At 37.6% G+C, this 217,244-nt stretch overlaps 5 protein-coding genes and 1 non-coding gene across 10 annotated transcripts; 3 read left to right on the forward strand and 3 right to left on the reverse strand.

The window, feature by feature from the left end:
* The first annotated feature begins 6,856 nt into the window (after positions 1 to 6,856).
* LOC119790874 (collagen alpha-1(XVII) chain-like) lies at positions 6,857 to 46,790 on the forward strand. The gene is made up of 55 exons (XM_038296611.1): positions 6,857 to 7,214; positions 8,254 to 8,306; positions 11,586 to 11,636; positions 11,775 to 11,882; positions 14,238 to 14,537; positions 14,653 to 14,709; positions 14,815 to 14,850; positions 14,965 to 15,015; positions 18,772 to 18,918; positions 19,903 to 20,448; positions 20,659 to 20,742; positions 21,710 to 21,772; positions 21,855 to 22,013; positions 22,732 to 22,824; positions 22,911 to 22,955; positions 23,966 to 24,109; positions 26,074 to 26,721; positions 26,796 to 26,846; positions 26,938 to 26,955; positions 27,044 to 27,070; positions 27,167 to 27,229; positions 27,315 to 27,419; positions 27,492 to 27,545; positions 28,530 to 28,565; positions 28,666 to 28,719; positions 30,301 to 30,336; positions 30,418 to 30,453; positions 30,532 to 30,594; positions 30,765 to 30,800; positions 30,918 to 30,980; positions 31,069 to 31,095; positions 33,084 to 33,119; positions 33,203 to 33,238; positions 33,325 to 33,405; positions 33,510 to 33,545; positions 33,636 to 33,721; positions 34,135 to 34,225; positions 34,311 to 34,361; positions 34,474 to 34,533; positions 34,610 to 34,669; positions 34,757 to 34,783; positions 34,908 to 35,024; positions 35,145 to 35,171; positions 36,159 to 36,275; positions 36,361 to 36,480; positions 36,575 to 36,685; positions 37,373 to 37,507; positions 37,582 to 37,692; positions 37,779 to 37,958; positions 39,330 to 39,479; positions 40,788 to 41,009; positions 45,423 to 45,587; positions 45,693 to 45,773; positions 45,853 to 45,936; positions 46,031 to 46,790. Exons 2-55 carry the CDS (start codon positions 8,264 to 8,266, stop codon positions 46,084 to 46,086), a joined length of 5,484 nt encoding a protein of 1,827 aa, XP_038152539.1. The 5' UTR covers positions 6,857 to 7,214; positions 8,254 to 8,263; the 3' UTR covers positions 46,087 to 46,790.
* Positions 46,791 to 46,842: 52 nt separating this feature from the next.
* On the reverse strand, positions 46,843 to 75,710 carry slka (STE20-like kinase a). 3 transcript variants are annotated; one of them, XM_038296559.1, is made up of 19 exons: positions 75,058 to 75,710; positions 69,043 to 69,207; positions 67,060 to 67,108; positions 66,547 to 66,696; positions 65,591 to 65,663; positions 65,115 to 65,309; positions 64,870 to 64,951; positions 64,629 to 64,760; positions 62,357 to 63,505; positions 62,146 to 62,276; positions 61,265 to 61,388; positions 60,903 to 61,082; positions 56,404 to 56,475; positions 52,845 to 52,974; positions 51,585 to 51,709; positions 51,299 to 51,493; positions 51,060 to 51,185; positions 48,467 to 48,580; positions 46,843 to 48,359 (listed from the first exon to the last, which is right to left on the reverse strand). In XM_038296559.1, the coding sequence occupies exons 1-19, from the start codon at positions 75,205 to 75,207 to the stop codon at positions 48,213 to 48,215; spliced, it is 3,489 nt and encodes a 1,162-aa protein (XP_038152487.1). In that variant the 5' UTR covers positions 75,208 to 75,710; the 3' UTR covers positions 46,843 to 48,212. The 3 variants fall into 3 exon arrangements, with proteins under 3 accessions (XP_038152487.1, XP_038152486.1, XP_038152489.1); XM_038296558.1 differs by lacking the exon at positions 56,404 to 56,475 and adding an exon at positions 57,869 to 57,961 and having other exon boundaries at positions 75,058 to 75,709; XM_038296561.1 differs by lacking the exon at positions 56,404 to 56,475 and having other exon boundaries at positions 75,058 to 75,709.
* Positions 75,711 to 84,622: 8,912 nt separating this feature from the next.
* On the forward strand, positions 84,623 to 84,806 carry LOC119790875. The gene has a single exon (XR_005281779.1). It is a non-coding gene; the product is annotated as a U2 spliceosomal RNA (small nuclear RNA).
* Positions 84,807 to 88,522: 3,716 nt separating this feature from the next.
* On the forward strand, positions 88,523 to 185,565 carry LOC119790865 (SH3 and PX domain-containing protein 2A-like). 2 transcript variants are annotated; one of them, XM_038296598.1, is made up of 14 exons: positions 88,523 to 88,855; positions 105,420 to 105,500; positions 113,183 to 113,258; positions 115,266 to 115,342; positions 115,934 to 116,025; positions 126,878 to 126,909; positions 138,683 to 138,811; positions 168,532 to 168,645; positions 175,782 to 175,865; positions 179,919 to 180,036; positions 180,124 to 180,452; positions 180,700 to 180,749; positions 181,477 to 181,596; positions 181,724 to 185,565. In XM_038296598.1, the coding sequence occupies exons 1-14, from the start codon at positions 88,784 to 88,786 to the stop codon at positions 183,632 to 183,634; spliced, it is 3,285 nt and encodes a 1,094-aa protein (XP_038152526.1). In that variant the 5' UTR covers positions 88,523 to 88,783; the 3' UTR covers positions 183,635 to 185,565. The 2 variants fall into 2 exon arrangements, with proteins under 2 accessions (XP_038152526.1, XP_038152527.1); XM_038296599.1 differs by lacking the exon at positions 175,782 to 175,865.
* On the reverse strand, positions 94,690 to 97,901 carry LOC119790866 (N-acetyllactosaminide beta-1,3-N-acetylglucosaminyltransferase 3-like). 2 transcript variants are annotated; one of them, XM_038296601.1, is made up of 2 exons: positions 97,757 to 97,901; positions 94,690 to 96,822 (listed from the first exon to the last, which is right to left on the reverse strand). In XM_038296601.1, the coding sequence occupies exon 2, from the start codon at positions 96,792 to 96,794 to the stop codon at positions 95,652 to 95,654; it is 1,143 nt and encodes a 380-aa protein (XP_038152529.1). In that variant the 5' UTR covers positions 96,795 to 96,822; positions 97,757 to 97,901; the 3' UTR covers positions 94,690 to 95,651. The 2 variants fall into 2 exon arrangements, with proteins under 2 accessions (XP_038152529.1, XP_038152528.1); XM_038296600.1 differs by having other exon boundaries at positions 97,752 to 97,898.
* Positions 185,566 to 190,481: 4,916 nt separating the features above from the next.
* LOC119790870 (E3 ubiquitin-protein ligase NEURL1-like) lies at positions 190,482 to 201,277 on the reverse strand. Its single transcript, XM_038296606.1, has 4 exons — positions 201,247 to 201,277; positions 198,726 to 199,433; positions 193,920 to 194,099; positions 190,482 to 193,458 (listed from the first exon to the last, which is right to left on the reverse strand). The coding sequence occupies exons 1-4, from the start codon at positions 201,260 to 201,262 to the stop codon at positions 193,214 to 193,216; spliced, it is 1,149 nt and encodes a 382-aa protein (XP_038152534.1). The 5' UTR covers positions 201,263 to 201,277; the 3' UTR covers positions 190,482 to 193,213.
* Between the last annotated feature and the right edge of the window lie 15,967 nt (positions 201,278 to 217,244).

Consider the following 217,244-nt stretch of genomic DNA (forward strand, 5'->3'; position numbering starts at 1 on the left):
TCTTTTTCTTTCCTTTTTTTCCCATTTTTCTTCACCATTTTTTCTCCCCCCCCCCCCCTTTTTAATCACCTCTAAGATTTATCAAAACTTTTAAGAGCTCCTTTTAGACTATTAGATAATAAAGTCACACTTTTGATAATTCCCAATGCAGACTGAAAGTCTGATAAATAATAACAATAGGAATATCTGGTAGGAATATTCAAGATATGTATCACATTTTTAAATGTTAAAGAGAGTGACAAATATATAGGAAATAAAATTATATTGTAGTGTCATATGTGACAGTATTTATTGGAAGTTTTTATGCACTGTTCTTTTTTAAACATATGCAATGCCAACAAAAGATTCATATAAAGTTCCTTAAGTTCTTAGATTTATTGAACCTAAATTTCTGTTCATAAACTAAACTATTATTCTAATCTGTACTTAAGAAATAAACTATACTAAATTTGATCTAAACTGAAGTGTTCCAATTATGAAATGTTTAAAAAGGATTTGGGAAATTAATCACTAACAGTAAAAACTTTCAGACACACAAATAAAATGCAGATGGTTTCTTAATTTTTCTGAATTAGAATAAGTACATAGTTACAGATTATCACGTGAGATCACAACTTTTATTAGTATGGGGATAGTGTTAAATAGACATGTTCATGATGGGTAAACAGAGAAGCCCTGGAAGTTAACCCAAGCTCTGTCAGAAAATGATTTATCTGAGCTTGCAGGCATGTGTGTTAAATGTCGGGCCTTGTTTCTACGGCTGAGTCACTTTGTGAATCACCTCTTCTCACTTGCTGATTCATGTTCTTTAAGAGATCTATTTATAAACTCTTAAAAGAAATTCAGAAGTCTTTTCACGCCTGAATATGAAGCTCACGTTTTGTATGTCTCTGTTGCCTTAAGGAGTGTGAAAATGTTAAATAAGAGATTGTCTGGACTTGATTTTCAGTGCTTGGAAATGTGATATTACACACCCTAAGGAAATGGTTCTTTTTTCTTCATTTTATAAGGATGAATCTTGCAGGGCTGAGGGTTGGAAATAATTACCGTGTTTGTTAAGACTCTCGTGCTGTGCTCTGTTTTTATCATGCAGAGTTGAAATGCTTTTCTCTCTCCCATGCAAGACATATGAACAACTGGTCTGAGTGTATAGAATCTAGACGCAATAGGAGACGCTCTATGTTAGGCAAATCTTTCAACAGAAGCACAAATGGGCATCCATAACTACATAATTATGCCATGTTTGGACATGCGGTTACAGCCTCTTAATGTTTATTTAGCTTAATGTGAGGAAACGACTTATAAGTCAAACAAAATGTTTGGGGGGGAAAAGATCCAGATCCCTCACCTTTTTAGTGTTTCTTTTCAATCTGTTTTTTGTTTTTTGTTTTGGGTTGCTTTAATTTCCAGTCAATGTGCTCCATTGTCTGTTTATGAGCTCCTTGCAATTTAATTTGACTGAACTGTTAACACCTTCTTATGCTCCAGGTTAAGAACAGCATGTCCACAGAAACAACAAAATTATTACTTGATGGGGCAATCATTTTTATTTATTTTGGGTGCACCCTGAAGAGAGCGGCTTTGCTATATTGTCTGTTATAAATGGGTGAAAAGTAGTTTTTATATGTTTTTAAGTAAGAAAGTCCATCTCAAAACATTGTCTGTGCATTCAGTGCATCAAGATTGCAACCCCGCCTTCAATTATCATGTTGCTGTGCCAGCATGAAACCTCCGTAGACCAGCGGTGATCTGTCACTGGAAATCCCCTTCAACAGCAGCCTCTGGCCTTGTCGGCATTTGGGGCTTTTCTGCTACTGTTCGTGGCGGCTGGAAGGAGATGTTAGCTGTTTTCATGTATGTAATCCAAACTGGAGGCACCAGCATAATAAAAGCGAAAATATTTTGCGGAAGGTTTTGACATTTTAAGTTTTTTAGGCATTAATAAACTGTTTTAGAGGAGTGATCAGACTCTCTGCATCAGCAGCGCTGTGTCGGTCTCCTTGCCAGCCTCAGCTTCTCTGATTGGTTGATGTGGCACAGCGAGCAGCTAAAGTTAAATTTCTCCAACTCCAGCAGCTGCTGCTTGTGAAGCGCCTCATGCGCATCACATGCTCAGAGATTGATGAGACGCTGCTTCAGATGCTAAAATGCATTAAGATGCAAAGACCTTTTGATGTGCATCAACCTTTGGCTTTGCATGTAAACCAGGTGCTTCTGCAGCTTTTATCACGTGTGGTCTGAACGTGGCATTAGGAAAGTGCCCATAAGGACTGTTTTTTCTATAAATCTAGTTTTAAGGTAACCAATCTGGTTTAAGAAATATATCAATGTATGCTTGATTTTTTTTTTATATATTTTTTATACTTTTGGTTATATACTGTAAAATTTAATAGCTGTCCAGATTTAATGTATATGAGTTAACCTTACCAGGTTACAGTTAAATAATTTTGTTGTGAAAAATTCCTTAAATTAAGTTTAAGGTGAATTTTCTTTTATTAAGAGTTAAGCTAGTCACTCCACTACACTGCAATTTGGAGGTTTAAACTTGATAAAGAAAAAAAGGAAAGCTTTTACTATTCTTATTTTTAATTAGAGTATTGTTCATGTTTTATATTTATGTATGCATATTTAAGATATTTTCTACGCTTGTTTTATAAATGCAGTTTGTTTACAAGGTTTTAGTAAGTAAATACGTTTTCTGGTCAAAAAAATAAAACTAAGAAATTCTGAATTCTGTGTGAGCCCAACTTCAATAAGATGGGCCAACAGTGGTGCAGTTTGTAGCACTGTTGTCTTGCAGCAAGAAGGTGCGGGGTTTGATTCCCGGCCCAGGGTAGAGTTTGCATGTTCTCTGCAGATACTCCAGCTTCCTCCTACAGAACATGACTGTTAGGTCAGTTTGCACCTCTTGTTCCTTAAGTGTTTGTGTGCATAGTTGTATGGCTCTGTGTTGCCCTGTAGCCTGCCTTTTGATCACAAACTGGTGGAGATAAGTAGTGTTGCACCGATATGTGTATCGGTGAGTACTAACAAATAGGGCATTGATACCATTTTGAGAGCCAAAAGTTTATTCAACTATTGACATCCATTCCAGGTACATGTAGGCAATAAAAAGTTCTACACTTTGTGTTAATGTTTTTCCTGCTTCACAAAGGTAGGCAGCAGCTTGACAAAGCCATGACGCAATTTTTTTTACATCCAAGTAGTATGCAGTTCTTCATATATACACACAAATCAATTTCAAACAGATGGTATTGGTATTGTATTGGTATGGACCAATACTGCACAGCCAGGTATCGGTATCGGGGCCAAAAAATGGCATCAGCGTAACACTAGAGATAAGCACTGGCTCCAGAGCGACCCTGCTGGACTTAGTGGAGGATGATGATGGATAGATGGACTAAACAGTAAAATTTCCCATGCAATATTAAATACATTAAAATTTTTATTTTGAGCATTCTTAACTAATATATTGGTATATCTAAAGGAAGTTATAAAGTAATAATATTTGATTATTATAGTTGGAGTACTGTATAGGTGTACCCTACAAATAAAGTTCTAGTTAGCACGACCTAAAATACCTAGTTCACTGTACTTTTTTGGTGATGAATGATGACGAATATGATTTTACAGTGTAGGTTTTATGACAAAAAATATCATAGCTAGTGCTTTTAAGATGTTCAATTTTATTAGCAAGACATCAACACCAAAGAAAGTGCTCTAAACTTAGAAGCAAGTCATTAAAAGTGTTTTTTTGCGTAACATAATTAGTTTTGTATATCAAGACAAAGTAATAATTGCAGTTTAAAACAGTTCTCTCTCCACAGTGTGCATGCACTTCCCCTGAGCAAGTGCATGCACACTAAGTGTCCAGCCCCTACTGGAATGTGTTTATCACTGAAGAATGGTTTGAAAGTTCAGCTTGGAATAACATATAATATCCTGGCCAAGTAGGAAAAAATTATCTTTTCTTTAGATAGTTAACAAGATAGAAAAGTCTTCTAACCATAAAATTGCCTTTTTTTATTTGCTAACTAGACAAGTCATTCCATGGGTAATTTCAGGACTTTTTATACCAAATAAATAAAGCAATTGCATAATGTTAATGTTAACCCCTTTATCCCTTTAACACATTTGTTTAGGATTGCCTTCGACTGTTCTAGTTAAACAGTTCAACTGAAACATCATTAGTTCAACTTTTTTATTTTCTTTAGTCCAACTGTTTTTAATGTTCTTTTTTGTTTCTGCATTTTTTATTATTTTTTTCCTACTTGCTTTGATTCAGTTTTATTTTCCTATATTTTAATCATGTAAAGCACTTTGCATTGTCTTTGTACTGAATTGTGCTATACTAATAAATTTTCCTTGCCTTGCCTATTGTCCCACAATGTGGAAATTTACTCTCTGCATTTTGACTCACCCCCTTGGGGAGCAATGGGCTGCCATTGTGTGGCACCCGGGAGCAGTGTGGGGTTAAGGGTCTTGCTCAGGAAACCAGAGGGGAGGCTGTGGGGTTCAAACTGGGTACTTGCAACCTTCTCAGAGCACAAACACACTGCTCTAACCACTAGGCCTATACTCCCCAAGATAGAATCAGTATGATTTTATTGTAGTGGGTGCTACAAAATGAGAATTAAAGTCACGTAATATATTTTCCATGTTTAGGTTTTTGTGAGCGCGATGGAAACTGCTGCTGACTTTCTCTACAAACATGAAATCTTATCCTCAGAAGGTCTTTGACACCGGAGGAATGTATCTGAAAAAGGTCTCCGCTCAGTCAGCTCTGTTTTTTTTCCTTTTTTTTCCACCAATGTGTTGCTTTCTGCTGAGGTTCTGCCATTGTCCAAACTCACACATGGATGTGAGCAGAGAAACTCCTCTCCATGGGGCCATTTGTTTTCAATCCTTTGAGCAGATTAGAGTCTCACTGGCTCTGAGTCATGCTTTGTGGGCGGATGTCTCTACTGGGTGTGGCGGGTGAAGGGAACCTGTGGATGCTTGCGGCTTCCACTGGAGGAATAAAACTTCTAATTTGGCAACAAATGGCATAAATGTAAATACGCATATTGGGAATTTGTATTCTGATTATAGATTTAAAAACAGATCTTGTGTCCTCTCATTTGGCAGATCACATGCAGTGAGAAAAGGTTCACGCTACTGCTTTGGAAGAAAATCCTAACTGTCACATGAAAAGTATCAGTCCTCCCTACCAGACTGTAAACAGGAAGACAGTTCGTATGAATTGCAGCAAAACAAATAGCTGTCAGTTAAAGTTGTGGAAGTTTTCCCACCCCTTATATTTACCCATATTTTGTCACATTAGAGCAAAACAAACCTCCACAAATATCATTGGAATTCTATGGTAATTTTATCATCTAATGTCAGAGAAACACAACAAAGCAAGTAATTGTAGGCTAGGAGGAGTTTTCAGCAAAGACATGCATTTGTTTATATATATATTAATCCTACCCCAGGAAAAAATCCAAGTGCAATTAACTGTCTTATTATTCAAAATCAATATTTCCTCAACATTTCTTTTTATATCAGCTATTATACAAAACAAAGATTCACTTAAACATTGTCTGAAACCTGAGTCTCAGCTTTCACTCTCATGATTCTATGTCACTGAAAAGGGAACTATGAGCCCTTTTAACTAGATCCAACTAAAATAAGATTAGAGAATAAGAGGTTGTGCTCTAAAAACAAGAAAAACAGTAAGATTTTTCTAGATTTCTTTGTTATCTATCTAACAATGTGTTGGTAAACTTACCCCAAAAGGTGGTAAGTCGTTTCAGTTGATTTTCCCTTTATTCAAGAATCCTTTTGAGCAATACATCGTATTGTTGGAGCGATTGTGTTTTTCATTTTAAATGGTGCAACATTTGTGCTTCGAGCAGCAGAGCTGCACATGTGGATTGCGCCCAAGATTGACTTGCCAAATCCCAAACTGCTTATTCTGCTACTTACTCTAGAACATTTATCACATCATCTAAAACAATAGAGATGAACACAAAACAAATCTCCTAAAAAAAACATTTAGATCATCTTAAAAAAATAATAACCAGACCATCAGATGTTCTTTAAAATGATCAGATGTCTGTTAGAAAAACTTTAGAAGGGAACCATTAGTCTCAGGGTTTGTTTGCAAAATAATAATCCAAACTGTGAACATGCCAGCATGGCATGGATTGCTTCAAATTTGGAATGATTTTTGGGAGAGGAAGATGATAAAAAGTAATGGTAATATAGATGCTTATTAAAGTTTTCTGGGAGAAAAACCTTTTGGAGGCTGGAAAAGATTGAGGTTCGTCTTTCAAGAGCAAAGTCCCACATGTTAAACCAATTAGCTTCAACTTTAGATAATTTTTTTTTACTTAGATCTCTCCAGTCCAACTCTAGTACTAATAACTATTAAAAAATCTGTGACAAGACTTTTAAGAAAGATTAAAATGGGGAAAAAAAAGGTCTCCAGATCGGCAACGATTTGCAGCAGTTCCACAAAGTTTTCCAGATTAACTTGAAGATATTTCAATATATTCATCAACCATTCAACTTTACAAATGTTTTCTACTTTGAGTCACTGTGAATACATTTGGAAATTGTAAGACTTTTTTTTTTTTAGGCTGGGTAAATATTCAGCTATATACTGTCTAAAGCCTATGGAACAAAGGTTCAGTTTCCTCTTCAAATATGGAGTCCAGATGTGTTCCAGCTGCTTTAGGATTTACTGCCCACTGCAGATCAGCACAACCTGAAAAAGTCTCCTCCCTCTTTTTTTTTTGAAAAACAGAACAAATCAAACTTTTTTTTTTTTTTACCACCTCCACCAAAAACTTGCCCACATAGTGAAGCAGTAGCTGGAAGAGGAGGAGTTTCTCTCTTTTCTTCCCCCTCAATCTGAGTCTGCAGGGGTTAAGAATATGAACTGGCCCTTGTCCTCCCCCCCAGGCGCTGATTTCTCTTTTACATTCAGTTTCCCGTGCCGTCACCTGCCTGCCAAGCTGCTGCTCTGATGGGCGCGGCTGGGACCAGAGCCCAAAATCTGTGTTTTGACTCGCCTGGGAAAGTTTAGTGAAAAAGAGACAAAAGAAGAGAGAGGAGTTTTGGGAACATCTCCGCTCGCTGTGCGCGTCAGCTCTTCACTGACGCATTGTTCTTCCACTGGATAAGACGCTGCGGCCCCAGAGGAATCTGATCAAGCTGTCTGCTTGAAGGTACGGATTATAACACTGCACAAGGAATTATTTCCTTTATCATTTTTTAGAGCCTTTGTTTAGTTTAAAACTCCTTTTTTTGTGTTGAATTTGGGGGAATATTTCTTGCACCTGGCTTTGCTTGCATCCCTGAAGGACTGCGCTCTGGGGGTTTGGAGTTTGGTGACGGGCTGCAGTGTTAGTTTTTAGAAACTGGGTAACTTTAACTTCCCTTTGGCTTCCCTAGGACGTTTTCTGTCACAGCACACCCTCTTTTTTTCTGTGCTATTCACATCCATCTAAATATACACTAGAGGACCTGTGGCATCAAGCCTTCATAATTGCTCCTCAGATCAGTTACAGCCTATAACAGGCAGGATGAGTTTATAGAAACTTTAATAAGATGATAATGAGGAGTTGGAAGGTATTGGTTTTCATAATCACTTTTTGAAATGTATTTTTTTGTGTTTATATGACATATTCTCTTATTGATTGGATTTAAGCATGGTATACCCCAAAGAAGAAATATGCATGTAGTTAAATGGCCTTATCTGCCAGGGTGTGGTCATGGGATGGTCTTTCATAGCTGTGCTCTGATCTGCCTGAACTCCTTTTGTTTCTTTGTTGTTTCTGCGTTCAAAAACACAAACGTGCTCCACAGATGATCCATTATAGCTTTATGGTGGTTTTCAGCTTTCAGATGAGAACATGGCAAGAAAAGTTTCTTCATAGAGGGGAGTGTCTTCAGCCTGTTTCAGTTAATATAACTGCAGGCCAATGTCCAAATAAAAAAAGCCACAGAAGCATTTGACTGTGATGCTTAATATATAATCATGCGACTGATGTGGGGGATTTTTTTTTTCTACGTTTCAGTCTGGAGGAAATTTAAATGCAGTGCTGTAAACAAGCCGCTTTGAAGACCATAACCCCTTATTTCATTGCAGGACAACTTTCTCCTTGTTCTTCATCAAACAGCTGTTGAAATCTTGTTTTCTACACTTAAAGACATGCAAGGATGGTGGTCAATGTCTCTTTTCTTCTTCTATCCTCATCTCACCAGATAAGATGGGATGGACGATTTAACAAGGCAGATGGAGATTTCAGGAGAGAAGGGTGAGAATGTTTGATTTGATCAGTGTTTGGAATTAGACAGGAAGAAATGCGGTGCGTAAAAACACTCTTCTATAAGAAAATCAACTGCTGCATCCTTGCAGAAACGTCCAAAATGAAGAATTTTGAAACTTGTCTGAAAGTAACTAACATCTAAGATCATGCATGAATTTACTGGTTTCCTACTTCATTTCTCAAAAATCTGCAGCTAAATGAAAAAGTCAACAACATTTCTGCTACAGCAAAACTTAAGTATATGTTGGATGTTAGCTGTGGGGAATAAACAGCTTCTCTGACTTCTCTTTTTAAATGGCGGCTAGGATTCTTACATAAAGCATGATATAACAAAACACTTATACAGTTCTACGTTTTCAAAAGAAAAGAGTGAATAAAATGTTTTTTTTTAACACAAGAAATTTCTTTGATATAATGCCCCTTTTCCTTTTGCATTATTTTTGACATATAGTGAATTTCCATGCATGGTGCAATCACTTGGCACGTTTAAAAACATAATATATATACAAGGAGCATATTTAGCAATTACTTTACTTGATACATCAGGTTTTTGAGGAAAATATGAATCTTTTCTAAAAGATGGAGCTTTCATAATGACTTCTAACAAACGTGATGCATTTTCAGTACAGATAGTCTAATAACTCCTAAGATCAAATAAATCCCAACACGCAGAGATTTATTTCCCTTTAGTGATTTGAATGGGATAAAGTTTTAACAGTGCAAACTTACAAGGAAGACAGATTTATTTTTTGAGCACTTCAAAACTGCATGTTAAGAGGAAATATAAGAATATGAAATTTGAGGAAATCCTTTAAATAGTAGCCTGATACTGAAACTTGCTTTGTTTACAGAGAAGCCGAGACCAAAGCCTTAGCACTAATATACAAATCCAAGATGTGCTAATATAGACATTTTAAGTACTATGCTCTTACAAAAGAGAAAGTAAGAACCGTGTGCTTTGGCTGATTCTTATATATGATCCGTGTCAGGACTTTTATAGTGAAAAAAACTGTCTGGTTTTGTTTTTAAAGTGAAGGGATAACAGCAGCAGAATAATGATCAGGTTAAGCCTTCACTTTAACACAGACTGAGATCCCAAAAAGGAAAGAGAGCAGGAGGACAGACATGGAGGAGGACATGAAGGCGGCATGAAATCTAAACGGAATGATCGTTATCTTTAAGCAAAGCCAGTAAAGCACAGCAGCCTCAAGTCAGACGTCAGAATACTTACTAAGAGAAGAATAAGGATTTTCTGGACCCTGTAGTTACACAGAAAATATCCAACACATAATGATTTTTGAAAAACTTTAAATTCCTTCCATGATTTTTTTTTTTTTTATGAAACCAGAGTTCTGATGCTTGCTGCAAGCATGCACACAACCGAGTAAGGAGTGTATGAAAAAGGATTGTTTGTGCATAGCACTTTATGAGAGTCATTCTGGAGAACAAGTTCTGTTTAATGTAGTGGCCTGTGCATAACAGGCCTCTACTGTCGTAGCCAAATACTAGGCAAAAGGACAACCAAACAACATCTCAGATGCACTTTAACCTTAACAGACTCCAACAAATCCTTAAAAGAATAACAGCCTCTTTAAAAGAAAGATGAGAGAGCAACTATTTATTATTAGAGCCGACAGAACCTTTCTCAATAACAACATTCTTGAACATATTTCCTCATCGCGTCCTTGAAGTTTCTGCCACTGGAACAGCTTCAGTGATAGACATTCAAATCCTGGATGCACTAAGGAGCGTTATCACAGGTCCTTCCTCTTGCTGCTGGTAGACTTTAATTCATGCTGTTGTGTGCAAAGATTTTCTATTTCTATTAAATAGTTTGTTTTTTGATTATATGTTCAAATATGTGCAATTTGTACTTTATTTAAAATGATTCAACTTAGTTGCATGTTTCTTTAAATCTGAGTATGGTTTTTTATACTCATACATTATTTTGCTTATGTTTTAACTTTTACAGTCTTTTTATTCCTATCTTAGTTTCTACCTTTGTGTGAATCTGCATGCATCTGCTTGCCTTACAGCCAAATATCACAGCTCTATTCTATTCTATTCTATTCTATTCTATTCTATTCTATTCTATTCTATTCTATTCTATTCTATTCTATTCTATTCCCTCTTTAGCTCATCAGCAAAAGCAATACATATTCTAATTTCTTTTTTTTTCTTTTTTTATATAGACTGCCTATAGTTTATGGTTTATTAGTAAGATTCAAATTAAACTAAGTACTTCACAACATGTTTTCCTTAATGAACATATTCAATCCATGTAGTTAATTAAATAACTACAGACACAATACTATTTACCCAACCTATGTAAATGGTTTGGCAGTCAAGTATACATAGTTTTAATCTACACTTAGGTGAACTGTTAACAATTGTAAATTTCAGGGAGAATAAAACTGTGGTATCATATCATCATGATATGGCTATCATATAACTATTATTATTCAAATATCTTAATGCATGATTTTATCTACATCTGGGTGTTGATTTTTATACCATAGATTAAATTTAAAACATTAAGATCACAATGGCCTTTAAGTTTAGTATAAAAGGCTCAGATTTGAATAAATTATTTAGGAACTTGTTTTATTGTCTGCTCTTTCTGAGGATTCCAGTACTCATTGGGGCCCCTTGTGTCCCAGGACCCCTAAGCACTGTGTGCCCTAGACCTACTCTACCCAGCAGAAGAGATTGACATGCCAATCTATTTTATAATTTGGTTAAATCTATGATTTAATCAGGACTTAGAACTTTGGTTTATCAATTATATTTCTTCAAGTCTTAAGAAGACTAAATCTATAGGAAACTCTGTATTTTGAAGATCAAAAAATTTCAATTATATAAAAAAATAAAATATTAAAAGACTTTTTAAAAAATATATTAAGAGAAGTCATAAATAAATGGAACAAACTAGTGATAAGAAGGCCTTTGCTTAAAAAAAATAAGAAAAAAAATCCACTTAAGCATTTCTTAAAACAAGTTGTATTAAATCTGTTTTTATAGAGACAAAGCCAAAAATCTATTTGATAATCCTAACATAAAGAAGCTTATAGTAGTTATTGTTCTCATCTGTGTCCTGCCATTCCATCTATAAAGCATTACTTTTCATATTTATTGTTTAAAGATGAATTTTACAAAAGAATATTGAGAAATCTGCATTAACTGAAAACAACAGTTATGAACATAAGAATAAGAATCCAGAAATAGATAAAGCAGAATGCACCCAGTGATAACTGCTTGTCATTTCAGTTTTGACAGAAACCGTAACCTCCACAAGCAGGCTGACTTCTCTCCCACCCAGTGAGTCTGCTTTTCCCTTTCAAATTGTCTTCAGTATAAACCGAAGGCACATTATCATAGTTGTAGCTAACTATTTCAGGGAAGTAGCTGATGAGTAACAACTTCTTCTTGTTTTGCTGTTTGTCTTCTCGTTGCTAGAGGGAACCAGTGGATCAAATCACAGGAATATGTCCAGTGGTGCTGGAGGGCTGGGCTTTGAGAAGAATGTCTTAACGCAGAACAGCAGTGGAACCTACTTCTCTTCATGTGAGAGCAACTTTCCACTCGAGGGCTAAGTTGTGGGAAGTTGTGGGTTTGTCTCTTAGCAAAGCTTGGGGTTGTTATATTCTTAACAACAAAGATTTTCGGGATTTGTGCTGCGGAGCACCTTTAGAGCAGAGAGGGAATTTAAAGGAGAATTAATGTGGAAATACCACAGAAGAGAGTAGGAATAAAGTGGCTGCTTTTTATGTACTTTTTATTTAATTTCTTGTATAAACAACAAACCTTGTACATCAAACCATTTCAACTATACTTCCAACAACACATCAGATTATTTGCACTAATTTATGTTAAAAATGTTATGTTAAAAAGGAAAAAAAAATGTCTCTAATCTTTTGGAACACCTAAATCTTTATAACCTTTTTTCTTAAGCTTTGTAATTTTATGCATAATACCTTCATTTTGAACGTAGAGCTATGCATTAAAGGCACAACCCTGTAATCGGAAATATACAGAGCAATAAAATTTAATGCTTCTTAAAAAATATATGTTAAATCAGTTTCACCTCCTATTAAAATGATTCTAATGGATTAATTATTTCCTTCCTATTAAATTGTCTTCATAACAAATATGAAGCTGGGAGGTTTAATAAAGATAAAAATTGCTAAAGTTGATCTGAGATCGGTACCTGAGGGATGTAATGAGTGTTGAATTGAATTATTTTTTTTTAAGACAATTAGGAGACATGTATGCCATGTTTTCTGGTTGGATCTGAACAATAAATCAAAGTTATCACAATTTTCATTAAAAAAATGTGTGTAATAAAAACATAACAGATGACTGTCTTGAAATCAGGTATTGTTTACAAATAAACAGCAAACCTTGCAGGCCAATGTGTTATTCTGTCTGTTGAAGATGTCAGTTCATAAGATAATATATATGATATAGAGTGCTGGAAGGACAGATAAGAATTATCAAATTTAGAGTTATGTTATGGTCTTTAAAAAATTATTTAGTTAATCTTGAACACAGCTCAGCTGCTCCTCTACCAGAGCTTCCTGAGGATGAGGTATAATGTGGAAAAAAATCCTCCAATCACAGGCAGACTTCAGATGGTCATATTGCTCTGCTGTAGAAAAGAGGATTATGTTATTATTCCTAAAACACATTATATTAATACAAAAGAGAGAAGAACAACTTCAATAGACTTACACTGGAAATGCCGTTATCTTGTGAATGGAGCCATTTTCACTGTATTCACTTTGAATAAAATGGACAGGTTTACATTTCAGAGTTTTAAACATTTACAAACATTCGAAACTATGACTAATTATGGCCGATTTTAGAGTTTTTTTTGTTTCTAAACTACTGTATATGATGATCTTATGGGAGATCTTAGACAGCATAGATTGACAAGCATTCAGATTAAACATTTATAATTTGGACATCCTGGTAAAATTATTTTGTGACTAAGCATTTGAGAAAACTTTAAAGAAAATAGTTATCAGGTTTTCAGTGTAACATTAAAATATACAACATGTTAAAAGCTTCACTCCACTCATCAGTTATGTACAGGGCCGGCTCTAGTTTATTTGGTGCCCAAGGTGACCGTGCCCCTCTGTCACCCCCTCATGTTGAGCTTGCACTCTTCCCAAAAAGCAACTCCACAGCTATTAATCAATTATTCCTTTTATATTTTAAATGTTCCCACAAAATGTTTTAAAGACAAAAACCTAAAGACTAAATATAAGTCTGAAGGATAGAATTACAATGTAATAATAACCAACTACTTAGAATTGAATGAAAATGTGATGAGTGCAAAATCAAAAGCAACATAAAACTAACTGTGCAATCAAAAGAAAAAGTCGAATATTAAGGTTAAGACAACAACTTTTAAAGGCGACAGCCAAATAGATTACATTTTAATTTGAAAGATGAGTTCCCCAAAAAATATTACAATAACCAACAACTCAAAATGCCCTGCAAATGTTGTGAAAGAAATATTTATGCTTTCCATTTTGGTCAACATTGTTATAAATATAACTTAAGAACAATATGTGCAAAAACAAAAAAAAAAGTTTTTGCACAAGGAAAATACATTTTAATTTCTTAATTTAAGGTTGCAAAAGATTTGGGAGTATTTCCAGAAATAAACACCAAAACATTCCTAAAATTCCCAGTGTTGTTGGAAAACATAACTTCCTAGTAATGGCCTCCATGGTTCATAATTCATATATTTATTCCTTTTTTTTATTATTATGTAATGTTGCTCCATGACCAGCAGATGGCGCTCCAGGCAGCTGCCTGTGTCTCCTGGGCCTGATGATGTACCTACTAAGTTACCTACCACTTTTATTTTTTAGTTATCTAAAATATAAAATATTTTTATTGTCTGTCCAGCCTCTGTAGGTGTGACAAGTAACTACAGCTCCTCCTCAGGGATCTACCTTGGAGGAGACTCCTCAGGTGGAGGCGAGGGAGGTGGGAGCTACATAGATGGAGAGGGTTATGGGAGTGGAGGAGGTGGAGGAAGAGGGGAAGGAGGCAGTGGAAGCACTTATCTTGTGAGCTCCGTGTCGAAGGTCAGGTCCAGCTCATCAGGCGGTGCCAGGAGAGCTCAGACTGCTGGGTCATCAGTTGGGCTCTCACCAGGTTTCCGCGAGAGGAAGACCATATCCAGCCGCTCGGGAGGTTATGATGGTAGGTTCCTGTTGAAAATAAGGCAATTCAGAGGTGTCCGTGAATACAAACTAAACCAATTCTGGGGCGCTGGAACTGTTTATATGCCAATTCAACTTTTATGTTTTGCTTTTAGGGAGTTCCAGTGCCAATTCTTCACCAGAATTTCCACGCAAAGACTATGGGAACTACTGTAAGACAGTAGTCAGCGTAGGGCTAAATGTTTTGTTATTACACAATATCTTTGCATTTGAGGCCTGCAAATGTGTTTGAAGTTTCCTCTCATTTTTCTTTGTAGGCTCCGGTGCCACAAGAGGGAGGAGCGAAAGCAGAGGTCTGTTTTTTTTCCCTTTCATTATTTACGCTTAATCTGTCTGAGTTGTCTTGGCTTGCTTTTTTTTTAATGAATCAGGATTCCTTGATCCATTGTGTGTTTTTTTTTTTTCAGAGAGTGAAATCAGAGCCAGGTTACAAAGTGCCTCCCCATCTGCCGGAAGATGTAAGACCAACGGAGACACTGATCCTTTGGCTGTTATGCAACTCTTCAAAATGCAGAAAAAATGTTTCTGAGAGTCCTTTCAAAGAAGGACTTTGCTGTTAAATGATTTCTAGTGTGGGATTTTTGTTTTTGAGTTATGTGGCTGTCAAAGGTTTTGGCCTAAAAACTGCATTCCACACAGTCACACTCCAGATCTCACATAACTCAAAATTTCTATTAGTTACATTTGCAGTTAGGCTGCTTTACAAATACATTGGAGGTCTTTTTAAAACAGTGACGGCTGTGACTTAGTTAACACTATAGGATAATGTAAAGAAAAAAGTAAAAGGACCAGATCACATTGGCAGAAGTGGTACAAATGAGTCACTCCTGGTCTTGAGACAAAATTGTGGAGAGGAAAAGTACTAGTTGTTACTCCCCCTGATGATCACTGTGTGGAACTGCTGTTATTCAATCAAAATTACATAACTTTAAGTGCCACCTTTTACCCTCCTAAAATGGGTCTCCTACTTTCCATTATGGTAATAAATGTGTTTTGTTTAAAGTTACACAACACAAGAAAATCATTGCAAGTGAAAAATTGAATGTAAAAAAATGTTTTCTCTCGAGATTCTCTTGAGATCGTCCTCCTTTTTTAGTTTTCATATCTATATCTATATATATATATATATATATGTATATATATATATATATATATATATATATATATATATATATATATATATATATATATATATATATATATATATATATATATATATATATATATATATATATATATATATATATACAGGTGCTGGTCATAAAATTAGAATATCATGAAAAAGTAGATTGATTTCAGTAATTCCATTTAAAAAGTGAAACTTGTATATTATATTCATACATTACATACAAACTCATATATTTCAGATGTTTATTTTGTTTAATTTTGATGATTACAAATGACAACAAATTAAAATCTCAAATTCATCATATCAGAAAATTAGAATATTACTGAAGACCAATAAAAACAAAGGATTTATAGAAATGTTGGCCAACTGAAAAGTATGAACATGAAAAGTATGAGCATGTACAGCACTCAGTATTTAGTTGGGCCTCCTTTGGCCTGTATTACTGCAGCAATGCGGCGTGGCATGGAGTCGATCAGTCTGTGGCACTGCTCAGGTGTTATGATAGCCCAGGTTGCTCTAATAGTGGCTTTTAGCTCTTCTGAATTGTTGGGTCTGGTGCATTGCATCTTCTTCTTCACAATACCCCATAGATTTTCTATGGGGTTAAGGTCAGGAGAGTTTGCTGGCCAATTAAGAACAGGGATACCATGGTCCTTCAACCAGGTACTGGTAGCTTTGGCACTGTGTGCAGGTGCCAAGTCCTGTTGGAAAATGAAATCTGCATCTCCAAAAAGTTGGTCAGCTGCAGGAAGCATGAAGTGCTCTAAAACTTCCTGGTATGTGGCTGCGTTGACCCTGGACCTCAGAAAACACAATGGACCAACACCAGCAGATGACATGGCACCCCAAACCATCACTGACTGTGGAAACTTTACACTGGACTTCAAGCAACGTGGATGAAGTGCCTCTCTTCTTTTCCTCCAGACTCTGGGACCTTGATTTCCAAAGGAAATGCAAAATTTACTTTCATCAGAGAACATGACTTTGGACCACTCACCAGCAGTCCAGTCCTGTTTCTCTTTAGCCCAGGCAAGACGCTTCTGACGCTGTCTGTGGTTCAAGAGTGGCTTGACACAAGGAATGCGACAGCAGAAACCCATGTCTTTCATACGTCTGTGTGTGGTGGTTCTTGAAGCACTCACTCCAGCTGCAGTCCACTCTTTGTGAATCTCCCCCACATTTTTGAATGGGTTTTGTTTCACAATCCTCTCCAGGGTGCGGTTATCTCTCTTGCTTGTACACTTTTTTCGACCACATCTTTTCCTTCCCTTCGCCTCTCTATTAATGTGCTTGGACACTGAGCTCTGTGAACAGCCAGCCTCTTTAGCGATGACCTTTTGTGTCTTGCCCTCCTTGTGCAAGGTGTCGATGGTCGTCTTTTGGACAACTGTCAAGTCAGCAGTCTTCCCCATGATTGTGTAGCCTATAGAACTAGACTGAAAGACCATTTAAAGGCTTTTGCAGGTGGTTTGAGTTAATTAGCTGATTAGAGTGTGGCACCAGGGGCCATCAATTTTGAACCTTTTCACAATATTCTAATTTTCTGATATGATGAATTTGAGATTTTCATTTGTTGTCATTTGTAATCATCAAAATTAAACAAAATAAACATCTGAAATATATGAGTTTGTATGTAATGTATGAATATAATATACAAGTTTCACTTTTTAAATGGAATTACTGAAATCAATCTACTTTTTCATGATATTCTAATTTTATGACCAGCACCTGTATATTCTAGGTTCTTTAAAGTAGCCACCTTTTGCTTTGATTACTGCTTCGCAAACTCTTGGCATTCTATTGATGAGCTTCCAGAGGCAGTCACCTGAAATGCTCTTCCAACAGTCCTGAAGGAGTTCCCAGAGATGCTTAGCACTTTTTGGCCCATTTGCCTTCACTCTGTGGTCCAGCTCACACCAAACCATCTTAATTGGGTTCAGGTCCGGTGATTGTGGAGGCCAGGTCATCTGGCGCAGCACCCTATCTCTCTCCTTATTGGTCAAATAGCCCCTTTCACAGCCTGGAGGTGTGTTTGGGGTCATTGTCCTGTTGAAAAATAAATGACGCAAACCGGATAGCATGCTACTGCAAGATGCTGTGGGAGCCATGCTGGTTCAGTATGCCTTCAATTTCAAATAAATCCCCAACAGTGTGACCAACTAAGAACCCCCACAACATCACACCTCCTCCTCCGTGCTTCACGGAGGGAACCAGGCATGTAGAGTCCATCCTTTCACCTTTTCTACGTTGGAAAAAAAAAAAACGATCAAATTTGGACTCATCAGACCAAAGCACAGATTTCCACTGGTCTAATGTCCATTAGACCAGAGTAACTCATGTTCTTTAGCCCAAGCAAGTCTCTTCTTTTTGTTGCCTGTCCTTAGCAGTTGTTTCCTAGCAGCTATTTTACCACGAAGGCCTGATTCACATTGTCTCTTCTTAACAGTTGCTCTAGAGATGTGTCTGCTGCTAGAACTCTGTGTGGAATTGACCTGGTCTCTAATCTGAGCTGATGTTAATCTGCGATTTCTGAGGCTGGTGACTCAGATGAACTTATCCTCTGCAGCAGAGGTGACTCTTGGTTTTCCTTTCCTGGGGCGATCCTCATGTGAGCCAGTTTCTTTGTAGCGCTTAATGGTTTTTTCGACGGCACTTGGGGACACTTTCAGAGTTTTGCCAATTTTTTGGACTGACTGACCTTCACTTCTTAAAGTAACGATGGCCACTTGTTTTTCTTTACTTAGCTGCTTTTTTTCTTGCCATACTACCATTCTAACAGTCTATTCATTAGGCACATGAACATATAAAAATGCCTTAATATTTTGTTGGATTGAGTTAAATGCAGAAAAACATTACTCGTACAAATTTTCAAGGCTATAAAGTTGTATAAAAACAGAAAAGCCAATAACACCTAAGCAAACTGCACCAATTAGCCTTTGGACATGTGAAATACGGACGCAAAACAATCTAAAACTTCATACTGATAAAATAAGCTTTCATGGTGACTCTTCTTACAGCTGGTTTGTTCTGTCACAGATTTGCTGTCTAAGCTTTTTGAACAGCATTTGTATAACTGGTCTGTTAGGGGCTGAGCTGGAAGACGTGAAGAAGCTGCTGAAGGGACGCTCCAGCAGCGTCAGTCCTACCCGCTCCTCCAGCGCCTCCATCACGCTGCCAGTACCGAAAAAAGCCAGTGCGGAGAGCAAGACCCTCTCAGTGGCCACTCAGTCGGGTATACACTATACTGTTACTGGAGCTGCATATATGCATGTGCTGCACATTCATAGACACTTTGTCTGTCACCTAGATGGTTTAATCTAGAATCCTAAATGTCCCACAGCCACTGCTAAGCATCTGGTTTTTAAAATCCAGGATTTGCATGCTCCTTTGGGATCTAAAAACCCCAGCAGTGCCAAATACTCTAAGCCTAACTCTGGATTTGTTTATTATTCTGAAAGAAAAAAAGAAAAAACACAAATAAAGTTTTGATAAATTATAATGAGTTTATTTATGAGTGAAACCACTCAGAACAATGATGATGTGTAGTTTATGGTTACAAACTTAACAGGCTACTATTTACTATTTTTAAAAAGAGATGCACCAAACCTATATTGTTCCTGGCTGATAACAGTTTAAAGTATTCTTTGACCTGCAGATACTCAGTTTGATTGATTAAAAAAAAATGTTTTCATGGACTATGAAGCATAGTAGGAGAGAAAGTTTCCATGAATCCCAGGATAGATGAGGTGATTTTCATCCTTTTAAAAATATATAGCAAGGCTATCCTTTTATCTCCTAAGCTTCTTGAGTTTAACTCAAAGACAAACCAACTGCATGACGGTACATGCTGTCTGTTGCTGCCTTTAAAGATAAATAATATAAAATACTTAAAGTCTCTTTTTAGTTTTTATGGTTCTATTGAACGGGGAAAGAAAATTCTAATCTTCCACATTTTTTCCTGCCCATCCCTGGCCACAGCCTTTCAAAATAAAATTTTCCAATTACAAACATTTATTAGTTTCCTTTTTTTTTTTTACTCTGATAAAGTTTTTTTGAAATTATTTCATCCTCAGAATAAGACTTTCCAAGAGTTTTTAGATTTATTGCATACTGAATTTTAGATAACTAAGTATTTAGATATTTTTTAATGTCTTACTTTTCTTTTTCACGTCTTTCTCTGATCCTTATTTTCTGGTGATTTTTTCCCCTTCAACAGTTTCAACTTTATTTGAACCTGGTGTTCAATCAAGTGGCTTCAACACCATCGATGTGTCAGGCCTCTATGACGGCAGACTGACATCCAGGCAGCGTGATACTGGCGTCCAAACAGGCCAACATGCTGTCACTGTAAAATCTTGCCACTGCGACGCTGGAGTCAAATCCAGCCAGTATGACGTCAGCTTGGGTGCAGCTCAGTATGATACTGGTCTGAAGTCAAGCCAGTATGTTGTTTGTCTGAGTTCAGCTCAGTACGATACTGGTGTGAAGTCGGGAGGATATGACATGAGCCTGAAATCAGGGAGATATGATACTGGATTTAAATCTAGCCAGTATGACACCATTGGGAGATCAGGCCAGTACGACACCCTGGATTCAGCCTTTCCCACATTCTCTTGGTCCACCACCACCCTGCCCTCCTCAGCCACTGCCGTCTTAGCTGGAAACTCTGGCAGTTACACCTACCAGCTCGGCCAGGTCAGCACCAATAACATGTCAGGAGGCTCGCCGCCTATCAGCCCCGCCCCAGCACCATCTCTATCAGGTCAGTATCATCCCTCAGAGTAAAACCTAAAGTATTCTGCAAATACAATAGAAGGTGCGAAATCACAGTTTTAATTTAAAAGTCCATATTTTTTTAAACCAAAATAAGCGGAAGAAAGAAAGATATTTTTAAAAGTCACATTTTTAGAAGCTGCTGTTATTCCTGTTTCACAATTTGACACCAAGTTAATAAATGTGTTTCTGTTTAAAGTTTATGGCTTTCAGAATAACCTGGCTCCCACCTCTGCTGCTGTGCTCTCCACCAATGCCGTCAACGTTTCTTCTAGCATGGGAGGTATGGCTGCAAGTCAATGTAGTATCAAATACCTTTAATTAGGGTTGGGAATTGATAAGATTTTCACGATTCCGATTCCGTTATTGATTCTGTGAAACGCTTCGATTCTTTATTGATTCTGTGAAACAATGCACTTGGTAAGTGCACGGTGACATTCGTCTACCTTCGCCTGGGACATTATATTTCTGCCTGCCACTGTGAAAACCAAAGGCAGTGAACGGGATCTGCCAGCCTCTGAGCCAGCCAGGCTACCCGTCTCGTCACAGTCATCTAAATCTAATGGAGAAAGTATCCGTTTAATGAAAAAGCATTACTGTACAATTTCAGGAAATAAACTGATCTCCCCCTGATTTGAATAAACAAGCGTCACCTTTGTCTCGCTTCCTAAACTGCCGAGCAACTTCGTAGCATGTTTATTAACCCCAAAGAGAGGTAGGAAATTGGTTTATTTCCACCAGAGTTGCCTTCCATGTTGGTTGTAACTTTAGCTTCTGTCCGGAATCTATAAAAACACGGCATTCGTTAAAATGTATGCCATGTTGTGTGCGCAGGTGTTTCTGCATGTTGGAGCATTTCCTCCAGCGGATGTAATTGCCACTTTGCAATGATTGCAAAGTGCGTTGTTGCCATCTTTCTCTTCCTTAAAATGAAGCCAAACTTTCGATCACTTTGAGCACTTTTGTTTTGCTTTTCTAGATTTACACCTGGTCACGTCGTACTTGCTTACTGAATGCCATGTGTGTAACTTGCATAAAAAACCTAATGTAAGTCGTGCTGCCCAGCGCTAGGCTCTGGTGCTGCTCGGAATTGATAAGGGAATCGTTAAACGAGCTGCCAAACTGTGCCATGGAATTGGAACACACGGAACCGGTTCTGAACAGAAACCGGTTTTCGATTCCCATCCCTACCTGTCATGCTATCATAAACCCAAACAGCACTTTTATTTACAAAGAGTTTAATTCGACAGGTTATGGCGTCCAGAAGAATGTGTCAAATGGTGGTGCTGCCATCAGCTCAGGGTTCTCTACAGGTAATGAATAAGGAACAAACAACTGTGCAGGAGACTTATGATGTAACTGAACTGCCCTATCAATGTGTTGCCATTTTTTCAGCTACAAGGTCCCAAACAGATGATGCCTACAAGAGAGATTATAAATATACTGTCTCTGAAAAGGGGAACGTTCCAGCCAGGAGGGAGGGGGAAATGCTCATCCTGGCAAAAGACAGCGGGAAACAGTTTACCACCAGCAGCAGTGCTCAGGTTGGAGGAGGTGAGTGGGGAACTTATCGCCCTCTCATGGAGAACAAGAGACACTTCTCATGTTTAAAGACGATCCCACCCACTAAATGTTCCCCCAAGATTTCACGTATTTCAGCTGAAATACCTGAAGGAGGTCAATACTTCTTTTTTAATGGGTAATTTAAGATCAAAGCCCTTTAAGACATAATAAAAGGCTCTTTTTTCATTGATAAAAGAGAAAGTTTCACACCTCTAAAATGTTTTAAAGAATTCTTGTTGATAAATAATAATTTTAATTTAAATAAATCTATATTTCTGTATTTTACGCTAAAAGGGATCAAATGCAGTTTGGATTTTTTAAAACAGTGATTTAGCCCTTTAATTTAACTTTATAACGGAAGCTAAGATTACTATTTCAGTCTAATTATTTCTTAAAATACAAAAAAAAAGAGAGTGCCTCTCTCTCATTGTCCAAATATGTATAGATAGGCAATATCGTTTTTTTTCTCCTATACTTTTGTTGCCCTCAGACACAGTTGCACCATGGGCAGGGAGCCATGTTGCCCAAATTAAAAAACTGCTACTGGCAGCAGTGTAAACCAGATCAGCCATCTGATATGTGCAGCAATATTTTTTTACAATGCGAAAACAGCAAAGGGACGTCCACTATCACTGACATGGCTGCATTGTGAAAAATGCAATATGAGTTATTGCTGATGAGTTATTGTTTCACATTATCCTCCTTGCAGGTTCACTGTCAGGCGACTCCTTAAAGAAGGAGAAGCTTATTTCCAGCTACATCGACACAGGAACCATGAAAACAGATGCAGGCAACTCGTACTGTGAGCAGAGATTATACACACTATTTATATACTTTTCAGAAATTTTCAGTGTAAATGTGTGATACTCACCAGTTTTTTTCTATTAGATGGATCATCTGGAGTCCTAATGAAAGACAAGGCGACATATGCAGGTATATCTATAGTAACATTAGCCCTTCATGTGGCACTCATTGAAATACTTTGAAAATCAAAATTTTAGCTTAGAGTGTTATTGAAGGACAGGAGAAGACCTTATAGTTTTTGTAACATTCAAAAACTATGTATATTTTGATGGCAAAAATTAAGGTCAATGTAATAACAAGAAAGAAGTCACTTTGTCTAATATATTTAGAGAAATAACAAAAGTGCTTTTATAAAAAAAATCATTAAAAACACTCACAAAGTGAAAGAAACAATTATTTTGTTACAACATAAGTAAGTAAATAAGTATTTTTTTTTCTTAAAATAAGTTAACTTTTTCTGGAATTGAGGAGAAAAGTGAGATACTTTTCCAATTGAAAAAGAAAATTAACATTCAACATAAGAAAAAACAATTGCCTTGACTTATTTCATGTGCATAATATCTAGTTATCTTATTTTAATAGTAAAATACTCTTTCCATTGGCAAATCATCTTTTTTACATACTCAAATTAAGGCGACACACTTAATTTAAGACATTTGTATTTATTTCTACATCATTTTTTAAGCGTAGAGTATTAATACTGATACAGGCAGTTACATTTTTTCTAAACTCTTATCAACATCTAATTGGTCAATTGCAAAAATAACATGTAAAGTCACATACATGCGTATCATTGCTGAATGGTTAAATATAAATCTTGTGTTTCTAGACCTCACTGAGGGATAGGGGGGTTTCCATTTGTAGGTGATATGCAAGTGATCTAAAACTTGCCCTATAAAGGGATTTATGCATTTTTCAATAAAGATTCAGAGAATTGTTCAAACTTCAGTGGACTTATTTAATGAGAATTGTGAAAGATCCCAACATGATTAAATAACTGATAAATAACAAAATTGAAGACATCTTAACTATCTCTTCTTTGTTTTTAATAAATAATTTTTTTTTCGATAGTATAAAATGTCAGAGTAAATTCTTGCAAAGTGAGGGTTTCAGTCTTCAGCTAAATGTACTGTTTTCAGAGATTCATAGGGACAGCGGCGTCTTTGGAGGAGGAGGATTCTGCTGTTGCTCTGACTCCTGCTGCTCCTGGTGGAAGTGGCTGCTGGGTTTGCTGCTCCTCTGTCTGCTCCTACTCGGGCTCCTGTTTGGCCTCATTGCACTGGGTAAGACTGGCTCATACAGCGCTATTTGAGTTTATTGAAAAAGAGGAAAATACATTTTTTTATTTCAGCCATCCTGAGGGTTAATAGCCTCAGCAGCACAAGATGTTGGAGAGATTTTAGACTTTTAGCTTTTATAAACTGGTGAGCATGCTCTGTGAGACAGTACATGTAGGCCCCTTCCTGGAAATATGATCCCTGCTTGGCTCCCTCTCTTTCATAAAGTCTGGCATTCATTGTCCATGGAGCAGCTTTGGAAATATTTGCAGGGTGACATCACATTACACTACATATAAGTCAGTTCTCTGTGCAGTGAAAGAGTCAACAGTCTGGCTATATAGTGATAAGACTGGGATAAACAGACTGGTAAAAACTTCTTCCTCTAAAATAAAGTGTATTGCACTGCACCGTAAAGCAATGGACACATCTGTTGCCATTAAAAATTAAAAAAAAATTCCCACTGCTATTGACAAAATCTTCATTGAATTTCTTTCACAGCCTTTTTCACATTATGAGTGACATCATGTGGTCAGTTTTTCCTTTATACAATAGAAAGATTTACTCTGAATATTAAACGTTAAGTTATGTTCCTTTAAGAAATGTCCAGTTTATTTATTAGTAAGCATTTAATGTCAGTTTACTTGAGTTTAGACATTCGGTTCCACAACCTCCCTGCTTGTTTTATCTAGTATTATTGCTTATATTATTTCATTCGTTTCTTTATAGCTACATGGTTTAAGTTGGGAGGCGCAAAAGACACCAAGCTCTGTTTATTACTTTCCATTCACTGGGTTTCCAACAGCAACAGGCAATACTCCACCACCCAGTACCATGCAATTGTTTATTATTTTTTTGCTTTATATTCTTGCCTAATTCAAAAAAGCAACATCTAAAAGAAAACCTAAAATACTCTTTTAAGAAATTACATTACATTAGGATTACAGTTGCGCATGTCTTGTGCGACACAATGGCAGCCCACTGCTTCTCAAGGGTTAAATGCAGAGAGGGAATTTTCCCTATTGTGGGACAAAAAAGGGATTTAAATTAGATTAGATGGTAACACCCCACATTGTGATAGCACCCACACCCTCCTAGAAGCCCATCCCCGCAAATAATGACTTGGTAAATATGATTATTAACTGAATTATAAATATATATGTATATCCCCTTATTTAGCCCAGCAGGGGTATGGTAACGAGCCACTCATTTGATTCAGTTGTTAAAAATGGGGTGCATCAAAAAGTAGCAGGATAGCAGCTGTTAAGGACTGGACTTGAGCACCCCTTTGCTAGAGTATAGGGCGATGCACGGGGGAGGTAATTCTTGGCATTTATCCACCAAAACTACATTTTTGGGGATTCATGCATAATAAATATGAAAACATTAAGAATATGTTTCAAAGTTCCCTTTTCTTTCATATTTCAATCCATTTTCTCATCAGTGTGCGAGAGGGCAGGTAATTCTTGGCATATCAGCATCTTTCATTTCTAGAGCTAAATTCATGTTAAATTTTTAAAAACCTCGGGATCTTCACATCACAAGAGACATTCTAAACAGAGATTTTATATTACCCTCAAACGCTGTTGCCCCAAAGTCGTATTTTTGGAGACACTATATTGTTAAAGTGGGACATCTATAATTGGAATTGGGACACTCTATTTTTTTGCAGCAAAGACACAGTAAGAAATTAGCAAAAAAGTCAAAATTGTCAAAATTTTAAGTAAGAAGACGAATTGAAGTGTGATTTTGCAAAGAAAAAAAGACACTTGGTATTTTAAATTCTGGAGGTAAGCACAAACATATGAATGACTTTGGCAGAATTCAAATGAGTGATTTTAATCTAAATTGATCTATATTAATTCCAAGATTACAGTGAGATTAAACTAGATAAAAAAAAATGAATCTATGCCCACCAATATATATGCATATATTTTCCAGCTGCACATTGAAAATATAACTTTTTTCAGCTGAGGACATGAGGAGGCTCAAGAAACGGGTGGCAGATCTGGAGACCAAGGCCTTGTTCACCGGCGCTGAGTCTAGTCGGCTGATTGGTGGAGGTGGAGGAACAGGCTCCGACAAGACCTTCATTCTGGGAGGTGGAGGTGGAGGCACTGGCTCTGATAAAACCGTCATTTTTGGAGGTGGTGCAGGAGGTGGAGGAACAGGCTCTGATAAAACCATCATTTTTGGAGGTGGAGCAGGAGGTGGAGGAACAGGCTCTGATAAAACCATCATTTTTGGAGGTGGAGCAGGAGGTGGAGGAACAGGCTCTGATAAAACCATCATTTTTGGAGGTGGTGCAGGAGGTGGAGGAACAGGCTCTGATAAAACCATAATTTTTGGAGGTGGTGCAGGAGGTGGAGGAACAGGCTCTGATAAAACCATTGTTGGAGAGGGAGGTGGAGGCAAAATCTCTGCTGCTGGGGCCGGTACGGGCAGCACTGGTGCCTCTTTTAATGGGAGCGCCAGCAGTGATGGTAATGGTTTCAACACTGGCACCGGTGTTTGGAACGGCGTTGGGACTGCTGTGAGTGGAGCATACATTGACAACGTCCTTCAGACAACCATCTATAGAATGTTAAGATCTGAAATGCAGTCGCAGACCTTCAAAGGTAAAGCAGAGTCACACACTGTCCAACATTCATGTTCTGCATCAGCTCACTAAAAAACTTGCTTTCTGCCTCAGCCTTTTTAGCAACCTCAGTGCAGGGAGAGAGGGGGTTACCTGGACCCAAAGGTACCAGTAAAATATGGTGCTTTTCAGAATCTGTTTAAATTACATCAGAATTCAAGTTTATTTAAGTAATTATAATCGTTTGCTTTTTCAGGCGACCCTGGATTGAAAGGTTGGGAAACACAATGTCTATTTTCTGCTTTTTTCACTGTAAAAGTTTAATCAAGCTAAAATATCTTTGTGCGTTGCACCATCAACAGGAGAAGCTGGCGTCCCTGGACTTCCAGGTGTGTTTAAATTTTCTACAGTTCACTTTCATGTTTGCACTCCTTAGTGAGGTTCTTTCATGATGCCATTTTACAGACTTTGACCTTTGGTTTCAGGTGTTCCAGGTCTGATAGGACACACTGGCCCTGAGGGCCCTAAAGGACAGAAAGGAAGTCAAGGTAAAGAGACTGCTTAAGCTCACCATCAATGATGCTACCTATTGGTTATTATAGATTGATGTCTATATGCAAAACATCGTATCAGGTGAGCATGGAGTAGATGGACCACAAGGTATTAGGGGCCGCGACGGACCACCTGGACCTAGAGGCGACATGGGACCTCCAGGCTTTGGACAGAAAGGAGATAAAGGTATGCCTCAGTGTAGGAGTTTTAAACTATTAATTTGCTAATTCTGGCATAAATACAAGTGTTCTGATGCAGGGGCTCAAGGTGAACCTGGTTCTGTTGGACCTGCTGGGCCTCCTGGATCAAAAGGTACAATCAGAAATGGTAAAATAAAAATGTTGTTAAACAAAGAAAAAAGGAAATAAAACTAAAGGAATATCTGTGCCATGTCAAGTGTATTAATTGAGTAGAGTGTATGAATTAAAGATGCCACTAGATGGCAGTGTGGAATTGGTCATTTTTTGTCTCCTAACGTCACGGGTTCACACCTAAACATAATTACCTAAAGCTAAAGAAGTCTGTGGCGAAATATGTGTAGCGCATTGTTGGCTCACAATATATGATGTAACAACTTTATCAACATCCTTCCCGCATGTTTAGATGATGGAAGACCCTTCTAAGCTTGACCTTAAATCTGTCATGAGCAATGAAATCATAGTACCTACTGGATCTGCAAAGAAAACTCGTTTCCATATAGCAGAGCGGGCTGTCAGATAGGCAACTAACATCAGCCAACAGGTCCTTGATGTTTCTATAACAACAATCAACTGAAATAAATCATTGGTGTCCAGACAACACTCTGGCTGAGGTTCACCCAGGTGAAAACATTGTGTTATATATCATGTAAAGAGGGTGATCTGTCATAATTGTTAGTTAACTCTATTTCCTCCCCTGGACTCTGCATCTATACAGTATAAGACAGTTTAGAGTAATATATTTAGGTATTTGTCTGGTAGGAACATCCAATCAAACAGTATGCGTGTCTCTGTGGGAGAAAGGGATGACCCACCTTAGTAAACTGAAGGGAGAGATCAACATAAGGGTTGAAGGTATTACTCAACTACTGTCTGCAGCACAAAGAAAGCGCAGACAGTGCAGCAGGGGTAGGAGTAACCTGACTCTTTTCACTGCTTCTCAGCAGGTGTTTGATATTTAAACCGAATGTTCTGAAAGCTTCAGTGCAGAAATAAATCTGAATGAATATCAGGATCTATTTAATCCTGTGACCCTGCTATAACGGAGCTGCTTATAGTTTAGTTATGGTCATTTCTACTTTGTTGTTTTTTTCTGAAGGTCCACAAGGAATCCAAGGGTTACCTGGCCCACCTGGTTAGTTTCTTTCTTTCATGCACATGATTTAGTTATTTCGTGGTTAGTAGAACAAGCTTAAAATGCTACTCAATATGCTCCCTTTTTTTTTTACTTGTAGGTCAACCAGGTGCTCAGGGCTTCCGCGGTGAAGCAGGACTACCTGGACAAAAAGGTTGGTTCCACATAGGATCGCTCCACTTAGGATTAAGAGAAAAGAGCACAGTGTGTTATGGCGTTCATGTTCTCTATGATTCTAAGTGGGACCATATATGTAGACGCCTCATTGGACACTGGCCGACGTGCCTAGAGGTGCGGCCATCTTGAATCAGACAGCCACAGTCTGACAGCTGCTGTCAGTAAAAGGAGGCAACCTTAAAAGACCAAAAAAAATTCTAAAATTACCTTTATGTTAGATTACACATATTAACTCAGATTAAAAAGTATTTAAATTGAACTCAAACTGGATGAGATATGGAAAGTTATATATTTTTCAAATAAATAAAAGAAATATGATAAACACAAAGTTTTTTATCAGTATATTATAAGATGTTTTATATCTTATATATTATCGTATATTATGTTATGTTTTAAAATATTATATATCTATATAGTATATTATTATTATTATTATTCAGTATTTTTAAGGATTGTTCTTTGGTACTTAGTATTATGATCTATAGAGGAAAATTTGTTGCAATGTGATTTACAAATGAGAGTAATTTTTATTTTATTTTATGTTGATTTTTATTTTTTGTCAAATTGCAGTGAATCGTAAATTTATGTTGTGTCAAACTAAAGAATTTATGTCCTTTGCTCAAACTTCTTCCAAAACTCTTTTTCGAACTATGTTTTTTTATCTCACTGTATTTGTGTATAGACTAGACATTACAATCCTTTTCAACATAAATCTGCTTGGATTCCACAGGATAACGTCCTTCTTCTGGGTGTTTGTGTGTGGGTGTCATGTATATATACTATATATGACAAACATTAGCTGATAAAAGAACATTTTATTTATTATTACACCTTTATTTTTACAGGCAAGTCATTAAGTTCTTATTTACAATAGCGGCCTGACAAGTGGAGTAACCACTTAGGAAAAGGGAAGTAGGGCTAAAGAAAACATAGTTTAAAAAAGCAGTTTGGACAAAAACCCTTTTGTTAGACACAACTTAAATTTACCATTCACTACAATTTGTCAATGATAAGAATTAAAATAAAATTGATTAAAAAAAAAATAATAATAATAGCAAATCACATTTTAACAAATTTCCCTCTATAGATCACAATACTCATCAAATAGCAATCCTTAAAATACTGAATAATATTTAATATTCTATGTAAATATATAATATATGTAAAACATAATCTTATAATATATCAGTATAAAACTTTTTGTTTATCATATTAATATTAATTGCTAAATATATAACTGCATATATCTCATCCAGTTTGAGTTCAGTTTAAATAGTTATTAATCTGAATAAATATGTGTAATCTAACTGAAGAGTAATTTAAAATTTGTTCTGGTCTTTTAAGGGGTTGTGACATGGAAGAAATTATTGTAATATTATATTTCACTTATGTTTCATGGGATTAAAATGAGATCTAAGGCATCTTCTATTCATTCTCTCTGAACTGTGGTCTGATCCAAGATGGCCGCCCTCTAGACATGTCGGCCTTGCTGACGACAGCGTCTAATGAGTTGTCTACGTATATATTGTCTATGAGTGGTACTTTTCTCTGTCTGCAGGGGATAGAGGGCTCGCTGGATTTCAAGGACTTAAAGGTTTGTAGATTCTCCTTGTTTCAGAAGATTACATCAATTCAGTGGATGTTTTGAATAAGTTGTATTAATTGTGTATTTTAGGTGAACCTGGTGAAAGGGGAGTCAGAGGTCTGCAAGGTGGGCAAGTCTCTGTTAATTAGGCTGTTAAAAACCCAATCTGCACGGGTTTACTGATCCAGATGTATTACTTATCAGGTGAACGTGGTTTACCAGGTCTCCAAGGACCTGCAGGAGAGAAAGGCTCCAAAGGATCAATGGGTGAGTTATTGGTGAACTGAATCTTACGTCATCCCTGGTTGCTTGAAATCAATAACATGATCATCTTGTTTCATGGTGCTGCAAAGAGCAGTTTGAAACAAACCATTTTACAGCTGAAACCATGTTGTAGATTTGTTTAGGAATAAGAACATTTTTCTTTTTGTCATCAGGACTTTCTGGACAAGATGGTCAAAAAGGATCAAGAGGTAAATCACACGGCATTTGACGAGGCCTTCTTCTAAGCTCTACCATATCTCCCCAAAAAGTGTCAAATGTAATCAACTGGTCATCAGAAATTCTGTTGTTTCTTTGATGGGTTTCAGGAGACCAAGGGCCTCCTGGACTCAGGGGTGCTGCTGGGCCTCCTGGAGATGCTGGACCTGCAGGTGAAATCTCTCTCTATTAATGTTTCATTGTTTGACCATATAGCTATACATGTTTTATTAAAAATAATATTGCACTTTCCTCCTGTAGGACCACCAGGACTTCAAGGAGCACCAGGTAGGACTCTTTTTAAGCATGCAGCCCAGGAGCTCCTGGTCTAAAAAGAGGGTTCAGGCTCTGTTAAATGGCTGTAACCATCGTTTTTTTCTAGACTGAGATAAGTTGGTGCTGGAGTCTGATGGTAATGGATGGTCCAAGATGGACCAATATCAAAGTAGAGCTCTATAGCTCCAAAACAAATCTAATTTCAATGATATCCCAGTCTTACTCTATGGATTGTTTTAAAACATCATCACATTTATAGTGGGTGGTTCTCTTTGGGTGGCAAGGATCCCATTTGTGTCTGTTCCACCTATCCAGTCAGAGTTTCTGTGTAAAGATGGACAGCTTTGTGCTTTCCACAACTCCTCTCCTACAAGGGGTCCCTCAGGGGTCAATTATCGGTCCTCTTTTATTTTCCCTTTACCTACTCCCCCCTTTTGCTCTGTTTTAGGAAACAAAGCATTAATTTCACTGTTATGTTGATGACTATTTCCCTTCTGCATATAATACTGCAATCAAGAAACTTGCGCATTGTTTCAAGGACATTAAAGCATGGCTCTCTTAACTTCCTAAGTCAAAACAAGAAAAAGACAGAAGTTATGTTATTTGGTCACAAATCTAGGGATAAAGTTTGAAAGCAATCTTAAAGTTGAGAAACAGATCAGCAATGTTGTTCAGAAAAGTTTTTATCAGCTTCAAATAGCTAAATTGAAGCCAATCTTTAAAAGCCTGACCTGGAGAAAGTAGTCCATGCTTTTATGACAGGTCGTCTGGACTGTTGTAATGCTTTTTATGCAGACATTAGTCAGATGTCTCTTGCCCGTTTGCAGGTTGTGCAGAACTCTCCTGCTTGTTTGATAACTCACACTTGGAGGTGTGAGCATATTTTCCCTATCCTGGCGTCCCTCTATTTGACCCCTGTTTATTATAAAATTCATTTTAAGCTGTTATTTGTTTTTAAATATCTAAACAACCTCGCTCCACCATATCTATCTGAGTTTCTCCAGCATTACTGCCCACCTCGATCACTTAGGTCTGCTGATCAGCTTCTTCTGACTGTCCCTAAAACTATGCTGAAGCTAAGAGGTGACAGAGCATTTGCTGTAGCAGCTCCTACATTATGCAATAGGTTGCCGCTAAATATCCAACAGGTTTCCTCTTCACCTGTCTCTAAATGTCTTTTGAAAACACATTTTGATTCCTTTGCTTTTGACACTGTGATCCAGTTTTGTATATCACTGCTCCTATTGTGGATTGATTGATAGATATTGTTGCATGTGACAATATGTGACAATATCAATCCATTTAAATTGCATGTCAGAAAAAAAGCACCGGCTACTAAAAGCAATACACAAGAACACAAAATGTATTTCTCAGCTGTTTTTTCACAATTGCAAGCGGTAAGAAATGCCAATGAATAGGTGACATCTGAAACTATAACCAAGCTATACAGTACAAGATAAATCTAAATAAGTCATTTTGTCTTAAAATAAGTGAATTTTTTTCCTTGAATTGAGGAGGTGACATTTTGCCAATAGAACAGGACAATTTAAACTTAAAATAAGAAAAGAACAATTGCATTGTCTTATTTCAAGTGCATGTTATCTAATTATCTTATTCTAAGAGTAAAAAAATCCTTCCATTGGCAAATCATCTTATTTGCCTACTCAAATTAAAGGAAAATACGCTTAATTTAAGAAATTTTATACTTATTTCTAGATTTTTTTGTAGTGTAAATCAGCAGACATATTGGATACTTTAGGCAGGGCTGTTTAGCTAATGAAGCTCAGATTTTTCATGTTGGAAGTTCAACTTCAGGATGTGTTTTTAAGACTAGGAACTGCTAGATAGAAAAAGCGACAATTATATTAAATCATGAAATTAACAGAGTTGTGCCGTTTAGATATTAACTGCTTGATCCCCTTACAGAACCTGTCTTTAAAAGTTCATATCCATCAATATAATGTTAGCCACATGATCAAACATGATCTCTGTGTTGCTAGGCATCCCAGGAAATCCTGGTCAACCAGGAATCAAAGGTAAAGCCGTTGTCAACCTTTGTAATTGTGTTTTTCTATCGCATCCTGCTGCTCAGTGTTCAACATGTGTTTGTGTTTTTAAGGTGAAACCGGCCAACCAGGACGAATCATCAATGCAGGTGAAAGAAAAAATATGATAAAACGTGTTTCATCCTTTTTTATGAGACAACAGCCGAAGATGCAATGATTTGTTTTTATTTCCCAGCTGGTTCAACATCCATTGGCATCCCAGGACCACCTGGACCTGCTGGTCCCCCTGGTCCTGCAGGTCCTCCAGGACTATCAGGTCTCTATCTTGGCAACATTTTCCCGATGTTCACTATTCTAGATATCAGAATCTGATTACGCAGTAAATTCAATCTGTTCAATGTTATTCATTCACATCCTCAGGTCCGATTGGCCCTGCTGGTCTACCTGGTCAACCTGGTAGGTCGGCTTTTTATTTGGATTTTAAGTAGTTTACTTAAAGATACTTAGTTTTATAAATTGCGTGACACGTAAATCTTGTCTTTGCAGGTCCTAAAGGTGACAGAGGAGAGATGGGAATAACAGCAAGAACCAGCGAAACTGTACATTTATCAACAACAGGCAGTAAATCATTTTTTATTTTTTGACAAATAGATGTTTTAACAGATAAAATATTTAATAGTCAGACTTCATAACAAAATTGATTAAACTAAATACGTTATATCCTGGAAATGACTGAAAAAGACTTGAGTCCGGGTAGAAGTTCAGCTTCCAATAAAACAGCAGCATTTATACATATATTGAGATTTCGTAGAATTGTTTTGATCAATCACTCAATAAAATGTCAAGACCTAAATCCGACTGAAAATTGTAGAAAATAATTGAACACAAATTTTTATACATTTATGGAAATCATTATTAGACTACCATTGACTTTTAGATAACCTGCATGTATGTTGAAAATTGACTTAATTTAAATCAATAACCCGAAAGCTGTCCTTTGATAGTGTTTAGAGGTGAATATTATATTTATTAATGGATTTGTTTTTTTTTTTTTGCTTTAGGTCGGTACACCAATGGAGGAAACACACATGGCCCACCAGGTCCACCTGGGCCTCCTGGACCTCCTGGACGTCCAGGTGAGAGATCAGCTTCCTGAAGAGTCAGACCAAGTCCAGAAATCAGCTGGGTTATATAGTTTCTGATATTTTGATCTTTCATAAGGCGACTCAAGACAAGGACCTCCTGGACCTCTAGGACCCCCAGGAGAGCCAGGCAAGTATTAGGTTAAAATATGAATTCACATTTAGTTTTTGTGGCAACGCTTTTAGATGTGATGGGGTCACGGTTAGGGTGTGATTAAATGCCATTAAGTATTGTTCTTTAGGTTATGGAAGACCAGGACCTAAAGGAGAAAAGGGAGATGCAGGCTCTTCATCAAGCTCAGGTAACATCGACTTTCGTCTGCATTTAGTCTTTCCAAGTTGTGGTGACAGACAGATTTAATGCTGCTTTGCCTACAGGAACATATTATCGTGGACCACCAGGACCTCCTGGGACACCTGGTCTTAAAGGAGAAACAGGTGATATGATAATGCAGATCTCTCCCTCTCTACTCCAGTTTGAGGTGTTGTCAGCACTTAATCATGTTGTCTCTGTGTTTATGTAAGGTTCTCCGGGACCCCGTGGATACACAGGTATGTCTGTCATTGAAAATGTCAGACATCAATAAGATGTTGCTTGGATATAAAAAAAAAACAGACGAAAAGCGACAGTCCTTTTTACAGCTAAAAGATGTAAAAGTTATCGCATGTGTTTAAGGTGAACCAGGCCCACCAGGTAGACCCGGAAGCTCTACTGGTTTTGCAGGAAATGTGATCCCTGGACCCACAGGTCCACCAGGACCTCCTGGAGTCCCAGGATTACCTGGAGTGAAAGGTAACCCTTACAAGCTAAAATGCTTAAGTCTTCTTTTGTTTTGTTGATTGGTTTTGCTGGAAGATTTTGCCAATGTCACATTCACATGATGACGTGTGTGATTTTTGGTTTCATTTAAAGGAGACACTGGAGCTCCGGGAATACCAGGTACGTCAAAAGATGGAGATATTTAAAAATATCCTCCTAATGGTGCTGTCACACCTTGACGATTTAGCCAACGCATGCTGACGTACGCTGAACATTCTATGTATTTTTTCAATTTTGACCGTATACATAGAGTGCTCATAAGGACACCAGAACTTTTGTCCAATGACAGCCTAACTTATGCATAACGCACGGCGGCGTAATGCCCATGAAATTTCACGAGCCAGTCTCCTAAAATGGGACACTGGGACACATGTCTTAGAAAAAAGAAAGAGAGAAAGAAATAAGCATCATGTCTGCTAGGAGGTTTGTTGGGCGTGGGCGTGAACATAGGGAGGATCCATCACACTCAGCTTCATGCTCACCCTATGATGGGGAGATACAGTTTGGATAAGCTAGAAACCACGACTTATTAGTAACTTACAGTTAATGTGTGTCAACGATCACATAGCTTACCTGTAAATTATGACCCACGTATGAGCATACGCTGGCATACATCAAGAAATAAAATTCCTTGCCATACGTTGATGTGTGCCAGCATGCTTGGGTGTGGTCATAACTTATACAAAATGTACCCATAAATTATCCAATGCACAACAGTATTTTTGCCAAATTTTTGGTACGTCAGCATACGCTGGATAAATTGTCAAGGTGTGACAGCGCCATAAATGCCCTCACTGCAAAAAGTCATCAAAAAGTAAGTCAAAACTTCTTGAAATCAGGGTGTTTGCCCACAATATGAGCAGGTACATCAGAGGTTCATCCAACTAAATGAGTACTATTGCCCTCAACATAAGACTATTAGATATTATGCACATGAAATAATTTTTTTATTTTATTTGAAATACAAATCATCTACCTATCTGCCCAAATTAGGGGAAATTCATTTATTTAAAAAAAAGTTTACATATTAATACTGAGATTTTTGCATTTTATTCTCTAAATGGGTTTTATTCTGGTAAAGACACCCTGACTTTCTTATCTTTTTAGGCTCAGTGACAGTCACCTCCAGCCGTTCTGGTCCCCCAGGTCCTCCTGGTCCTCCTGGCCCACCAGGCAATTTTGGCGACTCCACAGAGATGCGGCAGTACATTTCAGACTATCTGAGTGAGTGTCTTAAAAAGCATGAGAGAGTTGGATGATATAAGAGCATTAGAACAAATATTAATGGGTTTTTTTCTGGTCCGCACAGGTAGATACAGACTGAGTGGTATGTCGGGCCCTCCAGGTCCCCCTGGGCCCCCAGGCCCTCCAGGCCCCTTAACAGGAACCATACAGGACATCTCTACTCGTGTCATTGCATACCTGCGACGTAAGATCTGATAATAATCATATGAAGAGGGACTGCTCATTTGTTGGTCACAGCTAGCTGTAGGTTACCATGTTTAATTGTTGCATAATTCCAGGTTCAGATTCTGGCTTCAGCTTTGGAGTTCAGGGACCTCCAGGACCACCTGGTCCTCCCGGACCTGGCTCTGGATCCCTAACTGTCAATGCTCTCATCACCATGCTTCAGAGTGAGTACATAAACAGCTCCCAGCCATGGTGGAAAAGTGCCTAAAAAACATGGATGCATTGAATCTGCTTAGTTTAATACATTGTTTTTTAATTCCTAATCATTCATAATATTTTTTCAGTCAAGAACCTATTGTATTTCCCAGAATAACCCATAACTTACTTATTGGCCCATTTTTTTTCTGCAAGAAAATATTTCTCAGATTCGCTTCCTCAAAACTTGGGATGTCCTGATCCGATATTAATATTGGATAATGGTGTTAAATTAGCCAAAGAACTTAGATCAGATTATATCGGCCTTCCTGTCTGATATTTTTTGAAACACTTAAAACATTGTTAAAAGTTTCTGCAACTTATTGGTTAATTTTACATGGGTCAGCTGTTTTCACACCTATTGTTTTTCACTTTTGTTCTTCGTTTTAGTTATATCACTGGATCAAACAAAAATTTGACAGTACAAACAAATGAATAAAAGCGTGTATGATGAGTGCTAATATTGTATCGGGTCACTATCGGCATCCGTCGATAGTCAAAACTTCAGTACCGGTATTGTATCGGAAATAAATAAGTTGCATTGGGACATTCCTTCTCAAAGCATTGAACTGCAGCATGGCATCTTGGAATTAAAGATAAAAATGCTTTTCATCTTCATGCTCATCATTTGTGTGTTTCCGCTTTGAAATGACTAGGAGATGATGTGAGAAGGTATTTGTCAGGACCTCCGGGGCCACAAGGACCGCCTGGACCACCGGGGGCCTCAGGCGAACTTACAGGCAATTACAGAATGGAGGAGATAGCCATGTATGTCTTCAATATCATGAATGGTAAGAGCAGCTTACAACAGATGTTACTACCAATGGGAAGTGCTGTCAGTCATTAACTCTACCAAAACCTCCAGAGAGGGGGATTGCAAGAGGTCCACAAGGTCCCCCGGGTCCTCCTGGAGCTCCAGGTATAGGAGGCTCTGGCATCAACACTGCTATGATTGACTACTCCGAACTCATCCGCAGTAGGTTGATTCATCCGTTTCACCCATCTTTAACGACTCGAAACTAAAACCTAATCAACGTTTTGGTTATATTTCTAACCACTCAGATGCAGATTTCCGCTCCTGGATGGCTTCTGTTATGCGGCAGGGTCCGCCCGGTCCACCGGGTAGGCCAGGGCTGCCAGGTCCTGCTGGTCCTCAGGGGCCTCCAGGGGTCTCCACATCCACTGTCTATGGGTCGGGCAGTCGTGGCTACAGCCTAGAGGAGATTCAACGCTACCTGCAGGGTGGGTCAGAATATATTCCCCGTTTCTGTTTGTCCAAACTCAGAGAACTAGAAAAGACACAATAGATAGAATTAGTGAAACATCTATTATTACTAATGTTGATAATGGGAAGCAGGAACATGTATATCTGAACCCATTTTCTTGCTGAAAACATACAACAGGCACTTTAATAATAAAAAAAATATTTTTTAAAAATCTGTTCCCCTTTTTTAAATGCTTTTAAATGTAATCATTTATAGATAGATTGCTAGGAATGGGAGTATTTGAAATGTTTTCCTAGCTAAGAATAACCAGCTTCAAATACACAAGAGCATAAAGCTGAGCTGAATTCATATCTTGTTTACCTTAAATATTTAACAGGTATAAAAAGGCTGGTCACAGCCATAAATAACAGCCTATTACAACTTTATCTCATAAATTGAAATTGTATTAAAAAGTTAACTTATTTTTGTTATTTAATTGAAAAACTAAATTATTGTGTTGTGTGCCTTAGACATCTAAGAGTGTATTTCAACCATTTATTTCTCTCCGTTTGGATGATTAGATTGAACAGCTAATTAAAAAAAAAGCATCTCATAAAATCTGCTTATAACACAAGACTGTTGAACAATAATTTTAAGCAGAAGCTAAAGGATGTCACTGCTGTAGAAGCTGGCTGGTTGTTCACGTTGATGCAAGACAGCAACAATCGCCACCCTGAGCGGATTGAGTAACAGAGTCCATTTGACTATGCAGAGAGTAAGAGCTTCAGGAACCGCCACAAACAGAAGCAATTACCTGAGCTTAGGAGAAAAATACTGCATGGTCCCAGATATATCCATGGTCACTTTCATTAGAAACCCCCAAACAGAATTCATTAGAAAACCAAAGTCTGGATGATTAGAGGGGGGATGCCAGAGTGGGAATCTGGGATACCAGGTCATCTGGTGGAGTTGGTATGTTAGTTTAAATTAAGTCCAAAGGCAGAGCAGCCATCTGCAATGAAATGTTATGATACCTCATACATCCTCCTGCTGACAGGCTTTACAGAGATGCTAGTTTTATGCTCTTGCAGCTCAAAAGACAAGCATAAGTATGCTACCATAGAAACCATGACTTTCTAAAAACCTCAGACCCTCATGCTGAATTAATACAAGAAATCTAAAGATTTTCTCTTTTATTGAGGGAGCTCTCTCTTCTGATATTTTTAAATTTCTGATCCAAACATTTCATATTTAAAACTGAGTTCTACAAATGTATAATCAGAGTCATATATTGTGGTTTCTTTTCATGTTAGTTCTTGTGAAAATAAAGATGATGACTAAATAAGGTTTTGTAATTTTGTAAGTTGTGGTCTGCTGTGTCGCTTCATATTGCTGTGTACTCTCTAAGGTTCTGGGTTCCGAGGTCTTCCTGGCCCCCCTGGTCCTCCAGGTCCCCAGGGACCACAGGGACCATCAGGCGCTCTCACTCGATCAGTGTCCTACAGTGAAAACCTCCCTCGGGAAACCATCCGTGCTGAAATTCAGCAGTATCTGAACAGTAAGAATCCAACAGCTCGCCCTAACACATATACATTCATGATAAGAGGAAGTCCACCCTTCCTTTAGTTCCTGTTTTAAGATGTAATCAGAAAATAGCAGCTGTGAAGTGATTGAAACACGTGTAAGACGGAAAACAAAATAAATGTACCGGTAAATGAAAATCCAGCTACGTCCTTTATTCAAATATACAAATAGAGAAGAAACTGAAAGTAAGGAGCTGCTTGACTATTTATTATTAGAAATACACTAATTTAGAAATTAGGTAATTCTCATCATAATGCCAAAGAAAAAAAATAACCTGAAAAAGAGTAGCAGCCGTTCTTTTCATGGGGAAAGCTATTAACAAGGCTGTTTGCAAATAATAAATAAGTTATATATATGTCTTATAATTTCAGCAATGATTCACAAGAGGAAAGTATTGAACATGGCGTCCCTCCTCTTCTCCTGAGGACAGAATCAATAGAGGACAGATTGTGAAATATTTAGTAAAAATTGATACAACAATATCTCTGTCAGATGTTACAGACCTGATCTTATGTGCTAAAAGAAGCTCAAGAAGGTATAGTTACTAAGAGAGAATGAGTATGGCTTATTTGCAAGGTTTCAAAAAACAACCAAAGGCTTATACTTTGCTAAAACTTCTGGATCAGTGGTCCCCAGACAAGCTAGACCAAAATGGAGATATATTTCCTTAGTAGACGCTACCAAATAGACCATATTAGCTCAGGCACCTCAAATCAGTTGTCTAGTCTGGTGGTGGAGGGTTAATTATATCTTGCATGGACATCACATGGAAACAAAAGGAGTTCACTGTGGCCTCCCATGTTTGTTGGACAGACAAAGCTCTGGTAAAAGTCAAGCTGCTGATTAAAAAATAAAAGGAGGTTTAGAGGCAACGCCAAAAAAAAAGAAAAATACAGCAAAAGTTGAAAAATTAACTTTTTGTTTCTCTTTTCACTCTTCCTGTTGCCATCTGAAAGCCCTGCTCTCTCTCGCTCTCTAGCAGCCTAAAATAAACACTTTTCTCAACATGTCTTAGAAAACATAGTTTACTTCTACAGTGTCTTTAATCTCTGGGCTACTTCTGATTATTATTATTATTTCTTATTGTTTAGTACGGAAAACAGCCGAATTTGAACATCCTGTAATGACTTCCACTCAGAAGAACAAAAAACTCATACAAATCATACAAACAGTGCTTATTAAAGCAATTCTTTTAAACCTTAACTGCTGAAAATGTTCAGTACATGTAAACAAATCAAACCAGCGATAATCCCTTGGAAACCAACTTCACTTTTTTCCCCAGGTGACAGTGTTCGGCGGACTATTGTCGGACCTCCGGGTCCTCAAGGTCCAAAGGGTCAGAAGGGGGAACGTGGAGAACCTGGCTACTCCCAGAGCTTCATACAGACCCAGAGTTACCCACAGGGCGACGCTCGCTACAGCTCCCAGCAATTTGATGTCAACAAGCTCACCGAGTCCCTCGATTATTCCAGCGTTGCGATGAAAGTTACAGACTACATAAAGAGTGAGTGAACAACAGCTTCTGTCTCATTAGTCCTGCTTGTTGCAAACTCTTAGGCAAAATGCTAAACCTGGTTCAGTTTTAACTGAAGCTCATAAAATGTATCCGATAGAAGGTTAGATGAGTTTTTTGTGTCTTTTTAAAACTTATCTCATTCAATGTCAAACTTTTGACTTGTCTTATTTAACAAAATAACCATTGAAACCAGATGTTTACTTGCTCAGCATAAAATGACATACTATATTTTTTTTCCTCCCTGACTTTAAATCAAATGAAAACTTTCCCAGTTTAGGTCACCAAGCTGATTTCTAATTATTAAATGAAGAACAATGTCAAAGTCAGATTACATACTTTACATTTACTTAGCGTTTAGCTGAAAACACAATTTATGCTAAAATGTTTTAATTATCCTTCCATGCTGTTGCACAATGGTGTGCTTGAATTTAGGCCCATTTCTCCAGACAAAACGAGTTAGGTTGTTAAGAGCACCTCACTTACATGGACCTTTTAAAGCTGAAGTCTGTAAGTTTTTAAAAATCACTTTTTTGTCATATTGGCTAAAACTGTCAGTGATGGGCAGTAGCGCCGCTACATGTAGCGAAGCTATTAGTTTAACTACATTTTCCAGTAGCTTGACCGTAGCGTCGCTGCTTTATTTATCAAGTAACTTTCCTGTAGCGACGTTATTGTTTTGATCAAGTAGCGACGTAGCGTCCACAAACGCTACAAAATCCAGGGCATAACTAAGAAATGAAACCAGGTTTTCTATTTTGAAACAACAATCAGCCACAAGCTACTGTAAATAGCAGTTTCAGCTGACGCTCTTATAAGTGGCGTAGTAGCACAGGCACACTCAGTAGGGTTAAACAAGCGCACCCTTTCTGAGGCTGTCGTTCTATTGGCTGGAAAGGTTGCTAGGCAATGATCCAACTGCAGTCTGAGAGAGCAAAACAAATCCGCAAGCAGAGCCTACGGGTTTGCGAGCGTAACAGAGCGCGGTTTGTGCGCGAAGAGAAGGAGGCAAGCGAGAGGAGAAAATATCTGTGCAAGAAGCATTAAATCTGAGAGAAGAAACAAAGAGAGAAGAGAAAATATTTGAGAGAGAGCGCATGTTTTGAGTGTGAGCATTATAAGTTTTGAGAGCAAGAAGATGAAATTCTTTTCTCAAATGATGTGCTCTTGCATTATGGCAGGATAATTCTCCCATATCTATGTGCCACTAAGATACTCTAATTAGAGAGCAGTAGTGAAACTTCCATATTGTATTTTCATGGCCTAGTTTACCTGACAGGATGTTTACATAAATCGGTTTTTAGGCTGTGCACAGATAAGATTTTTTATGGAGGAACAGCTCTACCGTATATAATATAAATACATAAATAAATAAATGCTTAATAAATAAATAAATAAGCATTCAATTAATTGCCTCCAAAAATACAATGAATAAATATGTAGGTAGAAATTAAATTAAATGGTGAGACATATATATATGTATCTCTTAATTAGCTTCTTTATTTTTTCACCTTCTTTTGTAAACAGTTTTGTTTGTTACTTGAATCAACTGTTTAATTGAGGTCTTTTGTAGGGTTTTGTTTTCCCTAGAGATGTCCATTGAATGCAAACTCATAGCCATGTCTCGATGTGTAGAACACTACACAGTACCTTTAATTTGGTTCTAATAACAGCAGATTGTTTACTAGTTTGTCTACTAGTAATTACTTTAGTTTTTATTTTAATATGCCTATCATAAAGCAATGTTTACACTGTGATATGTCATTGGCTGATCTTTAATAAATATTTTAACTAGTGTGTCAGACTCATTTTGAATTGACATTAGGTTGGTACAACGTTAAGTAGCTTTTGATGTAGTTAAGCTACTTTTAACACATTAGTGTAACTTAGCTTGCTATAATTCTTCAGGTGGTAGCTTTTGTGTAGTGAAGCTTAATTTATTGTTGAGTAGCTGATAGCTTAGCTCACTACACTTGACAAGTAGCTTGCCCAACACTGAAAACTGTCCCTATGCACAGACAGCAGTACATGTGATATGTAACCTGTGAAAAAAACTGCTTCAATTGGTACCGCCTACTGCCTGTATTTCAATCTGGAAAGAATAATTCGGGACGAGTCAAAACAACCAATCACAGCCAGAGGAGCGTCTGATGGAGTGTCAATCACAGCTCACACACGCTGAATCCCGCCCCCGCCCCCCCTCCCCCCCCTTCTGGTCACATGCGGTAGCCGCGCAGATGCTGTGAGAGGGGTGGAGCTTGGAGGTGGGGAATGAGTGAAGCAGAGAGGGTGGGGGAGTGGCGTGAAACCTGTTTTTCTTCAAATTTTCAGTCGAAGTCTGCTCTCTCCTCAATGTTACAGACTGCAGCTTTAAGCTCTAAGGGCCGGATCTATCAAAGGTTTGCGTGATACGTGAGCTATTTCACTGCGCACGCTAAAAAATTTACAAACTGATCTATCAACAGCGTGCTAAAAGGATTTGGTCTTTAAAACGTGCTAAATAGCGCCTCTTATCCATTTAGTACTTTTTCTGCAATGAATATGCAATATGGGGCGTTTACACGCAAAAATGCGTCTTGTGGGAGGAGAACATGTAAATATATTAATTTAGCACTCGCAAAGTGATTTATCAAACCTGAAAGCAATTTTGCTAACGGTATCTGACTCTATATTTAACACGTTTCAGAAGAAGGTGCAAATGGTCTGTATGCGTAATTGCGCACACATGGCAGCGGTTATTGCCGCAAGAAGGAGACATCGAAATGAAGCAAGGAGACGCAGAGAACGCAGTTTTTCACTCCGTGTGAATATTTTTGGAATGAACGAGGAAACGATCAAAACATATCGTTTATCCAGCATTGCACTTTTTGGAGCTGCAATTCCAGTGATTTGCTCCTCACAGAGCGTCAGCTGTACTTGTTCCTCAATGCTGGTCAAAGGCATGTCATCTACTGTGCCCCCTCCTGTTTTGTTCGCAGATGTTTTGTTATATGCCAGTTTTTCTTTGGTTCGCCTTCTAATATCCTGGTATCTTTTTACTTCATCCACTGTTCGCAGGGTTTCACCAACAGCGTTTACTTTATTACAGATTTGTTCACATATAGCGTTCCTCTGTGTGACAGTCACACTTCTTTGCTGTAGCTCACTTAAATGTTTGTTGGCTTCATCCACCAATACCTCCATTTCCATGGGGTCGAATTTCCTTTTGCGCTTTCTGCTGTCCAAACTCGCCATGCCACAAACCACCAAACGCGCAAAACCATCATTTAAATAGGGCGTCTCCAACAGTTTTGCACCTGCCACCAGTTACGCAATCGCTCTTGTTAAATCACCCGCAAACCATGGTTCAGCCCCTCGCGCAAAATTCCAGTTTGCGAGCGCAAATTACTGCACGCAAAATTGGATCTTGATAAATCCGGCCCCATGTATATTCCGTAAAAGTTCAAAAAAAATCCACTGGACTTGGTTTTCAAGATTTGAAGACGTTTCGCCACCAAATGTCAATTTAAATGTCTCTAAGTATATATTTTTCTTTTTTGTGGGATTGGGATCAGCTTTTAGATTAATAGCTCTGTTCTTTAGCAGCGGCCTTTTCTGCTCATTTTGGTGTTACACTTGCCTGAACTGTGGATAATAAGTGTGTTTCCTTTACAAATGGATGCAAGACATTGCCAATATTCCACTAATGTCAAACTACAATTTTGCAATTGCTTTGTGTCTATTAAATAGGAAATACAGTTAAAAATCCCATGTAACTAAATTTGTTCCTGAAGTGACTATTTTAAAAGTCATGCCACATCATCATCCTACTAATTTTTTTTCCTACATTAGAAGTAACATCCGATTGTTGATCTTGTGACTCATTGTGTAAAAAAAAAAAGTTTCTTTGGTGTAATGCAAAAAACACCAATTAGATACAGCCAAAAAAAAAACACTTCATCCTAGTGCAAAAACTTGAAGCAAATTAATTATCTGAATTGCAATTTGCACAATTTGATGGACAATATAAAATGCAGCAAATGCCTCCTAGTGCCTAAGCGCTTATATCCACCAAACACAGTTAGTTATTCCATGATTTTCCAGCATTTAAACACAGGGAAAAATGTGTTTCAGATGTGCATTTATTTAACTTAGATACACTGACTAACTTTTTAAACTTAACTTGTCAATTGCGTAGTTTTCTTTTCAACTAAAGACTTCTGATTTTTAAGAATGAAATACCAACTATTTTAAATTATTATCAACCTAATGGAAATAATTTAAGAAGTCTTCACTGACTGAACACAGAAAAAATTCAGATTTTACCATCATACAGGGGGGACAAATTGGTTTTTGCCTCTTTTTTTATTGAATAAAAGATGTTTGGTCTTAACTGCATGTTTTCTTACTGCACATGTTCTGCAGATCAAGGCCTGCTGCAGCGGTACATCTCTGACGGTCCTTGGAGGACAAATGTCCGAGCTATTCAAGGGCCTCCAGGTCCCCCTGGCCCTCCGGGACCTCCTGGTACTAGCCGCGTGATTGGGGCATACGGAAATGTCACTGCTGACCTGATGGACTTCTTCAGGAGTACGAATAGAGTTCTACTTTTTCAACAATCTTACTCAAAAAGAGGAAGGTATAAGTTGAAAAGAGAAGAATTGTAAACAACTCTATACTTTTGATTGTGTGCAGGACATGGCACTATTCCCGGACCCCCAGGAAGCCCAGGACCAAAGGGAGAGAGGGGGTACCCAGGACCCAAAGGAGACACGGGTACATCTCAACAAACCTGATGTAACTCTGCACTTTTAAAAGTTGTTTTAACTATATCTGAGGTTTTATATGATCGCAGGTGATGCAGGACCTCCAGGTCTACCTGGAATCCCAGCACCCTACACTGTCCAAATACCACACAAAGTGCAAAGGCGGGAAGCAGGTAGCTTTAGTGGAAACATCTGAATTTGTTTTATAAAAGAAATGTGTGCGCAACTAAACCATGTAATATTTAGATCCTTATTCCTTCCATACAGGTGATAAACCTTCAGTTCGTCAAAGACGTCACCGGCGCCAAGCCACTGGTGGCTGAGGGGTGTCCTGCTGCAATGTTCCAACTCAGCTCTTGTTTTTTTTTTTTTTTTTCTGTTTAATATTAGTGGTTTAACTGTAAAAAATGTGCTCTTTATTTTTGAAGCAAAGGTTGGTTTTGGGGAAATAAAAATGCATGTGGTCCTTTATAAATGCTTCTCATAGATGTGTTGGCCTGAGGTTTTAAAAGGCACAGGCTGCAATGCTTAACTTGCGGGTGTAAAATGTTTACTTTGCTTAGTTAGAAGATGTTTTCCCCTTTTTTGGGGAGCAGCAGTTTTTAATGTCAAATGCGAGCATCTGCCTCTACTTTTTATATCTGCTATAGTTTGGGGGATTATATGTATCTATGGACTATAGAAGTTTTTAAAAGCATTTATTACACATTCAACCAATAATAATATTCAAAACAATCAAGCCTTTAAAAGAATAGCAAAGCTTCATGTTGACTTTTATCAGTCTCAATCAAAGTGAGTCATTTACTTGCAAAGGTTTTGTTGGTATAAAGAAGACAAATATAATTACAGAGATGGACTCAGATGATCGGAAAGACACGACTGGTTTAATTGTATATTTTGTGTTTAAGCACTGAATTTGATATTTTACTTGCCTTTAAGTGTTGGAGAGAATAAATTATAAACATGGTTGAACCTTTTCGATCACTTTATTTGATAAGCCGAAAAATAAATGTATTTTTGGATTTGAGAGTCTTTGTGTTCTTATGACTACTTAAACAAATTTCACTCAATTCTTCAAATAAATGGTCAGGATTTTATTTTATTTACAAGAAAAAAAGAACAGCATTTTATAAAGATGCATTAAATAGATCTGACATCAAATATGAATACAATAGAAATATTCATGGTCGATTTTTTTTCGGTAAAATTATGCAACAAAATAAAATTTAAAAAAATGATAAGATGGAGAGAAAAAAAAAATCCAGCATTCATTTAAAAAAAACAAAGATTTTCAAGTCAGCTTATAGAAAATATACCATGGAGCAGCAAAATATACTAATATATTGATTTAAAATACAGCGGAAGGCTTCGGATGCTGAGATTCATACAGTAACAGGACCCAGGCATACTGTGAAAGCAATTACGGCATCAGAGTGGAGAAAAAAAACAAAAAAAGCATTGGAAAATATATCAAGGTGTATCTGCAAAAAACCCAAAAAATTAAAATGAAACTAAAAGAAAAAAAGCATTACAGTCATTTTGGAGTTTAGATAGGCGTCTGTGAGGCAAAGTCTCTGAACCTGCATGAATACTCTAACTCAAGTGGCGACCTAGTGCAGTTACATTCCTTTACATTTCAAACTTTCAACAAACCGTTTGTGCGAATGCTGATCTGAACGAGTGAACGATGCATTTTCTTTTGGTGAACGGATCAGACGTGTTCATAACACCTGGAGGGTGTGGAAGGAAATAACAGTAGGTGCTAAATAAATACAACGTCTCTGGAGAACATAGTTGCTCTTGGTAGACTTAATCTATGATTACTCTATATTCACACTAACACAGTACATTCTTTTTAAGGAAACAGCTTTATGACACTTTCTTGATGTCCTGACATCAGTGTAAACAGTTTTCTATCTTCTCCCAGATCTGTGCCGCCGATAGGATTTTTTTTTTTTGATTTGATCACCAAATTATGTGACGAGAGAACGATGACTGCTTTAAGTGCAAAACATTAAGGGCTTTTTATTTACTGCAAGCAGTAAAACGTCAATAAAGGGGGTCATTGTGAGGGGTGGTGGTAGTGGGGTGGGGTGGGGGGGTTGGTTTACAGACATATGAGGCACTGGAGATAATTTATCGTGTTTCAGGCTGTGCTTTTAATAATCCGACGAACATGGCTGATCTTAACTAACAATCGCAAACCTTGGAAATCTTCACATGCTTAAAAAAGTGCATATAAATCAATATTTCCCAGCAAACTGAGAGAAGTTTTTAGGTGAGGGGACGTCATGTAGGCACATTTAGTAAGCTCACTGACTTTAAAACCAAGCAGAAAGTAAATTTCAATGTTTTTATTGGGGACTTTAAAAAATAGCTCCATCAGGAAGAAGGGAGGGTGACAAAGAAGTTCGACTGTAGTTTTGTTTGAAGGAAGTTAAACAGGAGGCTATACACCAGAGTTCTGCAGGTTTGGGATGGGGTAGAATTTTGAAACCCGGCTTTGGGTGGTGGGATTAAGGCATTCTGATTCGCCACTCATTTTGAAGAAAACTTCTTGCTCCTGGAGCTTCCTTGTGAATTCCTCCTCCAACGCCTATAGAGAGCAGCAAAAAAACAGAAACATCAGAATGAAAAAATACTGATTTTGCTGCACATATGTAGTGAGAATCTTATTGACAAGTATATAAAGCATAAACATGCCTTCTTCCTGGGTCTCAGCTTTTCCTTCCAGTCTTTCATCTCCTGGCTGTGCTCCTCATCCAGCTCCTTCAGCTTTTGGGTCTCATGTTCAATAAGAAGATGGCATTTCTCATTCTAAAATAGTAAAAAGAACGGTGATATCAAAATAAAGGTCTGATGTTTTTTAAATCTGCTCTGATCACTACAATGAACTCGATATGTCAGCTTTTCTATTTATCTGTAATACTACATCTTGGAGCTCATGAGACAATGGGTTTCCTAAAAAGGACAACTCTTCCCTTATTCATGTAAAATTAAGAAAACAAAAAACAACAGGATGCTCACATTTTATCATTTTTATCAAAAAAAGTTAGGAAAATTGCAGTTTTAAAGTTGCAAACATTTATGTCAGATTATATAATTAACCAGCAGCCTCTTAAGTCTCTGATTGTATATCACAGTTGTCAGACAGAAAACTTGCAGCCCCAAAAAATAAAAATGAAAGAGGTACCTTTTCAGAAAAGCAAAACACATCTTACTTCTGAAGGCCAATTCATATTTTTTCTTTTCCTAACTACAAGCTCTTCCTGATTCAATGATTTAACTGTATCAACTTTTTTGAAATGCAAAAAAAAATGTTAGTTGGCAGGTCATGCTACGGTATTTAAATGGATAACGGTAGCAGTGCTAGATAACTTAAGTTGTCCAGCAGGTGGCACTGCAGGAGAGGCTGTACAGGTGCTGGTCATAAAATTAGAATATCATGAAAAAGTAGATTGATTTCAGTAATTCCATTTAAAAAGTGAAACTTGTATATTATATTCATACATTACATACAAACTCATATATTTCAGATGTTTATTTTGTTTAATTTTGATGATTACAAATGACAACAAATGAAAATCTCAAATTCATCATATCAGAAAATTAGAATATTGTGAAAAGGTTCAAAATTGATGGCCCCTGGTGCCACACTCTAATCAGCTAATTAACTCAAACCACCTGCAAAAGCCTTTAAATGGTCTTTCAGTCTAGTTCTATAGGCTACACAATCATGGGGAAGACTGCTGACTTGACAGTTGTCCAAAAGACGACCATCGACACCTTGCACAAGGAGGGCAAGACACAAAAGGTCATCGCTAAAGAGGCTGGCTGTTCACAGAGCTCAGTGTCCAAGCACATTAATAGAGAGGCGAAGGGAAGGAAAAGATGTGGTCGAAAAAAGTGTACAAGCAAGAGAGATAACCGCACCCTGGAGAGGATTGTGAAACAAAACCCATTCAAAAATGTGGGGGAGATTCACAAAGAGTGGACTGCAGCTGGAGTGAGTGCTTCAAGAACCACCACACACAGACGTATGAAAGACATGGGTTTCTGCTGTCGCATTCCTTGTGTCAAGCCACTCTTGAACCACAGACAGCGTCAGAAGCGTCTTGCCTGGGCTAAAGAGAAACAGGACTGGACTGCTGGTGAGTGGTCCAAAGTCATGTTCTCTGATGAAAGTAAATTTTGCATTTCCTTTGGAAATCAAGGTCCCAGAGTCTGGAGGAAAAGAAGAGAGGCACTTCATCCACGTTGCTTGAAGTCCAGTGTAAAGTTTCCACAGTCAGTGATGGTTTGGGGTGCCATGTCATCTGCTGGTGTTGGTCCATTGTGTTTTCTGAGGTCCAGGGTCAACGCAGCCACATACCAGGAAGTTTTAGAGCACTTCATGCTTCCTGCAGCTGACCAACTTTTTGGAGATGCAGATTTCATTTTCCAACAGGACTTGGCACCTGCACACAGTGCCAAAGCTACCAGTACCTGGTTGAAGGACCATGGTATCCCTGTTCTTAATTGGCCAGATAACTCTCCTGACCTTAACCCCATAGAAAATCTATGGGGTATTGTGAAGAAGAAGATGCAATACACCAGACCCAACAATTCAGAAGAGCTAAAAGCCACTATTAGAGCAACCTGGGCTATCATAACACCTGAGCAGTGCCACAGACTGATCGACTCCATGCCACGCCGCATTGCTGCAGTAATACAGGCCAAAGGAGGCCCAACTAAATACTGAGTGCTGTACATGCTCATACTTTTCATGTTCATACTTTTCAGTTGGCCAACATTTCTATAAATCCTTTGTTTTTATTGGTCTTCAGTAATATTCTAATTTTCTGATATGATGAATTTGAGATTTTCATTTGTTGTCATTTGTAATCATCAAAATTAAACAAAATAAACATCTGAAATATATGAGTTTGTATGTAATGTATGAATATAATATACAAGTTTCACTTTTTAAATGGAATTACTGAAATCAATCTACTTTTTCATGATATTCTAATTTTATGACCAGCACCTGTATGTGGTTCATCTGAACATCTGCCAGCAGGACTAGCCAAACTGTTTGGAAGCATCTTTGTAATTTATTCATTTAAGAAACAAATGACAGCCAACACCACAACACCTCCTCCACTAGGAGCTGTTTAGCACTTAAGAAGCTGAGCTGGAACCTAAACTGCATCACTTAATGGGGAAATAAACATTTCCAAGAGCAGAGGGTACGTTTCTGATAAGTATCGCTCAAACTTTATATTTCTGTCAGACAGTGAACGTGTTTTAATGTGACCTGCAGCTGCTGCAGCTCGCGGATGTTGGAGTCACACTGCAGCTGGAGATCCCTCATCTGGTTCTCGTGTTTCTGGTGCTGATGGATTCTCTCATTCTTCTGCCTCTTGTCCTCCTGTGCAGCAAACTAGATGGAGAGGGAAAAAAACAGCAGGAAAACCCATCAGCCGGTCTGTCCAAAAATGAATATATGGAGTGGCTAGGGAAGGGGGCATCGCTGTCATTCTAAGATAAATCCACCTGTTTGATGCGTTCCCGCTCCTGCTCTGGGGTCAGAGGTGTGGTGACAGTGATGCGGAGGCTCTTCTTGAACATGGCCATGCGAGTCTTTGCCTCGCTGCGTTGGATTTTGGGCAGGCGAACCCTCTCCTGGTTCTGTTTGTTCTTCAGCTCTTCTATCAGGCGCTGGTTGTAGCGCTGCATCTGTTCCATCTCCTACCACCAGCAGACACCAGCAGGCGTTTACAAACCAAGCAATTCTGAATTATGACGTTCTTATATCTGGATGTCTTCTCTTATCACTTACTTTCTCGTGTCGTTTCAGCAGCTGATGTCTCTGCATGAAGTACTGGTCTTTCAGCTGCTGCTTCAGCAGCTGGTGCTTCTCCTGTAGGTGGCGCTCCTCCAGCTCCCACATGGCTGCCTCTCGTGCTGCAGAACACATGGGAACACGCAAGACTTAAAGGAAAGGCGGCGGATGTGTCAAAATTAGCAAACATGTTGGGTAGGACTTCTTTTAGGACAGAGAGGCGAGTTGGACAGGCTGCAGCATGTCTGCTCAAACAGAACCAGTGAGTTCCCAGGTGGCACAGGTCACCGGTTAAATAAACCGAAGGCCAACAGACATCAACACAAACAGGTAGAGCTGCAGTCAAACTACACACCCATCTAAGGAAATTAGATTAACATAAAAGAGTTAGCATGTCTCTGTAATTCTATTTAAATACATAAAAATAAAAACAACAGAATTAGTTTCAGTGATATTTAACATAAGGCCAAACAGACCCCTAGGGTTAGAGCCAGAGGGCTAAAGATGATGAGACACAAGGGCTCATTGCTTAAGATTCTGCCTGTTTAAAGTTGAATGGAAGGAAAAACTGAAGGGAAAAGGTGCACAGGTGAAAGAATAATCACCTGCAGCCTTGAGTGGACTGTGTTTAGGAATTTCACAGCAACTAAAGCAGTAGTTTAGAGCTACCTTTTAAATTCAACAAGAAATTTAAAGCAATTCCTGCCTCATTCTCCAGAAGGCTTTATGGAGATGCTGATTTTAATTAGTTTTCGGTAAGTCTTGACCTGCCCACTCTGCTAAATATCACCCTATCTGGTTTAATGATCATAGTAAAGCTGCTTAAATTACCAAAATCCCAAAGAGAATCTTTAGATTATTTTCATGCAACTTAGTAGGCTTATATTTTTGGATAAAAAAATACTTTAAGAATTGCCTTTATAATTCTTATCATATATGAAATATACATTTGCTTTTTAGAGATATTAATCAGGTTCTCAGAGAAATTGGGTTATAGGTTTTATAGCTGCAGGAAAAAAATCGAAGCACAGAAATTAATGTAAAAAAATGCTTCATTTAATCTATAATGAATCTGGAGAATACAAGATTTTACTGTTGTTTTCTTAAGTGTACAATTGATACACATTAAGGAATTTCCTATTTACTGAGATAATCTGTGATATCATGTATCATGATAATCATGTAGGTCAGATCAAACTCCGACTGTTTTGTTAGGAGCGGTACACTGGTTTCATTGCTCCTCCTCTGTCTCCTTACCTCGTAGTAACTGCTGTTTGTGGTTGAGGCAGTCTCTCTCAATGGTGGCTATTTCTAGTTTATGCTGCTGGATGATTTTCTTCAGAGCGCCATCCAGCTCCTGCTGCTGCTTCTGCAGAAACTCCTGCTCCTGAGGAGCCATGGAGAAGAGGGGAAGCAGTGATGAGAAGCCAGACGTGGTTATAAGGAGGAGACAGCAAAGAGCCAGAATAAAAATAGGCAAAATGAAAAAATGTGAGTCCAAACACAGATCCAAGCTTTACAACACTGAATTATATAAAACCCACATCAAACTTAGTCCAACACAGAGGACTGCTGTGTCACATCAACAACTGGACTGAAAGGAGGAGATGAACATTATGGATGACAATAATCCACAATGAAAGGGAAGAAAAAAGCTTAGAGGAAAACATCTAAACTGATGTTTACAATGTCCAGGACCCAGCAGACGCTTTACACTCTGGTCCATCATCATCATCATCATCATCATCATGTACGGACCGACCACAACTCAACTTTATATGTTCTCTGACCAGTGAACGCACCTTATATAAGCAGCCAAGAAGCAGCACATATAGACGGCAGTCTGAGCTAAGTTAGTCCTAAAGTATAAATTTAATGATTTAAAATAAAGTTATTTAAAGAAGTGCTAAAGCACTTTGCTATACAATGAATAAAGGCACAAAGGCTGTTTGTACCAGTTAAGAAACTAGGTTAGGTGTCAACTAATAACTAGCTTATTTTACTCTGAAAGAAAAAAAGTCTAAAACTGTCTGTATTGAGACAAACAGAGCTGTTTATAGAAGTTGCACTAAAGTTCGTTCTGTTACTAGCCCAGGGGTCAGCAACAGTTGCAATTTAAAAAGACACATTTTTTTTCCCTCTTAATAACAAAATTTGTCAAGAGCTGTAAAACCCACAAGACATTTAATAGTTTGTTAAAACCTATTGTATACATTTGTTTTATGTTTAAATAAAATCATTTTTTATCCAATTTTACAAGTTAAAACAAAAAAAGAAAACATTTTGTTTTATGGAAAATGAAGGAACATGAATTTCACAACCTACTGACAAAACAAAGGAAGTAAAAATTATTTATAAATATTGAGATTATTATGTTAACATGAGCTAGAAAAAACACCTGAAAACAAACTTTGTTGATCAAATCTATATGTATTTTTTTTTTGCTATTAGCGGCACAACAAAAAAACCTTCCATAAATGGAAACATTAGGCTTTTTATTTAAAAATATTTCTCTGGCCTTTAAAGGGGTACAGCGCAAGCTCCAGGGTTTTTGCAGAAGTTTGCCGCATTTGGCAACAGGTTGAATGGCGCGCACCTGGAGGAAAAAGGAAATCTCTGCTGCTGTGACAGCGCATATCTTTCCTTTAGGAGCTGAATGTCTTCTGACGTCTTTTGCAAAATGGTGGCAGAGACTGAAACAGGTGAATAAAGGCGTGTAGAAGAGAAGAGACTTCTTTCCAGCATGGTTTAGAGGAAGGCCTGATTCAACAAATGATTTAAAATTAAAATGCCTCTACAGAGTGAGAAGGTGATTCAACAATCTATTGGCCTTATCTTCAAAGATTCAGAATAAGGTCTCTAAACTGCATGAGACACTTTTAGTGTGTGTAACCAATTGGTTTCGCTCCTAAAATGAGCCGATTGTCTGCTCTACCAGAGTGAATGTAAAGGAAAGATGAGGTTCTAAGCCATGGAGTTGGAGGCGATAATAATATAATACAAAATAATTTTTATAGAGCACTTAACAAAGGTAGCCTGAGTGTTATGAAAATAATTGAATTTATGAATATAGCTACATTTATATAGCAAAAATTTTAATATAAAACATGAGAAAGTTGTCTTTGTTGTTTTCGATTTTAACTTTATAAAGATTGTCTGCCGTCCCAAATATTTACTAATATTCTACTATTTTTATTTTTGAGGATCTCTCTCTCCATTGTCTAGCATCGTACCAATGTCTCCTTTGTGGCCACCAAGACCAGATATTTTTTTAGATGTCAATTTGCACGAGACCTTCAGACGTACTGAAAAAAAGAAAAAGAAGCTGAAACTGCAGCAGCAGTTGATTTTCAGATGTGGAAAATTGTTTCCACGTGGTAAATGTTTATTTTTGCATATCCTCCACCCATGAATTTGCTCTGTTTGACCTTTAAAATAAGATCTACATCTGGATGAAGGCTAACACTAAATCAAAGGGTCAAACTAAGAAAAAGAATTTGTGAATGGAAATATGGAGTCAGTTTTGTTCCAAATAATGCTTCAAGCAAGGAACATGTTTTATAAATGAAACTTCAAAAAAACATGTGAATCAAAAAAGAGGTTTAAAATGTTGTTTTCTCAGATTTTGGTTTTTTAAAATTCTTTTTTATACTTAAAAAAAAAAATTTTTCTTCAAATTTTCGTTTTTCAGGTTGAGTTTAACAAATTGCTGGCTTAGTAGCATTACACTACTACTTCTACTGAAATGAGGAGAATTGACATTTCTAATAATTTGCATGGATGTTGGTAATGTTTATATTAGGTTTGAAGTGAGGAGAATGATCTGTAAAAAGCTTTTTGAAAAGAATGCAATTTGTAAAACAATCTGAAAAACTGAAATTTGAAGAATAAAATTTAAAGATTTTAAAAAATAAAAGTTTGAAAAAATTACAATACAAAAACATATATCATTTGAAAAGTCTAATAAAACTTAAGTCACTGAAAACCTTTTTTCTGGATTAGATTTTTTTCACAGTTTTATTTAATAAAGGTGATCTTTGCTTGCAACAATATTGAGAAATATATATATATATATATATATATATATATATATATATATATATATATATATATATATATATATATATATATATATATATATATATATATATATATATATATATATATATCACACTATATGAAAATTAAGCCCAAATTCTAATTGGTGGATCTCTTCTTTTGATTCTCTCACTTTGCTTTACCAAAACTCAATTTCCTCTTAAATACAGCATTCAGTTGCAGCAGAATTCTTCATGAATCCCCTTGTAATAGTTTTTACTAGTATTATTTTTTTCCTTTTAAAGTAATCTAATTAGGCTGCTTTAAACAGTGAGTAATAATGTAAAAAATGACTTTCAGGCACCCCCCAGGCTGTCTCCATATAATCGCTCAAACAGATAAAAACATGTACTCAGACAGAAGAGATCAAAACCCACACTACCAGCAAATTAAGCCAAACACAATCCAGTTTTGCGCACACAATGTAATTACCATGTACATTACACAAACCAGTTATAGGACATCTGTGGACTGGTGAGGAAAAAAATACTGAGCGGGAGAGGAAGAAAGGGACCACTGCACAAATACAGTGATGACACTGAAATACAAAAACATCAAAATACTACAAGCCCAACGCCGCCCATGCTTACATGTGTAGTTCTCAAAGTACAGGTGAGCCACCACAGACAGTCCTGTCGCTGAACTTTACACACATCTAAGTATGGGCCAGAAACTGAGAGAAAGTGGGATGGGGGGAGGAGGTGGGGGGTCAACTTACATCCTGCATCTGAGCGTTGAAGAGTGCGCATGAGGATAACTGAAAAGACTGTATCATAACCTGGGCCACTGCCTGCGGAGGAGAGCACACAGCGCACTCGCCTTGATCACAGGAACAGATGGCTCGCAGCAGGCTGAGGATTTCTCACACACACTCACTCACTCACACCAGCTCTTCCAGAGTTATGCAAGACATGTTTTCCACTTTGGGAATGTCAGTCAGCTTAACTTAATGGGGGAGGGGGGGCTGCTCTGGTTAAATGGTAGAAGGAAGCCAATTAATTAGTCATAATGGTACCTTTCATAACGGCATGCTTTAAAGCAGCTAATATCTCCAGCATCTTATTTGAATCAATCATGCAAAGAAGCGGGGATGTTTTTGTTTTTGTTACGCTGCTCGCTAAAAGCGCATCATAACCAGAAATTTTCATAGGAAAAGGAGGTCTGAGTCTGCTTTGGAAGGCAAAGTTTGGAAAGGATTTTCAGCACAGATGCATCCTCCTAGAAACCAAACTTTAAATCGCCTAGAGCCGTCTATCGTGAGGCCTACACCATTCTCCTCTTATAACTTGCATCAAATGGCGTAAGCAGGTCAAATGTGCAAAAATACAGCATTCAGTTTATTGGTTGCCTCTAAACATCTTATTCAAAGCTACACTAATACTAAAAATAGCATCCAGTTGATGCAGAAGCCAAAATGCAAAGTAAGTCACGAATATTCCAAAGAGTTAAAAAAACAAAAACAAAGTTAAAGGAGGTTGGCATTTTAAAACTCGCACTTAAATAAGGTTTTAAGGGATTTTGGAGAAGGGGTCCACATCATCACAGGTCCTCCACCATGCTTACTACTGGGCGCTGAGGCAATTTTCCCCCTTTCATGTTCCCTTTTTGTTTCATCCCAGAACCACCAAGAGTGTTTCTTCAAAAATCTCAACTTTTAGACTCATCTTACAAAACTTTTAAATGTGCCCTAAAAAAATTCTAAACCCATTTTTGAATCCTGTCATCTTAATTTTTCTTGATTTCTTACTAAACTCCAAGCTATCCATGGGGACGAGAGAAATGTAGACCTAAATCAGTGGTCGCTGACTAAAAGAACCTTTGTTTTGTCAAATTTACATCCCATGTAAAAAGACCTTGTGGACTAGTGATTTGAGGATCTCATAAACCAACATAAAAATAAATTCTAGATTAAAAAATACAACCTAAATTACAATCTCACATTTAGATGTACTGAAATATGAGATTTAATGCTTTCTACAACTGAAGAACAAGATGAAGCTAGTTTAAGGCTTTTTACACATCTTGACCAGTTTGGGCAATAAACATGGTGAGCACCTTCACTAGGAATCAGAACAAAACCTAAAAAGAAAGGCAAACAGAAACTACAGAGGAGTGGATTGAGTCAGGAAGAGAATAAAAACAGGAGGAGAGAACAGGTGGCGTCTCAGACGGCAATGATTTACCTCTGCAGTCTGAAGGAGCGACAGGTCCTCTTTTACCCGTTTCATGAGCTCTTTTCGCATGTGTTTGGGTGATTGTCCGACTTCCTGAATGGCCTACAGCGTGAGTATGCAGAAACTAGATGATTCTCTGTTGCTCTCAAAAATCAGACATAGTGCCCAACAACCGGAGAGACGTGCACAGCCCTCTTTGAGAGAAGAATTCCAGCATCCAACCACCGACAGATTAGATTTAACGCCAACATGCTGATTCTCTGCCTCCCTTTCCCTTCTGCCACCTCACCTTTCGATTCTCCTTAAACCATTTCTTCACATTCAAGTTTCAGCTGTTAAACAATAGGTTTGACTGATGCATGCCAGAAGATGTTAGTCCCAGAAAAAGCTTGATTATGTTTGCATTACCTCCACCAAAGCCACAGGTGTGAATATTCTGAACGTCAAGATTAAGGAAAAATGGGTGACTGATATGGAATAACTAAATAAAGAAAAAAAGAATCAATACTGGATCACAAAAGTGTACACACCCCTTTTAAATGATCAAATCTCTTCCATCTTTGATGTTGTTTATATTCTGTGCAACATGACTAACCTGTTGCAGGGGAAATAAAACAGTGTATCATAAGCTGTTGGTGTCATTGCATACACCTTCAAACTCATACTTTGCTGATGTACCTCTTGATAAATCTCACCATTTAGTGAGAAAAACAGATTTTTGCATCATTTAGCTTTAGTCAACACAGGCAGTCAGGTTTCAAATAATCCCACTGTACAAAAAGTATCAGTCAGGATAGGAGCATCAAAAACGTCTCTTGGCATTATTTATGAACCCTCTTGGCTCTGATCTTCCAAAATCATGTAGTTATTGTGTTATACTGAAACTTTAATGGATGACAATATCGAAAGGTTTGTTTCGCATTAAAAACAACATCCACCAGAACACCAATATATAGAGTTAGGCACAGTGATGGCAACATGATGCTGTGGGGTTACGCTTCCAACAGATGGAACTAAGTTTTAAAGGCTAAAAAATAAAGTAGAAATTGATTTAAGTGAATTGTTACATTTCAGCTATTTGTTTGATTTTATCATTTTAATCCGTTTTTTTCTTTAACTACTACACTTGACTTGAGGGGTGTAAATAATAATCGTTTTGTATTGATACATCGATGCAAAAGCCGACAATCTGATGCATCGACACGTCCGCAAGATAATCGATTCATGTTTTTTTTTTCCTCCGGTCTATTTTTATCCATTTGCTCCTGGACGTAATTCTCCCTCCCGTGGCGCTAAACCTATTTTGCCCTCCTACCTCGCTTCCTGGTTATACTCTTACAGCAGTGTGTTGCAGTGAGCTTGACACAGACATTTATCCCCAATATTGAAGCGTAGTCTTCGCTACACGCTGTGGGTCTAGATACGGCCGAGGCGGTGAGGAAGTTGGGGCCAGTTTAATCCGACGACGGAGGGACATGAGGGCCAAAAAGAGCGAAGATCCAGGTGGAAAAAGGGTCCCAGTGATCTTGCGCATCTCGCTTTTCTAGCAGGTCAGACTTCACGAGTTGTTTTCCGCAATTTCGGTCATAAAAACAAAACAAGCAGGCCTCGTGTCTGTGGCACTGTTTGCGGTCAGCTACAATTTGGGAGAGGAGCAGCGGAGCGTCTGTGGAGGGGGCGGGGACGTCTGGAGCCGAGGTATTGCATTGCACTCATTTTTGCAGTATTTTTTGATGCAACTTTTCTACTTCTGTTATTTGCTCATGTTTCTCAAAAAAATGCATTACGATATTACAGCTTTTATTTATTTATTTCAAATTTGAAACATTGTCCAGCCTTGTAAGGTGTAAAAAAAAATAAATAAATAAAATAAAGAAAAAAAAAAGAAAAAGAAAAAAAAATGTAACCAATTAATCGAATCGAATCGTATCGTGTATTCTTGAGCATCGAAAATAATCAAATTGTTGGGTCAGGAAATCAATACCGAATCGAATCGCCATGATGGATGTGATTTACACCCCTACTTGACTTAAATAAAAGTCCTCAGCAGAGTTCACTTAATTGGAGCCCCCAAAAATAGTCTCTTTTCCCTGAAAACTGTTGCAATGTCATCATATTTGAAAATTTAAGAGGGGTCTGTACACTTTTTATGCCAACTGTACTTAGCTAATCATTTCTATTATATCACTAATCTCAATAAACTTAGCCAAACATGGATCAACACCATTTCTGTTGAAATATGACCAAGAGTTTGTTAGAACAAGTTAGCAGTAGACTAATTATCATAGACAAATGTAATTCCATATCAGTCACTCTGAAACAGAGCTAGGATTATTTAACCCAAAGAGACCCAACACCTTTAAAGACATAACCGATCATCCCATAACCGATGCAAACTCATACACTCATAAAACAAACATGGTTAGTTCAATACACACAAAATACATGTCTAAGCAAAACATAGATTTTATAAACAAACTACACACACATTAGATATGCAGTTGCTAATAATATGCTGAAATTTAAATATAAAAGGGAAGCAGCACAATTAACAGCAAGTAAAGAGGAAAAGGATTGAAGCCCAATAACTGCACTGCGCAGAGGAAGGGGAAAAAAGCTGCAGAGAGCAAATCTTAAAGGCTCTGAGGAGACCTGAAGCATCCAGCAAAGCAAGCACAGTCTGCTAAAGAGGGAGGGAATGACAGTAAGGCTGACCTTTATTAAAAGGCTTTAAAAGACAAATAACCCCCAAGAAGCCATTTCTCTGGAGGGAGCCAGAGGATAGAGAAGCAGCAGCTTTAGGCAGAAGATTGAAATAACCACATGGATTAAGGAGCGTTAAAGGAGAAGGGGAGAGATGATGTTTACTAGGAAGAGGACACAGGGGTGTCAGAGCAGCCAGCCACAGTACTCCAACAAGACTAGACAGAAGAGACTACAGTTTAACTAGTTTGGTAGTTAAACTGTTGAAGAAAAACTATAACAAAAGACAGACGGTAGAAATTAGCTGAACCCCGAAACAAACTGCCATGCAGCTCCATACCTCCTTCTTCCTGTTCTTCAGCATGTTCTGGAACTTGGACAGCTCTTTGTCTTGATCCGCTTTGATCCGTTTGGCTTCGTCTCGGAGCCGGCTGGTGTGATCCTGTTCCAGTCGCTCAATCGTCTGCTTCTGCTTCTTTTCAAGGTTCTCCACCTCTTGGTCATACTGACGTTTCTTTGCCTGTCGAAGCAAATGGGAAGAGATGGCGGTAGGAATTTCAGTTTTTTATACTCTAAATGGTCCAGATGGGCTACAAATTTTATATCAACCCTTCTAATTCCTGAGGAGTTGCCCAGAAAAAGAGGAGGAAAATAACTGAAGAAAGGGAAAAAGCCCCTTGCGGTAGAAACAAAGTGACTCACAGTAGTTTCCTGTTCAAAGCGCCGGTAGATTTGCTCTCTCTGCTGCTGCAGCTTGTTGCTCAGCTGCTGCTGGGCCCTTTGCTCCTCTTTCTGAAGGAGTCTGAGTTCTCTCAGTTCCTGCCGCCTGCAGAAACCGATCAAAATTAGCTTTTAGGTTAGAACAACCTTTACGCTTCATTGCAAAAACGTACAAAAAAATGCAATAAACTGATCATTGGCAAAACAAAGAGATTTTTCTCACCCTCAATCCTTTTAAATCAGAGCTCTATTCTTATGTTTACCTTGAAGAACATATACGTAGTTTTAAACTGTTATTCCTCTTTAATTTTAGATCTTTAATGATGTAAAAATCAAACTTCAAATCATTTCACTTTGTATCAATCTTTTTCCTGCTTCACAAAGGTAGGCAGCAGCTTGAAAAAGCCATGATGGCGATTATTTTACATCCAAGTAGTATGCAGTTCTTCATATATACACATATACATCAATTTCAAACAGGTGCTATTGGTATGGTATTGGGTATCGGTCAATACTGCACAGCCAGGTATCGGGTATCTGGGCCAAAAAATGGCATCGGCACAACACTAGTTGTTGTACAAAATGTGGAAAAGTTCCAAAGTTGAAAATGCTTTAGTGACAATGTACACGTTTATCAGACAATAGCTGTACTGTCAGCAGGCTGAATCTTTAAAAGGGAGCAAATTAGAGATAACAGGAACATAAAGAGGCAGGAATCATGGCAGATAACCATCTGACATTTGTAAAACGTTGTGGGAGTTGGGAAATGAATGAGAGCTATTCAAGGCAGACTGCCACTTTAAACGGGTCAAGTCCTAAATTTAGATCCAACAGTGAAGCTCGCAGATGGGACACAGCCGTACCTCAGGAACCTCATCTCTTCACTTTTGGTGTCGTTATCCGTCACTATTTTTGACGTCGTCACGCTGACCTCCACGCCATCCACCATAAACTTCCGGGTCTTCTTCAGAGTCTTCTTCTGACGTTTTAAGTCCTGCAAAAATAATAAAGAATCTTTTACAACAATAACAGAAATAACTTGGTAAGAGAGAGTGGGGGAGCAGATTGTTTTACCTGCAGAGACACCGATCCTCCTTCTTTGCTTTTGGACAGGAAGCTAGAGATGGAGAGATTGAGGTCAAGGCTGTTGCTATCTGCAGCAGAGCTGCTTCCAGAGTCAGAATCCTTCTCAGCGTCTGACTTCATCACAGCGGGGCTGCCATGCTCCATCCTGCTTTCTGAATCCGTTTCACTCTCCTGGACAGAGATGCCATCCTGGGAGATGACCTCATCTACATGAGTTACCTTTTCTCCATTTTCCTTAGCAGAGACATCCTGAGAGTTAACTGTTTGATCAGAAACTTCTGAAATGACTTGACTAGATTCACTTGGTGCTTGTTCTTGTACTTCATCCTCGGCTGTGGTCTGATCCTCTGGCTTTGGCTGCTCTGACTCCTTGAGGACTTCGTCTTTTGTCTCCGACTGGTTTTCTAACACAGCCTGAGTGGAAGACTCCTCAATGCTATACCCGTCTCCATTCACAGTTGTGTTTATTAAATCTGAAGGTAAATGATCCGTGTCCGTGTTTTCGACCGTCTCATTCTTATTGTTTTGGATTATGTGTTCACCTGTCTCCTGATTTAAATCTTTGCTCTCTTCTTGATCATTTGTCTCTTCTTCTGGTTTGGCTTCTCTGTATGCAGCTGTATCTTCAGGGATTTCTTGTGATTCAACTGAAACTTCAATGCCATCTTCTTCTGCTTTTAGTTGATCTTGCTCTAGCTTGTTTTTGTCTTCTTTTTCTTGGGTAGCTTCCTCCTGTATTTCCATTATCTTGGTCTCCTTCTCTTCCTCAGTACCTTCAGCTTCAGAGGAAGATTTATCAACAGGTTCCTCTGGCTTTGACACCTCCTCACCAGAAATCTCCTCAACTTCGATTTTGTCCAGTTTATCCTTTGCAGGATCTTCTGAAGTCAAGTCGTTTCCCGTCTCTATTGTTCCAGGGACCAGAGAAGCTTCATTGACCTTCTCCTCCTCCATCTTGTCTACTTCGCTCATTCCGAGTCCTTCATCAGAGAGCTTATCGCTGCTCCGGTCTTCCCCAGGCTCAGCTTCTGTCTTTTCTGTAACAGACTCCAAGGTGGAGGGTGTAGGTGGGACTTTGTCCTCCTCTGAGCTGGCCATGCTGACATCCGATGGAGCCCTTTTGTGCCCTGGAACTGCCTGATGGATTAAAAACAAACATACATATATATTTACAAAATGTAAGACAGCAGCTAAATTATGGCAACTTTACATTTTGAAGTGAAAATTTACTTAAAAAAAAAAAAAACATAATTGGCTGAACCCCGAAGCAAAGACCAGTTTTTAAGAAATAAAAGCTTTTAGATCAAAGAGCAGTCCTAAACAGATTTGAATCAGTTTAAACAAATTTCTTTCATTCAAGTTTTTGTTTTTCTTCGGTCCATTTCATTTTTGATTTTAACATTTCATACTAATTCAGACTAATTTCATCATTTTAACATTGACATTTCAGAATAAAACCGTTTATTATCATTATTATAAAACCGTTGAATCTATGTTACCAATTTGCAGGTAGAAAGCACCTTTTTTAAGGTTTTTAATGCTCAGAAAAATCTAGACGGGTTTATACAAGTGTAGATATTAAGGCTGCCTGATATTATAAAACCTGCAATGTATGGATCCATTTTGAGATACAACATGATTGTATGACGTGGCTTTAATAATTAATAATCAAAACTAGTCCTAGATTCTTTAAAAACAGACCACCTATTGATGCTCTGCATTAAGCAACAACTGTTTCCAAAAATATTTCTCATTGAGAGCCTGAATGCATTATCCTTAAATATTTCAGTCAAGGTAGTTTTATCTGATTTTACGTTAATTAATCAGTGATATATTCTGTAGCATGACTTTTAAAAAGCAAGTTTCTGAGGTATTGTTAGCAAATGAAAATGCTTGTTTGGCCTCTGAACTGGTTCCGTTTAAGAGCCTACCGGTAGTTTGAATCCAGACCTAAAGGGATTCTAAAGCTAGAAAAAGAGGTTATTTGAACTATTAAATGAATGTTTGTTGTCAGCTGGTGAAAAACCTATGTGATGCACAAATGGGACTAAATCTCATGCTGTGATGCAATAAATTATTAAATCATCCAAAAATAGATGTTTATATTAACAAAAACATGGCGTAATCTCTGCTAACTTCAATTTTTCTGGATTAATTTGAATCTTTTTGTTTTACCTTTGCATTCTAATTCAGACCTGGAAAGGAATACAATCAATTGCTGCAGAGGAAATTTAAACCCATAAACAATAAAATAACCCACCGCTGGAGTATCAGCTTCTTCCTCCTCCTCCTCCTCTTTGCTATCTTCAAGCACTTCTGTGACTTCAGCTTTGGCCTCAGCTATAAGCTCTCTAAGAGGTCTGCTATCGGTCACACTGGCCACAAAAGGATGCTACAGGTGTGACAACAAGTGAGAGGTACAATTAGAAAAAAGACGATTTCTCTGCATGACTCAAATATCAGATCAGCTGAAAAACCAGAGGTGTGAAAAGTAAGTTAACCTGAAGAAGCTGTGTTGAATTCCACCTATTGTCCACATTTTTATCCAGCGCTCTCCTTAAGAAGTCATTAAATTCTGGAGACCTGTTCAAATATATCTGAAAGTTATGATGGCTATCAAACATCAAGAAACAATTTTATTCTTTCCCTTGAAACTTTTGACATATACAATATGAAACATGATCCTTTATCTTGAATCTGTAAACATCTCAGCGGCACCTCCGTTATCAGAATCAAACCTCCTCACCAGCGAGAGGGATGCATCAGAGTGGGTGGCTCAGACTTGGCTATTTTCAGCAACACCCTCATGGGATTCATCTCGTGGTTGGGAGGCTCGATCTGTGCCAGCTCTATGAGGGTTACCCCGAGGGACCAAATGTCAGCCTTGTAGTCGTACGGACGGTCTTTGGAGGTTTCGCACATCACGACCTCAGGCGCCATCCTGCAACATTCAGTCAATGAGTAGTACTACAACAGCAATACTTCACTTTCAACCCTCTTTTAATTTTAATGGCAAAAGAAAACTAAATGTTGAGTCTATGTTTTCAGTGTGGAATTCCAAACACAGAAGCTGAAACATTATTTAAAGCTGAGGATGTTAGTCTTATTTAATAAACAAAGCCATTTTTCTCCATCTTCACACATAATGCAACTGCAGGAGGGGAGAAAGTAATCAGCAGTGAAAAGAGGAGTGCCGTCCTATATTTAGGCTGCATGACTCACCAATATGGAGTGCCGATGAAAGAATCTCTTCTCTGTAAACTGTTGGTATTTTTAGCCGAAACACCAAAGTCAGCTGAAAGTAGAATTTAACAGTAAGAGTTTTTTTTTTTTATGACTAAATCCAACTGAAGCATAAAGTCGAACTGCCATAAATCTAAACAAGAGTGATACAAACCTGCTTTAAAAAGGATTTTTAAAAAATCTCATGTTTATAAACCAAACCTTTGCAGCTAGTTTTATCCTAACATTGCTTAAAAGGATTGTTCATCATCAAGTCTCAGTTGACCAGCTTGATAATTATTGTTTGCCAGGCTAACATCCTGACCGTCTGCCTACAGAACATGAATCATCAGGGAGAAGGCAGCTATGTGTGCTACAGTGGCTACATGAAGACTTTACTTGTGGAAAATGATGTAACCGATTTGATGCATCACCAACTGCAGCCCATCAGTGATGTATAAACAATACATGAGGGAAAAACATGCAGTTTGAATGAATCTATATAGTTGGTACAGTGTCCTGCAGAGGCATTCAGATATGAACTAAACATTTGGTCCCTTTGTAGCCATTCACAGGTTTTTTTTTAACGTATTTTAGGTGATATCTCAAAAACATGAAGTGCATATTTGGGCGGGTAAAAGGAAAAGGATTCATGATAATAAACAGTTTTCAAAAATAAGGCATATTTAGAGTCAACCAGCTTTGCACAAATAAAGACTGAAATGTTAGTTCTTTAAAAGTAGCCTAACGCTCAATCTGACAAAATGGAGAGCATCTGTTAGGGAAAAATTGTAATTAGATCTACACACTGAGGCTTATGACTAAATTGGAAGTATGAAGTTGTAACGTGACTCAATACCAAAACGTTAAAGGCGTGGGAATACTTTGAGCATCTGTAAAGCTCGCTGTCCTTCAGATAGAGACCATTCACTGAATCAAGTTTAAAAGCTTTGTACCGAGTTTTACTTCTCCGTCGAGGGACAGCAGAATGTTTCCAGCTTTCAGGTCTCTGTGAATGACTTTCTTCTCATGAAGGTACGTCAAGGCCTCCAAGGTCTGCTTACACACCACCCGGATCTGGGGCTCAGTCAGGGGTCTCTCCAGTTCTGATGATCAACAACATACACTCTCAGTAAAATGGGATTCCTGCACGGTATCCAACAGCATATAGAGGACAGAGTGCAACCTAATGTCATCTTGTGTCTACTAAATGCATCCAAGGCAAACTAGAGATATATAAGACAGTTAAATCAGAAAATATCTCCATCTAAATGTAATTACAAATAGGTGGCCTTAAAGCATCCGTGATAAAATTGAGCTAATTTACTAACAGTGAGGGGTGAAAAAAGAAAAGAAAATCCCACAGTGCAATAAAGATCTGCCAGTTGTTGCTTCAGGTTTAAAGACGACAGTATCATTTGGCATTATGGATTTTTTCCCCCATTTCTTCCTATAGATGAGGGACTTACCCAGCATGATGGCATCGACCGCACCGCCAGCACAGAACTCGATCAGAATCTATAGAAAAAAGAAAGAGGTAAAACGATACAACGAGCCATTCAACTCCGAGAACCTTTATTGATCAGCCTGTGATGACATTCTTAGGAGTTAATCAATTCGGTATCATCGGATCACAAATGGCTCCAACTCCAGACACATTTTCATTTTAGTAGAAATGTGCCGCTTCAATTATTGGTGCTCTAAAAGATTTATAGAGCTTCTACAGAAAGTTAGAGTTAAAGGCACTAAACCAACTGTTACAAGGTTCTGATAGGAGGTTTAGAAAATTGAAATCTCATCTCTAAATCAAATGTTTTATTGCGACCGTCTGTTGTTTTTACACCATGTTTATAAAAAAAAAAAAAAAGCAGTTGCTGTGCATGAAACTTTAATCTATTTGCTTTGATTTTGAATGACATTGATCCTCAACTACTTTTTTTAAAACCCAACATGTGAAAAAGTAGAGATGGACCAATATGCTGGCTGGCTGATATTTTTAGTCAATATTAAAAGGATTTTCTTACATCCATAATTGCCATGCCTGAGCCTGGAGATTGAAGCACATGTAATGCCTCTCCTTTCATTTGCCATGCATTGTTAATGTTTTGTTTGATTTTTTAATACATGCTTTTTTTTTGTTTAAATTGAGGCTTGGCTAACATTTGTTGTTATTGTGTCAGTTTTATTGTTTAACTTATAGAAGAAAGAGCAAAATGGGCTACAATAAAATGATAGGCTGTCTTGGGCTTCAGTGGAGTTGAAGACAGGCATCTATAATGGCCACACTAGTGTGTCTCCAACTTCTTCTTCAACTGACTGGAACTCTACTACGGCGGCAGCACACACACCACTCATGATCAAAGACATAGATGAAGTTAAGACCATTGCCTTAAATCTGTGGGCTAGACTTTATCAGGAACGCTGCAGAAGTTGGTACCTGGTTATGAATTATATTTTGCTCAGTGCCAAACTAAGAAGTAAAGAAGGTTGAATAACTTTCAGACTGCAGTAGCCATTAATATCAGCATCTGAGAACAAACGGCTCATAGAATCCATTGTAATGAGCTCTGAAATTGTTTATTGCAACAGCAGCTAGTTTGTTTATTTCCCCAATAAAGTAAATCTGCTGAATAATAACACTTAGATAAATGCAGGTTGTTATTTCACCCCCTCTACTGAATGTGTTTAAAGGAAGAAATACAGCTTTACAGTGGTAGTCTGGGGGGCTAATTGATTAACCTGGCAACCACTTCAACACCATTAAGCTTTGCCTCATGGTACTTGGCATTATGAGGCACCAGATGGTTTAAAAAGAAAATCTAGCCCGGGATTGAGCATTGCACTCATGTATGGATCCCAATACTGGGGGAAAAAATGGTTAAACCTGTTCTGCATTGGTGCTAGTAACAGCCGTCATGCCGTGGCCCTTAGACTTTTACTCAACAGTTGTTTAGTTACAAACTGATATCTGCCATATTAAATCCTGCAGTCGAACAAAGGAATAAATCATAACTTAAGTGGACGAGCCAGACAAAGCGGAGGCAGCTAGGCATTAATCAAGCAGCTTAAGAGACGGACTCCAGAGACATGACCTGCATGCATCTCTGAATTATTCACGGCCACTTTCTCCAGCCACCAAAACCATTCCATTATTTTCCTATAGCTGTGGCCGGTCCACAAGGGGCAGTCACATGACACCATCTGACAGGAGATAATAGGGCTTCCCAGCGCTCACAGAATGAGCTCTACATGGGTTAGTCACAAAGAATGAGCTGAGAAAAAAATAGAGATCTCAAAGCTGTGTCAGAAAAAGTCTGTGTTTAACTTTAAAAGTAAACAATCTTGAACTTTTATTTTAGGTAAAAAAAAAAAAAAAAATTGATTAATGAGGATGACTCAAAAAAGAGAAGTAAAATGAAGTTTGAGCGTTCCAGGAAAGGCGTGTACCTTACCCAAAGTTTGCCTTCATAATAAAAAGCATCCAGCAGTTTCACAATGTGGTGGTGATCGCAGGAAGCCAGGATGTCGATCTCCACCATGTAATCCTCCAACTCATCCTCGGTCTTTGTGTCAATAACCTTAGCAGCCGCAAGGGTTCCGTTCTGCTTGTTTTGAGCCTGGAAGCAACAAGAGCGAAACATTTAAAAAGTGGAACAATACAAAACAGATAAAACAGGAAAGGGGTTGTATTCAACACACATACAGATCTCAAGTTACTTTTCAATTCAAAAAGTTAAACCTACTACTTACATAGCTCTATAACACACAGAGTGGCACATTTCCTCTTGTATCTTTATTTATACCTTTCAGATCAACATTAAATGCAGTTGATCTTTTTTTCATAGATCAAATCCTATGAAAGGGGGCTGTTAATGTTGAAGCGCACCTATTTTTCCTCCAAACTTCACCCTTCCACTTTGTTTTAAAAAAAAAACAATAAAGATTAGGCCATAACATGAAATTTCTCTCCAAAAAAAAAAACCTTTATAGGATCTGTAAAACCTATCAACTTACTATAACATTAATCAGGCTTGTCTATAGCTCTAAGCCTTAGTGTCATTTCGTTCTTAAAATTAACAATAACAAGCTAATTTAATGAGAGGCACCAATGCTGTTTAAAGTATTTCTAAAACTAGGTTTTATTGCTACATTTGACTGCAGCGTCTGTGATGTACATCAGGGATTTTGCATCATAAAGGAAGTCAGTATGGAGTTGAACGTGAATGCTGTTTAAAAAATAAAAAATCTGCCCTACAGAGTTTACTAAACACAGTAAAATTATATTTTCTTCTTCTTTTTTTCTTTGTATAAATAGAAGCAGAATTAAGCAAAACATAAATAACCAAAAATGATTTCATGAAGCTTGTTTACTTCCTTCACTCTTTTAACACTGAGCTCTTCTTTATTCCCCTTTATTCTGTTACACCTCAGCTAATTATCATCACGCTATCATTTGAGGGCCTAAACCTTCACCTGGCAGCAGGATACCCTGAAGATGCTGGTAGCAGAGATGCCCAGGCATCCATGAACAAGCTGAGGCTTTTTTTTAAAGCTTGAGTTGATTTTTCTTATGTTTATGGATACAGACAAAGCGTCAGTGAAAAAAAAAAAAAAAAAAAAAGTGTGTTCACATTTCCTGCTGTGTCAGACCCTATATTTACACTTTCTGACATGACATGCTCCCCAGCTCTTTCCTTTCATACCAGCTGACGCCTGTTTGACAGACCTTTCCTAATACAGAAGCAGAATCCAGGAAATACAAAGAACTGCTTTGCTTCGGTCAGCATGATCACAGCATTTTCAAACCAACTGCCTTAAAAAAAAAAAAAAACGAGTTAATCTACCAGATAATGTTTATTTTCAATTCAGTTTTAAATTAAAGAATGTGAAACGAGTCTCTGCTTTAGAAATTCACTGTAGGTTTTTAAAGCTCTATAAAAAAAAGACACACCTCTTCACTTTGTAATGTACAATTCAACGTGTACTTCACACATGCCTGAGTTAGGGATGCTTCTCTTTTCCTTTGTGACTCATTTAAACAGCTGATTCACACTTTGCAGGCAGCCAATCCCACCACGCCTAGAGGAGGCAGCCATCAAAGGCCTGGGAAAAACGCTGGTGAGAAAAGCATTGTGATCTGAAAAAAGTTCATTCTGAACAGAGAACGTTGGGTCAGGATAAAACCGGATTTCCTCTTTAAGCAGCTAAAACTAAAGAGCTCTCCAACTTCCCTGACAATTAGCCATCTAGCTAACAACAGCAGGAAACAAACAAAAGGCAAGTTAAGCTTCAAATAGAACATTAACTGGATTATTTTTCTACAACAGTTTTAGGAAGGAAGGATCCACATCATCATAGAGCATCATATAAAACATGCCCCTCCTCAGGACCTTTCTTGCAATTCATTTGTATTATCTTCTGAAGATGTAAAACAATCTCAGACCAAAACAAACCTAAATGGTTAAGCATCCCAAGCAGAGGTCACATGTGACACCCAGGGATATAGGTTAGTGATCAACCTTAAAGTAACAGCTAGATTAGTAACTGAATGGTTCGTCACAGATCGAAAATAAACAATGAAAATCAGCTGACTTCACCTGGGGTCAACATTGTTTTCCACAGATTGTTTTTCTCTCCAAATTTATATCGGCTTTAATACATAGACTAAAGCAAATAATTAAACACATACTTAATGGATACTATTAGTTGCTTATTAGCCAGAATATAACACTGCTTTTGCAAACTATTTTTCTACACTTTAAGGAGGAAAGAAAATTAACTAGTCCAGCTATTTGCACAAGCAGCCAATAGAGCTGCATGATATCAGGAATATAGTTAATATAACTCTAGTGCAGGAAATTGCTATGGTGATAACATCAACACAATCAATTAACCTTTTTTCTGACTCTTTTCTAAGTGGTCCTTACTGCTTTCCATGATCTTTATTTAATGATTAATTAATTCACTATAACTGAAGCCAGAGCCACACAGTGTTGGCATTCACCAAAGTTTGGGTTCATCCATCTGGCCAAATATATTAGAGAAGTATGACTGTGTGACGCTTGAAACACAATATCCTACGAAATACTGCAAGCAAGCATGTTGCACACACTGATATTTGTGCTGATGGTGCAGTTTGATATATGGCACAGCTCTCATATGCAGACATGCCAACTGTGCTCAAAAAACAAACAAAAAACAAAGGTGGGCTTCTCCAAAGAGTCCCTCATTGTAAATGAAGGGACTGGAATTCTGCAGAAATGTATAGGAAAGGGGGCAACACAGCATTCCTACGAATCTCAAGGACTTTAAATTCTAGAAATTAAGAGCAGGACAGCAAACTGTTTAAATTATGAATCTGTACATGGCTGAAATGTAAAACGAGTACTTGGAGGCTTTACATAATAAGCATCATGGGTTAAAAAAAAAAACACACCTGGCCAACCATAGTACAGAACATGTGACACTTTGTGAGGCCCATGAGATAAAATCCTAACAGGAAGTCCAATAAACAGGCAGAAGTTACAGGTGTAAGACAAAGGACAGTGGTAGTAGAGCTCATGATCAGACATCTGTCACAGTCACTCTGCACCTTTGCTGCTTTATTGTGACTAGTGATCTCTAGTGTTGCACTATTAAGTATGATCGGTGGTCTGAGGGCGATTACCCTACACCACCGATTATACCTCACCACCAGAAACTTTCAAGATTTAGGCTTCGATATCAACCCAGCTTTATGCCCACATCTGATGTAACTCAAGCTCATACGGCTCAGAGAAAGCTGAGAGGTCATTAAAAAAAAGAGCAATGATGAATTGAAACTGTCACAGCAATATTACACATGCATTTTGCAACAGTACAAGAAGCTTATGTCCTGAAGTAGTCATTTTGTACATCTTGATACTAAAAACCTGTCCCTGGATAACAGGCAAAAAAACACTTTGTTTTGCATGGCAGCAACTAATACCGAATAATACCTGCAACAGTGTATTGAAAAATCAACAACTACATACAATCAAAGGGTGTGACTTTACTTTCCAAAGCACCTGTTCTGCCTGCTTTGCTATTTGACTGCTAATAGTTCTCTGATGTCTAGTAACTCAATTCAACAATGCGATTGTTAAAGCTGGGTTTATTCAGTAGCTATGAACCACGCCTTCTATAATCCCTGAGTGAGCACATAAAGCCTGGTTTAAAAAGGAAAAAAAACGTGTTGTTCAGATTGCTGTAGCCCGATGAAGGAAAAAAAAAAACTTTAATCAATCTTAACATTCCAGTAAAAGGAGGCGGGTTGGCAGCTTGAAGATCATAAAAAGAAGCCAACTTTTATGAGAAAATGTAAGCTACTAGTTTTAACCCTTTAAAGGGAAAGTTATCATTTTTGATCATTTGACTTACTAATGGAGTCCCTCCCCCTGTCCCTGAGTGAGGTCTAGAAGCACTAGATCTATATCGAGCCATTCAGCAAAGCTCCTGCTACATGACTGTACATCTTATTTTGGCATTTGACCAATTAGATGAGCGCTTGATTAATACATTACCTACTGGAAATTAAGTTGAAAAGCAAAAGCTAACAATTCAAAAAAAAAAAAAAAAAAAGGTAAAAAGGGCATTGAAAAGTTAAAAAGTAAAGTTCAAAGTTAATAAGCCAAGCTAGCAACTATATTTAGGTTTATAAACTACAAAAAGTAAGAGCCAGTATCGGCATTAATGCCTCTAAGGTTATGTTGGACCAAAAAAAAAGGGTTCCTTTCACTCTCAGTGTTTTTCATGAATTTCTTATAGAAGAAACTCTTGTTATTTTTCTTAATATATTGGGGCAAATTGGCATTTCCTGTTATTACATTGACATTTATTTTTGTCATCAAAATATCTATTATTTTTATGTAACAAACGTAATAAAGTCTGGTCCTGGATTCCAATAACACTATTGCACTGGTGTAACTTTCTGAAGGACTGGTGTGGACATGTCCCCACCAGCTTTGGGCATGGAGGGGACAGTCCCCACCAATCATTTCAGCTTTTTTCCCTTTCCGCTGATTTACCGTACTTTAGCCAACAGTAACTGGGGTTGAGTACAGCTAACTGTGCTCAGTGTTTTCAGTCCGTGTTTTTTCCACGCTCTCCCGCTGCTCTCGAGTCCCACCTCTTGAAATGTCATCAGATCTGTCGCTTTGGGACAAAATATTATTTGCGGTCACTATTCACTGCATACAGAGTAGCTACGAGGAGGAGAAGAGACACAGCAGCACTCAGTGAATTTTAACTGGCAGATACTTCAATATATGTTTCAGTAAAAGTTGGGAGACGGGTTGGTTAAAATAATTAGAGATTCCACTGAAAAATCCTTTTTTTTTTTTTTTTTTTACATATACGGAGCTTTTACAGGTAAAAATTACAGCAGATTGTACATTTATATACGTTCAAAAAGCTGGGCTTCACAAAAGACCATTATTCAGAGTTATAAAATGAACACATATCTGTTGTTTTCTTATTGAACAGAGAATCAGACTGCAGAGCTCCTAGATATATTGAAAATGATTTTCTCTAGTATCATTATATTGGTAGACAGGTTCGTAAATCTGTTTTTAAGCAGAGCAAAGACACAATTAGGGACAGCCGTTGATTTAAAGGTGAAACATATTTACTGGGATATGAAACATGCAATAAAATATATCTCCAAGTTTACAAGAAAAAAAATGCTGTGCTATAATCAAATTCAACATATCTCTTTTTTGTCTTTTTTTTAGTTCAATAAGACTCAGAAATAGCTGTGCTAGCAACCCAGAGACAGCCAGACTCAGGACACAGACTGACAATTAAAATATAAGAAAACTATAAAAATGGAAGCACAAATAATAAAAATCAGTGTGTTGCTGTGACTTTGGCTGTCAATGACGTTTGACATCTAAATTGGATTTTGCTGCTTGTGAAGGAGGATAATCACTGATGGAAGAGATGCATGGATGCATGGATGGATGGATTTGAAGTTATGTGATATATTGATGTTGGCATTGGTATCAGCTGTTATTCGACATTTTTTATACATAACCCTTTATAAATAAAGCATTAAAGGCAGGCATCTGTCTATACCTATAGACAGTGTATCAGTGTATTGTGGTTCTTTTGTGTTATAGGAATAGGAAAGCATTGAATAAATACATGTTTGAGCTAATTTTTGGAAAACATAAACCCTATTGAAAGCATTCAGGTTGAGTAGCTGTAGGTTCATCAGCCCCCATCATTACAGCATCCCCACCAACTTTAATCTTTAAAGTTACACCCTTGCACTATTGGCTGGATATTTGGATTTTCAAAATAATTCCCTATAAAGGGTTAAGCTAATGAGACTATGGGCCGATCAGAGGCCCTCACTGCCTTCAATTCAACAAACCAACAGCCGGATCTATGTGAATCTAAGTGGAGCTAAAAAGAGAAAGCGGATGTAACGTAAAGCTCTAACTTACCTTGTAGACTTTCCCAAAAGCGCCATCTCCCAGCTCACCGATAATCTGCCAAATTTCCTCCGGATTCACGTCCCTGTGCACATGTTCATACTGCTTCTTCTTTTTATCCGGCCCAAGCTTAAATATCTTCCGAAAATTGAAGAAAGACATCCTGTTTTTTTTTTTTTTTTTTGTTGTTGTTATTCTGAATCTAAGTGCTGTGGATGCGGTGTTTTCTATCAATCCGCCAGCAAAACGTAGCGGTCCTTCCCGACGCGGAACTTAATATCGGAGTAAGAGAGCATCCGGGCATGAAATAAACATTGACAGGCCCTCTGCTGCAGCCATTCAGCTGAGATAATATCAATTATAACTTCCCCAGGCAGCAGTTATTCACAATCACATCATATACAGAAGCTCCGTCACAGGACGCTAGCGGAGGAGGTGGAGGAGACGGAGAGAGGAGCTCGCGGTGCTCAAACGGAAGCGTTTCCGTTTCATACAAAATTAAAAATTAAAATAAACCCGGAATACCGACGATATCCTCAAACCCGGAGCGACATGTTTACCGTTTGGCACGAGCGATGTAAGGGGGAAAAAATGGACACAACACGGATCTCAGGCTTCGGTGGCTTGACCACACCGAAGTTAGCGGACTAACTGAAGCAACGTGCCTACTTATCAAAACTTCCGCTTTCTTTTCAAAATAAAAACTGGAATAACAAAAAAGATGATATAGTATATTTTATTTTTATAAATTGAATAGAAATTATAATAAGTATGTGTTTTGAATTAACGCGTGACGATACATGGTTGGATTTTTGGCCTTGTGTTTGTTAGCGCGGGATGTTAAGCTTTTATTTTAAAAGATAATTAGCGTTATTTCCGTCGCAGATGGTGCTGTCAGTACTTAACTTGACGTATTAGTTGGCGGCGTCCGTTTCCTGGATCTTCTTGCAGGAAGGTGCTCCGCTCAGCCCAACCACGCATGCTGATTATATTAATGTCGTCATGAACAGAGAGAAATAGATTTTTTACTTCCTCACATATTCATGTCTTTTTTACTATCTTTTTAAACTCTTAAGTCAAAATAAATAATAAAAAATATTAGCCTGTGGTGGCTTTCTACATACTTCAAATACAAAATACATATTAAAAAATAATCTCAAAAATCTTTTGCCAACTGTTTATATTATAATTCTCGGATGACTGATAATCCCCAAAGGGGGGGGAAATCCACAGAAAAAGAAAATGAATATACAAGTGGGTAATACAGGCTGTTTAATATCATATGTCTCACCAGAAAGTAGCATATGTGTTAATAGTAATTATTGAAAGTAGAAGGGTGGAGATTAGTTGACGACCAAAATTAGTTTTGCTGATTTAATGAAGGAACAAATGGCAACAGAAGCATAAATTCAAAAACAACAAACAGGAAACCAAAACATCAGGAGACACCAGGGAAAAGCACACAAGAGGAGAAGGTAATTAAGAGAAACCTGCACTGATGAACTGCAGAGGAGCTGTATATATGGGAGAAAGAACAAAGACTGGGGTAATCAGCTAACAGGGAGCAGGTGTGGATAGAAGCAACTAGAAGAATGACAAAACAGAAAAGAAACCAAAGACCCAGAAAACAAAATGACAGCATCTAACAACACTGCTTTTCTCATTTTCAGGGGGGCTTAAGACATTTAAAATAAAGATAAATTCATCACTTTGACACACACTTGCTGTTTCATGGCATACTGTAATTTATGGTAAAAAAAAAAAAAAAAAAAAAAAAAAAAAAAAAATAGGCTCACCGCATTGCATATTCAGTATGAAGTCTATAAATCATGTAACATATTATACAGATCCATCGCAACAAAATTAGTGGATTTAATGGAGTATAATAATGCTATAATTAGATATTAAGAGGTTTAAAAACACAAACACCCACACATACATCATCTGATGATGTGCCAAAAGTGTTAAATTGATGATGTACATCAATTTACTTGATGTGCTTGTATTTATTACATTGTTATGGTAATTACATTTTACATGTAATATTAAGATTTTACACCAAGACTGAATAACAAGTACATGTCTGTTAACGCTATTTGCAAATTGTGCTTATATATATATATATATATATATATATATATATGTATATATATATATATATATATATATATATATATATATATATATATATATATATATATATATGTATATATATATATATATATATATATATATATATATATATATATATATATATATATATATATATATATATATATATATATATATATATATATACACTCACCGGCCACTTTATTAGGTACCCCATGGTAGTAACGGGTTGGACCCCCTTTTGCCTTCAGAACTGCCTCAATTCTTGGTGGCATAGATTCAACAAGGTGCTGGAAGCATTCCTCAGGGAGTTTGGTCCATATTGACATGATGGCATCACACAGTTGCCGCAGATTTGTCGGCTGCACATCCATGATGCGAATCTCCCGTTCCACCACATCCCAAAGATGCTCTATTGGATTGAGATCTGGTGACTGTGGAGGCCATTTGAGTACAGTGAACTCATTGTCATGTTCAAGAAACCAGTCTGAGATGATTCCAGCTTTATGACATGGCACATTATCCTGCTGAAAGTAGCCATCAGAAGTTGGGTACATTGTGGTCATAAAGGGATGGACATGGTCAGCAACAATACTCAGGTAGGCTGTGGCGTTGCAACGATGCTCAATTGGTACCAAGGGGCCCAAAGAGTGCCAAGAAAATATTCCCCACACCATGACACCACCACCACCTGCCTGAACCGTTGATACAAGGCAGGATGGATCCATGCTTTCATGTTGTAGACGCCAAATTCTGACCCTACCATCCGAATGTCACAGCAGAAATCGAGACACATCAGACCAGGCAACGTTTTTCCAATCTTCTATTGTCCAATTTCGATGAGCTTGTGCAAATGTAGCCTCAGTTTCCTGTTCTTAGCTGAAAGGAGTGGCACCCGGTGTGGTCTTCTGCTGCTGTAGTTCATCTGCCTCAAAGTTCGACGTACTGTGCGTTCAGAGATGCTCTTCTGCCCACCTTGGTTGTAACGGGTGGTTATTTGAGTCACTGTTGCCCTTCTATCAGCTCGAACCAGTCTGGCCATTCTCCTCTGACCTCTGGCATCAACAAGGCATTTCTGCCCACAGAACTGCCACTCACTGGATGTTTTTTCTTTTTTGGACCATTCTCTGTAAACCCTAGAGATGGTTGTGCGTGAAAATCCCAGTAGATCAGCAGTTTCTGAAATACTCAGACCAGCCCTTCTGGCACCAACAATCATGCCACGTTGAAAGTCACTCAAATCACCTTTCTTCCCCATACTGATGCTCTGTTTGAACTGCAGGAGATTGTCTTGACCATGTCTACATGCCTAAATGCACCGAGTTGCCGCCATGTGATTGGCTGCTTAGACATTAAGTGTTAACGAGCAGTTGGACAGGTGTACCTAATAAAGTGGCCGGTGAGTGTATATACCTATATATATATATATATATATGCACATATGAAAGTCTATATTGTGATTTAACTGCTGGAGGTGATTGTTACACATAAATATGAATCTGACTGATGGGCATGGGAAAAGGGTTGTCTGATGATTATTTGACTTGGATGTCCAATAAAACTCTTTTTTAAAGAAAAGTTTAATAAATATTTAAGATATTTGGTCTCTTAAAAATCTTTTTTTTTTTTTTTGAAAATATTTTTTATTGTTTCAAAGCTGGCTTTTGGCATGTCATGAATGTGTTAAGAAGTTGTGTTTGCTGTGGTAACTTTGGATATTTAGTAAAAGCAGTATTTGTAAAATTTTCAACTTTTATGGTTTTATTTTGATGTGTAGATGTATGTGCACTTTTCAGAGAGCCCAAGGTTGCAGTTTAGTCAGGGTTTTTTTATTGTCAGTGCACATTTAATACAGCACTGGATGTGCATTAACAACACTATTGTTAAGCAGATATGTTATATAGCCTGCATAATATAAGACAATAAAAATGAACAGTCAGCCCATATCACATTGACAATTATGCAACAAGGTTATTGTGTTGTAGGTTAGTTAATCTTTAACTTTCAATTGTTCTGTTTTAACTATGTCTTTGAAGTTTATGAACTCTTAGGGCTAATGGTAAATTCTTTTAATACACAATAGACACATCTAAGGGCTTCAGAATACTTAATAAGGGGACATTCTTTTAAATCCTTAATTTAAAAAGATACATACTTAAATGCAATTAACCAAATGGTGGTACTTTTGCTTTTGTTTCATTCAGATCTCTCATTTTTGAGCTTATCGTTGCACTGCATCACATTACACTAGCAGGCTGGCCTCTTACTGGAAAGCAGAAGATGATGTCTCACATTTAAACTACTTATCTCCATAAAATTATTGTTTTTGTTGGATTACTAGGACTTGTCCTGTCAGGCAATGTGGAAAGAGGTCACTGATCTCATCTCAGGGTGCGGATTTCATTATCAAGTCCTCCATTCATGGTCAAAGTGTTAAGGGAACACGTCAAAACCTTTGGAGAAATGGAAAATCCTAAAATGTGCAGAAGTCTGCAGAAAGTTGTTCTGTAAATGATTTACAGTTGTCAGCTGGGACCAATGTATTTCTGAGAAAAACATTTATGAGTAATAAACCTTTTACTGTAAAACAGTGAGGTAGTCACCATGCATGGGTAATTGTTTAACTTAAGTAAAATAAAAATACACCTAAATAAAATATTCCCTAGGGAAAGCAGGGTGGACTTGGGAGTAAAGAAACAAATGAATGTTTGCTATGAGCACACTTGGTGTGAGGGATTGCTTTCAAGTCATTAAGTCGATGCAATCAGCTGGTTTCCCTTAGATAGAAAACTTTTAAACTATCTGACTGTATGATTTGGTTGAGTTGTCTCTGTAAAGTTCCTTGAGATGACATGTGTTGTAAATTGGTGCTATATAAATAAACTGAATTGATGTGTTTGCATATTTATTGTGTAGCAGCATTTTACTATCCTAATTTGAGCAAAACTGACATTATTTTTCTTGTGTAATGAGTTGGTTATAATCTTTAAGTTTGTTTCTTTTCAATATAAAACAGGGGTCTTCAACGTTTTCCAGGCCAAGGACCCCCAAAGCGATGGCGAGATGGAGCGGGGACCCTCTAATTATATATATTGTATGAAACTGGTCCTATAGTCACTCTATTACAGATGGAGTAATGTTTACAAAAGTAATTTGGCCCTGGGATTATTAAAGTATTTCTGATTCTGATTCCTGGTTGATGGGACAGGTGTTTTAGAATGAAACTGTGTCCAGCTTGAAAGAGCTCCTGTGTGTCACTGAATGTGTGCATTGATGACTGAAAGACATCTTCTGCCTCCATTTATCTGTTTACTACAGTGTGTTGAATTCATGTTAATGTGTATTTAAAGACATTTAGATTAGTGGAAAAAATTGCAGGGGCGAATATAAAAAGAAGTCTAATCAACTAAAACTTTCACGACCCACCTGCAGTACCTCCGTGGACCCCCTGGGGGTCACGGACCCCCTGTTGAAGACTTCTGATATAAAACATTTGTTTGGTATCCCAGTCCAAAGCCCATTATGTAATATCACCAAAAGATTTATTAAACATGATTATATAAAAATTATTAAATTAAAAAGTTATTTCTATCATATTTTGTCACATGGCATCTTGTAAAAACCGTTGTGTTTTTATAAAAAAGGAGACTCATTTTTTCCAGTCACCTTAGTTTTAACTGACTACAATAAGATATAATTAATAGAAAGGCAGAAAAAAACATTTTTATTTAAAAAAAAATCAATGTTACTTGAGAAAATCTATTTATTAAATTAAGGTCTTCACTGGAGGCATGTTATGTTACAGTAATTTTATTATGTGATCAGGCCAATGTATGTTTTGCAAAGCACAACATTTTCTTTATGAAAAACAGTTTTGCAGTGCAAACAGTAATTTGCTCATGTCTGTTTGTCACATAAAGGTATACTGTTTAAGCTGTGCATTTTAAAGACAAATATACTAGGTCTAATAAACATGGTATTTTTCCATGTTTAAGTAAGAGTAAAACTCACCTCGGAAAGGGTGTAAAGCACACTAAAAACACTAATACAAAGGTTTTTCATCACTGTATAGGAAATGTAAAATGAACCAGTATTTTACACACACAAATCTTGTCATGAAAGTTTAGACCTGCTGTAAAATGGATATGCGATTATTCAAACTCCCACTAGAGGGAGGCAAAGTCCTATATCATGAAGGGTTGCGTCACTGACGAATAGATATAAAAGAATATGATATAACTTTGAATAACTTGTTACATGGATATCAAAACACCTTTTCCTGTTCAATTCGAATTTAATGCGTGAAGATCTTGTTTTTTATCATTTCACAAATAATGTTTTTAACAGTAGATATACTTTATAAGTCTGATTTTATTATTTGTTTTTATTTTCTTTTTTATTTAATCAGGACAGAGCACATTAATGAACAATCTTATATTTCTGTACAGATTGTAAATGAGCGAGATTGTCGCATACTTGCTAATTTACATCTGTCATCCTGAGGTAGGAAGACAAAACAACACAAGATCACATAATACAATATCAGTCAAAACGCATAGACACACATTCAGACAATGACATACAACAATAAAATTAGTGAGTGCCTGACTGGGAACTTTTAAGAAACTGTTTAAGGTGCTTTTTAAATGTGCAATAAGTGGGACATTCCCTGATGTTTGTTGTGAGGCTGTTCCAGAAGTGCCCCCCTCTGACTGATAAAACGGTTTGTCCAAAGGTTGTTCTTCTGTGGGGGATCTCTAAGTCTCCTCTAGAAGAGGCTCTGGTGCAAATATGTCTGCCAGGTCTAATATAGGTATAAAGTGGAGGTGGGGCTAATCCATTCAGAACTTTGTAAATTAAACAACTATTTTCAAAATGTATAAAATTTTCAAAATCAAGCATATTATATTTTTTCAAAATATTACACTGATGGAATGACAGGGGCTTTTGATCAGAGATTTTAAAAGATTTTTTGAATAATATTCCTATTGGTTTTAAAGTTGTGTCTCCAGTGAGTGTGTAGGTTGTGATGCAGTAGTCTATGTGTGAAAATATCATTGAGTGTAGGAACATTTTAGCAGAACCGATTGTCATCGATGATTTGATTTGCTTAAAATTACATATATTAAATTTAATTGTGTTTGCAGTGATTTTGATGTGTTTTTTAAATTAAAGTGTTGTCTCCAGTGTGACCCTGTGGTACTTGAACTTTTCTACAAGCTCAAGTTCCACTCCCCCCAGGATCACATTGGACCGCTCAAGTTTTATGGGTTTTTTTGTGAACATCACAGTTTCCTTTTTGTTCAGCAACAGACATGATTGTTGCTGAACATCAATATTGGTTATTTTTTTTGTCTATATGTTGGTTCATAATTATTTTTTTTTTCTCCTTATCTGGTATTTTACTTGATGCACCTTGGTCAACTATATGTTTATACACACATATATATATATGTATATATATATATATATATATATATATATATATATATATATATATATATATATATATATATATATATATATATATATATATATATATATATATATATATATATATATATATATATATATATATATATATATATATATATATATATATATAAGGAACTGTGAGTCACTGAATAAGAGCAGGCCACAACAACAAAATTAAATTAACAAATTTATACCATCCATATATATATATATATATATATATATATATATATATATATATATATATATATATATATATATATATATATATATATATATATATATATATATATATATATATATATATATATATATATATATGGGGCCTGCTCTTATTCAGTGACTCACAGTTCCTTCAGAAAATGTCTAAAAATAGTAAGTTTTTTGTTATTTATTTTTATATTTCCAAAATGTAAGACAACACATTTCATTATATGTTTAAAGTTTTGGAGAACTTTAAATCTGGGTTAAGTTTTCAAACAATATCATCTTTTAATTTCCCACAGAGTACTGTCAGCATCCACCCTTTTTAACCACAACACAAGTGTATAAGACATGGCTGTCCACCTAAACTGCAGATTGAGAAAGGGGAAGTTTATTTCAAAGCAGCCAAAGAGTCCCATGGTCACTCTGGAGGAGCTGCAGAGCTTCTCTGCTATGGCAGGAACTATTGAATCAGGAACTAATAGTGTGCAATTCACAACTCTAGTAAAAGCAGTCTTTGCAAGTCTGAACCTTTCAACCTGCATGTAAGATGTACCTTGACCCCACGATCCCCAAGAGAAACATGGTGGCAGCATCGTAGTGTAGGGATGTTGTTTTTAAGTTTGAACAGGGAAGCTGGTCAGGTGTGATCACAAATGGAGGATAACTGATTTTACAAGACAACAACCCTCAGCAAACAGCAAGAGTTAAGTCTAATTGAGGATCTCTTGCAATATCTAAGTATAAAGACTCTCTAGATTCAATATAACAAAAGACCCAAAAAGACTTCAGACTGATTCTTTGCTAGCGTTTTGAGTTCGAATGACACATAAAGGCCCAATAAAGTTCATGGAAGTGTATTGTTATGTGCAAAAATGTGAAAAAAATGTCAAGTGGCCTTTCAAAGCACTCTTAGGTGTAATCTTCAACTTTTTAAACATCTCTGCTGGAACTTGATTTGTGTCATTTTTATTGGATAATATATCTATTAATCTCTATGTAAGCCACTGTTTGAGTAAAATGTTTATATGAAGTAAGATGAAAAACATTTTCAATAGAATATAATTATTTCTGCTGGAGGTTTCTTCCTGTTAAAAGGGAGTTTTTCCTCTCTACTGTCGCTACAAAAATGCGTAGTGTGAGGGATTGCATTCGAGTCAATGAGTCGATGCAATCAACTGGTTTTCCTTTTATAGAAAACTTTGAATCAATATGACTGTATGATCTGGTGAACTGTAAAGCGCCTTGAGATGACATGTGTTGTGAAATGGCGCTATATAAATAGAACTGAATTGAACTGAATAGAATTGAATTATTTCTGTTTTTATTGACATTGAAATTTCACATTTCATGCCATTTGTTCTCAACTGTAAAACATTGCAAGCAATGACTCTAAAAGCATAGTTTAGGTATACTGTATGCTTCACCTCTTTTTCCATAACAAATATTTGTTAATGAGATCTTTATTGCAGCTCAAACAGTAGCAATGTAATTAATGTAACAAGTTTTGCGAGGTAGATGAGGTCTGGTGTTTGTTTATTTTGTGAAAGACAGGTTTCTCTGTGGTTTTTCTGTCATTCATCCTTTATGACTCATCAATACATGAAAAACGTTTGTGGCCCGTGCGCTTTAAGCTTTTTTTTTTTTTTTTAACAGAACTTAATGGAATGCCAGGCACTCCGGCTGAGCAACTAACCACCAAAAGTCCCTTGCTGAGATAAAGCTTTACATTTGCAAAAAGAGGTATGATTACAATCTTTGAAAATGATATATTACAATGTATGAGTTATTTTCTTCCATCCAGATCAAGTGTAGTATCTGTTCTTATCAGTTTAATACCTGATACGTCCCATACCTGGGGACCATATATTGAAATGATTTTTGGAACAGGGAGATGGAGTAGGGGCTTGCTCTGTCCACTCCACACATCAGCCTGGTATTGCAGTAGCTCCAGGAACAGTGCACAGTCAATGTTGACTGTGTCTTATACTGTATGAAGTACAGCTGCCAGCTGGGGACCTATAAAGTGTCGTCTTAAACTACAAAGTTTCATATATATATATATATATATATATATATATATATATATATATATATATATATATATATATATATATATATTTTTTTTTTTTTTTTTTTTTTTTTTTGAGATGCGCATCATAGCCTCAAACTGCTTCTTCTTTTTCACAGCCAGGTTGTACTGCTTTCTGAGGACAATAATTTTAACAGAGTGGTCTCAAAATTATGCATTTTTGTATTACTGATTATGAAAATAGGTTGATGGGTCTTTGAATAACCTGTTATAGAATGGCAACCTGAAAAATGCCTGTATCTATTATCATTTAGTAAGTTGTTTAACCTCTTTGTTTCATAATTGTTTTACAATCAAATAGTAATAATGATCAATGAGCAGTTATACAACACCAGAGCTGCAGAGGAGCCAGCTTATATGTCTCAGTGGAAAACATTTGTCCTTTCGTACAAAGTTACCTGATAAATTCTGTGTTTTGGAATTGCATACTACTGTACTTTAAATTGCATGAAATTATCCATTTCTTTCAAAAACAAATGTACGATAATTTGAATGTATTTAGCAAAAGAAATAAAAGTTTTTGTCATTTATTGCCTTCTTTATTGCTTCTTGTTCTTTTCACATGACGGCATTTTTGTCTTGAGCAGAAACAAAATGAGACCAAATCAAGTCAAACGTTTAGACAGGTAATTGGAAAAGAAGGCCCGTGATGTCTGCTTCAAAAAATGCCAAACCACAAATTTTGAAGAGGACAAACTCAACATTTTCTAAACCTTCTCAAATGGTTTAAATCATTCCTTACTTGTAGAGAAGTAGATAAAATAACATGAATGTTATGAAAGGTTGATGTCGGTAAAAAGGAAGCAGATTCCATTTTATTGGCTCATGTGTAACTGACAGGTTTATGTGTGGTTTTTATCTCAGTATCTTCAATCAACACAGAAGGCAAACATTGTTTCCAAACCAACCCAAGCATTTCATTGCAGTAAGGAATGTTCTGACTGAACGTCACTGCTGGCTGCCTTTCTATAGCGAGAGAAATATTTAAACACTCTGGATGATTATAGCTCATTAAACATAAATGCAATATAGCATAAATTACATGTTTGATATTCTTAATGTCAGGCCAGAGTAAATATATTTGCATTTATATATTTGTAATATATTTACATTACAGATAAATTGGTCTAAGTAAGTCAATTTCTGTTTAAATAAATTTTCTTGAAATGAGCAGGTAAGTGAGACACTTTACAAATGGAATAGGACCATTTACAGTTTAAATAAGACAAAACAATTGCGATCTCTGATTATATAATATTGAATTATCTTCTTTTGGCTGATCATCCTTTTTACCTGCTGAAGTTATGATTAAATAAACGTTTTTTTTTTGTCCAGAAATGTTTACTCATTTTGCAGTGTAGGAGTAGGAGCTTTAGCACATGAACAATACTGCTTGGTTCATGCTATGCTTGATTAATGTTTGGAATGTATTCTAGGGTTATAGCTTGTACATTTCATTTGAAAATGAAAGAAACAATGGTATAACAATAATAAGACATAATAATAACCCCAAATAGATAAATAAAAATCAATTTTGGCTGTAAATATATGGAATAATCCTAAAATAACTTACTATTTTAGTTTTGTTTGAGGCTCTGCTGCCTTGCTGCAATAAGATCCAAGGTTAGAATTCTTTGTGAATGAAGGTTGCATGTTCTCCTCGTGTATGTAGGCTCTCTCTGACAATTCTGTCTTCTTTTTAGCCCCAAAACATTGAATAAAACATATTAAAGGCTCCTATTATATATACCCTGCCAAAGGCTGCTGGAGACAGGCACAGACAGATGTGAAGGTGGATAGGTGGATGTGAATATGGTTAATTAAAAAGACACAGCTCAGTTTGAAGATGCAGTTAAAATACATGCACATATTGTGAACAAAAGAACTTGCAGACTAATTTAACATTTTCATTTTCACAGACTGATGCACATCTGGTAAAATGTCCTTCTCTGTTATGAGATCTGTGGTCGATGGAGGATAACAAGTTCACCAAGTAAGACAGTTTCTATGTACCTCATGAGGGTGAGAATAGAGGTAGAACAAGTAGAGCAGAAAATTAGATGTTTGTCCAGGAAATCACAGAGATCTACATCCTTGTTTGCCTGTCAGTGGAAAAGGTGCTTCTTTGACAGTTATACTTGAATTACCAGTTGTATGCTCCAATTGAAAAAAGGTTCCTTATTACACAGAAAGGTGCTGATAAAATGAGCCACATTACTTTACACCTTTACACAACTCACAATCAGTCTAGGGCATACTGCTGTCTCATTAACCAAAACCTTATATTTATGTAAATCTAAAATAAAGGCATGATTTTAAGAGCTAGTCCATGCACTGTGCTCAGTCTAAAGACATGTTTTTGAAGCTATAATGGTATATTTTATAAAACATAAAAAACATTGTAAGAACTAACATTATCTACAGTCATTTGTGTCCTGAAAGGCCAGCTGGTGTGGTAGAAACCTTTACTCAAAAAGCAACATACGATAAATGTGCCGAATTATATTTTGGAAGCGTGGACAGGGACAGAGACTTTAATTTTTGGAGACATGTCCAATGTTCTAAAGAAACTAAAGTTGAAAGTTTTAGCCATAATGACTACTTATACATTGGGATGGAAATTATTTTTACATTTGGAATCTGGAAAGTCAGGAAAAAAAGAAAAAGAAATCCCTTCTGTGAGGTATGGGAGTGACAGTATCATGTTTTGCTGCTGCAATAAAATGCACTGCAACAAATGTAGATCTAAGTAAGACATTTATTCTTAAATTAAGTGCAGTTTTAGTTGAATTGAGGTAAGTGAAACACTTTGCAAATGGAATAAGACAATTTACATTTAAAATAAGAAAAAAACAACAACAACTGCAGTCTCTTTTTTCAAGTGCATATTATCTAATGTTTTTATTTTATAAGAGTAAAACAGCTGATTCCATTGGGAGATCATCATATTTTCCTACTCAAATTAAGGTTAAAAACACTTATTTTAAGTTTTTTTTTTTTTTTTGCTCATTTTCAGAACGTTTTTGCAATGTGGGGTTATGAAGACAAAACATATGGAAATATTGAAGCAACATATTAAGATACTGGCCAGTGAGTTAAAGCCTGGGTCTTCCCCAAAAAACAAAACATGTTGTCCTGTTTTTAAAAGAAATATGTGAATAAAGCTTTGATCTCAATTCCATTAATTTGGTTTGGGGCCTAATTGGTTAAGCTTGGGGAAAAATATCAACACGTTTGGCCAAAGTCAACAAGTCTAAACATTTCTACTAATATATTTATGTAAACTTTAGATGTTTTAGAAAAAAATATAGATTTAGTGAATTCAATGAAGGGAGGAAAAATAAAGGAAATCAAAACTGAGCAAACATGAAAAATCTAGTGTTTGCACCATGGTAATAATAATGCTAAACCAAATGTTGATTGGTTTGTTTGAGGGTAAGAGACAGAGGGGACTGAATCGTTAATGTTTGTTGACTCTATTTCCTAAAAGCTGGCTGCTCCTCAGAACAAAGGAGGGTGACCTCAGTCCTTCCTGAGGAGTCCTGTGAAGTGTGTCCAGTCAGCTGAGCTGGGCCCTCCCCCCTTTGGCTCCGGGCAGCAGTGGCGCAGCCCCTCTTCAGGGTGGAGATCTCTGATCACTACTTTTCTTTCACAAAGTCCGCCTGACACCGTCCGTTTCTGGGGGCCCCCAGACCCTGACGGCGGATCGCGCTGCTTCCTTTCTCTGAACTTTATTCTGACATCTGCAGAACTTCGCATCTCAAAGGATCTCTTCAGATTTTCATGGGCGAACATCTGGGCTCTTACATTTTGTGTTTCTCGTATTAAAGGCCAGATCGGTGTGCATAAAAAAAGATGCAGTTTCGCACTGTCCTTGACGTTAACGTTGTGGACGTGCAGAAAAGAAGGAATCCCTCCAAACACTACGTAAGTTGTTTACTCCTCTTCTCAGCTGTGTTGGTCTCTGGATCTATGCTCCATGAATTATGTCGCTCTGTTGATTCCTTGCTTTCTGCTGAAACAAAAAGGAAACCCAAATCACGGAACCAATAAGTCTTTCACTGCAATTGTTTTTTAAATCTAAATAAGTAATTTTACTTAAAATTTTGTCTTGAAATGAGGAGGTAAGTGAGAGACTTTGCCAATGGAAAAATACAATTTGCATTTAAAATAAGAAAAAAAAAACTATTGCATTGTCTTATTTCAAATTGATGTTATCTAATTAAGTAAAAATACTAATTCCTTTGGCAAATCATAGATTTTAAGGGTAAATACACTCAATCTAAGATGTTTTGTACTTTTTTCTGGATCGTTTTTGCAGTGTTCACAGGGGCGGAGCTAGATGGGGGGGCCGGGGGGCGGTGGGGGTCGGGGGGCATGGCCACCCCTAGTCAATCATAGGCCACCGCTGTGGACACCCCTACCATTTATTCAGTGTATTCTCATTATCAGTTCGTATGAAATAGTACGAAAAGTTATGCACCGTAATTTCGTACGTTTTAGACGTTTTTTGGTGGTATTTCGTCGTATTTTTACGTCTTGCCTCGAGACAAGATATGCATGCGCATCTTACGCACCATTTAATAACATAGAATTTAACATACAATTAACCCTAACCCTGACCCTAACCCTAAGATACAAAACAGCAAGCAATGTAGTTAGAGACATGAAGAAGTAATTTTTGCACTGTTTTTCCCAGTTTTACGTCCTTCCGTGGATCTGCTTTTTTCGTCTGTCTGGTTGTGCATGCACACTGATCTGTTTTTTCGAGGAAAAACGTCTAAAACGTACGAAATACTGTGCATAACTTTTCGTACGATTTCATACGAACTGATAATGAGAATATGTTGATTTATTTCCCTCTAATACAGATGGTGGCAACAGTACAGAGCCCCCTGGGTGTCGGGGTAAAAAAAAAAAAAAAGGAGGTGGAAATCCGTGGGCATGGATTAATAAACCGAGAGCACAGTTTCTTAATCTGCGAGCACGGATTGGAAAATCGTGCGCTCAGTTTATCAATCCATGCATATGGATTTCCACCGGCTTTTTTTTTTTTTACCCTGACACCCAGGGGGCTCTAATACTCTTAAGTGGAATATTCAAAATTATATATTAACAATTACTTGAGAACGAAAACACTGTGGTTAATTATGCATATCAATGCTGATGCAGGTTCTCAGTCATCCTGGTCATAGTAATTCCGTAAAAATTCAAAAAATGTCCACTGCAAGTCCAGTGAATATTTTTTTTTATTTTTACGGTATGCATATCAATATACTAACTTTAAAGATAATAAGTACAGAATTCAAGCAGAAATAGATCTTGTGTTTCATGGGGTAAAGAGAAAATTATGTCTCTGCAATGCATCTAGGAGTCTTCATTGAAATCATGTATAAATAACTATTTTAATAAAAACTTGTTAAATAATCAATTTATGTAGATATTAGTACTCATAAATATCCATTTTATGCAGAATGATTACTGATAAAAGTAGTCAAGTAATGACAATGGAAAAGATGTTCGAACAAAAGCTCAAACCTGGAGGAATTTTATCCACTATACCTTTTATCTAGAAAGCACGGATTTATGAATATATCCGTCTATTATTAGCAAAGACTGTGGGAAAATATAGTTTGTCTTTATTTAGAAAATATGGATGTTTTACTCATTATTTTTACTGTTGGAACATTGCAGATTTACCGAGAGGTGGTGCCTATCTGCTTACAGCCACCCCTTAGTGTACATTGATTATTGCCTGGCCACCCTTATAAAAATGTTCTGGCTTTGCCTCTGAGTGTTCATGTCACGTGTGGCATTTGCATGTAGATTCTGCTGACTTCGTCATCTTTCTTTTTTATAGAATTTTCTTTTTTAGGACACAACAAACTTACAATTTACCTATGCACACTAACACACTCACCGTTCAAACCTGCATTTGTTTAGTTCTAAAAAAAAAAGTTTTATGAGAATATTTTAAAAAGTTTGTAAAGGAAAACATCAACTGATTTTCTTAAAGTTTATACTGTAGTTTCTTATCTACATTACTCCTGGAATTGTTATCATAGGTTATCTGATGGTGGCTATTATTCAAGCAATTCTACCATCTCCAGATATCCTTTTTATTTAGGAATGCTCTGTTGGCAAATGTAAATGTTGGCAACTAGCCTCATCAGTGGCAGCGCTAGACTTTTAAAACAGGGATGGGAAGGAATTATTTGGCGGCTCAATATATAAAGGGTTTGTAATTACACTAAAAACAAGAATTATTTTCGGAAAAATGTATATTGATTAAATAAAAGATGTTTATTTTCCAAAATGTATACAACTATGTACTGTTAAATGTTTTATAAATGAAGTACACAGCAAAAATAGAAATAAACAAGTAGCCTACTAAATGTGCTCCTTGGACTAATCAAATCCAATAGTAAACAAAAACTTGAGGTAAATTTGGACCTGTCAAAACAAGGCAGGACAAGCAGCGGCGCACATTTAAATATGTACCACAGGAAGAGTAATAGAACAAAAAAGCAAAAAAAAAAAACAACATACGGCCCTTTGAAACTGACTATAGTTGACCACTGCCCAGTGGTAATGACAACACCAAGTTCACAAAAACAATAAGAACAGCAAAATTCTGCGGGTCTGGTGAGATATTTTACAAAGTCTTCCATATTTAGGGACTATGCCCTCCTTCACTCAACACTGAGCATGCCCAGATGACTTAATCTATCATCTGCCATTGTTGTCCTAAGGTTTTTTTTTTTATTATTAATTTAAGTGCAGAGAAACTTCTTTAGCGGGATGAAGTGCTAACTGGAATCAAAAGCCAAATTTTACTTAGCCTAAAAAGTTAATGGAAAACTCTTTGTAAGGTTCCAAAAACACAAAAACTCAAGTAGAAAAGCTGGCTTCCCTCCACTTGTCTCCCTTCTTAAAAGAAGCCCTCTCATTTGATGAAGCTCATGCTTAAGGTCTTCTAAGTCTGACTCAAATGTGTCAAACAGACACTGCTCTTTTAGGAATAATGGGCTTTTGGGGTCAAGAGACTGCACTCCTTCAATTATCTCAGTTCTTTTTGGAAAATCTATTTCTGCTTCAAAACAGTCAAGTACCTGATAGAAAATACTTCTATTGAACTCTTAACTATTTTCAAACTAACAGTGCCTCTGTCCAACAGTGCTCATAACAAGTAAGTCCAGAAATTTGGAATTGGTCTTTGGTCGTCTTTTGTTTTGTGCTTCAGTGACAATGTTGCAGTGGTGCACAAGTACTTCAGTCTCCGTCATAATTCACCAAATTTACTATCACTTCTGTAGCTTTTTAACATGTCTGTAAGGGAACCAACCAGATCTATTGCTCTAACCAGCTCAAAACTTCTGGATCGGAGCATGTCAGACAGGATTTTCACATCCCCAAACACTTTACTGAAAGTAAAGAAAAGTCCTATAAACTGTAGGTCAGTTTGGGTGAAAAGACAATTTTTCTATTATTTTCCTGGTTCCACTATTCTTCTCTTGTGAAATGTCTTGCCAGATCCTAGAAATGACTGGAAGCCTGTCTCCCATAGTTCTAAACGCCATGTACCTGCAAGCCTACCTACAGTAACATCTGAAAGTTGCTGAAGTGCCCTAGGCTTTTCATGTGGGTTCATTTCCTTTTGAGCATCAACCCACTTAATTTGACTGCAGAGCCAGGCATCAGACTAGTAATTGAAGTAGTAATACTCATAGGTAATACTAAGCACAAGCACTGTGGTGCAGCGTCTCCCTTACTTCCAATTAAAACAGCACTTTGTTTAATTTAGTACCAATAAATGTACACAACAGCAAAGGAAATGTGTTTCATTGATCCTGTGTGTCACTGTTCTGTTAGGGAGACGCTGCATGTCAGCTTAGCCAAGGAAAAGTTTAGGAGAAGCGTGCTGCATTAGGATGCATTCAAGTCTGCTGGGAAATTATTTCTGTTTTTTTTCGCAAATGTTCGTAAAATTCTAACAGTATAATGTTTTCAGCATGATGGCAACAGTGGTGGCAAGGATTTCTTCCCAACTAACCGTCTGGCTCCACCACGGGGCCTCACGTTATGCTAGAGATGCCATAACAAGGCAACTTAAAACAGAAACAAAGTGATTAAAACTAAATAAAACCAGGCCAACAACCAACTGGAATTAGAATAAACACATCAACGATTGTATGCCGGTCAAAGACCTGCAGAAAACATCTCAAAAAGAAAAGGTTTCCTTTCCTAAGGGCCTAAATTCCTAAGTGCCTAAGGAGGTGTCACATTGCAAGATAATAGTGCAGATTTATGTCCCGATCTTATGATTGGGGAGGTAATCTTACCTTATATGGTGCGTTATGACTGATCAGATCAGTCTCTCCCATCTTTAAACAGGGATATCCAACACGTTAGATTGTCTTGGCTGGATATTTCACCATGGTGTTTACCCAAAGTCAATCGAGCAAGCAACCTTCTATAAGGACATCCTTGCTATTGTCTCTTCATAATGAGTTCCCCAGAACATCTGCACTGGAGTACAGCTGCGTGACATTGCTTATATTTATTCATTTTTGTTTTTATGCAGCAGGAGAAAGAAAATCTTGAATCTAGACTGTATTCTCGACCATTTTAAACATACTTAAAATATGTCAGCTGTTCTACAAACTTTTGTTAGTTTGACTGTGAGAGGTTAAAAGATTAAATCCTTTCTTCTACCTATAACCCCACAGAATAACATAGTTTTGGACTGGAGTCCCGTGGAATTATTGAAAATGTAATCAATCGTATTGCTCTCTTGATAATCTAGTCTTTCTGTAAGGAGATGACATATCAACCACCTTCACCCTTGTCAAATTAGCTGAAATAAACAATAAAACACATGTAACATTTCTTTGAAAACAGGGCTGAAAGAAGCCTATATGCTCAGGAGCTGTTATGACTGCTGTGAAAAATAACAGCAGTTCATAAGTGTTGCATCCAAGCTCATTCAGTTTAGGATAACAAACCAAATAACCTTCTTCCCTGGAAGAACAGAGTAATGTTAATCATCCTTGATATATCAGCTAAAATGAATTATGAAACACATGGAAAATCTCTCTGTAAACAAAGTTGCTCCCTCAGAAAATCTTTTCCAGTTGGGGAGTGGTGGCCTAATGGTTAGGGCATTGTGCTTGGATCCCAGAGGTTCTGAGTTCAAGCCCCACTCCCACGGACTGCCACTCTGGTTCTATAAGCAAGACCCTTAACCCCCCACACTGCACCCTGGATGCTGCACAATGGCAGCCTACTGCTCCCCAACAGGATGGGTTAAATACAGAGAATGAATTTTATTGCTTTGTGCTTGTGACAGTGTAATGACAATAAAGTTGATCTATTCTTTAAAGGCGATGCCAATATAAACTCCCTTTTTCTCCTGGTTATTAATTATTTTCATTCTTTGGTGTATGTCTCTTGCCCCCCATTTGACAAAGAGTATTATCCTCCAGTGCAACAGAAACTGAACAGTGGTAGGTTCAGTGTAGTACAACTTAGTCCTATTTATTTTCTTGTCATCTTTCTCTGTATCTGTATCTTGGGCCATATATCAGATTTGCACATACATGGACTTAAATGTCTGCAAAACCTTTATTTGCAAAATAACTCAAACTAACTCAGAAGTATATGTGAATAGAATGGCTCAATTTTAGCAAAAGATTCTCAGAGAGATTTATGTCTTGACTTTGACGAGGTCATTACAGCTTACATGTCTCCAGTCAACTTCCTTGGGTATAATCAGTTTTATTTTAGTTCAGCATATAACAGCTTTCCTTCCTAAATTCTCCTGTGTTTCCAGTGCTCATGTGTAACAGTTAGCACTTTGCAGCTTCTCCAATAACAATTTACATTAATTACCAGAAAGCTATGGAAAACCCACTTAAAAAAAGGCATTTCATGGCATTTGAGAATGTGCTGTGTCACTGAGATCAGGTTAATAAACTGTGTCACTACACATTAAGAGCTTTATTAAAAAGCACACACACGAAACAAAATAGACTTATTTTTACATAAAGATTGAATATACAAGAATCAGCTCAGTACATTTTAACAAATATAAAAAACAAAATTCTATGAAGACTAGCAGGTAACATTTCTTTTGATATCAGGGCATGAGTTATACTGGATCAAGGAGATTTAGACAAAATTCTATAGCAGGACCATCACAAGAAAAAAAAGATCAGCGGGTATGGATTAGGGCTGAAACAATTACTCGGATTAATCATGACTAACCGATTATTGAAATGATCGTCAACTAATTTAGTAATCGATTTATCATTTTCTGGAGTATAGAGGCTGTAAAATACTCCTTTAGGTGACAGAGCAACCCACTTAGGGCAGCAATTAATCGATTAATTGGAAAAATAATCTAATATAATACCTAATCTATTTGTAAAATAATTGTTAGTTGCAGCCCCAGTATGGATTAAACTTTTTTTATAACATTGGTTAATATTTTCCCATGCTATCTTCTTCTTCAAACTTTATCTGAAAATGCGTCCCATAATCCCCAACTAACTAACTAACTAACTAACTAACTAACTAACTAACTAACTAACTAACTAACTAACTAACTAACTAACTAACTAACTAACTAACCAGGATTACACAGGGAGCTAACGATTTAAATACCGTAAGCCTTTTTTGAGTCATGTTCAAGCAGTTATTTTTAATTTTGCTTCACTTCCTTTTACAGTTTGTCACATTGCAGTCTTGGGTTGTGTACTTCATGCCACAAGAAATATAAATCTTTGGGGGGAAATTTGTGAATCAAAAGTAAATCCCTCATGTAGCAGGGATCATATTTATCAAAATTTTTTGAGGGAATGTACCATCCTAGTGTTTTCACACCCATATGAGACTTGGGCTCAAGTTTCACTGCAGCCAAACACATTCCCATGTAAACATCATCAATAGGAATAAATTGGACCTTTGCAGACATTTTGTAAATGACCAACGCTGTATAGCCTGATAAAAGGTATCCCCCACCTCCACAGTAGGGTGGGTATACATTTTTTTCATATACTACATGAGGAACATAATACTTGCTCCTTTGGTCTCTTTTAGGATATGATATTTTTAATAGATCTCCAATAAAAAGATGTTTGCTTCCATCATTATCTTTAAGGTGTTGAAGATAGTCGATCATGTTGTCCGTATGGGCAAATACGTCATCGTCACCATTTAGCAGGAAACGAGCCTGCGAACAACGACTCTCCATCCACTCAAGGAAGAGTATCTGCTTCAAAGTGAGGTTATAAAAGGAATCCTTAAAGTCCCACTGAAGAATGTCATTGTAATGCTGATGCTCCAGTGCAACAAGTTTGTTCAATTTCTCCTTCTCAAAACCCAAACCATCAGTTCCTATAATAAAGATTCGACGAATCATCTTTCCTTTGTATAATCTCTCTTTTGCCCATGTCTTGCGCAGAACCTCCCTGTGCTCATAATTTTTTGGGGAGCTTTTGATAACAAGCAAAAGAAAGACGTCCTCGGGTTCATCGTCTCGTCCGCATTTTTCAGGAAGGTCCAGTAATAAGGGGAAACTGCGACAGTGACGATAGTAGAGAAAGTCCTGAATCATTGGAGAAAAAGTGTCGAAGCCTGAGACATTTGCAATCGTTGTGTTTGGTTCACATCGTTGTGATTGATTAACTTTTATCCCTTTAAGTCGTTGTTTTAACAGCGAGTAGATTTTGTGCGAGGCATTTGGATTTTGTTCTGCATATGCAGCTCTTGGATAGTCGGTGTTGTTGAGGTCCAGGTATGAGACGTTTTGAGGATCATTGAAAAAAACAAGTAGTAACATGGCCACAAGAAGCAAAGAAGTCATGGCACAGATGTCTATTAGTCTCTGAAGTCTGAAATCAAAGAAACAAAGAAAAGAAAATGTCAACATATTTATATGTCATTTAAAAAGAGTTGCATAACTCTAAACACGAGTTAGAAAGATCAAGATTTATAAAACAAATCATTTCAAGGAAGATGTTTGCCTACATCTTTTTATTTATTAATCTGGCATTAAATCAGACTAAACTTTTTCTGTTTTAGGCTTGGTTGGATTGGAAGAACTATTTCTGTTTCTTACTGTAAGTACTTTTACAGTAACTTTTGTCAGATTCAAAAGATAAAACATAAAAAAAGGTAGTAATTTACTGAAAAAGTAGTTTTGGATAACAGCGGACTGATTGCGTATGGCTCCTGCGTCAATTCTGAAGCACTTGTAAAATTAGTTTCTACCTGAGAGAAGATTAGAAATCTCCTAAATAACTTGTACAAACGATTTAAAACGTATTTAGGAACGGTTCTTCCATAAGGCCCAATGTGTCTAAATAATAAGCTTCTTATTTTTATTCTTTACTTTATTATTTTAAAGATTCTACTGAAATAATCAAAGAAAAATGGGTATCACTTAAAAATTTTGCAGTCCAGCTTCACAGCACATTTAGGAACACTCTCATGGTTATTATTAAAGACTATTAAGTTTTGTTTTAAGTTAAGCTTTTCGGTTTAGTCAGAAGAAATATCTACGGTATATAATGATTACATTTAGGATCACATTACTTCTGCATTTTTCAGATAGCGGTTAAAAAAAGGAAGTTCGTTCTGATCATTAGAAACTTTAAACTAACTTCAAGCCGAAGGCATGTTAAACCCTTTATATATATATATATATATATATATATATATATATATATATATATATATATATAAAATTAGCAGTAAAACAATCTTTTCTAGCCTACAAATTGTTTCTAAACAACAGTTAAAACAGAACTTGAATATTTACCTGACCATGTTGGTAATAGATGTCCCTTCAAATAACCCTGTAGAGATTCTCATACAGCCTGCTTGTTGCACAGACAAGTCACTTGCAACGTTTGTTAAGACAGCCTCTGATGCTCTAGCTTTATGCACTTTGGCAACAGGAGAACCAACAGGAAGAGCAGGAAGAATAGTATCATCAAGGAAATCTTAGATGTATTGAATGCTTCAAATGTATTATGACTAGCATATTTTACTGGCATTGAAGATATGCTTTTTAAATCAGTGAGATGGTTATTGATCTTGATATTTCACGGAATAGCTGGAAGAACACAGCCGTCATCCTAAACTTACCGATAGCCTCAGTCAGACTGATGTTAAAGAAGTTTAATACAATTTTGACAAAGTGTAGCAGTTGCTACTGACTTGTCTGACTTGATTTTGAGATCTGTCAGCGGTGGAGGCTCTTGAAGTACATTTACGTCATTGCCAGTTTCAAAAAAATATTTTGAGATCAAGTATTAAATTTTTTTCGTCATGGTACACCAAAAAATGTATAGAGCAGAAGATGTGTATTCTTAACAGCACCATTCAGGTAAGCTTTGGTGTTAAAAAACTGTTTTAGTGGTACAAAGGAAAGCAAAACGTGCCAAGAAACTATCCCCCATACCATTACACCACCAGAGCTTCCCTGCATTGTTTACACAAGGCAGGGTGGATCCATGCTTTTATGTTGTTTTTGCTCAATTCTAAACTAACTATGAAAGCTGGAGCTGAAAGATTCCTAAAAAGAGACAATGTTCCTCCAGTTTGTTTTTGTACAATTTGAACCCCTTTACATGTTTGTCATAGTTTTCTGCTCTTGGCTAACAGGAGTGGCACCCAGTTTGTTCTTTTACTGCCTTAGCTCATCACATTTGTTATTTGCTCTGTGGTTGGAGATGGTATTCTGCACACCTTGGGTGCAATGAGGGGTTATTGAAGCTACTTTTGTCTCTCTGTCATATTGAGACATCCTCCTCCTCATCTAACCTCTGACATCAACCAGACAAATTTCATCGACAAAAAAATATCAATAATCTGATATTGTCTCTTTTCGTAACCAGTCTGTTACACCAGCTTCCTTCCAGGTTAGGTTATTTGGTTCTCTAAATTGCTGATGAAGGTTCTCAGTCATCCAGGTCATAGTCATTCCGTAAAAATTCAAAAAATATCCACTGGACTTGGTTTTCAGGATTTGAAGATGTTTCGCCACCTCTCCAGGAAGCTTTCTTAATTCAAATGTCTGGATCCGCAGTGAGTTAGAGTATTATATGGAAGGCCTTGTATTGCTTGGAATCATGCAAATGGTAACCGATGAATGGCTCGTTTAGTTCCATCGTTAGCCTGTAATATCTGAACCTGTCTATGATTCATCATTACCATTTGCATGTTTCCAAGCAATACAAGGCCTTGTCCATATAAGACTCTAACTCACTGCGGATCCAGACATTTGAATTGAGAAAGCTTCCTGGAGAGGTTGCGAAACGTCTTCAAATCTTGAAAACCAAGTCCAGTGGATATTTTTTGAATTTTTACGGAGGTTCTCTAAATTGCTCTTTGGTCTGTTGTTACCTGTTTGAATACTCAGCCTCTCTCCCCTTATTGCTGGAGATGGCTAGTCACTCTACACTTCCTTATCCTAACCTTGTGTGGATAAGTGGGTATAGATAATTTATGAATGGACCGTTCTCTAAAAACCTCAGTAATATTTTCAGATCCTTGTATATCAACAGTATGGGAAATACTGAGACCAGGCTGGCTGTCACCAACACATATGCCAAATTTAAAATCACTGAAAATGTCTTTCTTCCATGTTCATATGCTTGGTGTGAACTTTTGCAAATCATCTTTAACATGCCTAGATCGAGAAAAGATAGGAGTATGTAGCTTATTTATAGAGCCACAACAGTGGCTATAATTCGTTGGGCTACCTTACATCGTTGCTTTAGCCCATTGGTCTGGCATAGCATTTTGGACTAAGTGGAAATATAAGAGAATAGGCATTTTTTCCAAAGCAGGATGTTTAAAAACATTTTCTGTTTAATAAGGAAGACAATAATGCCTTTAGGGTATGGAAAAAAATGATCATAAGGTAGCTTGAATATAGGTGAAGCTATAAGTTAATGTAAATATAGTGCATTGTTATTTTCTTAATGTTTGAAGCAGTTAAAAATAGTGAACCAGACTTCTCTCAGCAGGATTAGAAAAAAATCAATGGGTCCATTGGGTTCAATTGAAGTGATTAACCTGAGGGTTAAAATCAATTGCATCATCCATCTCCTTCGAAGGGGTTCCTCTCCAAGGCTACTAAACATAGGGCAGAGACTCGCTCTCCTGGGAGTCGTTGCCGGATGAAAGGTTTGACTGGGAAATCCCCTTGAGGAAGGAGGCGGGAGAAACAAAAAAGAATCGTACCATATATGAGTTAAGCAAATAGAAATGTGTTTCCGGTTTGAGAGAGGAAAGAAGCAGCCCTTTGTCTTTTGTCCCTGCTGTTTGAGTGTCACTTCCTTCCAGGGACATGTGGCAGTGAAGCTGCAAAATGGCAGTGGCACTGTACAAATAAATCTTGTTTACAAACATTCTAATTCGCTATTACTGTAGTTCAGCAGTGAAGTGTAATTTTTTCAAAGAATACTAAAAATGAAAAACTCTTGTTTCAACAATGCAATTAGTTACATTCTTCTTCATCCAAATTAATGAAACACTTATTTTTTGACACCTACTTGAGGTTTCTTATTTCAGGATGTAACTTTATTCCCCCTCACTCATATTGGCCAAGCCACCTGTTTGTTATGCTGATGAATCACTTGTTTTGGTCACAGTCATTCTTTGATATAATGTTGCAGCACCAAGACTACATTTCCAACTTTATGCATACCAGCTTGTGACCACATAAATTTTTATTTATATACTTTGCAGCTACATGTAGAGTGCAAACCAAAAATACAATTTTCAGTAAGCCAATTACAAAATACAAAAAAACCCCATACAGATATACAGAAATATTAGCAAATATAATACATATTTTGTTTTCATCTGCTCAGATGGATCACCCTTTGCCATTGCATAATAACAAATTAAGGAAATACTTGGATATCTGTATGCATGTAATGCATTTAGATAAAACAAGATTTACTTTTTAATTGGATTACGAAAATACATTTACTGTTTTCCCTAGCACTCTAATGAGCATACAAAGTGCAAAAGATAACAAATTCTCTGCAGTAGAACTGAATGGAGATGTATGCGGAAATGAGGGTGTAACAAAAGCCGCCCTAGCCTCATAATCTTCTTTGTGTCACCTAATTTGTCTTATTGTATTTCACTGATCGTGTCATTTTCTGTTTTACTTCTGTATTGTCATGTCACTCTGTTTTGTGTCTTCCATGAAACAGGAATAAAACCATTTAAAAGAGACATAATTTGAACAGTGCAAGCTTTAAAGAGGATGAATTTGTCTGTTACACAAAGTTATTGTGTGTTTTGTAGGCTGTGATGGCCTACAAAATACACAATAACTTTTAGGTTTCGGTAATACTTCCTGTCTTGTATGTGTTCAAGCACCTTTTACAGAATCTGCAGCAGGGAAAACAATTCTCATTTCACACTTATGTGAACCCCTGTAGTGTTTAATTATATGACTTCTGTGCAAGTCAGAAATTGTCCAAAAACTACATCATGTTCACACATAAGGATGTCCATCAGTGCACTTGGTACCAGGACACCCTTGGCTGGAAGTTGGTGATTGACTTTTTAGCTGTATGTTCTCACGTTCAGCCACATTTCTTGGATGCTCAGATCAAGAGATGGGAGGCGCTCTCCACCAATCACCGCCTGGTGGTGCATTGCATACCCTGGAAAAGGAGGAATCTGGGTAGACTTGGCAGGCCCAAGCAAGTAGATATGGTCTGTTAAGCCGGGCACACACTGTACGATTTTTTTTGCACTTTCCGGGCCGATTCTCCAGTCGTGCAAAAATTTTTTGATCAGGCAGAGTTTCAGCCTGATTGTGCATTGTGTAGTGTACAGGGGGTAACAAGAGAAAATCAAACATGTTTGAAATTCAGTCGGCTGTTGTAAGGTGGTATTGGGCAAATCTCTCAGTGCACATGCTCAAACAAGGATTCTTTTTTGTCATTCTCTCAGATGAAAATGGAGTTCTTCCTGTAAAATTGACAGACTGTAGGAACCACATTTGCTCAGCCATGTCTTTGTCCAAATACATTGTCACCCTTTCTTTTTAGGGCTTTCAGCACAAAAAATTGCACAAATGGCAAAGGTAGCATGTTTTACTCTAGTAAGCTTAAATTATAACAAGAGGCATCAACACTTCCATCTTTTTCCTCTTCTACTCGTTTAGCTTCCGGATAGATGAGTCCGAGTAGTGCCATCTAACTGTGATTCTATGATTATAGAAGGAAATAATAAACTGGTGATAAGACATACAGACTTCTTATCTCAAAAATCCTTGAAAATACTAACCTTTCAGAGAATGTGCAATAAACTGTCTTTCATTACCCTTTTCATGTAAGCACAGCTCAGACAAAACACCTCACTAAACAATCCTATGTTTTCACCTGTTAGGTGTTCCTGCTTAGCTTTCAATATACAAATATTAGATTTTTATTTAGTTATTTAGTTCTATAGACACTGCATCTATCCTTGGAAAATCCGTGGAAATACTAACCTTTCAGAGAATGTGCAATAAACTGTCTTTCATTACCCTTTTCATGTAAGCACAGCTCAGACAAAACACCTCACTAAACAATCCTATGTTTTCACCTGTTAGGTGTTCCTGCTTAGCTTTCAATATACAAATATTAGATTTTTATTTAGTTCTATAGACACTGCATCTATGGGGGAGTGTTGGCCTCATGGTTAGAGCAGTGTGCTTGTGCTCTGAGAAGGTTGCAAGTACCTTTAATAAACTCCCACCTTCCTCCTGCTGATATTGCCTATGTGGGAAACAGCTAATGTTAATTCCCGTAACATACAATGTCTAGACATGATTCATTGATATTTTGGCTCATAGCATGTTTTATCTTGTTAATCATTTGTAAATAAAACCTGCAGAAAATGTTGTTCTGCTTTATTTACATAGCTCTATGATTCAAGTTCTTACAACATTAATTGATATCTGTTTAAATCAGAAAAAAATTATGTTTTTGCTGTTAAACAGACTAAAATTGAGACTGTACATTTTAATAAGCACACGCTATAGATATAAACGTAGAAATCTGGTACAAAAAAATTTGATAAATTAGGCATAATTCAAGAACTACGAGATGATATGACAATGGATATATGACTGAATGTTAGTATCTGATGGGATTGCGTAACAGGCACAGTAGTGTTAAAATCTTTGATGAATTCATCTTCAAGGAAATATGAAACATGTTTAAATTTACTAATCTGATATCAAATCATCAGCTGTCTTCTACATCAGCCTGGTAGATTGGTATAGAAGAGTCCAGGTTGCACCATATTTTATTCTCTTTTAGGCCCATAAATGTTGTTGGAACTCTGACCACCTTTCATAACCATGGCTGTCAGCACAAACTAAACTGATACATCAAAACTTTTGGTTTAATTTCAAACAAAGTGCAATAACTCCAATATCCATTGTTGAAAACCTCTGACAAAGGAAATTATGTTTTATTCAAATATGTCACGATATTAATCTATACACATGAGGAAATTTGCAAGAAAAACACCTCCAGGTTTCAGGTCAGAAAATGGGCTAAACCTGGTGGCAGGTGTTGCTAGACCCACTGTTTTTTTGTTTAAAAAAAATGTTAAATGTAGACAGAATATTTTAAAAGATGATTGTTTAATTATATGTTGTAAAATATTTTTGACAATACTTAAACACAAACTGCAGAGTCCTAAAAAAGCATACTTTTAAAATTCCTTTAAAAAACAAACAAAAAACAAACAAAAAATGGAATAAAATAAAATAAAATGATTAAAATAACATTATCCTTTTCAGTGTAAGTCTAGTAGGTTACCAGTCAGTGAATCTTAAAATAAGCAGTGTAAATTTGGTAAGGTTTATAATTAAAATAAATTGGCATAAAGGGCAAACCAGCTCTCTTCCAGTGCTCCTCAGACTTTGGAAAGAATAGAGTAATCAATCATTTCTGTGACATGTAGCGTTATCTGAAGAAGTCTGAAACAAAAGGATCAAAAAGGTTATTAGTGTTTAGGAGCATATTTAGAATACAGAAACAGATAACAGTGTCTGTTACTGTTTCTCAATTCTATCTGATCAATCCACTGAGGTGTGTTTATACTTCCTGATTTTCATGTTTGATGCTGGCTTGGCAGGGGTGCAACTGATGACAGTTCTGAGGAAGATAGTTCCTATGACTGCAAGTTAGAAGGCAATAACATCTCTATGCAGAGCTTCTGTGAAATTATGGGTTAAAGTTAACCAACCAAGATAAGTCCACTGATTCACCTCTAGAGGTAGTCATTTAACTCTAATTACTATAGAGAAACTACAGTGTCATGGTACAAAGCAAAATCATGTGATTGTATCTTTTCAGTGAGGGATTATGAACTGAAAAAAAACTCTAAAATTAAAGAGAAAACATTGCTTAGCTACACAAACAAAATAATGTGACTTAGAAAACTTGACTGAGCTAAACACAATGGCATGGCTTGCTGTGTAGCCTAGCTCATACCATGAGTATTGGCATTAGTATCTAAAGCCCCTGTCACACTGATGATTTAGACCAGCGTATGCCTGATGTACAAAAACATCTGGCAAAATATGTTGGCATAAGTTAAGGTTAGCAGTGATGACACTCAATTTGATGCAACTTCAAAAGTTCTTTCTTCTTTCTTTTTATTTATTCTATTTTTTTTGGGTGGGCGGTAAATGGCAGCTAGGTTAATACCGCCATCAGATAAATTTTTTTATGCAGGCCGAGTGCCAGAGGGGAGCAGCTTTAACTGATGCTCCGTAATGCCCATGAAATGATGCCTGTACATCATTTCATGGGCATTACGCTGCCATGCGTTATGTATAAGTTAGGCAGTCGTTGGACATACGCTCTGGACTCGTTATAAATACACTATGTATATGCCCAAAATTGAAAAAATACATAGAAAGTTCAGCGCATGCCAGGTTTTGAGGAGTTTCTGGGTGGCAGGCATATGTTGTCTAACTCGGCAAGGTTTGACAGGGCCCTCTGACAGCACACAAAAAGCGATTTGAAATTGAGTTCAGCAATTCAGATTTCATATTGATTCTAATATAGGTGATTTAATCATGTTTAGATAATGACCCTGATCCAATATACAAGGTTTAGATGAATGTTATTTCCTCATTGTTTAACAATCGTTTGTCTTTGAAAGACTTGTGTGTCTTAAAATGGAAATTATTATTATATTTTTTTTTACAATGCACCTATATGTATATATTCTTTTAAAAAAAAATTAATTCACCACACAGGAATGTATTAAACCTGTACTTGAAATCTGTTGAACTGGGCTCATTCGCTGACTGAAAAGAAGTAGAAAGAAGATGAAATTTGACATCCAAGAGCCTCTGAAGTTTAGTCTGAATAGATTAAGTTTTGCTCTGTCTTTGGTTAAATATTCCTAACCAGGGTTCACTTTTTGTCTATGCCGCATTTTTTAGGTCTACCTTATCAATGTTACCTACTCAGACTCCAGCTCCCATGTCATCTACAGAAGATACAGCAAATTCTTTGAGCTGCAGGTAAGTCACTCTACCAAAAACACATCTTTCACAAATTTAGCTGACAGATTCATGGGAAGTTCTTAAAAAAGTTATAAAGTTTTATATTTTCTGTTTTGGGTCACCTCATGATAATGCTGCTAATTAAACCCCATGAAGTCAGACTGACCTTAAGTTCTACTCTTTCTGCTAAGCTGGTGCAGATGCATTGCTTTGTGAAAGACCTTTAACGATTACTGCTAAGAAACACTGAAAGAGAGGAAATCCAGTCAGCAGATGCAGGAAAAAACATGGCCTCAGTCAGAATGTTTTATGACACAGTCTCCAATAACACTGTATGTAGAAGTGCTTTAGGGAGATATCTGAAACCCTTCATTTAATGCATGATGTAGCTTTTTTGTGGGAAAGATAACATGCCTAAAATGTCTAAACTTCAATGAGGCATCCAGGAGAATAGAGAGGGTTTACACCTTCAAAATCACATACAAGAGCAAGAGCTTCCTCCTAAGAATACTTTTTCTCTGGTATCTCTCTGAAACCTTTCTTCCAGACCACACTCTAAAGTATTACAACTCAGATGGGATGCTTGCAGAAAACCTTTTGTTCTCTGGTCTCTTAATTGCCAGTAACCTCAACCCTGCTCTGTTAGACTGCAACACAGCCTTTCACATGTTTACACAAACATAGATTGTATATATTTTTTTATGCTGTTGTAGAGTCCTGTTTGTCTGGTTTTGGAGCAACAAATGAGTAGCTCTTCATACAAAATGCTTGATTTCTGCCTTGGTCTTTAATAAAAAAAATGTTATACATCTGCAGTGGTGCAAATTTGGATAAATACATGAACTGGCCAACATATCAAAAAGGAAATACACTCAATGATTCAATACCCTGGCTGCGCAGTGGAGTAGTTTCTAGCATTGTTGCCTTAGAGCAACAAGGTTCCAGGCTCGATTCCCAACCTGGGGTCTTTGTTGATGGAGTTTGCATTTTGTCCCTGTGCACACTCTAATTGTGAGTGTGTGTGTATTGTTGTCTTTGTGTGTCTAGCAAACCTGTCCAGGGTGTACCCTGCCTCTCACCCATAGTTTGCCAGAGATAGGCAGTGGCTCTACTGACCTTGATGTTAAAAGGGGAGCAGATGGATGCATGGATTCAACACCCATTGGACTGATTGTTATTCTAATCCATTTGTTTTTTACAGTATTAATTGAGTTTGATACAGAGGCCCACATTCCTATTGGGACATTGCAGATGAACCATGATTTTGTGTCTTTTCGTCCGACAGAAAATACATGAAATTGTGAGTCGGCCAAAGCAGATGGCCGCTCAATCCAAGCCTGGTTCTGCAGGAGGTTTCTTCCTGTTAAAAGGGAGTTTTTTTCTCTCTCCACTGTCGCTACAAGTATGTTTAGTTTGATGGATTGTATTCGAGTCAATGAGATGTCATTTTGTAATTTAGCTCCATGTTTTATCCACCATCATTTTCTGGTCGTGGAGATATTATTTTTTGCATATCTCTAATATAGTTAGATCAAGATTAGTATTTTGTTCTATAATTAATGACTATATTTGTCTCATGGCAGCTGCTTTTGTTGTTTATTTGCAAATGTATTTCCTAAAGAGATCTTTCCCTGAAGCCTTTACTGCACATTTGCATATATAGCTATGGTTCTTTGTAAATGCACAGCTGCTAAGAAAGCTGTTAGTAAACCTGTTAAATGTTTAACTGTTTTTTTCTGTGGAAGTAACCATACCTCTATTTTTCCAGTATTATCCAATGTGTAAACTGGGGATAATGCATCCTGACTACCTGTGCAAATGTTTGCTCTTTCCCTTTCATTAACTTACATGCTTCAGTTAAAGATATTGGTTCTAGCAGTGCTAGACTAAGCTTTGTTTGAGTCTGCAAAAAGTCTCCTCTGCTTCAGGAGTCCTTTGCAATGATGATGTCATTTTGAGATTTTCTTCATTCATTAACCTACACAATGGAGAATTTATTTCTACAAAATTTGGTACCCAATTTTCACATTGATTTGTCTGGCCTAAAAATCACATAATTTGTCTTTTTTGTTGATGGTTTTTGGAGCTTGGAAGATATCTATTTTTTTAATCTAAGATTGTTCTGATTTGTACCGGTAATGCTCCTTTTACCAGTCCAACACCTGTTGGTCCCTTATACCGCAATCCCTCAGGATTCTCTTTACACTACATGCTTTCCCTCCACTAAATTTCTAGGATTTTGCTAGTTCCTTGTTCCTTTTAGATCAGCTTAGCTTTTTAATCTGCTGTTGTTTTTCGTTTTTGAATCCAATTTCAACATGGCAGACAGCAGCCCTTAGGACTGAATTTGGACACCACTGTTTTGGACATTTGCTTGGAATTCTACTAAGTTAATGTTAACTGATTGCTTTTTATGAATTCTGGTCATGAGTGTAGCCAAGTATTGATCTCTAACCTTGCATTGTTGAGGCAAAAAAACATGCACATTTGTTAGGCTTGTTGAAAATTTCACCCCCACATTTACAATTTTTTTCTTGAGAAACTGAGCTATTAGCCCCATTTACACCAGCCTTTTGAAACCAAATCGATATCAGTCTGAGCATGGTAAGTGAAATAACTTTTGAGTGTAAATGGCAAGCAAAACCAAACTGGACCGTGCCAGACACAACTGAACTGCGCAAACATGGAACTAGCTGCACAGTAGGGCTTGGCATGGTTCAATTCTGGCACGGTTCTTGGATAACAAAGAGCGCATAAGCAGGCGGCGTCATCTCCTTACAGTCAGCCTCCGTAATCATGAAATTTCTGACATTCATAAAAATACTAGCTTCCCTAGCTTGCAACACGATTTCCAGTTATGATTCTGCTTAGCAGTGTGATGAACCTCAACGTTTGTCGTTGTTTCCTGCATCTGTAAGCCCTGATTAGACTATCATTTGTCATATCCACTTCCCAAAAGTCAACTCTGTCAAGTAAATTCGACAAAGACTACTTTTTTGCTGGACTCTGCAAACTAAATTTCACAGTTATAACCAAGCTTCCTGAAAGTCACAGGCGCCACCATGTTGATGTGCTTGTCTACCTCTAGAGGACAGTAGTACCATAGATCATCACTAGGAGGCGAGGAACCGTGCTAGAGTGGTGTGTAAATGGTCATAAGTAACCAAGCTCGGCACGGTTAACTGATCCAACCTCAGCAGGGGTCAGTTTTTAGAGGGTAGTGTAAATGGGGCTATCCACACGTGTCTGTAGTTGACAGATCAAAGTTTGTTTGTGGTTAGCATTGGCATGACAGGAATTGCCATACAATTCTAGAATATGTAGGACTTATGGTATATTTAAGAAAAGTGGACCAATGATGGAATTTTTAGGAAGCCTATATGTGATCTGTGCTCTATGCTACCTTTTTTTCTGTCATGTTTACTGCTGCCTCTTAAAGCTGGAATAATACAGTAAGCAGTGCTTTTGTAAATAACCATGCACTTGTTTGACCCATAGTTGAAGCTTCTGCTTGTATGAGTAAAAATGTCTCTACAAAATGCAAGAGTATTTTTTGCCTCAACCATGTAGTTCTCTCCAAGCTAATCTGGGAGAGTTTTAGCAAATCCCTATAAAACTGTTATGTTCATTGTGGCGAAAATCATTGTCAAGTAGGTGTCAAATAAGAACCCATAAATGTAATCAAATTGTTTTCCCACTGCAACATTCCTTCTTACTCCCCCTGTCCCAGATTCTTCCCAAGGCACTTTCTTTGTCTACTGAAATTCTTAGTCTGTCTGATTCAACTGCTTTTGTCTCCTCTGTTTAGTATAACTTTAGAAAATAATGACAGTTGTTCAGCAAGCCTAGTATGCTTCCTCCCGTTTATGGAATTTTGTGTATGGATTTTATACTCTCTCTCTTAACCCCATTTCCTTACAGCTTACTGACAGAACAAAGGCAACTAGTGCAAAAAGCAAAAAGGGATAATTGTACTTCTTCAGAAAGGACATTTTCCCCTTGAGCACATTAAACTTTAGTATACATGTTTCATATGCAGCGCATCTTTATCTATGTATTTTTTTTGGTGCAGTTCCCTTTTTAGTTGATCCCATTCATTTTCTCTTACAGTGTCGTCACGTTTTCAATTGAGACCTCAGGTGTTTGCTGTTTTGTAACTTTAACTCTCGTCTTATCAAGTTACTCTATCATTGTTTCAGAGGCATAATTCCTCTAACAGTAAGAGTGAAAAAGTCAATCCTTGAGACAGCTGAAAGGTTTGGGCTAAAACTGGATATTATTTATAACTATACAAAACTAATATCCAACCTTGGTATTATCTCATAGATAATCACGTGACTACATTCTCTATGTTACTGCAATTATATATTGTGTAAAAAAAATATCACCTATATATTTGAGTTTTAGTGTTCTAGGATTATCCTAGAACATAATTTCTTCTTTCTGCTGATATATATAAATATCTATATTTTCCATTTAATTGTGCAGGATTTAGCTCCCCTTAAAGGTAAAAAAAAACATGGGATTTATTTGAGAGCCTTGGTATTTGATCATGTGTTCACAGATTTTGATAATAAATAAAATCAAAGTCAAGTTTTCATTCTAAATTGTTTAAGTGTTATCATAAAAACCCATGAAACTGGGGGTGCTTTGGTGGAGCAGTGGTTAGCGCACACGACTCATGTCCTCGATTCGGGTGAACCAGGTGCTTATCTGGCCTGTGGTCCTTCCCCGCATGTCTCTCATACTCCCTTTGCTGTCAGCCTACTGTCCATAAAACCAGCCACTAAAAAACAAACAAAACAAAAAAAAGAATAAATGAGACATTAGGATGGAAAAGCAGGTTGCTGGAGGATGATCTTATCCTCATTTTTGAAAAGACAATTTCAGCATAATGTGTACTTTTCTGACTTCTAGGCAGTATTTTGCTATATTCAAATGTGAAGCCAAGTGTGTCGCTTTGCTCTCTTGAAAAGAAAAAAAAAGCAATGAAGTTGCCAGTGTACTGTTATAACAACACATTTCAGCCCTCTGTATAAAATTGTTATCCCCATTTTACTGTGAGGGAAAATCTCTTTTTTATTTTTTAAATTCTTAATTCTTTGAGCAAAAAAAAAATCCATTCTCAGTACAGGGCTTGTGTGCAGGTGTGGTTAACCAAGGCTTTTTTATATCCCTTGTCCTTCGCATTACCCCTAAACAAAGTGATGACTGTCATTTTTTACCCAACCCACGTCTTCATTGCTGTTCATAGTTCAGAGAGGGAAATGCAATGCCCTGCAAGAAAATTTGCCATTTAGCGAAGGCAGTAGAATAGACCAGAACCACAAGATGGGAAACCAAACCACCTCTTTGAGGGGAAGTCTTACAAACAACTCCTACAGCTCCAGACAGGCTGGACCCAGCTTTACCCTCCAAGCTTGATTCTGTTTGTCCACCTGGTGCTTTTTGGCTCAGTTTGTGCTGAAACTAGTTTTAAAGTCTCCTCCTTGGAGCTCGGGGTGCTACAGTTTGACACCCGCACCCTTTGCCTTTAGACAGAGCACATCTGGAATAGGGCAAGGCAAAAACTCTGAGCCAGAACTTCATCTGAGTCTCAAAAGTATTGTTATTTCAGACAGTTCTCACGGGTTATTAATGAAAATAGAATGTTAAGCCAGAAAACTAAAATACTCTGCTCTATTATAAAAATTCACTTGCTTATCTATTCCAAAGTTTATATGGCATACATGCTTATATAAACAGACTATTGAAGTATAGCATGGTTGAAAATAAATGAATTTGTTTCCAGGTACACAGTATGAATCAAAAGGTTTAAAATACCCCGCTTTTTGAGGGTATTTATGTTAGTTCAAGATGTTCAATCCTACAAATAGCTTGAAATAGTATAAAGTTAAGTGATGAACTGTGAACTGGTTAAAAAATGGTAAGGTACTGTAAAGATAAAAAATGTTCAGAATATATTTGAAACATTCAGAATATTACATATAAGCATTTGTTGCTACAAATAGGCAATTAAACAAGCAATTAGCCATGGAAAAGGTACAGACCATCGTAAAACTTACAGGTTTAGGTATTTCTAGGTGTCAGTCATTATTGTTTTTTCCACCATCATAATGCACTTAGAACTGGGGGAAACTCAAACACAAGATGTCTGGCAGACAAAAAGCCACAACTGAAGTGAAGGAAAAGGTACTGAGAGTGAATGATAGGTGGCTCACATAACAACAGCTTCAGGCCCAGTGTAATAGACATAGTAAGCAAATCTCAGTTTCTTCTGTGAAGAGAAGATTTTTAGCTGGAGGTTTCACACTTGGACCGACTACATCAGGAGCGCCATTGCTAAGATGATAGAATTAGACAAGGATGCTTGCCTGAGCCATGGCCACCACCAAATGAAGACTGGAAGAAAGTATTCTAGACTGATGAATCAAAAGTTTAATTCTTTGGATTATCATACAGGATCTTTGTATGCCACTGAGTAGGCAAAAAGAGTTCCACAGTGTGTGATCTCAACTGTCAAACATGGAAGAGGGGGTGTGATGATCTGAAGCTGTTTTGCTAGATCCAGGCATGGTGACATAAAAAATGAGACAGACCCTGAAATACATCCACAAACAAAACACTCTGCAGCACCACACAATACCCTCTGGTATGTGCCTCGTTAGCCTTATAGCAAGATGATCACATCAATTTAGACTCAAGCCTCATTGAGCTGATTAGGGATAAACTAGGCAGAAGAGTGGAAACAAATCACTCTACAAATGTCACACATGGGAACTTCTTTAACATGTTTGGGAAAGACTATTTAGGAAAGAATACTGTATTTCCGTAGTAAAGAGAATACTACATTCAGCTGTTAGATCTTTTTATCTGTTTTAACTTTTTAAGCCCTTTTCTTATTGATGAATTAAGAACACTGAAAGCTATACAGCAAGAAAACTATGCAGACTTTTGAGACAATCTCCCTACACCCAAAACTTCTGGACATAATATTAAGAGATATTTCTGCTGTGTGTGCTGTACTAAGAGGGATCTATTTTCTCTTGGATGGACCGATTTGACCTCAAATCAAGGATTGGATTGTCTAGGCCTTATATTCTAGTACAGTATGTGTGCTGGACAAACAAGTTAACTCCCGTTTTGATACTACAACTCTATTCTTTTTGGTCTTTTGCATTTAATTTCAACTTCAGAATTTAGTTCAACTTCCTCTTTTCACATTCAAGGTCATCCATAGTCTTGAACTGCCATACTTCCCAGATGTCCTTCAGATTGCTACCCCCTCCCTAATCATTAGATCTTCCATCCACCGTATTGAGTTTCCTGCCACCTCATCACCATGGGAAAGCAGAGTTTTCTTTTTCTCTGACCCCAAACTCTGGAATTAACTCCCTTCTGAATATTTACATTTGTTTAAATCAAGGCTAAAACCTTATCTGTTCAAGACTACATACTTCACTCATTGCCCTGTCCTGTTTTTAATTGTTATATATTGTTAATTATGTTTATTGTTGAGTGTCCTTGTGTGTTTTAAAGGCACTTTAAAAGAAATGTAGTATTATAATTATATAACTCAGTTTTATACTTTTAAGACTTTTCTCCAGGTAACTGTGTATAAATAATAGTGTAAATTTAGAAGAAGTTCTCCTTTTTCTTTTAGATATTAAAGTAGCAGTGTCTTTGCTTTACCTTTGCAGATGCGAATCCTTGACAAATTCCCAATTGAGGGAGGACAGAAGGATCCCAAGAAGAGAATCATTCCTTTTTTACCAGGTAATGAATGCTGCACTCTACAGCACTGACGGCAACAGAGAGATACAAGTGGGGGTTCAAATCAGTGTCCTTTTTATAGGCGAGTCTATTTATATGCAGATATGAAGTATTTACTCATCCCAGACTATAATTGCTAAATGTGAACTGCGTCTCAGTAAATCCTCATATAGGCAGTACATTACTTAATTGATTTTAATGAATAGACAACAAACAAGGAGCCAAAACTAAGCTGAAATAACCATTCTCAGATCCTCATCTTTTATATTTTATTTGTATAAATTATTCATAAAACAATGTTTTTATCTAACAATGTACATAAAACAATGTATCTGTTTCATTAAGAATAAAACTATGTCCTTGTTTTATTAGTTAAATAGTATGAAATGTTCCACATATTGATCACATATTTTTCAGAAATATAAGGAATTATTAGAACGCTAGTGATCAATTGCTCAGGTTAATTGGGGCCTGCCATAGCAATGCAAGGGAGTATTAATATAATTAATGACCATAAGTGGAAATGATTATTATTAAATGACCATTCTAATCAAAATTAATTTCTCAACAAATATATATTTTTAATAATTGATTACTACCAGCCTTTAATGATCATTAATTGTTTTGATTTTTAATTAACAACTATTATTTCATTTTACCAGCTAATGCAGCTCTTTAAACCAGCTAAATAAACTGTTGCCCTGTTAATAAAGATCATTATTAGGAGAAACTTGGCTCATCAAGTCCGTTCCATGCTGCACTGATACAAAAATGTAATGCTAAAGAAATGTAGATGGGGTGGGGGGGGTGGTTCGATTCCAGGAACAGGGTCTTTCTGCATGGAGTTTGCATATTCTCCCTGAGCATGCGTGGGTTCTCTCCTGTTACTCCAGATTCCTCCAACAGTCCAAAAACATGACTGTTAGGTTAATTGGCTTCTCTGAATTCTCCTTAGGTTTGAGTGTGTACGTGAGCGGTTGCTTGTCCTGTTTGTCTCTGTGTTGCCCTGCGATGGACTGGCGACATGTCCAGTGTGTACCACGCCTCTCGCCCATTGAGAGCTGGTGATAGGCACCGGCACCCCTTTCGACCCCGCTTATGATGTAGAGGGGCAAAACTACACAATGCATGGACATTCTTTCGAATATGCTGACATTTTGTTTTGTCATATATAAAAGCCTTTCGCTGTATACATATATATATATATATATATATATATATATATATATATATATATATATATATATATATATATATATATATATATATATATATATATATATATATATATAAAGATATAGAGACATGTGGCAAATTAATAAATGAAAAGATAAATGTGTTTCATTCAGAAGTCTGTCTGGTTTTAATGATCAAGAATCGTTGAAATGAATCAGAGTTGAATTCAGTCTATATAATTATTAGCTTCACTTTTTAAATCATTTGATTAAAGTTTAGTCTAACTTACTGAGATGCAGCCACAGTTCCTCTGTCCTTTTTAATCATCTCTTTGACTATGTCCATTTAGAGCTGCCCTTTGTTGGCCCTCCAACGCTTTCCATAGCTGTGACCACCACACTGCATTGTTTTATCAACTGCCGTGTTGTAGCCAGGCCAAATCAATTTGTGGCTGGCCATGTCAGTAGGAGGTTAGCAGAGAAGGATCTGTCTAATCTGATAAAGTTGTTGTGGGCCGAGCAGAGGAAAGTGGTAAAGAGATCCTTTGTTAGATATGGCTCGCAGCTCAAAGATCATCTGTGTTGTTTTGGTCGCTCTGGCAGAAAAACACGATTTGTGCTATTTTTCAGTAAGGTAGCTCTTAAGCGAGATTTATTCTTTAGATGCAGCTAGAGGTCAGCCCCCTGCATAGAGTACAAATACAGCAAAGAAGGGATCTGTTTTCATTGCAAGGATATAAATTAAACAAATAACGTAACGGTCAATCAGAACTTTATGAAAAAATAATGTTGATTTGTGTTTGATTATCACAGTTATATTCATTTTTTTTTTCAGGTAAAGTCTTGTTTCGCCGTAGTCACATTAGAGATGTGGCTGTTAAAAGACTGAAGCATCTGGATAACTACTGCAAAGTAAGAACGCTATAAAACACATTTTCTGTAATTTGTTTACAGCTCTGTAAATATGGGAATATCTTTATATGTTTTCCAAAGGAGGCCTGAGTTTCATTTATCTTTCCCTCCACCAGCCTCAACAGGAAAGCAGCTTCTCTATCTGTACCGTTCGTGTCCTGTCAGCTATGTAAACAGACTTCCTTTGGAAGAAACAGGACAGAGTGCTGCATACAGGGGGTTACAAGGAATGAATCAGCAGTATGTTATGCCATACAGTAATGTGCTCAGACCTGTTCCTCTTATTTTCTCAGTAAAAAGAAAGTTAAACAGGTGGGCTGGTATGTGTAGCAGCCTTTTTATCATCTAAGAAAGATTTGTCATTTTTCTCGGAATTTGAGTTGGACTGGGATTACTACATCCAGCGTAACCAGTGTGTATTTTCATTTGATTTGACCTCCTGCCTAAGGATCACTTCTTGCTTGCATTCATCTACAATTGGTCTCTACATCTATCTTAATCAACTCAGATTTGCTCACTCTAGTTTCAGTTCAGGTTTAACTAAAACTTATGACTCCTGCTGTTAAATATGTATCTTGTCTTTGCTTGCAGGCTCTGATGAAACTTCCTTCTTTAATTTCTGAAAGTGAGGAGGTCCTTAAGTTCTTTGAAACCAGATCAGAGGACCTCAACCCTCCAACAGAGTAAGAAAACAGAAAGTGCATTATAAAAATGATTAATTGTTAAGCATAACTACAATCTTTCTCATATAATGCTGAGAACTTCCTTGCGAAAGTCTTTGTTTTCCTTTTGTTCACCTTTTGCTTTCATAACCATCACAAAATGCACAGTTTCTTCCAAATAGATTTTACAAGATTTTAAAAAAGTAGTATATAGGTGGAAAGGAAAATGACAAATAATAAAGTATATCATGAATATGTATTTAGCCCCTTTCACTCTAATACAGCATCAGGAAAGGTAAACACAAAGTTTAAAGCAGGCTTATTTTTCAAAATAATATATCAGGCTTTAAACATCTCACTCAAAAATGTATATTTTCAAATAGAAATCGAAATAATTTGTTAGAAAGATAAGGCCATTCTACCTGCTGACAGGACAGGTAAGGAGGGCCTAAAAAGACAGCTTAGACATCTATGGTAACTCTGGAGGAGCTGCAAAATCTCCAAAAGAGTGATTTGTTTATCAAACTGCTCTTAGGATGCGACCAAAGAGAAAATACATTTTACTAAAACTCTTAACACACCACTTCACAGTGAAACTGCTCAGAGTTGATGGATGAAGCTCAATACAGAGAAATTCTGGAAGAGGAATTGCGGGAGGCTGACAACAACATCAGTTTGGGGCGAAGGTCCTCCTTCTGGGAGATTACAACGGCAGATCACAATTTTTATTGCAATGTAGGATAGCTTGTATAGATTTTTGTTCCACTTAAAGATGATCATTTTAGTGTGACAAGGCTTGAAAGGCCATTGCCCTCAGCTGGACAGTAAGCTCCAAGTAAGTGGTTCAGCAGCTGAGCTGTCTGTTGTGACCCTGTCTTGATCCACAGGCTTCACTTTGTTTGAAATGATGAATGGATTCTGGTTCAGAGCTACTGCTTTTTATTAATAATGATGTCAGACGGGTAACAGAACAAATGAGAAAGGATTGATGGTGTCATGCGAGCTCAAGTCTCAGGGAAGATGAAGACCTCAGTCAGGTCATTAGTCATGCTCAGTTCAAAGTCAAATAATGGAAGTAATTATGCTGTAAGCTGACTGCAACATTGTCCTTTGTTTAAAACACGCTTTCATCTTTTAAACATATCATCAGTTGTACACAGGGAATGTAAAACCAGTTTCTTCCTTGGATCTCAGGACTTGTGTCTTGTATTAACTCCAAACCCAGTGTGAGAAACCTCTCAGCCACAACCAGTTCTATGACCTCTAACCTCAAACACCCATGCATGTTAATCCCACTTCAAAGTCAGAGCCTCATGCAGTCACTGAGACAGTCCAGCCCACCTTAAACTAAGAGGTCTAGCAGACATACCACCCGTGGACACTTCATACATGCTTGATCTCCACCATTTGAAATGGTAGTTTATGTTAGACAGATTGAGAAACACAGATAAGATGCTGTCGTCTTTCTGTTGAGTTACAGCTTGTGAGATATAGTATTGAATACCATAGCTTATAAAAAGTGGAAATCAGCCAAAAAAAAAAAAAAAGAAATTGTTCTAACAATAATATCCAGGAATAAAAGTCAGAGTTGATTAGTGAAACCGATTTTTATCCCATCAACTTAAGCACATTTTATATAATTGTACTTCTTTTGTAAGAGTCTGCTGCCCAATGTTTATCAGTTAAGCATGAAAATAAATCAGAAGTTGCTTTAATACTCATCCAACACCAGAGGTCGCTCCTGAACAGGCCAAAGAAAATCAAGAGATTTTTTTTTCCACTTTAATTGAAATAAGCATAGTATACCTACTGTATTTAGCACACCTTAAATATTTTTGTTATATATGTTTAAACAATAATACTGCAGATTTATTTTTATATTTGAACCTTTTCATATACAATTTAATCAAGATGTTAAAAGATTCTAGATTGTTGTTCTCCAGTGATGAATAATTTTGAATAGACTAAAAGGCCATTGGAGATTGAATTCTGTTCCTTTAGACCTGGTGGGGAAAAACGGGTTATTTAGCAAAAGTTGAATAATAATAATAAAAATTATAATAATTATCATTATTAATTAATGTTTTATACTCTAGTTTTGTTTGCATAAAAAAAACAATCAACCCATATTGATTTAACATTAGATTTACTTGTAAGCATCACTAAATCGGCACTAATTCAGAATTGTCTGCTGTAGATGCAAAAAAGTGTGTAAAAAACAATAAACAAACAAAGAAAAGAACCTTTGAAAACACGTGTGGCACCTAATTCAGAAAATAAACCCTAAAGCAAGCTCCTTGGTCAATTTTCAATTGATACCTAGTAACAGAGATGGCAAAAGTACTCACTTTCCGTACTTGAGTAAAAGTACAGATACTTGTGTTAAAAAATACTCTGGTAAAAGTGGAAGTACTGATTAAACTTCTTTACTCAAGTAAAAGTAACAAAGTACAGGCTTGTAAATTTACTTAAAGTATAAAAGTAAAAGTAGAAACCACTTTTTTCATGCCGTTGCCTACATTTTAAATGGATGTCTGCCAATAGGACTAGATCTCCGTTGTGTTCATTTTCAATCATCTCGTCGTCCATACTACTATGCAGTGGCGGCCGGCCCATAGGGGGCGCTGGGGCACTGCCCTCCCTGATAAGAAGAAAGAAACGTAAAATATATTTTTAGAAATTAACTCATAAATGTCAGTTTTACTCTCTAGACTGTGTACCTATAAGCAAAACAAATTATATAAACTACATTTCCCTATCTACTGTCATTAATTTGTGGATTTCCACAGACAGACTCCTACCGTCTCTGTTCTGGGGGCGCTGATCAGACTGACCCACATTTGCAGAGAATCTGTCAATCATGTACTATTGCCAGGTGAATTTAATGGCCAATCAGCGTCTCGGAACTTTATGGTATTGGGGCGCTGAAAATACTGCGCTTTAACAGGCTTCTGAACCCAAGCGCAGGTGCAGACAGTTAGAGGGAAGATGGTGAATGTAACGAACGAGATGCAGCTTCCACCAAATTCGGTGAGATCCTTATTTATCTACCCGTTTGCCAGAAGAACATCCCTGTTGTAGGATATGAACATTTCATGTCATGGTTATTGTGACTGTGACGAATCCACCTCGTCGCTTAAAACAACCTCTCTAACTTTGCGCGCCACACACACATTCCTGTTATACTGTGTTTGTGAGGACCAATACACTCGCGCTGAGACCAGTAGCTCCATGAACTTAAAACACACAAGCTGTTCCTGGTTACCTGCTGGCATATTGAGGGTGCACACTTAATATTTCAGTGGGGTTAGCCGTGTGTGTGTGTGTGTGTGTGTGTGGGGGGGGGTGGGGGGGGGGGTGTACGTGTTTATGCTACGGGGACTTGTCATCTTCAGTCTGGCTGCGTCTTTGCTGGGTTCAAACCCACTTTGGTGTAATTGAATAAGTCAATGAATCTGTGTAAAAGAATTAAGTTGTAAAAATTATTTGTTTTTGTATATCAATTGTTTGTGGAGGTAATATATGGACAAAACTGATTAATGAGAAGAAATCAGAAATAAGAGAGCCTGAGGGGAGGGGCTTAAACTATTTAATGAGGGCTGTGGGAAGAAAAGCGGCAATTTTTGTTTTCTGTTTCTTTGTTACATTGCTGGTAACTGGAGGGAGGCTGAGGCCCAGAGTATCTTGTACATGTTTAGTTTCTTTTGCACCCTGTTTTGAGTTTTTGAGCTCAATAAATCACCAACACCGGTAATCCGACTGAGACTGGATTCTTGGAGGCCAAAGAACCCTGTCACAGTGACCCAAATCATCACTGTTACTGTTATTATATAGTAAATTAAATCATTACTGTTAAATTGTATGTATTGTCCAATTGTTTATTTGAATTCTTATTCCGGATTAGTTGGAGACATACACTAGGCTATATCAGCCCCACCAAAAATATTTTTCACCAGCCGCCACTGCTACTATGCTAACGCCACCGCCACCAAGCTGCAATGATTTGCAGCGAATGAATACCGCCGAATCTGTCGATTCATCTTGTAGTGGTGCGTCAAATGCAACGTAGATTCCCATCCAATTAGACTGAATTTGGTATTTGTGAGAAAACGGCTCACCAGCTCCCGTCTCACGTCAGAGGAGGAGTAAGCAGATGACTTGCAAAAAGGTGGTAAGAACCAGCGGACAACAAAATTCCAGTTCAAAAGCGTGTAGCGGTTTACTGGTGCGACGGTGAAGACAAAAAAAAACAAAATACTTTCAAATAAAGAAAACAAAACCGGCCATTGCAGGCAATACAAAACACTGACAGCCTCACAGCAAGCTGACTTTAAATATAGTCTCTCTAAGCAGACCTTCAAAAGCAGTCTCTCCAAGCAGCCCCCCTAAGCCATTGGGAGTGTGCCCCTTAAATAGACCCACCAATAATCAGCCAATTGGGACAGCCCAACTAAACAGGAAGGGAAATCCCCAATAAAGCACAGTTAACATTGTAGAAAAAATGGAAAATGATATATGTTCATAACTACTCGCCACACTCCTCTATCATATGGAATAATAGATTTATTCTACATCGCAATAAGTCATTATTCTACAAAGATTGGATGGAGAAGAATATTTGGTCTATTATACACTTAATGGACACTAATGGTTACATATTAAATTACGAACAATTCTGTACAAAATATCAGTTCCTTCCTCCAAAAGATGAATTTACAAGATAACTTAACGCCTTGCCAGAACAATTTATTAATCAGATTCAAAATATAATAATATATCATCCAATTACCCCCAAACTAACCGATTTATCTATTAATGGAATATCAATCACTGATCAAAAATTCAATAACCACACAATTAGAAACTATCTAAATGAAACTTTGTTCCCTGGGAAAATAAATAAAAATAACATTCTTTGCAAATTTGAACAAAAATTGAAATACCAAGACCTTTTTTTTTAAACTTCCTATACAACCAAAAGCTAAAGAAACTGCCATCTACCCATCAAAAGAACTACTAAGAATCCGTTTTAATATTGATGACAATAAATGCTCATTCTGTGAAAGTGATGTAGAAACTATAGACCATTTCTTCTATGAATGCAGTCAGACTAAAACATTTTGGAATTGTTTAGAAAGATGGATCAAATCAAAAATTGCACTCCCTAATTCTATTTCTAGAGATATGGTAGTTTTTGGAATACTATTGAAAGACAAAACAATAGAACTCTGTTGTAACCTAATTTTTTGTTTAGCAAAATTCTTTATTCATAAACAGAGTCTTGAGATCCTCCCCTATCTTTAGTATTTTTTTTATCTGAATTTAATTTATATTTGACATCTCTTGAATGTATCGAATCTTACAAATACCTGACTGAAATACTAATGGAACTGCCCATTGATGTACATTAATCCTAACATATGAATCCCCTTGTCTTTATGTTATTTTATTGTATTATTAGCATTACTCACGCATTTTTTATTTTCCTCATCAAAGTTACTTTGTATTTTCATTCTGAAATCTGCCTCTACTATGCCTTCTATAGAATTAGAATTCTAATGTTCTTATTGCCTAACTTGTTTCTACCCACCTTGTTTAAATAAAGTTAATTTAAAAAAAAAAACATTGTAGAAAAATAAATACAGACAATAGCATCATTCATACAAAAACATACATATTAATGAAATAATTTAACCATGCTAACATTACCATTTCACCTACTTATTACCATGCAAACAATTATTACATTCATTGAAATCCCACTTAACACCCCTGCCCCCTAATAGTCTTTTTCAATGCCCTGGGACAATGGATAAGAGACTGGCTCCGATGCGGTACGTGTTTCCACACGGACCAGTATGCTGACGGACTAAGGGAAGAGAATGTGTAATTTGACTGGGAAGTTTTATTACCGACTACGGAATGTATATTAAAGCTGTCGCAATGGGTACCTTTAGAGTTTGCTACGCTGGTGAGTAAGTAAAGTGTTGAATGAAAGGTGACGTTGTAATTTCGGAACTAGTGTAAATTACCTGGTGAATTGTTTGGAACTGCCGCCGCCATGATGGCCGGTTTGTGGTGCATGCTGGGAAATGTAGTGAAGGATGTGACGCTGTGCGTGATAGACAGCGGCTACACTTTGGGAACAGAGGGGGAAAACGGCTCCGTTTTCACAGTGACGTGAAAAATAATAACGGTAACTCCATTGAAATGATTCAAAACTAAAGTAACGAGCCAATTTTTTAAAATGTAAGGAGTAGAAAGTACAGATATTTGTGTAAAAATGTAAGGAGTAGAAGTAAAAATTCGCCATAAAAATAAGTAGTAAAGTAAAGTAAAAATATCAGAAAAATCTACTTGAGTACAGTAACGAAGTATTTGTACTTCGTTACTTCCCATCTCTGCCTAGTAATAAGAGCTTAAAAAAAGCAGTGATAAAGGGTATATATTTCAGGAATTGCAAAAAAGTGTCATTAACATGAAGTGCATTCTTTTGTTATATTAATTTAGAATTTCTAAAAATAACTTTAATTTTTTGCAAGCATTCAAATGGTTTGGTTTGATGCTCTACTTTTAACATTCATAATCCTGTCAAACTTTTTCTGTGAAAACCGCACATTTTTGCACACAGTTGCTTGCATGTAATCACCAAAGAGTGAAGAAGTCACTATATGAATGCCATCAATACTAGTTACACTTCTCAATCAGATCTGAGTGTAGGTAATTTTTCGTCTGAAGTTTGTGTTTTTTTTCTATTGTAACTCAGAGCTTAATTTGGCAGCAGAGTTTCAGCAGTGACATCAGTTTCTGCCCATGGCCAACATTTTCTTCAACTCTTGGCAATTATGCCTGAGTTTACTGGAGTTGTGTGTGTTTTTTGTAGCAGCGCCATTACCTCCTCACACAAAAACCCTCCATTGCTCGATTTCTTTGTACACGTAAGCGGCCTGCTTTATCATCATGATTTGCTGCTCAACACTGATGACCTGTTGACCGCAGAGCTTAGAGGTTACCCCTGTAGAGGGAAATCTGAGGTCATGCGTGAGTTTCTCTGTAATTTAGTCATATAGCAAGACAGATACATAGTTGCTGAAAAAAATGCTCACATACATTCCTTTCTAGCAGGCCCACCTATGAAGAGTGAGTTGCAGAGTTGTACAAACAGATTACTCAATATTCAAGAAGGCTTTGGATTTTTATCAACACTGATATCCACACAGTGAAATGAAAAGTATGATTCCCTTATGCTGTTTTGATTTGAAGATTACCATGCACAAACCATCATAAAGATTTAACAGAAACGTTTTTTCCCCTAATGATTAGATTTAGGAAAGAATTACACAGAGCCAGAGCTCTGTACTGTGTCTTCTCCTGGGGGGAACATATAACTCCACCTCTGAGCTTTTGCTGAGGGTCAGAAGTAAGCAGAAAAGGTCAAACATTTACTTCATCATCAGCTTATTCCCCCAAGCCTCAATTTTATCACCACCCAACTAGCACACAATGTATTTTGGCTTTTTTTCACTTTATGTAATGTACTGCTGTACCTTTAATGCACTGTTAACAGTAGAGCTATGAAACTCCCAGTAAAAGCTCTGCTTAAGTTTTTGAATCATTGAGATGTTTTGCTCTCCTTTAAAGCTATACAGTGTGTTAATTTTGTGGTAAACATAATTTTTTATCTCTAAAATATTACAAACAGGAGATTTTAGCTTCTTTGATGATTTTGTATGAATCTTGCTCCAAATCCGTCTGTTTTACTATTTTGTTCATGATCATCAATTGTAGAGTTTGTCTCTTTTTTTTTTTTTTTTTTTTTTTTTTTTAAGTGTTCTCAATATACTAACATATTTGGAAAGAAATGAACTTTTAACGAAAATACTATTTATTTTTGAAAGCTTCTGCTTGAAAATCCCCAAAAGCACTAAAAGAAAGAGTCTGCTTTGGTTCGTTTGGACGTAGCTCTGATTCGGCTGGACTTCTTTTTAAATCTATCATGCAGAAAGCACCGATGCTATGCAATGGGCAGTCACAGACCGCAGTCTGTGCTGGAGGGGAGTGAGGAAGAGCAGTGCTTCTAGGAATAAATTAAAACAGCTTTTTTAGCTACTGCTTCCGGTCTGAATGCACCATAAGGAAAATGATTGCCAATTTGAGAATAAAAACAAGTAACTTCTTAAATGATGTTTGCTGTATCACTGTATCTGTGATCGACCTCATGGTGTCTTGAAGAAACTTGCAGACTTACATTTAGGTTGATAACTTACACCTGGTTAGACATTGCCACAACTCTGAACCCTGGCTTGGCCTTGAGGTACAGATAAAGCTGGGATGCTAAGTTGAGCCTGGAATTTCTTAATACAGCTTATGGGAAAAAAACCAAAACAAAAACATTCATCTTTTTTTTATCTTTAATGTGCTGCTTCCAATTTTAACTTTTGAAGACTGTCTTAACTCGACACAAAAAAGCCCTGTGCTGGAGCTTAAGTATTAATTAGCAAAAAGTTATCTTTTTTCTATTAACAAGATCAATTCCACCTATAGTCTCCATGTGTGCATTAGTCCAGTATGTAATTTGGAGTCAGTGATTATTCATCTTTTTCCAATTCTTTTGGTTTCTATGGGAACAAATACCGAGGCAGTGAATATTATATTCAAAGGCTTAGAAAGCAAGGAAGAAAAATAGAAACATCAGTATTTAATTTAGATCTTGAGATTAATTAACATTGTAGAAAATCGCACAGGGCTGTTAGTGTCACATTTGGAAGGCTGTACAAGAAGCACTGCACCAGCAGATGTCTCCAACACACTAAGTAAACTATCCTTCAAGCAATAAGCCGATTTGAAATGGTTGTCTGATACAGGGTTCCTTATTTGGCCATCAATTCCCAGTTTGTGTAAAGGAGATAGAAGAAGTAAAAGGAGAAGAAGTTGTTTTTGTAATCATAAAGAAAGACATTTTAAACATCTCCCATTGTCTGATATTTAGACAGTTTAATTTTGATAGCCATAGTAACTGTTTGTGTGTATTTCTCAAAAAATGTAGACTCTTAATTTTTGTAACTCTAATTTTTATTTAAAAGCTGCTATAGTCCCCATGTTCCATGACAGTTAGAGCTTGGAGATTTGGTTAAAATGTATTGCTTACATTTTTATTGTTATCTGCTGAAGTTTAATTTAATGTTTAATAGTAGCACCCTGAGTAAGAAGTTAAATGCAACATAATTTTTAACTTAAAATAGCCTCCTACCTTTTGAATAGTTCCACATTTTATTTTAGCTACCCTACTGCTATTTATAATAGCTAACTCCACTTTTCGTAGCCACTTACATACAGAGAGTGTTTTGCTCATAACAGCATATGAGTGCCTTGGTATGGTGTGCTCACTAGTTATGAAGTAAGATAGTCTATTATTTTGGCAGGTCCCTGACTTGAAGTCACTGACCTGCCAATTTCCAAGTCCATCTCTTTCTCAGATTAGGCCATTCATATTCAAAGACCCCTACATATTAATAGATGTGATTTGTTCCTGCTATAATTTTAAGCATTTTTAAGGTCATGGTCATATAGTGCTTGCTGATTGCACTGCATTTTCTTAGTTTTTATGATCGATTGATCTGTTATACTCCCTATAAAGCCAAATAAGGAATGCAACAGTATATCCAGTGTTAGTTAGGTTTTCCTATTAAATGAAGTTGATAAGCATTCTGTTATGCTGGCAAATGTTAGACAAGTTTTATCCAAGCATGTGCTCATATCCTTGACTGGCCTTGGCTGTGGTCCTGCTGCTGGCCTCTCCAGAGAGCCAGGTGTCTGTTTCCATCTGTGTCAAGCCTCAGCTTCTCATCACTCTCCTCTCTGCTGCCCAGTTAACTAAATGAGGGTGAGCAGTCACCCCACACTTCCTGAAATAGTCCTGGGGTTTGAAGTATTTACCTGCTTCCGACTCCTTATATATCCTCATTTATGTTTATGTAGCTTAGAGGATGTGAAATGATCACTCAAAATTAGCTGACAGCACCTTAATGGGGAACTAATTTATGCATTTGTAATGTAGTCATTTTGTGTTTCTGATAAATTTTAGTAATTGAAAAATAATTGCTGTATAATTCCTTTGGTACAGCTGGAGAAAAAATTAGAGAAATCAAAAATCTCTTCTGCATAAGATGCTGTCCAGAGAAAAGCGAGGAAATATAGTTTTTTGTTTAAATAATAGCACATTTAGAGAGAAAATTAAAAACTGTACCAAATTATATTTACCAATAAAAGTTTAAAATATTAAAAAAATATCTAGTAATAGCTTTTCTGTCAAATGATTCATTACTTCTGTTTATTTATTAAAATGTAAGATAAGAGAACATTGAGTGGAAACTTGCTGATCTTTAAGTAGATCACAGCATAGTGCAGGTTCTCTGACACGAATGATCCATTTTTCAGTCTTAAGCCACTGCTTGAACCAAGACAGATGCCATTTTTACATCCAAATATAAATTGGATTTCACAGGGAGATATGGCACTGTTGTCCGATAAACACATGGCTTTCTGTTTAAGAGAGGCAGCTGTGTTGCACTTATGTCTAATATTAGAACAGATAAAATCCATTTACACTCAGTACTGGCTGTAGTTTGCTGTGGCTCTCCTTTTGGCATCCTTACTGTACGACTCACCCATTTCTGTCCCACACGGACTCCCTCCCTTTACTCATGGGTCAAGTTCTGCGTGCATTCTCCATGAGGGCTTGGCTGGTAGTTGTGTGACAACTGCACTAGAATGGTCTGCATAAAGACATTCATCTGTAACCAGTTACAAGATTGATCTGGTTCTGTTGGTGTTCACTCAAACTGATCATGCTCTGGTGTTGTTTCTTTTTCAGAGACAGTGGAGGATCTGGTAGACGGAAATCGGGTAAGCTCACCACCTTTGATACCTACATTTGATTTGCTTTTTCTTACCCTGTGTTGATTGATAATGTGGTTTTGAGGTCACGGTGTAGAGCTTGGTTGCATGATTCTATCTTTTGCTTAACCTTTTGCGCAAGACAAGCTCAGGTTTAAAAAAAGAGATGTTTTACAGACTTGAGCCCAACCACTGTGCTTGGTTCAAATGAGGCCAAAGCGCAGGTGGTTTGTGGACAACGAGCAATTCAAGTGTGCCATCAAAAAAATAAAATAAAAATCTCCCTCTCTATATACGACCATTGGGGAAGTATAACAGAAGATGTGTCTTTTTTTAATGCGGAGAAGTCCTACCCATCTTTTTCTGTCATGTCAAGTACACCTCTGTGTTTACATTTACCAGTGATGGTTTTCATTTTTTTGAGTTAAAGGACTAAATTTGATCAGGCTGCTTGTCTGTTTAATTTGACAATTTTTTGCTTCTAATAATTTCCTACCTTATAATTTGGCTTTCTGTAGTATGGCATTTGGCATTAACTTTACATTAGTATAATGTTTTTTATCCACTTTGACAATCTAAGTTATAAAATATAATTTTACGTTCAAACTATTGTTTACTGCAAAGAAATACGTTTTGTTTCCAATAAATAATAACCTACTTAAGTTTGCTTAGACTGGTTTTAGCTTGATCAGTGCTCAGAATCTCAGGCTCAAGCAAACAGTGTGGGTCTGCTGGGAATGTATGACAGAGCCCTTTGTCAAGGATGTATTCATTTCCCACCTTTGGGAAAGCTTTTCTCAGATTCCACCGGAGGTTGGGGACATGGATTCTGAGTGGACAAGGTTCCTTCACGCTATGTGTATATAAGGTCTCCGATACCTGTTGTGGCAGTAACCCCCAAACTCAGTGGTGGAAACCAGCAAAAATTGATGCTGTCAAGCAGCTGAAGGAGTCCTATCAAGCCTTGTTGGCATAGGTAACGCTAACAGCGGCAAAAACTCTGGCATGTTAGGAGTTTGGAGACAATGCAGTCAGTCTCAAAGTGGTTCCAGCAAATCTTCTTGTGCCTTGGGGGGAGCAGTTATTTCTAACACTGTTAACCTCTTAAAACCCACCGAGTCGCCGGTGGGCTTAATAATTCAGTAATGCATAAAATTTCACCGGTAAACTTTTTACCAGCAGGCGGAGCCATTGCGCACAGCTCCAAACTGACACCAAAAGTTCCATACCCCACAGCTCTGGAACTGCTATAGCTAGAGATCTGATATTTTCTGCATTTGTGGTTGACATGATTTAGAACAAATACAATAAAACCTGCCTTTTCTCAAGAATGTCTTTATTACTGCTGTTTCAAACAGATCTACTATTTCCAAGAATAAAAACAAAAACAACTTTGAGTCATGTTGGAACCTATGCAGGTTGGTTGGTATTCTAGTCACCCAATTTTGATTTATATATCAGGAAACTAGAAGATGTTAGCTTTCAAATATTTTATTGCAAATGTGATTTGGGCTCACAGTTCCTAAGTTATTTGCTTTTCCATTTGGGTATGCAAAATAGGCGAGGGTTTCCCAAAATGAGGTGGGTGTTAAGAGGTTAACAAACTTCCCTGGCAGAAGCAGGGACTGGGTGCTCAGAGTCAGACTTGTTCATCATTCAGGCTGAAGTCACTGAGGCGGTCAAAAAACTCCACACTGGCAGGGCTTTAGGGGTGGATGAGATCTGATCTGAGTCCCTTAGCTCTCTGGATGTTGTTGGGCTTTCCTGGCCTAAACCGTTTAACATTGTGTGGCAGTCAGGAAATGTGACCCTGATCTGGCAGACTCGGTTGGAGGTTCCCCATTCTTAAGAAGGGGGTCTAGAGTTTTCCAACTATAGGGGAATCACATTTCTCAGCCTCCTTGGGAAAGCCTATGCCAGTGTGTTGGAGAGGAGGGTCCACCTGATTGTTGAACCTTGGGTTCAAGAGAAGCAGTGTGGTTTTGATTCTGTCTGTGGAAAACTTGACCAGCTTTACTACCTCTGCAAGGTGCTTGACGGTTGATGGGTGTTTGCCCAAATGGTCTGTAGTTGCTTGCATAAGTCTGACCCATTCGCACTACATGTTGGACTCTGGCAGGACTACCCTCCATTACCAGTCCTGTCATAACTTTTATTGACAGGATTTCAAGACACAGCCAAGGGCCAGATGGAGGCCAGCAGGAGGTCACAGGGAGGCCGGACGAGGGCTGGTTTGGGGACTAATTGATTTCGTCCCTGCTTTTTTTGGATGACAGGGTTCTACTAGAGTCCTCTTGCCAAGACGTACAACATTCAGTGGGGCAGTTTACAAGTGAGTGCGAAGCAGCCAGGATGAAAATTTGCTCCTTCAAGTCTGAGTCCATAGTTCTCAAAGTTTTGGCTTGCATTCCTCAGAATAGAGGAGAGGTACTGCCTCAACTAGAGGACATCTAATATCATGGGGTTCTGTTCATGGGTGAGGGGGGAATGGAGCACAAAATCGACAGATTGGTGCTGCTGCCAACCATTGTACATATCACCAAAAGGCAAAAATCTTAATTTGCAATTTGGTCAACATTTCTACCCTTTAACATGGTCATTAAATATGGATCATGAATTATTCTGGGTCCAAACAGCTAAAAGGACTGGGCATCCCTTAGAGATAGGGTGAGGAGCTTGACCATCCTCGAGAGGCCCAAAGTAGTTCTCCCCTTCACATTGAGGGGAGAACTGAGTTGGCTTGGTCATCTGTTTCTGCCCCCTGGATGCTTGGAGGATAATGACATGCTGTCCTATAGCGCCTTTGGCTTTCCCCAGAGGAGCAGGAGGAGATGTCTAGGAATGTCTGGGAGGGTCTCCTGAGAAGGCTGCCCCCATGAACCAGACCGGATGGAAGACAATGGGTACGGGTATAAACCATTTAGAAAAAAATGTAACATTTTATGCAAAATCTGATTCCTTTATAACTGTTTATTGTTAAAAGTATTTGTTACAACCAAACTCAGATAAGGGAAAGGGGGTTGTAGATTTTATAAACAGATGCAATTAAGTTTATAATTTCTATGTTTTATTGTTCAGTTTACATCAGAACAAATGGGGAAAAGTTAACAAAAGGAGTCCAAAAATGCAAAACACAATCAAAACAAAACCAAAAAAAAAAAAAAAGATAATCTAAGGCAGGGGTCACCAACGTGATGCCCGCGGGCACCAAGGGGCCCTCAAGGACCACATGCGGTGCCCTTAGCATCTTATTAAAAAAGAACAACTCACCAGTGCACTAAGTTTAAAATGTTATTTATTTGCTGCTGCTGTTATGTTTTATCATTAATAGAGCATTTCATCATATCAATCATTTAAAACATATAAGCATTTACAGGGATTTCAAAATGACAATATCTAGAAGCAAATTAGAAATGTAAAGAAACAATAGAAATATGATTATTATCTATGAAGTTTATTTGAACGCTGACTCCTCCAGTTCATATGTCAATATTAGTAGCCCATCCTGTGACTGAGTACCCATGAAGTAGCCCTTATTCTTGAAAAGGTTGGTGACCCCTGATCTAAGGTCTTTAAAAATCGAAATATAACTACAATGACACAAAGCCCAAAAGTGAGTCCTGGTGCTGCAGTCAGAATCAACACTTGGAATGACACAAAAAATACAACAAAAATAAAAAGAATGTTTATGCGTATGAAGGACTTGTTTGATTACAAGTACATTACTGAATTGAAGAAATAAACTGGCAACATTTGGGTATGAAAGAGGGTGCACGGATTATTGAGAGGATACGCTTACTCAGAACCTGTACACACACAAGAAGGGGTTATGGTGCTTTGATGGGTCAGAGTTATGATCAGAAAGAGACATTTTTCTAACAATATATTTAATAAAAAACAAAACAGAAAAAATGCCACTAGATCTTTTATCTTTATGATGTAACATTCCAATGTTTTCATAAAATAACTGAAAAAAATCAATCTTGCTGCAGTACACCATGGTAAATTGTTTTTCATTTAAACATCAAAATGCATTTTGAATAATTAAACAATTTTCTTTTCACATAAAACTTAAGAAATGGTAAGAGAACAAATGGTTAAGAAAACAGTCAATGGAGACCAAGACCACCTTTCAGTGCCTCCCTAATTTCTCTTATTCTATTAGCTTTTGGTTTAACCTTTCAGTGTTTATGTGTGTGTGAGGGTTGAGCAAAGACAGTGTGACTCAGCTGAGCATGGGTATAAGAGTGTAGGAGGAAAAGTATGAAGGCAGTTTAGTGAACAGCTGTGCAGATTTTGCATGTTTGTATCCACATGCTCTTGCATGCAAGCAGTCCCAGAATACTCATCTGCATTACTAAATTACATGCTCCTCCGCAGTCATGTGTAGTTGCTTTGGCCTTCCTTTCCAAAATGTGATGCTATTATGAAGGCTTATATCAAAGCGGAGCATAAAAGTTTCAGAGGGTGAAAAGAGACATCTTTTTCCTTTATTTGTGGGTGGTATGCACCAGGGAGAGGCTACACGGGAGTTGTCACCAAAATGAAATAAGACCCCTACCAAATTTCAGCATTCATTCCATTGCATGGAGTCTGCGCATGATGGGGGATTCCATCCACATAGGGAAATGGAAAATGTGTCTTATTTCAGCTGTGTGTGCGGGTATGTGTTTTAAGCCTACTTTCGTTCAAATCATTTTTTTCATGTGGGGTTTCTCGCTGTAGAGCTCATTATAATTAACCTTAATGGTTTATTGCTGACTTATATTATCAGTGCTATTTTTTATTTTGTTACACCAACAAAACTCGAATCTTAAGATGCAGTACTTTTTGTTCTAGCCCTCGCAATTACTTGATTTGGAAACATTCACTATTGTGTTCTTCCTGGACATTAGTGGTTTTAAGAGTAATATTTCCTTCTTTTTAAAGCAGGACAGCAGATCAAGTGAGTATGTGGTGAGGTTTTTGCTGTACTTGCAGCTTATAGTTACCCTAATTATATGGTGCAGGGGTACCCAGAAGAGTTTCCTGAGCCCCTGCCCTGAAGAGGATAATGTAGCTTTCCACCACAAAACTGAGAGCAATTGGAGGTTCAGCTCTGTGTACCTGGCAGGCTAGGGGAAATGGAGAATTGCTAACTCAGGCCAATAAATCCCTTTCAGGTTCTAATCACTTTGTTTTCATGACAATACATTTTTTTTTATTTTAGTTATTTATTCTCCAGAAATTGGACAAGCACATAGTTTCAGATTCTTTCAGTCAAAAATGATCAAGGTTAGCTGATAATCAGTTTCAGATTGGTACATTTGTTAGTATTGGGTTCCTTTGTTCCAAGCAGTCTGCGTGGTTTCATATTCAAGCGTTGCTTTTCTCTTGGCACTCTAGCCTGATCCTATGGTAAAAAAAATAAAAATAAATTCACATTTGAGTTTAACTGTTCTCTAAAAGTTGACTTCAGAAGTAGGTATTGCCAATAGGAAAGATAAAATCATGCATTGTTCAAAAGACTATAGACTATGGACAGATAGTGTCATGCACATTTAAAGCTGGTTTATGCTTGATGCATAGGTAAGGCCTGTGCCATGGCACGTGGGCCAAATTACGTAATTTTTGCATCAGCCTGATATTTCTGCACTGCTCACAGGGAAACCTTTGTAACTAACTGTAGAGCTTAACATGGGAAAGCAGGGTGAAAAATGCACTAAAATCAAGCAGCTACAATGGTAATGCAAAAAACAGAATATGTCTTGTCTAATGTCTCTCTTTAGTTGATTAACATTGATAGTAATAACCTGCCAACTCTGGTAACAGTCTTTTTTTTAATTTCTAAAGTAGTTGAGGTAATAAATGTTTTATATCTGTCGGGTATTTACAACAAAAATGAAGAGTAAAAACATCCAGAATCAATTCCTATTTGTTGTTTCCAAGCTAAACTTTACTTTTGCCAAGTTGAAACACCCAAAGTTTGCCAGTGCAGCATTCATGCTCTTTCAGGTTTAAAAAGAGATTTTCTGCATCTGCATACAAATGAGCTGTTAGGCTTGACTACTTGTTAGCATACTTAAATTATTGTCAGATGACAGCAACTGATGAAGAGACGTGCTGTCATAACAACTGTACAGCACTGATGCTCAGGGGCTTTATATCATCTTCGAAAGAATCTCTTTTTTTTACATTTCTGAATGTCAAACAAAAGTTGGAGAAGCAAAAGAGATTTGGAGAGAAAAAATGAGTCAGAGAGAAAAAGAATGGAGTGGTTGGGGGTGTATTGCATGTGAAAAGCAGCTGGAGAAGAGAAGAAGGCCTACGTGGCAAGGGGGGGCCATGTTGATTCACTGTCATGCTGCAGACTTGTCTTCATTTGTGCTGCAGGTCTTTGGAGGAGGAAACAGGCTATGCATTGCATTGCATTGCATGAGGTTATCTATTTGTGCACTGAAAGCTTGTTAGTGGGGGCAGGGTTAATCTTCTAATGAGTCTGACAGTGGGTGGGTCAGGAGGTCTGCATGTTTGTTTGTATTTATTGATGGATGTGATTGCAAGCCAGAGAAGGAAGTGTTTCTAAATTCCTCTGACACACAATACTCTCTTTTCTGTTAATGAAAAGCTGTAGATTCTGGTTAATGCTGCATTTATAAGTTCTATTCATACATTTGTCACATTTTACATTTTGTGAGGTAGCTTGTGAATAGTTTTCTTGCAGAATTTACCAGGATTAATTTCCCCCAGAGAGTTGGAGAGGACCAAACAAGAAGTTGATAATGAAGGAAGTTTAGATCATATTTCCCCTCAGTTGTCATAGGGGAGGTGATATCTCCATCAAACAAATTAGATGTGAAGGAAGCGCTGGCAAGAATGCAGCAGGAATATCCTTATTAAGCACTTGGCTCAGAGAAAGGTACCAAACAAAGTTCTGGACTCATTACAGATACAACAGATGGAGCAGCAGATTTATACAGATATTTCCAGCTAAAAAAAGAACAGTTGTTGTTATTGTTGCTTTTTTAAGCTCCAGTATTTACTGCTGATTTTCTTGTAGTTAGATTTTTTCACTATTTAAAAAAGTGAAAAGGGCACCTGTCAACGCCGTGTGGCCTATTATAAACATTGGGTTGTTAAAAAGGTGTGACAAGCCAAACCTGATTTCAGCCACTTTGAATTTATCCTTGAAAACTGTAATTACCATTGATTAAAAACATAGTTTTATCCATCCCACCTTGAGCAGACTGTTCCTTTCTTACCCAAATCCAAACTGACCCATACTGTAATAGTGCGATGAGAAAAAAAAGCCAACCACCAAGTTCTAGCTGTCTGTTTAAATAATGAATGTCTGAAAACATGGTTTGTTTTTGACAAAATTTAAAATGTTTTTATTGATAATAGGTAGCTTTGATACTTTCTCTCACATTAGTTTCACAGTGAAGGGAATTGTCAGCCCTGAAAGGTGAAGCTGACTAATGGTGTGTTCAGTGATGGTAGAGAAGATTGGATTTTAGACTTTTGAATTTTGCACTGACAGCTTTTAATGTGTTTTTTTTGTATATGTCAAAAACAAAACTGTTTTGTACAGCTAAAAGAAAAGTATGCCATTAAATATAGACACAATTTAGTTAATCAAGATTGCTGTCTAACGAGATCCTATGCAGGACAGGAGAGTTTCAATTTAGTTCAAGGAAATTTTCACAATAGAATCTGAAAAAAAAACATTAATTGAAACTGCGTTAAACGGACTAAGCTAAAGTTTCTGTAGGTTTCCCCCCTCTCTTATTGAAACTGAGCTTTTGCTGTTGGGAAGCTTTTCCCTTCCTTCAGCCAAGACCGGGCCAATACTGGCCACTCTGTTTCTGATAAGTGACCATTTGTTACACCAGAATCCCACCCTGGAGGCAGAGCTGAAAGGTCTCACTCAAAATAGTTTCCAGGACAGAAGCTGTTTTGTATGAGAATAACAGCTCAAATGTGTAATTTTTTTCAACATGCAGTTGTGTTGCAATCTATTGACTAAAATCTTAGTGAAGTTTTGTTTTTCTAAGGTATTTAAACACGAAGATACAAATCTTTAAATGTGATATTCTTTTATTTTTATTTTGCTATGTTTATATGAACAATGCAGAGCTGTGATTTTCTTTTAGGGCTAAACGCCAGTTTTTCGAGGGTGCAATCCTTAAAATGGGCAAAATACGTCCTTTGTCTTTCCCATTTCCCTTTTAATGAGCAATTTTATTAAGGTTGACATTTTTGACCATTGGCATTATAAAGCAAGACACAGAGCCAGTGTAGTGACATCAATTAAAAAGAAGACAAAATCTTTTACATATTCTGTTTTCAGAGCCAATTGGTTTTAAAGACTAAGCTGTTCCACTCATGTTCTGCCGCTCTCCCTTTTCTCGGGACACATACTGATTCAGTGACATGAGTACATCTGCACTACATTGATCAGCAGATCTGCGTCTCCTTCTAATCTAGCTGCACATCTGCTGCTGATGAGCCAAACAAAAGAATTAAACTTCAGCAGATTTTACTACTCTCAGCTAAATTGTTATTTCCTAGGGTTTTTTTTTTTTTTTGTCCACGGGGATAACAATATGGATTCAACACATAAAGACTTCCAGGTCCTATGCAGATTAAAAAAACAAAAAACAAAAAAGGAAATCTAAACTTGGCTTAATTGCTTTGGAATAAAGTTCAAGGGTAGAATCCTGGTAATGAATCATTGCTCCGTTCTCAATGGTTATCATCTCCGGATGGAGCTTAAGATGGAGCGAGTGTTAAAGGGTGGGAGTTGGATGGAAAAGGAACATTTGGGATTGCCGGGGTGGGAGCAGGAAACAAACAGATAAATCTGAGTGAGGAGATAAAGAGGGAGTTGGCTAGAGGAAAATACATTAGAAACTCAAAGTGAAGACTTTTTTTGAAACTTAAGCTCATTTACAACAAATACTCAGTATTTTAAGGGTAAAAACGGCATTTCTTTTGTTTACTTTGGCGTTCATGCAGATAGCAGAGATTATGAAACAGTTTTAAACCATCTCTGGCATTATCTGTCCTCTTAGATTTTTAGGCTTGTAGAAAATTATCAAAGTTTTGAGATCTATATTTAAATGCTATGCCTGTTTTTCTCATTTTAAAATCCATACTTTTACTTGAAATTTGACCTAGGTCATGTCCGAAGCTGTTTTCACTCATGTTGTCTAATGTCTTTTCTTCTTCTTCTGGTTCTCTCTTCCTGCTGTTGCAAAACATTTCATTTCCTGAATAAGGCCAAAATATCAGCTTTTGCCTTTCACTGCTGTTGACTTTGCTGACAAAGTCTTTAATCTCTCACCTCTGGTTTCAGGTATTCCAGATTCCAAAGAGCATTAGTGAAGTTTTAATATATATACATATATATTTAACAATTAAGGTTTTTTCAGTAATATTAGACCATTACTTGTAAGATTGACATTTTTTTTATTTAAAGTGTGGGATTTGTTTTGTTGGAGATGCACAGTGGTGCAATTGAGTGAACTGCTGCAAGAATAGGGTCCTGGGTTCTTGGATCTGAGAAAAAAACATCCCCTAAGCATGCTACTAACACCACCATGTCTTGTTCCATTACAAATGCCAAATACATTCACATGAAATATGTACTTCTTTATTTCAATTTAAAATACTTTATTGTAATGGAAGTAACATGTTGTAACTTATGTGAAAAGGTTTATAATGGTAGTTTGTTACACTGATAGTCACAAGTTGCACTGGTTCATAATCAGGGCTTTCCAAGTAAAGTACTAATGCATACCCCAGTTTTCAGAGCCATATTATGAAACCAAGTTTTGTGACATAATATATAACAAAAATTAAAACATTGAGGTTACACTTTTGCAAGGGGCTGTAGCTGCAGAGTATTTATAACTGTGGGAAGTTTATTTATCTTAAAAGGATAAGAAGTTTTTTGAAAGTAAGAATTTTAACATTCATCTATGTATATAAATGTACTTCAAGACACTTGAGAGGACTTTATATTATTTAACCAAGACCTAATGGCAAAAAAGCACACTCTTCTAATTGGTTGACAAACAAAGTTTTCACATTTTATTTAAAAAAGGTAACTTTTTATGGTTTTAACAATACAGGCCTTACAATGAACAGGTCTAATAATAATACTGAATGGCAAATAAAGATCAACTCTCAGATAATTTTTTGAAGTCATAATAGTTTTTCTTATACTGCCCTCAACTTCATGGTTTGTCAAAACGCTTTGCAAAGATAAGCCGTCAGAAACTACAGCCCAACCGCAGTAATTCAATGCTGGACCCTTTGGCAGCTTTAACTATATTGTAAATGAATTTATTAAGAGCAAAATTTTTACTTTGAGGTTTTTGTTTCTTTTATCTCAGTGAATAAATCTTACATTTGGAAGTCATATAAATTGTGGAACTATTCATCTGCCATGTTTGTCAGCAAGCAACTGTCCGCTTAGTTACACATTTGCACCCAGGTGGAATCCACATCTTAATGCATAATAACAGATGCATTAAGTATAAACCAGTTTTAAGGTCCAGAGAAAGCCAAGTTTAAACCATGTGAACGTATAAAATGTAGACACACAGACTTTATTTTTATTATCAAAGAAGTTTGAACGTTATAGCTCTCTGGGGAAGTTGGGTAAAAGGAGTCTATCTGCAGTAGTACTCCCTTCATTTTGCTGCTTTGAACCTACCAGCTTAAACTGCTCTTTATGCAAATTTCAGCTGAGATTCTGCAGGTCTTAATTCCTACTGTAAGCTGTAAAATGTACCTTAATTCATTTAATGATGGTTGTTTTTAAAGGATTCTTCAGCAAGTCTTCAGCTGAGCCCAGTTAATGGAAGCTGACATTCACAGATGGAGATAAATTGCTGTAATAAAAAAGTTGTCGGTTCTTTAGTGGTTTCTTTAACAATTTTTTTTTTTTAATTCGAACATGGATCTGTTTTAGAGGTCACTTATCTTGTTAGCCTTTGAACCAAAAGTCTGGTTCAAGAATGGGTAATGGCTCTTTTATAATCACAGCAAAAAAAGATAAAAAACAAAAAGAAAAAATCTGTTTTACTGCTGGTGCTTCTATGGTTAATTTAGCAATGTAGAGAGAAAAAAGGTTTGATTGGTTGGGCTGCACGCTGGAGTCAGAGCTCTAGTGTTTCACAGAGTTAGAGGTCCACCCCTCTGCATAGCTCCAGCCCCTTCATCTGGTTCCATTTAAGGCCCCCAGTGCCGACTCTTATGATTGGCTTGCACCACCCCCCTGCTCTTTCTTCAGCTCCAACCCAACTTAGGAGAAGGAGGCTTTTTAGCAGATGGTTTATTTTCCAAAGGAAACTATTTCTCTCTCTGAATCCTCTGTCCTTTCCAACTGGCTTCAGCTCTCTCTTCTGCATCTCCTTCCACTCCTGCCCTCCTGTTGCCGTTCCTCCTAATATTACGTTTGCATAGCTACCTGCATCTGATGACCTGGACAATGATATCTTTTACTACAGTAAAACATTATGGATTTATCCTCGTGATGGCTTAATCATTTTACTCTTTTTGGAGCTTTTCTTTTTGTAAAACTTTGACACCTCTGTAGCCCTTGATGCTGGGCTAGATGGGGATGCATCTCTATGGCTAGACTGTGGGGAAAATGCACTGAACCCTGTGAAAATTACGATTCGCTGAGCTTTACATACAGAGTGGCCTATGGCACAACGGGTGTCCAGTGGTCGTTCTCGTGGACCTATGGCTGGCAGCTGGCTGACAGCATGTTTTTTTCCATCAACACCAGGTCTGGATGCTTCAGACCCCATGCTCCTGGAACAATACGTGGTGGTAGCCAATTACGAGAAACAAGAGCCTGCAGAAATCAGTCTACAGGCGGGTGAGGTGGTCGACGTCATTGAGAAGAGTGAGAGTGGTGAGTAATCAAAACACAAGGGGCCATGTGTTGCTACATGTATGTCAATTGCAAACCAACAGTTCATCAAATATTGTGTGCTTTTCTCCAAACTCAATCCTTTCACCCATTTCCATAAAATTTGTTGGTTGTTTCTCAGCCCCATCTGGAGGCTCACTTTGGCTATAAGTTATCCCTGTTTTTTTCTTTTTTTTGTGCTGGTTTTGGCTGAGAGTCAAAATATTGCCTATAGGATGAGGAATGTCTTCCAGACTCATATAAATTATTCAAACTCTCTTTAATAGAAAGCCAGAAAGCCATTTCGGTTTTACAAATGCCAGCTGCAGAGAGAGTCCTTAGTCAGCTGTTTAACCTCTGGAAAGAGCACAGAGACAGACTAAAGATGCTGTTTTAAGGTTCATGTAATTCAGTTCGACAGTTCTCAAAGTTATATGGGTTGCTTACATGCTGATGCACCTCGCATTATTTAATGTGACAAATATGTTTTGACATGTTCAAAAAGTTGCTTCGGTCTTCAATCATAACAGATACCAATAGCTACATGCAGCTATATTGGAAAAACAAAAAACAAAACAAAAGATGGACTAATCTGAATTTTGCGGCAAATTTCCAATATGTATTTGCTAAACCTTTTAGGTGCTGATATCAATGCCGAATAAATGTTTTAAAAAGCAAAAGGAACACCATTCAGATTGCTTTTTCCTAGCCTTCCTGCTCTCATTATTGATTTATATTAGTTGAAGTTGATCCATGTGGAAGAGATCAGTCACTATAAAACAGGGTTTTACAAAGTCAAATTGTCACTGGAGTTTACAATTTAAACTGTCTTCAGCATTCTGGCTTGGTAATTAACAAGGCGACATTATTACAGCCATGCAACAGTTCTGTGCTGCTAGTGGCCTGCCATACATCCCCAACTGAATTGCTGGCTCATGGAATGGGTGGGTGAGTGGGTGGCACCAACTCTGTGTTAAAAAAAACAATATGATGGAGGGAGCTGAGGGTTGTCTTTGCTTCATCTTGCTTTGTGTCAACAATGAATATAATAACAAAGTCTTTGCAGGGCCACACGCTGCTCCCACACCTCTCTGTTGTGTATCTTCACAGATGTCAAGACACAGACATATGTTACAACTGATATCTTTTTTAAAAACTTTTTTTACATTTTCATTTTCAATTAACTTGAAATAACATATATTTTTTTATTATTTTTCTGGGTAAAACCAGATAAAAACAAGAGTTTTCTTTGCTCATTAAAAAGTCTACATGAAAGACTCTTATTAGTTTGACCTCTTTGCTTCTATGTATTTTGTGTTCACTGTTGTGAAAAATAAATTTTCAGTTCCTGATCAGGGGTCTGTTTCATGAAGCAGATTTAACAAATTCAGATTCAAATCCACAACTCTAAATTGATCCAGCCAAAAGTCGGGAACACTGAGTGTTCGGTTTCACAAAGGCTGCTATCAATTAGTCCAACCAATTTTAACTAGGTCCACTCGTGCATAACAAGTATGAAAAGCCATTATCATTGGAGCACAATTCGATGAGTCACCATGGGACAGGAAGTGCATGTTTCAACCCACTGGAACTAAAGATTTTTTTTTTTTTTTACTTTTTATTTAGTATTTTTTCAAATTTACATTAAAACAAACAAACAGACAAAAAAAGAATATGAACAGAGAAGGGCGATAAAAATACAGCAAAGGTATATAACAGAGTCCGAGTTTAGTGAATGTGGGGGTCACACAAGTCTTAAAAAAGGTTTATCTGTCGTTCAAGTCTTATTGAGGGTCAGTCCTTTCCGATTTGTGTAATCAAACCATTTCCTCCACTGTTCTTTCAGGTATTTGTAATTGATCCTTAGGTGGTAGGTAATTTCCTCCATTGTGAAGATTTCCTCTACTATTAAAATCCATTGCGTCAGGTGTGGAGGGTCACTTTTAAACCAATTTCTGGTAATCGCTTTTTTAGCTGCCACTATCAAGATTTGAGAAGATAGATGTCTTTCCGGTGTATTCCTTCACTCTCCAGCCAGCCCAAATACATTATTCGTGGGTCCTTGGGTATCTTGTATGCTATTATTTCTTCTGTAGCCTTAACAACTTGATCCCAGTAGGTTTGTATTTTTGTACATTGCCAAAATATATGAGAGTGACTGGCATTCATCTCTCCACATTGCCTCCAACATTGTTGTTGAGTATAGAGTAATTTATTTTGTAATTGAGGTGTTATGAAGTAGCGTATTAAATTTTTGCATCCACATTCCCTCCAGCCTCTGGAACTTGTGGAGGAGTGTTGTGTTTTGCACATTGAAAGCCAGTCACTCTTTGACAGCTTCACTTTTAACTCTGCTTCCCATTTGGACTTTATATATAATGAGTTATTTCCATGAACTAGAGATTTTAATGCAGAAATGCAAAAAAATAAATAAAATAAAATAAAAAAGAAAAATGTGTTTAAAAGACAAAGAAACAGCGCTAGAGCTACAAAGGAGAGGAGGATTAAAAGCACTCCTCTCTGTTGTTCCATTTGTTGATCACTAAAATAAGATTCTTGCTGATCAATATCACACTCCTAGACCTAACTGTAATAAAATATTTTCTAAATTACATTTTTATAGCAGAAACTGTATTGTAGAAAGTAAAAAAAAAAACAAACAAACATTATACTAGTAAGAATTAAGTTTTAAATATCTACAAATGTTTATTGTTCTGACATTTATCAGCTTGACTGAAATTGTATTTATGATATCTGAAAAAAAAATGTTATAGTTAAAATATTACAAATGCTGACCAGTAATATTAGGAATATGGAGATCACAAATTAATTTCTAGACATCCAGAATGTTTATTCTATATGTGGAGAATGTCATTTTGTTTGAAATGGTCATTTGGACAAAGAAAAATGTTTTTTCAGATATCAGGAATGCATATTCGGTAAAACTAGTCCATGTCAAAATGGCTTGCCATCGCTGTTGTTACCATGAAATAGAAATGTTTCTATATTACAGAATTATTTCTTAAATGTTAGTATATCAATGTATTTATTTGGGTGAAATCTTCTGGCAGAAAATGACAATGAAATCTAAAAACGTTGTTCTAATATAAATAACTTGTGGATCATCTCATGTGTCTTCTTTTACACAGTAAAGTGTCTGTTTGCAGCTGTGCTTCCGATGTTATCATCCCCATATATGGCCGATATAAGCAGCTATCAGTCCCATAGAATGGCTTCAGATTGTGCCAGTAGGCTTATTAGGTTGTTATCATCGACTGAATCCTAATCCTAAACCTAAAGTAATTCCTTTTCCCCTGTGGAATTAATTAATCTATTTACATGTAATCTGAAAATAATTTGAGGTGTTTTTTATGTACTGTAATATATGTCATATTAAACAAACCAAAAACAAGTAATCTCATGCCCTGACAACTGAGTTGTAGAATCCTCTCCCTATAAATATTGAAATCTCTGTGAGAAAATGCCGATCATTCTTTAATAAGATCCTCGTCAAACGGTCTTGCAATGTTTGTTTTTAAAACCTAATTTGTGTAAGGGACCTAGCGAATTATATATATATATATATTTTAATGCACAAAACTACGACATAAATCGGACTATATCAGGAAATAAAACAATGCGATAGGCTGTAATGAGAGCGGAGATAGAGGACACTCCATTTTTACTGAAGAAAACCTGCTACCTACCAGGTTAGCTCTTGGGAGAATGTTAGTATGGTGGCTGAAACAGAGGTTTAGTAAAGTCTCATTGTGAACGTGAAAAGTCAGAGTTTCAGGTTTAGACAAATTATAATTTTCAGTAAACGTACTTCATGAAATGGGCCCCAGGTCAGTCGCTGATAAGAACCAGTTAGACTATAAATCATAATAATCTGATCATCAGCTGAGTTATCCAGTCTTTGTTCTTAGGAAAGAAGTATTTTCTATCAAGCTGTCAAAACACATTTCTGAACTTATCTAAATTAAACAAATGCTCACAAGCAGGGGCCTCTGAGCACCTGCCTGAGTTACTTTCTAAAAGGCAGTTTCTTATACAAGGGACAAGAATGACTCCAGAGGCAAAGGCTTGGCAACAAGGTCTAACGTTAAGCTTTAACGGTCTGCTGAGACAGTAAAACAGTAATGGGAATCATGTGTTCCTTTGAGACAGAGAGGAGAAACAGAGATGAAGCAGGAAACTGTGACGTGAAAGGCATGTTGACCTGTCTTTTCACGATGGGTGTGAGAGTAACACTGGCCCTTATGGAAGAAGGCCCACAGAGGTGGATCACTTTGAAGTGTCACAGGTCCCGCCTTAGGGTGTGTGGATTCATTTTTCCTCTATGCACCAATAGAAATTCATCCCAATAGGGTGCAATAGTGAGGAAGATAGTCATACACTTTAAAAGTCTTTTATTAGAGGCTGCAATTGAGTTTTTGCCACTATGACTTCAAACATAATGTTTTTATTTTGTTGTTTCAGAGTAGGCCCCTCATGGTTTTCAGTCTCTGCTGACCACTTTTCAAACTTCTAAGACTGAATGCATTTTAGTGTTATGACAGTTTTATCATTTAGAAATTGGTTCTGAGATATCTTGGCATTAAATCATCGGATATTGGGGAAAAAACAGTGTTCTGAACTCCTGTTAATCTGCAAACAACATGAGACTTTAATTGTGAAATATGTGTGCGAGTCTTTGGTAAGAAAAGGAGTAGTTCTTACATTTACCAGTTTCTTTAGCATAGTCATCCAATAAAGACTTTTCTTTAGATTGATTGATAGAACTTGTTTACTATATCACTGAAGAAACCACCACCACTTCTAATCTTTTGAAGTTCCCTTTCTGGCAACTTTTTGGGACATATTATAAACGAGAAATGCTGACACAGCAGTAAAGAAAATACATAGATTTGTAAGCAGTATGTATTTTTTCGCCATATTTAATAACCTTTCAGACCACTTTAGCAACTATGTTAACATAAAAGTCACTAACAATTACTTAGACACTTTTTTGAGGATATTACATACATTTTGCGAAACATCTCCAAGTAATAAACGTGCATAATTTTTACTTAAACAAACAGCTACTGAATAACCCTCGACCATCCTAGTATTCTCATGTAGCTGCCCGTCAATGCTGCTCTTAGATCAGTAATGCAAGTAGCCTGATCTGGCCATTAGCTTATTCACACAAATTCTGAGACTGATGTAAATGCAAAATAATATTTGATATTAATATTAAACACTGCATTTCTATTGTCTTGTTTCAATCAATTTAAAATGCTAAACAAGATTCTATGCAAAAACATAAATGGATAGTTTTTACGTTTAACAATATTTTTTTTTTTATACAAACTATATTAGATATTAAAAGATTTTCACTAACTTAATGTAATGCCCAAGATGTTATAGCTACCTCTCATTACATTCTAAACAGATTAAATTCCAGTGAATTTCTATGGAAATTATGCAACACTTTGGGTAAAAAATATGCATCTTTTAGTGACTTTAATTACCGATATGGCAACACAGAGTGTCACAATAGCTTACTATCTAATACAAGATTTCTTCAGAACATAAAGGCTCAAACTAGAGGGTCCATCCACAGGATCCCAATAACACAACAATTTTCATTTTTTAAAAACACAAACCAGCCTGCTTAGATTTTCCCCAAAGCTAATTCTGCATTGACTTTTTCACCTTGTCTCCCTTACTGCCCAACTCATGAAATTTTGATCAAATTGCTTCATAGGAGCAACAGAAATAAAAATCTGTTTTTTCTTGTTTAGTCAGTTGGATGGGCAGTTGCAGAAAATCGCGAGACTGCCCCCAGCATTTTGCATCTCTATCCCACCGCCGTAAATATCCAGTATTGTTGTTTTATAAAATTCCTTCAAACTGAACTGTCACCAGCATTGCAAGTCAAGGTCTGATCACATTATTGTAGTTTGCAGTTAATTGGCAAGTGTTCTGTTAGATTTGTTCATATGTCTTAAATTATAATGGATACTGTTGCTTGACAGGGGTAGTCAGACGGCTCGCAGCAATTTTCGTAACATATTCAAAATGTTAAAATCCGAAACTTGACAGATATGTAATTCGCTTCAGCATTGTCTAATTCCTACAGACATAATAATATATAATGTATGCTACATCAAGCCTGTCTATTTTGGTGGTTAGCTTCTAGAAAGGCTAATGTTAGCATCGATTTTCGTCCTGACAAGCTATTTTAATGTTTGGGCTGCCATGATAATCTCATGTTAAAAGTCAGTATATATTATTTGATAACCAAATGATTGTTGAATGCATCTTGATTTTTAGTTATATGTAGCACAGAAAGCAAAGATGGTATATGGAAAGTATAGGGTTTTAATAGATAGTATCTTTGACAGTTTTGTAGTGCACCTTTTCTAGTGAATAAGCAGAACGCATTTCTGCGTGTTTTACTGAGAGCACAGCGAAGATTCACGTAAAACTTCCACACCTCCTGCAGTGGAAGTCAGCTGAAACTGCTCTTTTTTGGCTTGGAGACGTTACTCCATATCCCACTGCCAACTATAACAAGACCAAGTGTGTTCTGAGAACATTTCAGAGCTTGCTTGATTTAGCATCCACTTCCTCTCAGGAGAAGTAAAAACCCTTTAATGGTGTCTGACAGATTGCTCTGTGTAATAAACAGCTACATGGTGAATGTGCTGAATTAGAGACACTAAAAGTGTCTGCTTCATTTGATGGAGTGGACTGCATAGATTTTGTGGCCCCTCAGATTGAAGCCAGCATGGCTCTGACTCCATTACATACAGACATTTTTACACATAAAACTTTTCTTTTTTCTGCAGTGTTAAACCTACGAAATTTGTTGTATTTTACTGTCATTTTATAGGTTAGCCAAATGTAAAGCAACATTTGATTGTAAAGTAAAATTATATATATATATATATATATATATATATATATATATATATATATATACCGGTATATATATATATTTTTTTTTTTTCATGAACACACTCGCTAAAAGTCACCCTCTGTGTAAAATAGAATTGCATAGACTTGAATCTGGATTCTTAGGGTTAGTACTTGGTACTAAAGCACCTCTCCTTAGCACTTGCTGTACTTATAAGGAAGACGAACCTTTACCCTAGTCTCCAAACTTGCAATCAGAATTCTTTCTAGATTTTTGTGCATTTTACATCTTCTCCATCAGCTGACTTGTTTTGCTGATCCTATTGAAAACTATTTTTCTGTTATTTTTAAACTTATTATAACTCACCGTGGGGTGGGCTTAACCCACCCTATTTTTCCATTGAAATTAATCAATTACTAAATTATTTGATGATTATTACAATAATCGATTAATTATGATTGATCCGATTAATTGTTTCAGTCCTACTCTTGATTCGTTTTTTTATGTTAGGTGAACTGGAGGACTACTTTAGTTTTCTCCACCACTTTATATTCTACCAGTCCTCCATTGGTCGTGGCCTCCATAATGGTTTTTTTCAACAGGCCTTCACACAACATTTTTATTTATTCACAGAATATTCTATACAGAGCTAGCTGTATTTACCATTTTGCTGATTCCTGAAGGCAACTGGCTGTACTAGATTTTATTTTAACAAAAAGTTTTAAAACATCAGCTATTTTCAGAATGGTGCAATACTTTGTCTGGAGAAAATCCAAGGAAGTTTATGGATATAAATGCTTTTGTAAGCCTCAGTAAATGAAGGCTAAATTTTGCTTTATTTTGCTACTAATAAAAACCTTTAACAGTCATCCTGCTGGTAAAGCTACTCTACTCTAGATATTGACTCTCTCCGGGGCTTCATGTGACTATCAGCATTTCCTTACCTTGGTCCGATAACATATGGCTTTTACAGGACAGAAAATCTGGGTTAGACTTATAGGCGAGCTTAGCTTTCTCTACTTTTCCAGCCTGCTGTCCAAAGCCAAACGAGTTTTTTCCATTGCACTAGCTGGACGATACAGTTTGTGGTGTGGTCTTTCCTTCACTTGGAACAGTAGCATATGCAGCTCTCTGGTTTGTTGGGATTAAAGTAGATGGAATTATTTAAAATTAGATCAGTAAATACTGGATAATAACATCAACTGTCATAGACTTCAGTTTCTGAAAAAGGAGGCCTGTCACCATTATGTCACAAAGATTTTGGAAGATAAAAGTGTTGTTACAGAGCAGTTTACAGAGGAATATGTTGAAGCAACATTTTCTTCTTTTATATTGTGTCCTTGCTCTTTTTGCAGTCCATATCATCTGCCTATTTTATGAGTGGGGGGAAGCTGGCTCGGGGTTAGCTTTGTGCATAAAGAAACTTAGACGGAAAATGGAAAAAGGTATTTGCTGCCAAAGTTAGTGGTTCAGAGAGGTTGGTTCATTATAATGGCTTAATGGATCCTCCAGGACGTCTCCTCCATTTACACTCTGTGGGAAGGATGTTATCCAAACTCAAGCTAGCAGCTTTGCAGGTCAGTTCAAACACTTTGCACTCAATAGTTTTAAACTTCACACCCTAATTAAGGCTGTCAGAAAAGGTAAAAGCTACTGCTAGAAAAATCTGTATAATTGCAGACATTTTCACTCCCTCTCAAGAGTAACATTAAAAATTTTGTTCTCAGTCCTCTATTAGTGATTTCTTTATGCAGATACTGGGTATTATGAAATATTACAAGCTTAAATTGGAGCTTCAGTTTAACAGAAAACTTTAAAAGAAGTTGTCATTAAGGTTGAGATACCGGTCTCCTGTGCAAATTCAGAGACATTGGCAGGCAGGCAGTTTAAGGCGTAAGAAAGATTTCAGTCACAGCAGTAACTGGTATTTGAATTATCATTAGGGTTTTGGCGTTCTGTTGGAGACAGAGACTGCAGCAGATTATTTCTGAATCTGTAGAAAAAATTGACAATTAGCAATCTTCCTGTTATGAAAGAAAAATTAGTTGATCTTGAAAACGAGACTAGACTATTCCAAAGCTTATCAGCCAGTTTATCAACGATAACACGGGAACTAATTGCCTGAGGCCAAAGTTAACGGTCTGACATGAAACTGTTGATCAAACCCGAATGACTAGCTTACAGAAATGATACCTACAGCCCATCTGTCTTGACACGAATGTCTTGAAAAAAAGCTGTTGTGAAACAATATGATGTCATAGGACAATTAACCCTATTGGTCAATGGATGTATATTTCCTTTTCCTTGATAAATTATATTTAAATAATATTTAGTTACATTTAGAGTCAAAGCATTTTTTTCTTTGCAGTTAGAATTTAAGTATGTCCTTTGTGGAAAATGCTAAATTAGTTGGTAATAATCTTAGTGCTTCTCTTCTCTTTCAAGTGCATGCATTTTCTGTATATTGGCCTCTTTGAATAGTACTGAAAGAATATTACTATCCAGGTAACTTGGCATACTTGGTACACTGCCATAAGGAACGATGTTATGCACAGGAAGTATATCACTATGGTTAGGTGTCTAAACGTTGCAGCTTCAGACTAAGAATCTATATTTTTGTGGATGGCACTTTGATCTTCACTCTGGTTCTGCAGAACTCAGCAAAATGACAGATGTTTCGCAATGGCAAACAACTTTTCTGGGAATTTAAAAATTGTAACTTCAAAGCTTAAACATGATGTTTTCTTCAAATTCTTCTGTGCATCACAGTCAGGAGCAGAAAAAAGGCAACATCTTTGCTGTTTTTCCTCGAGCGTTCAGTTTACCAGCCTGGTATGTGCAGTTTCAGCGGGAACATGTTTCCTTGTATAACAGAGGAAAAAACCTATAATTCTTGTCAACGAACCACCAAAGACATTATATGGAAAGCTTGCCAAGTGTTAAATGTCGGATTTTTGTTCTGCAGAGGTTGCCACAGCAGATGGAAGAAACATTATCCAGTCAGAGCAATCCCCATCTCTCACATTCCTTCAAACTAACAGAGGAAGCACTGACCATCCGAAGAAATTAACCTTAGACAACATTTTTAGATACAGAAAGTCAAGTAGTAGGTTTAAACTAGGCATTTCAGCCTAGAAAGCTGCTTGTGTATGTGTTACATCTTGCAGAGGCACAACATATTAGTCACTTGGGGGACATAAACATTAAGGTTGTAAAAGTAGTTGCAGAAGTTGTCAGAAATTGGTCAGAAAAGAAAAAATAACTAATCGTAATGAAAGGTTTGCTAAGTTCTAGATGATTTAAAAGGCTTCGGTTTCAGATGTTAAAGGACTGCTGTGTTTCCCCACCAACAGGATCTAAAAGGCAAACGAGACACAGGCAAAGCCTTCGTTCAGACCGTGAGGGGATCCTTTCACAGGCTGGCTAAGAGGGAAGGTCGTTCCTTTCATCAACATAGGCCTTAAAAGTCCTTTTGTGCTGTTTTTGGCCCCAACCCATCCTTCACCCAAAGCCTTGCTGGTAACTGTAGGTGGGTGTACTGTATCATATAGTTTGCCCACTTGTGAGGTCATATAGGATCTACTTTTAATAAATACAGGCAATGGAAATGAATGGACTTTTCTTCTCTGCTCAACAGTGGTGTCATGTATCACTAGTTCTGCTGAGCCCCTACATTCCTCAACATATCAGGTCCAGGAAAACAGGGCTACTTTGTCCTGCTGAGTCTGCAGTTCTTATATTTACAGTAGACGGAGGACTAATGCCGTTCTTTTTAGGTTAATACGTTTTCAGTTGGGTAAGGAGAAATTTGCAAGGTGGTGGAGATTATGGTTTGGATTAAACAGCATTTGTAAGGCTTAAACAGTTCATCTGCTCAATAATATTTAAAAGTCTATTGAACTTATCGTAAACCCATTTAGTAAACAAGTAATCGTTCACTAGAGTACATCTCTATATATACTTTAAGAGCCTCTCCTTCATTGCCCGAGTGGTGCATTCAGGTTCACTGATATTCTGGAAGACCCGGACTCAATCATCACTGCATTGGCCTTTACATTCTTCCCATATCACAGATAAGGTATCGTGTCTCCTTAGCAGAAATAACAGTTCTGAAGCATGATGTATCCACCTCCATTCTTTACAGTACAGTATGTATGTTGTTTTTGGGATACAAATTTTCTACTTTCTGCCAATCTACTTCCTTCTAACATGATCAGTTGAGTTTTTGCCAACTTTGGTATTAATCTGACTGCAGAATATTTTCCCAATCCTCATCTGGATCATTCATATACCCTTTGGAAAACCTGAAATGATCCTGGATATGTACTGTCTAGCCTGGAGCTGCAGGGTTTGATCTGTGTTACTGTTGTTACCGATGGTAGCCTTTGTTATATTGATCCGAGCTCACTGTAGGTCATTCAACAGGGCCCCTTAATGTAGTTTAGGGCTTTCTTCTCACTGTTCTCATGATCATTTTGACCCAACAGGATTAGATTTTGCGTGGGGTCAAGATAGAGGAAGATTATCAATGGTCTTGTATGTCCTCCATTTTCTTACACTTGCTCCAATAATTGATTTATTCACACCTTACTTGTTGTATACTCGCTCAACCCTGCTTTGCATGGGTATACACTTGTCTTCCCTATTATATTCAGCTACTGTTTGTCTTCGCCATGGTTGAGTTTGGAGTTTGTCTGCTTGAGGTACAGTAGTGGACAGGTGTCTTTTATATAGATAACAAATTCAAACACGTCATCTATACCGGTTCCGAGTGAAGGACAGAAAAGCATCTTAAAGTTACAGGTCTGTGACATCTGGCCAGACGTCTTAATTGTGTGTAGGTGACCAAACACTTATTCCCACCATAATTTAAAAATTAATTCTATAAAAAATTATATAATTTAATTTCCTGGATAATTTTTTCCCATTTTGTCTGTCATAATTGACATATACTAATACTGAAAATTACAGATCTCGCTCACCTAAGTTGGAGAACTTACACAGTCAATTGCTGACTTAATACTTTTTTGCATCACTGTCAACCAAAACTGTACCAAAAACATGTATATTTTGTATTTAGGGGACTTTGCTTAGGATTGAATTAGTTTTTTTTTTTTTCAAATTGTCTTAGCCATTTAAAGCATATTTAAATTGTACAATACGTTGTTTTTTTTTTTAGTTCACACATTTTTTCATTGAGATTTGTTAATTCAATAATGGCAACTTGAATAAACAGTAATCTGAATTGCTAGAGTATTGAGATTAATCTTGATTGTATGTACTTTTTTTTTTTTTTTTTTTACATTTCTAGGTTTTTGCAACCTCAAAGAAAAAAAGTTTAACTAATTCAGCTACTTTATTGGGGTCAGGTGTCTATTAGTAGATCCTAAAAGCTTACACTGCATATTTATTTGGAATTTAATGTGCAGTCTATCACATGTACAGTATGATCCAGTAACACCCCTCCCAATTATTAATTTTCACTGTAGATGTCCTACATGCACATCATTTGAGCCATTTATCGTTTTTTTATTATTTAAACAGTCAATCTAAGCAGTTATCTGTCTTGCTTTTGTTAAGAGGGACATTACAATTAGCTAAATTTTCTTGCATGCTGAGATATACTGTGTTTAAGAAAAGCCTTTGGTAGGGATGAACCCTGAACACGCACAGCCAAACTGCAATATTTCCAAAGAAAATACTCCCCAGTACCAAACTACATCCTTTAGTTGCACTAAAAATGTCAAAGCCCAGGATACTTTAATCACACAGCATCTGTATCTCAGTGACATAGAGTTACACAGCTTCAGGCAAAAAATGCATCAATAAACAATTTCTTGCATTTGATACTCTAACTTGAGCAGTTTTATGTATACTTAAACAAGCCTGATATATATTTTCCAAGCGTGTTGAAATATTTCTCTGCCTAAGGGTTGCAACACTGACAAGCCAAATATACTTTACATATGTTCCACTGCAATGGAATGTACCCACATGCTACTAAAAGGATGGAGAAATAACCAGTAAAAGCATTAGAATGCTTTTACATATCATAATGATATGATGGGAAAGCTGAATGTTCTGTCCTGATCCAGTAGAAATTCTGCCCACTTCATCTTAATACGTACATGAAAAATAAACAAGATGCATTAAAATCAAATACATTTTCTTCATTTATGACATTTATACAATTATGAATCTATTGCTATTATGACATAGATTGGAAGATCATAATTAGTATGTCAACACACCTGACTTGAGATTTATTATAGTTAATTTTGTGGAAAGATTTGTTTTGCCATATACCATTTGCTCTTTTTAAACTTTTATAGACATAAAGGTAGACATAGTATTTTGGTTTACACAGAGGACTAAAATGGTAAGTAGATTGTTGTTGCCACATTCATATCTGCATTGACATTCGAAGCTTTAGCTCTCCTATCCAGAGCACTGTATGGGAAGCACAAACACAGCTGTACTGGATTTAAACAAGCCCATTCTTATACTTTCCCACTTACCTTATGGCTGTGTTAATCTCTCTTGGGTGCTAGAATGTAGCATTAGTTAATAAAAGTGAGCTGGTGCTCAGCTGTGTTATTTTAAGCCCACTGGTAACAGTTAAAAGCCATTAGCTCAGAACTAGCAACACTATTCTTTTGGAGAACTGTGCTGCTCAGCAGTTTGACTTCTTGAGGCTTTCAAATGTCTAGTACTGCGGTCAAGGCACAGCTGAGCTCAAGATGTACAAACTGTATGTTCTTGAAAGAATCTTTTTGCACCATGGGAATTTTCAACTCTATAGCAGAATTTTTGGGGGGTTTGTTTCTTTTGATTCTAGTGTGTGAAAAAAAATTGCACAGGCAATTTATAGTTCTGCAAGGCATATATGAATAAAAAGTTAAAGCACAAGTTGTTAAAACAAAGCTTTTTTTTTATTATTGATGCCCATGTCATGCATTACCCTTCTATTAAGGTGGATCGTCTGGTTTTCTCATTTTGGAGGCTGACAGTCTGAGTTTGATCTTTGATTATGGTGCATAATTGAGGTTTGGTTTATGTATTGTGGTCTGCAAAATACAGCTCCTAAATCACTGGAAGCTGCAAATGTAAACTATGTTTAAATGCTTTAAACTGTTATGATTTAATAACAAAGTCAGAGTAAGGATGGGATTTTATGAGACTCCCACAGTATGCCAATCCTGAGTAAAAACAAAAATCTGATGGTATTCATTTATATGATAATGGGCTTTCTGTTCAGTGAAGGAGAGTTGTAGTAGCCTCTTTCAGCCAACTGACTGGCAGTGTGCAGGAACGGTTGGAAGGAGGGATTTGCTATGACCGGCTCTCCAGTTTACATAACCAGAAAAAAAAAGTTTGTACTGTTACGGCCCGCACAGGGCACACAACATATGAAGTCCAGACCAAGTTACACAGACAAAGGTTTTATTTAGACTGTGGCTGGACATAGAGGTTCTGGGGAACCGTGACAAATAAACAAAAGGATGGGAGCATTCGCGAACCAGCCAGCAGTTGACCGTCGGATTCGGGCCGCTCCCCTCACCCTGCCTTGCCGGATCAGTCACCCTACAACCAAAAACCGGAAAAGCACAGTCCGGCCAACGGTCCCCAGACCTAACAACCCGAGGGAAGATTAACAAACAAAAAAACACATCCAAGGAGCGGGAGCGAGGCTTGGAGACACGCCACCACACAGGAGTACTCCCAAACTTCCTCGCCCCCTGGTGGGTTGGGCTTGATCCCTTTAAACTCTCCCCAGCCAATCAACTGCAAGAAGAAAACAGCAATTAGACAGGGATTCATTCACAAAAGTGACAGGAACCCGTCACACCTCCACCCTTAAATGCTGCACGGGGACTTTGAGTCACCATGCAGCATCAGTAGTAGGAACGAGACAGTGCGTCAGCCAAGATGTTATCCTTACCCTTTATATGCCTCACCTCTAAACAGAAGGACTGAAGATAAAGGGCCCACCGCATCAACCGTTGATTGGAGTTACGCATTTGCTGAATAAAGACGAGCGGGTTATGATCGGTGTAAACCACAATTGGGGCACTAAAGGAGCCCACATAGACCTCGAAGTGTTTCAAAGCCATAATCAGCGCCAGTGCCTCCTTCTCTATTGTAGAGTACACCTTTTGGTGCCTATTAAATTTCTTTGAGAAATAGCACACAGGGTGTTCTATCCCGTCTGAGCCATCTTGCAAAAGAACCGCCCCAGCTCCTGTATCACTGGCATCCACCGCCAGTTTAAAGGGGATCGTGTACACTGGTGCGGCAAGCACCGGTGCATTACTCAGGAGCGCTTTGACGCATTCAAACGCATGTTGGCACTCAGGTGACCACTTAAATGGAACCTTTGGACTCATCAGGTCAGTGAGAGGAGAAGCGACGGCGGAAAAGTTCTTACAGAAGCTCCTGTAATACCCAGCCATACCAAGAAAGCGCTGTAGCTCACGTCGTGAGGAAGGAATAGGAAATGCTGAAATAGCCTCTATTTTTGAGCCCACCGGTCTCACTTGTCCATTACCCACCACTTTACCCAAATAAACCACAGTGGCACGACCAAACTCACATTTTGCGAGATTAACAGTTAGATGGGCTTCATTTAATTTTTGAAACACAGCTTTCACCTGTTCTAGATGTTCCTCCCAAGAATCTGAAGAAATGACAATGTCATCTAAATAAGCCTCACACCCCTTCACACCAGACAAAACTTTGTTTACCAGACGCTGAAAAGTTGCCGGCGCGTTACGCACGCCAAATGGCATCACGGTGTACTGCAAGAATGCATCTGGAGTCACAAATGCAGTGATTTCCTTGACTCGCTCAGTCAGCGGGACCTGCCAATAGCCTTTCAGAAGATCTAACTTTGTCACAAACACTGCGGAGCCTACGCGATCAACACAATCCTCCATCCGAGGAAGTGGGTGGCAATCTGGTTTTGTGACTCCGTTAACCTTTCTAAAATCAGTGCAAAAGTGGTCAGACCCATCCGACTTAACTGCCAGCAAGCACGGTGAACTCCACGCACTACAACTGGGCTCAGCAATGCCATTTAGCAACATGTATTCAGTTTGGTTTTGTAGGCGTTTTCTTTTATCTGGATTCACCCTATAGGGATGCTGCTTAATAGGGAGAGAATCACCGACATTTATATCATGTTCCAACACATTCGTTTGGGAGGGCACATCTGAAAACAAACCATGGTATGAATGAATAAGGTCCACCATGTCCTGTTCCTGTCAAACTCCAAGCAGTATGCACGGAGCATGCTTTTTAAGGTCTGGTGAAACCGCTCCAGCGCGCCCTGGCTCTCCGGGTGATAAGCGCTGGAACGGCAATGTGTGATGTCAAGCTGTTTTAAAACTTGCTTAAAGATGCGTGACATAAAGTGGGATCCCTGATCCGTCTGCACTACTCTTGGCAAACCAAACAAGGAAAAAAATTTCACCAAGGCAGACACCACCGACGGCGCAGTTATTTTGCGCAATGGTATAGCTTCTGGAAACCGGGTTGATGCACACATCACCGTTAGCAAAAACCTATGACCAGATTTGGTTCTTGGAAAAGGGCCAACACAATCCACCAAAACACGGTTAAAAGGTGCATCCACAGCAGGAATAGGATGTAAAGGATAAGGTGCAATTGTTTGATTAGGCTTCCCGGAGATTTGGCACACCCCGCAGGTTTTACAATATTTCCTCACATCTTTTTTTAATCCCGGCCAAAAAAATTGCCGCAGAATGCGGTCATATGTTTTGGTCACCCCCATGTGACCAGCCATAGGATTATCATGAGCAAGGCTTAAGATGGCAAGACGAAATTTCTGTGGTACCACAATTTGATTAACTGTCCGCCAGTCATCCTCTGCAGTGGCCTGTGATGGTGTCCATTTACGCACCAGCAGGCCATCTATACAAAAATATCCCTCGTGCATTTTCTCAATTTCTTCATTTGAGACAACACGGTCGAACAAGGGAAAAAGAGAGGGATCACGACTTTGTTCTAGAATAAGATTTTCTCTCGACATGTTGTCGTGATGAGCCTCCCCCTGGCCCACATCACATGAAGGTGCCACAGGTGTGAAAGACACCGACGTACCCGCAGAATCCAAGTTGCTTTCGATCATATCACTGATGCCCGTTTCCATATTTTCCCGGGCCATAGCACGAGTAACCGCACACACGGGGAACACCTTTGGATATCCTCTCTGCAACTCGTCTGGTGCACCTGAAACCACTGGAACTGCCGTGACTTCCGGATTAATTAAAATTTTACCCCCGGCCAAATCATTTCCTAGGAGAAAATCAACCCCTTTAATTGGGAAAACTGGGCTTGCGGCCACCACCACCTCACCAGAAACCAAATTCGAATCCAAACAGATGCGATGAAGAGGGATGCGTAAAAAATCCATCCCAAGACCTTGCACCAGCTCATGTGAATTTAAAAAGGTCTCATCATTTAACGACAGAACACTATCAAGAATAATGGATCTAGAAGCTGCTGTGTCCCTCAAGATTGTTACAGGTACTCCTTCTCCACCCCCTATGGAGACACTCCCTGTCATGAGAAAAGGTGCATAAATTCCCAGCTCTACGTTCCCCGGCTCGCAGGAAACTAAGACTGGGGGTGACTTAGCCGCCGCGGCCACTGTAGCTGACAAAGGCTTCTTGTTAAGCAAAAAACAATTGGCCATAATATGACCACGCTTATTGCAGTGAGCACAAACTGGCCCCCTACCAACTCCACTTTCAAAGCGGCGTTCCACCTCAACGTTAGGCTTTGCAGGAGGCGGGGCACTACGTAGCGGCACACAAGGCTGCCTATCAAATACATTTTTATGAGTCAAAACATACTCATCCGCTAATACAGCCGCCTTGGAAATCTCAACAACCTTCTGTTCATTTATATAGGTTACAATCTGCTTTGTTAAGCAGTTCTTAAATTCTTCCAGCAGAATCAGATCACGTAACTGACTGAGATTTTCCACGCCCAGTGCCAGACACCAACGATCAAAGAGGACCTCCTTATCATGGGCAAATTCTACATAACTCTGACCTTCAGCTTTAACAAGACCGCGGAACTTTTGCCTATAGGCCTCCGGCACTAGTTCATACGCCTTAAGAACAGCTGATTTCACTGAGTCATAATTCACACTGACATCAGACGGAAGTGCAGCATAAACCTCCTGAGCTTTCCCGGTAAATACGCACTGCAATAATAATGGCCAAAAATGTTTTGGCCATTGTAATGATGTAGCCACTCTCTCAAACAGGACAAAATACATGTCCACATCCTTTTCGGAAAAGGGTGGTATCAAACGAATGCACTTGCTCATATCAAAGGTAGAAGAACCCCGCGGGGCAGACGAGCTGCCCACCTCAAGCTCCTTCAAGCGAACTTCTTTATTTGCTTCAGTTTCCAATTTACGCAGCTGAAACTCATGATCCAATTCCCGTTGTCTGAGATCCAGACGGCAGAGTTCAAGCTGCAATTCCAATTCACGAAGATCAAAAGAAGATTTTTCAGTCCCAGCGCCCTGACAGGTTTGACAGCTAGGCTGAGCAAGAGGGCCAAGCAGAGGAACCGGGTCAGAGTTAGTTTTACTGTCAGCACCAGAGTTAACCCGTGGACCAGCATCAGAACCAACGTGAGGAAGAACGCCAGCGTCAATCAAAGCAGAAACAATCTCAGATTTCATATCCGCCTTTTTTAACTGTTTAGAAACGGAGAACGAAAACTCACCAGCAATTAACAAAAGCTGTTCCTTTGTACAACAGTCAATTTGCTCAATTGTAGGATTGTCCAAAACTCCTCCAGTTTAAACTCCATTTCAGTCTAAAAAGTCGAAACAACGCTGAAAAAACAAAACAACAAAAGAAAACAAAAACAAGCACGAAAACCAAAGATGCTCCTTGCAACCCTCAAACATCAATAAGTGCCGGAAAAACCGCTGAGCGTCCCAAACCAACGCCCCAGCAAAAATATAAGCGCATTTCCAGACCACCACAAGGATCCCACACAGAATCCTAACTGAATCAAGTCCTCCATCCCGGACAAGCCCCCAATATGTTACGGCCCGCACAGGGCACACAACATATGAAGTCCAGACCAAGTTACACAGACAAAGGTTTTATTTAGACTGTGGCTGGACATAGGGGTTCTGGGGAACCGTGACAAATAAACAAAAGGATGGGAGCATTCGCGAACCAGCCAGCAGTTGACCGTCGGATTCGGGCCGCTCCCCTCACCCTGCCTTGCCGGATCAGTCACCCTACAACCAAAAACCGGAAAAGCACAGTCCGGCCAACGGTCCCCAGACCTAACAACCCGAGGGAAGATTAACAAACAAAAAAACACATCCAAGGAGCGGGAGCGAGGCTTGGAGACACGCCACCACACAGGAGTACTCCCAAACTTCCTCGCCCCCTGGTGGGTTGGGCTTGATCCCTTTAAACTCTCCCCAGCCAATCAACTGCAAGAAGAAAACAGCAATTAGACAGGGATTCATTCACAAAAGTGACAGGAACCCGTCACACCTCCACCCTTAAATGCTGCACGGGGACTTTGAGTCACCATGCAGCATCAGTAGTAGGAACGAGACAGTGCGTCAGCCAAGATGTTATCCTTACCCTTTATATGCCTCACCTCTAAACAGAAGGACTGAAGATAAAGGGCCCACCGCATCAACCGTTGATTGGAGTTACGCATTTGCTGAATAAAGACGAGCGGGTTATGATCGGTGTAAACCACAATTGGGGCACTAAAGGAGCCCACATAGACCTCGAAGTGTTTCAAAGCCATAATCAGCGCCAGTGCCTCCTTCTCTATTGTAGAGTACACCTTTTGGTGCCTATTAAATTTCTTTGAGAAATAGCACACAGGGTGTTCTATCCCGTCTGAGCCATCTTGCAAAAGAACCGCCCCAGCTCCTGTATCACTGGCATCCACCGCCAGTTTAAAGGGGATCGTGTACACTGGTGCGGCAAGCACCGGTGCATTACTCAGGAGCGCTTTGACGCATTCAAACGCATGTTGGCACTCAGGTGACCACTTAAATGGAACCTTTGGACTCATCAGGTCAGTGAGAGGAGAAGCGACGGCGGAAAAGTTCTTACAGAAGCTCCTGTAATACCCAGCCATACCAAGAAAGCGCTGTAGCTCACGTCGTGAGGAAGGAATAGGAAATGCTGAAATAGCCTCTATTTTTGAGCCCACCGGTCTCACTTGTCCATTACCCACCACTTTACCCAAATAAACCACAGTGGCACGACCAAACTCACATTTTGCGAGATTAACAGTTAGATGGGCTTCATTTAATTTTTGAAACACAGCTTTCACCTGTTCTAGATGTTCCTCCCAAGAATCTGAAGAAATGACAATGTCATCTAAATAAGCCTCACACCCCTTCACACCAGACAAAACTTTGTTTACCAGACGCTGAAAAGTGTCCGGCGCGTTACGCACGCCAAATGGCATCACGGTGTACTGCAATAATGCATCTGGAGTCACAAATGCAGTGATTTCCTTGACTCGCTCAGTCAGCGGGACCTGCCAATAGCCTTTCAGAAGATCTAACTTTGTCACAAACACTGCGGAGCCTACGCGATCAACACAATCCTCCATCCGAGGAAGTGGGTGGCAATCTGGTTTTGTGACTCCGTTAACCTTTCTAAAATCAGTGCAAAAGTGGTCAGACCCATCCGACTTAACTGCCAGCAAGCACGGTGAACTCCACGCACTACAACTGGGCTCAGCAATGCCATTTAGCAACATGTATTCAGTTTGGTTTTGTAGGCGTTTTCTTTTATCTGGATTCACCCTATAGGGATGCTGCTTAATAGGGAGAGAATCACCGACATTTATATCATGTTCCAACACATTCGTTTGGGAGGGCACATCTGAAAACAAACCATGGTATGAATGAATAAGGTCCACCATGTCCTGTTCCTGTCAAACTCCAAGCAGTATGCACGGAGCATGCTTTTTAAGGTCTGGTGAAACCGCTCCAGCGCGCCCTGGCTCTCCGGGTGATAAGCGCTGGAACGGCAATGTGTGATGTCAAGCTGTTTTAAAACTTGCTTAAAGATGCGTGACATAAAGTTGGATCCCTGATCCGTCTGCACTACTCTTGGCAAACCAAACAAGGAAAAAAATTTCACCAAGGCAGACACCACCGACGGCGCAGTTATTTTGCGCAATGGTATAGCTTCTGGAAACCGGGTTGATGCACACATCACCGTTAGCAAAAACCTATGACCAGATTTGGTTCTTGGAAAAGGGCCAACACAATCCACCAAAACACGGTTAAAAGGTGCATCCACAGCAGGAATAGGATGTAAAGGATAAGGTGCAATTGTTTGATTAGGCTTCCCGGAGATTTGGCACACCCCGCAGGTTTTACAATATTTCCTCACATCTTTTTTTAATCCCGGCCAAAAAAATTGCCGCAGAATGCGGTCATATGTTTTGGTCACCCCCATGTGACCAGCCATAGGATTATCATGAGCAAGGCTTAAGATGGCAAGACGAAATTTCTGTGGTACCACAATTTGATTAACTGTCCGCCAGTCATCCTCTGCAGTGGCCTGTGATGGTGTCCATTTACGCACCAGCAGGCCATCTATACAAAAATATCCCTCGTGCATTTTCTCAATTTCTTCATTTGAGACAACACGGTCGAACAAGGGAAAAAGAGAGGGATCACGACTTTGTTCTAGAATAAGATTTTCTCTCGACATGTTGTCGTGATGAGCCTCCCCCTGGCCCACATCACATGAAGGTGCCACAGGTGTGAAAGACACCGACGTACCCGCAGAATCCAAGTTGCTTTCGATCATATCACTGATGCCCGTTTCCATATTTTCCCGGGCCATAGCACGAGTAACCGCACACACGGGGAACACCTTTGGATATCCTCTCTGCAACTCGTCTGGTGCACCTGAAACCACTGGAACTGCCGTGACTTCCGGATTAATTAAAATTTTACCCCCGGCCAAATCATTTCCTAGGAGAAAATCAACCCCTTTAATTGGGAAAACTGGGCTTGCGGCCACCACCACCTCACCAGAAACCAAATTCGAATCCAAACAGATGCGATGAAGAGGGATGCGTAAAAAATCCATCCCAAGACCTTGCACCAGCTCATGTGAATTTAAAAAGGTCTCATCATTTAACGACAGAACACTATCAAGAATAATGGATCTAGAAGCTGCTGTGTCCCTCAAGATTGTTACAGGTACTCCTTCTCCACCCCCTATGGAGACACTCCCTGTCATGAGAAAAGGTGCATAAATTCCCAGCTCTACGTTCCCCGGCTCGCAGGAAACTAAGACTGGGGGTGACTTAGCCGCCGCGGCCACTGTAGCTGACAAAGGCTTCTTGTTAAGCAAAAAACAATTGGCCATAATATGACCACGCTTATTGCAGTGAGCACAAACTGGCCCCCTACCAACTCCACTTTCAAAGCGGCGTTCCACCTCAACGTTAGGCTTTGCAGGAGGCGGGGCACTACGTAGCGGCACACAAGGCTGCCTATCAAATACATTTTTATGAGTCAAAACATACTCATCCGCTAATACAGCCGCCTTGGAAATCTCAACAACCTTCTGTTCATTTATATAGGTTACAATCTGCTTTGTTAAGCAGTTCTTAAATTCTTCCAGCAGAATCAGATCACGTAACTGACTGAGATTTTCCACGCCCAGTGCCAGACACCAACGATCAAAGAGGACCTCCTTATCATGGGCAAATTCTACATAACTCTGACCTTCAGCTTTAACAAGACCGCGGAACTTTTGCCTATAGGCCTCCGGCACTAGTTCATACGCCTTAAGAACAGCTGATTTCACTGAGTCATAATTCACACTGACATCAGACGGAAGTGCAGCATAAACCTCCTGAGCTTTCCCGGTAAATACGCACTGCAATAATAATGGCCAAAAATGTTTTGGCCATTGTAATGATGTAGCCACTCTCTCAAACAGGACAAAATACATGTCCACATCCTTTTCGGAAAAGGGTGGTATCAAACGAATGCACTTGCTCATATCAAAGGTAGAAGAACCCCGCGGGGCAGACGAGCTGCCCACCTCAAGCTCCTTCAAGCGAACTTCTTTATTTGCTTCAGTTTCCAATTTACGCAGCTGAAACTCATGATCCAATTCCCGTTGTCTGAGATCCAGACGGCAGAGTTCAAGCTGCAATTCCAATTCACGAAGATCAAAAGAAGATTTTTCAGTCCCAGCGCCCTGACAGGTTTGACAGCTAGGCTGAGCAAGAGGGCCAAGCAGAGGAACCGGGTCAGAGTTAGTTTTACTGTCAGCACCAGAGTTAACCCGTGGACCAGCATCAGAACCAACGTGAGGAAGAACGCCAGCGTCAATCAAAGCAGAAACAATCTCAGATTTCATATCCGCCTTTTTTAACTGTTTAGAAACGGAGAACGAAAACTCACCAGCAATTAACAAAAGCTGTTCCTTTGTACAACAGTCAATTTGCTCAATTGTAGGATTGTCCAAAACTCCTCCAGTTTAAACTCCATTTCAGTCTAAAAAGTCGAAACAACGCTGAAAAAACAAAACAACAAAAGAAAACAAAAACAAGCACGAAAACCAAAGATGCTCCTTGCAACCCTCAAACATCAATAAGTGCCGGAAAAACCGCCGAGCGTCCCAAACCAACGCCCCAGCAAAAATATAAGCGCATTTCCAGACCACCACAAGGATCCCACACAGAATCCTAACTGAATCAAGTCCTCCATCCCGGACAAGCCCCCAATATGTTACGGCCCGCACAGGGCACACAACATATGAAGTCCAGACCAAGTTACACAGACAAAGGTTTTATTTAGACTGTGGCTGGACATAGGGGTTCTGGGGAACCGTGACAAATAAACAAAAGGATGGGAGCATTCGCGAACCAGCCAGCAGTTGACCGTCGGATTCGGGCCGCTCCCCTCACCCTGCCTTGCCGGATCAGTCACCCTACAACCAAAAACCGGAAAAGCACAGTCCGGCCAACGGTCCCCAGACCTAACAACCCGAGGGAAGATTAACAAACAAAAAAACACATCCAAGGAGCGGGAGCGAGGCTTGGAGACACGCCACCACACAGGAGTACTCCCAAACTTCCTCGCCCCCTGGTGGGTTGGGCTTGATCCCTTTAAACTCTCCCCAGCCAATCAACTGCAAGAAGAAAACAGCAATTAGACAGGGATTCATTCACAAAAGTGACAGGAACCCGTCACAGTACTCTCTTTAGAATTTTATTAAACGGGCTTTACGCCATAGGAATGATATGATGGAGCTTTTTGCAATAACAACATTATTTCAAATCTTAGTTAAATTTGTTACCTGTTGCTGTCTATTTCCCTGTACAGTTTTGTAACTTTTTCTATTGAAATATGTTAAATTTCTTCATTGTTTTCCTTTTGAATTTAACGAGACCAGTTTCCTCAGATATTTAACTTTGACAGGTATCTTTTTCTGAATTAATCCGTTAGGGATAGTTGTTTAAGCTCACACAAGTTGTCTCCCTCCAAACATTCAATATGCTTATGTTTTCACCCCCATCTTAGACGGCATATAACTTACTTAATCCACTGATATGCTTTCAGATTTCAGCTTTCAAATAGAAAATGTTACTCTCTCAGTTAATATGATTCATGCCATTGACCTGTTTTTGTAGGTTTTAACAAAAAAAATGAGCTTATTTGGCTTAACTGTGACAATACATACTTTTTCCCCCTTATTTTTGTGTTAACAGGCACATTATATTTGAAATCTGCTGGGTATTTCACAGTGTATATTCTGAAAGATTAACACCAAGACCTTGTGATCCATGCAGTCCCATTTACATAAAGGTTAACAAGTTCCAGAGCTCCATGCAGACTTCAGAATGTGATTTCATCTGAAAGTCAGGATTGTGTAATACAGAAAAATTGCTGTCTTGGCAGCAAGAGACCCACAAAACAGCTGTTTCTTTTGCAATGACCTCAGTTAAGGAGGTGTATCACTGTAAAAAACACAATATGTTAACCCTGTCAAGTTTGGAATTGGCATCCAAGTAGTAAGAATCACACCCTAATTTTCACCACACCTTGTTATATAGTACAGGGTGTTTGGAATATTTTACTGGAAACCTAAAGTACACCACATGATTTCTTAAAGATGTATATGTGCTGCCTGTGAACAACAATAGCGGAGCACACCCTCTTTGAATAAAAGCAAGGAGATTTTTTGTACATAGATATAACCTTTTAGATGTGAAATGCAGATTTTAGGGAAATCAGCACATGTATAATGTGTTCCTGCTTATTTATTTATTCTTTTGAGGTTCAGTGAACTCAGTCTAAGCAGTTGAGGTATGGAGGGATGGTTGAATCCTATAAACCTCTTGAATCAATAAGAGTTCATATTTTCTCAGACCTTTTGGATTAGCAGCACATGTTTTATGTCCTTATATATTTTCAGCGCAGAGTTTTAAAAAAAGCTTCTTCAAACACCTCAGTGTTCACTGATTACATTCCAAGTGAGTCAAAATGATCCTTTGCAGGTTTAGGCATCTTGACCCCCAACCCCCCCCATTCCCCCATCCCACACACACACACACACACACACTTTTTGAGGTTGATTTTATTTATACACCATAAACAGCTTATGATCAGTTAGAATCCGGAGAATTTATACAAATTTTGTCAATGGTCTAATGAGTTATTGTCACTTTTCAAGACTGTTTGGCCTAAACTGGCTTAAAGAAATTATGTCACTGTAATTTCATGTAATTAATCATAATAATACATTTTATTAAGCTTTGATATGTGCAGTGGATAGAGGGAATAAGTAATTTATGTCTTTTGATTTAAAATCTGTGGGCAGCATGTTTTGTTTAGTGTGGTTTGTTGTTTCAGTCTGATTTATTGGCAGCGTGTTTTGATTCAAGTTAAAGCTTTGATTCAAAGAAACCTATTAAATGGCCTGTTACTGTATGTGTCAGGATGCTAGCTGGCAAATCTAAGAGCCAATCACCACTTCTTATCTTGACCCATTTAATTGAACGGCCAACTGCAAAATAGTCTATACATAGACTATAAAGTATGAAAATATATAGTTTTCAATTTCAACATTTTCTGAGTCTGAATAAGTGTGGCAAAAGATGTAAGAGAACTGAAAAATATTTTAAGATTCAGAATGTGCAGCTTGTCGTCTTCTCTGTTCTATATCTGTCTGCATCTTTTCTTTCCTCTTATTTGCAGTTTCTGTGTTTTCCCAATTACATATAAAAAAAATCAACAGATCTGCCATAAATTTACTTTCAGCTTGAGCAATAATTATTATGAAATGGCTTTACATGACTGTGAACTTTGCGATATTTGTGATATTCTGATGACATTCTTTATTAGCAAGTCTATCAGTCAAATACATCTTTCTTCAGATATATGATGTTCTACACTTCAAGCTGAAATAGATTTAGAAGCATTTCATTTGTTGCTGCTGCTACTGAGAATGGCATGCTTTCATCTGTCAAAAGGATGTTTATGGTTCTTTTAGCTTCCAGTTGGATTTGGGTGGACAGGAAGGAGGAGGCAAAATCTATTTGTTGGTTGTGTTAGTCATGAGAGTTTGGAATACTGAACAGCTAGTTATTTTTTTATTCATTTATTTTACTAACAGCTAAATCAATCGCCTTAATAAAATACGTCCAAACTGTTTGCTCATCATTAAAGCTTTGAAGCTTTTGCAGACTTCCTCATCTTTATGACAGATCAAAATATAGTGCAGCATTACTGGGAAATAGAATATGATTTTCCACCACTTTTAAAAGATTTTCCTTAATTACAACCTGAAAAGTGTGGCTTCTATCTCTTTGTAGCGTTCCTGGATTAGTAATTTAAACTAATACCTTTTAAGTACCTTTTAGTTAACTTTTTAGTTGCAGTTCTCTGTGGTTCTATCTCCACCTGTTTTATATATAAAGAAATGTGTGTTTTTCTCCACTCTTTTTTCTAAAAAGGCTCACACAAATATCAATCATAGTGATGTAAATTTTCGGTAAATTTTAAAGTTTCTTGTCTTGTTACAGATTAGAGAATTGGTCTAGGTTTTTGCTTTAACTGAATGTATTCTTTACATAAAACCATTCCCTTGGTTACGTGCCACATTGATTTGTTGGAACGTCTAAATGGTGTTATTCTGGGATTCCCCGGTATTTGCATTTATCTGTCTTATCACCCACTATAGCCACCAACTCTAGACTTCCCTGTAATGCAAATGGTGATCCTCCTACCTCCATGTTTTATGCTTTTGACTATTGTATTCTCTTTTCCATAGTTAGCACTTTGCAAGTAGATCCAAACTGTTAACTTTGAAATCAATGTCCACAACACCTTGTTTCAGATATTTACATAGCCTCCTTGACATTTTCTTGTGAATTAATTCTTCCAGTTGAGCTTTCCATCACAAAAGCTGGCTGGCTACATTTTTTTTCAGTGTCAAGTTATATGCATTTCTAACAGTGAAGCATAAGCTGTTAAAAGCTTGTGAGATTATTTCAGTCTAAACTTGCTTTTAATTTTTCCTCCAAGTTTATAACTTTGTACTGTTTTCTTCTTCTATATGATGTCTTATTCCACTCATTTCAAATGTTCCACATAATATATTTCAAAATGTATTTTTAGTTTATTTAAATCAATGTTTATCTATTTGTAATACCTCTAATGCAAATTCTTTGCACGTCTATAAGCTTTTTCTGATAGTGATTTTAATGTTCTCTAAAAAGCCTGTGATATACTGTATTTATAAAACAGCTGTACTCAATTAGTCAAAAAGGTTTTGGACTAAAGGGTGCACAAAAGTTTGCAGATTTATAAAAAAAAGGAAATAAAAAAAAAAAGCGTATTTCAGTTCTATTTACAATTTAGCCCAATTTTGTGTTGATTTATCACATGCATTGCCAATAGAATATTGTGGTTGTAATTTGAAACACTGTCTCCATTTCTGCATGTACTCCACTGTTGATGCTTCAGAAATGTATATATTTCTCCTCTGTTCCTCACATAGCAGTTATTAATAACCATAAGCAACAGCAGTGATTTATACCAGAAGACTTTCACAGGAAAGTGTACACTTGAGGTTTGGACCAGCTGTGAAAGAGTCATGGAACAGTTCTGTCCTCTTTATGGGTCGTCCATACAGCTGTCAGCCATATTGTAAGCCTGTTACCACAACAAATAGTGTGTGTGTGCCTTTGGCATATTAAATATAGCAGAGTTTTTTTCTCACACACATCTGAGAAAGTTTTGCAGTTGCATGTTGACTTTATGCTATTTATGTTTTGAGGTTTTTATCTGTGTTGTATAGGTGTTTTTTTTAAAGTTTCTTTAGTTACTAATATAGTGCATCAACAAATGAAATAATATTTATAATTTAGAAGGTGATTCACCACCTGATCAACTATTTCGCTTTTAGGGCAGTCATTGTGTCGCTAAATCAATGACACTTTCAGCTCATAGATATAATTCTCTGTGCAAATGTGTCCTAAATTCAGCTTTTATGCTTAAATCTACTTTACTGGTTTGAAATGCATGGGTTTGCTCAGGATCTCTGGGTTCCTGAGCAAGACTCTTAGGCCCAGAACACTCACTAAGATCGCCAAAAGCTATGGGTTAAATGCAAAGGACAACTTTAACTGTAATGAGCAGTTGCAGTGAAAAATACAGGTTATTATTTTTTTTACATCATTAACTGAACAGAAACAGGAAGGGATGTTTAATATATGATCAGTTAACCATTCCTGCTTGTTTTTCCTTTGATAAAATTCATTGATCTAGGTTTAATTTTATTTCATCATACTGAGAAAACCACATTAAAAGTGAACTAGAATGCTGATGACTTTTTGATTTCGTACTTCAGCATATAATTTTGAAAAACCTAGATGACAAATTATTTGTTGCCATTTGTTATACTGGCTGATTCTTTTATTATATATATATATATATATATATATATATATATATATATATATATATATATATATATATATATATATATATATATATATATATATATATACATAATGATCACACAGTGTATTTTGTATCCCTCCTTTAATTTCCACTGAAGGTGAATCAGTGCTTTTGACTGAAAAGCAAAGTTATAACCAGGCCAATTTTTCACAGAGTGTACCCTACTTTACAATAGAACATTAACAGGAATATCTTATTTGGCTGGATCTTATGAGCACTCACCAACCGTACTCACTAACTTGTTTATTTTATTTAAACCTGGCATTACAATTAATCATTATGTTTCCCTTTAAAGAAGCCAGAGGAAAGTTGTCATCATGTTCACTACCGTTAAATCATGTCGTTTTCACATCTGCAAATGGAGAATTTGGCTAGGAAGAGCATATCAGCTCATCCTGCCCTGTGATTTTTTTTTCTGTGTTGATCCTGATGAAATGCAGACTTAAAGAAAACTTTGTCATGAGTCGACCAGTAGCCTGCCAGTGTTCATTTTCTTCTTGGCAGTGAAAGAGGTTGATTTATGGGCAAAATAACCAGGTTTTACACATAGTTTGTCTTTGCGATTTTCCATTGTGTTATAAATAGAAAATCACTGATTAAAAAATCATGAAGTGATTTATTAGAAATATTGAGATGCATCAAAAAGACTTTATTTCCATGCCCTTTCTAATTCTACATCATTTTAATATGCATGTATTGTGGGAGTTGTTAGGTGAACAAAAACAAGCCTGCAGGTCCTGTTGGTTTTCAGCTTCTTTTATCTCTTAACAGGTTGGTGGTTTGTCAGCACTGCAGAAGAGCAGGGTTGGGTCCCAGCTACTTATCTCAACTCTCACAATGGGACACGGGACGATTTGGAGCTGGGTGCCTCCAAAGCAGGGGAAGGTAAGTCCCTGTAGAGTGCTGTGTCCACGTATCTAAAATGCAGCCTCAAGTAGTCTGTTCCATTCCCACCTAGCAGTAATTTGGAAAGGTGTTTTATTTATTACTTTTTTGACCATGCTTAGAGGGGCGGAAAACAAGCAATCAATACACCTCATGGCAAACATAGTGACTGTAGCACTATGCTGACATGGGTCTTGTTTTTATTACTATGACAAATAATGTCCAGTGGTAGCTCCAGTTGATTACTATTTGGTTTAGGTTGGCAACAGGCCTTTGTCTCTCTCTTTTTTTTATTTTTCAAGACTTCTTATTTGTTTGGATGGTGTTTGAATGGCATATTTCACTTTAGCATTTCTTTCTAGATCAAGTCAATAAAGTGTTTTCAAGGCAGTAACATAAAAATCAATATTAAAGTCCAGGTTTTCTACAGACAGAGAAAGAATAATAAGAGACACAATCAGGCTTGCTGTGAGTTGCTGTGTCTGACACCTTTTGCTGTTACAAATATGTGGTTAGAGAATTGAGTACATAAATGAGAGGGCAAAAAACTGAATTATGTTTTCATAACATACATGATAAGGCTGTGTATAATTATTTGCAGCCCATGCCAGCACATTGCATTAATGCGGTTTATCTCCACATGTGTTCCTAATTAATTAGGGAATGCAGGCTTTTTCTAAGCTAAACATGGGAAAACGCTGTAATTAAAGCAAAAAAGGAATAATTGTTTGTTACCTTCCTACAAATTAACAACATATAGCTCCCAGTGTTCAGCTCCTCACAGTAGGCCTTTTTATCTTGAACGGCTCCTTTTTCGTGTTTGGGAATACAATTAACTTTGCTACATCTCCTATATACTTAGAGGTTAGCGTGTCTGAATAGCATGTTCACAACTAACATTTTGTCTTTTATTAGATGTCTTTTGTCACAGAGAAATGTCTACCTTTTCTATTGCAAAACCCTTTTGAAAGTTGATAGAGAAAGAGACACTGCTGCTCCTGCAGGGGAGACAAGTCACAATTGGTGATGGTCAGAAGCTGACAAGCCTCCAGGATTGATTCAAAGGTGGCGTCACATTAGTTTAGAATCTATGGCAGAATTTAAGCCTTAAAGTTTAGAGCTGCCCACCTAGCATAGTGACTGAGCTTTAGTTATTTAGCAAAGAAGGAGGAGGGGAAAAATACATAATTAGAAATCCAAATAGGTTTAGATATATACCCCTAAAGACTAAAAACATAAATTCCAGCTAATAGTATATGATTTTTTTTCAAATTGAAAATTATATATATATTTTTTTTCCTTTGCAATGCTGTTTTTTTTTTTTTGCAAACATGTTTTGCTTATGATATGATGAAGTGTTGTAAAACACTGGGGGTTTGAATACTTTTCTAAAGCACTGCACCCAAACACATGCCCCAGTCTTTGATCTGCAACACAGTGAGGAAAACTAGGGACAGCATCTCCTCAGTCAGTTCAACCTGACAGCTAAGGTCCAGCAGCTCTGAACTGCTCTCTCCGTCTGTCTGCCATCAATGCTTCACTTTGTCATAGTGTAGATTCAAACCTTGGTAAACAGCAAGAGGTGCCAGGAAAGACCAAACCACAGTGTCTGAAGCGATGTACTGTACAGTAATGCAGGAGGCAGGAAAGATACAGGGCAGCATTTAGGGCTTTGACCACCTCGGAGTGTGCTCATGAAAGAGGCATGAATTTTCATCAACAGCAGAGATAAAAAAATTATATTTTATATAAGTCATACTGTTTAAATTATGGCACTGGTTAAAAAAAGAAAACCAGCTCTGACATGACTTTAACACTGTTTCATGCATTATCTGCTTATCATTGCAAATTGATGCTGAGTGTTGATGTTAGGGTTTGTGAGTTTACTGAAGTCGCTGTGAGCTATCCAAGAGCTTAATAGCAAACAGTCTTTTTAGTGATTTATTTTCACCAGAATAACAGGCCAAAGTTTACCACCAAAGTCTGGATCCAATCAGCATCGTTTCCCTGTTGGATACACAACAGGCCTTCAACAAGTCTCATCTGATTCTTAGCAAATGAATGGAGTTTAAATCATACTAATGGAGTTCAATCAGGTAAGGTATGGTATTAATTTCAGAATGCAGGTTTTCCCCAAACTCTGGTTAAATACCATTTATAAAACACAGGATTATGCTGGAACCCTGACAACAGATGGGGTTTTGTGGTCAGTACTGGAATGGTACCTGTAGCCAATAGCCAACCCAATAGCACGTTTATTGATTACAAATGTTCAAAGTTGTCAATGCCAATATTCCTTTGTACTCTATAAAGCTGGAGGTAGCTGGGGTTTATTATTTAAGCTGCTGGGGGGTAGGGAGAGACAATCTGTCAGTGTAATTAGTGTTTATGAGTCTACTTAGTCAGAGGAATGGCACGATTCTCACATAGAGCCTCTTTGTCAATTTCTCGTCTGTGATCTGGGGATGTCACATAAAAAAGTTTTGGGAAACCAAAAATTAGAAGTGGTGATTAAAAAAACAAAAAAAAAAAAAAAACATGCAATGTTGTGGAAAAAGTATGTATCCCACACAGATTTAATCTGTTGTTTGTTTGTTTTTTGTCACACTGGGATATCTTGGACCATCTAATAAAATTTTATTATAAGATAAGAAAAGATAATATAGACTTTATTTATCCCACAGTGGAGAATTTCACTTGTCACATTGGCTCAATAGTTAAAAAAAGTCGCTAAAAGGTGGAAAAGGTGGATACATAAAGTGGATCCACATATATACAATGGATCAAGAAAAAAAGTAATAGGACAGAGATTTAAGGTGACATATGTACATTTAAGGTGACTTAAATTTTCGCATTATACATTAAAGTGGTACCAGGTAAGGAGCCACAGTGAGGTAATGAGATAACTAAAACAGCTGACGTCTGTTATTAAACTAGATTATTGCAGAGTTTATTGCACTGGGTATTAAGTTATTTCACAGTTATTGCACAAGTTATTGCAATTAAAGTGCAGCATTGTGACAGGGGTAAGCTGTATAAATTAAATAATCTTAAAAAATAAGTTCATTTTAAGGGAACAAGTTTACCCAAACTGTCTTCATTTTATGGGGGAAAAGTGTTGTTGTGACCTTATTAGATCAAAAATTAACTGTAATTAAACAAGTTTAGAAAATCATAGGTTTTGTTTTATGACAGGGTTAGTCTAGTGAGTGAAATACGACGTGTCCGACAACATAAAGTAGATTAAAATATATCTAAAGGCAGCATATCATGCCCAATCTACAGTAAATCATAACCAGCTGAGGAAATAGTTGACATTTACTGTATGCTAACAGTTACAAAATGAGATCTAAAACTTTGGGTGCTATTAGATCATAGTAAGAGCCATTAGTCACAAATAAGAAGGAGAAAAACAACACAAGGAGGTCACAAAGACAGAAGATACTGAAAAAAAAAATCACTTGCATCTGTTGTCTTACTTAAGGTCAGTCCTTGTACATTATGTATCAATGGAATAAAGATTAGGTTAAACTTACAAAGTGAAAACCTGTTGACCAAAAGTTACATACTGTAGGAGCACATATTTGATTTGCAAAGGAAACCATTTAATTATCCTCAAAGAAACTTTTTGGTGACCAGCGGTGCTGTTACATCTGGTTTCCAATTAATACAGCGTTTTAGAAAAGGAACATCACAACAAATGTTTCCAGACAGTAACCACTGACTGCAATTAATGGAACCATTAATTCTGCTCTTTGATAGACAATAATGAGGAAGAATGTCCAGCCACAAGTTTTTGACCTCAAGCACATAAGTATATTCACCACGGAATGACCGAAAAATAAACTTTAAAGTCTTTAAAGTGGTCTAGTCCAATTCAGACATAATGAATGGGATGCTGTGGCATTGTGCTAAATAGACTGGTCATGCATGACGCAAACTTTCCAAGACCGGTGAATTAAAACGACTCTAAATGAGGACTGAGCCAAATTCCTCCATGGTGATGTAAATGACTCATTGCCAATTGTCACAAATGCTTGATGGCAGCTGTTGCCCTGAAGCGAGGTACAAAGCGGTTATTAGGTTTATGGGGCAATTATCTTTTCACATAGGAGGAGCTTGGTTAGAATTAATTACTTTCGGGTAGAAAAGGTTATTACTATTTTAAATCTGCTTTAATTTACTCATTCTATATTTGTAAAAAAAAAAATGTATGTTGAAAAGCTAAAATTGAAAAATGAAAATGTATAAAAAATATTGAATATTTAAGTGTTATAAAAAAGTTCAGAAATCAGAAAAAAATTTGCAAGGGAGTGCATTTTCCTCAGCACTGTATAACAAAAACCTGAGGTAGCGTCACCTCATCCTGCGTTTGTTGTATTCAAGCTAGTTGTATACGATTGCACCATTTTTACTATGTTTGCCTCCTGACAGAGACACTTTTCCTGACATTTCCATGATTACTGAGACACTAAGTTGAGCAACAGCTCGAAGGAAACACTGAAACAAACAGCTGGCTTTGGTATAAAATGTGTAAGAAATGTACAATTCTTATATTTCATGTGTTCAAACCATTTAAAACTGAAATGTAAGATGACAGTTTGGCAAAGGATGGGGGGTCTGTGTGCAAACTATTTCTGTCCTCTCAGCAGTTGCCAGGCAACACGTGGATGTATGAGGGGGAGAAACAGGCTGGCATATAATCCCTACATAAAACACTGAATTAGTGTTTTCTTAGCAGTGAGTTGTCTTTTATGGCTTTAAAATACTTTCCAATTAAAAAGGAGGTTTGATTTACTAAAGGATAAAGCAGCATTTCTAACTGCAAACTCCAAACAAACCAGATTTTGCAGCCATCTTATTCATAAACGTACCTGTACTATGTACCTGTTCCTCCAGACTCCTTCATTGGGTGAGAGGGTACTGCAAGTCCTCTTGATTTGGGATTAATTATTTAAAACATTGGGTGATTAACAAGAAGGCAATAGTCTAATTTTGTATTGTGTCATATTTATACCTTTAACCTCAAAACTGAACTATGCTCACAGTATGTGTAATAATTAGGCACAAACCTGTTTGAAATTCTAAACGTATATTAACCTTAACCAAAAATATCACATTATCAGAGTATTATGGCTTTACAGCTCCATGCCCATAATATCAGATTTAAAATAATAAAAAAAAGGTTTGCTCTCAAGTCATTTGGTACTTTTGCTTTCACTTGAAGTCGTAGGGAAGTCATATTTGAATGTCAAATCATTCTAGACTATATTGTCCCAAAATTTCTTAAAAAAAAAAAAATTGTGTCTTAAAATCTGTGAGTTTTTTTTTCCCATTATTTTATGCTGGTCAGTTAGTTATACGTCGGCGTGTACACCTAAATTCGGCAAATAATTTATCAATGATCATCTGTCAATGACATTTTTTCGGTCATAGCATATGGATTCATATGTCGCAGCTAATATAAGCAACAGTTGAAATTAAGAAATAAAAATTATTTACTTTACAATTGAGTTGCGTCCCGGTATTCAAAGGAATGGACGTCTGTGTCTTCGGCAGGGGTAGAGCTAACAGAAATAGCAGCATGGCGAGGAAAGGGCTCAAACATGTACGGCTATAAGCCTTTTACACCAAACCAAGCTTCTGCTGCCCTGGCGTCCTATTCCACAACATCCTCCTCTTGCATGTTTCCGCTGTCATAACGTTCCTTGACAGTGTCGTTTCTAAGTGCTACTTGGTCCCAAAGTAATTTCCCATTGGGGACCTAGTAGCACCAAACTTGCTTGCAAACCTTCCACCACAACAATCCTGCTCTGTTGATAAATGACCAATCACATTAACTTAATTTACTCATGTAAAGTCTGGCACCATTTGGGAGAATTTGGAAATGCAATGGTTGGAACAGCCGCTTCCCCACGACTTTAAAAGTAACAAACTAATCAAATACACATTCTAACAACTTACAAATGCTTTGGGTTTACTGTTACTAGTTGTTAACCACATGATCACCAATCTGTCTACGTCGGAAACATGGTGGTAGTAGTATTTGTTTCCCTAATGCCTGAGGTAGCTAGTTTATTTTATTATTACAGAAAATTTACCTTGAAGTTGGCAAATGGCGATGAATGACGCTCCCATCATGTTAGCTCTCATCATATTAGCTGTAGTGCTCCTGCTGTACAAATATCAGTAGGGCAACCTGCGTTCATGATGCTGCAGCTTACTCAAAATTAAATAGAGATGGTTCATACGGTGCACAATATTGAGATAGATTTAGGTATTTAGTATGGATATTATTTAAGTTAGGCATAATTCGGCATAACTTGGACCATTATGTGGCATCATAGTACTGCCATGATACATGCTACATCTAATACACAGCTCACTTTGATTGATGTGCTTGTATCCACATATCATGTATGCTCGTTTCTTCAAGAATGAGATCCTGATAGCAGAGGGAAAATTACTTAACCGAAACCTAATTACTTAACCTAAAATCCTAAACGTGGACGAAGCCAATTTTTAGTAAATCAGGCCATGATCTTATATCTTTTTAAACACTATGTCTGCTTTCGAACAATTTTTTGTCACATTAATGCATTATTATGCAAATTTGTTTTTAAATTTGTTTTAATCATTTTATAGTTAATAGTATAAAAAACAAGCAGTTTAAGAGGACAAATGAAGCATAGATAAGACCCATGTAGAAGGGATTTTTGGTTCTTTTGTTTTGTCTGCATTATAGTATGGACCAGTTCATGGGCACATCTCCAGCAGGTGGTGCTCTCAGTTGGATGTCTTAATTAAACTGCATTCCTGCATCAGCAATCTGTTCTCCAGATGCCCCAACACAACAGGATGAGAAAACCATGCTAACAACATCCTAATTACAGGCCGCAGCGAAGATGTCTTGGTTTTAACACTTCCTCTGTAACCATCCATTCACCCATCCACTCTAACTGCTTATCATGTTTTGTTCTCTGGTCTTGTTTTTATGTCTTCTGTATAGCTAATAATGGGCCTCCTTTGGTCGGACCCATGTCATTTGTGTGCTCTGTGTTTGTATAATGTTTATGCCTGCTCTTCATGTCTCCATGTTTGTTTTTCGTCGTCTGGTCACCTCTTTTGTTTGTCAGTTACTAAGCGACATAAGGCTCATCTGAAGAGGCTGGACCGGAGATGGACGCTGGGGGGTGTCATCAGTCGGCAGCAGAGCCGAGGTGAACTAAGATAAATGACCCATCGCCTCCTACCCTTCCCCTCTCTCTCTCCCCCTGTTCCTTCCTCTGGGTTATTGTTCTCCTCACACCATCTAATTTATTGTCTGTCATCACATGAATCTTCTTGCTTCTCTCTCCATAAGTACATATTTGTTCTGTTTTGCATTTTGTGTTTTCTTGCAGCAAAACCCATTCATCATGTGGCATCATCCACAAAAACTAACCACTAACCGATTTTCAGGTCAAAAGAGCCAGTATAGCAAATTTTAAATAGACACCTTCACACACAATAATTATCCATACTGAGCTCTCAATTAAAACTACTTCTTGTTTGCGATCTGTTATACTTTTGAATGTGAGCTAAAACTAGTAATATGAGCTATGGAGAAAAAAAAAAGAGAAAATTATTACCCAGTCATCTGAAAGTAGTTACATAATAGACTTTGGAATGCCTTAGGCTGCATTTTACAGCAGTGTTTTTCTTTTTATGAGAAAATGAAGCATGTATGTAGATTTGTAATGGGTAATGGCTCTCGCATGAACAAACATCCTACAGTACTTCAAATGAAAAATATGAAAAAACAACAGCAAACAAAAATGAGTGATAAACAAAGAAACTCATTCATACCCATCTTAGTTATTAGCAAAGCAACATCTTACTGGAGTTGTCTTTTGATTACGGAGAAAGAATAGAGGGACGGCTACTCTCAGCACTGCCTACTCCTTTAATGATTGTAAAAAGATTGTTTCCACTCTCCACTTTTGCTGACTCTACAATAATAATTTATATCGATTTCACAACAGATGCATGTTGTGGTTAAGATGTCATCTGATTTGGAATCCCCCCTTCATGCTGTTTTTGTGGGCAAAAAGATCTGCCAAATGTTACAGAGAAGAGTGGAAAGTCCTGGAAAGGAGAAAAATGTGTGTTAATCGTTTCACAAAAAACGACTTTGTATCTACTCTTACTTTTAAACATGCCCCATAGGAACAGGAAGGTATGACACAAGTCTGCTCCTTGGGATCTTGGGAAACCAGAAAAGATTATAATGCTTTTATGTTTACAGCTGTGTGCAAAGCGAGAAGATTATATCTGACAAGACCGGGGACAGTGGGATTTTACCCTTTGTAGTACCCTCAGTTTAACCCTTAGCATTAGACAGACAGCTAATTAACATAATTTCATTGATTTTGTTAAAGTGGTTATAGAATGATTATATAGGGTGTTTGGTGCTGGTCCTTAAAGGGACAGTACACCCAAAACATGATTAGCCTTCATTTTCTACTCACCCCCATGCTGAACAACACTCTGGAGTACTTTTTTGATATCTGAAATGCATCTGGAGATCTGGGAGGCTTCTTGCTGTCTGCTGACATTCAAATAATGGAGGTCTATGGTGCCCGAGACAGAAAGGTCCATAAAAGTCCACAAAAAACGTGTCAATATTCCTCCATACTGTTTGTCGGTTTCCGTAGGCTCGTGAACTCGCAGGCGTGCGCTTTTAGGAAATCCTATACACTACTGTTTATGCTCTAAAACATTCTAAATGACTTCGTTTCGAGTAAATTATGGAGGTTACCCACTCAGGACACTTGGAATCCATTGGACGAGCAGTATGGAGGAATATTGACACGTTTTTTGTGGACTTTTATGGACCTTTCTGCCTCGGGCACCACAGACCTCCATTATTTGAATGTCAGCAGACAGCAAGAAGCCTCCCAGATCTCCAGATGCATTTCAGATATCAAAAAAGTACTCCAGAGTGTTGTTCAGCATGGGGGTGAGTAGAAAATGAAGGCTAATCATGTTTTGGGTGTACTATTCCTTTAAGGTGTGTAACATTGGTTCGGCTGAAAATGGCATATTTGCTGTTTTATAAGCCCTAATGCAAGCCTGGTTATAAGCCCTAGAATGTAATGATAGGTTTTCTTCCTTTTATGGTATGCTCATGAATATTTAGATGAGCTGTGCGCTGATTGGTTGGTTTACAATGAGTGAAGCTGCTGAGCAACGACGCATCATAGCAACAAGCACTCACTCACCGAAACATCACATGGTTGATATAGTAGGGTGACCAGACATCCTCTTTTTCCCAGACATGTCCTACTTTTCAAATCTAAAAATGAGATTCTGGTTGATGTCCTAATTTTTTATATTTTTTTTTGTGGGGGGTTCAAAATATTCCGGGATTTTGGTCGACAACGGTGCTTCCACCCGTCTGCCTTACTGTATATACTCCATCCAGAATGCCTCAAGTGGAAAATTTGGAGTTTAACCTGGTTTAATTTCGTAAAAAGTCTTCGTTAAGCCATTTGCTATCCGATTATTTATCAGTTAATTAAAATATAATTGACAGATAAATCAATTTGCAAAATAATCGTTAGTTGCCGCCCTATTACACTTGTACACATCACAACCATAAACTTAAAAAAATTAATTAATTGGGCTGTTATGTGATTGACCAAAGTGTGTTATATTTGTGTTGTGTAACGAAACTGATACATAGTTTTTACAAGTTTCTTATAAAGAAAAAATATGAAAATAGTATGGAATATTTCTATTCCACTACATATTTTAGAATGATTGAGGTTTTGAATTTGACTAGACCAGTCTATTTCAATAATTTCACCATGTTCAATGTTATCCTTCTGGATTTTGAATCTTACCTTTAGTCGGCCAGGACTAAACTTTTCTGCCACGACTCTCCTGCATTGACTAGTAGTGAAACTGTCAAGAGGGATGCCCATGCCGATGATTCTGCAGCCCCTGGAGTTACTATTATGTTTCTACTTGTAATGCTGTGCTTGCAAGGATTGCCAGCTTACGTAGACTCTGGCAGTGTCCGAATGTCCGCCCTAACCCCTAAATCCCTCAATCACTATATAGAGTGGGGACTATATACTGGACTTTATAGTGAACCCTTAACTGGCCATTTGGACAGATGGTCATTGCTTTCTATCCCCGTTGGTCACGTAACTCTGCCTCCACTGCAGGCCGCTGTGACAACACATCCTCTGGTACAAAGACAGGTACAAAGCTTCTGTCTACGTAAACTGGCCTACCAGGACTTGGTAGGATTACAGTTATGTCATGCTTTCTTCTTTTTTTCTAATGATGGACTCAAAAACTATCCACCTGGAGATTGTTCTGCATTAAACTGTCTTCTTAAAATCTTTGGTTCCTCTCAATTTTGTTTAGAGAGGTTTTAGTAAAGGGGGCTTAGTGCAGATATCCACATCCATCCATCCATCCATTTTCCATCACGCTTATCCCAAATACCTACAAATGTTTATAATTTGATAATAAATAATTACAACATTTCCCTCTCCATATACAATTCATAACTGCAATAATAACAATAATAATTAAAAAAAGGAAAACTGGGAAACAGTCTGCCTCGTTTTCACATAATTTATTTACATAAGCAAAAATTACTGCCCTGATCTAAGCCAATTCTGCTGTTTAATTCTACTAAGCAGTTTTTTTTTATTTGTTAGATGGTAATTTAGAAAAAAAAATAGACATTTTGAAGGGATAAATATGTTTATTCCCGCCACCACGGCGCCTGAGTGCTCTTTATAGGGGGTTATCATCAGACTAAAGCTTAGGGTACAGTGATTACAGTCCTCATGCAGTGCTCTGTGCCCATTAACTCTTTTATAATGTTATGTAAATCATTGTTAAACAATTACCTTAATACTAAAGCGTGTTGCATCTGTAAACGTCCAGTGAAAGATTTTACTACTAAAATAGTAAAAAAGTCTTGCAATTTTTTACTACATTATAAAGATCTTTTGTTTTAGTAAAAGAAAAGTTATAAAAACTGATAGCACATGTTTAAAGTAACTATTAAATGGACACATCTCACAAAAATTATATTTGTTAAAAGAAACGCAAGACTCCATCCACATTTTCTCATTTTGCAAAAATGGTGCCAGCCCTTCAAGAAAACTCTCCAGTTTAGGTTTCTCTTTCCTTGCTTCTTTATTTTTCTTTTTATGTTACATTTTTCAGATCATACATGTTTTCTTTGTCATTCTCTTTTCTGGCAGAAGAGAAGTACATCACAGTACAGCCTTACTGCAGCGAGGGAAAAGATGAAATTGCTTTTGAGAAAGGAGTCATTGTTGAAGTCATTCAGAAGAACCTTGAAGGCTGGTGGTTTATCAGGTATGCCTCTGCTCCCTTGCTGTGGACATATTTTGTCAGCCTTTATATAAAAAAGGGCAAATTTTACAGTTGTCTCTTCTCTTGCAGATACCAAGATAAAGAGGGCTGGGCTCCGGCATCCTACCTCAAGAAAGTGAAGGATGATTTGTCTCCACGTAAAAAGACTGTAACAGGCCCAGTCGAGATCATCGGCAATATCATGGAGATCAGCAACTTGCTTAACAAGAAGTCCTTAAGCGAGAAGAACATGCCAACTGAAGGAGTCCCTGAAAGTCCGCTGGTTGCCAGGAAGGAGATCAGCTTGCCAATCCCCTGCACTGAATCCAGCCCTGTTACTGCCCCACAGGAAGGAAGAAGCAAAATTGAGCCTGCCTCACCCGCTGTAGCCCGGATATCCCCTCATCGGGTGGAAATAGGTCAGCAATAGCAACTTTAGTTTACTTTTTTCTCACAAAACTGGGAGATTTGTCTCTCTCCTCTGATACATTATGCCTTTGAAAAGTATAAGAGATTTGTAAATCACTTCACAGAGTTCAGTATGGTCTTAGATTTTAAAATGGTATTTTAAAAAGATTATCAAGGCTATCATATCTCAAGTCTACTCCCCTAATGGATATAAATGACTAAAAAAATGCCTTTTCTCTCTAATTCCTGTTTTCACAGGTTCGCCTGTCCTCAAGCAAAAACCTCCCCCTCGGAGAGATGCAACCCTGGTAGGAATGTCTCTACTTCTCATCATTTTGTTTTTTATTTATTTCATCCACTTAAAAGTGTTTATCCCCGATGATGGTTTGTTATTTCAATGCTTTTTTCATGTTTGCAGGTTAGTTAAAGAAACAGGTAAATTTAAGCAAGACTATAAAAGAGCATTGTTACCATTTTAAGCCCGTTATTTATTTACCGAACTGAGTATCTGTAGCCTTTTTTATTTATTTTTCTTTATTTTAATTTTATTTCAAACATGTACAGCTGCTCAATGCTTTTTTATGTTTTAATTTAATCTCAAACAGTTTCTATTTAGGAGAAAAGGTAATTTAGGAGACCTACAGGTCTGTCAGTAATCCCACCGGGATGTAATTAGTGTAGTGGGATGTGGTTATGATATTTAATCAATGATAAAGGTTGCAAGTTTACTTTTTCATTCTGAACAAGTTGTTTTTAAACAAAATCACCATCTAAAAAAGTTTTAATTTAAAATAAAAATGATGGTAATGTAATACACAGGTATTAATAAAATGCAATTAATCTAGCCTTTATCAGTCCTCCAAAAAAATCAAGAGTTCTGAAGTAATAAAAATATGACCTTGAAAAAAAATAGCCTTTTTAAGTTTTGTGTTTTATGTAAAATTATTTTCTGAATTGGCTAAAGTTCTATATTATTCTTGTAGTTTTCTTTTCACCCCTGTTGAGAAGTTCTAATAGTCTCCTCTTTTCATTTAGGGTTTTCAGTTGCCCTCCCCTCCAGATCCCCCTGCAGTTGAAGCAGAGTATTACACCATTGCAGATTTCCAGTCATGCATATCAGATGGCATCAGTTTTAATGGTGGACAGAAAGCTGAGGTAAGCACTCTGTCAAGTAAAATCCTGTAAAAACCTATGCAACTGCCTGATTGGATATTTTACAACGTACCTTAATTTCTGAGTCTCTGCTGTACAAGAGTATACTAATTTATCTTTTTTACTGTAGGTGATCGAAAAGAATTCTGGTGGATGGTGGTATGTCCAGATTGGTGAGAAGGAAGGCTGGGCTCCATGTTCCTACATTGACAAACGAAAAAAACCCAACTTGAATCGGAGAACAAGCACTCTGTGCCGACCAAAAGTTCCACCCCCGGCTCCACCTGTCAAAAAGCAGGATTCAGTGGAGACAGCACCTCCAAGCAGTCCAGGGTCTGAGGCCCCAGAGTCTCCTGTGTCTCCTGGGAGGCAAGTTTATGAAGACCCAGTATATGACATACCTGCCATTGGAGATCTGGACCTGGAATCTGAGTTTGAGTTTCTGAGGGGGGAAAGTTCTCTGATTGATTTAAAGAATGAAGAAACTTCCTCTGAGAAAGGATCTAATTTGTCTTCTAAGCCATCTCCTGCTTCATCACTCCACAGCGCCTCCTTTAAATTGGGGGAATCATTTGAGGATGGCCAAGAGGCAGAAGGGGAGCCTGAAGTAGAGGAGTGTATCTATGAAAATGATGGCTTTCTGTCCTTCAGGGAGACCCCAGAGAGACAGTGCAGCAGAGACTCAAACTCGTCCAAGACAAGTGTTTTGTCAGAAAATAGCAAGACTGCAAACCAGTCATCAAGTGGATGGAGAGCTTCTGGTAACAGGGTCAAGATTGACTTGAATGGGAGCCCTACATCAGTAAAATCTGAGGACACATCCAGTCCCAAATCACTGTCATCTGAGTCAACCCCAGATTTGTCCAAAACAAAGAGAGAAAATGAAGAGAGCAAGATGATCTCCTTCAACAAGTCTTCCTCTAAGCTAAGGCCTGTGGTGAGACCTAAGCCACACTTGGCTAAAACATCTAGTGCAGAAAAGATGGACATCAGCACTCTAAGAAAACAGCTACGGCCAACAGGTCAGCTGAAGAATGGAACCAAAAGTATAGGTGAAGATTCTGAGACAGCTTCAGTCATTTCCTCAGAAGATTCATTTTCCTCTCAGAGTACATCTGATCTCTCATCCATCTACTCCAAAGGCAGCCGGGGAGAGTCTGACATGGAAGGCTGCAATCTCTATCGCACAACTGATCCATATGAGAAAGTTCAAGACTCTGAGCTTAGCTTCCCTGCTGGGGCTGTGGTGGAAGTTCTTGACAAGCAGGAGAGTGGCTGGTGGTATATCCGTTGGGGAGATGCAGAGGGTTGGGCCCCAACATACTTCCTGGAGCCCGCCAGACAACAAGATGACATGGGAGAGTATGAATCTTTTGGTACCCCAACTAAACCTGGAAGCCTCAGCAAGTCCAACAGTCTAGAAAAGAATGAGCAAAGGGTTCGGGTGTTGAACAACATCAACCAGAATCTTAAAAAGGTCATGCCACCCATTCCTTCTAAACCTCCAGGTGGTCTCTCCAAACCTACAAGCTTTTTCAGTTCAATTAGACAAAACAGCACCAAGCAGCAGCAGGTTGTCAGACCTCAGTCTGTCTTTATCTCAGCGCCAATCAGGGATAGTTCCAGCCCTGTTGTGTCCCTGAGGAGAAATGAGTCTCTCAATTCAACAGGCAACCCACGAGTAAGCCCCACGGTGCGACGCAATGCTTCTTTCGGTGCTGTGCCTCGTACCCTTCCGTCGAACAACAGGAACAGATATGGTACCGGTAGCTCAGAGTCTTTGGGCCTGAGCTCTCCAATGAACGCCCTTCCAGTGTCCCCAGTGAAACCAAAGCCCCACATCATCCATAATAACCTTAGGGAGGTGTTCGTCTCTATTGCAGATTACCCTGGTGATGAGGAGACTATGGGGTTTCCTGAGGGGACAAGTTTGGAGGTTCTGGAAAGAAACCCCAATGGCTGGTGGTACTGCAAGGTTCTGGACAATGGCAAGCCAAGGAAAGGATGGGTTCCCTCTAATTATCTTGAAAAGAAGCCCTAGAAAACCCTATTGAACTGACCTGCATTAAACATGCATGCAAAGTCTTGCAGATGAAATGGTTTACTCTAAAAGGATAATCCGGTACCTTTATTAATACAAGCAGGAAGGCGATATTGTAACCAAGCAGGGATGGATTACATGTGGTAAAAGTCAAAGTGCCTAAAAACTTGCATTAATGTTTGGGATTCAGTGATATTACTAAAGATCAGTGAATTACTGAATATTTTCAAATGTTTACAGTGCCTTCCAAAAAAATTCACAGGCCTTGAACTTGATCATATTGTGTCATTTTGCACACACAAGTATTATGTTGTGAGTGTAAGTGATGGACTAAAACAAAACAGTGCATAGCTATAAATATAATTAAGTAAGATGAGTAAGATTCACTCCACAAATCTAGCTTTTGCTGCAAAAGGGTAGGGAGCATACTTTGATTATCATTTAGAGCAGAGTTCTTTCATATGGGGGTCGCAAACCCCTATGCAGCAAGAGCACTTTGTATGACAAAATTTCTTGAATTAAATGAACTATCCGTGATTCTGCACAGGATGAAACCCCACCACCCCCTACCCCATCCCTGTTTTTCTCCCTTCACGAAGCTTGTGCACAATCCTCTGAAGACAATTCAGATACCACTCCAGGTATCTAACAGCCACATATATAATGTCACAGAAGCAGAAACTTGCACAAAACTATGAAATGCTAATTAAAATAAGTGGTTTCTTGTCCAGCAGAACTACAGCCAATTTGAGTCCAAAGTTGGTGAAGGGCAGTCTATGAAGCTATGAAGATGTGCTCAGATTTACATATGATATGGTTCCTATTTGGTCCCTGCTATGGTTTAGGTTCAACTTCTCTTCATATCTTTTCCCCCTTCTAGGCTGATAGCTGTCTATGAGGTGACATGCAGTGGAGGTATTGTCACCTTCCCTGGTGCTTCGGCAGTCATACCATCAGCTGTTGTGTGTACATACTCTGTCATACACATGCTGAAGGAGCTGTTGTTAAGGAAGGGCTCCATCCTTTGATTTTGATGCCGGATAAAGTGGCATTAACACCAGAGAATTGTGGAAGTATTCTTTATCCTTAATCTTTTGTAAATGTTTGAAGGCAGAAATTAGTTCTTAAACTCTCTGGGTTCAAATTGTCATCATAGGGGGTGTGATAAAATGATGCATTCATGTCACACCTTTCAGATTGTTATTACTTTTAATTTAGGTTCACAGCTTTGCACTACATTCTACTAAGATCCTTTGATATTTCCTGTTGTAACATGACAAAATGTGAACAAGTTCAAGTAATATGGATTATTTTGCATTGCACTGTTCCTGTCTTTATTATTCTAGTCTGAACCTTTTTCTGTACATTTTCAATGCATTTCTTAATATTCTTAAGAAATTATGGCTAACGGCATGTTTAAAAATGTTTTATTATATCAACAACACCTTTTACTCATTTTGTGCTAAAGAAATTCGTTGTTGTCTGAGCTGCTTTATGTTAGTTACATCTTGGTGCTGCATGTTTTTTTTTAATATATATATATATATATCTTTATACTTTGTTCTGTTTATATAAAGCATTTTATTATTTTTTCACAATGTTGGTCAACAGAATCTCAGATTTTCAGTATTTGTTAACAGCATTTATGAATGAACTTGCACCATCTTTTTCCTTTTTTCATCTATTTTTCTGGCAGCAATCAATCTTGCATCAGTGAAAAATAATTTATTCATTCCCTAAACTTGCATTAAAATATCACAGCTTTAAACTTTTCTATCAAAGACATTGACATTTTGAATTTCTGCTGGGCAGTAAATTTGACATAACTTTTTTTTTGTTTTGGATGCTCATTTCTTGTTTATTGCAAAATGTGTGACCAGTTATAATAACTGAAGTGCCAAAAACGACTCTAATAAATGCACTTTTAAACCAATATGCATTTTGTGTTGCATCACAAATAGCCTTTGTACAATATAGCAACATTTCCTTTGTAAAAATTCTGTCCAAAATGACTGCAGAAAAACGTAAGGAGTAGTATATTATTGTTTTGTTTGTGTTTTTTTTTGCACATATTGACAACAGGCAAACAAAATGCATCTGCATAATGTTATTAAATACAGCCATCTCAATTAGCATAAAATAATGATGAAAAAAGTAATGATCTAATTACAAATGAATGTCTTGAATAATGAACAATATAATGACAAGTTATTACAAGACATAATCTCTGAGATAATGAAACAACTAAGTTCTTTCCAACCATAGAATGCAGAGTGTTTATATGAAGAATAATCTCTCATCAAGATGTAGACTGATAAACAAAGATAAGAATATGATTAGATTTGTTTGTAAAATATATCTTGTTTGATGTGTATAGCCTTAATTTTAGCTAGAAGTTGCTTAAGATTTAGGAAAACAATTATGTTTTGTTCACCAAGCTTCTTAATTTAAATCTAAAGAAGAAATGAAAGTGTTGACATTTTTAATTGTGGCATTTTAAAACTATGGTCTATAATACCGCAAAATGTAACAGATTAACAGGAACCTTAAACATTGGAGTAGTTTTACTGAGAGGTGCCAAAGGGCTGCAAGGTGGCACAGCCTTTCAGCAGGAAGGTTCTGGGTTTAATTCCCAACCTGGGGTCTTTCTGCATGGAGTTTGCATGTTCTCCCTGTAAATGCTTGGGTTTTCTCTGGGTACTATGTCTTCCTAACATGGTCAAACTCATGCATTAACTAGGTTAATTGGTATCTCTCATTTGTCATTTTTTGTGTATACATGGTTGTACCGGTACATATTTCTGTCGCCCTGTGTCCAGGGTGTACTCTGCCTTTCATCCATAGTCTGCTGCAAATAGGAACCAGCTTCACAGTGACCCTGGCGGAAAAGCCGAAGAATATGGATAGAGTTTCCATCATCAAACATTATTTATCAGATTAGGTGCTTCTAGCAAAATTACATCCAGTTATGATATCAAATATGTAAATTATTGTTTTTCCACGTCAAAATAATAATGTACAAGGTGATAAACATTAGAAAAGACATCCACATTCAGAGAAAAATCTACTAGTTATGCATGGACCGACTGAAGATTCCTTTACATCCACCCATCATTTACACATCATTTATTTAGTCTGAACACATTCCCTTTTCCATTAGTTACAAGTGTATGCATAAAATGTTTGTCCTATATGTCTCTGCGCTTCCTTGCGTTGTGGGAATAAGGTACAGATGATGGATGGATGTCTGACATTTAGTGACATTACATTTTTCCTGTTTTCTGCAAGCTGCCAAAATTATTAGTGTGGCTTTTTATTTTTGTCCTAAGTCACCTTGTAAGTAGTTTAGTTGTAAGACTTGGGTCATTGTGCAATTCAATTCAGTTTATTTATATAGCGCCAATTTACAACACATGTTATCTGAAGGCACTTTACAGAGACAATTCAACCAGACCATGCAGGCAGATTGGTTCAAATGTTTCTATCTAAGGAAACCAGCTGATTGCATCGACTCATTGACTCGACATTAATCCCTCACACCAAGCATGCTTTTAGCGACAGTGGAGGGGAAAATTCCCTTTTCACAGAAACGCTCAGTGTGAGCGGCCATCTGCTGAGGCCAACTGGGTTCCAAGGAGACAGAAGCAGACATACAGAAAGTAGCAATGATACAAAAGGCAACTGTCAATCAGCTCCACCTGTTGCACCGTCCAGGAAACACACAGCCAGCTAGATGAGCTCCAGGCCAGCTCCCATGTCAGAGGATGTAGAGCACATCCAGTTAGTCACAGTCAGAGAAACAGTACTACACTGAAAAACAGGCCAAGCTCCAACATCTATAAACAAAGGTGTTGAAGGCAGCAGCAAAGCTGATAGTTCTTTCCATTATGGTGTCACAGCCAAACAGGACAAGACCAGTTAAATCTATGAGAAAAAGTAGAGAGAAGAATTAAACCAGAGGTTGAACCAACAAACACTGCAGAATGGGAGAACTGATATAGAATGACGCAGAATGATGAAAAGGCGTCCCTATGTCTTCCAGGAGTCCAAGTCCACAGCAGCACAAATGCAGAAAATAGCTCAGGATGACCTAAGCATTCTGGATGAGGTATAAGAAAGGCAGAACCACAGTGCTGCCAAGGTAGAGCCAGGGAGAAACGTCCATCCGGACTGAAATTCTCCCCCACCGGATCAGGCTGTTAAGCAGCAACTAAGCACAAATTATCATTTATAATTTATAGGTTTAAATGGAAGATCTATTTGTGGCCAAAGTCTTAACATCCTTGCTAATGTCTTGAAAATGTCGCTTTAATATTTCCATATTCTTTACTCATGGTGCCATCTAATTTGTGAAGTGAATCATTCACCCCCATAGCAAAATACACCCTAAAACGGAATATATTACATCTATTGTACTTCAGATTTTTGATGATCATGTCACACCTGTAAGCTTCCCTCTTTTTCCAAATCTAATCACGGCCATCATGGCCATACTCTTCTATGTTTATTTCTACAGACCGTAGAGCAAGTCTCTATGGTCTCAAAAATAAAAGTTTTTAGTACCTCAGTGCACATTGAAAACGTCGTTTGGCTTTTCATGTTGCCTTTAGATTACTGACTTCTTCCTTCCAGAGTGGCTTTGCTTTATCACTCCTTTACTCCAAATGACTATCTTACTACCTTCTGCTTCACTTAGTTACAGCTAATCTTTAAAAAAAAATTAATGTACCTCAAGGATGAACAAGATTCATGGGGTCTATTATCCTCTTTCTTAAATTTTAACTGATTCCTTTTTTTTTTTTTTTTTTTTTAATCTTTTTATCAGCTAAAGAGGTACTGTGTATGAGCTAAGCTGACAGGTGAATCTTTGATAAAGTCAGATGTTTAAAAAATATATTTTAGCTAAATAATGTGTGATATCTGAGCTGTTGAGGAGGTCAAAATGAATATTTTAACTATAATGGCAAGCTTTTCTGACTGAAAGTATTATGACATGCATAATGGAAATATTTACTCAGAGTCTTGACCTTCATTTGATAGATAATCTATGGAGGGAGCTTAAGATGGGTTAAGGGGGAAGGAGGCCTCATAGCCATAAAGGCTCTTCATCAAATCTACATTTTTAAAATATAAATAAGAATGGGAAAATATGTGATCAGCTACTAATATAAGAAGGTTTAAATGTTATAATGATCATAATGGTATTATTGAATTCAGTAGTGAAAAATATTCAATGCATTTTGTCATTAATTTTTGTCTAAGCTGAAGCTCTTTTTTCTTTATTTTTAGTTGCTGTAAACTGTAAATAATCATAATAAAAAATAGAAGGTAAAAAACATTAGAAAATATAAAACTGAGATCAATGTTTAGCTTTTCACTTAATTTAGCTTTTTCATTGTTTTACACTTAAAAACAGGATGTTGTACTGTATACAGACATTGATAGTGCAAATATACTATTGACCACTGGAGGGCAATATTGCACAGCATCTCAGTAGGGATTAAACAGACTATCAGAGCATACTTTGGAACTTCATCAAATCAGTAATTAAATAGGCCTAGTGTCGAAATGACAGCAATCAATTGACAGCATAACTGTACTTGATATACAGTTTGTCCCTCCTTGTCATAAATTGCACAGAGCGAAGGTTTTATATTTCACTGACACAGACCCAACATGAAGAAAAGAAAACTAGGACTTAGGTTCTCTAATAGCAGGTTAAAATTCAAAATCAATACTGCCTAGAATTTTTTTTTTCAAACCAAACTTAATATCCTAATAGATGTTTTTTGTGTTTGGCCAAGCAGCTGCCTGGCAGAGATTGTACAACTCAGCTTGAACGTGTCTGGCAAGCCCTTTGAGCCCTTAGAAGGCCGGCGGCCAGGTTCACTGTAAGGCTTAAAGTGGAAACTCTGTGTACACAGACACCAACGGGATGCGATGCATTCATGTCATCTCTACAGCCTTTATCTACACATTTTCTTCTTCCCTCTGAGAAAACTCAAACACGAGTGGCAGTTACCGCAGCCCTGTTTCATGTCTGGACGTCAAGGGCTCTGCTAGCGCCTGTTGGATTGGACCCTAAGACGGTGCTGAAGCAGAACCCCTCAGCCTGTTAAAAACAGATGATGCTCGTTGTAGCCAGCTCTACACACCACAAATGTAAACACACTGTCTCTGAGTAATGGTCGTTTACTAAAACCTCTTGTCTCTGTTATTCGTATAGTATATGGCGCAATGTTAGTCAAGTATACTTGGAAGAAGAGGCGATGTGCAGTGAAGAGTCACTGTTAGCCTCTAGCTCTTTCCCAATAACACTGCAAAAACAATCCAGAAATAAGTAAAAAATGGCTTAAATTAAGTATATTTAGCCTTAATTTGAGCAGGTAAATAAGATGATTTGCCAATGGAATGAGTATTTTCACTCTTAAAATAAGATAGTTAGATAATATTTACTTGAAATAAGACGATAAAATAGTTTTTTCTTATTTTAAAAGGAAATTGTCTTGTTCCATTGGCAAAGTGTCTTACTTACCTCCTCAAATCAAGGAAAAACACACTTATTTTAAGAAAAAATAACTTATTGAGATTTATATTTTTTGCAGTGAACTGCTGACATAAAAGTTTATGAATATAACATAATGATATAGAACCAATCTTATACCTTCTTAATGCAAAAGAGGTTCAGCAGTGACATCACTAGTACCCTCTTTTTATTGCAATTTACACCTACTGATTCAATCTACAGTATAAGTAAAGAATTTCTTTAGTAAGCATCATCTAGAGCTGCTAAGGTGGTTGTTTATTCTTTTTTTCATGTGATAATGACTAACAATGGGACGCAAGGCAGTGTTTCAGACTTTATTAACAAATAGAACATAATTCATATCCAGACATGATTAGATTATTTTAAAAGCTTTTATAAACAAAACAGCGCACAAAAACACATTTTCTTCCCCCTGTGTACTTTCTAACTTATTTTCTGATATCTCTTTTATTTGAAAAAAATGGTGCTGCATTTTGAGAAAATTGTACATCCCTAAAAATTGTATGGCTCAATTTCCTTTAAAAAAAAATATAGATAGGATGTACGCAGGTTGCTTGGCTCTTTACAAGCAAAAATAGATGCTAGTTATCTTATTGCAATACACGTTACAATCAAAATTTACATATTACCACATTTCAGTTTGCTAGAGCATATGCACAATTTTGAATACCTTTTATTACATTTTTAGGCCTTTGAGCAGAAAAAGGCTTTTCATCTGGCTTAATGTGATGATTCAAGGTTCAAGATGTATTCATTGCTTGCTATTTTTTGGCGTATAGCAAAAAATAAAAACCTCAAACACTATAGTATAATATTACCTTTGTTACAGAGACTCAGAGTAGTTTATTTTCTCTGCTGGGTGTTTTTTATTTAAAAATAACTCTGTTGGATGGGATGGCTTAAATGTGAGTAAACATTTCAAATGATTGTGTACAATTTATTCTACTTTTCAATTTTTTAATATGTACGCTCCCGTTAAATTTAGGTATGCTTCCTCATGTGCTGAACAGGGCATGGTAACTATGACCTTTCCTGAAATGCCTGGAATTGAAAAAAAAAAATATCCAGGAAAAACTCTTTCTATCAGCAATCACCCAATAGATCTGTTGTACCATACTCGTATAGCCCAAAACCTATGAAGATTTATAGAAAACTTTCCTAACTTATCCATAAATAGAACAATGATGAAGCGATAAGTATAATACTAATGTCAAAAGATTAAAAAGGAGCTATTAAAATGTACAAGCAAACTTTCATTCCATGAGTGGCTTATTTTTCAATCAAAAATACACAAATGTTTCATTTCTGCTCGGCTGATTTTGGTTAGGAGAGAAAACATATCTGGTCTTAATGAAAAAACTGAGCATCTACTAATATTTAAAAACAACATTCCAGCAATGCACAGTATCCATCCATCCATCCATCCATCCATCCATCCATCCATCCATCCATCCATCCATCCATCCATCCATCCATCCATCCATCCATCCATCCATCCATCCATCTAATTTGTTGGAAACTCAAGCCTAGAATTTTAAGGATTAAAAAATTACCTTGTCATGTATCATCGATGACGTGTTCACTTTTACATAAAGTATAACAAATTTGTATTTCTGTACTTGTGTAAATCAACTTAAGTTCTGAAAACAACAAAAAACACACAAAAAACTATATAATGAAATTTAATCTTAATGTCAGTTTTGGTTTTCACAGTAAACTGCCTAATACACAAACTCAGCAAACTAAGTCTAATGTTACACAATATACTTATAAATTGCAAATGTTCCTCCTGCTGTGATGAGATGATGAGTTTTAAAGCACAAATCAATATCTACAAAAATACACGAGTCTTGTAATGTTTCAGAACATTCTTAGCTAATCAAATATTGGTCTTGAGTACATGAGCAGACATAAAAATATGTTAGCTTTTTTAGATGGGGAGCAGCACTCGGAGAATGATATGCACATGAAATTCTCACATTTGTTGCATCTTTTTTACTGATTACACACTTGCACCAGCTTAAAGATGCTATGCACATAAATACACCAATATTGAATCAAATGTTACAGTTTTAAAATCCCACTGAAACAAAAAGAGAACAGATAAACCTGAAAGAAGTAGATATGGCTATGGGCCTTTAAGTGATTCTTACAGTGAAGGAAAGCTTGATTTAAGACCTTCATGGAAAAAATATTCCAGTACCTACACTACCACTCTTTATTTAGATGACTTTTTGTGGAGGGTTAGCAAACAGCCACCCACAGGAGAGGAGGGAATGACAGCTAAAACCAGAATATGTATCTCAACATCTGAATGAACCAATATTTCTTCGCCAGAACAGGCACAGACCACTGAACTACCTCCTTCCCCTATATCTGTCTCAAACCTACGTCATCCTTCCTCCTTAGCTTCCATCTTCCTTGATTCACATCCTCGATCCTTATCAAGCGTGACCTTCTCTAGTGACAGCTTTCTTATTTTTTTGCACTCTTTGCACAGTCCCTCTCTGCCTGGGGTTCAGAGAACTTCAGGTGGTGGGATATTCTGCAAAACACATCCCTTATTACACATTATAGTTCCTTTACGGTTATCTGTACACTGAGAGCTTAGGGGTTTATTGCATTGCTAAAGGTAGCTTTTCTCAGCCTATTCACTTATTTTTTCCACTGGAAATCCGGATGTCTTCTCTACATAAATAGAACCAGCCTTCCTTAATTTTCTCTCAGTTTAGGGAGAGAATTAACCTGGATGAGGAGATCATGGGGGTTTATTCCGCATGAAGTAGAACATACATCTTTTTAGAAGAGTCTTTCTTTTCTGCATGAAGTGATTTGAGGCATGTTGGCAAGTTGCTTTGACCATATTTAGCTTCTTAATATGCCTTTTAATGGCTTTTTATTGTGTCTCCAATGATTTGGACAAAAGGTTTTGATAATTGAGCGTGAAGTCCTGTTGTAGAGTACCTGAGCCGAATCATCATTTGTGCTGCCTTTGAAAAGTCTTTAATCAGTTTGCAATGTCAAATGCAAACCTACGGGTTTCTGTAGGTCTTGATGATGTCCTTGATTGTCCGTCGGCAGATTGGGCAGCACGCGTTGGCCATCTTCTTGAGCTTCAGGCCACAGGCGTAGCAAAGACACATGTGACCACAGGCATAAAGTACAGTGTCCACCATGTTCTCGCAGCAGATGGTGCAGTCCTCACTCCAAGAGTTAGAACAGGATGGGAAGGTCGGGGATAGTGAATGGCTAGAAACCGGGGAGCTTGGGGTTGTACCTGGTAGCATGGAGAGAAGAGAAAAATAAGAATGATTACATGTAAGAAATGTTACAGGTTGAGCATATAGTAATGTCTAAATTAAACTTAATATTCTGCACCACATATTAGACACAAGAGATTGGCTGCTGCTGCTAGAGTAATTGCAATCCTACAATAAGATGTGCTTTTAAAAAGTCCTTTTCTTAATCTAAACAGCTTAGGATAAGGTCAAACGATACAAAAAAAAAGAGTCTGATGTGTTCATCCGACAGAATAACCCCCCCTAGTTATTTATCAATTTCTTATTTTTTGTCAAAAATGGCTTCTAAATATGTGTTTAATTTTCAACTGATTTGCATTACGAGGGTAGGAAGTTTTTCAGATTAGTAAACAATCAGAATATTTGAAGCTTAAACTTGCATGACTGCAGAATAAAAGAGTGAAAGAAACGTTTACATTCCAGTAAATCTTTGACTAACCTGTGGACGTAGAAAATAGCATGTGGTAGTTAGAGTTAAGGCTTGAATTCAGACTGATGTTCAGAGCGGTGTTGAGGTTGGACCCAGAGTTTCCACTGCATAGCATTGTTGGGGTGTTGGGTGTACATGATGGGGAGCTAGGCACCGATGGGCCTTGAGCATCTGTAGGTAAAGCTGAACCTGGGATAGAGAGAAGAGACTCGAGTTAAGATCTGCTTTCATCCATTCACCCATCCAATTTCCATCACGCTTATCCCTGCTGGGGTTGCAAGGAGTGCTGGTGCCTATCTCCAGCTGTGTTTGGGCGAGAGGTGGCGTAGACCCTGGACAGGTGGCCAGTCCATCACAGGGAAACACAGAAACAAACAGGACAAACAACCCTAAGGAGACACACACACACCTAAGGAGAATTTAGAGAATCCATTTAAGCTAAGAGTCATGTTTTTTGACTGTGAGAGGAAGCCAGAGTACCCGGAGAGAACCCACACATGCACAGGGAGAATATGCAAACTCCCTGCAGAAAGACCCCGGGTCGGATATGGAACCCAAAATCCTTCTTGCTGCAAGGCAGCAGTGCTAAAAATGGCTCCACTGAGATCTGCTTTTATATATGTATAAATAACAGTTTTAGAATAGTAAAAACGGGTACATTAACCTACACACAGGGAAATGTAGCTGCAAAGTAGATGTTTTGCTCATTTAACTGCATCATACCATCCTTCTATTTCTCTTAAACACATTAATTCATCTCCATCACCAAGTAGATGACTAGTGAGTCCACAGTGTATGTGTGTGGGTGTAAAAGAGTGAGTCACGAGCTTACATTCCCCCTCCCTTCCTTCCTTCTTCATGAACCCATGATCCCTCTGGGTTAGGTAAAAAACAACTTCCACAGACTATCTGTTGTCTGATCCATACAATCCATCCCCATCCTTACCTTATAACCACCGGCACAGGCATTGCTTCTCATACTGGCAGATCATCTTTCCTCAAACACAGAAATATTGACCAAGTTCCCCCATGTCTACATATCATCTTTGACCACAGTTGACTCACATCATTATGATCTGACTGAACGTTTACTGTACTCAGCACCAGCATCAAGATGCTGATGTTCTTTGAAAACATTGTGTTTATTCTAAGTGCTATAAAGAGCAGAGGCTGAAAAAGATACACATGCACTTATGGTGTGAAAACAGAAAAAAAAAACACAAAGCATGCAATTCTTATATGTTGTGTTTCCTCAGTTTGAGCTTTCATTAACACACTATCCTACTTTTTTTATGCAATAAGAAAAAGGTCAGCACAGAAAGAGGACATGGACATGTCTTTCAGTCACTTATTAGTCTTTAAGGTCAGTGTTGAGATTGATGATGATCACTTTGCTGAGACGCCATCTGCCAGGATCATATATTGATTATTGTATTACAGACAGGACAGGGGTGCACACATGTTTACAGAACCTGTACATTACCACCTTAAACTGACCTTTTGGTGGTTTAACCAAGGGCAAATGCCTTGGTGAACACTAATAAGGCAGAATGGATACGCTTCATGTCCATGACCATGCACCCTTTCATCAAGGGTACCTTTCATCTCCTGAATTTATTGTTGGTATTGTGGCAGTTGTTGTCTGTAGCTGTGTTTAATGTTTCACAGAGACCTATTTGTGTTTGAGCCTGTAGTGTTTAGTGACTTCCAGCTCTTGTTTATTAAATGTAGCAATATATCATTTTATGAGTTTACATGGCAAACTGCTTGTCTACACGCTGAGTAGTTACAACATTCTTCTGCCAATTGCAGAATGGACATTTACCATCTTGCTGCCCTTCACCAGCTTCTGGAATACAGATGTTGCTTAAATGCAAATATGATTACAAGATGATTCAAATATAGGTGAGGATGGGGTGAGGTTTTTAGGTTACCTTTGACATTTTAATAAACAAAATAAATAAATCAGAAAGCATGCTTTTTAATTCAGCCCATGTTATTCTTATAACCATATAATATCCAGCAATATCCATTGTCTAAAGAAGCTAGTAGGGCCTTTGTCCCACTGGGAAGTTTCAACTTAACCTAATCAGCATATGTTGGCAGAATTCACTTATTAAAACCAAGCAAAGACCTCAAACTGTGTTAATATATTTGTTCAGAATAAATTCCCCGGAACCCCTATTTTATCCTTTAGAGACAAGTGTGCTTATTTACACTGCTGGTGCTGCCCTGTAGGGGGGGTGATTGGCCTTCTTCAATGTTTAGTTTGTTGGCATTTGTCTAAAAAACATTCTTATAGATATTAGAATGCTGCTTTTCTAGTAAAGCAAAACACTTTGTCAAGATGAGCAGTGTTACCCATCAGTGCTGTTAACAATCGTGTTGTAACGTATAAACATATCAGCTTCATGATAGCAGCCGGGTAGATAAATGAAGGTGCCATGCAAAGGAGATACATGACAGCATAACACCATCAGTGTATTTAAATATCTAGCATGAAATAGTTAAATCATAGAAAATAGACAAAGTGACCATGTGACAGCAGCAGACTCCCATCTGTTCCACCTCACAGGCTTGACAGCACCCACCCATGACAAAACTGTCACTTGCTTCAGTTGCCACATGTCTCCATAGCAACATATACCATGCAACTGAAGCGGGTGTGGGTGAGTTTAGACATCCCGTCACAAATGCATCACCCCCCACACACAGCTGGAGTGGGTAACGACTCCAGGGACATACCCCAGAGAATCACAGTGGAGTGATGGTTGTGTTTGCAAATGTGGGTGTGTGTGTGGGTGTATGTAGCGGGTGGGGGGGTTGCTAAATAAACTGCATAAGGGGAGAAGAAAAAGTAAGGAACTACAGAGATGAAGCTAGTGTTAGTTGAACTGGCTGTGGGTGGCAAACCCTGCACAGCAAATCTCTATGCAATTATAATTTAATAATGCATCAGGGGGGCATCATAGGAAACTATCACAGGCTCCCTTCTGGTACATAATGCTGGCTGCTGGGAGCCCACGCAAGACAGAAATACCCTCCTGAGCTGTTGGTCTGGCTGACTGCATGGGAGATTGGAGAGGAGAGCAGAGCACCCAGGAAAAAAATAGGAGGAAAACTAGGACAACCATTCAATTCAATTTTTGTCAATTTTCAGTAAAAGTCATCTTTATTTATTTTATATATATATACATGTATATACATATACACGTATATACATATAGGTTACCAACTCCAGTGTGTTTATCTCATAGGTCTCTGTATACAATCTTGCCTACTAGTGTTAAATTCCCAGGTTTAGGTCCCAGCCTGATTGTCTATGGGAGTGAAGTTTGGGTTTTCCCTCTGACCTTGTGTGGTTACTCTCTGGTTTCCCTGCTTCATTCCATACTTGAACAATATGATTATTAGGTTTATTGGTTTATTAAAATGCTATTTTGTAATTGTTATCTGGTGATGGGCAATTATCTACTTGTGTAATCCTTTTTATTAATAAAGTACTAAAATCCAATGTGATGTTGGATATTTTTTAATTTCCATTATGAAAATATCCTATTTTCATTAATTATGAGGATTTTAGACATGTTTACTTTTATTTTTTATTTCTTATTTTTATTTTGTTTTTCATTGTGGGACGATACATGTACACTTGCACCCTAATCCTTATTTATCTTGATATACTGTATATACCTGAATATACTATATATATATATATTGCTTATTCTTAATGCACCTTTTTCCTCCTTGTTTGCACCTTCTGTTATTATTATGCCAATATGTGACGAGTGAATTTCTCCGCTGTGAGATCAATAAAGCTCATCTAATCTAATCTTTACTAGAGGTCCTAAAAATTATGGGGGTTCTGACTACATTTTAAGAAACTTTAGATTTGATGGGTAATCTCTGGGAAAAAAAAGGAGTTAAGCCTAAAATCAATAAATGGGATCTATTGGAACAAAACAAACGTGACAAAATTTCTGTTTAACTGAAGGCTTAAAGCTAACAGTCATATTCAAATTTATATAACTACATTCAAATTTTTTGCTGATATTTGCATTGATAAAAAGTCAACGTGCAGCCAAGACAGCAAATGATGAGAAACTTTTTTATGATTTGAAAGAGTGGGAATTAGGCCAGTAAAAGGTTATTTAACAGTCCTAAACTACATTAACCTCTGAATGGAGAGCTGTAAACGACATCCTTTGTAGATCTCTGGAAGACAGCAGGGAAATTAAAAGTTAGCCTGTTGATAATACTAAAACTTACCATTCAAGTCAAATTCTTTGACCAAAATCCAATTATACCCCTTCCACCTCAAAGCAAGCAGGTATTTTCTTAAATTTTAGTTTAGATTTCTCTTCCCAGAGTGTATCAACACCAGGACCATCACATTTTATCAGGAAAATATAACTGGAAACTATAAAGCCTTTAAACTGATTTCAAGACAGAGTCCTAAGTTAACATTTTTTCAGCCAATTTTCTGAAAGACAGTTAATAATTTTTTCTACTTAAACTGAATTTATCAGACCTAGGAGCCAAGAATTATGGGTTCAGAACACTAGCACTAGAAATACAAGCAGTAGTTGAAGTATTGTGATTAATTATATTAAAACAAAACTATCTGTTATCAATTCTTCTATAATAAGTACTAATTTATTTATTGGTTATTTTCTCTTCTGTGCATACCATTTCAAAGATTGGTGATGTTTAGGGCTGCATTTAGTTTTAAGGTAAAAAGGGAGAAAAACACAGTGGCATATTATATATATGACAATTAACAAAATAATGATTAAAACAAAGGAAGTTGAATACCTAAAATTCGGAGTTGTGTGATGGAGCCATGTAGACCGTAGAACATCCAGAGTGGTCTGGAGTTATCGACACACAGCTGCATGCCTGCATTGTTCCCATTATGGCTCATCATAAGCTCGCCATCTGAGTTCACCATGAAGCTCAGAATATCCCCGCTGTGGAGTTTGACAGCCAACCTGCACACGGCCCAAAATTCCTTGCGGTCCACCAGGGATTCTGGGTTTGATGGGAGATCACTGGGCCTGAGGGTGGCGGGGTCACAAGAAGTCACACCGTAAGAAAGAGACCCTGCCCGCGTGCCTCCTTTCTTCACCTTCATAAAAACAGTCTCTGAACTGTGCATTGGGCGGCTGGTAAACACCAGGGTCCTCTCATCTCCCCGCTGATCTGGTCGAGCCATTGTGTGCATATCGAGTGGAGTAACATGGAGGCCATGAACAGAGTGAAACTGTAGATCAGTGTCCAAGTGGCTGGGCAGCAGGGAGCATTGCTGCAAGTTCTGGGAGTTCTGAGGAATATGGCAAGAGGGCTGGAGTGGTTCCTCTTCTTCCCCCTCATCCTCTTCTTCCAGCTGCATCTCTTGCTGCAGGCTCAGGTCACACAGGCTGATGGTGAGGCGAGGGTCATGACTGTTCCTCCGAACTGAAGATCGATGGCTGGCAGGAAAGGAACGAGGGCGCAAGCAGTCCAAAGGGAGCATCTCACTGTCTGTTAAAATATGAAACACATACACACAGAGGATTATGCAATCATCTTTTCTGTGGCCTTAGGAAGTAAAGACTTAATCTGATCATCACAGAGTGTGTTTATCTCGTTTAAAACTTCAGTTAAAAAATTCTTAGAAAAATAATCACTTTTTACTAAAGTAAACAAAAGCCCAAATACTTCTAGTTAGTTTATTGCAAATTCTCTCATAGTAAAATGGTTTGGTTTCATATTGCATTGAGCGTCTTCGTTTTATAACATATTCATCCTGAGGCAACCTCTGTAGTGAAGATTAAAACCCAGCCAGACAAACAAATGCGTTTGCATGGAAAGAAACATATTTAAGTGGGGGCCAACTGTAGCTGCAGGTCAACCTCTGCATGGTAAGATAAAAAAAGATGTAACACATTTATGTAATATTCAAAGAATAAAGGATCCCATTTTTCAGCCTCTCCTGTTTCTACCTCAGAATCAAATTCTCAAATAAAATTCTGTATTTCCAAGCCTTCCTGCACTGTTTTGCTGAAGTATTCATACCCCTTAAACCTTTTTTTTAACATTTGCTAGCCATTCTATTCTATTCAAAAGTAGTCCATAAGTATGAGAATTTTAAATAATTTCAACAAATAATAATACAGAAAGTGATGTGCAATTCTGTGTTAAAGCGTTAGTTCTTAATCTTTAAGTTATTACTGGCAACAGTTACCTTATTTGCAGTGGAAAGATCTGCTGATCCTCTCATCATTCTGGTCTAACTCTATCAAGAATAGGATAAGCTTTAAGATTTTATGGATCAATGGTTGTATCTTTCTGGGCTTTTCTAGGTCATATTTGAAAATTATCCTAGCTTATAACCAGCTCTTCCACATTCAAAAAATTTGATCAAAAGCTGTTGTAGAACCACTTTAAACCAGTACAGTAACTACTATGCCAGTTTGCTAGATTTCTTTCGAGAAAAAAAAATAGAATTCTCAATGGAGATTTTTCTGGTTAATTAAAGTTTGACAAATAAAAATGTCATATTAATTTAAATCTTAAAATAATATGTACACAACAACTTTTGAAACAGTTTAGGGTGATTTAGACTTATTTTTTTTAAGTTTCACCAGCTCCTCTTTTGGATTTGACTGGGCAAGTTTTACATATGAACGCTGCAATGATTATGTGTCTCTGGTTGAGTGTGGCTGTTTTGTTGAGTCCCACCTTCATGTGATTTGTAGCCTCTAACTGTTTTTTTTTTTGCCATGGCTGTTTTGTATTTAGCTCCATCCATGTTGCATCACCATGTTGCATCACTTTTGTTATTAAAGAATGTATTCCTGTTGTACTATATGATCCATTTGCTACAGCATTTAAGTGTGGTATGGTATTTTAAGGGTGATGTGATATATTAGATTTCCTGCCATTCGTAAGATTATACTTGTAAGCAAAAAATGACATTTTGGTCTCATCTGACTGAAGTAACTTCTTCCACATTTCTTGCAAATTGAAAATACAATTTCTTATGGGCTTTGAGAAACAATAGTTTTATTCTTGCCACGTTCCATTAAGGCCATATTTTTGAATTGCAGCTATTAGCTAAAGATCTGTAGCTCCTCTTGTTCTGGAGTTGCCAGCCTCTCTATATATTATACTTCTATAATAACATTACTCAGGGGCTATTTAGATGTAGCTATATTAAATCCAGATAGTGGGAAGTTATAGAACAGTTTAAAAGGTTAATTCATACACATCATTATGATCTGTCATAGCTTCAGTGTTATTTTCATTTTCCATGGTGTTAGTAAGCTGTCTGAACAGCAGTGACTTCATGTACCTCTGTGTAATTTCATGATGCTCAGATATGCAACGAGATGCATAAGTCGACTACTTTCTGAAGGTTAAAAATGGAAAGGCATTTTAAAAACCCGCATCTATGCTGCCTTCCCAACAAATACCCATGCCAATGTTAATCCGGATCTCTGTAAAATAGAAGTCACATGGGAACATCTGTGCCAAAAGAAAACAGGAGACGAAACGTGCTTTCTAAGCACACGGCCAGTCCGAATAGATCCAAACGGTGGCACGCTTAGGAACTCTGTGCCAATTTCACAACAAGCTAAAATTAGTCTTATTGGACATCTGAGGAGAGCGGGGGAAGGGGTGTTTCTGGGGGTGATTGACAAGAAGGCTCTCAGCCTTGACCCGCTTTGGGCTTCCCCTATGCATAGTGAAAAGAGAACAAGTCAAAGTCAGGGTGAGATTAAATGAAAAATAGCACTGAGTGGACACTTGAGAGTAAGGGCATGCCTCACTACCCCCCATAGCTTCTCTTTATCACCCCAAAGACAGCAAATCTCCGGCTGACCATTGATAAACTGCTAGAACTTAATTACTTCCTCTGTCAAGAGTGAGCACAAGCAGCTGAGGCTCTTATTATTAGCAGCCTTATCATCTTCAAGGCAAAGCTGGCCGATGATGGAAGACAAGAGATCATTTCTATTCTTGTAGTGATGGTTCCTACTGTTGGGTTAATTAATTGTACATAAGTTATTCTACTTTAATCATATTACTTTAATCATATTATACTTATACATTTTGTTATCTCTATCTTACTCATATTACAAAGAGTGTTAAAACATTTAGTTTTGTTTGCTGTGTCATTAATGTTTTTTAAGTCTGTGCAGGAGGGATGTTGACTGCGACTGCTGTTAACAGATGTTGTTAAGGGTGTGGAGGAGAATGGAGAACTGTGCAACTAGATAAGGAGAGGGGTTCTCCTTATCCTATGATGTTGTATGATGTTGTACGAAAATTCTGGTTTCAACTGGGTTCTGTTCCCTCCCCCTTTAGCGGTTGAAACCACATTGTAATCAGGGCGTTTCTTCAATAAAGGGCTTGGAGAGCAGATACTGCTTCAGAGTGGGTTTGAAGTTGTAACTGAATGCAGTTTCTGATCCCCTCTCCTTGCAAGTAAAATATACTAAATTCTCTGTGTCATTCTTTGTGCAGGTTGCTGAATAAGGTGTTTGGTGTTCAAACCTAACATTAATTGGTCCTTCGAGCCGGATTGCAAGATACCCGACGACCCCCAGCAGGTGAGTGAGATCCAGATAAGCCTGCGGCCGCAGCAAAGAGACCCTTTACGGGACTGGTCTCTCCCTTACAAGCTGGGGTCCGACGGTTGAAGCATTTCGAGGACGCAGAGAATTGTGAGTAGTTTTTCTTTTAATAAGGAGTGAGTGAATTATTGGAAGAAAAATATATAAAATATAAAAAAAATTTATAAAAATATAATAATATAAAAAAAAAGAAAAAAAACATCGAAGTGAAGGGCGTGGGGTCACGAGATTCCCCTTTTGAAGTCCTCTCAGCGTGGGGTCACGAGATTCCCCTTTGCAAACAGTTTAAACCTCGTGAAGGACGGCGGTGTCCTCTATCTTAAATAGTTAAATTCCGCATGGGGTAACGAGGTCCCCCTTTTGTACTAAAACCCTGACAATTCTAGACTCTATCAGGTAAAATAGAAATTTTAAAACAGTTAAAGTCCGTGGGAGGGCAGGCTCCCCTAGTTTGTAAGGGCAGGCTCCCCGAGTTGTAAACTAGTTAAATTCTGCATAGGATAGCGGCGTCCTCTGTGTTTAAAATAAGTAAACAGAAATAAAGTAAAAGTTAACTGCGCAGTGAGTGTGTGTGTGTGTGTGTGTGCGTGTGTAAGGAAATATAGATATCACTAGATATCTGTATTTCATACCAAAAAGACAAGGGTTAAATGGTGAGCTTTTGTGGATGTTTGTAGACAAGAAAACTCCACCTGTAAGGGTTGAAGTGAGTTTTACCACAAAAAGTCGTTGATCACCATCTTGTCTGAAGCCCCAGTGTTTAGAACACGACAGGTGTTGAAAACCCACTGGGCCCAAATTTAGTTCAAAATGGGAAAGGGGCAAAGTAAAGAAAAACAGAAGTTATTGAAGGAACTCCAGTGTAAAGACTGGAAAGCAGTTGAAGCATGACTAGATGAGCAGCCATTTTCTATTAGAGAGAAAGAGGATGAAAATATGGATGTCTTAAACCTAGAAGATTTGTTTTTTGAAGAAAAATATAGACCTGAAATAGTCCTCATGGTCCAGGGCACTCCTGTGAAGTTTTTGTGCGATACAGGAGCATGCAGGACCACTGTAAAAGAAACCATACTACATGCACCCTTAAGTTCAAATTACTCAATAGTGCGTGCGGCCCAAGGTGTCACAAAAAAGGTTCCAGAGACTGAGCCGTTGTGGCTCAGAGACCCTGAAGGAAAATCATGTCAGCTGCCTGTTTTACTGTTGCCTGAATGTCCAGTTAACCTATTGGGCAGAGATGGCCTGGTGGCGCTTTCCCTAGCCATCATGCCAACTCCAAATGGTTTGAAAATCATTAGACAAAAACCTGAAGAAGTGTTTGTTCTCAGGGGAACTGGAAGCCCAAAATACTACTACGCCTTAGATGTTCCGAATAAACCCCCCACGTCCACTGGAGCTTATCTTATGGAGGAAGGTAAACAGGCAGTCAGGAATGTACAAGATCAAATGCCTCCTGATGATCTGCATGTAACCATGTGGTATAGAGGCCAACCAGATGCCCAGTATAAGCAACAGCTAGATAAAGCTACCCCTGAAAAAATCACAGTCTCTTATGTTTACTCTGATGTGGAGTCTAGCTCCGCAGCAGCAGTACTCCTTCCATCATCTTTGCTTCCCTTGTTCCACCAACATTGGAAGCCACACATTTCCTTATGTAAGGCAAAACAGGACAAATGGCAAGACCTGGGGAGATTGGTTCAGAGAGGGGAACGAGCCTGCGACTGGATAGCAACCTTTGTGAACACATGGTACAGTGCATCAACAGAACTGACAAAGAAAGCTTTGTTCTGGACAGTAACTGTTCAGGCGGGAGTCCATTTAGATGAGGAACAACAGTGACAGATATATTTCACAGAAGCAGAGGAAACACTGCTGAAGCAGGTTCCAGCTAAATTGTGGTCTCAAGGACCTACAGATGTAGGCCTAGTTAAGAAAGCATTACCTGTGATAATAAGACCTAAAACAGAACACCGTCCTAGGGTAAGACAGTATCCATTGAAACCAGATGCTGTAGCTGGCATAGAGCCAGTCATTGAAGATTTAAAGAAAGCAGGAGTGTTGGTGGAATGTGCAGATTCTCCCTGTAACACACCAATATTTCCTGTTAAAAAGGCACCCCCATCAACAGGATGGCGAATGGTTCAGGACTTACAAGCAGTGAACAATGCAGTAATACAGAGATCACCATGTGTTGCAGACCCTCACACATTATTGAATTCCCTAAATCCTCAAGCTAAATATTTCACAGTAGTGGACATTAGCAATGCTTTTTCTCTGTTCCAGTACATAAAGACAGTCGGTACTGGTTTGCTTTCACCTTTAAAGGGAAACGATATACATATACGCGTTTACCCCAGGGATACTGTGAAAGTCCTACGATATATTCCCAAGTGATCTCTTCCAGCTTGTCCTCCTTTGAACCACCTAGACAAAGCCAACTATTAACATATGTTGATGACATTTTGATAGCATCTGAGACTAAAGAAGGTTGTGAAATTGATACAATCGCATTACTGAAATATTTGGCAGATGAAGGCCATAAAGTTAGCAAAAACAAGCTACAATTTTGCCAAAAACGTGTAAAATACTTAGGACATCAATTAAGTGCTGGCGGCAGAACCATAATGGAAGAAAGAAAAGCAGCAATACTGCATGCGCCTAAGCCACTTACAAAGAAACAAATGATGTCCTTCTTAGGACTCACTAATTATTGCAGAAGCTGGGTACCAAATTATGCAGAAATAACTGCACCGTTAAACTTACTTATGTATAAAGAGGAACTGAAAATGTCAGACAACCTAAAATGGACATCTGAAGCAGAAGCGGCCTTCTGTAACATTAAGCAGGCTATGGTGAGCAGTTGCACGTTAGCACTCCCAGACTATGAAAAAGAATTTGTACAAATGGTGGACTGTAAAGGTCATTTTATGACCTCGGTCTTAACTCAAATGCATGGGAATAAATTACGGCCAATAGCATACTATTCTACTAAATTAGATGCTGTAGCATGTGCACTTCCACACTGTGTGCGAGCAGTGATAGCTGCTTCATTGGCAGTAACGTCCAGTGCTGACATAGTATTATTCCATCCACTGACATTAAAAGTTCCCCACTCGGTGTCTGCTTTGCTTTTACAAACTAAAATGACTTTTCTATCCCCAGCCAGACACCTCTCATGCATGTCTTTACTTCTGTCACAGCCGCATTTGAAAATAGAACGCTGCACGGTGCTGAACCCAGCAACACTTATCCCCACACCAGATGATGGGGAATCTCATGATTGTGAGGCTCTGGCTGAACAAACTGCTAAAAGTAGGCCAGATTTGAAAGACACTCCTTTGTCAGAAGGAGAAACATTATTTGTTGATGGATCCTCTAAAAAAGATGAAAAAGGGAAAACAAGAACTGGTTATGCTGTAGTGACACATACCGCTGTTCTAAAAGCGGAAGCTTTACCACAACATTACTCTGCACAAGCAGCAGAACTGATTGCTCTTACTGAAGCATGCAAATTGATGAAAGACAAAATAGTAACTATCTGGACAGATAGTCAATATGCTTATGCTACAACACATACGTTTGCACAACATTGGAAAAACAGAGGCATGATAACATCAACCGGGAAACTAGTGACTCATGCCAATTTACTGAAAGAACTTTTACAAGCAGTACAGCTGCCAAAGCAGCTGGCAATATGCAAATGTGCGGCCCACACATCGGGAAAAGATGCTGTTTCAAAAGGGAATTCCTTTGCAGATAAAATAGCAAAAGAAGCTGCTTTAAAAGAAATAACAGTATTAACATTAACAGACAATTCACTAAAAGACGACATCTTACAAGACATGCAGCAGCAAGCTCCTAAACAGGAACAAGAACAATGGAAAAGCAAAGGAGCACGATTAAAGGAGGGGATTTACACCTGACCAGAAAATAAACCAATCCTTCCAAAAAACTTATACAAATGGGCAGCTATATTGACCCATGGTAAAACCCATGTGTCAACCGGAGGGATGGTAGGATTGGTAAACCAAACATATACGACCTATGGTTTTAATGCTTATTCAAAAAATTTTTGTAGAGCATGCTTAATATGTGCAAAGCACAATGCTCAGGGGAACCTAAGGCCTAAAAGAGGACAATTCCCAAAGCCAAACTACCCCTTTCAACATATACATATGGATTTTATAGAACTAAGCCCTAGTGAAGGTAAAAAGTTCTGTTTAGTAATAGTTGACTCGTTTTCTAAATGGGTAGAACTGTTTCCTACAAAACATCCAGATGCACTAACAGTCGCAAAAGCATTATGCAAAGACATAATTCCCCGTTATGGGATTCCAGAGAAAATTTATAGTGATAATGGCACACATTTTGTAAATCAGATAATAACCAAAATAGGACAAGCCTTTCACATAGACTTGAAAAACCACTGTGCTTACCATCCACAAAGCGCAGGCCTTGTGGAAAGAACGAACGGATTCGTTAAAAACCGACTTAGGAAATGTATGGAAGAAACGGGAAGATCATGGACTCAATGTTTGGATTTAGTTAAACTACACATAAATATTACAAGTACGACCGGGTTGACCCCTTATGAAACAATATTTGGCAGACCATATAGACTTCCCTATTTTAATAATAGCTGGGAAACAGATGATGAAAGTACTCTAGCAGACTACATGAGAAAGATGCTGGAGCAACAAAAGCAACAGCTGAACCAAACTGACAGTGTCCCACCCTCTGTGTCTCCACAGGAAAACCAATTAGTTGAACCAGGTGATTGGGTCCTCATAAAGAGCATAAAGAGGAAACATTGGTATTCACCTAAGTGGGAAGGACCCTATCAGGTTTTGTTGACCACTCCAACTGCATTAAAAATAGCTGAAAGAAGCACATGGATCCACTTGTCACACTGCAAGAAAGTGATAGATAGATCAGATGAGTAATGTGTAAAATCACTTTCTTAATTATTCTGTGGAACCTTACCGTACTGCTTAGCACTCTAGTAATTCTACTGTGGTACCTGTTATAGAATACGCATTTGGTCTCCTTCACCGACCTTCAGAGGAAGTCCATCGTACAAAGGGGGTTGTATTTTTTAGCATACAACCATCTCAAACTGGTGAAGGTTCAACAACTCTGCCGAGAGGTCATAGGAAGTAGACCACTGTGTAAAAGATTACCCATAGGAAACTTTTTGAAGTTTGAACCTAGATGATGTTGCAACTTTTCATATTAGTTTTGTTTTTAGCTCTCACTCAGGGCAAGGATTCTTGTTGCCCCCATGAGCCAGCTATTTGTAAAAGGGACGTCTATCTCTGCTATAACTCTACTAGAGTAATCAGTGTAGTGACTATTCCTTTTCAAACATTCTCGCAAAGATTTAAAATTGACCCGGGAGATTGGCGAGGTTATGATTTCTACCTATATCCCCGTGTAGTTCAAAGAACTCAAAAGAGTTGGGGAGACGTTTTCAGAACCACTGGACAGTGGAAAAAAGGATCGTATGGATGGACATCTTTAGCTAAGAAATGGATGAGTAGAATATCAGGGTTCACTGTTAACCATGCCTCCAAAGTTTTCACTATGACAATAAACTCCACAGCAGAACCCCTTGAGAAGGAAGGCTGTTCTTCCTCATTTATATGTGCACGGTCTAGTGAAACCGATCCGTGTTGGACATTGTATCTGTGCTCTGCAAATGTTACACAAGAAGAAAATGAGATACAAGGGATTCTTACTTCTGCCCAAGGTGAACAGATAAAAATTCAAAATATTAATGACCCGCTTAAAACGGATGAACTGTTTCAAGTCACCACTGGAATCTCTGGGCAAACAAATAACTGGCTTTTAATGGCAGAACAAGCAGCTAAAACAGTGTCTAATGATTGTCTTGTGTGTATGGGAGCCAGACCGCTGTTACGTGTGGTTCCTGCCACCATAACTCCTCAATGTCTTCTAAATATAATGAATTATACAGTTCCAACTGATAATTGCACCTATTGGGATAAGATCTATCCCCTGACCACAGATGAGAAGAAAAAAACAATCTTTTTGAAGAAAGTGGCTGTGGCAAATTTCACCTGTGTAAACAGGACCGGAGTGGGCCCAAAATTGGGTACACTAAATGAAAAACAATGTGCAAGTATTTTACTGGTATCCACCTTTTTTAAACCTCAATCCCGCAGTGACATCTGGTGGTGGTGTGGAGATGACAGATTGTTTGACAGACTTCCATGCAACACCACTGGATTGTGTGCTGCAGTCACCTTGATTTTACCTGTTTCTATTACTTCACTCACAATGGATGAATTGTTAACGACTGTAAACAGTATTTTACCACATACATGGCATACTAGAAGAAGGAGGGCATCTGAAAATGCGTGGAGTCCAGATGACCCTACTTATATTGACAGTATTGGAGTACCCAGAGGTGTTCCAGATGAGTATAAACTAGTGAATCAAGTTTCTGCAGGATTTGAATCTTTCTTATGCTGGTGGTGTACTATAAATAAAAATGTAGACAGGATCAACTACATCCATTATAACGTCCAGAGGCTGGGAAATAAAACAGAACAAGGCTTCTCCGCCGTCCATGAACAATTGTCAGCTACCTCTCTGATGGCTTTCCAGAACCGTATTGCTGTTGACATGTTGTTAGCTGAAAAAGGTGGTGTGTGCTCTATTTTTGGAGATCAGTGTTGCACCTTTATTCCCAACAACACTGCTGCAGATGGCAGCCTCACAAAGGCCCTTGAAGGCCTTCGCTCTCTTAACAGCAAAATGAAAGACCATTCTGGAGTTGACACAAAAATGTGGGATGGATCTGGAGACATTTTTGGTAAATACAAACAACTGGTACTTTCTATTTTGATGTCTGTAGCTATATTTGCCGCCATCCTGACCTTATGTGGATGTTGTTGTATTCCATGTATTAGAGCGCTGCTAAATAGACTAATTACCACTGCAATACAACCCATGAAAACAGAAATGTATGCCCTTATGTCCACTGAGGAACACCTATCGGATGATGAAGACAGCGAAGAGGATGAATTCTCTTTACACTTTCCTGACTTTTATCCTAATCCCAACGACAATAACCCACCAGTTTAAAGTACCTCTGAGTGTACCCTTTACAGCTAAAAAAAGAAAAAAGAATGATTTCTTAGTTGAAAATCTGAAAAGAAGTAACTATTGAATGATAAAATAAATAGCTTAAAGTGAATAAACAGGAGGGAAATGTTGGGTTAATTAATTGTACATAAGTTATTCTACTTTAATCATATTACTTTAATCATATTATACTTATACATTTTGTTATCTCTATCTTACTCATATTACAAAGAGTGTTAAAACATTTAGTTTTGTTTGCTGTGTCATTAATGTTTTTTAAGTCTGTGCAGGAGGGATGCTGACTGCGACTGCTGTTAACAGATGTCGTTAAGGGTGTGGAGGAGAATGGAGAACTGTGCAACTAGATAAGGAGAGGGGTTCTCCTTATCCTATGATGTTGTATGATGTTGTATGATGTTGTACGAAAATTCTGGTTTCAACTGGGTTCTGTTCCCTCCCCCTTTAGCGGTTGAAACCACATTGTAATCAGGGCGTTTCTTCAATAAAGGGCTTGGAGAGCAGATACTGCTTCAGAGTGGGTTTGAAGTTGTAACTGAATGCAGTTTCTGATCCCCTCTCCTTGCAAGTAAAATATACTAAATTCTCTGTGTCATTCTTTGTGCAGGTTGCTGAATAAGGTGTTTGGTGTTCAAACCTAACACCTACAGTTGATGATTTCTGTATTTTCTGAAAAAACATAAAATAAAATACACAAAGCAACATTAACCCTCAAAGTAGAAAAACACTAAAAGTTAAATTAGGCAAAAAAAAGTCTCAGTAAAAGTAAAATTTTTTGACATTTTTTGACATTTGGCAACAATAAAAATCCACAGTGTGTCAAAACACAAAATTAGTTAATATTAGTTAATATACTTTATCCTAATATTTGGAAAAGGCATAAAAAGTCAATATTTTCTACCCCATGATTTTAACAATAATAATTTACATTTTCTGCCAATAATCTTTAAACTTATTTTACAGTTTTTCTGTTACAGCCACAAGGCTCTAAACTAAACTAAACTAAACTAATTTAGTTTAAACTAAATTAGTTTAGTTTAAACTAAATTAAACTCTAAACTAATTGATTATTAAGAATATGAATGAGGTTTAATATATATATATATATATATATATATATATATATATATATATATATATATATATATATATATATACATAGATAGATAGATAAATAAAAAGTAAATTAGCTCTCTAAAAGGTTTAATAATGATCATTTTTGAAACATTATTGATTTATATAAGTCTTATATATTTTTAGGTACGTTTCCAGATGCAGGTGACACATTACTCTGTTAGTTGGATGAATGTTAGAGAAAATACTGTAATTACTTCCCAAAGCCCAAGTAAGTCTTCCGTCTTAATAGTCAAGTTTAAAATAAATTGACACGTTAACACTGGCATCCCTTAACTTCACTCGTGTCAAGTCATTAAGTCATAAAGAGAATGAATAGCAATTATATTGTCCAGGAAATAGAACTGCTCTTTGTCCCAGGAATGGATGTGTTTTAATGCAAATGGTTATATCAGTTTCTAACAAATGTAAAATACCTTGTGTCTAGCCTAGATGGTTTTTCTAGCAATGAAAATCAGAAAAAGCATTGAATACAAACACATCTGACATTTAACAAGTTCCTCCAAAATCTTCTGATCTTTAAATTAAATCAAAAACTTTCCTTTGAATATTTGCATTAACAACTCTATGATCCAACATCACACATATTTGATTTTGCAATTTGTCTTTACTTTCTTCAACTTTTGTTCTCGACTAGATCTAACACTGCCTGTAAGATCAGTTCAGACAACATATTATTTCATCTAAAGGAATTCTAGAATATTAAAATACCACATAATTTTTTTGACCCCAAAACTAACTATGCTTTTACTGACCAAAAATGTATTTATACAGATGATCCTGTTCTAATATATTTAGACTTTTTTCACAACAGTCAATTAGAGTTTTAAAATTGAACTTTAAAATACAACCTTTTTCTAGTTGCACTTTTATAACCTTAAACTGAATTGAGACATCCGTAGTTAAATTGTTACTATGCCTCAATTATTTAGCAAATGGGTAAAAAATAATAATAGTCTGCAGTAAGTTAGGGAGCCTCACCTTTACTTCAAGATATGTTGCTAAAGATGCTGATGTTTGGTACATGTGTCCAAGTCCAGCACATGTACATTTACCCTAGCACTCAAAGAGCGATTAATTACACTATGGGATTATATCAGAGTTTTTCATGAGAGGGTTTTTCTGTACAAAGCTACAAAAAGGACATGATTTGCTTTCACTTTTTCCCATTAGTAACTAACACCAACATTGCACTGGTTTCTGGCAATGAACCAAGACTGTGAGGAGTATTGTATATAAATGTGTGTAAGACAGACATTTTATATACATCACATATCAACAGTGGTTAGTCTCTCTGACTCCTAACCAAAACACCCACATCCAAAACTAATGTCTCAGTTTTTGACTCTTTGCAAAGAAACTCCACAAACTTAGACATCTACACCCACACGCCCGTCTATGCAAGTACAGACATGTTTTCTTTTTTGTTCTCTTAATTATGTTGAAAAAACAAAAATCACAGTATATTTTTGTCACACACCTCTGGAGTTTTACAAAGTGGAAATAACACAGCCTTTGTTAAAAGCATCTCCTGAACATAATAGTAGTTATATTCCACTTTGACATTTTAAAGTTCATGTCCTTGAAGCATACGGATAACAACCCAGAATCATGTTTTTTTTTAAGGCTTTAAAACAATACTTATGTGTTTAAGTGCACTGCTAAAATTGCCCTGTTAGCATTAAGTGGTCTTTAAACAGCTCCAGACTCTCATTCTTAAGAGAAAAAAATTTAAGTTGAGGAACGCATACCAGACTGACACTGCAGGGTCAATGACTGCTCCATTGGCTTTGGCTCTTAATATTACCTTTGCTTAAAGACAGTCTGTAACCTGACACTTTGTGGAAACTGTTGGGAAATGTGTTCAGTTCAATGAATAAGAACATACAAGCTGCAGGAACAAGAGGAGAGGCAAACATTCATCCACCTGCCATAGTTCTCTGCCCCTAACAAACAGGTCGCCGCCTTCAGGACACAGAAACTCCTCAAATAATCCGGAAAAACCAGTTCCAGTAGAGTCAATGTGGGGCAACAAATAAAAACCTGGAAACCTGTTTCACAGTAAGTACGTGCCAAGAACAACTGCTGCAGTTGAAAAGCACATTTTGTAAAACATGCTGCCAAAACATTCAGCCCAACTTCATCCATTTTGAATCATCGAATAGACACTAGTATGTGAAATGGCATGAAGAAGAGTACTGAAGAAGTCTCTGTTTATGCCTTATCCCCAGAGGACAGGATTAAGAGGATTTTGAAGGTTTTTATGGCGTTATAATCTCTGACTATCTACAAGAGCATCCTGCATATGCAAGTTTGAGGATTGTTCCTGAATATAGATAAGAAGGGGGGATGTCCAGAGGTTTAAAGCTTTGAAGTCATCTGTCATGGGAGAGACAACCCTGGGGGTTATGTGATTGTCCCATAAGAACAAAACTAACTTTTGTTTGCAGAAAAAAAAAAAAAAAGGAAAACATCTTGGAACTCCAGACACCCCCCCCCCCCCCCCACTTAAAAATAGTACATCTTATCGTAATTGCTTCTCCTTACCTGTCTTTGCCCCTACATGCAAAACTAATAAATGTACTGTATCATGTCAACCCATGTTTCCTTGGAGGAACAGTTTCTCAGTCACTTGCAACCAGAATGCTTCAGCATGCGCTTTCACACAGTCATGCTTGTTTTTCAGCTATTCTAGAGTGAGTTTAGTGGTTGATGAAGTGTCTAAGCTTAATTTAAAACATATTTCTCCAGTTATTCTGCAGAATTCATCACAGCATTCTGATCATAGTCATATCTATGAAATCTTCACAGATGGACATACTTGCTCACTAACATGCATTCTCCTCTTTCACTGGGAGCGGAGTCAGTTCATCTGAAAGTGATTAGCCCTCTCTCTAAAGGCTTCCCCCTGACCGCTGCAGCTTCAAGGATCCAAACCTGACAGGCTCCATTACCATTTCTATTTTGATTTCCTGCAAATCTGTTCGATTCCACAAGGGCTGATTAAATTCCAGCTGAGCCACAATAGCCTGCCTGGACGCTTTTATTTTTGTTCCGCAAATCAACTGAATTCCAAGCCCTGAGATCACTAGAGACAGAACTCTCATAAATCCAAGGACTTATGATGAGTTTGGAGGAGTCTTCAAATATCTTGCTCATATAAGGTGTCTCACTTATTTCTACCATGCATGTGAGAGATAAAATTTTATTCAGTTTAAAATTGGGGTAAAGAGCCCATATCACTGAAAAACAAGGTTAATTTAGTATATGTTGAGACTACTGCCCACCCTCTTACCAGCTGTGTTCTGTGAAGAGTGGAAAGACATTCAGTCTTAATGAAATATGAATGTGTCTCATACCAAAGAACATTTCTGTTAGTCTATCTATTTAAGAGTGTAAATATATGTCCACGCCTCAGTGTTATGTGATCCTCTAGTGTGTTGCATATTTTTAGGATGTATTTCACACTTGCCTGCATGTATCTAACCTTAATGGCTCTTCATGCCCTTTAACATGCAATCCCATTTGTGCCTCACTTTACATTCCAACTTGGAACTAAAAGATATTCAGGGTAATACTCTTATTATATATATTTATATAACATATATATATAAGAGTATTACATATTATATATTTATATAATATATATATATAATATATATCTATCTATCATATGTAATTAACTATATATATATATATATATATATATATATATATATATATATATATATATATATATATATATATGTATATCTATATTAGGGGTGAAACGGTTCACAAAATCCACGGTTCGGTTCGGTTCACGGTTTCGTGGTATATGTTGATTGTTATACCAAAATCCCATAAAAATTTATGAAATTAATGGAAAAATCCCCAAAAATTAATGAATTCTAATTATTTTTAATGATCCGCGGAAACCCTGGATCATTTCCGCATGTTTTGCTGCTTTGAATTTAATCATCTCTCGCATGCCCTCTACGATCTCCAAGGAACTCAGAGTGGAGCGGACGCAAGCCACAGCGGAGGCTGTAGGCTTTGCTTTGTGCAGGCGGTCTGGAGCGCAGCGGGGTGGAGCGCTGATGGAGTATGTTGGATTTTGGGGGTTAGCATGACATGTTGATCATGTTGATGTTAGCATAAACAAAACGTGTTGCACAATGCTTGCACACTGTTGCACTTTTATCCACAACTTTCTTTCCGCTGTCATCGTAGGTCACTCTAAAAGCAAAATGGTCCCATACAGCCGACCTATAAAGTGCTGCTGGCGCGTCTCCCACTCGCCATACCCACACAATTCTCCACAACAACTGATTTTTTTCTGCTACACCCGGCTACGCTGCCTCACTTCCTCTTTTTGTTTACTACCGGTGGTTGGCTTTGGTCGCAGTACCGCCACCTTCTGCTCTGGAGTGTACACGCTTCGCCTATGAGAAAAAGGAGCAGTGCATGAACCGAACGCAACACACGCGAACCGAACCGAGACAGTCGAACCGAACGGTTCGGACGGTTTTCATAAACCGTTCCATCCCCTAATATATATATATATATATATATATATATATATATATATATATATATATATATATATATATATATATATATATATATATATATATGTGTGTGTGTGTGTGTGTGTGTGTGAAAAAGTCAAATAGATTTAAGTAAAAAAAAAAATCTGCTGCAAATATAATGGTTAAAAGTTAATTCCGTGTTTTAAAAGTATTTAAAAATATTTTTTTAGATAATGTGGCAGAGGGTGTCCTGGTAAGATGAGAAATCAAAGTTATTAGCTAAGATGCAAAATTCAATGAGTGATAGAAAAACAGAATTGCACAATCCCCAGCAGAGCAAAACATGGTGGTGGCAGCATTATACTTTGGAAAGTTTTTTTTTGCAGAAACTACAAGATGATAAAACCCGATGGAGCAATGGGTCCAGATTAATACAGCAAATTCAAAAACAAAACAAAACAAAAGCAACAATCTGCAGCTACAAAATACTTAAAACTGGGCCAGAGGTTAGAAATCAGGACGATGTTACTAAACATACAGCCACATAGGGCTGCAACAACGAATCGATAAAATCGATAAAAATCGACTTTTAAAAGAGGTTGGCAACGAATTTCATCATCGATTAGTTGTGTCGCGCGATTAATGCGTCATCCGCCGCCGTCGTCATCACTGCCACTTGATTGAAACGCGGGAAGAAAAAAAAAATACGGCAGAGCGAGCCAGCGCCGCAGGTGCAGTGTTGCCAACTCGGCGACCTTGTTGCTATATTTAGCGACTTTTCAGACCCCTCCAGCGACTATTTTTCAAAAAAGCGACTAGCGACAAATCTGGCGACTTTTTACGGTGTTACTGGCGGCTTTTGGAGACTCTTATATGAAAGAATGTATCGTTCCTACTCTTGTCCTCCAGCGGCAGCTGGTGTCGTGGGGCGCCTCCCCCATCCCAACCCTGTTCTTCTGCTCCCGCAGGAGTCCCTCTCAGCGCTGCAGTCAGAGCCGCAGGATGTTTACCCTCAGCGTCCAGACTGCAAATGAAGCGCGCATGCGCCGGGATTGACGGCACAAATTGATCACAATAATTAAAATAGCCTGCACTTTGTAAAGTGAAAAAAGTCCTAACATGCAACTTTTGTAAAAAACAGATTAACATGGCACGGAACCACCATGTTTGTTTCGTTTTAAAGTGGGGAAACGTAACGTTAGTTTCTCAGGTAGCTCATCTGATGCTTTCCTTACCTTGTTAGTAGGTTACAGACAGTGATAAGGTTGGCTACTTATTTTACTTTTAATTTCATTTGAATTAGCTTAAGCAGCGTTTTATTTTCTTTATAAATAAATTAACTTGCAAATTATGAGGGGAAGGCTTTTAAAGTTTAAATCTTCTGGCAAAGATAAAGTAAAGAAGATCCTGCAATTTATGGAAGTAAAGCAGAATAAATCCAGCAAGATCAGTAATATGTCAATTAATTATATGCCACATTTCCCATGTAAATATCTGTCTTTGGAGGATGTGTTTTTTAGCACCCTAGTTCTCTCATTTTTATTCCAAATACAATTTATACAACTTTAACTGCTATACTTACCTGTCTTAAAAGGCAGAACTCTTCTAGTCTAAAAAAACCCCTCATTTGTTGAAATGGGGGGACCTATTGTTTGAACCCTTAGGGGCTTTTAAAAACAAAAATGCCCGTCTTTTTTTTGCGCTTTATGAAACAAAGTACCCTATATTTTGTGGATGTACAGTACATTTCTCATGTAAGTTTGCATTTGTTTTAACACAAACATTTATTTTTCATATTGCACCAGTACAGTTAATGAGCAACCTGTACTTGTGTGCTTGTTTGTTCAGTCTAAATGTTTATTTAGGATAAAGAGGTTAATATAAAAAATATTTTTTGTCCAATTCATCGATTAATTGAAAATAATTGCGATTATGATTTT

Source organism: Cyprinodon tularosa, unplaced genomic scaffold (assembly GCF_016077235.1).
Source record: "Cyprinodon tularosa strain WSP-4 unplaced genomic scaffold, ASM1607723v1 ctg372, whole genome shotgun sequence".
Classification (NCBI taxonomy): domain Eukaryota; kingdom Metazoa; phylum Chordata; class Actinopteri; order Cyprinodontiformes; family Cyprinodontidae; genus Cyprinodon; species Cyprinodon tularosa.

What these genes read in the sequence shown, in the direction of transcription:
- LOC119790874 (XM_038296611.1), top strand. Translation starts at nt 8,264, where the DNA reads ATGGACGATTTAACAAGGCAGATGGAGATTTCAGGAGAGAAGG. An exon ending in TGGAGATGCTGGACCTGCAG is followed by an intron (nt 30,981 to 31,068) that starts GTGAAATCTCTC and finishes TTCCTCCTGTAG; the next exon opens with GACCACCAGGACTTCAAGGA. An exon ending in CTACTCCGAACTCATCCGCA is followed by an intron (nt 37,693 to 37,778) that starts GTAGGTTGATTC and finishes CTAACCACTCAG; the next exon opens with ATGCAGATTTCCGCTCCTGG.
- slka (XM_038296558.1), bottom strand. Translation starts at nt 75,207, where the DNA reads ATGTCTTTCTTCAATTTTCGGAAGATATTTAAGCTTGGGCCGGATAAA. An exon ending in GGTCGATGCCATCATGCTGG is followed by an intron (nt 66,697 to 67,059) that starts GTAAGTCCCTCA and finishes GTTGATCATCAG; the next exon opens with AACTGGAGAGACCCCTGACT. An exon ending in GAAGAGATGAGGTTCCTGAG is followed by an intron (nt 61,389 to 62,145) that starts GTACGGCTGTGT and finishes CGGTTTCTGCAG; the next exon opens with GCGGCAGGAACTGAGAGAAC.
- LOC119790865 (XM_038296598.1), top strand. Translation starts at nt 88,784, where the DNA reads ATGCAGTTTCGCACTGTCCTTGACGTTAACGTTGTGGACGTGCAGAAA. An exon ending in CAGTCGGCAGCAGAGCCGAG is followed by an intron (nt 175,866 to 179,918) that starts GTGAACTAAGAT and finishes CTTTTCTGGCAG; the next exon opens with AAGAGAAGTACATCACAGTA. An exon ending in ATGGTGGACAGAAAGCTGAG is followed by an intron (nt 181,597 to 181,723) that starts GTAAGCACTCTG and finishes TTTTTACTGTAG; the next exon opens with GTGATCGAAAAGAATTCTGG.
- LOC119790866 (XM_038296600.1), bottom strand. Translation starts at nt 97,804, where the DNA reads ATGAGAATCTCTACAGGGTTATTTGAAGGGACATCTATTACCAACATG. An exon ending in TCTATTACCAACATGGTCAG is followed by an intron (nt 96,823 to 97,751) that starts GTAAATATTCAA and finishes CTTTGATTTCAG; the next exon opens with ACTTCAGAGACTAATAGACA.
- LOC119790870 (XM_038296606.1), bottom strand. An exon ending in CACACAACTCCGAATTTTAG is followed by an intron (nt 194,100 to 198,725) that starts GTATTCAACTTC and finishes TCTCTATCCCAG; the next exon opens with GTTCAGCTTTACCTACAGAT. An exon ending in GCTATTTTCTACGTCCACAG is followed by an intron (nt 193,459 to 193,919) that starts GTTAGTCAAAGA and finishes CCATGCTACCAG; the next exon opens with GTACAACCCCAAGCTCCCCG.